This window comes from Prionailurus bengalensis, chromosome C1 (genome assembly GCF_016509475.1).
Source record: "Prionailurus bengalensis isolate Pbe53 chromosome C1, Fcat_Pben_1.1_paternal_pri, whole genome shotgun sequence".
Classification (NCBI taxonomy): Eukaryota; Metazoa; Chordata; class Mammalia; order Carnivora; family Felidae; genus Prionailurus; species Prionailurus bengalensis.
In genome coordinates, this window is record NC_057345.1 from 155111397 (window position 1) to 155352236 (window position 240840).

The 240840-nt window shown below is 36.5% G+C and overlaps 1 protein-coding gene across 4 annotated transcripts; it reads left to right on the forward strand.

Annotated features, from left to right (window-relative positions):
- The first annotated feature begins 46316 nt into the window (after positions 1-46316).
- On the forward strand, positions 46317-185621 carry LOC122481402 (sodium channel protein type 2 subunit alpha). 4 transcript variants are annotated; one of them, XM_043576932.1, is made up of 27 exons: positions 46317-46547; positions 99050-99367; positions 100259-100377; positions 111780-111869; positions 112638-112766; positions 113150-113241; positions 114306-114578; positions 117477-117540; positions 119547-119688; positions 119805-120011; positions 121384-121671; positions 127314-127661; positions 131884-132016; positions 136323-136561; positions 142786-142959; positions 145635-145991; positions 149938-150417; positions 160248-160368; positions 164327-164481; positions 166070-166243; positions 168825-168947; positions 171240-171521; positions 172797-172850; positions 175875-176012; positions 176380-176484; positions 180041-180311; positions 181909-185621. In XM_043576932.1, the coding sequence occupies exons 2-27, from the start codon at positions 99101-99103 to the stop codon at positions 183102-183104; spliced, it is 6021 nt and encodes a 2006-aa protein (XP_043432867.1). In that variant the 5' UTR covers positions 46317-46547; positions 99050-99100; the 3' UTR covers positions 183105-185621. The 4 variants fall into 4 exon arrangements, with proteins under 4 accessions (XP_043432867.1, XP_043432866.1, XP_043432869.1 ...); XM_043576931.1 differs by lacking the exon at positions 113150-113241 and adding an exon at positions 113336-113427; XM_043576934.1 differs by lacking the exon at positions 113150-113241 and adding an exon at positions 113336-113427 and having other exon boundaries at positions 99157-99367.
- The last annotated feature ends 55219 nt before the right edge of the window (positions 185622-240840 follow it).

Below are 240840 nucleotides of genomic sequence, written 5' to 3' on the forward strand. Positions count from 1 at the left end.
TTTCTAAATTCACAAACTTTATTCACTCATAAACTAGTACAATTAAATAAAACCTACAAATTTCTGTTTGAAAATTTGGATTTTTAGATTACCTTACACCCTGCATGTAGAGTTTTGGAAAAACCTCTTTTGTGGTCTGTGCTGGTTTTCTGAAAACTTTTTCTTCTCACGGGCTGGATTATTTTCCAAGTGAGTAATCGGACTCCTTAAAGAACTGTGTAATACACATTTACGGATAGACTTTTGCGTTGCTCTTGGTAAGACATTTACAAGAATTAATATCTGAATGTGGAAAAGTATCCTAAACTTTATTGAGGTCTAGATAACTTAGATCTGTGGATTATTTTTGTGTGTGTGTATATGATGTGAGGAACAATCTTATATGAGATATTTCAAATCAATGGTTATGTATTATTATATCTATGTCTTTAAAGTACTTGAGAAAACATTGTTTATAAGAACATTGAAGCAGGCAATATATAAGCAAAATGAAAATGACTTCATTTATTTATTTATTTGTTTTGAGAAACAGTGGGGGAGGGACAGAGAAAGAAAGAGAGAGAGAAAATTCCAATCAGGCTCCGCACTGTCAGCGCAGAACCCAACATGGGGCTCACACCCAGGAACTGTGAGATTATGATCCGAGCCTAAACTGAGAGCTACACGCTTAACCATCTGAGCCACCCAGGCGCCCCCAAATGAAAATGACTTTTAACAGTTTATTAAAAGAGATTTCTCAACTGCTAATCAAAATGCTATTCGTTTTATTTGACTTTTGATATTTACCTTAGAGCAAACAACTATAATTTTATAAGTTTATCATTAACTAAAATATATTCATATTGACAGAGCACCTTAATATATGTTAGTGCTATCTTAGCTTTGAAAAGACAAAGATAAAAACATACACTGCCTGCCATCAAGGAACTTACATATAATGAAGAGAGACAAATATAGCAGGTACCATATTTTCAAGGCATGTGCTCAAGGAGTGATATTTACTTAGTTTTTCATTCCAGCCCCCATTTTGCCTAATGGCAGAAAATAAATTTAGTCAGTTAGAGGTAGACTGAGTCACTTGAGGCTTTCCCCAATGCTTTCAAGTTTATACTAAGCCAATGTACATTTTTCCTCTTTCATCTTCTCACACGGGTTGATTTAAGTCTAAGAATACTTATATGTGTGGAGAAAGCAGAGTATGATCCCCAGCCTCCCACTTTTCTATGTGGGCATCCAGTGAGGTGTAGAATCCTTGGCACCATTGAGGTGATGATCGTTGGACACCAAAATCCCTCCACACAGACATCTACCAACATGCCCACATTCCCCTTTGGTCCCAGAAATGCATCCATCCAATTTTGCATGGCAACATCCCCTCTTAGTAAACATTACTTACCTTAGGTTTGTCAGCTCTTCCTCTCATGTGACTTTTGTTCCTGTCCTTGGGGAAGGAAGGCAGAAACACAAGTAGCAGGTTTCCAGGGCCACGCTGGGCTGTAATTGGTTGATATAAGTTCCACATCTGAGGCACCCCACACCTCCATCTCTGTTCTACTGTTCCATCTCATGGGGCGTGAGGTGCTCTGTGGGCTTCAGACAGGTGAGACGCAATCTCTGCTACATTAGAATATTTCAACTTCTCATCTCTTTAATATGTTACCTAGTTCTGGGTGAACAAGCTATGCAGGGGCCACATCAGAGACCCCCTTCATTTGGGTTCCTTTGCTTCTTCACAAACTTCCTTTCTGGCCTCCAAAGAGTTTTGCTTCTGTGCCAGTAGTAAACTGGATCCACAAGTTTTACTCTCAAATCTTCATGTCTTTTACGTAATGTATTATCTGTCTAGGGCTGCTGTAACAAAATACCACACTGAGTGGCTCACACCAATGGAAATTCATTGTCTCACAGTTCTAGAGGTTAGAAGTCCTAAAACAAGGTGTCAGCAGGCCCATGCTCCTTCTGAAACCCGTAGGGGAAGGATGCTTTGTTATCTCTCCAGCTGCTGGTGGTCCAGACATTTCTGGGCTTGTGGCAGCATAACTGCAGTCTCTATTTCCATCTTTCCATGGCATTCTCCTTGCATCTCTTGCCATAATCTTTCCTCTGTGCATGCTTGTCTCTGTGTCCAAATTTCACCTTTTTATAAGGACACCAGTCATTTTGGATTAGAGTCCACCCTAATGATCTTATGTTGACTTGATTATCTCTGTTAAATCCCATTTCCAAAAGGGTATATTCTAAGGTACGGGGATTAGGATTTCAATATACTTTTTTTTTTTTTTTTGAGAATGGAGAGACACAATTCAACTTATAACACTTAAGACTGAAACCTTTTAAATTTAAAATACAAGAACTTGATGATCTTTTATCTGTTTCCCATGACAATTCCACTTAGGAAATAATGGCTTTGATATCTGGCCAGAATTTAGGGGGAGTAGTAGGGGGTGGGGGAGAACTTCAGGTAATTGTGTAGCAATTCATTAGTAATAGCAACAAAAACAAAACCCAACGTTTATTGAGTGTTATGTGTTAGATATGTTCTAAGTACTTTGAGTATATTCACTTAACTCTCACCCATAGGAAATATTATACACATTTAACAGATGAAACAAATATGGAGGGAAGTAAAACTACATCAATTAGTACTTCATATATCATATTACTACACATATGACACCAATATGTACCAAGTCCTGAAGAAACATAAAGGAAATGAGTTTTATTAATTTAGACCACTACTACTCACACATTTAATGGAAACTCATGATATTTTACTATTTCATTGTATAAGTTTTCTGTCATGAAATATTTCTATTCTAGGGACTTGTACCTTTTTTTTCTCTAGTCACAGCCAGATTATCCTTGTTCACCACTACTTTACTAAATGTTCATTAACTCTGCTAGTACCTAGCACCCTATACTAATTTCTCTACTAGTTATAATACTTAAAAGCATATTCATTCTGATGCCCATTTTGGGCATATACCCAAAAGAGCATATCCATATACTCAAGACTTTCCTGATAGTGTTTTCTGGTGGTTCTTGTAGGCATATGCGTGTGTGTGTGTGTGTGTGTGTGTGTGTGTGCATGCATAATCTATTGAATTATTCCAGGGACAATGAGATGGAATTACCATAGGATGGAATTTTGAGGAAGAAAAAGAAAATGCAGCTCTGTAACAAATTTAATAGAATTATAACAAATTTAATAGAACGGTTATAGATGTGTAACTATAAATGTAATAGATATGTAACTATAAATGTAATAGAATTGTGTAACTATAATAAACATCAATACAAATTAAAAATATAATTTAATAGTATTCACATGTTATTACGGTAATATTAGTCTCATCTGATTTATATATTCATTGCTAATATTTTTAATTGCTTCACTAGATCTGCCAATGATTAACAATTATTCTGAGTATCCAAACCTAATTTAGAATTCCCTTTAAAGGTTTTCTAGATCTCTCCCTCTCATTTCCATTTCCACCTTACATTTTGGAACGGTGGTTCCCTAGGTGTAGTCCAAATGTAAAAATAGTATAAATGTAAATATGAAGAATCAAGACAATGTATGAAACTAAGATAAGTATATACATACTATAATTCATATCCTGGAGAAATAAAAATATATATTATCTATGAAGTGGGAATGGGATATCTTGGAGGGATAATAAAGGTTAATAAAGAGCTTCCATAAATTGTATATACCATAGATAAAGCAAGAAAAAATCAGTAGTTTGAAAGAAAAATATCAAACACATCTTTTAGAAAGTTGAGCTAAACACAAGGATATGAAAATATGATAGGAAAAAAAGAGAGCATCAATTCCCACAATAAAAAAGAAAAAAAAATAGATGCATTATAGGGAAATTTTCCAGAAATGAAAAGGATCACCAAGCATTCACTTGATCAAAAGGAACACACATTGAGATGCAGTATAAAATTTCAAAATATCAAAAATAATAAAACAAGAATAAGATCGCCATCAGACTTACCAATAACAATAAATGATAGTAGGAAACAAGGAAGGATACCAAAAGTTGCAGAGAACACTGTTTTATAGTTTTGTTCCCAACCAAGATGGCAAATCAAATCTTGCATGAGAACCAAATAAAGGTATTTCACATAATCTAACCAATAAAATTTTAGCTTCTCTATATCCTTTTTCGAAAAGTCATTTGAGAATATCCTCCAGCCCTCCCTCCCAAAAAAAGGAAAGGGAGAAGGAAGGAAGGAAGGAAGGAAGGAAGGAAGGAAGGAAGGAAGGAAGGGGAAGGGAGGGAAGGAAGAGAGAGAGAGGAAGAAAAGAAAAGAAAAGAAAAGAAAAGAAAAGAAAAGAAAAGAAAAGAAAAGAAAAGAAAAGAGAAAAGAAAAAGAAGAGAAAAGAAAAAGAAAAAGGAAAAGGAAAAGAAAAAGGAGAAGGAAAAGAAAAAGAAAACCAAGAAAGACATGGCATCCAGAAAACACTCAAATTCATCTATGAATCTGCCTAGTGAGGAGTAACATCCTATCCTAGAATAGAATTTTTGTGGAGGCTGAAAATAGAATCAGTCCACATTGTAAGATGGAAACAAAGGATATCCACAAAGGAAATCTGATGTAAGTATCAAACATAAATGGAATAATTAATTCCTTTTTGTTTCCTGTTGATATGATGCATTAATTCATTTTTGAATGTTGAACCAATCTAGGCCATATTTTAATAACTAGTTTGAACAAGATAAGAAAAACAAATGATAATTCTTGTGCCAATATACCTTACAGCAAAAAGAAAAGTAAATAAATGTCAGTAAAGAGATCTTTACTCTTTTTTTGCTAAAGAAGTTCATTTTATGTGGGCAGAATTTAGCATTTTAAATACAAAAGAGAAAGAGGGGAAGTGACCAGAAGGCTGATATAACTTATTATGATTCTAACATCACTGTGGCTTTTATGCTTCCCTTCTGCAGATGGAATGACCAGTGATTTTCAGGTCTTCAGGAAGTGATCCTGAGGTTTATGTAAAATAGTTATTGGTTACACGTGTAGGACTTCTGGAACCTTAGTAGTATTTGACAAAACTTTGTAAACATATCCTGCATAAATCATAGAAATTCAGAGTAGAATAGAGCTAATAGCCTTCAGTTAGATCTTTTGAATTGGTCTCTTTATTCCTTCAGCCTCTGGTTCCTCGAGATCTTCAAAAACTTTGTGGGTAGAGCTCTGACCCTAATGGCTCTGTTTCAATTTCATAAGCTTTCATAGCCAAAAAAAAAAAAAAGGCTTCTTTATAACATCTATAAACTTTTTATAAAATTCCCAGACCCAGGCCTCATTTTCCTGTTCCCTAGACCATTATTTCCAAAACAGTGTTTAGAGGAACACTATTGTCCTATTGGACCAGTGACACATGATTACATACCTACCAGAATGGTTAAATTTAAAAGGCTAGTAATATTAAGTATTGGTGAGGATCTAGAGCTATAGAAACTCTCATATACCACTCATAAGAATGTAAATTAGTACAATCACTTTGCAAAACATCTTGGTACTATCAACTAAAGCTGAACCTAAATTTAGTCTGGAAGCCAATGAGTTCTACTCTTAGGTATATACTTGACAGAAATGTGTGCATATATGCAAGAATGTATAATACAAGAGTATAGCACTATTGAGAATCACTCATAAGAAATAAGAAACCAACATCCTTCCACAGGAAAATGGATAAAATAATTATTATATATTCTTAGTTCATGATATTGTACATGGATGAAAATGAAGGAAATAAAACTACTTCCAGAAACATGATGAATTTCACAAATATAACACTGAGCAGAAAGAAGGCAGACACACATAAATAAGACATTGTGGGTCTTCTTATTAAATTTAAAAACAGGAATAATGAATTCTAATATTAGAAGTTAGAATAGTGAATTCTCTTGAGATAAGGTAGACTTTGGCAAGGATTGGTTCACATTGGGGATGATCTGGGAGCTGCTATAATCTTATTTCTTCACCTGGGTGGAGATAACACAGGGATTCACTTCATGACCATTAACTGATTCAAACATTTATGTTTGGGACACTTTTTTATATGTGGGTTAGACTGAATTTTTTTTTAAAAATGCACATTAAGGGTTTAACAGTTGTCACTTCTCATGGGAGAAAGGGAATGATGAAATGTATGGAAATTTCAGGATTTGCTCTGTATATTTCTGTTCTGTTTGAAACTTGTGCAATTATATGTGTGTGTGTGTGTATTACTAGTGTAATTTAAAAACATTTAAAAAATTAAAAAGGAGTGTGTGGGAACCTCAGTAGTTTGAGCATCCGACTCTTGGTTTCAGCTCAGGTCATGATTCCAAGGTCCATGGGATCCAGTCCTGCATTGGGCTCCTTGCTGAGTATAGAGCCTGCTTAAGTTTCTCTCTCTCACTTCCTCCACCCCTCTTGCCCACACTCTCTCTAAAATTAAAAAAAAAAAATTAAGACATTAAGTATATACCTTCATGCCATTTACACTTACTATCTCTCAGTTGTTCCCTTTTGAGTCTAGAATGGATCCCTTCTTCTGTTTGAAGAGCTCCTACAGTCTGTTTTCTTCTAAAAGGCCTCATTCATGCTCATATTCAGATTTAGTGCTTCTGCCTTTAGTCACCCTGGTAGTAAAGCTACCTACCACTTTGCTTGCATTTATTTTTATTATTATCAATTTAAGTAAACATAATTCACAATATGTTCTCTGTACCTTTACACCTATATAGTCCATTTTAGATCTTAATCTCCTGCTGGTAAATACTGACACTAACTCATGTTTGCCCAGTGTTTCACGTATAAGGTGTTGTAAATTACAAAAAGGAATAATGGTCTTCTTCTGATAAAAGATAAAATGCAGTACTTTTACATGCATTACATCTTTTTCCTTTATAATATCTCCAAAAGTTGAAAAGTATAGATATTTTTCACATTTTTAAGGTGATAAAAATTGGTACAGAAAAGCAAAATTACATAGTGTTAAAAATTGGTCTAACAAACAGGATAATTGTCAATTTAAAGTCTACTCAGTAGACAAAGTGATTTTATATCAAGGACTCAAATATCTCAGATATAATAAGTGTCAAATATTATCTATTAGGTGTGCTTTGATTCAGTAATTTTAAAATATTTTACCCTTATATAAAAGAATAATTCAGTAAAAATACTCCACTTTCAAGTGGTTTCCAATAGATTCCTCTCCATGTTGTTACTATACAACTATGTAATTGCAATTTTCTGAAGGTACGTTGGCCACTATACCTTTTTAGTTGCTATTCCCTTGGTTTGAAATTTCTTTCATTGCCCTTATCATCCCCATTTCCCTCCAGTACCTGGTCACTGCTATTTATTCCTAAAGACTCAGGATAATAAACTTGATATCCTGTCCTTCTCTCCTCATAAGTGGTTTACAAATCCTCATCTACATTCCCCAGAGTATATAGGTAGCATTCTTTTATTTGTTTTTTTTATCATATTTTATGGTAGTATTTTTCATACTGCATTATAAATATTGGCTTGTCTGTCTCCAACCATCCTATTCAACACTCTCCTATACAAGTCTGAGTTCCTTGAGAGCGAGTATTATACCTTTATATTTCCTTTTCTTGTGCTCGCTTCGGCAGCACATATACTAAAATATATTTCCTTTTCTTTATTAATACAATGCCTGGCACATAGTAGGTGCTCAATAAATATCTGTTATGCATAGGATGGTATTGTGTGACTATAGATTCCTTGGTGTATTATTTGCCTCTTGCATTTAGAAAGCCAGTAATGAAGAAAGCCTTGTCATTTTTTTTTTTCAACGTTTATTTATTTTTGGGACAGAGAGAGACAGAGCATGAACGGGGGAGGGGCAGAGAGAGAGGGAGACACAGAATCAGAAACAGGCTCCAGGCTCTGAGCCATCAGCCCAGAGCCTGACGCGGGGCTCGAACTCACGGACCGCGAGATCGTGACCTGGCTGAAGTCGGACGCTTAACCGACTGCGCCACCCAGGCGCCCCGAAAGCCTTGTCATTTAATACCAGAGTTAGAACAAGATTTTACTCTGTTTTTAAAAGGTAGGCAAATTTATTCCACCTCACCAATAGTGTGACAACTGTGGTAACTTATACCTAAGTGCAAAGTATCAACTTACCTATAACTTTTCAATATTACCTTTCATACTAATTGGAAGTAAGAATATGTCATCCATTCAAATGACTAAATATTCTTAGACGCTTGAAAATCCCCTTTGTTTACCATGGATTTCATTATGACATAAGACAGATGTGAAGCAGATAAGGCCAGGAATTGGACATACACTTTTCTGCTTCTCTTAGGAAAGATCACTGGATAATCTGTTTACCCATATGCGCACATACTCTCCACTCTAGGGCTTTGTGACTAAGCAACAGGCTTTTTTTTTTTTTTCCTACACAAACTTTGTTAGTGTGACACTGTCAGGGTGTCAGATCAGCTAAGCCAAAGGGAAAAATAGTGGTGTTTTTTTCCATGAGCTCTTAGCATCTAGTGCTAATTATAAGCAAGCACTTAGAAAATTCACTTATACAATTAGAAGTGAATAATTATACTCGTTCTGTCTTCTAAAAGTTGATGCATACAAGTAACTATGTCCAAATCTATACATGATTAAGTCAATATGAGAATAATTAAATTGTTGATTTAATATGCTCTCTTTTATTTTTTGACAATATTTATTTGAACTTACATTACATTTTTACTTTTTGTTTAACATTTTTCAACTTTACCACAATAAAATAGGAAACCCTACTTAGATATATATCCTCTGTCTAGAGAGTGTACTCTTTGAAAAACTTTATTTTATGTAAGATGTATTTTTATTTACATTATCAATTTTAAAAGAGGAATTTCACCGAAAAAAATTCCTCAGAGTTTGTATGTTCACTTTATTGGTAATCAAAGGAATTATTTTTTAAGCACTTTAATCACAATTGAAGTTATATATTCATATTTCAGAAAATTACTCTAGGTTTACAAAGGTAAATAGACTAATGCAATTTTCCAATGTGCTATGTGCAGGGACACTGGTTGTTAAGAAAACATGAATATAGGGGGTTAGTTGGACGAATTAGGAGATGCTAATGAGGAGAAAGCTAGAAAAGGAACAAGGCACAGCATTTTATTAAGGCACTCCATCTAATAGAGGCCAAGAGGAAAGGCAGAGAGAATCATAGAATGTTCCTGTTGTAAACCTGAGAAGGAGAATGGTATGCATAAATTGATGGAAGTGGAGACGGACAAAAGAATTTGAATTTAAAAGGTGTTATCGAGTTTATGTTGTGTATATGATTTTCAATCTATGTTCTTGTGTGCGAAAAATATTATAGATAGTAATTTCAACTTCAGTGATTACTAGGGCACCTTCACCCATCATATCAAAGTCCCAGAGTCTTTCATAGGACAGAGGCATGAAGGTGGAGATGAGGGGTTCAATCTTTGGTCATATATTTGCATAAGTTGCAATAATTCATGTATTCAATTAAATATTATTGAGTGCCTGCTGTTTGCTGGGAACTGCTTTTGGTGCTTAGAACATAGCAATAAACAAAACAAAGATCCCTGCCTTCATGAAGCTTATTTTTAGGGCGAGGAGATATAGACAATATATAATAATCATAATAAATTAATTAGATATAATATGTTAGAAGATGATTAGTGCTGAGTAAAGAAATAAAAATTAAAATGTAGTGAAAGGGATTAAAGTAGTTAATGGAGGGGTGACTGGCTGTCTCAGTCGGTGCAGCATGCGACTCTTGATCTCAGGGTTTTAAGTTCAAGTCCCGCGTTGGGTGTAGAGATTACTTAAAAATAAAATATTTTAAAAAATAGTCAAGGGTTTGGGGGATTATAATTTGAAGCTGGATGATCATACAGAATGGTTTATTAAGATTATAAAATTTAAGCAATGGCTTGTGTCTTTGACAAATTTTGTCCTAATATTTTATGAAGTTGGGAATCTTGGTGCTTGTGTTTACATCTTTTAGGTATAAAATTCAGCCATTCCTATTTAGGTCTTGGTCCCTTTCCAGGCTGCTACTAGAGAAGAGAACCCAAATTTCTGTTTTTCAAATATCTACTGCTCTCAATCTAAGCATCAGTTTAAGGGATCTCTGTTGAGATCCCTTGTTCCACTGTCCATTTATGACCTCTTATTTTCTACTTAGTTTTCCAGCTTCAGTAGTTGTGACAAATTTTGGGGTGCATTTGTTGTAAACCTTATGTGCTTTCTCAGAGTACCTTGCAACTCTCCTTCTTTCTCTTGCTTGCTGTCTACCTAGACCAGGTTTCCCTTCTTTGGACTAGAAACAAACACTATAATATTCAAGGTAGGGCATTGATTTTCCTGAGTGGCTGCTGAGTGACTAGATGATGCAACACAGAAATGCAGGTAGTTAGCTTTCCATGGCATCAACCTTGACCAAAAGTAGTAAGTCCTACTGAGTGTCCAAACCAAAGCATGAAAGAGATACCACATTTCCTTACATTCTATGAACATATTTAGACTATGGTGCCCCATCCAACTGAAGTGACAGGAAATTCAAACTGTTACTTTTAGGATTTGTTGTCTCCCTCTGCCATCACCCAAAAGTGATGTCTCCAAGGTCTTACCCAATGTCATTAGCCTTCTATTTAATCAGTTTGCTTATTAGGTTTTCATTGGTTTAACTATCTGTCCTTCAACCTCTCTGATACCGTGGTATAAAATATATGACCATAAAAATACAATGTCTAATATTTTTAGTGGGCATAGTGACTGGCACTGTGTTAAGTGCTTCACATGTATTATTTTCATTTAATCCTCACAACTCTATGTGGTAAGTGTTGGTATTGTTTTCATTTCATTTTTAAAGATGTAGAAATTGAGGCTCTAGGAGGTCAAGTAATGTGACCGAGATTACACAGCTGGTGAATTTGGGATAAAAAATGTCAGTAGTTACTGAGGTTTGATTTTTATGGTAAGGAATTTGGACGAACTACTTTGCTCTCTTTTTGCATTTATTATATATAAACATGTATTATAATTGTTAAATATTGAAATCACCTGGTAGATTGTAAGTTTCATGGAAGCATAACTATCTTACGCGTCCTTGTAATCTCTAAATTTTATAATGTAGTCCCTTGTATGCAACAGTTTATGTTTTAAACAATTACGGAAAAATTGGGACAAAACCATAAAATAAATTACAATCAGATATCTCTGAAGAAATTATTACTTCTTTGACAACAAAAGAGGTAATACATTTTGTAATGCTGCAGCATTTCTCATCTGAGACCTAATTAAGGAACTTGGGGGAAAAGTGGTAAAATTAAAAGCCACAGACAGCAGGAGTGCTCATATCAGAAATTTTTAATTGTTAAGTGTGGAGACAAATAATTTTAAAAATGGAGGATACAGAGTTCATGGATAATAATTCTCAAAACTGACCCAAATGAAAAGGGTAGCAATGGCACAATTGTTAACAAAGACAAATCCTGTAGGGAAATGCCAATTGTGTTAATAGTGTTTAAGCCTGAAGAACAGAAAGACAAAGCAGTAATTTTAATCATACAAAGTTCGGTTCTGTGTATAATTTGCCATAGATCTACTCAATTGTATGGATAGATCGAAACAATTCCCATCTCCCCCTCAATAGCTAACGCGAAGTATCTTTTAAAATCTTTTGGAGGATGACTGCATATTTATTTTTCTTGCAATAGATTATCTCTAGCAACACAATTTTTTTTAACTCTCTAACTGGAAAATGATAGTACCTTTACTTCCCTTGCAAAGTGTTCCTCCAGCTAGAGACATTAATTTGCCCCAAATTGGCAATGTGTAGTCTTCTAGAAAAATCTTTCCTTCTGTTAAGCAGCAAGACAGGTGGCACTGGCTTTGGTCCCTGTTGCTATGGGTCACTGCACACCTGGACCCAATTGTTCAGCCTCAAGTAGAGCAGGTGGGATGAGGGTGGGCTGTCCTGCAGGACGTAAATGGACTTAGCACAGTGCTTTGCTCCTGCGCCAGGGAGCCTCGCTGAGTGGGTGGGTGGGCACAGGCTCTGGGAGGCTCGAGAGGGAGCCAAATAGGACTGATAATGCAAACACAGACTTTAGATTCTAAAATAATTCCTGGCAGTAAGTGGGGCTTGGCAGCCGCTCACACAGTAGTTAAATGCTGGTTAACACCAAGGCAGGTGCTCAGCATAGGCTGGACAATTGTAAGCACTTGGATAAATATCAGTTGTTGATTTATTCTCACTGTTTTAAGAGTGTCAGTTTCCCAGCCTTCAGGTAGATACTACTAATTTATTCCATCTAGCCTATTATTTATTTACTTACTTACTTACGCAGGTTTAAGAACACAGCAGGGGAAGGAGCAGCAGGTTAAAGCAAAGATGTGGGTCACTTGATCTGGGTAGGTTTGTAAACAAATAAGTGTAGAGCCTGACTATCTCTATCTCCTGGAGACAGATAACATCAAGGTAAGAATCATGTCATTCATCTATGCTGTTTGGTTATTATGATAGATCAGAGACATGCTTAGTGTGTTCTATGTGAGGAATGTAATATGTAATACATTTTTAATGGCTACATTGAGACAGGGAACTTCACCTTTGAAGTTTAAGGAATCATTTGCGACAGTAATTTTGACATTTTAAAAATATTGAAGCTTACTCAATAAGTATTTATTGGGGGCACCTGGGTGGCTCAGTCGGTTAAGCGTCTGACTTCAACTCAGGTCATGATCTCGCAGTCCGTGAGTTCGAGCCCTGCGTCGGGCTCTGGGCTGATGGCTCAGAGCCTGGAGCCTGCTTCTGATTCTGTGTCTCCCTCTCTCTCTGCCCCTCCCCCGTTCATGCTCTGTCTCTCTCTGTCTCAAAAATAAATAAACGTTAAAAAAATAAAAAAAATAAGTATTTATTGAAAGCCTAAGATATACCACTCATTCTGCTTGATGGTGAAACACGAGTAAGAATAAAACCTGGCCCTGACCTCAAGGAGCTTACAGACAAGGGAGGGAGAATGATAACACAGCGGTTTTAACATGATGCACATCTGAAGATGAGGGAACGCACAGGTGCTAGGGGACATCTGACTGGAAATTCTCTGTAGAGAAAAAGCATTCCTTCTTTTTTGTGTTAAATATAAATGGATTCCCAAATGGATAGCAGCCTTTAAAATGTGTAAATGTCCTGAAGTCAATCACCTTATACAGAATTATCTCTGTGAAGTGTATTAATGGATGCCTCTAGAAAACTGTGTCAGAGGAAATCGTGGGCTATATTGCCACCATGTGCATTTTAGAGTTTTGTGGATTAAAAGTGACAGAACCCCGTTTTAAAAGAACTCAAGACAAAAGGGGCAATAACAAGGTCATGAACTAAAACTTGTAGGAGTTAGAGGTGCTTTGGGCACATGTGGGTCCATGTCCTGAAACGATGGCATCTGGAGTCTTTATGTCCATCTTTGTCTCAGTTTTCTTCTATGCTGCCTTCCTTCTTAGACAGGCTGTCTGCATACAGTGTAATTCCTGGCTCACATCCAACCAGATTCAAGAATAGTGAGAATGAATACACTTCATTACCCAGTACACTAGCAGAAATCTCAAGATCAGCCCTATAACTTCTGATTGCGTCAAGTGTCCAGCCCTGACTAATCACAGGGATCCAGGAGAATGTGTTGCTCCAAACTACCAAACCTGGATCACATGCCACCTTTGCAAAGGATAAAGTCAGCACACCTAAGTCAGGTGGATAACTACTATGACAGGTAGTTATCTATGGGAAATTGGGAGCTCTTAATATTAGTAAGAGCTAGTTGCCTGACAAAGCAACTACTAAAACTCCATGGGTTTCTTTTTTTTTTTTCTTTTTAAGTCGTTTTCACACCCAGCGAGGAGCCCAATGTGGGACTTGAACCCATGACCCTGGTATCAAGACCCAAGCTGAGATAGAAGTCTGACACTTTACCGGTTGAGCCACCCAGGCACACCCCCCATGGGTTTCTTTTTAATTGAAGTTTTTTTTTTCTTTTTAGATATTCATAGACCCATGTTTTTTAAAGTGTTAAATATTTTCCTCAGATTTAAAAAAATTAACATTGGTGGGGTGCTTGGTTGGCTCAGTCGGTTAAGTGTCCTACTTTGGTTCAAGTCATGATCTCGCTGTTCCTGAGTTCGAGCCCCGCGTCAGGCTCTGTGCTGACCACCGAGAGCCTGGAGCCTGCCTTGGATTCTGTGTCTTCCTATCTCTCTGCCCCTCCCCTGCTCGCTCGCTCGCTCTCTCTCTCAAAAATAAATAAACATTAAAAAAGTTAATACTGATTTGCTCAAACTTCCTAAGCTACTCTTAAAACCTGGTGTTTTAATAAATTATTAAAGGAAATTTCCAATTTGTATTTGACATCAGCATGCCTTTCCAAACATGAAAAGAGCCCCTAGTTTCCAGTCCTAGATTTGCTACCAAAAAATGGTGTGGTATGAAGCAAATCGCTTGAGTTTTCTCAGCCTCAGTGTTCTAATCTGTAAGTGTAGTAATTTTCCTGGTCTTACCTCTTTCACAGGATTGTTGGCAAGATACATGGAATGGCAACATGGGTGTTAAGCTGTGAACTACTATATTTCTTCACAAACTTTATTTTTTCAAGCACATATTTTTATTCAACTTTGTGTAGAGAGGTCTTTCCACTGTATTATTTCTACCTCTTATACATACGTAGAAAACATTAGAAAACATTAATATCTAAATTGATAATTCAGCGTCCTATTCTATCAAGAAAACTAAGATTTGGATTTTGAATTTTTCATACTCCTCTGGTTCCTCTACTTGCAATGGCTTTTTATTGCTTATTTGTTAATTATCTAGAAGTTAGCCCTACTTATTCCATTGTTTGGAAGCCTTTGAATAAAGATAATCATTCTGTTAGTAGCTAGGTAGCTACTAAAATGCCCAAAGAAATTATATGCAACAGCTCCCATTCAGGAGTTTTAGGAATAAGTATATTTATACACATAGTGACACTGTAAATGCTAGACCATCAATATGTTTACAGAATATTCACGACCAAATAATACATTGAACAGCCATGGTTCACAGAGTATTATACCAAATACAACTCTATTTTTATCTTCAGTGGTTTTTTTTTTTAAAGATATAGAGTGGAAGAATTTCTTCCTGTGTTTATGGTTCAAATCTTGGACATGGTCAATAATTTTGGGGTCACTCTTAATTAACTTAAAGTCTTGTACTCTCATTTTGTAATAAACATATTCTCAATTCACTAACTATTTGTGTCTAGGCCACTTAAAAAATAAAATTTTAACTTGATTTAGGTTTAAAAGTTTCTCCTCTGGTGGAAACAGAAATGCAGTCCTCTTTCCCCTCCTTATGATTCCGCCTCTCCTCTAGCATGCCACACTTGGGCTTTGAGCCTTGCAGGATTAAAAATGGGAGAGATGGAAAGTGGAAGAAAAGTTCTTACTTGGCTGGTGAGGTTGTAAGACTGTTTCATCATAATATATTAGGAATTGCCAAATGTTTAGAGGTGATTCCTTCTTTCAAGAGTGATTCTTTAGAGGGAATATTTGAGAATATTGACTACCCTTCCCTTCTCAAGGACAATGCATCCCCTAGAAAATGCTGCTTCCTCAGCTCCTATTTTTCTGGTGACCCACTTCATGCAGGTTACTTATCCATATCTCACTGCCTTTTCAGGTGGACAATTGAAAAGGTTTAAAACTGATTCCACATTGATTCTTTCTACCATGTGGAAACACCTAACATTTCTTTCTTTCTTTCTTTCTTTCTTTCTTTCTTTCTTTCTTTCTTTCTTTCTTTCTTTCTTTCTTTCTTTCTTTTTTGCCTAACAATTTATGGAGATAGACTCCAATCCTTGTGCAGGAACCACTTCTCATGTTTTGCAAAAGCAGCATCTGCAAAACAGCACTTTAGCTTTTTTTGTGCACTATGCCTGATTAAATGCTGGAGACTAGTATCAACCTCCTTGATTGATTCTTTTGAAGTATCTATTACTATGCTTGAAGTGAAGACAGGGTTGCCTCCATCTTTCTCTCTTGCTGGAGGGTGTTTTGGGAACTAATCAGTAGAAGTTTCAAAGATAATTTTCATCAAAACTCCCCTGTAAATTCCACAGACCAAATTTTGTTTCTTTGAGGTACAGGGCTGTAAGAGTCATGAAACTTCATTCAGATATGGATGTCTGGAATCTTCTTTGGACTATATAGCATTGCATTTATTTCTTAGGTTGAAATTTCCATTCTTTTTTTTTAATTTGAGAGAAAGAGAGCACAAGTGGGGGAAGGGGTAAAGGAAGAGAGAGAGAATCTTAAGCAGCCTCCACATTCACTGCAGAGCCAGATAAGGGGCTCAATCCTACAATCCTGGGAGTAGACCTGAGCTGAAATCAAGAGTGTGATGCTCAATTGACTGAGCCACCCAGGTGCCCTGGAAATTTCCAATTTAAATATTCTGATTCACCTACTTTGTTTAATCCACACTCATTTCATCTCCAAATCCTTGCAGTATGCTGTTCATCTGTATAAAGCCCCACCATTTCACTAATTCTCCAGTATCTTCTTAATCCACCAGACTTTCACCATCAAAATTGATTAGGCACTCCAACAATTCTGTCCTTGTTATATGACTGTGTTTGCAAAGTGTTCTTATATATCAATCAGCCTAGCATTGTGTATATCATCACCGACAAGCAGCATGACGTAAATATTTAACTGTCAATAATGCAGTGCATTTTTCTAAGAGTGAGTAGCTTGAGCAATTTTTCTTCACTAATTAGAAATTTTTCCTACAAATTCCCAAATTTTAGTAATAACTTCAAGAACAAATGAAGATTAAGGAAGTATATTTTACCTCTTTAATTAGTTGACAGTTTTTAGTAATTGAGTGATGAAGAGTATTAAACAAAAAATAGACAAACTCACCAGCAAGAAATAGCCATTATTATAAATTGGAGTTCTCATCTTCAAAAGTCCCACCTCCAAACTCCAGAGTCTGACAGAACTAAAACCACAGTCATTTAAATCAATTAAGTTTTTTATCACCCCTAATGATTAGATAGAAAAGATCTGCCAGGAAAAAAAAAAAGCCTATTCTGACTATGATTGGTTGGTGACATGGGAAGGACTAATGATTCAAGTTGTAGACAAACTCCAATTACACACACACACACACACACACACACACACACGCACACACACACACAGAGTTTTAACTAGAAAGAAATATTAAATAGCTTCTAGAAACTTTAGTCATACAATTCTATGTGTTAACACAATAGCAAGCTAGCCCCTAAAGAAGAAAGCATTGAAAAACTTCATTTTATAAATGATAAACTTGGGGAAGTAAATGAGGTGACAAAGCAAGTTTGTCTGGCATGTCCCTTTCACAAGTTGCAGGCATTGCATTTAGATAACACATTCTATTGGACAATCTTCATCCCATTTTGAATATGAAGGTCGATTGCAGGAAGCATAGAAAACATTTTCCTAAAGGCTTAACTCACAAGGTGTGTCCTGAGCATTAGCAAAAGCAAAGCCCAGTGCATGGTAAGAGCAAATAAAATGAGATTGCCATTTAATAAACCAAATCTCTAATTGAGTACAAGAATTTCAAGTGCTAGAAGTGAAACCACTTTCTGAGAGCTATCACGTAGCTGATAATGTTTTCCCTGAGCACTTGCAAATAAAAAGGTTTCGTTAATATTGTGCTATCCCATTTATGTGTTTTATACAGAGCTAAAACAATCACATTAGTAATCAATATCATTTAGAAAGAAAAGATGTTTGGTAAGCTAGCCTCAATTTATGATTTATTCTTACATAGGGTCCTTAGTTGACTGTGAAAAAGACTGCCCAGTTTTTTTGTTTCTTTGTTTTTTGTTTTTGTTGTTGTTGTTGTTGTTGTTGTTGTTGTTGTTGCTTGCCAAAAAGCAGGCAATTTTAAAAGCACTGATATGAAAACCAGTCAGGATTATTTGGTTTCAAGTGATAGACTACCCACTCATAACTGACCTAAGCAGAAAGACTTTATGTCTCAGAGAATTGGAAAGTCCAGAGGGTGCTATGGCTTGAGGAAAGCCTGCACTCAGGGGATCAATTGAAATTGCCTGGACCCAATCTCTATTCCAGCAATCTCCTTTTCTTTCTTTATTGGTTTTATTCATAGATTATAGCCTCCTCTCTTATGCCAAGATGGCCTCCAAGAGATCCATGTTTACATCCTCACAACTCTAGTCCAGTTAAAAAAGACGTGTCCCTCTCTTCAGACAATTCCAAAACTTTGATATTTCAATCCACTGGCTCTGATTGAAATTCATGTTCAATCTTGATCCAGGCTTCATGTCCAAAGGGTACAGGATCTTGACAAAGTCTAAGTTGTAATACCACACCAGAAGCCAAAGGCAGTTTTAGTATTCCATGGACTACAGGTAACAAAAGTTTGAGCAATAAATATCTCTATAGAAAATTTGGGGTGCAGGCATAAGAGAAGAAGGGATATGTGCAGAGTGGCAAGTACAGCAACTATCCATTACAAAGTTTTCTACTGTTTGTCCATCTCGGAAGAGGATGATGAAGCAAAGACAGGATATCTTGTGGTGACATCTAAAAGCAACTAAAATTACATTCCCTGGAAATAGTTCTATGAAAGTTTATGACTTGTAGGGAATATTTTTGTGGCAGCTGAACACAGAAATAAGTGGAAAGTCCCTCTCCCTAGCCAAAATTCAGATAAATTTTTAACTAAACTCTATTATAGTTAGGCTGTATCTTCCTATGTCTTGCTATACCTGTGATTAAAAACAATAACTTGTACATACAAATCACTGTTCTTAGGATGTTTCCCCATTTGTCATTTCATCTGAAATATTCCCCCCAGAAGTTTTCTATTTTATTAGCTAAATTAAATTTGCCCTGCATAAATCCCAAAGTGATATATAGAGAGTCAAAGAGAATGATCACTATGATGTTTTAGTTTGAAGGTTTATTCTAAGCAGCCTGAATGCTACATTTTCCTTTTTTAGATACAATTTTATTAAACCTGATCTGCCTCCTCCTAACGTTAAAGTTAGGTCTTTTTTATTAGAAGACCAAAACTGTATGTTTAACTCTATTAACCCTTCTGTTTTCTCTTTGTAAGGTTTAACTCCTCATTTCACAGCGTATTGAGATATTTGAGGTCTAGTTTGTCATGTAGTAAACTAATTTCTGCATTCTCCTCTCCCTATCTCTCTAACATCTTATCTTCCATGGCTTGGGATTAAAATGAAACTTCAATGATTTGTTCATCTTATGCCATATCCCTCTCTGTTCAGGGCTTTTACTCATCCTCAATGTCAGACTTGGGTGGCATGCACCCTGGAATTCTTGGAGCCAGGATTACTGATTTGGTTCTAAGTTGAAGATTGTGAGTGTGTATTGGGAAGGACATAGCAAGAAAGGCCTCTAAATTCTTGATGTCTGGGTATAATGTGGCAGAGGAAGAGGAAAAAAGGTATTAAGTTTGGGTGAGAAGGAAAGAAGATTAAGTGTCATCTAGATGTTAAGTTTGGCCTGTGTGTTCTCTCGGTCTAGGAGAGATAGCAAAATGGATGACCAAGCCCTTGTTTAATCCTTGACCACTGAAGTTTAATTCTACCCTACCACTCCTCAGAAACCAGTTTCCTTCGTTGGGGGTCACCAGTGTCTTATAGTTACCGAATGCAAGGACATACTTCTGTTCTTATGTTACTTGATATTTCTGTTATGTTGCACTCTTGATTTTCTTTTCCGTATAATTCTAGTCTCTGTTGTCTTTGGTGGTAACATTTTTAAAATGACTTTTCTCTTACCGTAGTAGTTTTTGGTGTCAGTCTCTAGTCATCCAAGTCAGAAACAGAGGTAGCCTCAACTTACTGCTCATATATATTCCTTCCTCAACACATTTGATTTTATTTTTAAACAACTTTATGGAGAAATAATTTTCATAGGATACAATTCACTCACTTAAAATGTACAAGTTAATGGTTTTTAGCATATTCAAAGAATTGTGCAACTATAAATTAAAAAAAGATGTTTTAGAACATCTTTATCACTCCAGCAAGAAACCCCATATCTAGTAGCTATCACTTTCCATTTCCTCCAGTCCTCCACTCCTGTATCTCCAGCCCTACACAACCACTAATCTGCTTTCTGTCTTTATCAATTTACCTATTGTGGATGTTTCAAATAAATGGGATCATATATTAAGTGACCTTTTGTGACTGGCTTCTTTCTTTTTTATTATTATTATTTTTTAATATGAAATTTATTATCAAATTTGTTTCCATGCAACACCCAGTGCTCATCCCAACAGGTGCCCTCCTCAATTCCCATCACCCACTTTCCTCTCCCTCCCATCCCCCATCAACCCTCAGTTTATTCTCAGTTTTTAAGAGTCTCTTATGGTTTGGCTCCCTCCCTAACTTTTTTTTTCCTTCCCCTCCCCCATGGTCTTCTGTTAAGTTTCTCAGGATCCACATAAGAGTGAAAACATATGGTATCTGTCTTTCTCTGTATGACTTGTTTCACCTAGCATAACACTCTCCAGTTCCATCCACGTTGCTACAAAGGGCCAGATTTCATTCTTTCTCATTGCCACGTAGTAATCCATTGTGTATATAAACCACAATTTCTTTATCCATTCGTCAGTTGATGGACATTTCTGCGCTTTCCATAGTTTGGCTATTGTTGAAAGTGCTGCTATAAACATTGGGGTACAAGTGCCCCTATGCATCAGCACTCCTGTATCCCTTGGGTAAATTCCTAGCAGCGCTGTTGCTGGGTTATAGGGTAGATCTATTTTTAATTTTTTGAGGAACCTCCACACTGTTTTCCAGAGCAGCTGCACCAGTTTGCATTCCCACCAACAGTGCAAGAGGGTTCCTGTTTCTCCACATTCTCTCCAGCATCTATAGTCTCCTGATTTGTACATTTTATCCACTCTGACTGGCGTGAGGTGATATCTCAGTGTGGTTTTGATTTGTATTTCCCTGATATACAGGAGTGACGCTGGCTTCTTTCACTTAGCATGATGATTCAAGATTTATCCATCATGCAGCATATATTAGTATTTTGTTCATTTTAATTGTCACATAATGGTCCATTACAGAGATATACCACGTCTTATCTATCCATTCATCAGTTCATGTACTTTTAGTTTTTTCCACTTTTGGGCTATTATGACTAATTCTGCTATTAACATTCAGCTACAAGATTTTATGTGCAAGTATTTCTTTTTTATTCTCTAGCATATCCAAGAATGGAATGTCTGGGTCATATGGTACACATATGTTAACTTTTTGAGGAAATGCCAAACTTTTCCAAAATGACTGCACCATTTGACATTACCATGAGCACATAGAAGGTTCCAATTTCTCCATATCCTCGCCAACACTTGTGTGTGTGTTTTTTAATTGTTATTATAGCTATCCTAGTGCGTGTGAAGTGGTATTTCATTGTGATTGTGATTTGCACTTCCCTAATAATCAATGATGTTGAACATCTTTTCCTGTATTTATTTACCATTTATATATTTTCTTTGAATAAATATCTATAAAAATCCTTTACCCATTGCCCATTTTGAGAGTGGAGATTTTTTGTTGTTGTTTTGTTTTGTTTTAAGGTTTTTTTTCATTTTATATATTTTATTTATTTATTTTTAACTTAAATTTTAGTTAGCATACAGTGCAATATTGGTTTCAGGAGTAGAATTCAGTGATTCATGACTTACATACAACACCCAGTGCTAATCACAAGTGCCCCCTTTAATACACATCACCTATCTAGCCCATCTCCAACTCACCTCCCTCCATCAACCTTCAGTTTGTTCTCCATCATTAAGGGCCTCTCATGGTTTGTTTTCCTCTCTCCTCTTTATTTCCCCCTCCCCCTATGTTCATCTGTTTTTGTTTCTTGAATTCCACACGTGAGAGAAATCATATGGTATTTGTCTTTCTCTGACTGATTTATTTCACTTACCATAATACATTCTAGCTCCATCCACATTGTTGTAAATGACAAGATTCCATTCTTTTTGATGACTAATATCCCAATATATATGCCATATCTTCTTTATCCATTCATCAGTTAATGGACATTTGGCCTTTCTCCATAGTTTGGCTATTGTTGATAATGCTGCTATAAACATTGAGGTGCATGTATCCCTTTGAATCTGTATATGTGTATCCTTTAGGTAAATACCTAATAGGGCAATTGCTGGATCATAAGGATCCATCAATTTTAGTTTTTTGAGGAACCTCCATGCTGTTCTCCAGAGTGGCTGCACCAGTTTGCTTTCCCACCAGTAGTGCAAGAGAGTTCCCTTTTCTCCACATCCTTGCCAGCACCTGTTGTTTCTTGTGTTGTTAATTTTAGCCATTCTGACAAGTGTGAGGTGATATCTTATTGTGGTTTTGATTTGTATTTCCTTGATGATGAGTGATGTTTAGCATCAAGCATCTTTTCATGTGAGTGTTAGCCATCTGGGTGTCTTCTTAGAAAAGTGCCCATTTCTTAACTGGGTTATTTATTTTTTGGGTGTTGAGTTTTATAAGTTATTTATAAATTTTGGATTAACCCTTTACCAGATATGTCATTTGCAAATATCTTCTCCCATTCTGTCAGTTGCCTTTTAATTTTGTTTATTGTTCTCCTTGCTGTGCAGAAGCTTTTTATTTTGATGAAGTCCTAATAGTTCCTTTCTGGTTTTGTTTCCCTTGCCTCTCACAATGTGTCTAGTAAGATGTTGCTATGGCTCATGTCAAAGAAGTTGCTGCCTGTGTTCTCCTCTAGGATTTTGATGGTTTCCTGTCTCACATTCAGGTCTTTCATCCATTTTGAATTTTTGTGTGTGTATGGTGTAAGAAATTGGTCCAGTTTCATTCTTCTGCATGGTGCTGTCCAGTTTTCCCAAAACCATTTGTTGAAGAGACTTTTTTTTCCATTGGATATTCTTTCCTAATTTTTCAAGATTAGTTGACCATATAGTTGTAGGCCCATTTCTGGGTTTTCTATTCTGTTCCATTGGTGTATGTGCTTGTTTTTGTGCCAGTACCATACTGTCTTGATGACTACAGCTTTGTAATATAGCTTGAAATCCGGAACCATGATGCCTCTGGTTTTGTTTTTCTTTTTCCGAATTGGTATGGCTAGTCGAGGTCTTTGGTGGTTCCATACAAATTTTAGGATTGTTTGTTCTAGCTCTGTAAGAAATACTGGTGGTATTTGATAGGCATTGCATTAAATGTGTAGATTGCTTTGGGTAGTATAGACATTTTAACAATGTTTGTTCTTCCAATCCATGGTCATGTAAGGCCTTTCCATTTCTCTGTGTCCTCTTCAATTTCTTTCATAACGGTTCTGTAGTTTTCAGAATACAGACCTTTACCTCTTTAGTTAGGTTGATCCCTAGGTATCTTACTGTTTTTGGTGCAATTGCAAATGGGATTGATTCCTTGATTTCTTTTTCTGCTGCTTCATTATTGTTATAATGAAATGTAACAGATTTCTGCACATTGATTTTATATCCTGCAACTTTGCTCAATCCATTACTAGTTCTACCAATTTTTTGGCAGAGTCTTTCAAGTTTTTACATGGAGTATCATGTCATCTGCAAATAGTGAAGTTTGACTTCTTCCTTGCTGATTTGGATGCCTTTGATTTCTTTTTGTTGCCTGATTGCTGAGGCTAAGACTTCCAGTACTATTTTAAATAGTAATGATGAGAGTGGACATCCTTGTCTTGCTCCTGACCATAGGAGAAAGGCTCTCAGTTTTTCCCCGTTGAGGATGATATTAGCTGTGGGTCTTTCATATACGGTCTTTAGGATATTGAGGTATGCTCCATCTATCCCTACTTTGTTGAGATTTTTATCACGAATGTATGCTGTATTTTGTCAAATGCTTTTTCTGCATCTATTGACTGGATCATGTGGTTCTTATCCTTTCTTTTATTTTTTTTATTTTTTTTTAAATTTTTTTTCAACGTTTTTTATTTATTTTTGGGACAGAGAGAGACAGAGCATGAACGGGGGAGGGGCAGAGAGAGAGGGAGACACAGAATCAGAAACAGGCTCCAGGCTCCGAGCCATCAGCCCAGAGCCTGACGCGGGGCTCGAACTCACGGACCGCGAGATCGTGACCTGGCTGAAGTCAGACGCTTAACCAACTGCGCCACCCAGGCGCTCCTCCTTTCTTTTATTAATGTGGTGTATCACATTGATTTATTTGCAAATAAAGTGGTTCAATCTGTGTGAACCACTGGGCAGCCCAGAAATAAATCCCACTTGATCGAATAATACTTTTAATGTACTGTTAAATTAGATTTGCTAGTATTTTACTGAGAATTTTTGTGTCCATGTTCATAAAGGATATTGGTCTGTAATTCTTTTTAGTGGAGTATTTGTTTGGTTTTGGAATCAAGGTAATGCTGGCTTCATAGAATGAGTTTGGAAGTTTTCCTTCCATTTCTATTTTTTGGAACAGTTTGAGAAGAATAGGTATTAACTCTTCTTTAGATGTCTGGTAGAATTCCCCTGGGAAGCCATCTGGCCCAAGACTCTTGTTTGTTGGGAGATTTTTGATTACTGATTCAATTTCTTTGCTGGTTATGGGTCTGTTCAAATTTTCCATTTCTTCCTGTTTTAGTTTTGGTAGTTTGTAAGTTTCTAGGAATATATCCATTTCTTCCAGATTGCCCAGTTTTTTGGCATATAATTTTTCATAGTATTCTCTTAAAATTGGTTGTATTTGTGTGGTGTTGGTTGTGATCTCTCCTCTTTCATTTGTGACTTTTTTTTTTAATTTTTTTTTCAACGTTTATTTATTTTTGGGACAGAGAGAGACAGAGCATGAACGGGGGAGGGGCAGAGAGAGAGGGAGACACAGAATCGGAAACAGGCTCCAGGCTCCGAGCCATCAGCCCAGAGCCCGATGCGGGGCTCGAACTCACGGACCGCGAGATCGTGACCTGGCCGAAGTCGGACGCTTAACCGACTGCGCCACCCAGGCGCCCCATCATTTGTGACTTTTTTGCAAAAGTCCCTATTTGGGTCCTTTCTCTTTTCTCTTTGATAAGTCTGGCTATTGGTTTATCAATTTTGTTAATTCTTTCAAAGAACCAGCTCTTAGTTTCATTGATTTGTTCTACTGTTTTTTTGCTTGCTTGTTTCTATATCATTTATTTCTACTCTAATATTTATTACTTCCCTTCTTCTGCTCACTTTTGGCTTCACTTGGTGTTCCTTTTCTAGTTCCTTTAGTTGTAAGGTTAGGTTATGTATTTGAGACCTTTCTTCTTTCTTGAGATAGGCCTGCATTGCAATATACTTTCCTCTTAGAACTGCCTTCACTGCATCCCAAAGAGTTGGACTGTCATATTTTAATTTTCATTTGTTTCCATATATTTTTTAAATTTCTACTTTATTTTCTTATTAACTCATTCATTATTTTTATTTTTTTTAATTTTCTAAAATTTATTTTATTTTATTTTATTTTAGAGAGAGAGAGTGCAAGCAGGGGATAGGGGCAGAGGGAGAAAGAGAGAGAGAGAGAGAGAGAGAGAGAGAGAGAGAGAGAGAAACTCAAGCAGACGCTAGCTCAGCACAGAGCCTGACACGGGGCTCAATCTCACAACCCTAGGATCGTGACCTGAGCCAAAATTAAGAGTCACTCTACTGACTGAGCCACCCAGGCACCCTCCCCCACCATTCATTCTTTAGTAGGATGTTCTTTAACCTCCATGTATTTGAGAGATTTCCTATTTATTTCCTGTGGTTGACTTCAAGTTTCATAGCATTATGGTCTGAAAATATGAATGGTATGATCTCAATCTGTGTGTACTTGTTGAGGACTGATTATGACCCAGTATGTGATTTATCATGGAGAATGTTTCATATGCACTTGAAAAGAATGTGTATTCTGCTCTTTTAGGATGAAATGTTCTGAATATATCTGTTAAGTCCATCTGGTACAGTGTGTAATTCAAAGTCATTGTTTCTTTGTTGATTTTCTGCTGTCCATTCCTATGAGTGGGGTGTTAAAATCCCCTACAATTATTTTACTATTATCAAAGAGTATTAATGTATAATATCAATTTCTTTATGTTTGTTATTAATTAATTTATATATTTGGGAGTTCCAGGTTGGGGATATAAATATTTATAATTGTTAGACCTTCTTGATGGATAGTTGATATAATGATCTTAATTATGATACAATGGCTTTCTTCATGTCTTGTTATAGTCTGCTTCAAAATCTAGTTTATCTGATATGAGTGTGGCTGCCCTGGCTTTCTTTTGACATCCATTCGCATGATAGATGGTTCTCTATCCTCTCACTTTCAATCTGTAGGTGTCTTAAGGCCTAAAATGAGTCTCTTGTAGGCAACATACAGATAGATCTTGGTGTTTGTTTGTTTGTTTGTTTGTTTGTTTGTTTTATATCTATTCTGATACCTTGTCTTGTGATTGGAGTATTTAGTCCATTTACATTCAGAGTGGCTATTGAAAGATATGAATTTACTGCCATGGTGTTACCTCTAGAGTTGGTGTTTCTGGTGTTGCTCTCTGGTCTTTTCTAGTCTGTGAAGCTTTTGGTCTTTTTCTTTTTCACCACTCAAAGAGTACCCCCAAATTTCTTGCAGGGCTGGTTTAGCGGTCACAAACTCCTTTAGTTTTTGTTTGTCTGGGAAAGTATCTCTCCTTCTATCTGAATGACAGCATATTTTTCCCGTATTTTTGGCTGCATATTTTTCCCGTATCCTGGCACTCCTTTCGGGCCTGCCAAGTTTTCTGTGGACAGATCTGCTGTGAACCTGATTTGTCTTCCCTTTTGGGTAAGGACTTTTTTTTCCCCTTGCTGCTTTCAGGATTCTTTCTTTGTCTGAGTATTTTATGAATTTGATTATGATATGCCTTAGTGATGGTCAGCTTTTGTTGAATTTAATGAGGGTTCTCTGTGCTTTTTGGATTTTGATGTCTGCATCCTTCCCCAGATTAAGAAATACAGTGTGTATTCCTTATCTTTCTCTTCATCTTCTGAGACTCCTATGATACAAATGTTATCATGTTTTAAAAAGTTACTGAGTTCCTTAAGTTTACCTTCATAATCCATTACCTTTCTTTCCCTCTTCTTTTCAGTTTCATTATTTTCCATAATTTTTTCTTCTATATCACTAATTTGCTCTTCTGCCTCATCCATCTTGTTTTTATGGCCTCCATTTGAGTTTGCCTCTCAGTTATAGCATTTTAAATTTTGGTCTGACTAGATTTTAGTTCTTTTATCTCTGCAGAAAGGGATTCTCTGGCATCTTCTATGCTTTTTTCAAACCCAGCTAGTATCCTTATAATTGTTGTTTTAAATTCTAGTTCAGGCATCTGACTTATTTATATCTGTATTGATTAAATCCCTGGGCATTTGTCCTACTTCCTGTTCTTTCTTTTGGGGTGAATTTCTCTGCCTTATCATTTTTTCCAGAAAAGAAAAACAGAAAGAAAAAAAAAACTAACAAAAAAACCCTAAGAACAAAACAAAAAACAAAGAAAAAAATTAAAAAAAAAACCCAAAACCCTAGATCCTGGGTGTGTTTTAGTTTGCTTGTTAAAGAATCTAGATTCAATAATGATAATGATAATAATAATAATAAACAAAAAATAAAAACAAATAAAATATATTTAAAAATAAATAATCATAAATAGTAAAAAAAGGAATGGAAAAAATAAGAAAATAAATTCAAAAATAGTTAAAAATTTTTTTTACATTTATTTTTGAGAGACAGAGAGAGACAGAGCACAAGTGGGGAAGGGGCAGAGAGAGAAGGAGGCACAGAGTCCGAAGCAGGCTCCAGGCTCTGAGCTGTCAGCACAGAGTCCAATGCAGGGCTCGAACTCACAAACTGTGAGATTATGACCTGAGCCGAAGTTGGACGCCTAACCAACTGAGCTACCCAGGCGCCCCCAAAAAATAATTAAAAAAAGAATAAAAGTAGAAAAAGAAGCTGGATCCTTTTTCCCTTAGAGCTGGAGCTTTGTAGCACTCTTTGATCAGAAACTTTGGTGGGAGCAAGTTGTTTGCGCTGGTCTTCTGGAGGAAGGGCCTACTGCACTGATTTTCAGGCTGACTAGTTTCAATGGAAATACATCTCCAGAGCGCTGTGGGGCAGGGCTTGGTGCAAGCCGCTCTGGCCTCCACTAGGTGGAGCTATTTTGCTCCCTGAAGCCTTTTCATGCTGCTAGGTGAGGATGAATATTCTAGACCCCGAGCTAGAAGATCGTGCACCACCCCCCCTCTTCAGGGAACCCTCACAGAAGAGCAATCAGTCATGCCTCTGGTGTCCCTGGTTTCCATCAGAACTCTGCATTCACCCTGCCTGTGTCTGAGCTTTTTTTTTTTTAATCTCAGGTGGGTGACTCAATTTCAGAACTCCAAGTTTTAGGGATTCCCATGGCACCCACCGCACTGTTCCTCTGGGGAAGGATATCCCCATGCTTTTGTCGGCCAGTGCAAGCAAAGCAGTTGCACAACCCTGCAGCAGTTGAGAGTTTATGGCAACACAGAGGAGAAAGCCAGCACCCTGGCTTGCTGCCCTCAGATCCTATGCCTGGAGCAGTGCAGCAGCACTTGGTCCCACCTTCCTTCTTGCGACCCAGAGGATCCTCAGACCACGTTGTCACTCCTGGGATTCCACCCTGCTTTGCCACCTGAGCACCTTCAAGCCAGGCATGTCTCCTATGGTAGCAAACTTCTAAAAGTTCAGATTTTGTGCTCCACTGCTTATAATACTTTGCAGTAGTCTCCATAAGCAGGCTCCCTCCCCACTGCCTCACCCACAGTTATATCTCCCCCAAGTCAACTCTTCACACCTGGTATCTTCCAGAAGGTGGTCACTTGTCACTTTTCTATTTGTAGATTTGCAGTTTTTATTCTCTCAGGCCTCCAATTGATTTTTTTGGGTGTTCAGAATGATTTGATAGCTATCTAGCTGTGTTGGAGAGAGGAGACAATCTTAGTGTCTCCCTACTCCTCCTCCATCTTATCCCCTCTGCCTTGTTTTGTTTTTAATTGTTGACTTGTTAAAGTTTTTTATATATTCTGGATACAAGTCCCTTATCAAATGTATGAGTTTCAAATATTTTCTTCCATTCTGTGGGTTTTTTTTTCATTTTCTTGATAGTGTTCTTTGAAGGACAAAAGTTTTTAATTCACATGTGCTTTTGTTACAAGTGCTTTTAGTGTTGTAGCTAAGAAATCAATACCTAACCCAAGGTAATGAAAATTTACTTCTATGTTTTCATCTAATGGTTTTATAATATTAGCTCTTAAATTTAGGTTTATGATATATTTTGAGTTAATTTTTCTGTATGGTGTAAGGAAGTAGCCAAACTTCATTCTTTTGTATGTGGATAGCCAATAGACCCAGCACCATTTGTTGAAAAGACCAATGAATTTTCTTGGCACCCTTGTCTTAACTTGTTTTTAAATACTGTACAGTATATATTTTTAACATCTCTCATTTCTATTCTTCTCTCCTTCCTGTTGCCTCTGCTTTAGGACTAAGGTACAATGAGAACTAATAAGGTATATATCTAGATCTAAATATAGATATATAGCATCGTGTGTGTGTGTGTGTGTGTGTGTGTGTTTAATCTCATCTATATATATCACCATGTTTTTTGGGTGGTGCCTAAATTTCTTATTCATGAAACAGACTATTCTATAAAGATTTAAATGTTTAAAAAGAAAATACTATGAGGAACAATTCTTCAGTTATCACACTGCATTCTTAGAAATCATCTCTTTGATTTGTTATTTAGGAAGCAAGTAAATGATGAGGAAAACATTGAGTGCCTGAATGAGAAAAGTGATCCTACTGAAGGGAAAGAGAGGCTGGGATGTGATAGCGCAATTGTATAGGTCAAAGGAGAGTGAGGGTGTGGCAAACTTTGATTTTCCCGTATTTTGTTTTAGGGTTCAAATATTAGTCTTTTAAATAAGAAACAAGTAAATGAATCTGTTAATATTTCAGAGGGGCCATTTGGAATATTTAAGATATTAGTCTTACTGGAAGATTCAAGGAATTGAATAGATTTTTGAATTACACCTAAAAATGTATTTCTTTCTCTAATTAAAAATGTAACTAACATGGTGTAGCAGGATGGGTTAAATAGGTGATGGGGATTAAGGAGTGCATTAGTTGTGATGAGCACTGGGTGTTGTATGGACAAAGTGGTGGATCACTATCTTGTACACCTGAAACTAATATTATACTGTGTTAACTAACTGGAATTTAAATAAGAATTACAGGGGCGCCTGGGTGGTGCAGTCGGTTAAGCATCCGACTTCAGCCAGGTCACGATCTCGCGGTCCGTGAGTTCGAGCCCCGTGTCAGGCTCTGGGCTGATGGCTCGGAGCCTGGAGCCTGTTTCCGATTCTGTGTCTCCCTCTCTCTCTGCCCCTCCCCCGTTCATGCTCTGTCTCTCTCTCTGTCCCAAAAATAAAAAAAAAAAGAATTACAAATACATATATAATTAATATGAGTAAACCTTTATCATAGTCAATGACATCATTTGTGTAGAAACTATAATGACATTTATGGGATATCTACTGTGTTCTAGGCATGCTACATTTTTTTTTTTTACTTAATACTCACAACCTTACAAGATAGTTACAGAGGAGTTAACTGATACTAGAAAGATTGAGTAAAGTGTTCAGGGTCACAGAACTAGTAAATACTTGAACCAAGATTTCATCCAAGCATTGTCTTGCTCCAAAGCCCACATTCTTTTTTAACCTAAGCACATGTAAAAGTGTTGACTATATACTCAATCTATTATTGTTAGAATCAATGGAAAAAGTGCCTTGTTTAGGGAAAAAAAGGCAATGTGGGCCAAGGTAGTCAGGACAGGTTCAGAAAGAGGTAACTCTCAAGCCAACTCTTAGGAGGAGAGAAAGAGAGAAGGTGGTGTTCTACCATAAAGAATATCATGGCATAAGAAAGTAGTCTCTTAGAACATTCAGTCTGGTCTTTATAAGAGATAGCTTTTTTTGATTCAACACTTTGGGACAAATTTTCTTGCCTGATTGAACAGAAATGGTATTTTTTCTGCAGATACCTTTGAGCCATACTGTGAAATGCATAGATATTTCTTCTTGGAACCAGCTCTGCCAGCATGCTTGAATAAGCAGAATTATTCCTCTAAGCTATCTGAAATGGAGCTGAGATACCAATAAGCAAATCATAACACACAAGAATGGAAAAGACCAACATTTATTCCATCCAAGTAGTGCTTACATTAATCTGATTAATTAAAGCATGAATGAAAACTATTTACTTGTGAAAGAACACCATTAAATTAGCTCTTCACCCTAGGAGACACACTGTGATTGTTGGATCTCATTCTGTTTTTAGCCTGATTGCTTTCTTCTTTCAAAGCAGTGCCTTACTACATTTTCCCATATTTCCTACTAGTTGAAGCTGGGCCAGTGCATTGCCAGAGAAGAGTTTTTGCTTGTTTCACTGATGACCAGATTCAAACAAAAGCAGGGTTTTTATATTGAAATTAGTCATGAAATTTGTCATCAGATAAGCTTATATGCACAACAAAGCAGCTACCCAAATAGAAGCAACAATGTAAGGATCATGTTATATGTTTTTGAGGATTTTTCCAGGGAGGTTTAGTTCCCACTTGGATTCTATATAATCACTTTTTTCTAGAAATTTTTATAAGCAGCAGGTTTATTTCCATTGCATTTATATTGGGCTTCAGTGGAGATGAATTGTTTTTATTGACTGTGTTCTGATGAAAGATACTTCCAAGATTCCTTGAAATATATAAGAAGCTTAAGAATCCAGTCAGAATTGCTCATAAAATAGCCTTTTGCTCAACTGATAAGTGACTTAGTTATGGCTTTGACCTTGTAATATCTGTCTGGAATGGCCATATTGAATATGTTAGTGGGACTTAATATGATCCTCTGTGTTTATAACTGGGTCTCCAATCTGTTCAAAAGACTAGAAAGTGTTAATTGTTTCATAAATGGAGAAATGAAAATAATAGGGTATAGGAAGTTACTTAAAATTAAAATCAGCTTAAAATGAAATAATTGATTACAACATATAAGCCATAAAATTTATAATATTTGACTATACAAAATTCCTTGGTAAATATGCAGAGTAATAGCTTAAATATAACATTAGGTTATGTTCAAATAAATATCAAGTATATTTAAAATTCATACAGGGTGGAAGACAAGAGAAGAAAGAGTGTTAACTGGTAATTCAAAATGTAAATTATAGTATTTTTCCAAATTTAGAAGAATTTGACCAAGTGATAAATTCATGGAGCATATGTGAAGGGCTGGACCAAAAAAACAAAATAGGTTTAGGTGGAATGTTGTATAAATACTCTAGTAAACATATTTTTGTTATTTTGTCACCTGAGAAACCTTTCTTGATCTTCTCCTTGCTTCCAACCTCAGGTTTGTTAGCTCTGTCATCCGCTATACTTGTCTGCATTATGAAACGTATTTCTCACTCTGCGCTAATCTTGGTTTCCTTTTCCTTCTTACCTATTAGAAGTTAAACTGCTTGAAGCAGAGATTTTACTTTGTTTATCTTTGGATCCCTAGCATCTAACACAGGGTCTGATAATAAACATTTATCCAGTTGACTGGATCTACACAATGGTCTGGATATGCCACACATTTGGGATTGCCTTTATTTAAAGGGACAGGACAGGTTTGAACTTTTTTGTCCTATCTTTTTAAATCCACATGACTAACACCCAGAGGTGCAAATGAGGTGGAGGAGAGCCCAGGAGCTATTTCTAGGAAGAAAGCATTTTTCTGATCCTTTGCTTCTGCCCACAGTGTTAATAACACTTTGTTCAGCACCCACACTGTCAATTTCATTCCAGCTGGGACTCTTCTGATTAGCAGTCTGCTCTTTGTGTTCCCAGAGACCAGCTAAAAGGATGGGCCACAATGACAAAATTAAATAAATATGATATTACATGTGACAGCATCTTACGTCAATACCAGAGAAGAAAAACAAAGAAGCTCAAAGGTTCTCTTTGTTATCCAGCACTGCCTACTTGTAATTTCAGAATAATTTTGTAGCAGTTTGTTGTTTCAGAAATAACTTCACAACTTTATTTGATTGATCTTTGTAACAACCTTGTAAATTGGATGATAGAGGGAGCTATAATACTGTATCCAAGATAAGGGAGGAGTGATGAATCTGCTCTAGATGGTTGTCAGGGTCTGCACAGATCCTGAGATTTATAAGATTAGTAGATTATCAAGCAGATGATGGAAAAGAAAGGAGGTTCACAGTGGAGATAACAATGTGAAGGAGGGAAAAGAGACATGAAAATGTATGCTGTGATTGGGAATATCCAGTAATATGGAAGCTAATGGCACATAGTAGAGGAGTGGAGATAAACCTGAAAAGGTAAAGCAGGCAGAAATCACATCACAAAAGATTTTTCTTGCCAGCCTCAGGGGCTAGGACTTCATCCTTGGACATTAGTGAGCCATTGAATGTTTTCTAACAGGGGATCATAATTAGCTCTGTGCTTAGAACTAATTATTTTAGAAAGCACAATTGCTCATAATTGGAGCAAAGATATGCAATATTTTTCTGCTTCAGAATATATGTTCTTTACACTTGAGATCCAATTTCATGGTTCTACCCAAGGTGAAATACTATTACCAACCTGCCATCTGTAAATCTAACTTTCTTCACCTCTAAAGAAAGCCTGTATGAATGACAGTAAGTGCAACTCACGGTATTATAGGGATAATCTCAGATACACTTTAAATTATATTAAAAATTAATAATTTAAAAATGTTACAGCATAGGGAAGATAGTCAATGGTATTGTAATAGCATTGTATAGTGACAGGTAATAGCTACACTTGTGGTGAGCATAGCATAACATGCAGATTTGTGGGATCTCTATGTTGTACACCTGAAACTAATGTAACGTTGTGTATCAACTATACTCAATTTAAATAAAGTAATTATTTGCATCTATGAGCCTATTATCATTATTAACAAGTTAAATGTAATATTTTTTTTTAATTTTTTTTTCAACGTTTATTTATTTTGGGGACAGAGAGACAGAGCATGAACGGGGGAGGGGCAGAGAGAGAGGGAGACACAGAATCGGAAACAGGCTCCAGGCTCTGAGCCATCAGCCCAGAGCCTGACGCGGGGCTCGAACTCACGGACCGCGAGATCGTGACCTGGCTGAAGTCGGACGCTTAACCGACTGCGCCACCCAGGCGCCCCTAAATGTAATATTCTTTATCATTAAAACACTGCATCTGATCAGATAGAAGTGACGGTAGGAGGAAGGCAAAAGAGCAGTCAGAATGCTAGATAGAGAACCAGGAGAGAGACTCAGAATTATTGGCACATGGAGGAAAACCTGAGTTTTGTTGCTGTAACTACAACTGCTATTAAATTTGTCCCAACAGCAAAACTCCCACTCTTATATTTTAAGCCTTCTGTGCTGGTACTCTGTTCTAAACTTACAAGGCTGTATGACTCCTAACTAACAAGTGTTAAAAATACTGACTGTAGTCTGTGGATAATATTTTAATGTGTGGGTAAAGTGTTTTTCTCCTTCAGAAAGTTCAATTGAAGAAAGCCTTTTATGTTTATTTCCAAGCTCATATACAAATTTGGGAGCAATGAGATAAGTTCTCTACAGTTATTTTTATTTTTGTTGGTTCCCTTCTGGAATCTATGGATAGAAACTGTTATATTAGGTTCTACATCATTAGTGTATTACAGTAGGACTCTAGAAGTGAAGCTGGGGGATTGGAGTAGTGGTATCCTCCAGAGACCATTCTTTTGTGCTTTCCGGGGCAGGTGAAGTAGATGAGTTCCCACTTTGGCACTTATAGGAGCTTGATAAGCCAATGTTTCTCATGGTATGGTCTATAGAACGCTAACCACAGAGATATTCTAAGGGAAAAGGAGCTCTATAATCCAGTATTATGGCAAATTCTTCTAATAAAAATCTCTTTGTTTAAGATTCACAATACACATTAGCGCTTTAAATATCTTGAGGTAATCCTTTAGTAAAAAAGAATTTGTTTTTTAATATTTTAATATTTATATTTTATATATTTATTTTATATATTTACTTAATTATATTAATTTAATATATTTATATATTTGTGTTTATATTTAATATTTTTATATTTATAAAATATTTTAATATTTTTAATCCAATGTGGTAGACTGCTAGTTTTCCCCCCAAAAATGTATTCTCTCCTTTTCTCATAGTAATTGAGATTAACCTGGGGACATGGCCACCAAACTTCTTCCCTTGCAGTTAGGCATGGAGATGTAATTGAGTTCTCACCAATTGATTGTAACTGAGTAAATGTACAATCTCTGCATTGTTTGCTTAGAAAAAAAATTGCTTGTTCTCCACCTTCTTTCTTCTTCCCATGGGACATAATGTAGACATGAAAGTCAACCAACCTCAGCCACGAGGATGAGGGCAATTTCCTAGGAGGGAGAAGAACAGCAGGATGGTTCATGATGTATGAACCTGCCTCTATACTCTAGAGTCTTCTGGGAGAGATAATTTTCTTTCCTGTTTGAGTCAGGATATAACTTCATTATAATATCTCAGTTTATACCTTATTATACTCAACATTCTTTAACCCATTTTTTTTTATTTTTTTATTTTTGGGACAGAGAGAGACAGAGCATGAACGGGGGAGGGGCAGAGAGAGAGGGAGACACAGAATCGGAAACAGGCTCCAGGCTCTGAGCCATCAGCCCAGAGCCTGACGCGGGGCTCGAACTCACGGACCGCAAGATTGTGACCTGGCTGAAGTCGGCCGCTTAACCGACTGCGCCACCCAGGCGCCCCACTTTAACCCATTTTTTACTCTAGAAACTAACTTCCCCCTCGGTGTGGAAAATCTATTAACATCTTGAAAAGCTAAATTTCTAGGGAACACACTTTAGGCAATATTGGACAATGCCAAAGGATTCTTTAATTCTTATTTGTTAGTCAACACCACATGCTTTGAGGCATGACTTACTCCATGATTTTCCTTACCACTCTCTGTCTCCTTGTTGTCACTGCTATTATTGATGACCCAGGACTCAATTCCATATATCTAATAGCTCTTCAGAATCCTTCACTGGACCTAGCCAGGATGTAAGGAATAAGAGAGGTTACCAAGAATCACATGAAAGATTGAAGAGCCACCTGAAAAGGATGCCATCCTTCTTACTTGCACTGAATTCACAAAGTCCAATAAACTGCAGAGAACTGAGCATTTGTAACTTAATTTTGTATTAAAGAGGAAAATGAAATGGTTTGGTGAACACTGAGAATTCTCTCTGCCACCCTGGAGTTTGAAAAGTGCCAGTCTTACTTAATTCAACTCTTTCTAGTTGTATTCTCTTTTAGAAACATATAAAATGCTCTCACACTGAGCAAGGTGGAGCAATGAAACCACTCTTACTGTAATACCCACAAGAAAGTGCAAATCCTTTCCATGGACTGGACTGTTTGGTTTACTGGAAAGAAAACTGGTTGGAGGATAAGGTGGTAGGGCTTCTAGTTCTCTCTCTTCAAGTGATACCTCTCTTAAGTCATCTACCTTTTCTGAGGTATAAATTCAAGGAGACGTGAATCCGTTTCCTGATTTGTAAAACAAGAGAGGTATTTAGATATTTGCCTTAGTCACAGTGTCTTGTTATTTAAGAGGCAAAGCGAATCATAGGAGCCTATTATTCCTACATCAATGAGAAATCCTCAGTACAAAACCCATATAACAACATTTCTGACAGGGTTCAAACTCTGGTGGAACTCAAACAAATTCCTTTCTACAGGGTAGCTCTTTCCATTGTCACATAGCTATCATTAAGTTCTTTCTTATATTGAGCAAAAGTGTAATGATAAAAGCAGGTGGAACTTAAAGATTTTAGTACCTCTTTCTACCTGAGTTACTTGTGAACTGCCCCTTTTTGCACTATTCGCCATTTCAGTGAGCCATGCCACCTATCTTCTTCATAATTGTTCAAATACTATATTTCATCATTTGGTTCTCTCAACTGCAAGAGCTTTTGGTCCACACCTCCAACAACTCTGCCCACCAATCCTGGAGAACATTAAAAAGCACTGCTGAGGGGCGCGTGGGTGGCTCAGTCGGTTAAGCGTCCAACTTTGGCTCAGGTCATGATCTCACAGTTTGTGAGTTCGAGCCCCTCATCAGGCCCTGTGCTGATAGCTCAGAGCCTGAAGCCCACCTCAGATTCTGTGTCTCCCTCTCTCTCTGCCCCTCCTCTGTCATGCTCTGTCTCTCTCTCTCTCTCAAAAATAAATAAACATTAAAAAACAATTTTGAAAAAGGCACTGCTGATTTCTTGATATCCTGTAACAGCTCTATCCTCCTCATGTATGGGTTCATTTTATATCGCAACAACATATCTTTTATTCTTGGCTTACCATCCTCATCTACTCACGTTGTTCCTGATAATGTGAATTTTATTTCTGTTATTAACATACTTTATTCTCTGTCAATTTGCCCTTTCTTGTTCCAGAGCCACATATGGAAACTTGTCCTGTTTGCTCAGCCCTTATTCTCCTTTTATTCAAGAAGGAGATAGGTTAAATGTCTCCAGATATGCAGACCTTTCCCCCAGGTCTTCCACAGACCTCAACTGGTGTGAAAATAAAGATCAAAATGGGAATTTCAAGCCATCTCTGGCAGTATGACAGGACCCTCTCGTGTACATACCACAAAGCATATAGACAAGGCTAGATGAGGCATTCACTCTGGGAGATCCTGGTTTGATCAATGTATTTTGTCATTTCTAGAGTTTTATGGTTACTAATGATGGGTCACTAGTAGTGATCTCAAGAAGGTAAAGACTTTCCTATCTACAGTCTTTGTCTAGAACTGAAGACTTACTCACCCAAAGATCCTGTTGACTTCTGCTCTGCAAGCTGGCTTTGAAGTAATTATGATTCCAACATGCCAGGATATTACTCCCCAGGAAAACTCTATACCATTTATGTTTTTCTAGGTAACTGATCCTGTCCACCCAAAGATCCTGTTGACTTCTGCTCTGCAAGCTGGCTTTGAAGTAATTATGACTCCAACATGCCAGGATATTACTCCCCAGGAAAACTCTATACCATTTATGTTTTTCTAGGTAACTGATCCTATCCAAAGAGTAAAATCAACTAACCAATGAAATCTCCTCTGAAGCCTGAGTACTTTCCTTTGAGATTATCTTTTTGAACTCAGCCTGTATCACTAACTGACCATAGCTGGTCACAAGAGCAGTTACACCTACACAGTTGTTGAGGACCTGACTGGTCTGTTCAAGGGCCTCTATACCTCTCCCTCTGCCACTGTTCTTTTTTTTTTTTTAACTTTTTTTAACGTTTATTTATTTTTGAGAAGAGAGAGACAGAGCATGAGGGAGGGGAGAAGAGAGAAAGAGGGAGACACAGAATCTGAAACAGGCTCCAGGCTCTAAGCTGTCAGCACAGAGCCCGACGTGGGGCTCGAACTCACGGACCCTAGGATCATGACTGAGCCGAAGTCGGACGCTTAACAGACAGAGCCGCCCAGGTGCCCCACCACTGTCCTTACATTACTTATTTTGGATAATACTATGCTGGTGGTGGTGTTTCACTCATTCAAAGGAGACATTTAAACTACTACTCTGACTTCAGTCTTCCTCTCTACTTTGACATCTCAGTGACTGGCTACATGTCTAAAACAATGTTTGTCCACTCAGAGGACTCTGCTTCCAGTTAATATTTAGATTAAAGAAATGCCTCCTGGAGCCAAATCCATTTGAAAAACAAGCTGGCTCTGTACTGGATTTATTGGCATCATCCAACGTGCTGGAAGAACACTATTTGGTGCCCAGGTAGCAAAGTTATTAATTCTGTGGTATTTCCTTTCCATTTCTGACATCCCTTATCATCTGAGTCAGTGATTTGCCTGGCTCAAGAAAGCATCTTGCCAGTGAACTGCAATATGATAGAGGTAACTTTAAGTAACTGACAGGTTGATATGAGCATGGGTCAAGGGAAAAGATGTGCAGTGCCCCCTCTTATCTCTAGAAATGTACCAGAGAGTACTTATCCTCACTATATGGTGAACCCCGAGACACTCAGAAATTTCTCTAGACTTCATCTTCCTCTGTCTACTTCATTTACAAAACAACTTGCATCTGTCAGGCCCCATCACTCTAGGGTTTGATTTTGAGTTCACTTTTCTCATTTGTCATGCTAGAATGTTCTCATGTGGCTTGGGTCCCTATAACTTGCTATGGTGTAATAAATCCAATAAGGGCAAAACCTACTTCTAGCGATTACTGTCTTCCCTAGTTCAGCCTTCCTATTTCATATAAGTGGGGACAAGGGCTTTCTGCTCCATGCAGCTCCCAGGGCCTAATTATCTCTGACCTCTCCATCCCATCTCATAATCCTTCCCGGTGAGATCTTCTTAAAATTCTCTGTTGTGCTGAATTAAGAGTGTAGTTGTAGTTCTCTACCTTCTGTTGTTTACCCCACAGAGGTGAATTTGTCAGAAAATAAAATTAGGAATTTACCAAATGCAGTTTTTAATCTAGAATTTTTATCTGATAATTACCATTACTACTAATGATGATGATGATGATGAAGTTGGAAAAGTGAAGCACTATGAAATGGCTGCCACAAGAACCATTAAAAAAAAAGGATTTGGAGTTTATTATCAGTCTTCTGCCTATTAGGGAGATTTTTGTAGACACCAAGTGACCATACTTTGTCATAGGGTTCAGAGAGTGTCAGTGTGTCTAAGTGGTTCATCATGTTGGTTGAGTTTTTGCTTCAGGACAAAAGCATGCCTCCTGATTAGTGATGTCAGGATAACCTGATTATACTTTCCATTATCTTTAGCAGGGAGCCACCAGCTGGCATTCATGCATTTCTGGTGTCAGTAAAAGGATCATGTAAGACTTTTAGCATGTCTGAGAACTTCTCATTCAGTGGATCATGGAAAGCTGCACTTTCTTTCAGAGAACTATCTTCTGGGAAGAGAAGACACTCTGGCAGAATTCCAGGAGTCATATGTTTCTCTTCTTCACCACCCTCTTCTCCCACTCATTATTCTCTTGACAATTTATTTTCCTTAATCACTCTGGCTCCTTCTGTTTCTCTTCTTGCATTCTCTTTCTGTTTTCCTGTATTAGTCCTTCCATCAGTTGCAAACCCATCACCTGCACTAAAATGCCACAGTCAAGAGAAGCAAACCTGAAGATCATCCTTCTTTTCCACATCCACATCCTGCCCTTTTGGCTCACATAATTGGTGAGGACCTGGAGTTGAGAACAAAAAGCATGTAAATTCCAAAGCTTATAGGAATATTTTCTTCAGTGTTTTTATCTCCTGAGTCTGAAGTGAACTCAAATAGAACCTGAACACTGAAAATAGAAGACTGAGTTGGAGGTCAAGACATAAGGCACAAGACACAGCTAGTAAGCTGAGGGATTTTTAGCTTTATTTTCTTTATCTTTATGAGGAAAGAAAAAAAAAAAACATTTCACAGATCTGTTGTGGGAATTTAATGAGAATATCTATGGAAGGTGCCCAGCACATTGCTTGACACAAAAAGTATTCAATAAACATTAGCTATTGTTAAAATTACGTAACACCTCCTCTTTCAAAGGACTATGGCAAATATTCTATCATATTTTGTTTATGGAAGTTATATGCTTTTGACAGCCCAATTTTTACTACCTCTTTATGTCTTTATCCTTCATTTGATAACATACTGGCAAATGTCAATTCATTACTAATTGAAAATAGTGTGATAAGCTACTCTTTTTTTTTTATCAGTATTAGTTTTTTAACATGGTATTTAAAAAAAAAGTCTGCCTAGCTTGGAGGTCTGTGATGCCCTAATGATAACGCTACTAGAAAAACATTAGATATAGAGTTCAACTTTATAAAACTGTCTTCAAGTTGGCAACCAATAATTTTAAAAGGGCTGGCATATTTCAAGGTAACTAAAACTGAACAAATTAAGTTGTTCTTTTCAGTGGTTTCCTTGGTTGGATTTCTTCAATGCAGATATTTTATATTGGAAGAATTGATGCAAGAAAAATGTAAACAATATTAGGCACTGACTAGACTGTCTCTCTCTATTTCTTGAATTATACAGATGTTAAAAAAAGTTGAAAAGTGGTTAAAAGTGACAAAATCAAATTTTGATCAAATATATAAACATATTAAATAATATGTTATTATCTAATAATTATTATAATCATTTCATTGAGATATATAATACATAAATATATAATAAATAAGGCAGGTAATTATATACAAGTATTATATATAAAATATATTGCATGTATATAAATCACTTATATGAATATTTTATATATGATATGCATGTTTAAAGATATAAATATAAAAAATATATAATATATATATACACACACAAAGCTGAAGACCCAGGAAAGCCAGTGGGGTAATTCAGTCTGAGTCCAAAGGCCTAAGAACCAATGGAGTCAATAGTATAAATTCCAGCCTGAGGGCAGGAGAAGATGAGATGTCTCAACTCAAGCAGGGAGGTAGAAGAAAAAGGAATGAATTCTTTCTTCTTTTACCTTTTGTTCTATTCAGGCACTCAACACATTGCATGACACCCACACACCCACACTGGAGAGGGCAGTATGTTCTGAGTCCACTAAGTTCAAATGCTCATCTCATCCAGAAACACTCTCACAGATACACCTAAAGATAATGTTTGCTCTGGACTCCCTTGGCCAGTTAAGTTGATGCATAAAATTAACCACTGCACTTGCTTTTATCCCTAAAGATTAAAGTAACTGAAAATCAAACTGCCAAAATAAAACTGTAAATTTTATGATTAAAGTAGTGCCAGACATATATGTCATTAATAAATTGTGCTTTATTGGTTTACTGTTGCTAGCCAAAAGAATTTCAAGTTGATCTCAGAATACATATGTGTGTGTGTGTGTGTGTGTGTATCATACATATATATATTCTGGATTAGAATATACATTTTTAATAAAAATAAGGTTGTAATAATCTCCTCAAAGTTGTTCAAAGTCTCTTTCAAAGTGACAAAAAAAACTAACATAAAATAAGAGTTGTTCAATGCTATTTCACCACAATTATTTTAAAACTCCATTGAAAACATTTGTAGCACTTAGTGGTCTACATTTAATTTTTGTGTAATTAACCCAGTATATTTACTGAATACCCAGCATAAATTCGGCTTTCTGTTCAGATTTTGGGTGATAGTTTAATCAAAGGACATGCTATTTACCACATTGAATTCACATTCTATGACAGACATGTTAATTAAAGCATGGGAATCCATACATAAAAATAAATAACATTTCCATGATATAGTAATAAAAATGATATGCATATTCTATGTCTGAAACATTCATTCTTTATTTGGGTAGCTTTGATGTTCCAGGTGCTGTTTTGTGAACCAGGTTTATGGCAATGAACAACATAGACAAATATTTCTGCCTTCATGGAGCTTAGTTTTTTTTCTTAGCAGAGATAAATAAAATATATAGTATGCCAACTAAGTAATATAAGAAAAAATAAAAACAAAAGAGGTATGGATGTGGTGGTAAGAGTCAGGGCTAGCTTCAGTGAGGAGTTCATTCTGAGCCACAACTGGAATGACAGAGGAAATGAGCCAGATGTAACCCATAGAAGAGTATTCCAGGCACAGAGATCCCAATGTGGAAACTTTCTGAGGAAGTAGCATTGCTGCCATGTTTGAGTAACTAGCAAAGAGACCAGAGTGGTTGGAATAGACTGAGTGAAGTCAAGAGGAACTAGAGAATGAATCAGAGAAGTAAAGAGGCCCATATTGCTCAGAACATTGTGAGCACTTGCGCAGACTTTGGTTTTATTCTGAGGGAGATGGAAAGCCACTGGATAATTTTGAAAAGAGGAGTACATTATATGATGTACAGTTTAATAACATGCCTTCAGTTTCTATGTTAACATAGATGATAGCAAAAGCAAGTGAAAAAGTAGAGGAAAAGTAGTTAAGAAGCAAAAATACAAAATAAGAATGATGGTGGCTTATGCCATGATAAAATAGAATAAAGTAGTGAGTTTGATTATGTGTATATTTTGAAAGAGGAGCCAGCAGTACTCACAAACTAATTAGATGTGGAGTATAAAAGTAAAAGAAGAGTCAATGGTGACATTAACTTTTTGGCTTAATTAACACCATTAAGAGATGGAATTGCTATTACCTAAGATGGTGAATATTACAAGAGATGCAGAAGCTCATTTTAGACATGTTAAGTTAATAGAGAGTGAATATGTTGAATGGCATTTGATTGTAATTCTGTAGTTCAGGAGAGTGCAGTAGGCTAGAACAATAATTTGGAAGTTGTCAAAGACTGTTTTCTGGGGCACATCAATGTTCAAAGGTAAGAAAATGGAAGGGAAAACCAGCAAAGGGCACTGAGGAAAAGCAACCATGTGTAGAAGAAGTAGACTATAGAATGGTCCCAAGCAAAGGCAAGTGAGGGAAGTATTTCAAGAAAGAGGAAGTAAGCAAACCTCTCAAATGCTTTTAAATATTATGGTTGAAAAATGGATCATTGGATTAAACATGAAGAAATTGGGTCTGGCACATTACAAATGAGCATTTAGGTACTTCTTGGTTTTTGGTTCTCCTGATCCTGGTTAGACTTAGCTGATCTTAGCTGGATTTGTTCATGCACTTGCATCAGCTGCCATGTCAGCTTGGGCTAGCTGTTCTTGGAAGTTCACAGCAAAGAAACCTGTCTTTGCTCCATGTGGTTTCATGTGTTCCATCAGGCAACCCAGACTTGTTCACCTGGTGGTCAGAGAGGGTTCCAAGAAAATAAGTGGAAGCATGCAAGAAATTTTTAGGTCTAGACTTGAAACTGGAATAGTGTCACTTCCACTATATTCTTTTGCCAAGTCATGAGGTCAGCCCAGATAAAAGATAGAAATATAATCTCCATCTCCTAGTAGTATTCACACTGCAAACAACATGAATAGGGGAGGAGGAAAGGATTGTGAAAATGTTTACAATTTACCAGAGTGACTTTGACAAGAGCATGCTAAAAATGGATGCAAAAAAATATATTTTTAAAGGTATAACCCGTTAATATTGAACTCTATGTTTGTGATTTGTCAAAACTAAAGGTATATGCTATAAAGGAATAAATGAAAAATATTTTAGGTAATTACCTATTTGCTGAGATAAATTGATTTTATGGCACATAAGTTCATGGTCCTCAAACTGGAATATTGTATCCCTAGGAGCATGTGGTGGCATGCCTGGAGGTACACAAAATTCCAGGATAAGTTAGACACATCTTCCTAATGCATAAAATTTACCCTCAAAATAATGGGACAAATGATTCATATTTTAAGAAAAAATATTTAAATTCTATATAAATTATTATAAAATGTGTATGATTTTAAAGATAAAGTGAAGGTTCAATGATATTTCATGTTTGTGGCATCTCAAGCTCTAATCTGATTAGTTCAAGTTTCTTGGCCATTAGGAGTGATTTGCTGGAAAATTTGAAAAAAATTATCATGACTTATGTGCTCTGAAAATTTACAATGGTATCCTATGTTTTTGCAGAAAACTTATGAGGTGAAATAGTTGAGTGTACATATTTAAGTAATGTGACCTACTAAGTCACGTTTTTTATTTGTGCAATGTTAGTAATGTGTTTTAGAAACAATACAAATGTATCTTAATTATATTGTAGGTATAGTGGTCAGGTAAAATTTAGAGAACTATATTTGTTCTTTTGATGCGCTTATTAATTAACTCTGGACAAATTATTAAAGAGTGGGCTTGGGTATTCTCATCTATTCAATGGGGCACTAATGGTGGCTCAATCTACATAATATGACCTCAGCAAGGATAAAATGAAATATTAAAAAAGGACAAAAATGTGTGGCTGATAATCATATTTTTATTAAATAGATTTATCAGCATGACGGCTTCCAGTCAACATGTATACTACATATTCTGTGGATAAAATATTTCTTAGATATTTGTATCTTGGATACTAGCACTTATTCTGGATAAAATGTCAAATAATTCTATATCAAATATTTTATCAATATTTTAAAATAAAATAAATAAAATTTATATTTAAAAATTTTTAGATAAAATATATATCAAATATTACAATGACAACATTTCAGGCCAGTTTAAGATCTAGAATCCTTTAAGCTCCGGTGTTGGTTTCAGCACCACGGATAGCGTTACCACACAGCAACCAATGATCAACGCTCTGGGATATCAAAAGACTAGAGTAGGGGGAATTTTAGTTCATACACCTGTCCCCAAATTTGAATGGTATTGTGAAAAAGTGGAAAGAAAGCTGTCCATATTTTTGTTTAAAATTTAAGAATGAACCAGATCTTCATAATTGACGATAGAAAAATTAAACAAATATACATTGAACACATAATATGCTCAGTATAATGGACATTATTTCCCAAATTCATTCTCGTAACAATTTAATTTTTCTCCCATCCTGGTACTACATAACTACACACTTACTACAATTATCAAATTCCATATAGCACGTAATTTGATATCTGTATATTTTGAAATATCTTTAAAAGCTTGGGTTGTCTAAAGATTTTCTAGTTTGCCTTTTAGTAATTTCATTACCTGCATTAACTTTAATCCTCCAAAATTGCCCCCAAATAACAAAAGTAACAACATAAAAAGAATTTCTCTAGTAGTAAAAACTTAAACAACTTCTCCACAAAAATACCAGTAAAGATAAAGTTGGCATCTAAAATTATTTTATAGGAGATACATGTAACTTTTTCAGGTTGAGTTGAGTAAGTCTTAAGGTAAACATTAAGTTTGTAATGCTATGAAAAGCTTCCATTTAGTTTAGATATAATGTAAGTAAATTTAACTAAACCCCAAAAGTAGGATTACAAATTTTAAAAATGTATACTCTAATGCTTCCTAAATGTTTAATTTACAATTAATTAAGGTAGTTGATTTGAAATACAGTGGAATTATGTGCTATATACACCATTTAATCAAGCTTGCTAAATGTAGCATTGCCAAAGGATCTTGAATGAAAATGGTTCCAGTTTTGGCCAGAAGATGGAGCTGTCATGTAAGACGCAGGCTTATATTTATTTATTTATTTATTTTTCAATTTAGCATGCTGCTTTCTAACAGACAGTGGGTACCATCGAGTGAGCGTCAGAACAGAAAGCTAAAGCAGAAGCAGAGAGGATGCTGCGGTCGTCCTTTCTCGTTTTTTCTTCTTGAGGATGGAACACATGTGAGATTTTATTTTCTGCTTCAGTCAAAATTCTGAAGAACTGCATTGGAGACTATTATATTCACCACATATATGGATTCTGTGCTATGATTTACAATTCCCTTTATTTCAGGTAAGGCAACATGATTCTACCTTTGATCTATCCATGAATTGTTATCTGTGTTAATAATAATTAAAGTGTGCGCTTTGTAAGCTTGGATTTAGATCTGAAAGATGGAAAAGCTCTAATTCTAGCTGCCCTGGATCTTTAAATCTTCCTGCATTGAAATGAGATTTGACTCTGACATGTTGTATTTTAATATTTCTTTGGCTTTCTGGCCTTTAGTGCCCATCTGTGACTACATTTGTGTACCTTTTGAAGGTAAAGCTTTCAAAGTGAAGGATGGGTCTTCCTCTCACAAGGGAAATACTGCTCCTTAATGCAGTGAACAAATTGTAGAGATGTAATGAAGCAGATTAACATGGCAGTGGCTTTGCCAAAGCCCAGGGCTGAGCCTTGTGATAGACGCCTCAAAGGCACACCAACATTCTGAGCCCAAAGGCCTTCTAAACAATTCCTGCCGGCTATGATGGTATGGATTAGTTATGTGGGTTTCTCTTTTTCCCTTTTAGAAAAAATATGTAAGTCATTTCTCCCATGAAATATTTGTATAATGTCTTTAACAGACTTGGAATGACAGCACAGACCCCCTCCCTCTCCTAGTATGGATGTAAGGAGTAAACTGAAAACAAATTAATTGCTGAGAAAATGGATATTGCTTAGATTTTGGTGGATGTGTGATGGTAGGACTGTGCCATTTAAACTAGTTGATATTGTGTAAGGTGCTCACATTTTAAATATTTTTGGTCATGTTGCATTAGCTGTGCTAAAAGATGGAATGACTCAGGAGCTGGAAATTGCATGCAACAGCCTTGCTTTTCTCTGCTGCTTCTCATGACTTCTCCCTAAATCCTCTTTTCATCGTTATCAATTTAATGGGGAGAGAGCAATTTAGAAATTCCACATTAAAAGTCCTAATTGTCATTTATATCAATTTTAAGTGAAAATTTAAAACATTCAAAAATTATTTTTGTGAGATTGTTTTGAAGTGCCTCATTTTCTTCCCTTTGGGAAGAGTAGTGTGTGTGTACATTAGTGTGTGTGTGTGTGTGTGTGTGTGTGTGTGTGTGTGTGTGATGGTGGTGGTAGAGGTGGCAGGTAGTAGGGGTGCATTGGTATGTTTCTATCTTACTCATCGTTTTTCTATAAAGAGGTAGTTGTGCTGTGTCAGAGGTTGTGCAAGCTATGGGGAAAGATTTTATAGACTGGTTCGAACCACCAAGGGAAAAAGATCCATTCTTTGGACATGTGAGGCCTATAAGGAGATTTAAGTTCCACATAGTTCTGTACACATGGCAATTTTTAGAACCACAGATTTTTAACATTTATTTATTTCATTGTTTTAAAATAACTGCAGCAGTGAGATTCAGTTTTCCATAGCCACATGCTAAATTAGATTCAGAGACAAGGCTAGAACACAGATTGACAGTTTTCATGTATTTCATAGCAGTAACACAATTTACCTCTAATGTGGACATATCCAAATGGCATATACCAGGTGTGCTGATGTTGACTATATGTGTGTGTGTCTGCTAATTCTATAAAATAGAGCTTCTGTCAAAGTACACATTATGTTATTTAATGGCATATTATATGCACTACTCAATTGTCTCAGGGCTCTTGACAAAGCACCCAGGAAAATTAGTCTAAGACAACGACTATGGAGACTCTGTTTCTTAGTATTCTCCTTCCCCATTCGATGAGGTACATTATTCTATTCTTTGACCATAAACGATATGGATGGTAACATACTAACTCACATCTCTATTCCTTCTACCTAATAAGTGTGGACAATACATATAGATTAGTCTATTGATGCTCACAAAAACATCATCTCATGCTCTGGCCTTCCCCCACCTTTTTTTTTTCACTTACTGAAAGCACAGACTGTGCCCTACTTTTGCAATATCTTGAGAAAGGAAAGGGATTAAATAAAATGTGTCACTTCCACAACAATATTTATTGAGTACCATGCATCTACCAAGAACTATCCATGGTAGAGATTGAGACATAAACAAAGGTGTGGAGTGTTCTTCATGGAATTTAGCATGGAAATGTATATGCACAAATAGTTCTATCACTCAAAATATTACCAACATCAAAATAAGAGTGACAAAAGGCGAGAAGGTGAACAGAGCAGGTATATAAGCACCTATCTTGTGCCAGGCACTGTGTTACATCCTGAGATTCAAAATAAGTTAAGAGTCAACATTTCTGTCCATGGGGAGCTTAGAACCCAGAGAAAACAATTTTAAGAGGAAATAATAGTTAAATTAGATCTTTAAGAGTGAGTGGGTTATATGGAGCACCTGAGTGGCTCAGTTGGTTCAGAGCATCTGACTCTTGGTTTCAGCTCAGGTCATGATTTCATGGTTCGTGAGTTAGAACCCCAAGTCGGACTCCGCCCTGAAAGTGCAGAGCCTGGTTGGGATTCTCCTTCCCTCTCTCTCTGTCTCTACCCTGCTCATATGCATTCTCTCTCTCTCTCTCTCTCTCTCTCTCTCTCTCTCTCTCTCTCTCTCTCAAAATAAATAAATAAATAAACTTAAAAAAAAGAATGAGTGGGTTATAAACAAATAAATGTAGGAAGTTGTTCACTCCAGGCACAAAGGAGTGAGGCAGGCAAATACAAGGCAATAGAGAACTATAAGACGTTATACAGAGAAATTACAGAGAATGGTAAATAAGCCAATCTGAATGAAGCCTGAGAATGTTGTGCTGTTTTTCTCCTCCCTGCCCCCCCAACCCCCCCCCCCACAACAAAAGTAAAGATAATGAATTTGGCTTTTGATGATACGCATTTGGCATAATAACACATACTCCAAGATAAAGATGTTCTGTAAGAGGGTAAAAACAATTGTGTTAACAGTGTGAAAATTTTATGTCCATAGATTAGAAAGAAAGCTGAATATATGAGTGTGTATGAAGCTGTGGCAAGAATTAGATCACAGTAAATGAACATCAGTGAGAAATAAAAGTGAAGGAAAGATGACTTTGGTGTAACTCTAAGATTAGGTGGAGTGGGGGCACCTGCACAGCTCAGTCAATTGAGCCTCCGACTCTCTGATTTCAGCTCAGGTCATAACTTCCCAGTTTGTGGGATCGAGCCCTGTGGCAGTCTCTGTGCTGATAGCATGGTGCCTGCTTGGGATTCTCTCTCTCCTTCTCTCTCTCTGCCCCTCCCTCCCTCTCAAAATAAATAAACTTAAAAAAAAAAAAAGATTAAATTGGGACACCTGGGTGGGTCAGTCCATTGAGCCTCCGACTTCAGCTCAGGTCATGATTTCATGGTTCCTGAGTTCAAAACCTGCATAGGGCTCACTGCTCTCAGCATGGAACCCACTTGGGATCCTCTGTCCCCCTCTCTCTCTGCCTCCCACCCCTGCTCACACACTCTGTCTCAAAAATAAACATTAAAAGAAAAAAAAAAAGATTAGGTGGAGTGAAAAGAGTCCAGAAAGAATATTAATTAATTGTGGGAAAGTAATGGGAGAGATTGGAGGAATAAGAATTTCCTAGGAAAGAAAGCAAGTAAACTGACTACTAAAATAAGAATCAGAAACATTAGCAAACCCATAAAGTGGTTGATTAACAAGAGAATAGGTTTGGAGCTGATGGACTCCATTATTATTATTAGGTCATGGATGGGTTTTAACGAGAAGAGGTTTAGTAGATTTGCAGAGACAGGGGCTTGGACTTAGGACAAAATGGGAAATGAGAAAGCTGAAGAGTAATTTTAAATTTTAAGACATCTACCAGTGAACAGAAAGAGAGATAACATTTTCTATCTTGAGCGGGAAGGTACTGTTGAGTGAAATTTGATTTTAGTCAGGATTAGAAAAACCTCAGCTCCTTCATAAAATAAGGATATGAAATCAGTAGAGAGAAATTGAGGAAAGAAGAAACAAAAAATAAAGTGAAGTCCTACAGGCAACGAAAAAGGGAAGGTTCCAGAATGTTTTTTCTTTGAGATAGGAAGAAGGGATACAAGGTGATAAAAAGGAAAGCTGATGTAACTCGCTTTAGGTGCCCTGTACTTGGAAATTAAAACCTTGCCTGTAAGATAAATATCTCTTCTATTTAAATCAGTTGGTTCTTCAAAAAAAGGCTATTTGAGAGGTATGTGGACTTTCTGGGAGAAATAATTAATTCTCAGTAGCAAAACACTTTCCAATAGAGCAGTTTTTAGTTTCATTAATCCTCGAATTGGAAACTAACTCTGTTTCCCATTAGGCTTGTTATACATACTTCAGTTACCTATTTCTCACAGAATGACCTGTTTAAAAACAGGTTCTATTTTAAACTTTCGTGGGATTAGACCAACACATATCTATTATACATATCTAATTGGATTATTTTTATTAGGTATAATTAACATACAGTGTTATATTAGTTTCCGGTGTGCAACATATGGATTTAACAATTCTATACATTACTCAGTGCTCATCATGATAAGTATAGTTACCATCTGTCACCAAACAATGTTATTACAATATTATTGATTCTATTTCCCATGCTATACTCATCCATGCTTTTTCCAGCTTGTAGAAGTAACCCACGTTCCTCAGCTTTTGGCCAAATCGCTCTGGCCTCTGACTCCATCCTCACATCTTTTCTCTAATTTGATGATCATAGATAGGCTAATTTGCTAGCATCTGAATTAATGATTCAACCTCATGCCTTTGCCTCCCTGTTTCATTTTGTATTTTTACAAGGATATGTATGAAGAGAAAGAAAAGAAAGTAATTACAAAGTTTCTTCCCTTAGGCGAACTAACCTCCTTTATGAATCTTCCTTCCAGAAGTTCTTTTTCCCTTTCTACTGACAGCTGCACCTTCCGTAGATCTCCTCTAGGCATTCCCTTGCACTGACATGCCAGGGGATGGCAATGTGAAGCCTGGAAAAAGGCACAAGTATGATGAAAAATCCCATCCTTCACACAGAAAGAAGCCTTTGAAATAGCTGCTTTCTCAGTCTAGATGAATGCAGAAGTTTAATTTAGAATGGGTGGGACAGAAAGATCACCTTTTTGTTTCTAGACTTGATTTTATCCCACTGTGTGGCAAGCCTGGCAGGTCAGTGAAAAGGGCAGAAGTAGGTGTTTAGGTGGAAATACAGACTTGGAAGACTTCTCTTCCCTCAGGGCTGACCTTGGGCAACACTGTAAAGGCAGACTCGCCCCACCCTCTTCTTCCCAAACTTGTTTTTGTGGAGGTCACTTCTAGACATCCTGATAACTACCTCATTCAGTTTCTAAGCTTAATAAATGATTTCATCTTTATTTAGCTTCAATTCCCAGGCATTAAAATATTACGATAGAATTTAGCTTTTATCTGTGTTCATTTTTATTCTATTGTTATTAAGAAATTAAGGTTATTACTGACAGCTATGGAAGCCTTAGTCTTTGTCCATTTCAGAACATTTGATATTTATTTTTCTTCATCTTTTCTTCACTAGCAGAGCAGAAACTTTTGGTGGTATGGATGGGATAGCTGATAATTTGAAATAGAAACCTTAACTCAAGTGTAATTCCATTAACAGCTGCTGTGCACCCATAGGAGGGTCATGGGCAATGCTAATCATACAGCAAACCTAAGTTGTCACTTCTCAGCTCAGACTTTCACAGGGATTCAATTCTATATTTGATTTTGTTGTTAATTTCCTTTGAAAATTGTTTATTTTATAGTATTATAATTTTATAATAGGTCATACAAAATACAAAGCAGGTCTTGGAATAACATTTTTTCAGATTTCTGCTCTAAACAAACATCCTAGAACGTATACATCAAAGTCTTCTAAAATTTCCATTCAAAAACTTTTCTGACAAAGGTCACAAATGCTTTCAATATCAACTCCAAACCACTTTTGGATCCTGCCATTGGGGGAAAAAAATCCCCCCATTATATTCCCTGAATTTATCACTTTTGGCTTTGTAAATTTTTTTTTCAATATATGAAATTTATTGTCAAATTGGTTTCCACACAACACCCAAGACTCATCCCAAAAGGTGCCCTCCTCAATACCCATCACCCACCCCCTCCTCCCTCCCACCCGCCATCAACCCTCACTTTGTTCTCAGTTTTTAAGAGTCTCTTATGCTTTGGCTCTCTCCCACTCTAACCTCTTTTTTTTTTCCTTCCCCTCCCCCATGGGTTTCTGTTAAGTTTCTCAGGATCCACATAAGAGTGAAAACATATGGTATCTGTGTTCTCTGTATGGCTTATTTCACTTAGCATAACACTCTCCAGTTCCATCCACGTTGCTACAATTGGCTTTGTAAATTTTTAATGCATCTTATTCGGTGTTCTTTAAACACTGATGATAGTTATAAACAAGTTTATATCAAACAGAAACCAATTTGGGAAAAAATTCAAGAGATTTAACATAGGATTTACCTTTTAAAATGCTATGGATTTGGATTTTGCAGTTACTTCACAGGTCTCTTACCTGTAGAATACAAGTTTAGTATGATTGTCTATTTATTTAACTGTAATAAAAGTAAGATTTATGAAAAAAATGGTTTGCTTATGTTGGTGAAAGATCTTTCTAGGACTCAGAAAAGAAGTCATAATGCCAGTGAAGTCAAATAAGATCTTTAATGATCAAAATGTAATTTCATATTACAATGATTTTAAGAAACATTCAAATTTTATATACATTGTGATGATAATGATGAATACCATTAGCAATATCGTAGGGCCTATTGAAATACTATTTCCATGTAGGAAGAGATAACCAGCATCAAGAACATCATATGAAATCATACTGCATCTCAAATGCTACTCACTTGTGTCCCTATAATGTTCATTCTTATTGCATTTGGGTATAGAGAAATTAGAGGTAGAGGGAAGCTGAAGTGGAGGTAGATTTTGCAAATCAAAAGGGTAGATTTTTCCTGGTAATATTCCATTAAACTTTTAAGTCAATACATTTATTTGGAGGAAAATATAACTATACTAATAATAAAAAAAAACTTTTGAGGGCACCTGCGTGGCTCAGTTGGTTGAGTGTCCAAATTTGGCTCAGGTTATGATCTCGTGGTTCATGGGTTCGAGCCCTACATCTGGCTCTGTGCCTACAGCTCAGCACAGATTCTCTGTCTCCCTCTCTCTCTGCCCCTCCCCTGCTCACACCATGTGTCCCTCTCTTTCAATAATAAATAAACATTAAAAAAATTTTTTAATAATAACAACACTTTTCTATCATGTAAGGAGCTTTGGTTATTTGTTAAAATTCTGGAGAAATAGTTTAAGAATACAAGATATTTAAATATATTTCATTTATCAGAATGTGCTAAGAGATTTTTGAGTGTAAGAATATCATACTTTTAGTTAACTTTGTTTCTGCTTGCTAAAATATCATTTTTCACTGGAATAAAATGATCTTAGGAAGCAGTCATCCTCTAGGAGTATTTTGAATTGTTAGAATTATTATTAAAGTATGGAACGATTAAATCTTGTATTAGTATCTAGGATTGGTTGATATTATAATATGCCTTCCTCATGAACATGTCTTGATGGTATTAGCAAATAAGCATGCAGCTATGTGACTGCATAATTGTGCCCTGTTACAGCTTGTGTTGGTTGGTAATGTATGGGACAATGACAATGCAACAAGAAAGTTCCTATTAGGCTTTGTAGAAAGAATAGTGGATTGGTTGGAATATCATGAAAAATAAAAGGTTTATGACAAGATTATGGTAAGAGAAGACTGACACTCTCTCCCTTCTCTGAATAACTGATATCAAAAGGTGAAATATGTAAGGCATGAAGTAAGCCAGCCAGAGGCCAACTGGATAGTATCTCTATCAACCCAGAATTAGGAGCTATGATGCTTTTTTCTTTGTGTGTCTCAGCTGGATTGAGCAACAATGGTGGCCCAGAAATTGTCAGGCAACTGGAATAATGCCAGAGAAGTACCCAGACTTACTTTTGCTATTTTCTGCATAAACAGTCCCAGAAGTCTGGAGAGCCTACTTATTTAGACAGAGTGACCATAGCATATCATCTTAACTTTAGGATGTAGTCTGTTAATTTCTCAAGAACAAAGTATTTCAGGACTATCTCAGGAAAAGTGTGGTATACGGTCATCACGTTTCTAACAGTTGGAAAGGAGGAAAGTCAAAAAAGGACTATGCCATGTTTTCTATTTGATCATTCTACATAAATTAATGGCCCATGATTTAGGTGCTTAGGTGTCAGAAAGTTAAAATGTAAAATGGCCCATCAATTTAGACAAAGAATATTCAGTGAGCTGCTCAGTTACTGGCCTTGCTAAAATCTACCAACTGAAATCTCTAATGACTCTTATTGAATCCTTAGCTATATCACCAGGAATGACATAATTTTATGAATTTTGAGCCTGACTTTCTAAGGAAGTCAGTTGTTTGCAGAAACAACTGTGTTAGTAAATACATCCTGTTATTACCAACCTAGACTCAGCTGAAAGAAGCGGAGTACAGGAAATTCTTTTGCACTCCATGTAGCTTATTCACAGTTTTTCAGGAAAAAGATCTGTATGGATGGGTTCCAGCATAAATCCTATATCCTCAGAATCAGAACGGTCTATATCCCCAGGAATTTCAAGGTGAAATGAGAGCTACTAAGATAAAAGTAATAATTTGCACAAAACCTATGAGAATGTTCAATTCTGACAACTTGGTGGATTGAACATAGAATTCATTTGCCAACATCTAGAAACTCTAGATAAAACACAATAAAAATGCTTTAAAATGCATGGTTAAGTTCCAAATAAATAAAAAGAAGCCTTCAATAATCAAAAATAAAGTGATAACTAAAACCTGAGTAATAAACATGAAAGCTGACCCAAGGATCTGAGGAGTAGAAGGAGGTAAATAATATCTAGAAAAAAGTCCAAATTCCCAGAGGGTTTAGTTTCAAAGTCTGTGCAAGTATAAATAAGGCTGAAGTCTTAACTTGTAACATCAGAAGTTGAAATTGACAACCACTGAATAGAGCATAGAGCCTCAAGAAGTTGTGTTTTTCACTGAAATGAGAATTAAAAAATATAATCAGCAATTCAAAGAAACTTGCCTCTATCCTGTCTTTCAGGAAAAAAAAAAAGTCTTTTAGAAAGAATTAAAACTCAGGCACTGCCTCAAATCACTTCTGAATCTGGTCATATGCTATTCTGTGGAAAGGAATTCCTCAGTGTCTAAAGTAACATAAAAATCAGTATCAGGCCAATGATAGTTTGGAATGCTTGGCAGAAGCAGTTGCAAAATTGCTAAGTCAGTGTAAATCTAAATCATTATAAATTATTGTAAAATCATTTTTTCAAATCTTAGGTCTTAAAGGAAGAAAAAAACTTAAGATAAACTCACAATGAAAAATTACATACTATATGAGAAATAAACCTCCATAAGGGACGGACATTCAGCAGGCATAACCAAAATGATACATTTCATCTGCGGAATATGGGATAATAAAATAATATAAAATAAGCAATAAATAAGCATGTTCAAAATGATTAAAATTATTAGGGAATAGAAACAAAACACTATGCAATACGAATAGGCCAATATTGAGAAAAAGAAGTCAAATAGAAATTTGTAAATGAAAATGATAAAAACCAGGTGCCCCAAGAATTAGCATTTAAAACTGAAGGAATGAATTTAACAGTATGATACAGCTGAAATAAGAATTAAAGATTTGTAGATGGATGTGAGGATTTACCCAAAGTACATAAATGTCACTTTTGACGTTAAAAAATATGATAAGTAGGGGCACCTGGGTGGCTCAGTCAGTTAAGCCTCCGACTTCAGCTCAGGTCATGATCTCACTGTTTGTGGGTTCAAACCCCATATCGGGCTCTGTGCTGACAGCTCAGAGCCTGGAGCCTGCTTCAGATTCTGTGTTTTCCTCTCTCTCTGCCCCTCCCCTGCTCACACTCTGTCTCTCTCTCTCTCTCTCTCTCTCAAAATAAATAAACATTAAAAAACATATATGATAAGTAGAATTAAAATGTTCAGCAACCTAACATGTTCTAGAGATAACTGAGTTAATGGGGGAGATTTGATATTTGTAAAGATTAAATAGAGAAAATTCCAGTACTGATAAAAGACATGTTTCCTTGGATAGAAGAAACATAAACCATGAGACTTTCTGTCTTCAAACCTAGGCATTATTCTTAGTCATTAGATATTTATTAGTATAAAAAAAAGGCATAAAGTAGGAAATGTTACTTGGGATCCAGTAAAGGAAGCCAATAGTATGAGGCAAGGATGTATAAACAGTTAAGCACGCTAGACAAGAAAGAGCAATTTAAGAACAGCAACAGAAGGGCCAGAAATAGAAGGGGCACACCTGAACCAAATCGGATGGTTCTGGAACAAATTACTTAAAACTACTCATCTGGTTTCATGGTTGACCAAAGACTACCTAAAGCAGTCAAGGCAACAAAATGGGACTGGTCATAATTCTGGAGATATATTTCTTATGTGATGTTATGAATTTGTTCCTTTTTAAAATTTCATCTTGACTTCTTTTGTCATATTAGTTGAGATTCTCAAAAGAGATAAGATATGGTACAATGGAAGACTCCTTTATACTCAATATTGATCCCATTCCTATTACTCCCTTCTCAGGTAACAGCTATTTTGAACTTCATGCACGATCTTTATATTTGTATTTTAAAATTATGGCCCACACAACTTGCACGCATATATAATATGAAGCACTGTTTTACATGTTTTAAAATCTTTATATAAGTGGTATTATACTGAAAGTATCTCTTCACAGTTTGCTTTTTACCCTCAACATGTTGTTTTTGAGAATTGAGATTATGATATGGGGACGTAAGATTCAGTAACTTCTTTTTAAAATTTTTTTTTACCATTTATTCATTTTTTAAAGACAGAGAGAGACAGAGTATGAGTTGGGAAGGGGCAGAGAGAGAGAAAGACACAGAATCCAAAGCAGGCTCCAGGCTCTGAGCTGTCAGCACAGTGCCCCACATAGGGCTCGAACTCACAGACCGTGAGATCATGACCTGAGCTGAAGTCAGATGCTCAACTGACTGAGTCACCCAGGTGCCCCCAGGTTCAGTAACTTCTACTGATGTATAACTTTCCATTATAGGAACATATCATAATTTATAATTCCATAATGGTGGATAGTTTTTTTACTATTAAAACAGTGTTGCCATGAGCCTCTTTATTTATTAATTTTCACCTACATGTGTATTCGTGTAGCGGGTCAAACATCCTGCTTGACAGTTTGACTCTTTTGACTGTAGTCCAAATGATTAGTCAATAGTCCAAATTTCTACCATCAACATTATAATAGTTGTAATCAACTTTCTTTTACAGAAGGTAAACCCATTATAAATTTTGGAGAAAGTAAATGGAAAAATACTTATCAACTTGATGGTATCTATCAGCACTTAAAAGATACTTATCTTTTGATCCAACATTTTCACTTCTAGGAACTGGTTTTATAGGTATACTCACACATGGCATTCATTACAGCATTGTTTGTTAAAAAGCCTGGGAATCACCTGCCTATCCATTAATGGGGGGCGGGTTTGATCAATTGTGATACAAATATATAACAAATATTATCTAGATATTAAAAATAATTTTAGGTCTTATATACCGATGTGGAAAATTATCAAAAAATATTGTGAATTGAAAAAAACAGGTTTCATAACGTTGTGTATGGTGTTATCTGTGGGGAAAAAAAGAAAAATAAACCTGTTATAATTACATATATTGATATATATTTACATATGTTTAGAAACATTTTGTATGAATATACAAAGAGTCTTTAACAGTGTTTATTCTGGAGCTCTGGATTTGTATGGGGAGACTGGTATGTAGGATATTTATTTTTATTTTATTTTCCTTTATTAATTTTCCACATTTAATAGTAATCATGCATTTCTTTTGCAGATTAAAAATACAAATAAAATGTTATCTACTATTTGGCACATGATAATATTTTTCCTTTTATGAGTAAATATTATAATTTGTATCACAGTATTTTTTTATTGTCGACCCATGCTGCTTGGATATAGTTTAATAATATTTTATGAGATTATATTACATAATTATATTATATAATTATATTACATTAATTAATCAGATTATATTATAATAATATTAAATGAGATTTTTCTGCAGGGGTTTTATTTTGTGTGTACTTTATTCTTTCTTTCTCTTTCTTTTTAGCATCACAAAACTATTCAAACTTAAAACCAGGACAAAATATTGATGCAGAATATTTGTGCATTTGGATATGCATCTTCTTAGGAATTTGCACAAATATGTAATTCTTCAAAACTAGGAATTGGCTTTAAATTCACTGGCACTATCTCCAGCCTGACTCCCCCCTACCTAAAACCTGGGTAATTCCAGTTTGTGTATAGATGGCCTGTCTATACACAAACCTAAATTACCAACTTAGTTCTCTAGGTTTCTTAAATTCCTTTCCTCCAATGGTTGTATTCTTTAGCCTTCCTGAGACATGCACCCCCATGTTGTACCTTAAACATCTTTTTTTGCCAATAACTGTGACCTGACTGTGATCTCTACTTCCCGCATTCTGCACCACCTATCTTTCCAGTTCATTTCATCTTGAACCCCAACTTAAAGAATCCTTTAACTCAACCAAGACACCAGTGCATTGATCTTACACTTTCACTGTCCCTCACTTACTTAATGTCGTCTTTACTTTTATTGAATATATTAAATTCCATGGCCATTCATAATAATCACTCCTTACGTACACATACACACTTAAACTACCCCCTGCTTTTAAGTTTATTTATTTATTGCACATGTGCACACAAGTGGGAGAGGGGCAGAGAGAAAGGGAGAGAGAAAATCCCAAATGGGCTCTGCACTGTTAGCACGGAGTCCCATGTGGGACTCAAACTCACAAACCTCGAGTGATATCAAGAGTCAAAGGCTCTGAGGCACCTAGGTGGCTCCGTCGGTTAAGCGTCCGACTTGGGCTCAGGTCATGATCTCATGGTTTGTGAGTTCAAGCCCCGAGTCGGGCTCTGTGCTGACAGCTCAGGGCCTGGAGCTTGCTTCTGATTCTGTGTCTCCCTCTCTCTGGGCTACTCCCCTACTCACTCAAAATAAATAAAGATTAAAAAAAAAAAAAGAGCTGGAGGCTCAACTGACTGAGCCACCCAGATACCCTCACCCCTTTTTAATTGTCTGGCAAAAACTCCATCCTAGTTATATCCAGCTCTCCCCACTCCATGCCTGCATCCATGCAGCTGGACAGAAGCACTAACCTCAAATGGTCCCTTGATGCTGCCCAGCGATCATACCACTGTTCCCCAGACCTCCCCACTGACCCAATTTCCTGGACTTGGATTCCACACTTCTCTTTTTTCTACAGATCACCATTACCTCCTACCTCGTCTTCATTCCCAGTTGACAACTTTGTTTCCTACACCTCTAAGAAAATTGACACAATCAGAAGAGACTTTTCCCTTCAGACTTTTATCACTACATGTACCTCTCTACCGAGTTCTACACCCACATAATCTGACTTCCCACCTGTTACCTTAAATCAACTATCCCTGCTTCTACCTAAAATAATCCCTTTGTCTGTGCACCAGACCTTATTTCTCTATTTCTTCTTACCTAGATAAGGGTGTCACTTCAACATTTTTTTGCTCTCTCCTACTTCAGTAATTTCAGCTCTTCAATGTATCTTGCAAGCATTTTATTATTGCACCCATATTAAAATGATCTTTATTCCTTCATCGACTTCTTGATTTCTTTCCTCCTCTTCGCAAAAATACTTACAAGTGTTCACTATATTCTCTCTCTCTCCCTTTTTCTCCCTCATTCCCTTTTAAATCCGCTTTAGTCAGGTTTTCATTTCTACCAGTTTACCAAAACAAAACAATTCTTGATAGGAATCCAGGGACCACCACACTATTAAATTCAGTGGTGGATTCTCTATCTTCCTCGATCATCCAGCAGTGTCAGACACGGTGCATTACTGAATTCCCTTGATACACTTATTTCCCTTGGATACCAGGACAGCCTATGGCCTTGTTTCTTCCTGTTTCACTGTTCATTTCCTCACAGTCATTTTATTCTTTACTCTGCCTTTCCAGTCACTAATTGGGAGTGCCCCTGGTTTAGTCCCTGATTCTCTTTTCTTCTATATCCTCATTATTTTCTTGTGATCGCATTGATTCTCAAGGCTTTAAATCTCATACAGATAATTATGACTTCCAAATATGTTTAGCTCCAGTTTTTTGCTGCACTAAAGACTTATGTGTCCAACTGCGTATTTGGCCTATTGATTTGGATATTTAATAGACACTTCAAATTTAACATGCCCTAAACTAAATTTCTGAACTTTTCTCTCCTTAGTCAACCTGCTCCACCCCCAGCCTTCCTCATCTTACTGTTACAGAGGTAACTCCATTCTTCCTATTCCTCAGGTTAAAAACTCCTATGGTTACTTTTGACTATTTTCTTGCTCTCATATCCCATACACTACTGTATAATATCTATCTCCTGTGTCAGTAATGTAACCTCCAAATGGGCAGAGATGATTATCTCTTTGGTGTACTGATGTCTCACAAGAGCTTAGAATGTCTTCTGACATAGAGGACTAAAATAATATTTGTTTAATAAATGGATGAATTGTAGTAACGTGCTAAGAAGTACATGTTTTCTCTTTTCACTTTTATTGAGCTAATTCACATTTACAAATGCTTAGAACAGTCTGACTGATTTCTCACTCAGTATTTCTGCCAGTAACAGTGAAATGTGTATTAATATTATAAAATCTGGCCTTCCAGAAAGATACACATATCATTAATACTGGCTACTATCCTATTTCTGACTTATATAAAATTTAGTATGTTTCTCATGGGACCTTATTTGCTTATTTGTCATTGTTCTGGAGTGGGAGCTCCTCAAAGTCAGAAACTTAATCTTCCTGTCTGTCCCTCAAGCACCTAACCCAGTGCTGGCACATAAGTTTTTTTTTTTTTTTAAATACTGGTTTACCTGTAGTTCTTTTTTTTAATGGAGTCTTTATCTGGTTTTCAGAGTGATACTGGCCTCATAGAATGAATTTGGATGTTTTCCCTTCTTTCCTATTTTTTGTTTTGTTTTGTTTTTTATTACTGATTCAGTTTCTTTGTTTTTGATCTGTTCAAGTTTTCTATTTCTTCCTGTTCCAGGTTTGGTAGTTTATATGTTTTCTAATTTAATCATAGAATGAAAATACACAAAATTTAATATTGATCCAGCATGTGATATGTGTCCTGAGCTTTCTCTATATAGATTCCTTTAATTCTTACATCAATCCTGAGAATATAGGTCTCATTTTTACAAATGTAATAAAGCTGGTCTTTCATTGAGACTCCGTTCTATATCAACCATTGCAATATCCTCGCTATCTACTTTCTAGGGATTATATCATAGATACTAAATCTACTTCCTTATTTAGAGATGACTGGAAAGAATATTTACAATGTCAAATATGGGGGGAATGTTTTGTTTTTATTTACAATTGGAAGCAAATCTTTAGCTTCATAGTAGTATGTAATTATGTGCTGTCTATTTTGCAGTTAAATTGGGAAAATTGACCTTCTATTTTGTGCTTTTAAATCCATAGGTGCTATAATATTATTTGCCAAATTTACATAAACCACCAGGATTTTTATCCAGCTTTATTGAGATATAACTGACATATAATACTGTATAAGTTTAAAATATATGGGATGTTTTTTAAATTATTCCTTTAAATTTTTTTTAAGTTTTATTCTTGTTTATTTTGAGAGTGGGGGGAGGGCAGAGAGAAAGGGAGAGAGAAGAATCCCAAGCAGGCTCTGTGCTTGTTAGCACGAGCCCAACATGGGACTCGGACTCCTGAACTGTGAGACCATGACCTGTGCCGAAGTCGGAGGCTTAACCAACTGAACCACCTAAGAGCCCTGAGATATATAGTATGTTGATTTCGTATATGTTGCAAAATGATTACTACTGTAGTGTTAGCTAATGCCTCTATCATGTCGCATTAATTACCAATACTTTTTTTGTGGTAAGAACATTTAAAATCTATTCTCTTAACAACGTCCAACCACATAATATTTTATTGTTAACTAAAATCACAATGTTGTACATAAATCATCCCCAGAACTCATGCATCTTCTAAATGAAAGTTTATACCCTTTGGCCAAAACCTCCCCATTTTCCCACCCCCCCACCCCCGGCCCTGGTAACCACCATTCTAGTCTCCATTTCTCAGAGTTTGCTAATTTAGATTCCACATGTAAACTATATCATATACTATTTGTCTTTGTCCAACCTATTTCACTTAGCACAATCCTCTAAGCCATCCATGTTGTTTCAAATGGCAGGGTTTCCTTCTTTCTCTGAATAATTTCAGTGAATAATATTCCAGTGCGTGTGTGTGTGTATAAAATATATATAGCACATCTTTCTATAATGCTGCAATAAACAAGGAAATGTAAGTACCTTTACAAGATTCTTTTTCCGTGTCTTTTGGATAAACACCCAGAGGTAAGTGGAATTGCTGGATTGTATGGTAGTTCTATTTTTAGATACTTGAGGAACCCCCATACTGTTTTTCATAGTGGCTATACCAATGTATATTCCCACCAAGAGTACACAAGGGTTTCCTTTTTCCACATCCTCACTTGCATTTGTTATGGCTTGTCTTTTTGATGGTAGCCATTTTAACAGGTGTGAGATGACATCTCATTGTTGTCTTGCCTTGTATACCCTTGATAATTAGTGATGTTGAGCACTTTTCATGTACTTGTCCATTTGGATGTCTTCTTTCGAAAAGTTGCTATTCATGTTTTGCCCATTTTAAAATCAGATTGCTTGCTGTTTTTGTTGCTGTTGTCGTTGTTGAGTTGTAGAAGTTCTTTCCATACTTTGGGTGTTAACCCCTTATTCAATATATGGTTTAAAAATATTTTCTCCCATTCCGTAGGTTGCCTTTTTATTTTGTTGATTGCTTCTTTTGCTGCACAGAAGCTTTTTAGTTGATGTAGTCCCACTTACTATTTTTTTTGCTTTTCTTGTTTATGCTTTTGATGTCATAGCCAAAAACATGTTGCTGAGACCAATGTTAAGAAGATTCTCCCCTGTTTTCTTCTAGCAATTTACAGTTTGAGATCTTATGTTTAAGTCTTTAATCTATTTCAAGTTAATTTTTGTGTATGGTATAAGAGAGGGGTCTAATTTGATCCTTCTGTGTGTGATTATCCAGTTTTTTCAAGACCATTTATTGAAGAGAATATTTTCCCCATTCAGTATTCTTGGCTTCCTTGTCAAATATTAATTGACCGTATATATGCAGGTTAATTTCTAGGCTCTCAACTCTGTTCCGGTGGTCTATGTGTCTCATTTTACGCCATTGCCATACTGTTTTGATCTCTATAGCTTTACAGTAGAGTTTGAAATCGGGAGATGTGATTCCTCTAGTTTTGTTCTTCTTTCTCAGGATTGCTTTGACTATTTGGGGTTTTCTGTGGTTCCATATAAATTTTAGAATTATTTACTCTATTTCTATGAAAAAATGCCATTGGAGTTTTGATAGGGATTTCATTTAATCTGTAGATGGCTTGGGGTGCCTGGGTGGCTCAGTCAGTTAAGCGTCCAACTTCAGCTCAGGTCATTTTCCTGCAGTTTATGAGTTTGAGCCCTGGGTCAGTTTCTGTGCTGGTAGCTTAGAGGCTGGACCTTGCTTCAGACTCTGTGTCTCCCACTCTCTCTGCCCCATCCCCTACTCCCACTCTCTCTCTCTCAAAAATAAATAAACATTAAAAAATTTAATCTATAGATGGCTTTAGGTAATATGGACATTTTAGCTGTATTAATTCACCCAACCCATGAACACAGGATATCTTTCCATTTGTTTATGCCTCCTTCACTTTCTTTCATCAAAGTCTTGTGTTTTTTCTTTAACTATACAGATCTTTTACCTCCTTGGTTAAATCTATCTTTATGTATTTTATTGTTTTCTATGCTATTGTAAATGGATTGCTTTCTTTATTTCTTTTTCATATAGTTTATCGTTTGAGTATAGAATTGCAGCTGATTTGTGTATGTTGATTTCATACTCTATAACTTTTATGAATTTGCAGATTACTTCCAACATTTTTTTTGTTGTCTTTAGGATTTCCTCTATATAAGATCATATAATTTGCAAACAAAGGCAATTTTACTTTCTCCTTTCTGATTTGGAGGTCTTTTAAATTCTGTATATTTCCTGATTGCTCTGGTTAGGATTTCCAGTGCTATATTGAGTAACAATGTGAGAATGGGCATCCTTGACTTGTTCCTGATTAGAGAAAATGTTTTTAATCTATCACCATTGACTATGATGTTAGCTGTAGGTTTGTTGTATATGCCCTTTATTATGTTGATGTATGTTTCTTCTATACCCAATTTGTGGAGAGTTTTAATCATAAAAGGATGCTGTATTTTGCTTAATGATTTTTCTGCATCTATTGAGATGATCATATGATTTTCACTTTTCATTCTATTAGTGTGGTGTATCACATTATTGAATCACATTATTGATTTGCAAATGCCAAACTTGCTTCCCAGGGATAAATCATGCCTGATCATGGCATATCATCCTTTATTGTGCTAGTGAATTAAGTTTGCTAATATTTTGTTATGAATTTTTGCTTATATATTCTTCAGAGATATCGGTCTGTAGTTTTCTTCTCTTGTAGTGTCATTATCTGGCTTTGGTGTCAGGATAATGCTAGCCTTGCCAAATGAGTTTGGGAGTTTTCCCTCCTCTTGAATTTTTTGGAAGAGTTTGAGAAAGATTGGCATTAATTCATCTTTAACCATCTGGTCTTGGGTTTTTCTTTGTTGGGAGATTTTTGATTACTGATTCGATCTCCTTGCTTGTTACTGGCTTGTTCAGATTTTTTATTTCTTCATGATTCAATCTTGGTAGTTGTATGTTTCCAGAAACTTATCAATTTATTCTAGGGTACCCAATTTTGTTGGCATATTTGTAGTAGTTTCTTATGATTCCATGTATTTCTGTAGTATCAGTTGTGATGTCTCTTCTTTCATTTTTTATTTTATTTATTTGAGTCTTGCCTCTTTTTTTCTTAGTCTAGAAAAAGGCTTACTAAATTTATCTTTTCCCAAAAATAGTTCTTAGTTTCATTGGTCTTTTCTATTACCTTTTTGGTTTCTATTTCATTTATATCTGCTCTGATCTTTGTTATTTCCTTCCTTCTGCTAACTTTGGACTTGTATTTTTGTACAAGTTTGTACTTTTTAAAAATCTAATTCCTTGAGGTCTAAAGTTTGGTTTTTTATTTGAAATTTCTTAAAATATAGTTATTTATCACTATTAACTCCCTTCTTGGGACTACTTTTGCTGCATCCCATAGGTTTTGGAGTGCTGTTTTTCCATCTTAATTTGTTTTAAGATTTTTTGACTCATTGATTGTTCAAAAGTCTGTTGTTTAATTTCCACATATTTGAAAAATTTCCATCTTTTATCTTGTTATTGATTTCTAGTGTCATACCATTATGATTGGAAAAGATACTTGGTATGACTTCAATATTCTTAAATTTGCTGAGACTTGTTTTGTGGCCTAACATATAATCTGTCCTAGAGAATGTGTTGTGCACACATAAGAAGAATATGTATTCTGTTGCTGTTTGATAGAATATTCTATATTAGGTCCATTAAATGTAAAGTATGGCTCAATTCCGTTGTTTTCTTATTGATTTCTGTCTGGATGATCTGTCATTGAAGTGAAGTATTGAAATTTTCTACTATTATTGTATTACCTATTTCTCCCTTTTGATCTGTTAGTATTTGCTTAATATAGTCAGGTGCTCTGATTACAATTGTTGTATCTTCTTAATGAATTGACCCCTTTATCATTATATAATAACCATTTTGACTCTTGTTACTGTTTTTGTCTTAAAGTTATTTTACCTGATATAAATTTAATGCTAACCCTGTTTTGATTTCTACTTGAATGGATATCTTTTTCCATCGCTTCACTTTGTGCCTATGTGTGTCCTTAAAGCTAAGTGAGTCTCCTGTTGGCAGCATATAGTTGGGCCCCATTTTGTTGTTGGTGGTGTTGATTTTGTTTTTGTTTTTATCCAGCCACTCTATGCCTTTTGATCAGGATATTTAATCCATTTATATGTAGAGTAATGCCATCTTCTTAATTGTTTTCTGACTCTTTTGTAGTTCCCTTATGTCTTTATTTATCTCTTGCTGCTTTCCTTTGTAAATTGGTGACTTTTCCATAGTGTTGATATGCTAATATTCCCTTTAATTTTTGTGAATCTACCATAAGTTTCTGCTTTTTGGTTACCATGAGGCTTACCAAAAAACATAATCTTTGTAAAAGTCTATTTTAAGCTGGTAACACTTTAACTTCAAATACATACAAAACTACTTTTATTTCTGCCTTTTATGATTTTAATGTAACAATCTATCTCTTTTTGTAATGTGTATTCATTAGCAAATTATAGTAGCTATAGTTATTTTTAATACCTTGTTCTTTAATTTTTATATCATAGTTAAGTACTTAACATACCACCACATTACAATATTAGAGTATTCCAAAATTGACTATGTTTACTTTTACCAATGTTTTGTGTATTTTCATATGTTTTCATGTTACTATTAAACATTCTCTCATTTCAGATTACAAGACCCCTTTCAGTATTTCTTTTTTTTTTAAATTTTTTTTAATGTTTATTTTTGACAGAGAGAGAGACAGAACATGAGCAGGGGAGGGACAGAGAGACAAGGAGACACAGAATCTAAAGCAAGCTCCAGGCTCTGAGCTGTCTGCACAGAGCCCGACATGGGGCTCAAACTCGCAGACCGCAAGATCATGACCCGAGCGGAAGTCAGACGCTCAACTGACTGGGGCCACCCAGGCGCCCCACCTTTCAGTATTTCTTATAAGGCAGGTCTAGTGGATGAATTATCAGCTTTTGTTTGTCTGGGAAAGTATTTCTCTTTCAATACTGAAGTATAACTTTGCTGAATATTTTTGATTGACATTTTTTTTTCTTTCAGTGCTTTGAATATATCATTCCACTTTCTTTTGGCCCATAGGTTTTTGCTGAGAAATTTTCTGGTTGACTAATGGGGGTTCCTTTGTAGGTTACAATTTTTTTTTCTCTTTATGCTTTTAGGATTTTGTCCTTGTCTGATTTTGACAGTTATTTTAATGTTTCTTGGAGATCACTTTAGATTGAAATTATGGGGTGAACTATTACCTTCATGGACTCGTATATCCAAATCACTCCTCAAGTTGGGAAATTCTCAGCCATTATTCCTTTAAATAAGCTTTCTGTCCACTTTTTGGAATTCCAATAATTTACACCTTGTTTCTTTTTATGGTGTCTCATAGATCACATAGGCTTTCTTTATGCTTTCATTCTCTTTTCTTCATTCTCCTTTAACTGGATGATTTCAAGTTTCTTACCTTCTCAGATTCTTTCTTCTGTTTGGCCTGTTTAGCTATTGATGCTCTTTACTGCATTTTTCATTTCATTTCATTGACTTCTTCAGCTCCAGAATTTCTGTTTGATTCTTTTTTGTGTACTCCCTAGGCATCTACCAAAGCTCTCTGTTACTACTGCCTTTGGAAGCTCACACAAGGAGCCAGCCACAGAGTGGGAGTGGTGTGTGGGTGAGACATTCAGGGCAGTCATAGACATCCATGGATGATGCTTTCCCAGCAGTTCATGGATGGACTTCCTAATAGAGTCCACAGTTCAGCCATCAGGGACCATATCCGTTTAATGCCCTCTATTTTATCTACCACTCTCCCAATCTCATCCCTCTGCCTAGTCATGGAACTTGCAATTTAGTAGCCTAGATTCTTCAAGATAGAAAGGAGTCTCTTTGGAAGTGTACCACACAGTTGGGGAAGTCAAGAAAACACTTACCTGTTCTCCCCTTTCACTATGGGAGAAATCATGGCTGATAATGTCTCAGCCATAAACTGTGCCATCTTTGAGGAAGGGTGGTACAAGGAAAGTCAAGCGGTTTCTCTTGTCCATTCCAATACATTCCAAAAAAATTTTTTTTCTCCACTGGAGTGCTGGAAATTCTCTTCTGAAAACCTGGACACATGGGTTTTCTTGTCCATGGGAGACTGGCAAGTCACTGTTCTTTAGGTACTCCTGGGCTGTGACTGACAGGGACTGGAATCAGTTCACAGGTTTCTGCAGGGACTGCAAGTGATACTGAGGTCTCTCTGCTATTACCTGATGCACAGGTTGGTAAATTCCTGAGTCCCTTAGCATATGGTCTGGATCCCACAACCCTCATGGAGGCATTGTTCAGGGATAGATGCCTAATTTTTGTTGTGGAAGTTGGGGAGGGAAATATGAAGGATGTTTTATGATGCTGACATCACTTCACTAAACCATTAGGATATAATTGAAATTCAGTTTATCGCTCCTAAAATTTATTCATGCATGTTTTCTAAGTCTCAACTTAGATATTTGTTTTTGTTAAACACCTAATGTCTTTATTACTTTACTTATAGAAAGTTTCCTCTAACATAAATATGCCAACTAGTTATTAGAAATGTATCACTTTCCAATTGATCATATACTGAAAATAACTTCCACTGAATCTACTTCTGTCTTCAATAGATCTCAAGGCTTCAGTAAAAAATTTTAAAAAATATATGAACTTTGTCCTAATTATATCTAACTCAAATGCCACTTCTTTTGTAATGCTCTCTCTGATGTTTTCATATGCAATGTCACATTTTCTTCTGTACTTCCACTGCATCCTGCAGCTCTCATTTGTCCTAATGTGGACTAGTCAGATATATGCACACCTGGGTCATCTCTCATATGAAGTTGTGCACTGTAAAAGAGCAGACATTGTGTATTATAGTTCTACTGAGCTACCCAATACCTACATATACTGCCTTCCAATATGTCTGCTGAGCTCTAGTCATTTAAAACTTCACTTGGGATGCTATTTGAAATGTCTTACTTTCACGGCATAACTATATTCTACTTCAAGTGACTTCTTAAAATATTTCTCTGCACTTTGCTTTATTATAACTGCTTTAAATAGCTTTTAAATTTACTGGTTTGTTAGACTACATAGTGATTTTTAAAAGGATAGAGATAAAGCATGTATTAAATTTTCATAGAGAACTTAAATGATAAACATAATTGTGGGGAGGTAGCTCTCTCTGTCTGTATCACACATACGCATGCACCCCCCCCACACACACACACAATCTCAATTTCCAAATCTCATTCACAATGAATTCTACTACTCAATGAGTAATTAGTTTTTATAACCAATAACAGACTCAATCAACAATAATCACACGTACATGTACACACAAACACAAAAATACCTACGGTCTATTCCTTCCAGCCATCATTATCTCTCTTCAAAAAGGCAACATAGTAAATACAATGACCTAGCCTCTAGAGGAGTTAGTGAAATATAGATTATAATACTCTTCTGACATCATGATAGTAGAGTATGTGCATTTTGTAAGATATTTCAAATCTTTAATTGCAAAATTGTTCAAGATAATCCCTTACTCAGCCAATATATTTAATCTCTAATCCCATGTTGATCATCATTTTCCTGAGCTTCTGGTTTCTCAGGTTTCTGACCATGGCTAACTCTTCAGAAAAAATTCTGCTCATTATTAAAAGGTGGAAAGGGTTATAAATGAAACAAAATATGATTTAATAAATCAATATGATACATTTTACAATTAAAATTATTCTAAGATGTGAGTTGATTTGGGCTATATTTCAGTGTATAATATTTTAATTTTGTGACAATGTTTCTAGCAAAGAACAGAAATGGTATTTCATGAGCAAATGTTCTTTACAGGAAGTAACAGAAACAAACTAAGGAAAATGTTAACCAAAAAAAGTCTGGGTATAGGGTAGTTCATAGACATGGCATCAGAAAAGTCATAGGTGAAGATGTTCCAATATAGAGATGGTAAGAACCAGTGGAACATTAGTGGTTCCAAAAGGGGGTATCAAAAAACAAAACACTACAAACTACAATAATAATAATAAAAGAAAAAATCAATAGAGGTGTATTTTTACATTTAGACTTTTAAAGAAAGCATGACAACACTTTAATCTCAGGAATTTAATGAAAAGTGTTGCATATGTTGATATGTTGGGTATCTTCTAGCCCAGTGATTCTGTTACCTTGCATGGCATAAAGTTCTCCATGATAGTTTAGCAAATGAGAATTGGTAGAGAAGCCTTAATTCCTTTGGACTAGCCACTGATAATTCCATCAGATTCAATAGAAAGATTAACTTTTCTACTGCATTTCTTTTGAATTAAAATGTAAATTAATATGTTAACTTTATACTTAGTGTTTCCTGGGAGTAAAGAGACAAATTAAAAGTTGGGGGAGAAATAGAAAGACAGAGGAGAGAGAGAGAGAGAAGGAAGGAAGGAGGGAGGGAGAGAGGCAGAGGTGGGGGGACTTGAAGATACGTTTTTTGTGTGTGTAATTTTCAATTTGTAAACTAAGAACTTTCATAGCCTTTGTAGTAGACTGTTCAATGGCCCCAAAGGTATCCATGCCCTAATAGTCTCTAGACTCTGAATGTTACTGTGTATGGCAAAGGAGACTGCAGATGTGATTAAGTTAAGGATCTTTTTTTAAAAATTTTTTTTCTAAACGTTTTTACTTATATTTGAGAGAAAGAGAGAGAGTGCAAGTGGGGGATGGGCAGAGAGAGAGAGAGAGAGAGAGACACAGAATCTGAAGAAGGCTCCAGGCTCCAAGCTGTCAGCACACAGCCCGACATGGGGCTCGAACCCAAGAGAGGTGAGATCGTGACATGAACCGAAGTTTGATGCTTAACAAACTGAGGCACCCAGACACCCCAAGCTAAGGATCTTGATGTGGGGAGATTATCCTGAATTATCTGGTTGGGCCCTAAATATAATTATAAAACTTAATTATAAGAGGAAGGCAGGGAATATTTAAGTAGAGAAGAAGTAGGAGACACGATGACTGGATCAAGAGGTTGGAATAATGCAAGGGAGGATTCACAGACCAGGGAGATGTGATGACAGAAGCAAGAGGTTGGAATAATGAAAGGGAGGATTCACGGAGCTAGAAAAAACTGGAAAACATATTATGCCTCTTAAGGAAGTGTGGCCCTCCCAACACCTTGGTGTCAGCCCAGTAAAACTCATTACTGACTTTTGACCTCCAGAACTATAAAGGAACAAATTTATTCCTTTATAGTTTAAGCCTCCAAGTTTGTGTTGATTTGTTATAACAGCCATAGGAAACTAGTGCACATTTTATTAAGCATGAAATAACTAGGGCATTTAGCAAATTAGAATCCTTGATGCCACTAACCTATATTTTTTTCTATGTGAATCAATTTTTGATGATTTAAAGGAAGGGAATACATAATATTAACTACTGAACATCTGTTATTTATTCTTTAAGAGCTAATTTGAAAAAGCATGTTGTCAATTTTATAGTCAAAGGAAGAAGACCAATTTTCATATTTATTGATGGTTACCTGGTGAACTGAAGCATAGGTTTAATTTTTCCAATTAATGTCAAATTTCCTAACACTGTCAACAAATATATTTGGGGCATTTGTAGTTTGGAATAGCAAATAGACATGTTAATGAAAGATTAGAGTCATACTGTTATTTTATTTTATTTATTTATTTTTTTTAACGTTTATTTATTTTTGAGACAGAGAGAGACAGAGCATGAACAAGGGGAGGAGCAAAGAGAGAGGGAGACACAGAATCTGAAACAGGCTCCAGGCTCTGAGCTGTCAGCACAGAGCCCGATGCGGGGCTCGAACTCACGGACTGTGAGATCATGACCTGAGCTGAAGTCGGACGCTTAACAGACCAAGCCACCCAGGCGCCCCCTAGAGTCATACTTTTAAACAAAAAAGACGGTTTGAAAAATGATGGTGGACTGGTAGCTGTACTAGATACATGTAATTTGTTCCTCTATTTTTCTATCCCATACCCGAGACCTGGGATGTTACTTGCTGGCTCTGTATCAAAAGGCACAAATGGGTGGGATGGCCAAAGATAGGCATCAGTAGGAATTGGAGGGTTGGAGGGTTTGACGAGGATGAAGTTAGGGTATTTATTTTTCACATTCTTCCCTTTCAGATTGCCAGGGTAGAATGTGAAGGCCATAGTTCCTGCCAATCAGCTCTTGCTCCCTCCTGATTACAGTAATCATTTCTTCCTCTCGCTTCTTACTGCTACTAGCCCTGGGGTACTGTAACCCCACTAGTGCTTTGTTGGTTTCCCTTAACTCTAACATGCATTGTGAACAGTCTTTTTGTGTTTTAATCTCTTCAATTAAATTCTTTTGTGTCATCTATTTCTCCACCAAAAATATTTACTATAATGCTGGCACTAATGAAACAATTGACATGAATCTGATTATTTGATTTTTACAGTGACCTTGTGAGTTAGGTACTATTCTAACCAAATTTAAAGTATTAGAACATTGGGGTGCCTAGGTGGATTGGTTGGTTAAACATCTGACTCTTGGTTTCGGCTCAGGTCATGGTCTCACAGTTTGTGAGATCAAGCCCCTTGTGGGGCTCTGCGCTGGGTGTGGAGCCTGCTTGGGATTCTCTCTCCGGCCCTCCTGCTCATGCTTGCTCAATAGACAGATAGATAGATGATAGATAGATAGATAGATAGAGAGATAGACTGAAAAACATAAAGTTTAAGTAACTTGATGGTCGCAGAGCTAAGAAATGTCTAAGTCAAAAATGAAGTCCAGTGAGTTTGACTCCAGAACTGATCTTAGATGTGGTAGTAAATTAGCTAATATGCTTTTAAAAATAATCTTATATTTTTAGTATCTATATAAATCTCATAGACAAGACTTAAGTCCAGAAAAAAATAGAATAAATAGGAACATGTTAGGAAAATTTAATTCATAGGTAATAAACTAACACAGAAGACACAGAGATCTGAATTTGTAAAGAGTCTATTACATGCAGTCTTCATATCTGAATGCTCAGGATGTTATTTAGTATCATAATTCTTAAGAAAATGGAAATGAGAGGGACAACATTTTCTTCAATACACAAAGAAAGCCTTTTATTAATACAAATATGTCATACAAATTAATTGAAATAATCTACTTGCTATCTGTGATCATTTTTCAGTGCCTAGAAGCAGATAAATTAAATTAAAATTAAAAAAACCCACATTCCTAAAGATTGCTGTGAAAATGCATTTCACTTATTAATTATATCCCCAAAATCCATATTCATTCTTTTTTTTATATCAGCTTTTTTAATTAAAAAAATCATGCAATTAAAACAAAAAGATGAAAATACTATTTACTGAGAAATTTCTGCTAATCTCACATAGGAGTATGGCAAAAATGATGTCAAAATTTTTTCTTATTCCATCTATAGAAACCAGAAGAGAAGAGGACAACCGATTTTCAAAGCCCTCATCATCTCTTACCTGCAATTCCTAACCTTTATGTTCCAAATAGTCTTCCCACCTACATAACTGGTAGTAAAAAAATCTTTCTTCCATGAGATTTATGAAATTCTTCCTGGCATGTAGGCTTTGACACTGCCATTTTGGTACCTTGCAGATTGATTTGTGATAACATCACTAACAGGCCACTTGTAGCCTGTATCAAGGCTCAGCAAACTATGGCCTTTTATAGCCTCTTTTGTTTAAGATAGTTGGGAAATACAGAAGACTGTTTTGTGGCACATAACACATACATGAAATTTGAAATTTAGTGTCCAGCAATAAAGTTCTATTGAAGGACCATGCTTATTACTTAATGTATATTTGTCCACGGCTAAAAATGGTAAAAGTAATAGGCCTTATGTGTGTGTGTGTGTGTGTGTGTGTGTGTGTGTGTGTATTTATATATATGTGTGTGTGTGTGTGTGTGTGTGTATAAAATGTAGATATATCTATACATTTTAGTGTTTAAGTTCATTCATCCAGAGGTTTAAATACTGTCAAATACCTATACTTCGTAATTACAGTACAATGTGAGTATGTAGGCCAGAGGTCTGCAGCTCAGTTGCTATAAGGGCCATTTAGTAAATGTTTTAGGGTTTGTGGGTCATATGGTCTCTGCTGCAGCTATGCAACTCTGTCCTAGTAGTATGAAAATAGCCGTGGACAAATATACATTAAGTAATAAGCATGGTCCTTCAATATAACTTTATTGCTGGACACTAAATTTCAAATTTCTAGGAAAAGTTGCTATGACTGATGTTAGAGAAATTACTGCCTGTGCTGTCTTCCAGGATTTTTATGGTTCAGGTCTCATACCATTTTATTTATCTTTGTGTATTGTGTACAAAAGTGGTCCAGTTTCATTCTTTTGCATATTTCCGTCCAGTTTTCCCAACAGCCTTTCTTCAAGAGGGTTGTCTTTTTCCCATTGCATATTCTTTCCTGCTTTGTCAAAGGTTAATTGACCATATAATTTGGGTTTTATTTCTGACAATTCCATTGCTCCACTGATGTATGTGTTTATTTTTGTTCCAGTACTATACTGTTTTGATCACTACAGTTTTGTAATATAACTTGAAGCCCAGAATTATGATACCTCCAGCTTTGCTTTTCTTCGTCAAGATTGCTTTGGCTATTCAGAATCAGAGTCTTTTGTGGTTCCGTACAAATTTTAGGATTGCTTTTTCTAAAAGTTCTGTGAAAATGCTATTGGTATTTTGATAGGGATTGACTTAAATGTATAGGTTGCTTTGGGTAGTATAGACATTTTAACAATATTTGTTCTTTCGATCCATGAGCATGGAATGTCTCCATCTCTTTGTGTTATCTTCCATTTCTTTCACTAGTGTTTTATAGTTCTCAGAGTATAGGTATTTCACTGCTTTGGTTAGGTTTATTCCTAGGCATCTTATGATTTTCGGTGCAATTGTAAATGGGATTGATTCCTTAATTTCTCTTTCTGCTACTTCATTATTGGTATGTAGACATACAACAAATTTCTGTACATCGATTTTTATATCCTGCAACTTTGCTGAATTTTTTTTGTCAGTTCTAGCAGTTGTTTTTGATGGGGTATTTAGAATTTTCTGTATATAGTATCATGTCATCTGCAAATAGTGAAAGTTTTAAATCTTTTTTTAATGTTTACTTATTTATTTTGAGAGAGAGACAGAGAAGGAGAGCGAGAGAGTCCCAAGCAGGCTCCACACTGACAGCAGAGCCCATTGCAGGGCTTAGTCCCATGAACCATGAGATCGTGACCTGAGCCAAAATTAAGAGTTGGATACTTAACCAACTGAGCCACCCAGGTGCACTGAAAGTTTTACTTCTTCCTTACCAATTTGGATGCCTTTTATTTCTTTTTGTTGTCTGAATGCTGTGACTGGACTTTCAGTACTATGCTGAATAAAGTAGTGAGAATGGGCATCCTTGTTTTGTTCCTAACCTTAAGGGAAAAGCTCTAAGTTTTTCCCCATTAAGGATGATATTAGCTGTGGATTTTTCATATATAGTCTTTAGTATGCTGAAGTATGTCCCCTTTAAACGTATCTTGTTGAGGGGTTTTTATCGTGAATGGATATTGTACTTTGTCAAATGCTTTTTGTTCATCTATTAAAATGATCATTTGGTTCATATTCTTTCTCTTATTGATTTGATGTATCACACTGATTGATTTGTGAATATTGAACCACTCTTGCAAACCCAGGAATAAATCCCACTTGATCGTGGTGAATGACTTTTTTTTAACGTATTGATAAATTTGGTTTCCAGTATTTTGTTGAGGATTTTTGTATCTATGTTTATCAGAGATATTGGCTGGTAGTTCTTTTTATATGTGATGTCTTTATCTGGTTTTGGTATCTGGGTAATGCTGGCCTCATAGAATGAATGTGGAAGTTTTCCTTCCTTTTCTATTTTTTGGAGTAGTTTGAGATGAATAGGTATTAACTCTTCTTTAAATGTTTGGTAGAATTCACCTGTGAAGCCATCCAGTCCTGGACTTTTGTGTGTTGATAGTTTTTTTTTCTTTTTTTTTTTTTTATTACTAAGTCAGTTTCTTTGCTTGTAATTGATCTGTTCAAATTTCTATTTCTTCCTGTTTCAGTTTTGATAAGATATGTTTATAAGAATTTATTCATTTCTTCTAGGTTGCCCAATTTGTTGATATATAGTTTTTCATCATATTCTCTTATAATTGTTTGTATCTCCGTGGTGTCTCCTCTCTCATTTATGATTTTATTTATTTGAATCCTTTCTCTCTTTTTCTTCATAAGTCTGGGTAGAGGTTTATCAATTTTATGATTTTTTTTTCAAAGAACCACCTCCTGGTTTCATTGATCTATTCTATTTTTTATTTTGCTCTATTTATTTATTTTGCTTTATTTTCTATATCACTTATTTCTGCTCTAATTTTTATTATTTCCTTCTTTCTGCTGACTTTAGGCTTCATTTGTTGTTCTTTTTCTGTCTCCTTTAGGTGTAAAATTAGGTTGTTTATTTGAGATTTTTCTTGCTTCTTGAGGTAGATCGCTTTTGCTGTGTCCAAAAGGTTTTGAATGGTTGTGTTTTCATTTTCATGTGTTTCCATGTACTTTTTTATTTCTTCTTTTATTACCTCTTTGACCCGTTCATTGTTTTTTGTTTTGTTTTGTTTATTTTTGAGAGACAGGGAGAGAGAGAGACAGAGCACAAGCAGGGGAGGGGCAGAGAGAGAGGGAGACACAGAATCGGAAGCAGGTTCCAGGCTCTGAGCTGTCAGCACAGCGCCCTACATGTGGTTTGAACTCATGAGCCGTGGGATCATAACCTGAGCCAAAGTCAGATGCTTAACTGACTGAGCCACCCAGGCATACCGACCATTCATTGTTTAGTAGCATGTTATTTAAGCTCCATGTATTTGTGGTCTTTCCAGATTTTTACTTGTAGTTGACTTCTAGTTTCATAGCACTGTGATTAGAAAAGATGCATGATATGACTTCGATCATTTTTAATTTGTTGAGTCTTGTTTTGTGGCCTAATATGTGACCTATTCTAAAGAATGTCCCATGTGCACTTGAAAAGAATGTGTAAATATATCTGTTAAGTCCATCTGCTCCTGTGTGTCATTCAAAGCCATTGTTTCCTCGTTGATTTTCTGTTTAGATGATCTGTCTATTGATGTAAGTGGGGTGTTAAAGTCCCCTATTATTATTGTATTATTATCCATTAGTTCCTTTATGTTCACTATTAACTGTTTTATATATTTGGATACTTTTGTGTTGGGTACATAAATATTTACAATTGTCACATTTTCTTGTTGGATTGTTCCCTTTATTATTACATAGTGTCCTCCTTTGTCTCATGTTACAGTTTTTGTTTTAAAGTCTATTTTGTCAGGAATAAATATTGCTACTCCAACTTTCTTTTGGCATCCGTTTACATGATATATGATTCTCCATCCTCTTAATTTCAATCTGTACGTGTCTTTAGGTTCAAAATGGGTCTCTTATTGGTAGCAGATAGATATGTGTTGTTTTTTCATCCATTCTGTCACTCTGTGTCTTTTGATTGGAGTGTTTAGTCCATTTACATTCAAAATAACCAATAATATATATGTATTTGTTCCCATCTTATACCTGTTTTGTGTTTTTTTCTGAATATTTTTTCTGATCCTTTCTTGTCTTTCTTTCATGGTTTGCTGGTTTTCCTCAGTGATATATTTTTTTCTGTTTAAAATTTGAATATTTATTAGTAGTTTTTGATTTGTGGCTACCATTAGGTTTGTATATAACACCTTCTGCATATAGCAATCTACATTAGGTTGCTGGTCATTTAAGTTTGAACCCATACTTTACTCCTCTCTTCCCCACATTTTAGATACATGTCATATTTTACATCTTTTAATTTTATGAATTCCTTGACTAATATTTTACAGGAATGTTCATATTAACTGCTTTTGTGTTTCCTACCTTCATACTGTCACTTTTGGTCTTTCCTTTCCACTCAAAGAGTCCCCTTTAATATTCCTTGCAGAGTTGGTTTAGTGGTCATGAACTCCTTTAGTTTTTGTTTGTGTGGGACACTCTTTATCTCTTCTTCTATTCTGAATAATAGCCTTGCTGCATAGAGTATTCTCGTCTGCAGATTTTTCCCATTCAGCACTTTGAATATATCATGCCACTCCCTTATGGCTTAAAAATTTTCTGCCGACAAATCCCCTGATAGCCTTATGGGGTTTCCCCTTGTATGTAAATGTCTTCTTTAGTCTTGCTGACTTAAAAATTTTTATCACTATATTTTGCCATTTTAATTATAATATGTCTTGATGTGGATCTGCTTTTGTTGATTTTGTTGGGGTTCCCATGTGACTCCTGGATCTGGATATCTGTTTCCTTCCCCAGATAGAGAAGTTTTCGGCCATTATCTCTTCAGATAAATTTCCTGCCCCTTTCTCTCTCTCTTCTACTTCTGGGAAGCCTGTAATATGAATGCTATTATATTTGATGGAGACAGCTCCCTAAGTCCATTCTCGTTTTGCAGAATTCTTTTTTCCCTCCTTTGTCAATCTTGATTATTTTCCATTACTCTGTTTTCTAGGTCATTAATTTGTTCCTCTGCTTCTTCCAGCCTGTCGTTCATTGCATCAAGCATGTTTCTAATCTTGTTTATTGCACCTTCATCTCTTATTGTTTCTTTTTTTATCTTTGTGTTAAGATATCACTGATGTCTTCCACTTCTCTATATCTGTTTCACTTACACCTCTGGCTGTGGCCTTGTCCTGTTCTTTCATTTGGAAGAAATTTATCTGTCTTCTCATTTTGTCCAAATCTCTGTACCTATTTGCGTGTGTTAGGCAAGTCAGCTACATCTCCTGTTCTTAAGGGTAATCGCCTTATAAAGAAGGGGTCCTGTAGTGCCCTGCTGTGTAGTATTCCCCAGGGCCTGGTGCTTCTGGGAATGTCTCCAATGTGTGCTTCATATGCTGTGCTGTTGTGCCCTAGCTGCTTATCATTCAGGCCAGTCATCAGCAGAGGTTTTATTTGCCTGTTGTGGACAGTGTTTCATCCCTGGTCTAAATGTGGCACATTTTAACTGGTTGTGCTCTGGTCTGCTTGTGAAATGAGACCTGTTACTACTGCCACTGTGACCAAAGCCTCACAAAACTCCCAGGTCAGGAGACATGGTGTTGGCAGGGGTTTGGGCCAGTCTTTTGGAGGAGAGGGCCCACCATGCTGGGACTGAGGCAAGGTGAGTGGAAAACGCAGTTCTACCAGTGTGGTGAGGAGGAAGCTTGGTGTAAGCAAGTTAAGTGGCAAGTGTCAGTGTTGTGCTGGTGCCTGCAGGTGGCCCTGTGCTTATGTTTGGGGGTGGGGAAGGGAAATGACACTGGTCAGTTCCTTTGTTTCTGGAAGGGTCTCTCCATGAGCACTCTCTCCCTGGGACATACTCCAAGGTGAACAATTAACCTCCCCAATGTGTGCCCCAGGTGCTTTTTAGATCACGGTTTCCATGTTGTATGTCTGCAGGCTGTTTGCCCTTCCTTTTTTCCAAGAGCAATCCCAATATCTCTCTGAGCTCTCCCAGAGCCAAGCACACTCACCTTTAATACTCCAGGCTTTAAGCCCAGCTGGCTTCAAGAACTCACAAAATTCGGGCCCTCTTGCTTTCCAAGCCAATTGCTATGGGGATTCTTTTTTCCCATGTGCTCCCCTGTGTTAGTCTGTCTTTCACCCTTCTCTGTGACCAGGTCTCCCTCCCCACTGCAGCAGCCACAATCTGTTTCTCTCCCAAGCTGAGTCTCTGTGCTTCCAACCTTCTTTTCTACCTTTAGTTGTGGAATTTGTTCTGCCAGTCTTCAGATTGATTTCTGGAGCATTAAAGATGATTTGATATTTATCTAGTCATTTTCATGGGACAAGGTGAGCCTAGGATCCTCCCACTCTTCCACCAACTTCCTGTCTTCTATTTTTCAATTCTTCTACTAGTCAGTGTTTCCTCTGTTTATATCTAATCAATGCTTTCTCCAAATGAGATTGGCATATTTTCCTGTAAAAATTAATAGTGAAAATGTCTAGTTTTTCCTAACTTTGATATAAATATTTATAATGTGTCATCACTAAAATATAATTACATCAGTACCCATAGTGATATAATTGTATCAAAGTAAATTTTATTTGAGACAGATAAACTTTATCATGCAAAGATATTTCTTTTATTTCTTTTTACAGAGAGCATTTATAATTTGTAAATACATGCAAGACATTAAATGCTATTTCACATATTTATTTCACATATTTCACATAAATGCTACTTCATATTTTTATTAATCCGTTGACAAAATCTATTTTCTGAACATATTTTCTAATTTTTTAATAACTATTTTGGGTGGGTTTTGGTGCATTATTTGGTTAAGTAGTTGATGAATTTTATTTAAGATTTTTTATGTCTGTATTCATTAATGACATTGGTTGTAGATTTAAGTTTTGGTAAAGTTTTACTATCAAATTTATATTTTTCTGAAAATCTTTTGGGTAATTTTCTATTTTTTCTATGCTTGAGCCAGTTTTTTTGACAGTTTTTTTATTATTATTTTTGAAATATAGTTTATGCACAATGTTACATTAGTTTCAGGTGCACAACATAGGAATTGTACAAGTCCATACAATATGCTGAGTCAGTTTTTAAAATGTGCAAGTTAAGTGTTTCTAGATAATGTCAATACTTCTTTTCTAGAAGATATCAAGCACCTTATTGTTATTTTAAAGTAGTTTTAAAGCACCTTATTGTTATTTTATAAAGCATCTATAAAGCACCTTATTGTTATTTTAAAGTAGTTTTACATTTTTTCAATTTATTTTCTTAGAATTTGCCTGGTCAGTTTATTCTTGTGCCATTTTGACAATTTCATTTTCATATGTGTTAACCATTTCATAGAGAATTGCTAAGATTTATTTACTTTTATTATTTTTTTAAATAATAAACCTTTAAAAAAATGTTTATTTATTAATTTTGAGAGAGAGTGAGTGAGGCAAGCAGGGGAGGGGCAGAGAAAGAGGGAGAGAGAGAATCCCAAGCAGTGTGGAGCCAGTCGTAGGGCTTGAACTCACAAACCATGAGATCATGACCTGAGCTGAAATCAAGAGTCGGATGCTTAACTGACTAAGCCACCCTGGCACCCCAAGAATTGTGAAGATTTATAAATTTCAAAATAAGTTTTCTATGCTTAATGTATTATGGTCAAAAATATGACTTGGGTCTACAAATTCTACTTTCTAGAATTTACTGAGGTAGGATTTGTTTGTTTTCCTGCTGCTCTCTACAACTGATTAGTTTCATAAATTACAAAAGAAAATTTTCTCTGTACAGTGCAAAGTTTGGTGTATAGTTACTGAAATAACAGTAATAATTATTTCATTCAAATCTTTAATGTTTTTACTTTGTTTTCATATTTTACCTCTCAAAAACTTAGACAAATGAATTTATATCTTCTACAATTATTGAATTTCTAACAGTTTTGCTTAATAATGTACTATTCTTAATTTTATAAATTTATGACTAGTATATTCTTATTGAAAGATTTACCTTTATAAGTATAAAATTACCTTATTTATCCATTTAAGAAATTTTTACCTTGAAATATATTTTGTCTCTAATAACATTGCAAGCCTTACATTTTTGTTTGTATTTGCTTGATATATTTTTGCCCATTTTTTATTTTTAATTTTGGCAATTTGTTCCATGCTTCTTTTAAATAAACAGCATCTGTTCAACTTTTGCTTTGTGATCTAATTTAGTACTTTTTGTTATTTAACGTGAATAAACCAATTCACAATTTGTTATCATCAATGTTAGGTTTATTTGGGCTTTCTTCTGACAACTTGCTTTGTGGTTTCTACTTTTATTTTTTTATTATTTCTCCTGATTTGCTTATGAACTACATCAACTATATTGTTTTCCTTTTTTTCTCTTTTTTTCCCTAGCTATTTAGAATGCATATATCACCTTGTTTTTCACTGCATTATTTTCAAAGAAATTGTCAGCATAATAAATTAAACTATTATCACATGTAAAAAAAATATATATATATATATATATAAATTTTTTCCTTTCCAAGTATTTCCTAGTTTTTAAAAATATTTTGGGTAATGTTAATTTAAAGAAATGTTCTTTATAAGTGTATTGTTTTGTTACCATGCTTACAACTGTTATTTAAATTTAGGCCTATGGTTTAACTCCATGTCCTAAGAGTTCTTTTATATTACAATTCCTCCATTCTTTTCATTATCTTCTGTGGAGCTGAAGTATACCTTAGAATCATCTTTTTATGAAGGATACACTGATGATTTATTTCTTAACCTCTTCCTCTGTGAGAATGTTTCTCAAGTGCCCTCATTTAGGAATGGCAATTTCAGGTAGAAAATAATATACAGCCAGAGTTTTTGTTTGTGGTGTTTTTCCTTCTTTGAAACTAACCATTTCCCCCTACTGGGAACTTGAAGGATTTGAATCTTTATTTATCTTTTAACCTTCTTTGTCTTAGTATGATATGTCTAGATTTGGAGTTATTTTCATTAATTTATTTGTATTTGATGACCCTTTTTGATTTACAGACTCTTGATATAAAGATTCCATTCTTTCTTGAGATCAGAAATTGTTGCAACTACTATGTTGGCTTTAGTTTCTCCTTCCGAAATTGTTATCTGTAACTATAGCATCTTCTGGCTTTTGCCTCATATATATAATGGTCATTCTTATTTTTTCCCCTCTTTTTCTTCTTAAATCTGTCTAAATGTCTTGAGTTTGTCTTTGTTTTATCAGATTTAATTTTCTGCATTTTCAAATATGCTGTTTACTGTTTATATTGTACTATGAATCTACCCATGCAGTCCAATTGGACTCTCTCACTAACTGCTAGCTTTACTTTCACATTTAAAATATCCTCTTAATCTTAATCAGGGTATATTTAAATATTAAAATGTCCTCTTCTCCTGGGGCACCTGGGTGTCTCAGGCAGTTGAGCATCTGACTTCGGCTCAGGTCATGATCTCTGGGTCCGTGAGTTTGAGCCCTGTGTTGGGGTCTGTGCTGACAGCTCAGAGCATGGAGCCTGCTTCAGATTCTGTGTCTCCTTTCTCTGCCCCTCTCTCGCACTCTGTCTTTCTCTCAAAGATAAACATTTTGAAAAAATGTCCTCTTGGGGCGCCTGGGTGGCTCAGTCGGTTAAGCAACCGACTTCGGCTCAGGTCATGATCTCACGATCCGTGAGTTCGAGCCCCGCGTCGGGCTCTGTGCTGACAGCTCAGAGCCTGGAGCCTGTTTCAGATTCTGTGCCTCCCTCTCTCTGACCCTCCCCCGTTCATGCTCTGTCTCTCTCTGTCTCAAAAATAAATAAACGTTAAAAAAAAAGATTTTTAAAAAAAAAGAAAAAATGTCCTCTTCTTTTTGTAGCAATTCTGTTTTATAAGGAGTTATCTGCAACAGTATTAAGATTATGCCCCTTATTTTGAACAATGACCTCTTTTTACATGCCTGGTGATTTGTTTCTCTTTACTCATCCTTACAGATGTTATTCTGTGCTGTATAACATCGGGATTTGAGATGGTCCTATCAGGAAACCATTTAAGATGGTTTCCTATAAATATCTAAAAATCTTCAGGCAAAAGAGAAAGCTTTAAATTTCCAGTTGTTTTAACTTTGCCAGTTCAAAGGTCCAGTGGCCTAAGGAAAACAGGAGAGATCACAGCAGGAACTATGTAGATTTGGCAGCCAGGACTAATCTTATTTCCTGAATTCAGTTGCCTGATGGCAACAGCTCGTGGGGAGCGGTATTCCTATTCTTTATCTGGCATGGCTATTTGCACCTGTTGTAAGCTGGGCATATACTTTGCCATCTGGCAAACATCTCAGAAATATTGGTGATATTCTCAGTGTCCTACTGCTGCTGCAAAACTTACTCTTGCTCTAACCCTTGCCATGGGATCCAGTTGTGACCATGGTACTCTCTGGGCACATTTTTCATTTATTTCTGAATTAAACTGATCTTCCTTATGCCCACAATCCTGGATGTATTTGGTTTTCCTGAAGTCAGCTCCTGTGGATTATTCTGGAACAAAACACTTAATGGCATGTATAAATCTTTCTTCCTAGTTTCCAGAAATGACCCATGTTTTCCTCCCTCAACTCATTTTAGAGTGTGCATTTCACTTGCATTTTCACTTGCATCTGGCAAATGGGAGGGTGGTGAGTTGGAAGGAGAGTGATTAGATGTCTGTATTTGACAGACTTTTACCCAAAAGTAAATGCCTTCAAATCCTAAGATTATTCATGAGTAAAGAGATATAATAGAGGGGCGCCTGGGTGGCGCAGTTGGTTAAGCGTCCGACTTCAGCCAGGTCATGATCTCGCGGTCCGTGAGTTCGAGCCCCGCGTCGGGCTCTGGGCTGATGGCTCAGAGCCTGGAGCCTGTTTCCGATTCTGTGTCTCCCTCTCTCTCTGCCCCTCCCCCGTTCATGCTCTGTCTCTCTCTGTCCCAAAAATAAATAAACGTTGGAAAAAAAAATTAAAAAAAAAAAAGAGATATAATAGAAATATTCACTGACTCTAATAAATAGATATTTTAATTTACTTCCTGGAAAACAATTCCCATTTTTATAATCTTTCAGTTCAAATTTCTTCAGTTCTCATTCTTTTTAAAAATCTTTAACTTGGGGCGCCTGGGTGGCTCAGTCGGTTAAGCAGCTGACTTCGGCTCAGGTCATGATCTCGCGGTCCGTGAATTCGAGCCCCACGTCGGGCTCTGTGCTGACAGCTCAGAGCCTGGAGCCTGTTTCAGATTCTGTGTCTCCCTCTCTCTGACCCTCCCCCATTCATGCTCTGTCTCTCTCTGTCTCAAAGATAAATAAATGTTAAAAAAAATTAAAAAAATAATAAATAAAATAAAAATCGTTAACTTTTTCCTTTCTTCAGAGATAACAAATTATTACCAGTGGAAAGAGGACTGGACTAGGAGCCAGAAACACAGAGCTCTGGTCCCAGATCTGATGTTTAATATCTATACTCTGAAATTCTATAACCTTCAATTTTATCGCCCTTAAAATGAAAGAAATAGACCACATTCTCTCTAAAGTACCTTCCAGTTCTATACTTCTTCACATCCATATTAGTGGAATTATTGCCAGGCTGAATCCACACTTTCCTTTGAACAAAAATTCCATTCGTATTTTATATTCATTGACAATTTAAAATATCAGGATATTTTTCCTTAATGCTATTTTCATGTTTAGCCAGACTAACAAAATTTAAATAAAGGAAGATGGTTATTTTTTTTTTACTATTTCATTATATTTCTTTTTACTGAAGTAATTTTAAAATATTTTATTTTAGTTAATAATGAATCTATTTTTCAACACCCTTTTCTGAAAGATTATTTCTCCTTGTTCTAGAAAAAAGTCTATGATAGTCTAATGAACTGTGGAAATATTTACCTACTCTTAAAAAGCATATACCTGTATATCTTCTGAATTTAAAAGACTATGTTTATTAGCCATTCAAACTTCTCAAGTTTTTTTCTGTTATGGAATAATTAGAGGCATTCATTCTTGACCCTCTCACCCCCAACACACCAACTGAATTTCCAACTGACTTGGCCTTCTTACGCAGAAGATTCCTCACTAACATCCCTGAATTTAGTTTCTCTTCTTGCTTCAATATTTCAGGGAAGAATACGTTTTCTGTAATAAACCTTTCATTCTATCTTCCTTCATAAATTTGGGTGGCTTCATATGGAATCTGACTTTAAAGAACATCGAGATCAGTGAGGGCTGTGAAAGAGAGAGAAGCTGTCTGCGTCCTGTGCTTCATGCCTCTCAGACAAGAATCTTGGAGTTCTCTTCATCTTATGCAGTTCCTTCTCCACCCACATTCAGTCAAACTTCAGATTTGACTAAAGCAACTTCAGAAATGCTCAAATTATTTCCTCCTCATTCCATTGCTTCTGCCTCATTTTGGCATACATTGCCTCTTGTCTGGACTCTTATGATAGCTTTTTATCTATCTCCTGTCCTAAAGGCCCTCACATTTCAGACTTCTTCCATAGTATCAGAATAATATCTAGGAAATAAATCTGATTATATTGCTTTACTGAATAGTGTTCCTCAATGTTCCCTGTATCCTTACTGTAAAATCCAGATTGCTTAACTTGCACATGAGGTAACTCCACCCCATGGACTTCATATCCCCATGAGGTTTTACTGGATGTAAAGCCTGGGTAGGCGGCGGTAGTCATAATCTGACCTGGTAATAGTACCTAAAATAAAATTTTGAAATCCTAACACTAGCAGGAAGTAGAACCATGACTAACATTTTACAGTCTATATAGGTGATTTTAGTCACCATGCAAACAGGGTGTTTGCACCAAGTTGTTGAGAACTTGGACTGGACATCAGGTTGCCCCAGGCCATATTCTGGCTTCTTTACTTATTAATCTGTCCTTGGGCAAGAAATAAACTTCTTTGGGCCGCCTTGTGTATAATAAGTTTACTAATTGTTCTGATCCCAGAGGTTATCATGAAGATTGAATTAAATAATAAGATTGAGTGATTAGGTGAATTTGATCTTTCTGTTAACCTCAATTTATGCATTTTTTTTTCCATTTACTCTAAATTTTTCCCACACTTAAGTATTTCTTAAGCAAGTTTGTGCACCTAATTCTTTTATTTCTTTATAAGCCACTTATTGCTTATCTACTTGCACTAGTGTGCTAGAACTGTAATCTTGATGTATTATTTTCATATTAACGTTTTATAATACTTAATATTTTATAATGTACACTTCTCTTCTTGATAGTTCACTTTTCTTATTAAAAAACTTCAGCAAGTTGCCATTGGCCTTTGACATTCTATTTGACATCTTCTCCACTTTGGCCTCTATCATTTTTCCCTTATTAGATCTGCAACGCCATCCAGGTAAGAACTTCTACTCCAGTCCAAGTGATCTTTTCATGTATATTGTCCTGGTCTGCTTTGCTTTCTCTTGTAGGCCAGAGCCAGGTCCTGCTTAGGATTGGGCCTTTGCTTATGATTTCCTTTCCAATTGGAATACCTCCATTTTTGGCCCAGCCTTTAAAGCTTAGTCTAGGAGCGCTTGGGTGGCTCAGTCTGTTAAGGATCCGACTTCGGCTCAGGTCATGATCTCACGGCTCCTGAGTTCAAGCCCCATGTCAGGCTCTGTGCTGACAGCTCAGAACCTGGAGCCAGCTTTGGATTTTGTGTCTCTGTCTCTCTCTGCCCCTCCCCTACTTCTCTCTCTCTCTCTCAAAAATAAATAGACAATTAAAAAAACTTAATAAAAATAAAGCTCAGCCTAAGTTCCACCTCATCAAAGAAGTCTTTGTTCATCACTTCAGCCCTTTAACTTTTCATAAGCAGCAAAAGATATAGAATAAATAAATAAGTCCTTTGGAGTGGGGGGGGGCAAAATACACATCGTACTCTTGCATCTGTTGTTTATTTGCTATGGCCAGTGACATAGGCTGAGTAAAACCTTGGTTTCTTTTAAGATGAAGTTATTTATACCTCTCTGATCTACTTCCTAGTGTTGTTATAAGTGATAAATAAAATAAGTCACAGGGATAAAAAGTATAGCTTAGAGAATATAGTCAATACTATTACAATAATAGTATTATCATCACACTGTATAGTGACAGATGATAAGCATTGCATAACTTACAGAATTATTGACTCACTATGTTGCACTCCTGAATTGTTGACTCACTATGTTGCAAACCTGAAACTAATATAGTATTTTATATAAACCATATTATATTTACCATATTTATAAATAATTTATAAATTTATAAACCATATTTATATTATATAAACCAAACTTAAGAATAACGAAAATAAAATAATGGATATAAAACATTTATAAAAAATTTTAAAATATCCATTCAAGTTTGTCATTGTTATCACAAACAAATCGTATACCACCTTGCTACTTGCCTTGTATTGTTTTTGTACACTGCTGTCTTATGACTGTTACTGGGCTTAATACTGGAATTTACATTTCTACATGTTTGACTACCTAATTAGATTTTTAATTCTTTGGGGTCAGGGAATATTGATGGTATTAAGATCAAAGAGCCATACTCCCAAGTATTTAGAACAAATTATCTTAGAGGCATAAATAGGCTTGTACCTCCTATTAAAGTATAATCCCTACCAGAGAGGCTTATATTCTCATCCTAGCCACATGGAGACAGTGAAGTGAAGACTGATAGGGACACTCTTTAAAAGAAAGAGGATCAGTAAGGGAGTGAACAAAGCTGGTTGGTTTGTCTCAGCTTACCCATGTCTGGCTTGTTGTAGTCACACAGACTTCATGGGAAATAAGTAGAAGAAAGGCAGTATAGCTTGGACTCATGCCATTTTCTTTTCTGAAGGATAATTTTCATAAAATAAAATGCATATTCAATTGAGTTTTGACAAATGTAGTCTCCCATTGTCACCACTGCCCCAATCAAGATGTAAAACATCTCTACCTCCCCAGTGCCCTTTCCCAGTCAATCCATCCTGGCTCCAGAGACAGCCAGTTTTCTGATTTCTCACACCATAGCTTAGTTTTGCTCAAAAACTTCCCCTAATTGAACCCATAAAATATGCACTATTTTTTTTTTAGCATCTTTCACTCAGCACTCATTTTGTTGCATGTGTGAGTAGTTCAAAGCATTTGGTTGTTGAGTAATATTCCACTGGTTACATATATCTTAATTTATTTTTCCTTTACCTATTGATGGTCATGTGAGTTGTTTCTGGGCTTTGGCCATTATGAAAAGGTTGCTATGGACATTCTGGCAAAGGTCTTTTGTGTGTGGATATTTTCACTACTCTCGAGATTGTCAGAAGGCTGGATAAAAAGCAAGATCCAATGATATGCTGTTTTCAAGAGACATATTTTAAGTATAAAAATACAGACAGGTTAGAAGTAAAAGAAGAGTAAAAGATCTAGTGTAAGCACTAATATATATAATATATGTCATTATATTATATGACATTAATATAATATAAAGTAGACTTCAAGACAGGAATATTAACATAGTTAAAAAATGGTCATGTCATAAGAATAAAAATACTGATTTGTAATAAGACCTAACACTCTGAAATGTGGATAGCAAAATCATAAAATTTCAACATAAAAGAAGAAAAAATGGACAGAAATAAAGTGAGAAATATAAAAATACACAATTATTGTTAGAGATTTTAACAATCTTCTCCCAGTCATTGATAGAAAAATAGAAAACAAATTAGTAAGGATATAGAAGACTTGAATAATACCATCAATTATCAAACATGAAGATGTAATTGACATTTATAGGATAATACTTCCAATTGCAGAATATACATTTTTTCTTTCTTTTTTTTTTTTTTACACTCTCTTCAATTATACATGAAGCATTTATCAAAGACCATATGCTAGGTCATAAAGTAAGCCTTAATTTATTTCAGAGTATTTGACAAAAGGAGAATTAAATTAGAAACCAATAACAATAAGGTGTGTATAAAAAGGCAATTTTTTTTAGCAATTAAGCAACACATTCCTAAATATTCAATCCATGAGTCAAAGAAGAAATCATAAAGAAAATGACAAAATATTCTATACTGAATTACAGAATGCAACATGTTAAAAATCTATGTGTCTTGGGGCACCTGGGTGGCTCAGTCGGTTAAGCATCCGACTTCAGCTCAGGTCGTGATCTTCCAGTTCATGGGTTTGAGACCCACATCGGGCTGTGTGCTGACAGCTCAGAGCCCGGAGCCTGGAATTCTGTGTCTCCCTCTCTCTCTGCCCCTCCCCTGCTGGCACTCTGTGTCTCTCTCTCTCAAAAATAAACATTAAAAACATTTTTTTTTAAAATCTGGGTGTCCATTCCTTTTAATTATTCTTTATTCTCAGAAACTGATTAATTAAATTAACAATAATCAAAATAACATGAAAGGGGAGAGGCAGAAAAGCAGACTGAAGGTTGAAAATTATAGGAATCATGCCTACCATCAGCCAGTGTTTTTATTCTACTGCAATTATATGAAGTCACTGGATATTGCTTAAACTAAAAGGAAAATATCCTTTCAGTGTCAATAAACAGAATGCTAAATAAATATTTTGGCAATTTTTGGGGCACCTGGGTGGCGCAGTCGGTTAAGCGTCCGACTTCAGCCAGGTCACGATCTCGCGGTCTGTGAGTTCGAGCCCCGCATCAGGCTCTGGGCTGATGGCTCGGAGCCTGGAGCCTGTTTCCCATTCTGTGTCTCCCTCTCTCTCTGCCCCTCCCCCGTTCATGCTCTGTCTCTCTCTGTCCCAAAAATAAAAAACGTTGAAGAAAAAAAAAATTAAAAAAAATATATTTTGGCAATTTTTCACTGATAAATCCCATATAAGGGTATGTATGATGCTTCCATTTCATCCAATAACACAGTAGCAGAAACAGTCTGGATAGTGTTTTTTTTTTTAAATGTTTTTATTTATTTTGGGGGGTGGGAGGGGCAGAGAGAGAGGGAGACACAGAATCTGAAGCAGACTCCAGGCTTCAAGCTGTCAACACAGAGCCCGACACAGGGCTTGAACCCATGAACCACAAGATCATGACCTGAGCCAAAGTTGGTTACTCAACCGACTGAGACACCTAAGAATCCCTGGATTGTGTTAATATTGACAGAGATTATAACTAAAGAATAAGTTAATCAGTGATTAAAAAGTTGAATAGACAACGAAGAAAAGTTGTGAAATCTTTCTTCTGATATCTGAGACAAAACCATCTGTCTCTGATTTCAGTTCAATCTTTAATGAATATAACCAGTCTGACTAAATAATCTATTGGAAAGCCCTCTTCCAAACACAAAACCTATAATTTTAATTAGTGTTGGTTATGGTGACAACACAAGGGAAAATGTTTGCTCAGTTCCATAAAGAATAGTAGGGGTTTTATTCTAAATCTAAGTCATATCTTTTAATTTACAAATCTTTTATTTGGAAGACTGTTTTCTTTGTAGAACTCCAAACATTCCTCCTCCCCCACCTCCTCCTCCTCCTCCTTCTCCTCCTCCTCCTTACCTCTTTGTCTTTCTTACTCTCACTTTTGCTCTTTCTCAATGTGTGTCTTTTATGAGAAACCAAAGAATATTCAGTTTGAAATATGCAAGCATGATTTGAACTTTTCAAAAAATGTGTGAGTCATTTCTTGCCCTTTGATAATTTCCAAGTGACGAGGCTGCTTTTACAGATCAATCCCTTGCTTTAAATGATTTCAGTATATTTTGTTTGGTTGGGAGTGAGAAAAATAAATGGAAAATGTCATTCATGAGTATGAGCCTGCAAATGAATATGTAGAAGGCAAGTGATTATTGGGGGACACAGTATGTTTTCCTGAGCCTTTTGCCCTTTTCCCTTCCCAAGCCTGCTGTTTTTCCTGTTTCAGTTTACAGATGAACGTGATACAGCAGTGTGGTGGGATGGTAATCACACGATCTGACATTTGTGGCTTACGCATCTATGTACATGGATAGAAAGCTATTCAAAAATCCAACCATCTTGTGAGCTCTAACTACACTTTTACAATTCACATACATGAAGTTATATAGGGAAACTTTTAAACATGGAATGCAAGAAATCATTTCATTTAAAATACCCTTTCTTCATTCATTCTTACAGGCAAAAATTGGTATTTTCAACGTTTATTTATTTTGGGACAGAGAGAGACAGAGCATGAACGGGGGAGGGGCAGAGAGAGGGAGACACAGACTCAGAAACAGGCTCCAGGCTCCGAGCCATCAGCCCAGAGCCTGACGCGGGGCTCGAACTCACGGACCGCGAGATCGTGACCTGGCTGAAGTCGGACGCTTAACCGACTGCGCCACCCAGGCGCCCCAAAAATTGGTATTTTAATAATGTTAAGAAAAAGAAGAAAATGAATAAGCAATGTCAAAATGCTTTGCTGTTCAAAGAGTATATTACTTCAAATGATCTGAATTCATTCCAGCAGCAACATTATGCATTTGACCAGGACACAAATCACCCTTATTTAAAGACAGAGGAAAAAAGAAGGAAAAAAAAGAGAGAGAGAGAGAGGAAAAAGCCCTACATGTCAGGAGACTAAATGAACTGAGGAACAGAGTGCTTAATTCTATATTCTTTCTCTTTAAAAGGCAGTAGGACTGATTGGAAGTAAGGGAATTTACCAGTGAAGGTAGCTGGCAACATGTTGAATAGACAACAAATGCACTCTTCACCCGTGAAAGCAAGCGAACGAAAAGTTTTGTAACAATATCTGTTTTGTAGCTGTATTTCTCAATTGATGCTGTTTTTAAACTGGTTTATTTTTAAAACGTGCATCATGGTCAGAAAGAGTATCTCTTTTTAAATCTTCTAAAATTTCAACAAATATTTCTAGGCATCAAGGATAGGCAACATTTTGCCTTGTCTACTTCTCTGACATTGAGCTGTTTCTAGATGCTAAATTTGGCTGCTGTATTTTCATATCTGTAAGGCTGTTCCTGGGTCCGCCCTACAAATAGCCATCCAGGTTTCGAGTTTTCCAAGCAGCAGAGCATGGCTATCCCGCCTTCGACACCCCCGTTCTGTTCTGTGCCCAGGCTCGGGACATTGAGTGGCAGTGAGCTTTCCTTTATTCCCGGTGTGACTGTTGCTTCTCAGGGTCTGGCTTGGGCTCTGATCTTGACATTTATGTCACAGGTGTCACCGGTGAAACTGCTGGGAAACCAGATGGCAGGCCTAACTGAGGTTGGCAGCATCTGCTGTGGTACTCATTGTCCCCGCTACCTGCTCTACTTTCTTCTTCCTGTTGATGTGTTATTGTCTTGTGTGGTTTCAGTCTTTCAGTATTATTTACCTTTCTACAGGTCTTTCCAAATATGAATTCCTTTCTGTAGTTCTTTCCATGCATTTTGTCCCCTTGGAACCCCATCACTCAGGAAGCCTCATGACTTGGCTGCCTTCTTTGGTCCTTCAGGGGACTTTTGCTTAAATGTCACTTCGTCAGCAAGAATTTTCCTTGAGCACCCTATTTAAATTTACAACACACCCTTCTCCCTGGCCCCCTACCCTGATATTTTTCCTTCCCTTTCTTACATTATCTTTTTCCATAGCAATTAGCAGCACCTGCTATATTCCATGTTGAGCTTACTCGTACATAATCTGTATCATTATGTAGATTTATATCTTCTATAGAATATAAGCTTCATGAGGGCAGAATTTTGTCTGTTTTTTGTCCTGTGGGTTACTTACTATATTCTAAGCATCTGGGAGAATACTGGCTCTTAGAACTTTTAAAAAAGTTGCCCTTTTTTATTGTTAAATAACAAATTGCATTGCAAATTCTGAATATCAGACCTCTTTCTAGCTTTGTATCTGGTCTTACTCCTTCTGCTTAGTACAGTGTTATGTGTAAGAGCTTTAAGGGCATAGGGAAAAACTGGATAAGGTGCATCTGCTGTGTGTGTATTAGGTATTTTACTTATCTTGTTTTAATCCTCACTATAGTCCAAGTCCTTTGCCTAAAGAAGCACAGCTAGAAAGTAGCAGAGTAAAGATGCTAACTTTGGAGCCATGTGGCTCCAAAGTTACTGCCTTTTCTTCAGAAGCATGGTGCCCCCAAAATAATAGTAAGTCAACAAGAGCCCCTCAAAATTGATAATGTTGCATAAATCAGGTGTAGCTACAAACTGAGTGCCAAAAATGATTGGTTAAAAAGAGAACTGTAAATGAGCTCCCTAAAAAGATAAGCAACAGCAACATCAAAAGAAGCATATCCAAAACTATTTAGAGCCCAGCACCCTTGACTTAAGTGCCTGGACCTCCAAGGTAACTAACTTAAAAAGGAAAACATGTAAAGACACCTAGGTGACTCGGTTGAGCGTCTGACTCTTGATTTCAACTCAGGTCATGATCTAACGGTTTGTGAATTCAAGCCCCGTGTCGGGCTCTATGCTGACAATGCAGAGTCTCCTTGGAATTCTCTGCCCCTTCTCTGCTCATGTTCTCTTTCTCTCTCTCTAAACAAATAAATAAACTTAAAAAAGAATTTGAAAAGGAAAACATGTATCTGGACACATATTTTGACATGTTCGCTTAAAAAAATATTGTTTACAGTGTGAAACCAACAAAGGCAAATAGATTCTTTCTTGATCATAAAGAGGCAAGAAGAACTCTGCAGTGTTTTCTTACTGTAGTCCAAGAAAGAGTAGTTAATTGTATTTTTAAAACAAGCCAGATTTTATTTGTATGATACTTTTTTACGAGGTCTTCTTTTTGATCTCTTTTGATCTAGTGATACAAATGCAAATTAGGTCTCATTTTTAATTCAGTACCATGTATGTATGGGGAAACCACATGGTGCAATGAGCCCCGGAGACTAGAAGGTGGTCAACAAGTCCAGACAAGTTCCCTGCCCTCATGGGGCCCACAGCCAAGCAGGAGAAGCCACTAATCAGGGAGATAACATGTTCTTTCCCCCAACTTATTTTGGAGAAAGAATCTTCTGTTTCGCCTGGCTTCTAAGTCTTTACGATGGTATACATAGCAGATATACTTTTTCCTACTGAAAATGGTAAAGCTTTACCATTTTCAGTAGGAAAAAATATATGTAGATATAGAAATTATCTATCTATCTATCTATCTATCTATCATCATCTATCTACCTATCTATCTATCTTCTGGTGTTTATAGCATTACCAAGTATCGAGACACTACCATATGACCAATATGTGAATAGAGTACACACTTACTTGTTTTTGTTGACAAGCATTCATCCCTCCCTTGTTCCAGTGATAGCATCCCATCACTACTTTTAAGGAATGTCCCTATACCACCGCCATAATCCTCACTGTTCATAGGTTTTAAGCAAGGTTTCCTTCTAGTTCCAAGGGTGAGACATTTGGTTTAGGGGAAGCCAATCAAAGCACAAAGCACAGCATTACCTAGGACAGAGCGATTACTTCAGGGATGGGCATGTGACCCAGCTGGAGCCAGTGGGATGCAATGAGAGTTTTTCTGTGTCTTATGCCTATTGGATTTAAGTCTGGGAAGTTGGGAGGCTGCAGCTGCTATTGAACCTTACTACAAATAAGGGTTGAATATCTAAAAAAGCTATCACCATGGAAGTCAGAGCCAAAGAATGCAGCATAACTAGGTAACAGTTATGGTAATATCAGCTGTATTCCAGAATCATTCCATGCCTAAAGCTAGCCCCTGACAATAAAGCTTGAACTAATGAATTTCCTTTTCCTTTTCCTTTTCCTTCCTCCCTTCTTACTTTCTTTCTTCTTTCCTTCCTTCCTTCCTTCTCTCCTTTCCTCCCTCTCTCCCTCCTTTCTTTCCTTCCTTCCTCTTTCCTTTCTCTCTCCCTTCCTTCCTTCCTTCCTTCCTTCCTTCCTTCCTTCTTCCCTTCCTCCCTGCCTCCCTCCATCTCTCTCTCCCTTCCTCCTTTCCTCCCTTCCTTCCTTCTTTCTTCCTTCCTTCTTCCTTCCTTCCTTCCTTCCTTCCTTCCTTCCTTCCTTCCTTCCTTCTTTCTTTCTTTTCTCCAGCCAGTTTGAGTCACTCTTTTGTCTCTTGTAACCAAAAGAGACTTGCTAGAGTAACTAAAAAATTCTTTTTGGCTCTATCTTCTCCTTGCTTGTTTCCAACAAATACATTTTCTAATGAAAATGATGAACCCAGAAAATATCTTGATTTAATAATTAGGACCGTTTCTGGATATAATTGGTACCACCGCCTAATTTTTATTTAAATCTTTATTTCAGGCTTTAATTGCATGAGCAGGTGTTTCTTTTTATGACTAAATAAAGTTCACAGATTTTTGGTGTCAGACTTTGAGTTTGAATCCTGAATTCATGATCTTAGGTGACTTTTTCTACCCACGGTGTACTGCCTTTCTTCAGTTTTCAAATCAGGATAGTGAAAGAATATATTTGATAGGATGTGGGAAGGATGAAGTGATACCATATATTCAGACATGTTTGCCCAGTCAGTCACTGGCAGATAGTAAGCCCTCAATCATCACTATGTCATTAATTGAAAGACTGGCATTTAGGATTTCACTAGCTGTTCAGTTTTCTTCTGGCTGCTTTTCAGCCACTAAAATCATAGATAAAATAAGGTTGATGTCCCATTAAGGTAATTTCATTTCAACAGAAACTTTATTTGTATAGCACAAAGACCATCTCTTTGTTGAGTTAGCAAAGCACTATATTGGATATCAGATACTCTGGGGCTAAGGCTAATGTTAAATTCCACTGTCCGTAAGACTTTCATTGATATAATTGCTGTTTTATGAGTTTTTATTTTTAACGTTCATTATTTACTTTCTCTTTTTACTCTTAATTTCAATTATTTGTATTGATGGAATGATTTCTGGCATATGAAATTAAAAGCATGAACAGAAACTTAATCTGTTAGCAAAATTAATTTTTGAAATCAGCAAAGTCTTAACGTTTCGTTCTAAGAGCCTGTGGAAGATCAAAACTCCCATTAGTGAAAAATTTGGGCGGCTTCAAACACACGGCTCTGTGTACGTACACAGAGTACACGGAGAGAGGTTTCTCTCTTCACAGTTCCCCCGCCCTCTAGTGGTAGTTATAAAAACGCCATTTTGTAGTCCCCAAACAGGAAATGCCTGTTCTTACTTCAGTTACCAGAATCCTTTTACAGGAAGTTAGGTGTGGTCTTTGAAGGAGAATTTAAAAAAAAAAAAAAAAAGAAAAGAAAGAAAGAAAGAAAGAAAATGAAAAAAAGAAAAAAAGAATGATGGAATTTTAGCTGCAGTCTTCTTGGTGCCAGCTTATCAATCCCAAACTCTGAGTGTAAAAGATTCTGCAGGGGTAATGTTTTAATATTCTTATTATGCTTATTCTCTGTGATGCTTCTCTACCTTTACAGTACAATCCTTGGGGGAATCTGCAGAGGACCACTTTCATTTTGAAGCTGCTGGCTGCATGTTTTAGCATGTCTCTTCTATTAGAGCATACAGGCATGGCAGTTTCCTCCATGGAGTATGCATGGACCTTCTTCATGCTTATGTCTGTTGAGGCATGAGGGTCTCTGGGGATGGGTGAGGTAAAATAGAGATGTTTTGGAGATAGTGTGATACTGAGAGAGCAGTCTGCTAGCTGGTGGCTGAAAGGTCCTACTCTACTTCAAAAAAAAAAGTAGAAACGGTACAGTAGCTTATGTTATTTTAAATTTCCCTGTTTGATTTGGCATATGCTACAGAAATGCTCTGGATATTAATACATTTACTCTCAGAAAATGCACTTCATATAATTAAATGGCAATTCTCATTGCTGTAGGATGGGGGTTAAAATGGATGGATATTTTAAAAGGAAGGAAAAATAGGTAAGTGAGCATATACAGATGGCATTCAGGAGTTAAGATTTTGGTTGTATGATTTCAAAAATCATAGAAACTCTTGCCACTGGTTCAGAGATAACATTCGGAATGATTGGTGTGCTCTGTTAAGTTATATATGTTAGTCTAGTAAAATAAAATTAGAATACAGTAAACCTCCATTTATGTTATTGCAAAGACCAACAAAATAGGAGTTTGTTTAAAAGATAAACTATTTTACACTTGTTATTTTTTCCAGTCCAAATCTGCTATTGAGATTTTTATGAAATGGGCACTATTTGAGAAAATGAACTATTTCTACAGTATTTCCTAAGGTGTTGCAAATTTGTTAATTTAAGAAGCAATTATACTAGTTAGCAGCAGGTTGCTAAGCCTGGGGGGTCCAAGATCCAGACCTCTGACGTGGATGACTTCCTGCCCGGTTTGGCAGGAGCTGGATCCCTTCCTGTGCAGCTTCCGAGCAGTTCCAAATGCAATCGGGCATCCCCCGCTCCTTCCTGTTCCTTTGCTTTCAAGCAGTATCTACCTATGTTTCCATAGCCTGGCATTTCAGGATTTCCAGAGCTCTTTACCAGGTGCGTTGATTTTGAATAAGCTATTAAAGGTGGAAAAGTAGGCCAAAGGGAACATGGAAAAAAATGGAGAGATACATGCAAGATCCTTGCATAGCCCAAGTTCTATAATTTTGGGTGATTATTCATCTGTTGTTCTGGATCTCTGATATTTTTTTTCAGAAAGGATGCTGAAAAAGATGGCTGCCAAAATATTCATACAAGTGAAACAGCAAGCACAAACCAGTATCCTCCATTTCTGAGCTCGAAATTGGATATTTTCACTTAAAACATTTTGGGAGTGGGAAACTAGATTACCTCATAGACATCTACTGGATGTGGAAGACAGATCTCCATGCAAGCAAATGAATGCGTGCATGAGAATCCCCTGAATGCCAAATACAGCTTCCTTAGTAAATATTACAGACAGATTGGTTTATATATTTTATCTCTGTATCATGTAATTGTCACAGTTACCTTTTATCCTAATGACTGTTGCTTCTCTCTCTCTCTTTCTCTCTCTCTCTTTCTCTCTCTCGTTTCCATAGCACTTTTTTATGCAAGGAGCTAAACAGTGATTAAAGGAGCAGGATGAAAAGATGGCACAGTCAGTGCTGGTACCACCAGGACCTGACAGCTTCCGCTTCTTTACCAGGGAATCCCTTGCTGCTATTGAACAACGCATTGCAGAAGAGAAAGCTAAGAGACCCAAACAAGAGCGTAAGGATGAGGATGATGAAAATGGCCCAAAGCCAAACAGTGACTTGGAAGCAGGGAAATCTCTGCCATTTATTTATGGAGACATCCCTCCAGAGATGGTGTCAGAGCCCTTGGAGGACCTGGACCCGTACTATATCAATAAGAAAGTGAGTTTTTAGACACGTTGTCTTTACTTCCCCCACTTCCTAACTGGCTCTGGGCTAGTCACACAGATGTCTGGTAAAGAATGATGTGCCTCTTCCCCTCTGTCTGAAGTATCACTAGGATGCTGAGTGGGCTTGAGCATGTAATGGACCCATTATCCTACAAGTCTTTTGGAAGCACTCATCTGAACCTACAGTCCCGGGACAAAACAGAACTAAAGAAGCATCATGTAGTTGATAACTGAGGAAGGGCAAAAAGTCTATTCAGCTTACGGTACAATGAAGCAAAAAGTGAAAACAAGGGTTATATTATATTATATTATATTATATTATATTATATTAATTTCCAGGAGCAGTATCTAAATTCATTTTTACAATCTCAACCTCTAAGTAAGTTATTTTGGTCATCAGCAGGATTATGCCTTCATACCATAGACTGCCCTTCCGATGGCTCTCTGCAGAAGAAATAATAGTAGGTGACTTAAGTACCCCCAAAAGAATCTCATCCAAAAACACACCTGGAAAACTCTGAAGTTTTCACGAAAATTGTTATCAAAATTAAGAAGTAATCAAAGCCCCATTTTCATGCTTTTTGCGAATTATAAATATGGTTTTAAAATACTGCTATCAAAACTTGATAAGGATGCTAAGAATTCCTATGGCATCGACTACATTTTTTTTTCTCTTTTAAATGCTCGGATCACTTACCAAATTTAGGAAAGTTAATAGTGCTCAGAAAAAGCACCTATCATCGTGTTGCATGTTGATAGTGTATTACTATAGTATTTTATAATGCAAAATTTTAAATAATGGTCTCACCTTTTTCCTTAAACGTTCTTAATTTTAATACTAAGATCCTAAATTCTGCCTTATATGTTGTGTTTTCTTTTTCAGACATTTATAGTATTGAATAAAGGGAAAGCAATCTCTCGATTCAGTGCCACTCCTGCCCTGTACATTTTAACTCCCTTCAACCCCATTAGAAAACTAGCTATTAAGATTTTGGTACATTCATATCCTTTTTCAAACAGTTGCTTATATGATTTTGTTCTTTGACTGAATTATTGAGCTGGGAATCTTTTTTTTAAATATGTGTGGTTGGCAACATGATGTGCTCTTTTTTTCTTTCCTCTTACTCAACAGTTAGCATATTGCAAATGGGATCATAGGTAAGTGAACCTGTTTTCCTCATCTTCTTGAAGTTCGCCTCTCCCCAACTTACTACATCTTTCTTCTCTACTCCTCTGTGTCCTTCTAAATTACTTGTTACATCCAAGACTTCTTCATTAATGTTGATCATGTTGCAAGGCTCTCATTTTATAAGTCTTCATATTTTACAATGGTAGGCAATGGGTAACCTCCATGAGCTAATTTTCCTTACTGCTTTCATATTTGGAAACTATATACATAATCTGAATGGAACAATTTTATATCTTTTTGGTCTGAGTTGTACTACTTTCTGCTTTTTATTTCAGCACTTGAAAACTTTGAGTTAGTAAATGTTTATAATTGTAACTGTATACACACTGGCCTTTCAAATATATCTCCAAAAATTTTCCCCAACAGCATCCCACTGATCTTCTTTTTTCTTTCTTTCTTTCTTTCCTTTCCTTTCCTTTTTTTTCCCTTCCCTTTATTTCTTCTTTCTTTCTTTCTTTCTTTCTCCCTTTCTTTTTTTCTTTTTCTCACTTGCTGCCATGTTTTATTCAAGTCACATGTCCTGCTACAATTTTGTCTCTCCAAAGGCTTATTGTCTGTCAACCCATATACATCCTCATTTTATTCTTCATTCTCCTTATTGAAGTCACTACTTCTAGAAATGAGATTGATGACACCTTGGTGGGAGATGGTAATATGAAGTTAAATAGAGTAGTTGTGAATGAGAGGTTTTATTTTAGGTGAGGGATAGTGGTCTGACTGATAGCCAGCCCTGAGAAAACCAGGAGGCAAAGATTTGGAAGACTTGGGCTATGCCAGGCAGGGACTTTTACAGGAAGAACACTTAAACCTTGGGATAAGGATTGATACACATCAGGAACCAGAGGTAAGATTCCTGAAAGGGAAACGGAAATCTAAGCAGAGTCTCAGAGCAACTTTTAATGTTATTTCTTCTTTAGAAAGAGTCCATGACATGATAAGGCTTTCGATGTGAAAGCTCGCTACCCCCAGTAGGCTGAGAAAATGTTTGAAATAGATAAGGTAAGGAATTCTGAAGATAGGATAAACTTGGTACAGGAAACTCGTTTCAGTTCTGGGTGGGAGGGCTGTAAATCATGTCCTGGGACTTGACTGGCAGTGTGGTAAATGATGTTTTCAAAAGCACAGCATTTTAGAATTTAGTCTCCTTTTAACATCTAGTTCATTCCCCTTCTTCCCCTATGTCCTTTGCATAGACATCAACATATTTTAATCTGAAAAGCTTTAAGACTTAATACTTTTTTTGTGAATTATCTAAAGCAATATTTCCTTACTTCTGTTTTTCAAGAAGAGAACCCAGTGGTATGGGGGATAAAGATCTATGAGTTAGCATTAGAAATGAATAAAAAGGGGTGCCTGGGTGACTCAATCATTTAAGTGTCCAACTTCAGCTCAGGTCATGATTTCATGATTTATGAGTTTGAGCCCCACGTTGGGCTCTACGTTGGCAGTACGGAGTCTGCTTCAGATTCTCTGTCATCCTCTCTCTCTGCCCGTCCCCTGCTATTGCATTCTCTCTCTCAAAACTAAATAAATAAACATTAAAAAAAGAAAGAAATTAATAATAAAGTTACTATTAGATTTGGGTCTCCTGAATTATAAGCCATGGTCTATTATTATGTTTTGGGTATTTGTAATCTTTGCACTAAATAAACCTTTCCATAAATTATTTATTATATTTTTAAATAACTATATGCCCTTTATATAAACATTTTTATATGAAATTATGTGAAAACTCAAACTTATGTCTAATGCTGTGTTAAAACTAGATACTGGGAGAATAAGTGTTGAATAAATAAGTGACTCATGAAGCAGAGGTTGGAGAATTATACGCAAAACAAGTAACAAAATGGAGGGTTTGAATAGATGAGAAAAAATTGATTTTGTCCTGAACCTGAGTGAGGAGACAGAATTAAGAAAGCCCAATATTAAAGAAAAAAATCAGTTTTTGTTTTAACCATTTTGTGTGGAGATCATGTATTTCTTTGAAAATGTCATGAAAGCCATCATCTAACTCCAAAAACTTCTATGAACTTAGGGAACCCATGAGTCCTAATTTAAGACCCTTTGAGAAAAGAGACTCCTGGTGGTAGAGGACAAGGGCAGTTATAGAAGTTTCAATCAGGAAAAAGAAAAAAGAAAGAAAGAAATTTCAATCAGAGAATCTGGGCATTGAGGACATAGATTATAGTGGGGGCTCTCTGGCTCTCTGGGAATCAAGACACAACTTGAATTTGAGGGTTTGCACCGGCTTCCTTGAAGAAACAAAACCCCGGGGCAGAGTTGTTCAGAGGACTGCAGTGATGTGAATTGCAATGTGAAGGTAGCCAGGTAAATTTATGAGATTTGCTAAAGTGAACGATAAGAAGCTTATAAATGGCTGATAAGCCGCAAATGTCTTCCAATGTAGAAAAAGGTAGACTCTTTAAAACCTCTAATTACCTGAATAAAAATACTATATTTCACATATCTCATCTTGGAGTACAGATAGAAGAAAAGAAAAGGCAAGTGTACTAATAGTCTAAGATAAGTTCTTCAGTCTTTTGATGACAGTGACATACTTGATAGGAAAGCCTAGTAAACTTTGATGTATATAATACTGTAGTGTTTGCAAGTGATTCGGTTAGTGATTTTGTCTTTTATTCTTCACAACAGAAGCCCTCTGCTCAAATCCTGGTTTTCTGACTTCAAGCACATGCCTTTTGCTGTAAGGTAAAAATGCTTGGAGATGGTGATGGTGGGTTTGGGCACAGTTAAGAGGTCATTTGTGTATTTATTATCATTAACTTCTAAACAAGAAAGTGCCCATTCACAATAAAGAAAATTGTATTTTGAGCCTAGACTAATGTCTCTATTTCCGAAGAAAATCCTGTCTTGTTTCTTAAAGAGCTGTTATCTTCATTAGAAGCTGTTGCATATCAAATTAGCTTTGTTTCTTGACTTTGGCAGAATGAGAAGTTATACTTATGCTTACTATATTTGCGCCAGGGTGTATTTTAAAAACTGAAAATGCTTTTGATATGCCTAATATCTTGTTTTGATAGTTAAATAAAATATGGTTATAGTTTCTAGATCATAAACACGTTTTTAAAAATCCATATTCCTAAAATTCTTGTCAGAAATGTGTTTCATGTTAGTTTTTATTATTTTAGCTACGTATGCTTATTCCCTTTTATTTTTCATTTGTTACTCATTTGTTTGTTCATTTGAAAATATTTTTTAAGTACCTACTATATGGCAGGTGTTCTTCTGGCATTGGGATGCAATACTGAACAAAACCAAGTTCCTGCATTAGTGTAGCTACATTTGTGTATATGTGTGTGTTTGAGAGCTAGATCATATGTCAGCTAGTGATAAGTGATATTAAGAAAAATAAAACTGTATAAAAACAGAAGAATGGTAAGGTACTGTTTTAGATCATATGACCAGGGAAGTCCTCTCTAAAAATAGAGCATCTGAGTAGAGATTCAAAGGAAGGGAGACAGTGAGAAATGGAAATGTAGGGGAAAGGTAAGTGTAAGGAGAATAGCAAATATGAAGGCCAAGTATGAAGATAGAAATGCACCTGGTATGTTCAAGAATCATCAAGGAGTCCAGAGTGGCTGGGACAGAGTGGGAAAGGCAGGGTGTAGTAGGAGACGAAGTCAGTGAGAGTGGAGAGCAGGAGCTGCAGCTGTAGAACATGATGAGAACACCAACTTCACTTTGAAGGAGATGCAGAGTGATGGCTGAAGGATTTCCAGCAGAAGAATATCATGATCTGACTCACATTTTATAAATACCACTCTAGCTGCCGCATGGAGAACAGACTACGTGGAGGGAAAGAAGACAGATCGGGGGCCTTCTGCCATGATGAAGGCAAGGGATGCTGATGGCTTAGTCTATGGTAGAAACCATGAGGGTGGCAGAATGGCATCAAACTTGGATGTGTTTTTCAGAAGGGCTAACAGGATTTTCTGAGCAGTTGGATTAGACGTGAATATATTTTTGAGATGGCTATTAGTCAGTGGAGGAGTTGAGTACATAGATGGATATGTAAGTCTGGAGTTCAGAAGAGGGCTGGGCTGGAGATAAAACTGCAGGAGACAGCAGTATTCACATGGTATGTAAAGTCATGCCAGCGACCTGTGACACTCCAAATCACACAGCTAGTGTAGACTGCTGGTGATTCACACAGAGTAAGAAAATGAAAAATAGCTGTCGGTATCAGAAAACCTGGATTCAGACCCCGCCTCAGAAATTTACCTATTGCTTTATGACCTTGAGCCAAGTTATTACAACTGTTTTGAATCTCAGTTCCTCAATTTATAAAATTGTAGTCAAAATTCATACACTAATGCTAATAAAATATATGATAAGTACCTGGCCTCATGACGAGCACATAGTAGGTGCTTGATGTGTGGTTGCTATGATAGCTATTTTGGTTGCAGTAGCTACCATCCAAGCAGTAACTACTGCAAGATTAGTAAAGGAAAACTCTCATACTGCCTAAAGAATTCCACAAAGAATACTGTATAAATCACTACTCGCTCCCAGCTTCACTTTGCAAACAAAATGTTCATATAGCACCAGAGTTTGGAGCTGTAAGTGACTAAAACACAATCTGATTGGTTTCAACCTTCTCATTTTGCAGACAATTTAATTGAGTCCCCAGACACATTTGCTCCCTTTCTAAGCCTATATTTTATATCAGTGACAGAGCTAAAACTTCAGACCAGGTCTTCTGACTCTCAGCCGGGTGCCCTTTGCATTTTCCACCTAACAGAAGACTCTCAGGTATAACGTACTAGATTCATTGCCAATATTGCTGTCTGTATGCATTCCAAAGGTTATTCTCAGTGGCTAATTCATTAACTAACAAGTAGACTTTTCCGCTCATTCAAAAATTATATGCTATTTATGTAGAAATAAAAAATGTTATGGTTTTCCATGCAAAGAACTAGGTAGATCTGTAGGAGAGGAGGGGAGGAAACTTATGATTTCCATTTCCCCTGCTTGTGATGCTCAAAAGTTACCACCCATTATCACATAGTTAAGGAGATGGTTAATCATAGAATGAAACAAATCAAGAGTTAAAAGTATATATGTGACATTTTGTCAATATTTCTGCTGGGCTAGAAATATGCACTGATATGTAGAAAGAGGCCTCTCCTACTCTGCTCTGAATTTTCCACTTTTATGTTAAAAAAAAAGAAAACAAAACAAACTCTGACATCAAATTGTTTTCTCCCTCTAGTTTAGAGTTAAACATTCCTCTGCAACTTCTCCAGATATTATATAACATTACAAAGTCCCTGAACAGACTCATAAACTATGTCTTTCCCTTCTTTAAGAATAACAACAACAACAACAAAAAGCAAAAAAAAAATGGGTCGCCTGGGTGGCTCAGTCAGTTAAGCATCCGACTTCAGCTCAGGTCATGATCCCACTGCTCATGGGTTTGAGTCCCACATCTGGCTCTATGCTTGCAGCTTGGAGCCTGGGCCCTGCTTCAGATTCTGTCTCTGTCTCTCTGCCCCTCCCCCACTCAAGCGCCCGCGTTCTCTCTCTCTTTCTCTCTCTCTTTCTCAAATATCAACTTAAAAAAACACTAAAAGAGGAATAATAGAATGATTTAATAAAAAATGATTACTAGTAATAAAAATAATTATATCTTCTAAGGGAAGTATTAAGACTATATTTATGTAAGAAAACTGATCTTCACAGAATTAACTTGCTGGAGCCCATGTGGTTGGTAAAGGAAGCATCTGGTCCATCTTTCATTGCTTTAAAGATCATGTTACTCCATCCTATCTACACAGAACTGAGGGTAGCGATGTCAATATTTTAAATATTCAGGTTCCATGTCAAAGGCTACATAAACCATCTTCAGTAGAGACTTGAAGTTTCATTTAATCATATACACACAGAAAATATTTTATATTTGCCAACTGACAGGTTAATATCAATCAAATCAAAGATTAACACATTTTCATCAAGGTATAAATAAATTAATAGAGGGGTGCCTGGGTGGCTCAGTCAGTTAAGCATCTGACTTGAGCTCAGATCATGATCTTGAGGTTCATGAGATCCAGCCCCGCATCGGGCTCTGTGCTGACAGCTAGGAGCCTGGAGCCTGCTTCAGATTCTGTGTCCCCCTCTCTCTTTGCCCCTCCCACACTCATGCTCTGTCTCTCTCTGTCAAAAATAAATAAACATTAAAAAAAATTTTTAATAATAAATTAATAGATGTAAAAACTCCTTTTTCCCTGAAATTATATAAGGTTAGTCTGCTTCCATTTTATTTTATATTCCAAAGCTCTTAAGGAAATATTGTTTTGGGATACATTGTTGTTTTGAAAAATATACTCTAGTTGATGTCTTGGCCTGTATATTTAGAAAATAATACAAGATTTACAGGTTTTGTTACTAGTTCTTGCCCCTTGAAAGCCCCCTTGATGTGGAGTTTCTATACTTTTTCAATGTGTGGTATCACCAATGCAAAACCCATACCTACATTTTTTTCGTATCTGTATATTTATTATGATTATCTGAAACCCTACAAAAAGTCACTCACCAAATTCCAAGAATTTTAAAAGTATGTGACTGATAAAATTAGTCCATAGTGATTTTTTAAAATTGATGAATAATGACACACCCTATTTAGAGATACCTATTAAATCAAAAGCAGAAAACCTAAATCTAGTTATCTTTTGTTTTAAAAGCAAAATAGTTTACGGGGCGCCTGGGTGGCTTGGTCGGTTAAGCGTCCGACTTCGGCTCAGGTCATGATCTCACGGTCCATGAGTTTGAGCCCCGAGTCCGGCTCTGTGCTGACAGCTCAGAGCCTGGAGCCTGTTTCAGATTCTGTGTCTCTCTCTCTCTCTGCCCCTCCCCTGTTCATGCTCTGTCTCTCTCTGTCTCAAAAATAAATAAACGTTAAAAAAAATTTTTTTTAAAGCAAAATAGTTTTATTTCCTTTCCTTTCCTTAGTGTCTCTCAGGATCTCTAACTTAAATGTATTTTTTATTATTAAAAGGATAGTCAGGTAATGTGGAAAATTCCTGTTTGAGTATAAATGCTTTATTAATTGTGACTTATGGGACAATAATCATTTCTATTATTTGTTAATATTGAAATATATATTTTACTTCATTATTTAACTAAATTCTACCATTTTAAAGAGTAAATAGGGGCACCTGGGTGGCTCACCCAGTTAAGCATCTGACTCTTGGTTTTGGCTCAGGTCATAATCTCATGGTTCATGGGTTCGAGCCCCACACTGGACTTTGCACTGGCAGTGAGGATCCTGCTTGGGATTCCCTCTCTCTCTCCCTCTCTGCCCCTCCCTCACTCATTCACGCTTTCTCTCTCAATAAATAAATAAACTTTTAAAAAAAGTGAATCTTGCTTAGCTTAAAAAAAAGGGTACATATTTTTTAAGGGTCATAAAACCATGGCTCAGGTTATTATGTGACATAAATACCACGAGGCTGTTAATTTCTACCTTATGTTTGCCTTCTGTCCTTTCTTTCAAAAAAAAAAGTGTAGAGACTTTTGTACTCAATATATTTGAAGACAGATTTCATGCTGTATTTTTATCCCATGTCAATCAATACATCATCGAAAATCATTAGAAAGGAAAACTGTTATTCCGTTTAGTAATAAATGAGTTGCAAAATTTATTTCATTCAATAGTCAACTGACTGTGCAAAATGGCAAGCATATAGTGGCGAACAGTACAGACATGGTATCTGCCCTCCCAAAACTGGCAATGTAGTAGAAGAAAAGACCAGCATTAAAATTAGTCATTGCAAGACTAGTAAAAGATGCTTCAGGGATATACAACTGGTAGACCTAAACAGGTGAGGTACTATGGTGAATAAATTTCTACCAAAAATCATTTTTAAAATGAGTACTGAAGAACAAGTATGAGTTGGCTATAGTGCGGGAGAGAACATTTCCTGGCAGAAGAGGTGGCGTTTGCAAAGACCCTTCTTTGAGAATGAGAATATTACATTAGATGATCTAAAACAATTACAGTAATACAGGACTGGGCAGAGTGAAATCAAGAGTAAAGAATACAGGGGCACCTGGGTAGCTCAGTCAGTTAAGCGTCCAACTCTCGATTTCGGCTCTGGTCATGATCTCACCATTTGTGAGATCAAGCCTCGTGTCCAGCTCTTTGCTGACAGGCAGGACCAGCTTGGGATTCTGTCTCTCCCTCTTTCTCTGCCCCTCCCCAATGTGCATGTGCACAGGCTTTCTCTCTCCCTCAAAATAAATAAACATTTTTTAAAAAGAGTAAAGAATACAAAATTAGAGGAATAGACAAGGGCTGGACCTTCTAGAACCTAGACTGTGTTAAAACATTTGATCATCATCCCAAGAATAGTGGAAAGCTATTAAAATTATCTGAATTGCATTTACATGGGTCATTTTGGCACAGTATGCAGAATGGATTGAAAGGAACTAAACGTGGGTTCAGAGAGACTAGTTTGGAGGAAACTGCAGTAATCTCAGTCACACTTGGTGGGCACTTGACTTTGTAGTGATATGGGGATGCAAAAGTGCACTGAATTCAGTGATAGCAGATAGAGTTGATGGTACTTGGTGCTAAATTGGATGTAGAGGTCTAGGGAGAGAGAAGAATCCAAGATTGTTTCTAGGTTCTGGCTAGATCATGGGATATTTTATAAGATGCAGGGAATCAAAGGTGCAGTCCTGGGTGGGGTGGTGGAGGGGGAAAGGCACTATGAAAAGATATTTTTAGTCCAGTTTTAGAACCCAAAATCTTGTAATTATTTTGAAATATTAATGAGATATGCAGTGCAGATGTCATTTGAACACTTGGTTGTGTAGAGTTCAGAAGAAAGGCCTAAACTGGAGAGAAACAGTTGAGACGGTGTGTACATAAATGGCCCTTGAAGCTCTGTGGGTTGATGAACTCTACTAGGATGAATAAAGGAGAGGGGAGAAATGGCCGAGATACTCGTCTCCTTCTCAAAAGGAAATTGCAACATTTCAAAGGATACAAAGAAATTGTTGCCCTTGAGGCCTAAGGAAACCAGAGGATTAGGACCTCATGAAAGAGAAGGGAAGAAAACATGAAAAAGGTAAGAATCTTCCTTGCTGAATACTGCTGAGAAAGCAAATCAAATAAGAACTCAAAATTGCCCTTTTGTTTTTAGTGGCAAAACATGCAGAGTCTGCCATCGTTAGAAAGAAAAGCTAGTCAGCTAAGAATGGTACGGATGCATGAGGGGGAAAAAAGATAAACTGCTTTTTCAAGAAGTTTGGCTGTGAAATCCAGAAAAGTTAAGGCGGTAAGCAGTTAAAAAAGATTTGGGATTACAAGAAAGTCTGCCCTCCCCCAAGACAAGAGAGGCTCAAGCAAGTTTATGTTGATAAGAAGCCCCCACTAGTGTGGGAGATAATGAAGGTAAGAGAAAAGATGAGAGATTTCTGAAGTATTCTGGAAAGGAAGAAGATGTCCAGAGTATGAGTGGGGGGAATTGAAAACATTCCCTGTTGAAACAGGAAGGAAGAAAGGATAAGTCCAAAAACCTCCAGAGTTTATCAACTCAGGGGTGGAAAGTAGAGATATGGCAGTCTATCTTTTCTCTCAGTGAAGTCAGAGATAAGGACATCAGCTTCAGGTGGGGAGGGAAGGAAGAGGGTTGGAGGTCAGAGGGGATTGGAGAATGTTTGAATTGGAGAATGAATGAAATGAAATTGTCTTTGCAGAGGGTAGGAGATGGAGCTAAGTGGAGAAATGCAGGACTGTGTAGAGGACTGTTGAGGTTCAGAATCATGCATTTAGAATGGTGCCGATCTGCCAAAGAGAGTTATTTTCTCTAGTAGAACCTTGCAGGCCAGCAGACACAGAAGGTCTTCTGGCTGTATATACTAATAGCGAATCATCTTCAATTTTATCTTATTTTTTGTTTATTTTTAGCAATTAAGGAAAAATAGGTTTCTTCGAGATGGTGTTTCTTAGTGTTCTCTAGGTTGTAGTGCCCTCACGTGGCTGATCGACATCGTTCACTTAGGACTGTTTGCATGTGGATGCATTTGAACAAGCTGAGAATTAAGCATGCGCCTTATATCACTGTTAGTAAAAGCAAAAAATGAATTCTTGCTTTGACTTAAGGCAGTTGTAGGTGCAAAGAAACTTCCATTATAGATTAATGCAACATTGACTACTCACTGGCACATTTTACTGCACTTAAAATCATGTTACTATTTTGTTATGTGTCAGTAATGTGAAAATGTATAATAAAAATTACAAGTAATTAGGGTTACGAATAGCATTTATTCAATCTCGGGGATTTTTATCACTGTGTTTAAGTTTACATCAGTAAAGGTTGTTGTTTTCCATAATTACAACTGAATCTTTCTTGTGCTTTTTATTATATATGAAAGTCATTTTAATTGATTACTGAATATTTTCGCATAGTTTTTGTTGTTGTTTTTCAGTGTAAAGGAAAGTGAAAGACATTGGCTATGTCTACAAAGGCCAAGTGGGTACAGTGACACAAACCAGATGTTATAAGTAGTGTTCTTTATGATTCAGGAAGTTAGGAAAGTAATTTATTGAGCACATTAAGTGTAGGAGCTTTTGCATATTTTAACTAATCCTCATAGCAATCCTGTGAAATGGTTATTTTTTCTCACTTTTATAGAGAATTGAACCAACTATTAGGTTCAATAAGTCATTTGGCCACAATTACAAACCCAAGAAATGCCATCACTAATACCAAGCACCTTTTCTTACTGTTCAGAATTTTATGAGCACTTATACCCTCCACTCAGAAAGGATCTTATTAAAGGCATTCTGCCAAAATGATCATTTTAATGGAATTATAATGCATTTAATTCATCACTTAAATTCTTTTGTTGAATTTTTGTCGGGATTTACAGACATGCTGAACTTGCAGTTCAGTTGTTGAGTCTGTCATTTAAAAAAAAAAAAACTTAAATTGATAAATTATTTACCGGTGAACCCAAATCTTTATTCTCAATTATTAAAAACACCTAAATGGCCTCAAAATAGTTGATGACTTGGCCTGACATGGCCTAAATATGTGGTTGTTGAATTACAGAAATGGAAAAGATGAACTGAAGAATAAAATAATAAGAGCATAAAAGTTCTAAACTTCATGGTGTAAAAGGCAAGGTGGGGCATAAGAGTGAGATTTCCCATTGATCTTTGTCTTCCTTGACAATACTCTTCTACTTTATTCAATGTGCTCATTATGTGCACCATTCTTACCAACTGTGTATTTATGACCATGAGTAACCCTCCAGACTGGACAAAGAATGTGGAGTAAGTAGAAAATAAAAAATATTTTTCAGTATTGTCAACCCTTGTATTTTAAATTACGATCTTGAGACCCCATCATTTTCTTTAGCAAATCATACTAGCTACTCCTAACCAGACAAGTTTAAACAATGATTCAAAGTTCATTTCAACCACGACTTTCCCATAGGGCAAAGCTTGCAGTGGCTCATTCATTAGCTCAAATTACTGCACTTGTTCAACTGCCAATATTTGCAGCCCTTTATCTTCCTTGTGAGTCTCATACCCTTCTGAATGTCATCAGTGATTACTAATAGCCAATGGTAAAAATTATGCCTAGTTTGTATGTTCTTTTTGTCATGGCTATCACTTTTCTATGTTTTATCAGTATATATGTCACGGCTCTAAATGATGCATATTTTATGAAATGCAGTGCTTCATTAATTTGGGGGTTAATACCTATTTGCTTAAATCAGACTCAAAGCTAGAGTATTTCAGGTACTGTCCTATAGAACCATATTATTTGGGGAAGAAAAGAAGCATATTATTTGGGCCCTCAAATTAGTTCATGTAGCAAATACAATACTTATTTACTTATAGTCAATGAGAATGTCTCTCAGAATGTAATGTTTCTTTTGCCTTAAACTCTACTTAAGCTTCTTACATCATTGGGAGACTAGTATAGACCCATCTGAAAGCTTCTAATTTTTTTTTTTTTTGTTAAGTTTCCTTTAAAACATGTACATGTAAATTACATACTAGATCTTTAATGTGGGCTTGGCTATTTCCTCTCAGGTACACCTTTACAGGAATTTATACTTTTGAATCACTTATAAAAATACTTGCAAGGGGCTTTTGTTTAGAAGATTTCACATTTCTGCGGGATCCATGGAATTGGTTGGATTTCACAGTCATTACTTTTGCGTAAGTATCTTAATACATTTTCCACCCTGGAATAATAAATCACTGATGGGAGCCCATGCTGTATTTCTCCTTGGTGGCTTCCATTGACAGATCAAGCATTTTTCTTAGTTATCATGGGAATTTAGAATATTTTTCTTCTAATCAATTATGCACTTTGGAGAAATTAGGAATCTAGTAGTAAATTATCTAACTTTTGATTCAGTTTGCACTGTAGAGTAATAAAATTTCCGAAGTAACATAGACTATGATTGAAGACAACACCCTTTTTCTCTTAATTGGGAAATCTGATGCCAACACTCATTGAAGTTGAAAAGGTCTTGATGAAAGACCAACATAGACTTAGATTTCCCTAAATTCTGAATAACTCTGATTTAATTCTACAGGTATGTAACAGAATTTGTAAACCTAGGCAATGTTTCAGCTCTTCGAACTTTCAGAGTCTTGAGAGCTTTGAAAACTATTTCTGTAATTCCAGGTAAGAAGAAACTGGTATAAGGTGGTAGGCCCCTTATATCTCCAACTGTTTCTTGTGTTTTGTTATTGTGTTGTGTGTGAACTCCCTATTACAGATATGTGACAGAGTTTGTGGACCTGGGCAATGTCTCAGCGCTGAGAACATTCAGAGTTCTCCGAGCCCTGAAAACAATTTCAGTCATTCCAGGTGAGAGCTAGGTTAAACACCGAGGCTGACTTTAGCTGCATTGGCACTACAATCACAGCTTTTGTGCATAGCCTTTTGTTGTCAGATGTTGCAAATCAATATGTAAAAACGCAAGAATCAGGACATCATATTTTGGATGGATTTGATTCTTTGCTTTTTTACTTCTTGCTTTCTTTAAGACCGTTCTAAATCAGCCTTTGAGTTTAACAAGTTTTTGCATGAGGCATTTGCAGTAACAGGCTACATGGTTTGCATCCCGTAACGTCAAGCTTTCCGCATAGAAGCTAAACTATGAGGCATTCAGACTCATGCAAATTTGACCATGTAGGTCCAAAACTGGTGATTATCTTATCTGCAGATAAATGAAAGAGTGAGAGATAGCATGAGTGCTGCATGGGGCTCAGTTTTCAGATGTCTTCCTTTTTTAACCCATATTCCAGCTTGCAGAATTCACAAATATGTAACCTCATAATCCATTGACTTCATGATTTCTTATTACTCTATTCATATAGATTTTTCTAAAATCAATAAGAGGTTAGGGAGTAAGACATCTGCAAATAAAAGCAAAATATTTACACAAGGTTGGTGTTTAAGCATGAATAATAAAATCATTTCTTTTGCTCTGAGGGGTATTTGGAAATACACTTTTGGTTCATTTCCATTCACGGTTTTCTAATGGACATACAAGTTCTGCTTTCATTCATTTTCACCAGCTAGCAGGCTTTTCATGAAAATCTTATTCAATCACAAACATTAAACTAATGTTGTTGGCATTCTGCATGACATTTTTATTTTCCAGGACAAGCTCATGATGTTTTTGTCGGTAAAGTAGCTATTGAATAGTATATTTAAATTCCTCCCTTTGATTTTATTCATAGGCCTGAAGACCATTGTAGGGGCCCTGATCCAGTCAGTGAAGAAGCTCTCTGATGTAATGATTCTGACCGTGTTCTGTCTGAGCGTGTTTGCACTAATAGGACTACAGCTGTTTATGGGCAACCTGCGGAATAAATGTTTGCAATGGCCCCCAGATAATTCATCCTTTGAAATAAACATCACTTCCTTCTTTAATAACTCATTGGATGGGAATGGTACCACTTTCAATAGGACAGTGAGCATGTTTAACTGGGATGAATACATTGAGGATAAAAGTAAGATATACTTTTAACCATTAAGTTGTTTAGTCCTTTAAATATTAAAAAATACATATAGTAGAAATTGTCTCCATTTTAATGTAAACCAAATGGCTTAACCAATTTAGATAACACATGCAATACAGAAATCAAATGATATTTATGATATGATATGATAATGATATTTTTCTGCTTTTTTCCCCTTACCTATCTTATCAATCAGTATGATCAAAGTTACCACTCGAAAATGTATCTTTTCCTAAACCAGTGTGGAAAGCAATACAATTTTATGTTGCATAAACAAAAAAAAATATTGGCTAGGCATTAATCAGGAGTTTTCAGTCACGTAGTAAATAAACCAGTAGTTTGAACTATTCAGTGTATTGTGCTTAAGTGCATTGTTAAGAAGACTGGGGAAAAATAATCTGGCCCTATTCAGTTGACTCATTATATGTATTGCGTGCATATGATATGCCTGAAAATAGAGAAGTCACTCACCGAGATGAAAATCTAAATTTTTGTACTCATCAGAAATTTAAGCAACCCCAATCCAGCCATTCGCTTATTGATAATAGGAAAGCATAAACTCACACCCAACTTCTGTTATTCCAATTTATCCTTTTGGTGTCAGTCATTGTTTTAGAGTTGTTTATCAGTATAGTTTGATTATATTTAGGGATGGACATCAGAATAAACATACAATATCATATATTTCAATATAATTTCTTATCATTGAAGCCAGCCTCTCTGTCATTTGGATGTCCAAGTCCCTCCCTCTCCATATACAATTAGCTAGCCAATTTCCATTGGTCCTTAGATTATCACTATTCCACTGGGATACTTGTTCTAAGGTATCCTTCATGGTTTTTAGAACCATGTGAAATTTTATCCTTTCCCAAATTATATTCATCTTTTAAGAGTAAATATTCTTATGAAGATTTCTATCACAGAAATTAAGATTCATTGGATAAATAAAAAATTTTAAATATTATTTATGGGGCTTCCTATTTATTAATATTATAATAACAGCACAATAACAATATTTGCACATAAATCTTTTCTCTTTTCTTGATTGTTTCCTTCAGATAAACTTCTATTAATAGAATATTGGGGAAGGGGGAGGGCGGGGAAAGGCAGTGTCATAGGGTATAACCAGATTAAGGCTATGGAGACAGAGTGTCAAATTGCTCTCAGAAGCGATCATACCACTGTAAACTCCTTACACAGTGGTCACCTTACTGAACTCCCCTTAATATTGACTGTGACTGTATTTTAAAACCCTTTGGTAGCAAGAAAAGTGTATCTTCTTGTTCCTTAATTTTAATTGCAGTAGAATTTTTAAACTTTGTTTATTAGTATCATTAGCAAGTTATATATTTCATAAAATGTGAATTACCTGTTGATTTTTTTACTCAGTTCATCAAGTGATAGTATATTTTGGAGAATTCACATGAATTCTTTCATTTATCAAGCACATTAGCATTTTGTCTTCTTTGGCAAATATAGTTTCTTTTTCATCTTATTACTTGTTTTTGATATTTAAGTGATTTTCACTTCTAGCAATATAGTCATCAAATTTGTTTTCAGTTTTCTCTACTTAAGTTTAGAAAATGCTTCTTAGTTCAGAGATCGTAAAACTATTCATTTAGATATTCTGCATGTAAAGCAGCCCCCCATATATTCTACATAAAAAAACACTTACAAAGCTTATATATTAAATTAATGGACTTGTTTTTAAATCTTCAGTCTTTAAAAATCTGGAAATATTTTTTGGTACATATTGTGAGGTGAAGTCTAAAACATTTTACAAAACTATGACCCAGGTTTCCCTGCATAATGTGTTAGGGTATTCCTTCAACATAGGCTTTAAGTAGTCCTAAATACAATAAATTTTTTGTGGGGTACATGTATGTGTTTTAATGTTTCTGTGTTGGTGTGCTTTTGTATAAGAATATGTAAATATGTATGTTTATGTATGTGCATGTTTTATAAGATCATCTTTGCAAATTATTGAGGTTATATATAGGTATTCCCTAAGAATAGAAATTAGATAGGAGCACCTGGGTGGCTCAGTCGGCTGAGGGTCCCACTTTGGCTCAGGTCATGATCTTGCAGTTCATGAGTTCGAGCCCTGCATGGGGCTTGCTCAAGCTTTCAGGGCATAACCCACTTCAGATGTTCTGTTCCCCGCCCCCCCCCCCTGCCTTGTCCCTTCCCTGCTTGCACTCTCTCTCTCAAAAATAAATAAACATTTTAATTTTTTTTAAAAAAGAATAGAAATTAGATATACTTAGAAAATTATATATCTTCAAAGAAACAAGTTTATTCTGTTCCTTTGAAAGACAGTAATCGTGCCAAAATCCAAAACACAATACTTATATAGAGCATCATAGAAAGAAAAAACACCTAAGCCACTTTTCACAGGAAATTAACTTAAAACTGGGAGGAAAAAAAATGTCTGAATCTATTTCGATTCCAGGAAAAAAAGTACTTATAAAGTAAAATTTTACTTGCATGGAAGCACTTCAGAACAACAAGGCATCCCTTTCTCTCCCTTTTTGTGCCAACCAGCCTTAATTTGGCAACTCTTTTTTTTTTTTAACCATCCCAAGCAATTTGAGTTTATATTTGCAATAAATGCTGATATGAGAATATTATGATAGTTATTCATTCCCCCAGCCCCAAATTATTTTTAAACATTTTCTAAACATTTATTTAATTGAAGACTTTGTATTTTGGTATTTGTTTAGTATTCAGTTATTATTGAAATATTTTCATTCAGCCCATATACATATTTATTATTTTATCCATTTCATTATGGTTGAAAAAATTGTAAGGTTTATTACCTAAACACAATGGCTGAAGTGTTTTGAGGGCTTTTTTAATGATTCTTTCAATTCCTCCCTCTTTAAATAGGTCACTTTTATTTTTTGGAAGGGCAAAATGATGCTCTGCTTTGTGGCAACAGCTCGGATGCAGGGTAAGTGATGTTTCATATTGAGTTTCAGTCCACACTGCTCCATCAGCCTCAATAACTCGCCACCTCCCACCCACCCAGCCCTCGCTCACTCCTCATTCAGGGCCCTCCATAAATTCTACTTCACGCTGATTCTCAAAATAGCTGAAATAAGTGTGGATTCTCACCTCCTTCACACACTCATATGCGGCAATTATTTTTCCATACTAGGTCACAGCTAATCTTCCAAATTAGTTAAATGGAAAATTGAAAAAGCAGTACATATGTATTAGAAGATTAAGTTAATGGAATTCATAAGCATGTACTTTTGTAAGTGTGATATTTTTTATATGCTAATGTAGTCTCCATGGCTTCAGATGTAAGATCTCTGAAGATAATGACAGTATCTGAGTCATGGTGAGTGTATGTCGAGCATCTTTTAGCAAAGTGGTTAAGAGCATAGACTGGGAAGTTTGCATGGATTCAAGCCTGACTCCGCCAAATAACATATACCCTCTCTGTGCCTTAGTTTCTTCATGTGATAAATGGTTAGTATAATAGAATTGCTATGAGAATTAAATGGATTAGCGAATAAATAGTTATTATAGCACTCAATATGTGCTTTTGATTATTATGATTGATGTGTGAATATTTGTTATTAAGAAGTATTGCACTTGGGGGGCGCCTGGGTGGCTCAGTCCGTTGAGCGTCTGACTTCGGCCCAGGTCATGATCCCACACTTTGTGGGTTGGAGCCCCTCATGAGGCTGTGTGCTGACAGGCTCAGAGCCTGGAGCCTGCTTTCAGATTCTGTGTCTCTCTCTCTGCCCCTCCCCCACTCTGTCTCTCTATTTCCCCCAAATAAAAAAAACATTTAAAAAAATTAAAAAAAAAGAAGTATTGCCCTTGGAGCTAAAGCCGAGGAAGATTCAGAGAAATAATTACCTTCCCCTATTTCCCAAGAATTTAGAATCACAAAAGAATTCTAATGTTTTTTCAATGGAAGATGATATTGTGGCTATTAATAATTAATACCTGTAGCAAAATTTCCAATGGCTTTACATTTGACTCATATGATAAATATTGTGCTGCCTTTATCTCCAAATCCCAGTGATAAGTAAAACAAACTAATTTTAATTCCTTGTCTGTAATACTAAGTGCTTTACATATGATATCTTATTCAATGCTTATATATTTACAAGGCAATTTCTGGGGCACCTGGGTGGCTCAGTCAGTTAAGCGTCCGACTTCGGCTCAGGTCATGATCTCACGGCTCGTGAGTTCGAGCCCTGAGTCGGGCTCTGTGCTGACAGCTCAGAGCCTGGAGCCTGTTTCCGATTCTGTGTCTCCCTCTCTCTCTCTGACCCTCCCCCGTTCATGCTCTGTCTCTCTCTGTCTCAAAAGTAAATAAATGTTAAAAAAAATTATTTACAAGGCAATTTCGATTATTAGCCCTTTTTTATAAATGAGGTGCCTGAAGATTAGCAAAGTTAGGAAATTTACCCGAGATCATGTAGCCCAGAAGCGTCAGGCACAATATTGAGTCCAGGTTTGGCTTAATCATTAAGGACATAACTATGAAATCTTCAATATGCAGAGTCATTCCCTCCTCTCCATGTGCCCTCATCCATCCTTCCATCACCCCTTTTCCCTACTCACACACACACACACACACACACACACACAGAGTCACTCTGCCTCTAGATATCTTCAGTGAAAATCAATTTTTCCGTAGGCTTATTTTTCTGATCATGTCTGTAAGTCCCAGAAGATATTAATCATGATGTGATTGCTTTTATATGGAGACATGGTAAATATAATGACAATTAGGAATCACAGAGTAATCCACAAAAAGTCTTAATATATTCTGTTATTATGTAAATCAGCCCACATAGTAGTGGGTTAAGTGCTGGAAAAGTTGAGAGAAATCCGTTTTCCCTAGTGTCATATAAAATAGATATTGGCGTCTATAAAAACAGGGATGTCAGCCTGCAGACTTTCAGTCCTGACTTTCTTTTAATCTAATTACAGCCAATGCCCAGAAGGATACATCTGTGTGAAGGCTGGTAGAAACCCCAACTATGGCTATACAAGCTTTGACACCTTTAGTTGGGCTTTCTTGTCCTTATTTCGTCTCATGACTCAAGACTTCTGGGAGAACCTTTACCAACTGGTGAGAACAGATAAAATGATTCTTCTGGGAGGCATGAAATACTGAGATCAAGAGAATTGCTGTAAAAGCTGTAACATCTATATAAAATTTCATAAATATCTCTTACATTTTTGCAGACACTACGTGCTGCTGGGAAAACATACATGATATTTTTTGTGCTGGTCATTTTCTTGGGCTCATTCTACCTGATAAATTTAATCCTGGCTGTGGTGGCCATGGCCTACGAGGAACAGAATCAGGCAACCCTCGAGGAAGCTGAACAGAAAGAAGCTGAATTTCAACAGATGCTCGAACAGTTAAAAAAGCAACAAGAGGAAGCTCAGGTATAGTTAGCAAGCATAGAGCCCTTTTGTGCTTGTTGATCTCAGTCCTCTGACCACACCGGTGAGGACAGTGCCATTTAGTACACAAAATCAGTAGTGGATAAAAGTGACATTTGAAACATGTCATATGTGTTTGGTGTTAAAAGCCTGTTAGGTTTTTAGGAGATTATTATTTTATGTTGATGATTACTGTCAATCTGATGGCATCAACACATAGAGAATTTATAATTGCTTTGTTGACTTTTTTTTTCTCCCTTGTGACTCCTCATTTGCTCAAGCTCACAAAGTACTTAAACCTACATGCTGTCAATCAAAGCATTTCCTTAATGTTTCTGGGGAAGAGGAATTTGTTCTAGTTACTTCTTCATTAGTGTCACTAGAACTGGGAAAGGTCAGAAAACCAGAGTCAAGCTGAGAAGATTATTTCCTAGCATCTGAAAAAACAAAGACCTATTTAATATTTATTTTTTATTTGAAGGGTGCTTAATGCAAGTTTATGGATTGCATAAGAAAAATGCTGGTGTATAAATACAGTAAATCACTACATGCTTTGCCTCCTATCCTGTAAAAATGATTTAATTTGGACTTGATAAGACTTCAGAATAAGGCAAGAATTGCTCCAAATTATATTTCCTTGACCTAATGGCATTAGCTAATCCAATTGCCTATTTTTGGATTTTCTTGGATCTTAACTATAGTTACGTTTTAATACTGAGTCTCCTAAATATTTAATAAAGGTCAGATAGATAAAATATACTGGGGTAACAGCAGCAACATAGAATACCATATCTTTCCAAAAACTGTGCTGTTATAATTTAGAAATTCATTCAGAGGCCATGATCTGGGATTCCCTTACATATGATCTGTAACGTGTTTTTGTTGTACATTTCTTAGTGAAATACTCAAGTGAGAGAGGGGGGAGATTTTATTAAAATAAAAATATTTGGTTGAACTAAATTCACTAATTTAGAAGGGTGCCAAAAGTGACTGTCAAGTGGAAGTGTGATGGATCAGGTTGAAATAGGAAACCTTTAATTCTTGAATTCTTTCCTTCTTAAACTAGTGGTTAAGTCATAGAAAACTGTTATGATAGTTGAACGTCTTGCTCATATTATTGAATAATTAGAGAGCATATGGAGAGGCCAGAGCTTGAAAGTTTCCATCAAAGTCACATGTATCATCTTCCACGTGTCTATTGACTTTAATTCTTTAATTGGTCTACTGACAATGCATTGTTTTCCAACATATGGACCAGAATGGAGAATTGTTTTTCAAGATCGTATTCATGATACTAAAAGTAAGTTAAGCAGTAAACATGGATAGAGTTTTGCAAGGTTTGTGTGCAACTACCATTTACCACATGCCCTTCCAGGCAGCAGCTGCGGCAGCATCTGCTGAATCAAGAGAGTTCAGTGGTGCCGGCGGGATAGGCGTTTTCTCAGAGAGTTCTTCAGTAGCATCAAAGTTGAGCTCCAAGAGTGAAAAAGAGCTGAAAAACAGAAGGAAGAAAAAGAAGCAGAAAGAACAGTCTGGAGAAGAAGACAAAGAAGACGGAGTCCGCAAATCGGAATCCGAAGACAGCATAAGAAGAAAAGGTTTCCGTTTTTCCTTAGAAGGAAGCAGGCTGACATATGAAAAGAGGTTTTCTTCTCCACACCAGGTAAAGATATTATTAGCTTACACAAATTGCGTTTTCGTAGCAAGCCATGTTTTAAAGATACGCCAGCATTTGGTAGAAATAAAACCGTCTTACCCCTGGATGGCACAGTGCTTTCAGAATTGTAATGATCATCAAGTGTTTTGATTATCACCTCAGAGACTTTGTGAGTTTTGTGACTTTTGGAATCCCAAGAAAGCAGTTTTAGAGCGTAGATCCCCACTGAGCTTGGGAAGGTTCGTGGTTTTGAGGTTTTGTTGAAAACTCAAACATCTCGGGGCAAGTTTCCACATGAGAAATTCTCAGCAGATGGTTCCCATCCGTTTTTAGCTATGCTGCTGTGCCTGGACCCAGTGACTATGGGCTTTCTGAGTGGCAGGTTCCTAGAAGTGAACTGTGTATTCTTTCAGACCATCTGTGTGGTTGTTCCCATTCACATACAAACCTCATTGGAAGAATCATTCTTCAGACCCTCATTTCAAGGGGAACTGAAGCAAAATTTTTCTATAAGTGTAGCCAAAATTGTTAGGTGGAAATGCACTGAGGAATATTTATGACACTAAATAAATAGTGGTGTTGAGTGGCACTTGATTATGTGTCTCATGTTTAATGTGGGATTCGCCCTGAAAGAATACCTTGATTCTACAGTGCAGTAAATGTTCACTGGATGCCTGTGGCTTATGTACTAACACAAGCTGTGGAAACTTTGAAATTTAGGATCCTTAAATTTTGAAATTACCAAGAGAATTACCAGGAATACGGGTTCTCAGAAGACAATTTCACCAGTGGTGAAACCTTAGTATCTGTACAGTAACAAAGAGAATTAGAACAACACTGATAGATAGGGGCGCCTGGGTGGCTTAGTCGGTCGAGCACCGGACTTCGGCTCAGGTCATGATCTCACAGTTCGTGGGTTTGAGCCCCACGTCAGGCTCTGTGCTGACAGCTCAGAGCCTGGAGCCTGCTTCGGGTTCTGTGTTTCCCTCTATCTCTCTGCCCCTCCTCAGCTCTCTCTCTCAAAAATAAATAAACATTAAAAATTTTTTTAAAAAGAACAACAATGATAGACCAAGTGCATTGCAGCTTTCAATATAAATTTGTTTAAATCTGTCACTGCAGCCCTGAGCAGGTACCATAATCATCACCCCAAACTACAGATGTGAAAAGAAAGAGAAGGCTGTATTCTTTGTCAAGTGCTTGTTTTATTCTTGGCATTCTTTTTACATTATCATAATTAATACTAACAGCTCTGCGTCATATTACTTTCACTATTTATCAGGCCCTGTGAAATTAAATAACTGCCCAATGTCATATAGTTATTAAGGGTTCAGGTGGTATTCAAATTTGATATGACACTGAACCACCTGAACTTTCCACTTTATCACCCCAACCTGAAAGAGTATTTAAGAAAACTGATAAGGCAACTTACCATTTGATTTCACTAAAAAACTAATATATAGGATTTTAGTTGTTCTTCATACATTTTATAGTATAGAGTCTCACAAAAACTTATATTTAATAGGTGTAAAATTTTTATAGGTCAACTTGATTCATTCCAGTCCAAATAACATTATGACATGGGATAGATTAAAGGATTAGTGGGGTTTAGTTCATATTTAAAATAGAATTTGGGGGGCTCCTGGGTGGCGCAGTCGGTTAAGCGTCCGACTTCAGCCAGGTCACGATCTCACGGTCCGTGAGTTCGAGCCCCGCGTCGGGCTCTGGGCTGATGGCTCAGAGCCTGGAGCCTGTTTCCGATTCTGTGTCTCCCTCTCTCTCTGCCCCTCCCCCGTTCATGCTCTGTCTCTCCCTGTCCCAAAAATAAATAAACGTTGAAAAAAAAAATTTTAAATAAATAAATAAATAAATAAATAAATAAATAAATAAAACGTTGAATAAAATAGAATTTGGTTTTAATATCTGCATTTTATACTCATTCTCGTTCATGTTGTGATAATCATTATGATTTAATTAGTGGAGACATTAATCTTAATAAATGTGAATTCCTTAAAAATAAGATTCCCTTTTTACAGCATCTTCATTTTGGAAAGAAAGGAAAGGAAGAAGGTAGAAAGGGAGGAAGGAAGAGAGGAAGGAAGAGAGAAAGGAAGGAAGGGAGAGAAGGAGGAAAGGACGGAGAGAGGGAAGGGGTTTCAAAATAAAATAAATTTTACTAGAGGTAAAATTGCCCAAATTTGAAAGAGCAAATCACCAGGTGCCACAGAGAGTCTCTTTAATTTGCTTTATTTCAAATCCAGTAGAACTAATTCTAGGTGAAATCATGAAGCCTGAAAAGGTTAAGTTTTGACCTGCTTATTTCTATAAATTTTGCTCATGGATTTCCCCAGTACTGTCTTCTTTGTAACTATTTCCTAGCTAGCTGGGCATGATAAGTGATCACTGACTTATACAACACGCACCATCTGGCTCACACTGATACTTGTTTCTTAAATGGTATCCGTATTTTTAAAAAGTGAAAGACTTTCCTTTTATCTGATAAGTAGTCAAACAAATAGCTAAGAAGATGGAGAGGCAGAGAGAAAGAGGAAGAGGGAGAGAAAGAGAAAGGGAGGAAGAGGGGAGAGAGACAGGGAGAATCCTGAATTTATACTAATCCCACTCTCCAAATCCCTAGAAGTAATACTGAAAATATCAAGCGAGGTAGAGGTTCTTAACCTGGGTACAGTGATGAAAGGTCCATTTTTAGATTTTTTGAAAGACCCCAAAGTATTAAAACTATTGTTTTGTGGTAACATGATGGAAAGGCAATCGTGTTGGTAACCATTTATACTTTCATATTAATATATATATTATATACATATATAGTATATATAATGTAGGCTTTTATTGCAAGATTATAATTTTTCAGTATAGTAGGTGGATTGTATGAAATATTTCTTAGGCTTCGGTTTGATTTTTTAGTATGGGAGAGGGGAGAGAAAGAAATCAAGAGAACAGTCTCTAATCAAGTCCCAAGACAATCTGGACATTTTATTTTGAAACCTTTACAAGATATAGTCGGCCTTCTTAAGTTTTGCTTTTTAGAGATTCATTTGTTATGGCAGATTTTTCTTATTGGCCATCCTTTATTTGCAGTGCAGCATTTGATTGTTATGGATTCATGTAATTAATGAAAGCAGTAAAAGTTGATGCTAGCGGATGGGGCACAATCGTTTTTCATACAGCCATCTCATGTAAACTGTGCTCTTGTATGGCATAATTCACCTTTGAACTTGGAGAAACTTTGTGTGCAATTTTATAACCTATCTCCCTCCAATCCTTCTATTGGCTCTGAATGGAGTACTCATAGCTAAAATATAAACTCTTAGTAAGAGTGATACATATAATTTCTACCTTCTTATTGCCAAGCATTTCTTATCTTTTGAGCTGACGATAACCAGTATGTCACAGATCCTGTAATTCTTATGTTTTTATAGCTAAATCAAAATATCTTGTGAAAAGAGCAAAAGGAGATGAAAGAAATTGGGTAGTCCAAGAGAAATTTTAAAAATAATTACTTGTATGGAAAACAATAAAGGAAAGAAGGAATGTAACTAATGAAGTTGGAACTCAGATGAAAACATTTGGGAACAGGAAAAGTAGAAATGACTTCTGTTGGAGGAGCAGATCAGTCTCTTTAAATGTGCTTCTTTGTGAGGGCACCTGGGTGTCTTAGTCAGTTGAGCATCTGACTTCGGCTCAGGTCGTGATCTCATGGTTTGTGAGTTTGAGCCCCGCATTGGGCTGTGCGCTCACAGCTCGGGGCCTGGAGCCTGCTTTGGATTCTGTGTCTCCCCCCTCTCTCTGTCCTTCCCTAGCTTGTGTGTGGGCTCTCTCTCTCTCCCTCTCAAAAGTAAAGAAACAGGGGCGCCTGGGTGGCGCAGTCGGTTAAGCGTCCGACTTCAGCCAGGTCACGATCTCGCGGTCCGCGAGTTCGAGCCCCGCGTCAGGCTCTGGGCTGATGGCTCAGAGCCTGGAGCCTGTTTCCGATTCTGTGTCTCCCTCTCTCTCTCTGCCCCTCCCCCATTCATGCTCTGTCTCTCTCTGTCCCAAAAATAAATAAACGTTGAAAAAAAAAATTTAAAAAGTAAAGAAACATTAAAAAATAAGTAAATGTGCTTCTTTGTGTAAATGAATAGAATCCCATAACATAAGAGAGTGTTTAAAGTTTATAAATGTTTTGTAGATGTTTATTGACGTTACTGAGAAACATTATTCTTCAGCTAAAAAGAAAATCAAAAGCAGACTTGTTGGTCAGGGAATATGAACTGTGTATAGGTACAAAATAATTTTAGTTAGCTTTAAATCCTTTGGAGAGAAAAAGATCAAACTAATAATATTGAAATGATGAAATCAGTATTCTTTTTATTAATAATCATAGTACTCTAACTCAAGTCAGCCTAAATAAAAAGAGACCTGATTAAATCAGATAAATAATATCTGTGAGTAGCTTTGGGCATAGCTGGATTCGAAGGCTCAAAACACGTTATGGCCAAGCATTTCTCCATATTTCAGCCCAGGTTTCTCCAACACAGTGGCAAGATTCCCACTGCAAGTTCAAACTTCTAGTCAATATTCATTCTTAGCACCCCCAATTGAAAATGCACCTCTTTTCCCAACAATTGTAAAAGAAAGAAGTGGCTGTCAATGGACCAAGCAGGGTCCCCTGCCCATCTTTACACGATTCTCTATGGAATACCCTCATTGGCTAGGCCTGGGTCATGGTCTTGCCTCAACATTATTGTCAAGGATAATCAGGATACTGTTGACAGAAGAAGGAGAAGTGGATATCCGATGAGCAAAAGTGTTTACCACAGTAAAGTTATAAACATAGACTAGTAATAAACAGGAAGTGATTAATTGTGTTCAAGGCTGCTATGCTTAAGAATCAAGGTAAACTGCATGGTGGCAGTGACAGTGTAGCCATTTAGAAACCTGGGTAATGACTGTGACCAAATACTTAGTGAAAAGCAGGTTTTTGTGAATATGGTACTCTTCAGATTTCTTGAGAGACAGAAGAGTGAAAATCAGGGAATGAATCATAAAGTTCTCAGCTTGATTTGTTTAATTTATTCATGAAGACTTTATAAAATATGCAAAGGGAAGGGGGAAAGCTGCTCCTTGTACTATAATTAAACAGACTTACCAGCAAGCTTGATTTTATTTTCCTCTGTGGTAAGGTCTGCATCAGGGTGTGGTCGCTAGTGAGCTCTTGGTGTATTTTTGGCTTCAAAGGATCTAAATGTAGGTGTATATGCAATTGCTTTCCATTGGCTTGTTAAGTGAGGCTGGCTTCTAGAATAAGGGCTAGCAAAAAAATCTGTTCTAGTGCCAGTAATGGGACAAAACAATGTTGAGGGGTATTTGTGACTGTCTTAAGGCATGTGTAAAATAGAAGAAAATGGCGGAAAATTAAAAAAATGAAGGAAGGGAGAAAAAGGGAAAGCAAATCAAAAAGAGGTGGGCCTAGCAGAGAGTGCCAGAACACCACCAGCAGTGAGCACAGGGTCCCATGGTTCCACTCATCCAATGACTTGGCCTTAAGCAAGTCAACAAATCTGAAACAAGTTAAGTCTCACGTATTTCTGAATGACCGCTCTTAACTCCTTTCATCTGTGTTTCGTTTGCTCTCTTGTTATTCCTAGTCTTTATTGAGCATCCGTGGCTCCCTTTTCTCTCCAAGACGCAACAGTAGGGCGAGCCTTTTCAGTTTCAGAGGTCGAGCAAAGGATATTGGCTCTGAGAATGACTTTGCCGATGATGAGCACAGCACCTTTGAAGACAATGACAGCCGGAGAGACTCTCTGTTTGTGCCACACCGACACGGAGAGCGGCGTCACAGCAACGTCAGCCAGGCCAGCCGCGCCTCCCGGGTACTCCCCATTCTGCCGGTGAACGGGAAGATGCACAGCGCCGTGGATTGCAACGGAGTGGTGTCCCTGGTGGGGGGGCCTTCTGCTCTCACGTCTCCAGCTGGACAACTCCTTCCAGAGGTGAGGCCAGTGAAAACTGCAGCCACTGGGAAGGGACCTGTGTGGTGTAGGCGGGAGGATTGTTTGATTTCCACATGCAAGAATTTTGTAAGGTCAGTTGTTAGGGTTGGTTCAGTCCAGCTGTGAACTTCTTTTGTCAGATTGTTCTATTTAGAGTTTTCTACAAGTTAATTAAAAATACAGGTTGGGTCTCATAAAATCTAAATAGAAGTATTCATCATAAAACGGGAAGAAGAAAAAGATATACTCAGAGGCCCAGGAGTGTGAAACTTGCCAAAAAGCACAGCAATAACTTGTCAAACATAATGTTTAATTAATATAATAGAACATTAATATGATAGAATGAAATGCAAGAGATTATATACTCAGCTTAAGGATCTTGTTACTACTGTTCCATCAAAAGGAGAATTTGATACTTCACTTGAAGTAGATACTATCATTAAAGACATCTAAATCCTGCCCTGCAACATTCTTCTTCTTTGCAGGTCAGAGTACTGTAACATGTTTAGCACCCACTCAAACGACCCCAGCCATTGTACCTTTGTGTGGCAAAGAAGTCACTCAAAGTACCTGGTAGAGTCATGTATTGTCATTTTTAGAACAGATTTCGATTTTCTATATTACTATCATGATTTCTTTATGTAAACAAAGAGACTGTAAGTCAAGAATATAAAAAAGAGTTTTGACTGAAGTACATATTAGGATAAGGATATAATAAGGATATATTATTGACATTTTCATTTGTAAAACGTAAGGTGCTTTTAAGCTTTAGTATTTAGTCGCTGACATAAAAGTATTCAAGCCATGTCATTTGGTTGTATTTTATAGTTTGCCAAATCATATTAAAATCTTCTTTGTACGCCTTTTTTAATACAATCGCATTTATTATAGTTGGACAAGCTCTTTAAGCCACAATAAAATCATACAGAGTCAGCTTTTAGTCACCTAGTAGAGGAACTTCTTAACTTGGGTTACAGAAATAGCCATTGATCACTTTTTTTCCCATGGCCTCTGCCCCCACTTTCTCCCAAAGAAATGTCCAAGCTTCCTGGATTCAGATAAAATCGTGAAAAAGTAGAACTCTGCAGTGAAGGAACCAGGAAGAATGGAGAAAGAATATCAACGTCTCTTAAAAAATAAGTGTAGCTGTGTACCAGACACTGTCCAGGGCACTTTACATGTATTAGTTCATTAAGTCCTCACCACAACCCTTTATCATAGTTACTAATATTATCCCCATTTTACAGAGGAGGAAACTGAGGCCTGTGCATGGTGGAACTAAGATTTGACCCCAGGTATGCTGGCTACTAAACCTACATTCTATCCATTCTTCAGTATTGCCTTCCTTTGATTTTTTTTTTAAACTTTCTTAAATGGACAATAAGAAATTGCTAAGGAGGTAAACATTTTCATTTTAACCCAGTGTTTCTCAAAATATACTACTTCACACTCAGACTACCTGCATCAGAATTCCCTGGAATGCTTCTTAAAAATGGAGATACCTCACTTCCCTCTCCCCCAACCCCTGGCAACCACCATTCTGCTCTGCTTCTGTGAGTTTGATGGTCAAAGGGTACAAAATTTTCATTAAGCAGGATAAATAAGTTCTGGATATTTGTGGAGCATTGTGCCTATAAGCTAATGATACTGTATTGTATACTTAAAATTTTGCTAAGCTGATAGATCTTGTGTTAAGTGTTCTCACAAATAATAACAGCAACAACAACAATAATAAAGGGTGTGGGAGGAGATTTTGGAAGATGTTGAAGTTGTTTGTGGCCTTGATAGTGATGATAATTCATGAGTGTATACTCATTGAATTGCATACATTAAATACATACAGCTTTTTACATGTCAGTCATTCCTCAATAAAGTGATTTAAGGGGGAAAAAAAATGGAGATTCCTGGGCCGATTGAGACTTACTCAGACTAAAAGACTGAAGAGAACCAAGTCAGGGAAAGTCCTTCCTTGACAAGCATCCCACATGATTCTTACACATAATAAAGTATGAGCATCACTGATCTTGATAAATGTTAATTGAACAAACAAAAACAAATCCACAACTTCTTTGCATAAATACAAAGAGAATCTCAGGAAATAGCATTTTCAGTAATTACTATAAAACTCCTGCCCTATCAGAGAGGGTAGGATAAATCTCTGAAGGCAATTTGGAACCCATTTGAAGCAGAGCTTAGCGAGGTCCTTTTATTTCCCCCTCTGTCCTGTCCATTCTTCAATCCTGTGGTCAGGTGCTGAGAGGCAGGGCACTACCCTGTGGTGCAGCTGGAGCTGAAGGTGTAGATGAAGGAGTAGGTTTTCAGAGACTGCAGAGGGGGAAATGAGAATAGAAAATAAACAGCTGAAAGCACCTGGGTGGCCAGTCGGTTGAGCATCTGACTTCGGCTCAGGTCGTGATCTTGGGGTCTGTGGGTTCGAGCCCCACATGGGGGTCTGTGCTGACAGCTCAGAGCCTGGAGCCTGCTTCAGATTCTGTGTCTCCCTCTCTCTCTGCCCCTCCCCTGCTCACCCTCTTTCCTCTCTCTCTCACTCAAAAATAAATAAACATTTAAAAATTAAAAAGAAAAAGAAAAGAAACAGCTGAAGGCAAATGACCCCCTCCAAAGCACACAGTATCCTCTATACATAAATTCAATGGAAGCAATTTAACTTAAGAATTTCCTCAGTAATATCATTAGAGGTTCAGAAATCTATCATTAAAGATTAGACAGATCTAGGATTGTACATATAGTTCTCTATAGAGCAAAACAGACTAGATGAACTGTAAGTGACCTTTTTTTTTTTTTTCTCAAGACGTTGTTTTGACCGTCCTCTGACTGGCCTCTGACCAGGCCAAATATTTTAATTTTTGGGAGATAACCTTTTGATTTAAAGAGCTTTAGTTTCATCAGAGAAGGGTTATTTTTTCTCATTAATTTTATTTCTCTTCTATGAAAAATTACTTTTAGAGTGACCTGTATAGATGTTTATCGCCATTAATGGCAATCATATCAGTTAAGTGGAAACTTTGCTTTTGAATATGTCTACATTAGAGGTATGCAGATTAATAACATAATATTACTCATCCCACAGTAAAGTCAAAGTAGATGAACAGGACTCATATTGCTTTTTCAGAAATAGGGAGAATCCTCAGAGAACTAAAAATGACTTATTTGTTATTGGCCCTCAGATCTGCATTTGAAAAGTATGAGTTTTGCCCTTTCTTCCTGTGATAATTAATTTCATTGTTTGATCTCCTAAAGTAGGAATAAATTTCCACCCATGTTGAAATAATCTTGGTGAGTTTATTTTGGAATAGAAAATCATCAAATCATTTTATCATGGTTAAAAATCAAAGTTCCACTGGGGCGCCTGGGTGGCGCAGTCGGTTAAGCGTCTGACTTCAGCCAGGTCACGATCTCGCGGTCCGTGAGTTCGAGCCCCGCGTCGGGCTCTGGGCTGATGGCTCAGAGCCTGGAGCCTGTTTCCGATTCTGTGTCTCCCTCTCTCTCTGCCCCTCCCCCGTTCATGCTCTGTCTCTCTCTGTCCCAAAAATAAATAAACGTTGAAAAAAAAAAATCAAAGTTCCTAAAATTGGTGTTATTGCCTTAAATTAGAGTTTCAGTGCCAAGGATATGGGTTGTTTTGTGGATTTTTTTGGAGTTGTTTTGTAAATGTAAGACAGTTGCAGATTTGTTCTAATATTTTACGTTTATTGTTAAGGATGTTAGGAAATGCTACCTGTTGATAATGAACAAAAACATTTTACAAGTGGAATTCACATTTTAGGGGAACTGTTACTGATGAGTATTAGGGAAACCTTAAAACTTCTTTCCATACATTAAACCACATGAATATGTGTCTATAAAGGTCTAATAATTCAACCTGAGGGTAAATCAAGGAACAATGAGCTTGAATCTGAAGTCCTAGGTAAGATTGATTGGAATGCTAAAAGTCATCTATATGATGGTAGGCATGATCCCTCCAGTCAAAAGCTCCAAGGGGGAGGAATTAAAGTCCAGCTTGATTGCAAACCCAGGCATCCCTGAAGGGTGAGAATCTGATGGGCTTTCAAACACTTCCCAAGAATGATGATTCCAGCAATGTCTTAATGAGCTATTCTCATCTGGTGGACATTTAGTTAAGCAGCACCTATTATAGGAACGCTTTGGGTTTTGCTACCCTTAAGAGTAATAGTTATTTTATCTGAAATTTTATTTTCAGGGCACAACTACTGAAACAGAACTAAGAAAGAGACGATCCAGTTCTTACCATGTTTCCATGGACTTGCTGGAAGATCCTACAGCAAGGCAAAGAGCAATGAGTCTAGCTAGTATTTTGACCAACACTATGGAAGGTACGTCAAAAGCCTTACAGCAGAGCTACTTGGTGGTGCTTTGGTAATGATAAAAACAAAATACTTCCATAAACTCCAAGAAAATTCTTCCTGACCTTACACCATACCAGCATTATAGCTCTTACCAGATAAAAGTAAAATCCACATACAACACATAGATTGTACTATCTCGAATAGATTTTTACATTTAGTCTCCAGGAAGCTAATGCAAATTCAAGATATACTTGGAATACTGCTTTTGTAGATTAAATTCTAAACTGTTGAAGCTTGTTGTGTGCATGACAATGAAAAGAGTAACGTTATAAATATTTATTTTCATGATGATGCTAACCCATTTGAATTGTATTAACTGCTTAAGACACAAGTTATAAAGTCCTTGTATTTAACCAGAAATATAAATTAAAAATGTGGATTAGGATTCTATATTAACCTCTTTGAAGCATTTTTTTAAAGAATTTTTAGAACTACTCTTGCCTCTCTCTGACCAGAGTATTACAATATATCATCTCTTTATTTAGCTGCAGATTATATTTCTGAGTGGTTAACATATTGTTTAGACGTCTGGACCTTATAATGCCAAAATAAAGACTTTGGGGACAGCTTGATCTGTGATCAATTCTTGGCTCTGCTACATGTTAAATGTGTTAATTTATGACTCTAAACCACAGTTTTTCCATCAGTAAAATGCAGATAATGAAGTTTAGGCATAAGATTGTTGTAAGAATTGAGACATCATATATAAAGCACCTATGTATCTGAATTTAGAAGGCAGTTAATAAATATTATCATTATTGTTTTATTTTCATTGTTTTTGTTAATTCACATTTGTGTCTTTCCATGCTGTAAGTGAATTTAAATATGAACTATCAACTTCAACTACTTGGAAAATACTTTCATATAAAATATATTCTATCCTCCTCCCTTACCCCCTTCTCCCTTCTCTCCCTATCTCTGTTATAACTCCCTCTTTCTGCCCTCTCCCAAGCTGTATGTGTGTGTGTGTGTATGTGTGTGTAGACTTGTCAAAGGAAAAAAAAAGAGAGATGGTGAATGAGAGATGAGGCATAGGCACATGGCTTTCTTATTGTTAGTTATAGTTTCTCTTGTATTGGATGGATTCTTGGAATAATTCTTTTCTAGTCTGAATGCAAAGATCCTTTGATACTAATACCAGTACCAAAGCCTAAAAGTCACAGCCAGGAAAAACCCACAGTGTAGATGGCTGAATATATCACAGCCATGTCAATATTACAAGACCCAATTTCTATAATATCCTACTGCAGTATCAGAAATCTTTTCACTGATTTCTATGGAATATTAAACTCAGTACGTTCTTCTCCAACCTCGCCTGCGTTAGCTTGCACTCCCTCTTCTCCCCCAGCTGCCAGTAGCTTGCTCCTCCCTGTCCCTCCAGGTAAATCTTTTGAAGATTCTCTGGTCTTCTGCTCCTTGCCATAGCAAAACCACTGAGAGGAAGCTGCCAGTGGTTCTGCTACCGATGTCAGCAGCATGTCTGCTCCCTAAAGCAAGAAGTAGAGAAGGAGACAGGGTAAGTCTAAATCAACAGTCCTACTTTGCACTTCTGATACCATTAAGTTTGAGCTAACATAAGAAATTACTTGAAAAACATCAATCCACCACAAGATTGGACTTGTCCACTAACTAAGATATGGAGTTCAAAATGAGTGCACCCAAATGGCTCTCCATTGAAATGTATCTCAATGGAGTTGCCTAGGATGTCCTAGAAATATGTATAATTCAGGAAGCAGGAGACTGAGTGTTTGGTTTAATATCTGCAGAGCTTTGTGACTTTATACTTTTGTGAGGGACAATGGTAACATTTCATTCTGTTTTTCGTTGGCTATATGGAATGTGGCATTGATCTATGTTGGTTGTTAGCAATACTTCACATACACATGCATACTAGAGCTGTCTTTAATATGGTCCTTCCTATTTTTGTTCCTGCTAACAGTAGAAAGGTTTCTTAAGTTGACATAATTTGCTTATTTGGGGATCTTCCTTCAAAGCTAATCATGGTTTAATTTACCCTCCTTTTTTTTTTTTTTTTTTTTTTTTTTTTTTTTTTTGGAACCAGGCTTGTTGATCCAGCTGGCTGGCATCTTTTGTTTTTCTTCTTTTGAACTACAGTCAAGTCTCCATTGTCCATGGTAATGAATAGCCTCCTATTTAATGAAATTGTTTGCTTTTCAAGTTTTAAATGCAAAAACCGCATAGAAATGTTTCCTGGTCACATCCATGGGAAGGATAGTGAGAGGGAAAGTTACAAACACCTGAGGAATTGAGGAGAGCCAACAAAACATCTAAACTGGGATGTAAATGAATCCCACTGCGGATAATCCACACAGGAATAATGGAGAAATGGCTGTCGTTCTTTCATGACTGCTTTGTTTTGTTTTAAAATGTAAGATTATTTTTCTCTGTCTCTGTCTCCCTCTCTCCTGTCATTCTCTCTCCCTCTCTCTCTCTCTGGCATGAATAATTGAATGATTTTATTTTAGAACTAAAACAACTTTGCTCCACTTTTTCCTGGTGTCAAGATGAGCAACACTGGATGAATTTTCCCTTTTGAACTTTTCTCTGGTATATTTTTTTTCTACACAATTCCTGTTTGCTTCTTTTTATCTACTGAATGACAAGTGGCATTTTAAAAAATAACTTATTCTGACTACATAGACCAAGAGTCATTATTTCATTTCTCTTTTGTTATTTACTGTAAATGACATCTTTTTGTCTTCAGTATAAGCATGATGTTATGTAGGAGTCTTAAAAACATCTATGCAATAACTGGTGATTAATCATTATATTTTGCCTTTGATGTATACCTCAACTCTTCTTTATTATTTACACAATTACATATTAAGAGAAATAGAATAAACTGTGCACTTGAAGAATTTTAATACCTAAAGAGATCACTGAAGAATCTATCTCCAATAGACTTCTGTTAAAAATAATTAGGAAATTAATCTCCTAGAGGGAAGTGGTAAACTTACAGCATTAGCTAATAATGAATGTTTATCAGCAAAACAAAAAAATCATTAGCTGTGGTCATGTTTACCAATTCCATATGCTGTTTTCTCTCCCACAAAGTTTAGCTTCTAGTAAATTATACCAGGTTTGGAGGGATATTACAGTTGCTACTATAGTAATACTAAGGTAACTGATCAGAGTCAAATATGTCATGAATTAAAAAAGAATCTTTCCCTCTACTTTAGTGTTAAGAAATGGTGGTCTCATATTTAGCAGAGCAGGTAATCAGGTGTGAAGCAATAACACGGGCAGAAAACAAGTTCTCCAGTCTCTTCCCACTCAAGAGTTTATTAAAAGAACATCTTACCCAAGAAGATGGTAATCTCCCACTTCCTAATTCTCCAAAATTCTTTGCCGGTATTTACCAAGTTTCAGTATTTTGAATATCACCTTAAAGAGCTGTGCAATCTCTCTTCTCTCTCCTATTTTTTAGTTGAAATGCTTCTTGAAACCATTGTACCTTTTTCTTAAATAATGTATTTTGATATGAAATTTTATAGGCTTGATACGATAATTACACATTTTAATACATTAAAATAAATTCACACCATGAAAATTTATGAGTTCTACATATGTTCCACCGAAAATCCTCTTGTATTTTACCAGTAGCACATAAGTCCCAGTTGAAACATTGATTTGTGCTAACAGTGAGTATCCCAGTTCCTTAAGGTACATATTTTCTCTTCTTTTGTGCCCTCTAGTTAAATAATGAAATATAGAGAAAAACAATCTTGATGAGTTCAGTATGCAAGTCTGTATTTACAAGGCTTATCTGGAAACTTTTTAACTAAGACTGGTGACACTGACAAAAATATCTCATTTTGCCTCAAAACACATACCTAATCCAAGAAACTGAGATTCAGTATGATAACTGATAAAGATTTTAAGACATCTCCTGAGAGGGATTCTTTGATAACATATATGCATCTGGCTCTATCTGGAGCATGGATGAGCTTAACCCAAGTCCTACCCATTAGTTTTGGATATCCTTGAAGATAATTTTCAGACAGTTTAATATTGCAGATAGAATCTTAGAAATTCTGTTTAGCCAAAATAGATTTGGAAAGTTCACTAGCCTTTTTGTGGCCATGTTTTCTACAGCAAAACCACGATAGGTGAAACCTGTTCCACAATCATATTAACCCATTAAGGCCTTTTGACAACTTTAGATTTCTAAAAATTCACTTTCAATTTAAACCAAATGCTGCTCAATAGAAAGTAAGCAGTTTTCATGAGTATTGTAACTTTTTTTTTCCAGAACTTGAAGAATCCAGACAGAAATGCCCACCCTGCTGGTACAAATTTGCTAACATGTGTTTGATTTGGGATTGCTGTAAACCATGGTTAAAGGTGAAACATCTCGTCAACCTGGTTGTGATGGACCCATTTGTTGACCTGGCCATCACCATCTGCATTGTCTTAAATACTCTTTTCATGGCCATGGAGCATTATCCTATGACGGAGCAATTCAGCAGCGTGCTGTCAGTTGGAAACCTGGTAAGACTCACTGAGGGTTCCTCTTCCCACTGAAAGAGTTCATGATTGCTTTAAGGAATTTCATATATCGCCCTCAAGTTAAATATGAATTAATTGGCCATGTAAACCTGGACAGCAGAAGTTTAACATCCCTTTTTCAACAACAAAAAATATATTGCTACAGTTAAGGAGTGGGAAAGAATTGAAAATTTTATGTACAATTTGATTTAGAATTAAATTTAAATTGCCCATCCATTAGAAAGATTATTATAGGGCATCTGGTTGGCTTAGTTGGTTAAGCATCCCACTCTTGGTTTCAGCTCAGGTCATCCTCTCCTGGTTTGTGAGTTCGAGCCCCATGTCAGGCTCTGTGCTGCTGGTGCAGAGCCTGCTTGGGATTCTCTCTCTCCTCCTCTCTCTCTCTGCTTCTCTCTGTCTCTCTCTGTCTCTCTCTCTCTCAAAATAAATAAATGAATTTAAAAAGAAAAATGATTATGAATTACAGAGGACATTGGTCTATGATAACAAGATTCTGTGTATTTCTCAGGTATTTGGAATAGATTCTTAAGAACATGACTACATTTGTCAATCAAACTGTAAAATATACCAAGTTAGATAATTTTGAAATATAATTTATAAACACCTGAAGATGAATTCTTTTGGGAGGAAATATCACATAGAGATTATTATTTCTGTGTGAATTTTTCCCATAAATTTAAGAATTTATAATGATGAATTTTTGCATACATTTTCACTTAAAAATTTGTGTTAACATTCACTGGCTATATGGTAGAGGGATAGAAAGGAAAGTGATCTTCCACTGAGAAACAAAATGAGGGCACCTGGGTGGCTCAGTCTGTTAAGCATCCGACTTTGGCTCAGGTCATGATCTCACAGTCCCTAAGTTCAAGCCCCATGTCGGGATCTCTGCTGTCAGTGCAGAGCCCACTTCGGATCCTCTGTCCCCCTCCATCTGCCCCTCCCCCCACTCACTCTCACTCTCTTCCTCTCTCTCCCTCTCTCTCTCTCAAAACTAAGTAAACATTAAAAACATAAACAAAATGAATAAATTCAGGCAACAAAAATATATTGATACCAATGTAAGTGGCTTAAGTTCTCATGCACCTCCCAACCTGAGAAATGAAATTTACATGAGCTCCCTCTTTCTAGGTTCCCATAAATTCAGTCCTAAGGTAGATACTATGATTGTCTGTATTTTACAGTTGGGGCAACTGTACCCATGAGAAATTGGCAGAACAATGGGAGGTCTGAACACTATATCAGAGACTCTGAAAGCTATTTCAGAGACTCCTACAAACTGTGGTCAGAAATCATAGAACTGGAGGGTAGGAAAGGACAGTAACATTACCTAGTCCAAATTTTCACCTATATAAGAACCTCTACAACATTATTTCTAAAAAATGAGAAATGGATGAAAGAAACTTTATGGAGGTGGATATTAGGAAACAACTCAAATGGGAATAAGCAAAAATAAAGGGAATTCATTACCTCAAGTAGCTAATGTCCATTTGGGCACAGCTCCATGTTTTAACCTATCTAGATTCTGGTTCTCCAGCAATGTCATTGGGAGTCATTTTCTGACCCTACTTCTTCCCAATATGTTTCCTTCATCTCTGGCTGGGTATTCTATTGATGGCAGCATTCTACCAACTTTCATCTTACACCTGAGCAGAAGGATCGTGCTTCCTAACTAGTTACTTTAACAAAGGTCTAAGAGTAGAATATTGTTGGCCTGGTTGTAGTTACACGACTATTTCTAAGCCAGTCAGTTACTCTGATTCTAGAGTTAGAATACCCTATTTGAGCACACCAGTACCATTTCTTATCACTGAAGACAGAGTAAATGAGTGGATTATAAAGAGAAAAAAAAATCCAAATCTGACATTTCTAGGAGAGTAGATGCTGGAAAGACAAAAATAACAAATGGACAATTCAAAGTGGAACTTGTCTTTATGTGTTAAGGAAGGCAAGAATTGCATTTTGAGATGAATCATGGAATAGTGGAAAATATATGGACAGGATACACATTCTTCTCAAGACGTATGAAACATTACCCAGGATAGGTTATATGTTAGGTTATAAAATAAACCACAATAAACTTAAAAAGATTGAAATCATACAAAATACTTTTCTGACAAAAATGGAATTAAATTAGGAATCAATGAAAAATGGAGTGCCTGGGCGGCTCAGTCGTTTTAAGTGTTCAACTCTTGATTTCAGCTAGGTCATGATCTCACAGTTCTGTGAGATCAAGCCCTGCGTTGGTCTCCACACTGATAGCACGGAGCCTACTTGGGATTCTCTCTCTCTGCCCCTCCCCCTCTCACGCTGCCTCTCTGTCTCTCTCTTTCTCAAAATAAATACATAAACATTTTAAAAGATGACTCTTTAAAAAGATCAGCAGAGGGGCGCCTGGGTGGCTCAGTCGGTTAAGCGGCCGACTTCGGCTCAGGTCATGATCTCTCGGTCCGAGAGTTCGAGCCCCGCGTCGGGCTCTGTGCTGACAGCTCAGAGCCTGGAGCATGTTTCAGATTCTGTGTCTCCCTCTCTCTGACCCTCCCCTGTTCATGCTCTGTCTCTCCCTGTCTCAAAAATAAATAAAACGTTAAAAAAAATTTTTTTAATAAAAATAAAAAGATCAGCAGAAATGATAAATCTTCACCTAGACTTATAAAAAAAGTCAGGAATGGGGTGCCTGGGAGGCTCAGTCAGTTAAGCATCAAACTTCAGCTCAGGTCATGATCTCACAGTTCGTGAGTTTGAGCCCCATGTCTGTGAATTTGAGCCCTGCGTCTTAGCTGGCAGTACAAAGCCTGGAGCCTGCTTCAGATTCTGTGTCTCCCTCTCTCCCTTTGCCTTCCCCCACTTGCACTCTGTTTCTCTCTCTCTCTCTCTCTCTCTCTCTCTCTCTCTCTCTCTTTCTCTCAAAAATAAATAAACATTAAAAAATTTTTAATAAAAATTTAAAATAAATCAGGAATGAATAGGGGACATCACTATGGGCCTTACATAAACAAAAGTTTAAGGAATACTATGAATAATTTATTCCAACAAATTAATAGCCTACATGAAATGGAAACATTCCTAGAAAGTAACAAACTACTGAAACTAAGTCAAGAAGAAATAGAAAATCTGAAAAAACCTGTAGTAAGTAAAAATTGGATTAGAAAAAAAAAAAAAAAACTATTCCTACAAGGATAGCCTAGGCCCAGATAGTTTTATTGGTGAATTCTATCAAATTTTTAAAGAATTAACACCAATCCTTTGCAAACAGTTCCAAAAAATAGAATAAAAAGGGACACCTCACAACAGAGTTTAGAATTTGAAGCCAACCAAGATAGAGAAACTGAACAAACACTTCAAGCTTTTCTTTGAAACCCCACATGGGCTGCACTTCAGAAGTAAAGACTATGCCGAAGAATTAGAATTCAGCTAGGACAAAGAATAAACCAAAATCATTCTGCCCTAATCAAATATAAAACATAGCTACCATAAATTCCAGGTGGCCAACCTGTAACCTAATTGCTTGATAAAACAAAAATCATTGTTTTTCAGAGGAAAATAATTGATCAGAATTCTCTACAACACATCACATCACATAAAAAATTGCATGATATGTGAAGGAAATAGGAAAATGTGTCTTAGTTGAGAGAAAAAAACACTCAATAGAAATAGATCCAGAAATGACTGAATTGCTAGCATCAACATAAAAGGACTTTAGAGGAGCTATTATAAATGTGTTTAATGCTCTGGAGGAAGTAAATGGTCATAAAGAATAAACAGATGGAGAGTATGAGCAGGAAAAAATGAAAACTATAACGAAGAATCATCTAGACATTTTAGAACTAAAAAGAAAAAATCTTAAAATGAAAAATTCATTTGATGGTTTTTTTAAAAAGCAGACAACAGAAGAAAGGGTTGCTAAACTGAAGGAAATCAATAGAATGATCCAATTTGAATGGCAGAGAAAAACCAAAACGAAAAGTATACTGAGTCTTCCTAATCTGCAAAATAACATCAAATGGTCTAATATTTGCATAATGGAGACCCAGAAGGAGAAGGGTGAAGAGTAGAACAAAACAAATATTTGAAAAAGCAATGGCCAAAAATTTTTCAAAATTGGTGGCAAATATTAATTTAGACATTTTGAAATTAAATTATAAAATTTCAGTGAACATCAGCAAGGATAAATTTAAACTACATTGGGCAAATCTTAGTCAAGCTGCTGAAAATAAAAGAAACTTTTAGAAACAGCCAGAAGACTGGGGCTGATATCTCATCAGAAATAATTCAGTCCATGAGAAAATGGCCTGATGAAAGAAAGAAAAAAAGAAAAAGTTAACTTATTATTCTGCAGTGAAATTATCCATCAAAAGCTAATGTGAAATGACTTTAACATGAACAAAAACAGAGAAGTTGTGCCAGAATTATGCTACAAGACATGCCAAAGGAAGTTAGTTCTTCAGGCTGAAGGAGAAAAGCATATTAGATGGAAAATTGAATCTGGGAATGATGGTCACGCAAAATTTAAAAATGTAGGCAAATAGAAAAGACTGTCTTTTTTCCTTAATTTCTTTAAAAGACAGCTGATTTTTTAAAGCAAGAGTTTACAGTGTATGTAAGTGTAAAATATATGAAAAGATTAGCACATATGATTGGGTGGCAAAAAGATTGCTTAGAAAAGAAACAAAAAGTGTTACACAGTATTTAATACCTGTAGAATATGCGAACAATGGAGGTCTACTCAACAATAAAAGGAGAATAAGCTGGTAATGCCTGCATGGATGAATTTCAACCTGAATTATTCGAGAGATATTTGGAAAAGTCAGTCAGACTGTCAGGTTTCTGAGATAGTCACCAAGTTTGAGAGTGAGTTCATTTACTGAGTTAGTGTCAAAAGAGAAGCAAGATTGTGCAGAGAAAATTTTAAGGTGAATTTTGGATCTGTTGAATTTGAGATACCTGTAAAATAGCCATTCAATGAAAGTATTGAATAAACAAGTGGGTATATATTTCTGGACCTCAGGAGATGTGCTTGAATGGAAAAATAAATCTCAAAGTGTAAACTTATTGTAAAAGGAAAATTAGAGTAAGAATTTCCAGGACAGAGAGACCTCTGAAGAAATCCAATATCGAATAATTTGTTAGAAGAAAAGCAACTGAGAAGTGTCCAGGGAGGTGTGGATCACTGAAGCCAGGAACAGAAAATATTTTAAAGAACAAGGAACAGTAAACAATGTGAAAAAACTTCTGAAGAGGTAAGCAAGATAACTGCAAAATTTTCAATTGAATTTAGCAACGGTGATGTTGGTGGCTATGTTGGTGAAACTGGTTAAGGCAGGTTGTGTTAACTGATATGTTGTAAAGTTGAAGAAATGGAACTAATAGACAAATACCCAACCTCTTAAAGAAGTTGGGCCATGAGGAGAGGATGTATAGGGGGTAGCTAACAGGGGAAGTAGAATGCAAGGAGAGTTTCTTTGATGATGCTGGTGGTAGAGAAGGACTGAGTGTCCGTTGCTCCCTATAAAATCCCAATTGGAAGCAGTCAGTAGCAAGAAGAGATTAAAACTACAGGTTAATTGAGGTGAATTCTTTGAGAAGACCAAAGGAGACACAGAACACAGGCAGAGAAATTAGAGCAAAGCATGGGTTTGGATATAAGTAGTTAGGTAGATGGAACACTGAGAAAGTTCAGGTTGGCTGACCTCTGTTACCTCTCTGTGACGCAGAAGTACTGAGAGTGAAAGATAAGGAAACAGTTGAAGACATGTGGAGGAGAAAGGTTGAAATAGTTGTAGAGTAAGGAAACAGAGAATGGAGAATGCTGCTTCTTTTTGGTCAGGAAAATAATTTTCATTTTTAGTATCCTTACCATCAGTAGGGCTGGTGGTGACCATGTTTATTACAGCTAATGTGAAATATTCTTAGCACAAGACAGAGCCGAGCAGGTGACCATAATGATTTAACTGAACCTTTCATGTAAGATAACTAAAATGACAATATTAATTTTATTGTCTTAATTCATGTACTCCTCATCACTTAATAAGCCTTAAATATAATAAACAGTTAAATATTGACTTGAGTACAGACCATTTGAGGTTACTGATTTGTTGGACCTAAACCAATTTTTAAAATTTGTAATTGGATTGTGGTCTGTTGGGAGACAATAATTATTAGTGTTTTCAAGAGTATTCACTTGTGTAATAACATTTCTCATTTAGGTCTTCACTGGGATCTTCACAGCAGAAATGTTTCTGAAGATAATTGCCATGGATCCATATTATTACTTTCAAGAGGGCTGGAATATTTTTGATGGCTTAATCGTGAGCCTTAGTTTAATGGAGCTCGGTTTGGCAAACGTGGAAGGATTGTCAGTTCTCCGATCATTTCGGCTGGTAAATTAACTGGGAGTATCCGTAATGTTTTTATAATTAATATAATCAGACATCACTCTTATCTAGTAAGAATTATAGGATTTCCCACAGTTATAATATTATTTGAATACATTTAAAAACAAACTGGATTTCTCCACAATCAGAGAGTACTCTGATCTTTATCAGAGCTTTCATGGATAGATGAAGTTCATTCAAATGAACAGCCAACAGCTCTGTCTTTAGTGATTGAATGGCAGGGCTAATGGGGAGGGAGAAAAAAAAAGGATTCATATATAAATCCAAATCACAATTAAACAACACAATATTCATCTTTCAGTTATATGGAGTTAGCCATTCATAAGGCTTGGCTGAGATTTAGGACGAGCCACCTTTCTCTCAGAGGCTCAAGAATTATGGACTTGCCCACTTTGCCCCCATAGAAGTCAAGACTTGAGACTGGGTAGAGTAGACAAGAGAAGATGATAGAGCTTCCCATGCATTTGCCCCTTCAGCCAACCAGGAAGTCACCAAATCCAGTCTCTAAGAAGAGTTGCCTATATTATGTTTTATTAATTTTAAACAAAGTCTTTTATTTGATCTTTATATTCATCAGTTCACGAATCTTTTAAATTAAGAGACAAAATATCACTTGGCACATTTCCATTTCAAGTGTGATATGTTTAATCATGCTATTACTTTGAGTTGGCTCTTTTTGTGATTTACTTTCAAATAACAGAGGTTGTATATAATTTGTAAAGACAAGTTCCTATCGGTAACTTATCTTAATGGTGATTAGGTTCAAGAGTTTGCTGTGAAGTCTTTTGAGAATTCCCTTACTGCCTTCAAAGATCAAATTTGAGTTGAGATCCTTACAGCTAAGGTCCTTACCTAGTCATCTAGATAGCTATGGATCTAATTTGAACCTAGAAGGATGCCAAACAACAACAACAGAAATGATTAGAAATGATTGTATAACAAGTAGTATGGGCAAGTACTTTAAAAAGTGTTTAGTAAATCTTTGTGATGATTGTGATTCAGTTTGGGGAAGTAGGAAGTGATAGGAAATAATATCATTAGTGTTTTGCTTAGTATGTAGGCTCTTTTGCATTAATTATTCCCTGGAAATAAATTAAACATTTTGATGCTTATATTTTGTTCCTTTGGATCACTTATATGCCATTAAATAACGCACTACTCCTGGCCTGACATTTCCTGAAACATCAGAAATGAAACACTGCTTCAGTTGAACTATAAATGGTACTTTAGAGGATTCCATGAGCTAATAATACAACCAACATGTCAAGTACAGTGGTGCAAGCCATTTACACACTATAATGAGTTGATTTATTAAGTCACTAAAGACATAAGAGTTGACAAAATATATATTTTTCCTTAAGTCCAAGTATTTCTTATTCAAATAAAGTAGTTCAAGTAATCCCCCCTTATCTGTGGGGATATGTTTCAAGACCCCCTGAAAATGTAGATAGTACTGAACCCTATATATACTGTTTTTTTCCTATACATACACACCTGTGGTAAAATTTAATTTATAAATTAAGCACAGTAAGAGATTAACAATAATAAGTAATAATAAAACAGAACAATTACAACAATATACTCTTAATAAAAGTTATGTGAGGGGCGCCTGGGTGGCTCAGTCGGTTAAGCGGCCGACTTCAGCTCAGGTCATGATCTCGCAGTCAGTCCGTGAGTTCGAGCCCCGCGTCGGGCTCTGTGCTGACAGCTCAGAACCTGGAGCCTGTTTCAGATTCTGTGTCTCTCTCTCTGACCCTCCCCTGTTCATGCTCTGTCTCTCCCTGTCTCAAAAATAAATAAAACGTTTAAAAAAATTAAAAACAAAAAAAGTTATGTGAATGTGGTCACTCTTTCTCAAAATATCTTACTGTATTGTACTCACCCTCTTCTAGTGATGATATGAGGTGACAAAGTGCCTATGTGATGAGATGAAGTGAAGTGAATGACGTGGGCATTGTGACAAACTGTTAGGCCACTATTAACCTTCTAACAATATGTCAGGAGAGGGATCATCTGCCTCCAGACCATGGTTGACTGTGGGAAACTGAAACCACAGAAAGTGAAAACGCAATTAAGGGCAGGGGGATTACGGTGTAATAAATCTCCTATAAAATACAGCCTGATGTTACAGCCAACTAAAGATAACAGCAAGATTAAAGCAATCTAAAGATTTAAAGAAATTAGTTGGTTTTTCTCTTGTACCTTGTATAATTTGTGTTAACTTTATCTGTACCTGTGCATCTCAAGTACACTACAAAATGTATCTACTTTGGGCTTTTAAGTAATGACAGCCTCCACTTCTTTGAAACAGTTTCTGCTAATTAATCACCATCAATCTTAGATATATCAGTTTCCCATAGAAAAACAAAAAGAATATTACATATGCTTATGTAAGATTCTGGAAATTTTGGTGTATCTTATTATTAAAATGCCATTAAGAACTGTATAATTTAATTGTTTTATTTACAAAATAGTCTATTTTAGAATGAAAAATAATGCATGGTATTAAATAACTGATACATTTGCTAGATAATAGTTTGACACACAAATAACCCACCACCCTACAATTAAGACAGTTATGCTGTAGATTTTCCCTGTAAATAAATTTACAGAGTCTTTAGAAGGCAGGGCAGTAATAGCCTTCTTGCTCTTGTTTCCAGCTCCGAGTTTTCAAGTTGGCAAAATCCTGGCCCACCCTGAATATGCTGATAAAGATCATTGGCAATTCTGTGGGGGCTCTAGGTAATCTCACCTTGGTGTTGGCCATCATCGTCTTCATTTTTGCCGTGGTCGGCATGCAGCTCTTTGGTAAGAGCTACAAAGAATGTGTCTGCAAGATTTCCAATGATTGTGAGCTCCCACGCTGGCACATGCATGACTTCTTCCACTCTTTCCTGATTGTGTTCCGCGTACTGTGTGGAGAGTGGATCGAAACCATGTGGGACTGTATGGAAGTCGCTGGCCAAACCATGTGCCTTACTGTCTTCATGATGGTCATGGTGATTGGAAACCTGGTGGTATGTAGTAAAAATATTTTCCTTATTTTTGGTAAAAGACAATGTAACCATAAAAATTATGTTCAACAGATGAATGTTTTATGTTTTTGGCCTTTTTAAAATCAATCCTCAATTATTCATTATTGCAGGAACCAGGTATAGCTTAGACTATGGAGACCCACATAAGTCTTCTTTAACTATTTGTTTATTCTTTGTTTTTAACTTTTTCCAGTTTTATTGAGACATAATTGGCATATAACATAAACTCTTAAAATACCTTTTGAATCAAAGTTGTTCTTCGTCACTATACCTCTTACTATTCCATGGAGAGAGCCATTTCTGGCTTTTACCTTTCAGTTCTTGTGTTAAAGCATGGATGTGTTACTAAGAATAGTCACTCATTTTATTTATAAGTATCAACAACAGTATCACTTGAAAATGTTTCATATTCAGTTCTCCTACAAATTGGAGGTAAAAATTAATGATGATCTCAATCCATTAAACACGCGTAAGTTATTTGGTACTTAGAAACTATAGTGTTGACAAGTAACAGTGACTCAAAAATCACTTACCATGTCTATATCCAATGAACCATTCTCAACACATCTTTACTGTTCCTGGAGGCATGGAAAAGCTGATAAAAAGATATATATGCCACAGTGATATGACTTACTCAAACAGGATTAAAACAGAAAGTATCTAACACGTGTCAAAAATGTAAAAACAAAGTACCATGTATCAAGTTCACTAAGTGGAAACATTGCTTTACAATGGCAAGGATAATCAAGGAAGGCTTTGTCAAGGAGTTGAACCTGAATTATTTTTAATTAAGATGTAAGATTAGGTTGTTAGGAAGAAAAGTAGACTGTCCCAAACCAAGCAACAGTGGACCCAGTGGATGGAGAAGAGAAAACAATAGACTTAATGAGGGTATCAGGTTCTTCTACTTTAAATATTAAGTAATTATACTGCGTTTCATGATTAAGTCCCAATCCAGAGGCATAGAACAAGGACTGACATAACCAATATTTTAAAGTATATAATTTATAGACTTAATTTCCTTTCACATAAAAGTAACCTCCAGTTCCCCAAAGGAAGAAGAAAAGGCTAACAGTTATCATTTATTTATATTCATTTGCAGATTTCAACCTCCTCAATATTGGGTCAGATAATTCAGACCTGTTCTTGAAGTAACAAAAAACATGAGCAGTGTGCAATCCAGAAATTTGAACTGTGACTTGAAATGACAAATATTTATTATCTCTAGTTTCTGTGGGTCATACATTTGGGAGCAGCTAAACTGGGTGGTTCTGACTCGGGGTCTGTCATAAGGTTGTTGTCAAGATGTTGGCTAGAGACCCAGTTGTCTTGACTGAAGATGAAAGATCAGCTTCCAAGAAGGCTCCATCTCTTAGTTATTGGCAGGAAATCCCAGTTACTTATTGGCTGTTGGCACAAAGTCCCAGTTCCTCTCCACATGGACCTTTCAATAGGATTGTTGAGTATCTTCATGACATGGCAGCTGGCTTCTCCCATAGCAGGTGACATGAGAAAGAGGGCGAGGAGAAGCTTTCTTTGTGTTCTGATCTTGAGGTCATACACTGTCCCTCTGCCATGTTGTATTCATCAGAGCTAGTCACTAAGAAGAACTCAACTTAAGAAGGAATTGGGCTTTAACTTTTGAGTAGAGGAGTATCAAATAATTTGTAGGTATATTTTGTAGCCACCACAATCCCCAGTACAACTTGCTTGCTTTCAGAGAAGTATAAGATTGCATAGTACAGAAACAGATAGTCCTAGGATTATATAGAACAGAAATAAAAGTCATAAGTTTGTATTATAGATTTAATTTGATTTCAAATATATGTGTATATACAGATGGGTATCCCATATAAATTATTAATTTACTGAAATAAGACAAATCTGACATGTAATTGTACAGAAGATTCAAGTTGAGAAGAGAATTTCAGAAGTATTTATACCTATGATGACATTTCATATAAACATATATTACTATATATGAATAAAGAGATATAGTCTATAAAATAATCATTTCCATCTACATACATAAATTTAAATCCTGTACCTTTAAGGAAAAAATAAAGGCTCTCCTTTCTTTTTTTACCATCAGCTTTAAAAGTTTCTTCTTTTGTCATATCCTGGATATATTTCTGGAGTAACTAAGGTAGTAATAATATCTGTCATGTTTGCCACCAGTAAGGAAATGTGTTCAGATTACATTTGCTTAAACAAGGCAGAATGACTTGATGCACTGCCTCCTATAATTTTTACTTTTCATCCTCACTAAAGAGAAAAAAGTCCCCCAAAGGCGAACTGATAGAATGCCATTTGAACTCACATAAACTTCTTATGGTGCTCCACCACAAGTGTCAGGAATCATTGTGATGCCTGGTCCAAAGGCAAGACAGAGGTGGGGCCACAGACTGCCCCACCCTCCTAACAAGAAACGGGAGTGGGCCATATATAGCTATAACGGTACTCTGTAACATTTTCTCAGTACTTTGAAGAGAAAATACAAGTTGGATCTCACTCTGGAGAGTTGATTGATACATATCAAGAAAAAAATGTCCTAATAGACAAAGACAGTTCATTAATAAACCTTCAGAAATCAAATCTAGAAAACAATTATGACACCAAAATTCACCTTTATTATGGATAAAAACCAAAATGTAGCATTTTTTCTTTCATCTATTTTTCATCCAAGTAATAAATCCAAAAGCAAAGCACATTAAAATATAACTTTATTGGTAAATTCTTGAAGTAAAGGAGTAGGCCTTAGTATGAATATCAGCAGCCATGGTGTAGCCATTGAGAGATGTCAAGATAGACTCACAGCTTATCTGAAGTTGTTATTGGATCTTACAAATTTTTACATTTCTTACTACCATTGGTTGTACTAACGTGTAACTGGATATCAGAGGAGTTGTAGGCCTTATTAGCTTATTGGAAAGGTAGGAATGGACCAAGGATGCTGCCTCCTTTTCATTGTAGTTTTCCTTGAAATCTTTTCTAGGACTCATCTTCTTTATTATTTACATTTTGTCTTTGGCTCCCTTTACTACTATATCCTTTTTTTACTCTATATGCTTGAATAATCAGAGACTCATAAACATTATCAATCAAATCCTGGAAAAAACTTACAGCTTGGCCTTGTCCCATCTGAATACACTATCCCTTAGTAAATTATACTTGTTGAGTACGTAAATAGGTTTATAGTCACTAATCTTTTTACTCTCTCATACCAGACGGGCTTATTTTTGGAGACTCAAGTTACAGATTAATTAGTAATCTTGTTCAAGGTAATACCTTGATTCCACCATCATAAGTCGATGTTAACATCATTATTATCATATAATAACTATTTTGTATAGTATTTCAGCCATTTTATAGATCTAGTGACCAAGATTTTCTGAATCAAAACTGTGGCTTTTGATTTAGCAATAGTTATATATTTTTTTTCTAATTTGGTAAGTTATCTACGTGCAAAAATTGGTACAAACACATAAAAATAAAATCATGTTTATGGAATCATCTTTGGTTTTAGGAATAAAATTATAATAAATTATCAGTGTCCTGGAAAATCCAGGTCACATGGGGAAAATACTTAGCATCCCAAATAAAACTTTTTTTTTTCCTTATTCACTGTATGGTTATCTAGATAACTAAGATTTCTCCTTTGGAACTGAACTTCATTTAGAAGTTTCATATAATAGTGGTTTCAGTAATTTTGCAATGACTGAAAAGGAAATAGTGTTAACAGTATTGCTTGATATTGGCCAGGTATTTATTCCATTCACCTTTTCCAGAATAGTTTATCATAAACTAAAAGGAATACCTATAGTAAAAAAAAAAAAAATGAGATGTAAGAGTAATTTTGGAAAATTTATAGTTAAGAGCAACTGAAACAACACAATGTTTTGATCACCTATTTTCCTGTTGTGTTCAGGTTCTGAACCTCTTCCTGGCCTTGCTCTTGAGTTCGTTCAGTTCTGACAACCTTGCCGCCACTGATGATGATAATGAAATGAACAATCTCCAGATTGCTGTGGGGAGGATGCAGAAAGGAATTGATTATGTTAAGAGAAAACTACGTGAATTTATTCAGAAAGCCTTTGTTAGAAAGCAAAAGGCTTTAGATGAAATTAAACCTCTTGAAGATCTAAATAACAAAAAAGACAGCTGTATTTCCAACCATACCACTATAGAAATAGGCAAAGATCTCAATTATCTCAAAGATGGAAATGGAACTACCAGTGGCATAGGCAGCAGTGTCGAAAAATATGTTGTGGATGAAAGTGATTATATGTCATTCATAAACAATCCCAGCCTCACTGTGACTGTACCAATTGCTGTCGGAGAGTCCGACTTTGAAAATTTAAATACTGAAGAATTCAGCAGTGAGTCAGATATGGAGGAAAGCAAAGAGGTAGGAATTTTTAAATAAAAAGATGTTTTGACATAATGTATGCTTTAAACTATGAGACTACTTTAAGGTTATGTTTCATCTCTGTAAGAAAATAGAAAATGTCTATTGATACCCTTTCTTTGGCAAAGTTGGTGATAGATAAGTTGATGACAGATTAAAATGTAGCTAGACAAATGGTATGCTGACTCATTTTCTCAAATATTCACCATTTTGGATTCTTAATAATATGAATATGCAGACTAATATGAATTTTTCTAATTTAAAAAAATAATCTTAGATTTGTGAAAGTGCCTTCATTTATTCACTTTCTTCCTTGTAATTCTCCCACAATGGTGTTTTTTGGTACATACTAGAAAAATACTTGGCGAGAGGGCAGTTCTAATTCTCACTTGGCTTTTATGAAACACTTCTTAAAATGTGATCTTACTTAGTTTGCACAGATATTTTTATTTATGAAAAATCTGATTGGGATCTTGACTTGATATTTACATATAGGTTCATGTTTCTGAAGTAAATGTTTTTTTAAGGAAGTGAAGGTAGTGATGAAGAATCATGCTGAAAGTGTGTTTAACCTTACTGAACCAGTGCATGGTGTCTACACAAACAATATGCCATGATACATTAGAGAATGTAAAATTCTGAACTTGCCAATTTATATTAAGCATCTTGGCAGTTTAAAGTATTCTTTGATTTCCTAGAAGAGTATGAGTACCAGAGTGTGCTTTTAGTTTGTTTATAGGTTAATAAGCACAGGGTTGAGAATAAAGAGAAGAAAGAATTTAAACCCTTAGTGTTTAATTGTTTAACCATACTAAAATGAAAACAGAATTCCCAGTGATTAAAGCTTGAGTAAACATAAAAATAACAGCCAAAAACAAAGATTCATCCTTTCTTGCCATTTGAATTGATTGACAGAGAAGAGAAAGACCTCTAGTACTGTCTTCATTCTAAGAAAGATAGATAACTGGGGAGTTTGAGGCCCTGAAGGATAAACTTTAAGTAGCATAACAGTCACAAAAATTAGACATTAGTTAATAAAATTATGAACAAAAATATATTTCTATGAAGGAAACCTTAGCTATTTCCATCAGTATTTGCATGTGGATCACGTAAAATCACTGAAGAATATGCTATTTTTCATTCTTTCTTGCTTATAAGACAGGTAGTACTGCTAATTCAGTCATTAGGTAGAAGTAGATGTTAAACATGAAATCCAGAGAAAATTTAAATATAGGTAGTAAAATTAACATGTAAGTAACAATGCCATAGCTCCTAGTTTCACAAAATAAGTGATGAGATTCAAGGGAAAACTTTGTAGCCTGAGGCAACAAATTGCTATAACTGGTTGGACTCAGATGTTTACTAATAAGGTCATTATTTTTAAATTTAACAATAACCATATATATATATATTAATAAAATTTGGGGTAAGCATAGTTGGTTGGATTATGCTGAAGGAAAGGGTGGGGCCTAATTTCTGGTATTGTATATTACCAGAAATTGAGGTCGGCATTTAGAAAATAGAATTGAGTCATTAAATTTTACTGTATATTCCCCTCTTGTTATCTTGACATCATACCAAACGCTCAACATTTCCCTTACAGTAAGGGAAGTCAATTTTTCTTTTTATGTATGTTTAATTTTAGGGTGTCATATAAACTAAGAAGAAATTATGAAGAGTCAAATGTTAAAGCCACCAGTCAGTTTAAACTTTTGGCTAAGTTTGAATATCTTGACAGCGAGTCTTCTTAATTTTCCGAAATTTTAAAGCCTCAGGCTTCTCCAAAAGAGCGTATATTCATGTCTCACCTCAAACCACTATGTTCAACATAGGAGGAATGTCCAGTCAGGTGGGGTGTATAGTAGGAAAATGGAAGCTCTCTTTCCAGTTACCGTTAAGCTTTTCCATTTGTTTTCTGTTTGAATTAAGTATTCCAAAATAATATATGTGAAGTCAGTACTTTGGAATTGGAGGAAGAGACTGATCTGCCAGTTGGAAATAGAATTATTGTATTGCCTTAGCTGTGGAGTCCTCTTGATTCCTTCCCACCATAGAGATTGTTACCTGGTTGTTAAGTTTTATTACTTGAGAAATTTTCAATTCTGTCTTTATATCAAACTTGGTAAATACAAACTAATGAAAGATTCAGTCATTAGATAGAAGTAGTCTGGGAAGAGAAATGTGCAGGTTTTCAACTTTGGTATCTAACCTAGTAGCTCTACACTAGAAACTAAACGAGATTTGAGAGAATTATCCAAGAATTCCAAATATTCCTACCTGAAATCTCTGTTTAGTGTTCTGTCTTCTAATTATTTTTGTCTGGTCATTTTCTTAACTGGTGGGATGGGGTTGTGCTGTTAAATATCACATGTATAGTAGTAAGAAATGGTATGAAGTTTATGGATTTCTTTTCTAAATAATTTTTTTAAATTAAGGGGGAAAATGGGGCACTTTAAAAAATCTTTGGAATGCCTAGATGAATCCCTTTTTATAGGACAGATGAACCAAGTAGACGGGAGGTTGTTTAGGAGTTTGAACTAAATCCTCTTTGATGTCTTTGACAAAGCTGTGTGATTCCTTGATAGCTTTTTGTATTTTCTCTATGGCGTATACAATGTTATAATCATGTATACTTGAACTCAACGTTATTTGGCTGTATTTAATGTAATTCCTTTCATAGTTTGTGATTTCGAATGATTGATTTGTCTTTTAGTGTTTTAATAATGTTGAAGCCATGCTTGAATGATTATTTTTCAAAGTGAAATTTACTAGTGTAATATAGTGACCTTCACTGCTTACCATTCTTACTTCTCACAGGGGTAAAACCAAGCTGGAGCCATCAAGAGTGCAGCTCTGGTGTTTTTTAACCAGACAGAGGCTCGTGCCATCACTTTTACCCAGGTTACCCAAGCAAGTTGTACATATATAACTATAATCAGTTTCTAAATGAATTTTGACTGGCCTGCATGTTACTCAGCTACATTCCTTGCCCATCCATTGGCAGTAAAATAAAAATATGCACAGCTGCTCTTATGCTGAGTCATATAAAGCATGGTCAGGCAAGTCTGGCAACCCTAACTTTAAAAGAAATGATTTAGTTGCTAATCTTCTTACATAGATTTTAATAGAAACTATATTCAGTGAAAAGTAAAAGTGCATGCCTTAATGGATTATTTAGTTTCCATTTAATGCTACGGTTTTGAACGTGCTAAGGGCTTATAGGAGAAATGTAGGTGCTCTTTGAAAAACTTGCAGAAAAGCTTTCTCTCCCCTGTTTTTTTTTTTAATATAGCCTCAGTGGGTGTACTTTGTTCGTAATTTTTGTTCAGTGTCATATTAAATTTTTCTGAAGGGTAATCTGCAAATCAAAGCAATTCCTTATTCACGTGCAAACTGCCTAAAAGGTATTTTAATGTGACAATAATGTAAATGAATTGGAATGTTTCTATTTTGGCTGCTAGCAGCATGGGTATAATTTTTATCTGCTTCATTTTAAAGAAAATGGCATTGCTTTATTTAGCAATTGACCAAAGTGTTTTAAATTTAGAATATGATTCCCTGGGAGATTCTGTTGATATTTACCCCTAAAACTCCAAAGACTGAAAGAAAAGGAAATAAATGCCTTTTGTACACCAAAAAAAAATTAAAAGTAAGATGATCATCTTTTAGTGATGTGTTCATCCGAAAATAGATCTGGAATCCAACTTCTTCATTCTGTTGTTCCTCTGTCCTTTTCGGTTCTTTTTTCCCCCTCTATTTCACCCAAACCTGCTGGGAAACTTTCTCCTGAAGAATATTATTTAAATATATCATGCACTGCAAACTCTTATATAGGTAGAGAATCATTGTGAGCTCTTTCAGTGTTTTGGAATGATAGGACCTTCCTTGTCATGTGACCATGGCAATGAGTATAACCCTCTTTGGGGTCCATTAGGTGGACCTTTGCATTTCCTGATGTTGAAATCATAGTTTTGTGCTCAAATATGTTAACAAAATTGCTTAGTGCAATTTTATTATTTTTCCAGAAATATTAATTAAATATTTTGTCATTTAGGTGCAGTTTCCTATTCTGCCATTAACTTTAGAACAAACCTACCATAAGCATATTTGGCTCTTTGCAAAGGAGCAATGATTATGTCATTCTTGTAGCATTCTTTTATACATTGGAACAAAATATTCAGTCTTTGGCACTCTAGACTCATGGAAGGTAATGCTTTAAATATTGGAGGAATGATGTGACATGGGATCCAAGAGATGTAGTTGCTCACAATGAAACACAGATACACATATACACAGAGACTAGAGAGATTTTTTTTTGTCCTATAATGTATTCATTCTTCAGGAAAATGTGGGATTTGACTCCTTATGATAATGGCTTGTTTTTCCCAGTTTCTTGGGAAAAGGGAAGGTTAGTTTCCTTATTTTCTGACTATCCCATTCATCAAGTTCTTATATAAACAGGCATACAAGGAAAGTGATAATCAGATATATTACCTATTGGTTTATTTAGGAGATTTAACTGGAGTACGTATGGTGGAACACAAAGTAGGCAAAAACCAGTTTAAATTGACTCCATTTATTCTTAGCTCTCACATTATTATCATTTTCAATTTCCTTGAATATGTCTCTTATCCTCTCTCAGGAAACATTGTCTGCTCCCTAAAAAAAGTATCCTAGTTTCCAGTTCAAGGGGTGGGAAGAGGGAAAAAGATGTGAGAGAGGTCTGGGGGGATAGGTACAGTAAGAACCCATGTATTATTTTCTCCTGGAGAATGTTTAGTCCTCAAGGGAAAGTTTTCCAGTAGGATAGTAATTAAGGGAGAAAAAGGCTCTTAATGCCCTTCATGTAAAAACAAAATGGGCCAAACGTGTGTGTCTTTGGGGCACTCTATATCTGTTGAGGGGTAGGCCAGCATGATATAAGGGTTACTTTTGCCACACCAAGAAGGATATTTAAAATCCAATTTATGGTTTAGAAAATTGTGTAATGTATCCTTTATAAAGACAAAAATAATCTCTGGGTAATGTAGTATAATGCTAATGATACTTTTGATTTTGCCATCTTCCTCATTAAGACAACAACGTCCCTTTTTGGTATTAAGGTGCCACTTTGGCCTTAAGCTTATTCCAAAGCAAGAACGATTATAACTTTCATGAAAGTGTCATAATAGTGTTAAGGTTTGTCACGGAAAATAACCCAGAGCTCCTTAAATATAAATTCTAATTAAGATCCATGTGGAACAAAGGATTGCCGTTTTGGGGGGCCAAAATCTTTAAATATGAAATGTTTGATTTAAGCTATGTTTGAGGCTATTTCTTTCTCTAAAATCCCAATTCCTTTCATTGAATCAGAGTAGAATATACATCTTTTTCTAAATTATATACAATCTTACTAATTATATTTTCTTAAAAATGTATCTCAATTTTATAATGAGAAACAAGTGTGCCTATGAAAAAATAGCAAGTTTTCTCTCCCTTTTTCTGTTGTGATTTTTTAAGTTTTTTATTTATTTATTTTGAGAGAGAGAGAGAGAGAGAGCAGAGGAGGGACAGAGAAAAAGAAGGAGAGAATCCCAAGCAAGTTCCACCCTGTCAGCACAGAACCAGACATGGGGCTCAGTCTCATGAACCGTGAGATCATGACTTGAGCAGAAATCAGGAGTCAGTTGTTAACCAACTGAGCCACCCAGGTGCCCCGTGATTAATTATTTTTAAAAGTAATTTTACTTTCTGAAAGAAAGACTAGTAGTTTGGCACACCAATGTTTAATAGTAATTTATCAATGATATGGAAAGTAAAAGAGATACAATGTTTAAAAATACAAAATGCAATATTATGTACTTTGATATTTATTTATTAGATAATTTAGCAAAATATGATTCTGTCCAGCTTAACTCCTACAAAAATACAGAAGATTTTCAATGGGAAGAGCCCTGTAATATGAGGTTTTCATTAAAATAAATGTTCAAGTAATATTTCCACCTGAAAGTAAATTATTGCCTATGCTACTCATAGCAAGTAACGATTGGATATTCCTGCTTGATCTCTTTGATCCTGATATTAGAGTACATCATATTTTGTTTAAATGTAACTAGGCAGGGTATCCTAATAATACTATTCAGTTCATTTATTTCCTGAAAAATAAGAACAAAAAATAAAAAGGGAACCTAAACAACCAAATTTTACAAGTTTTAATATAAAACTTGTCAAGTATAGAACTTGAAAGTATAGAACTGGTTCTATTCCTAGCCAATTCATATTCTGGTCTCTTACTCATATGGCATTTTGCAGTAGATGATGCCTAGTTTGGAGCATTTAAAAGCAATTTTTATTTGAAAATTCTTAAGTACATGAGTTCTAATCATTCCATATAATGATGTATATTTGACAATTCTATTTAATGAATTTGTACCATAGTTAGGATTTATTGTAATTATGACCATATCTGAAGCTGAAGAGTTTTATAGTCTTAGTTTGGTTCCTTTCATTTTTATGGACTCTTTACACATTTTAACTGTTAGTCAACATACTTTATATTATGATATTTGCCTCTTACGTAATTTTAAGAAAGTCATTGAATTGATGTTATCAAGAAAGACTTTATAAATCACAGTTTCTTGCCTACATCTCAGTACTATTGTTGAAAGAAAACTTTTTGTTCATTTAATATTCCAATGAGTATTTAGTTCTACTCTACACTAATACTTATAAGAATGTAAATATAAATTGAACTAATACTAATTTCATAGTCATGAAACTTAGGAATCAGTAATATCACAAGCACTATCTTGAACCTACAACATTTAAGTATGTATCACGTCTACTAAATATTTTACATTGATAAAGGTTGGTTTTCCTTATGAATCATCAAAATATTCTCTAGAAAATTCTGATAAAAATGGGGTACAGAAGATGTAGAGTCCAGCTACTGACTCACTATAACTTTTGGCAAGATAATTAAAGCCACATTTCTTTCTCTAAATAGACTCTGGATTGGTTGAAGTTGAGGAATAATGTACAGTTTAGATTTTTTATTTGTAAGCCAGGTGAAGTAATGCATGTGACGGGTGGACCCCATGCTGGTCCACATCAGAGGGAAGATGGAGAAGGATGAGATTGCCTCTCCTTAAAAAGGTTCCGTTCACCAGTGGGACTGCAGATCCACTTACATCGTCGAGTCAAAAGAAGGAAAACATTATCAGAATGATTCAGTATTAGTTTACTAATTCCAGAGTTAAACTATAGTTTCTTCATATACACATTTTAGGCCTGAATAATTGAAAGCCTGATGTTGAGACAGCACTCCTAATTCTAAAAGTTGCTGGCCATTATTTACACAATTCAGAATCTTAAAGGATTTGTGTTATTCTGCACATAAGTGTGAATATTATTTGTATTCCCTCGATGTGAAAGTATTTACTAGGAGATGTCAGAAGTAGTTACTGACAGAATAAAAGAGTCCATGCACTGTTTATTTATTCATTTATGCAACAAACATCTATTAAACACAAACATTGGTGATAGGTACTAGGGACACAAAAATGGCAAAAGTAGTATCTTTGCTTCAGACGATTATGTCTGGTTATATACGTCTTCTAGAGACAAAACACTTTCATGTTGCACTTATGAAAAACTAGTAACCTGACCTTTAAATATACAAATATTTAGTTCAGTAAAAAGATGTTACTTCTATATCAGTACTAAGGAACTGCACTAAATGAAAGAAGTGATAGTTTATGTTACAGGGATCCTCTGAAACATTTCAAACCAAGATCCACTGGAATTTATCTGATGACTTCTTCCAATCACTGTCAAGACCTAATCTTCATTTTGTTATGGAGAAGTCTATTCATTCATTCATTTTTTAAACAATACTTATTGAGTACCTGTGACATACCCAGCACTAATGTAGACTGCAGTACAGTCACTCACTCATGTGTGGAGTACCCTGAATATGGATCTTCCTTTTTCCCTTGGGCTCATCCCTAGGTCTTTCCCCAGTCTGTATTTACAGTGTTATCCTTTTTCCTAAAAGGAATGTATTCCATTTCTTATTGTGGGCTGTCTGTAGTTAGATCAGTTCTGACAAAGCTTCAGTTTTTCTGATTATCTATGTCATGTTTCAACATCTTACAAATGATAAGATCAGTATCTTTAGGTCCCTAATACGTAACAATTTTATGTGAATCAGATGGATTGGAATGAGACAATAATTTGGTCATTTCTTAGTCAATTGTATATAAACAGAACTATACTTATCAAAGCCAAAAGACAAAGGATAGGAAATTATATGCAGTGTAAAGAATTAAAATATGTGCAATAAATATTCCCACTTTGCCATGTCATCTTAAACCAAAATATATTCCGATTGTAAGGACAAAGATATCATGATTATCTGTTTAGTATTGTGACACATTTGGTGAGCAGAAAAAGAATTCAACAAATTTCAAGCATTTTATAATATATAATACTTGATTTAATGTTTTGGTCAAATTAAAAAACAATCCTGAAACAGTTCTAAGAAGATAGACTCACATCTAATATTTATGCTTCTATCATTGATATTGTTAAATTACACAAAAGCATTTTCAATCTCATATGTATCACATGTAAGTAGTTGTAATTCATGAGCATCGCCATGCCAAGAAAATATTTTGTATAAAGAAAATTATTTTCATAAATTAAAGGAACCATCTTCCTGGGGCAAATCCATATAATCCTTAGCTCAAATATGAGTAGAGTATCTCTAGTACTGACTACAATACCCATTTTATAGTAATTTAACATACTTCAATGTGCATTTTATCATGTGCTTACCTCATCCCCTTTATAAAGTAGCTCTTATCAGCTCAGCCATTTCCTAATGTTATGCACTAATGGTAATAACATTGTAACAGGTCCGAGAATGCTATGGCCCAAACTACTCTGATTCCATGTGGCACTCATACCTGGCCCTGTGTCATTCCTGCAGCATTTTAAGACCAGATTAAAGACTGGGATACCTTCCTTTATGCTGATCCTTTGAACACCCTAACCTGACTAAAGTTTGGTGGATTTCAAGATTTAAAACAACTTCTTCCTATTATATTTTTCTTTTGGTGGTATTTGATGTAGCCTAAAGGAAACCAAAATGACTACCAGAGATTCATTTCTCCCTGTATTAACAGGACAGGTGAGAGTGCCAGAGTAACAAGTAGTTTCCAAATGCACAATGAAACTCAGGAGTGCATTGGCCAAAGAGAATGCAAAATACCAGCTCTTGCTATAAAGCTAACAATGTGCTGCTCTTTTCTGAGTAAAAAAACTATAGAATATATTTAATAACAACTAGTGGTATATGTTTTCATGTCAATGAAAAGTGGATAAATTTAGATTGTTGCTGTTTATGTGCATTTGATCAAATCTTTTCTGTATTTGACATGAAAATACACTTGTGCAGCTTTCGTTGGTTGGGTCACAATTTTAGAATAAAACAAACTATACCATTTGCAAGCTAATTTACAAAAGCAAGATCACAGATGACCATGTGACTCTGGTGGCTTACATAAGCTCTCTCCAGGATTTTGTTTCAGTATCTCTACATGTGTGCTTAATCAAAAATTACTTAAGTTGTTAGCACCATTTTTTTAAAGAAAAAAAATCTGGTGTGGTGCTACCTCTAATCTTGTGACCCCCACCTCTACTAAAGCGGACTGGCATTATGTTTAAGATATTCTTAAATTACAGATCAAGGAAATGCATACAGAAGACTTGAGGGCACGCCTTTTGAATTTTTATATTATAGATTAAAGAAAATATTTTAAAAGCTTTTCTGTGGAATTGATTTTCAGAAGCTAAATGCAACTAGTTCATCTGAAGGCAGCACAGTTGATATAGGAGCTCCCGCTGAGGGTGAGCAACCTGAGGTAGAACCCGAAGAATCCCTTGAACCTGAAGCCTGTTTCACAGAAGGTAAGTGGAACCATGCATATGAGCTCATTGGACCTCCCTTACCAGCCTCTCTCTCCACCCTCCAATCATTTATACCTATCTAGTAGCTGTTCATTTACTTGTTTGATTTTTTTCTTTTTCTGTATCAAAACAAAGATACGTTTTTGAAAGGTAAGATTTAGTTTATGTAATCAGACATGCTTATATTTGTGCATCCTGTTCAACTAAGAAATGCTCCTAAGTCTATGGGTGTTTTGGTAGCCTTCTAGAATATCTAATCAGGGAGAAAGCCAAATCAAACATATCTCTCTTTAGCTTTAAAAAAAAAATAAAGGAAACAAATTTTAAGTCAAAGAAGTAATTTATTGTGCACTGTTTTATCAGTTTACAATGGGTACTAATTGATAAGTATATATTTAAAACTGTCCATGATTAATGGTTACTTGCATCTGTCAAGGTCAATTTCTTATTAGTTCCGAATGTTAGCAGATAACAGATAATGAAGTGCCAAAATATATTGAGTTATATAATATGAGGCACCATGCCACTGGGGCATACCAAGAGGATTTTCTGAAAAAAGCTAAAATTATGTTATTTGAAGTATGAATCAGTTATTTTCTGAACAGTAATGCTATATATCAAACAGCCCAAAACTTCTTAGCATTTAACCAAAAAACATACTTTTGCTCACAAGTCCAAGGCCAGCTAGATGATTTTGCTGATCTTGGATAGGCTCTCTTCCAAACCTGAGGTCTTAGACGGACTGTTGGGCTGCCTCAGCTCCGCTCCACTCATCTCGTTCTCCACATAGTGGCCAGGTATGTTCTAGTGGTGAAGGCACAAGAACAAGAGAGGAAACCTACCAAGGACTGGTCAAGCCTCCTCTTATGTCAGGTTTGCTCCTGTCCCGTTCACAAAAGCAAAGTTACCTGGCCAGTCCAGAGTGTGAGGGAATGCACCACCAATGATACAAAGAGGCAGAAAAATTAGTACAATAACACAAGATATGAAATTCTTCACCTTTCTTATATAAATTTCTATTGTAGGTACAGAAACGTTTCTCTAAAACCCTGGAAATCACTTCATGTTTAACTCACTTTTTAGTTAACAGCTATTTAATAATGCATGCCATGTCTTAGCCTCAAATCAATACTATATTGTAATTGCTTAAGTAAAAATTTGTTTTAAAAATAGTGACTGCCTCAAATTGTTACTAGTAATGCAATTTTGTTACAACTAATTCCAAATGTGTCTCATTTGGGTTATGCGCGCTTACATTAAGAACACTAAAACTAGAACGCCTGCCTGGTTCAGTTGGTTAAGCTTCTGAGTCTTGGTTTTGGCTCATGGTCATGATCTCACAGTTCATGAGATAGAGCCCTGCATCAGGCTCTGCACTGACAGGGTGGGACCTGCCTGGGCTGCTCTCTCCTCTCTCTTTGGCTCTCTGGCCTCCTCCCAGCTCCCACACCCCCATGCATGCATATGCGCATTCTCTCTCTCACAATAAATAAACATTAAAAAAAATAACATTAAAGCTATTTTAATTTAAACTTTAAGCTAATTTTTAGTATATGTAATTACACAGACATTAGAAATCACAATCGATGTTGGATTCTTTCAAGGTGTATTACAGAAGATTATGTTGCATATACCTATTGATTTGGGACTTATATGCATTGGTAAAAATAAATACTTAAATATTAATTGTCAATTTTTAAATAACTTCAGAGGGAGGGCTATTTGTTCAGCATACGTTATGAGGGAAGTCACCTTTTGCTATTTTTCTCCAAAAAGTCTGCATACGTTCCAGTGTTACTTCATTATGAAAAAAATATATGACTTCACAAAACATTCAATTATTGTGAAAATTCACAATAATTCAAGTGGTATTTCACAAACATAATTTCTGTGGCATTAGTTTTTACTCTTTACCAGACAATTAGCTTATTTTTTGAATTACAATATATGCATATATATTGCAATAATAAGGAAATAATATGTAATTATGGAATAATAACTATGATACTCTCCACATTTGTCATTTGTGAAGCTTAAAAACATTTAAATATGAAATATTATGAAATATGTTCTATATAGAATATAGAGTAACTTCACATTGTAGAAAATGATAAATAATATATAGATGCCCACCAACCAACGTTAACAATTTGAATACTGTTATCATATTTGCTTAAGACTTTTTATTTAAGAATAAAACAGATACAGACTAGACCCATTTTATTCTCCTTCCTTATCCCATTTTCTTCCTTTTTTCTCAGAAATAAGCCAATGTCTCAAATTCGGCATTTATCATTCCCACTAAAATCAGTCTTTTTCTGTTAAACTGGTTTTTTTCATCTCATATTCTCTTTAGAGAAAAAAAAAAAACAACACCTACATTTAGTTCCATTTACTTTATTACAATGAATATTTTCAGGTCATGTAAATCTTCTTGATCTTTTGAGAAACAGAAATATGAAAAAGATCTTGCCCTCAAAGAAACAACAAATATAATGCTATTTATTTCTTAGTTGAGAGGCTAAATAACAATGTGCATCATTAAATTTTCATGAAACAAAGGCTATGATCTGGCTGGCTGGCATTATAAAGTAGCATCTGATAAATATCTATACAGTAAAATATCTGCTCTTTTCAAGATGAGGTTTCCATTTTTCTATTCATTGATCCAGAGCCCTCTTCCTGGTTAAAACCCTATGTCATGACTCATCTGTCTCCCACGCCCCAGCATCCTGCTGTGTGTGTGCTGTCAGATCCCATCACTCCGCCTTATTTCCTGATTCCTGACCACCATCACCACGCTTACCTTGTTTTTACTTTCTTAGTGTTCAGTTGATTGAATTTCAACTTCTTTCTTCTATCCATTCAGTCCCTTGTATAGGTAGAGATCATTCTACACCCATGTTCTTACCATGTCCATCTTCATAACTCCCAAATAAATCCTTCAATGTTTTACTCATAGACAGCATATAAAATCTAAATTCTCCAACTGACTCATTCAGGTCCCTTTTTTAGATTGACTCCTAACTGTCTCCTTTATGCAACTTCTAGGTCTATTATTAAGTTTTATTGATGCCATTGTTTCTCCATTCTTTTACAGCTCCTGTACCAAACCTGATTCTTACCTATCCCTCAAAGTCTAACCCAAAATTCATTTTGTCTACAAAGCTCAATATCAAAAATTAGTCTGACCGATCAGTTCTCACACTTTATTTAATTTGTGATATTATTTATTTTCTGTGACTATAGAATTTGTGAGCAAAACTCCTGTACTTAAAATGCACACTTTTTGTTAAAGAAAAGCTATGTTTACACATTCTAGTATTGTAATTTGTCCAGTACAATTCCTTGAATGCTGCAGATATTCAATAAATATTTGTTGACAAGCCTTGATAAACTATAACTCAGTATGTTTATATACACAAATTACACAAAGGTGTTTACGGCATTGTTGCTGATAATAGCCAGAATTAAAGCAACATATTCAATAATAGTGCAATAATTTTATGGATTCTGGTTAAGTCTGGTAATCTTATTTAGAGAAGTATTTTGAAAACTTTCACGGTTCTATTTATTTGTAAAAAAAAGCAAAATGTATATTTTATGCCATGAAATGAGCTACTTAGAATTCAAATGTCCATATATAAGTGGAATCACACTCATAAGATGATAAGATGGAAATATCAACTTTCAGTGATTTTATTTTTCCTTCTGTTTTTCTATATGTTTTTATGATGTAATATAACCCATTATAATAATCACATAAACATAAAAAGTATTTTTGAATGAATGATTTAAAAACTATACAGAAGACTTCTGTTTGCATGAGTGGAAGCCATCTTTAAAAAATAGTTATGTACAATGTATCAGGTAATAATTTAGAAGAGGTTCCCACCAACACAAAGGTACATAATCCAAGAGTAATTCTCTTTTCTTCATTTACTTTGACTTATTGTAGACTGTGTACGGAAGTTCAAGTGTTGTCAGATAAGCATAGAAGAAGGCAAAGGAAAACTCTGGTGGAACTTGAGAAAAACTTGCTATAAGATAGTGGAGCACAACTGGTTTGAAACCTTCATTGTCTTCATGATTCTACTCAGCAGTGGGGCACTGGTAGGTGACATATGACCTGAGCCTTTTCCTTTACCTGAAACTCTTCAAAAACCTCTTACAGGTTTTTAAAATCCAGTGCTTGTGAAGTAAGAAACATTGTGCGATATCCCTAGCACAGTGTGAGAGGCTCAGGAAATAGCCATTTTTATTGTTGTGGAATAAGTCTCAGATTGAATCAGGCCAAGTATGGTTTCTTGTAATATTTAAAGAAAGGTACTTCTGACTTTTAGTCATCAGAGGTAGTTCTTATAAAGAGTGATTATGCAGACATGATATGGGATTATCAGGTGAGTATCAAACTGCTTAACATAAACTCCATTTTGCAGGGAACTCACTTGTCTTGTTTGTGCGGATTCACTAGTGCCAATCACAGTGAATGACAAATAGCAGACGAACTTAATTGCTGACTAGTAGCAAAGTGAAAGCATTACAACTTAATTTATATCTGATTTCACTCAATGGAAGGGTCAGTTTGGCCAAGATATTAATTAATATATGAAAATCGTGTGACCTGTTTTCCCATTTGGTGATACAAATGTGGCTGCATTTCGTTTATTTTTTCAGTTAGTCACTACCGTGTTTGGTGAGTGGATTTCATTAGGGGGATTATAGTGTTGTTAAGTGGAGGCCTCTCACCCTGCCTCTGATTTGACTAAGAATCCGGCATCCTGCCATGTACTTGAGCAAAGAGAGCCTGCGTTTTTAATGCCAATAAAGAGGGAACTCTGAAGTCTCACCAATAACTAGTGTCTTCGCTGTCTTAGCTCTTGGTTCTCAATCACACCCAGTCAAATCTCCCCAAAGTGCACTAACATGCTGACACAATGGCTGGCTTCTGGGGCGCTTCCAGCTTCAGCTGTAAATTGAGCTCAAAAGATTTTAGGTCCTTGTTTTGAGCCCTGGTCGCAAGCCCAGATCCCCTTTTCTCCAAAAAGGAAAATATTCTTTTGTCCTTAATCCAGACCACCAAGTTATCCTGGTAGTTTTTCCTATAAGGGGATTGAGTTAGATAAGTGGTCTTTTCATTCCAGAACACCCAAAGGCTCCTGAAAATGAGTTCCCCAGCCTTTCCCAAGAGCTCTGCAAAATGACACAGGGATGGGAAGAGGGAGCTTCCCAAATACACACCACACACGTGCCCAGACTGAGCAAGAGAAATAGAGTGGGGAAAGTGATAAACCTCTGTCCCTGTTTCTCCAGGTTGGGTGGGGAGGGGGGGCTCCTTGCCTTACATTCGCATTACTGAGAGAATACATTACAGTGCACTGAACAAAGCAGATCTACTCACACTTGATTTTCTCCCTCCTGCTGTGGAGAGATGGACCTGACAGTCGCAAAATTTTTAAGCTCTTTGAGATACCCTGATACCCTAATTTAAAAATTATTTTAATTCATTGGCTGACTGAAATGTGCAGCCAATAGTCATTGCCTACAGGTAACTATAAAGCAAAATGCCACTATGGGAAATGGGAAGAAGCCTTCCAGACTTAAGCACCTGAGTAGAGGCTTGCAGCATGGTTTTCCTATTAAGACATCAATTAGAGACAGTTTATGACAATGAAATTCATTGGAATTTTTTCACTTACAGGCCTTTGAAGATATATATATCGAGCAGCGAAAAACCATTAAGACCATGTTAGAATATGCTGACAAAGTTTTCACTTATATATTTATCCTGGAAATGCTTCTAAAGTGGGTTGCGTATGGTTTTCAAATGTATTTCACCAATGCCTGGTGTTGGCTAGATTTCCTCATTGTTGATGTGAGTATTCTGCACTTTCTTGTTTCATCCCATTGGCATGATATGATAGTTCTAGCAATGGTGCCCGGCACATAGTAGGCACTCAGTTAAAATTCATGTATATATAAATGATGGTTCCCATTTTCCCAATGAGAATCTACCCCAAAATGGTTTTTTTGCTGATTTAAATTCAGATACTTTCATAGATGAAACAGTCAAATGCTGCCTTACTTTACCTACTGATTTAGTTGCAAATTAATATTTAAATCCCAAGTTACACAAAATATATTAATGTAGAAGTTTTGCTTTCCTCATTCTTACCTTTGACAGAATTACTGTATTTAAATTCCTCACAGTTATCTTTGACGTTAGTATTTTTGTCATCATCAGAGCGTATTGAGAGGTGTTTTTCCCAAGATGGATTACTAATTACAAGGAAACTTGAAAGTCAAAAAAGCAGGAGACACTTCTTGATTTGTGGGATGATTGAAATAGATTGGCTGTGGGCCAATTATTTCAGAGTTGTATTAAACTGCCCTGGTGTTGAAAATAAAGGTGGAGTACCAGACTATAAAAGTCTTTAAAAAAATTGAATAGGAAGTTGCTCTCTGGTTTCCGAGGGGGTATAGATCTCACTTTTTATTCACAAAAGAACAAAAGAAATAAAAATCATTTTCCTTTAGTTCCAGAGACTTACTTCTTAAATGCCTTTTAAATCAGTAGTCTATGCATAATGGGTAAAAAGAAGTTTAAAGGCCTTTTCTCTAGAAAAGACTAGGCAAGTCAGTGGGGACAGGGGACAGGCACATGGGGGAGGTGACAGGATGATGTTCACAGCCAGCAAAGGAGGAGAACTCTGGAATTTGCAGGAAAGCACAATGTGCTAAATAGTGCATTTTGAAGATAATATTCTGTTGATTGTAATTCCTTGGAATTAAAATTTTTTTTAACGTTTATTGATTTTTGAGAGACAGAGAGAGACAGAGCATGAGTGGGAAAGGGGCAGAGAGAGGGAGACACAGAATCCAAAGCAGGCTCCAGGCTCCGAGCCATCAGCCCAGAGCCCCACGCGGGGCTCGAACTCACGGACCGCGAGATCATGACCTGGCTGAACTCGGACGCTTAACCAACTGCGCCACCCAGGCGCCCCGACCTTTCATTCTTTAATTTATGCTTATTTCTTTTGGATTCTGTCTTTAGGGAAGATTAAGTAGTCCAGGGCCTCATATTTTATATGCAGAAAATCTTCACAACGAATGACAATTCAGTAACTTTAGTTTTCAATTATCTGTGAAGAGAGGGCTCACAAAGGCTAAAAGTTTAGATTTTAGGAAAAATATGTAAACCACTTAAGATAAATTTTTGTAGCTCAATTTTTGCCAAATTTAGAGGTTTTGTTATTTCACATTTCATGTGCCAAATTACTTTGAATAAGTTTTGTTGGAAAAATTTTCTGTGTATTTCATTTATTTTTCAAAAAAATATTTTTTTTCAAATACCATTTACACTATGCTCTTAAAAGTTATATTACACATCTATTTTTATTTATTGCTTTTGAAATTCAAGTGCCATTTAGAAAAATACTTTTTCTTAGATTACGTAGTTTTAATGAGTTTTCTATGTACTTTCAAAGGAAATCAGACATTTCTGTGCCACCAATAAGAGTTGTTCTTTTCCTTTTTAGTTGAGATTTTAGAACTTCTATCAACTACATTAATTGTATAAATGACCCAAAAAATATTGTTCTGGCAATTTCTAATTAGCCATACTAAAATCTCAATTTTTTAAGAGGGTTATTTTTATTTTTATTTTTTAAAGTTTATTTATTTATTTTGAGAGAGGGAGCAGGAGGGGCAGAGAGAGAGGGAGAGAGAATCCTGTCAGTGCAGAGCCCGAGATGGGGCTTGAACCCACAAACCACGAGATCATGACCTGAGCTGAGATCAAAAGTCAGATGCTTAACCAAATGAGCCATGCAGGCACCCCCTGAAATCTCAATTTTTCTTTTTTTAGTTAATTATTTTAATTTGATGTAATTAATGGTTTTATGCCCTCGTAATGAAGTTGACACAAAGACAAAGCCACTACTTAGAGGCCTAGATCTTTCTGAGTGTGTTTGTGCTCAGATTCACCAGTGGTTTACGTACTTCACCTGTGTACTTGCACTGTTTTAACCTTCTTCCTTGCGGGTGTGCTAAATAGAATTTTACAGATCTGTAGATGAAGATTGCACTTCTGTGATATTCTGTTTCTAGCTTTACATTTAATTTAAAAAAACTGTTCTTGTCAAGAATCTTGAAAAGAGAACATGTATAGCTTCTTCTTTCTCGTAAGTTTATGGCAGTGGTTCTCAAAGTATGGCTGACAGACCAGTATCTTTAGCCTTACCTGGGAACTTGAAAAAATGCACATTCTCAGGCCCTACCCGAAATCTGCTGAATCAGACTCTGCCTGCCAGCAATCTGTGTTTTCAGCAAGCCCTCCAGGTGATTTTGATACTCACTAGAGGTTGAGAACTACTGGTTTATTGCACAGAGCAAGATTGAACTGGGTAAGCATTTTTGTCTATAAATAAGAAAACTGTGTTGCTTTCTCTGTATAGGTCTCATTGGTTAGCCTGACTGCAAATGCCTTGGGTTACTCAGAACTTGGTGCCATCAAATCCCTCAGAACACTAAGAGCTCTGAGGCCATTGAGAGCCTTATCCCGGTTTGAAGGAATGAGGGTAAGAGCCACTGCTTTAGAAATTGCTGGAATTATAACTGAGAACAGACTGACATTTTCTACCTCAGAAATGACAAATCCATGGAGACTTTATGTCTTATACATCCATACTGATGTAACCAGTTGATCAATGAAACTTGTCAGATGTCCATAAACTTGACACTGTGGGAGACACTCACATAATAGAATGCCTAAGTGATTCCTTCTAATTAGAAACAATTAGACCGCTTCTAAGTAGATTTTTCACTCTGTGGGAAATCTCAATCATGTTGCATAGACTTCAAATGTGAGACAAGATTAGTTATGTTCATTCCATTTGTAAATGTGCAGGAAATTCCACTGACTGTAATTTAAAACCACCAAAGAATTCCTCGTTTCTTCATTGCTCCTATGATGTGTAGTGAGTCTTTTAAAATCTGAATCTGGCCCTTTAGCTTTCAAACACAGGCTGAGGTGGCTGAAAAGTAGGCCAGCTGTGGAAATCTAACAGTCATTTAGAAAGGTGGTACACAGGGACAAGGAAGAATTTGTGTTGCCATTTGTCATCCCCCGGGGCACGTAACCTGAGAACACACACCCTCAGCACGGAGGAAATGATGACGCCCTGTCTCTGTGGATTTAGCTATTCCAAAGGAAACTCTTAGAAAATGACGCTTTTCTGATATTTGGAAATAGTTACTTGGGACTTCCTCTGAATGTTTCAGACATAACCAGAAATGAATGATGTGTGTAAGTGTGCATGCTTGTGTGTTGGTGTGCGCATGGTTGCATAGAAAGGAATGGTTAGCTGTTAAATTATTTTCACTTTATCAATTTAAAATCAGTAGTAGTTTTAATTTAAGAAGGAGAATCAAACTGTCAGTACTAAAATAATTTTTCATATTTTCTATATCAAATTTGCATAGATAGTCCTTCCATACATTTGTCTTGGAAAACACGTGTGTTATTTCTTTGCTATCCAGTTTTGTGAATGTCTGTGTGTGTGTATGTGTGTGCGCGCCTGAGTGTGTGTGTTTTAAGTCTTTTAACCAGTATCATCTCCTCACATTTGCGGAGCATTCCTTGTAGTGAACTTAAAAATGAACTGTCAAGTCCACAAGTCCCTCTGACTTATTAGAGAGTTGAAATTCTAGTAGTAACTTAGTACTGTATTAAGTTCTTTTAAAGCTACTTTCATTTAAAAACACATTAAAATATTGTCCTTTACTGACTAGGCTCCAGGTGCCAATTTGCAGATGAATTGTGCCTTTTGCCAAGTACTCATTTGATATTGTTGCTGTAAGATACCGTTACTCATATATTTATATGTATGTACGTATGTACTTTTTATACCATAAAGCATTTGAGGAAGGTTAATGCATGTATTTCTCATATTTTACGTGTCTGTTCATCGATAAAGTTTATTTCTGGTGTAGGTTAGGTGCACTTGCACAGAAAAAGATATTTTGCTGAACACTTCCTTGAGGGATAATTTTAAAAAGTGCTGAAAAACGTTTCCTGGAAGTCCTAGTTAATTGAGAAAGCTGCAAGGAACAAAACCATTCAGTGAAGACCTTGGGATCAAATTGCAGTGTTTTATGAGAATTTTCTTCTGAAAGGGATTCCCCAAAGGAGGATCAGAAAAATGAAATAACTTGCCCAAAGGTGCACAGCTAATTTGTGATGTAACCGGCCCACAGATCTCCTGCCCTCCAAACCCTTTTCTCCCCATCACATGATCAATTTCTGTGTTTCAATCTCTGCTCCAAAGTTTGCATGTGTAGGGAGAACCTAGACTACACTGCTTGGGACAGTCCTGGCTTATACTTGCGTTCCCAGAATAATTATTATTAGTGTTCCCTTTTGCCCTGGAAAATGACCCTCACGTGTTGTTCTCTTTTACTTTCAAATTGTGGATAATAAATTTTATGGTTTGCAAATTTTTAGAAATTAGAATCCACACCCTGCTTTTACAGCCAGGTCACTATTTGCACCCCTAATTATTCTCCCCACTTAGAATTAGTTCCATTCTTTGATGAAAATGTGCCATGTGTATGTTCTTACCTCTTGAGAAAGCATTTCTACAATATAAAATTTATTTTATACTATTCTGAACTATTAGTGTAAAGTTGTTTGTTTGTTTGTTTGTTTGTTTGTTTGTTTTACTGGAGCTGCTAGATACTGCAGATAGTTTCTGCCCAATATTTAACTTTAAGAACAGATATCTTTTCTTTCATTTGAATGCTGTTCTTTGAATAGTGTTTAAAATGGCTGTTGACTTTTCACTTGTTTTCCCTTCTGGTTTCTGTGCCAGGTTGTTGTCAATGCTCTTTTAGGAGCCATTCCATCCATAATGAATGTACTTCTGGTTTGTCTGATCTTTTGGCTCATATTCAGTATCATGGGAGTGAATCTTTTTGCTGGCAAGTTTTATCATTGTATTAACTACACCACTGGAGAAATGTTTGATGTAAGTGTGGTCAACAACTACAGCGAATGTAAAGCCCTCATAGAGAGCAATCAAACTGCCAGGTGGAAAAATGTGAAAGTAAACTTTGATAATGTAGGACTTGGATATCTTTCTCTGCTTCAAGTAGTAAGTAACCACTTTATTATTCTCTGTGATGTCTTATTTACATGAGTTTGAAACCTCCCCCCTCAATATTTCCAAAAACGTATTTCTCAAGCCCGTCTGCCTAGATTCTTTCTAACCATTGCTGAACTAACTTTTCTGCACCATGTTGGAAACTGGAAAGCTCTACAAAGTTTACAGTCTTTCAGACTATGCATTAGGTACCCTAGAACCAGTCCCTTGTTACTGACATTGTTATGTAGGTTCCCACTGTTTTACCCCACCCCGACTCTGAGCAAAGTAGAGGCAGTGGCCCTAGGGTGGAGCTGGAAAAGCGTATGTGGGTAAGAGGAGGAATGGTAGATCTCTGTACTCCTTGGCCACCAGACAGTACCAAACCCTCATCAAGTCTTCACCCACTTAACCTTCACCACCACCACAACCAAGCTTCCCCACCTTAACATCTGTCACACCAATTCCCACCTTTCCTGCCTGCTGCTTGAGCTCCTTCAGATAGGGAGATTGCTCTCCTGCAAATAAAAATCTTCCTATCAAGTTCATTATATCTGTTATAAATTCATAGACAATCTATCCCGCTTCTCAACTGACCACTCCCTGAGCTGATCCACCTGCATGATACCCAACACTGTATGAATATTAGGGGGAAGAACAGATTCTGTGGCTCTAAGGAACTGAAAAAAAAATGTATAAGACTTTTGTTTTCAGGTTTGCTATGTCTGCAAAAAAAACATAAATATTTAAAAGAGTGCATTGCAGCTGAATATATTTGCTTTCCGACTAGGAAATTACTTTGTTTTATGGAATAATTGTCTTAAAATAGTATAATCAACAATATGTAGATTTTCGAGACTAAAGCATCATGATTCATGATCGGTGAGAATACCATTTAGAAGAGAATAAGTAGAATGGAAAGCATTACAATCAAGCAATGCAGCATATTTTTCATCTTGTCTGATGCTAGTATCATATACACCAAATTATTTTATCAAATTTTATGTTGTATTCTCATAGGCATATCAGAGTCAAAGGTTGTTGATAATTGCTTTTATGATAGCACATTGTTATAATCTGTCATGGCTTAATTATAGGTTTATAGAAGAACATAAATTTGAAGTATTTTCTATGATATTACAAACTTTGACCAGAGTTTAAATACTAACCCCAAACTATTTTGTATACCTGTTTTTGAATGAATCTTGGTCAATCCGATACTTAACTTTCTTTTCTAAAATTATAATTTGTGGGGGAGAAAAACTAAGTGGTCTGACTTTTTTACAGGCCACATTTAAGGGATGGATGGATATCATGTATGCAGCTGTTGATTCACGAAACGTAAGTCTGTTTAAAGGAAAAATTGTTTAATTTGATCCAGTGACTATTTCCACAGTGTTGTAATTTACTGGTAAATAAAACAATGAGTCAATTTATAGAAAACATCTATTTTACAAAAGTAAAATATTCAACCTTGCATTATTTCTTCCAAAATTTGATTTGAATGTTTTTCTCTACTTGCTGTAAATCTTTTAACACATCTTTTCTATATCTAGCATGACACCCAGCACTTAAAAACTTGTTCATTTTGCACACTGAGACAATTTATTTTTGGCTCCAATAGTTCTGGCCATTTGTGCATTAGAAGCTCTTAACAAAGAACGCACTTCCTTTGTCTGTCACAGATTTCCTCCATCTTTTTATCTTCCTTGTAATAGAAGAATCTAATGGTGGAAAAACAAAACAAACAAAACTTTAGTGTTTCTCTCTGGGATGTGAGATTTTTGTGGTAGAAGGCAGGGGCCTTCACAATCTACTTTACACACCTCAACACTTTTGAAATTTTGTGTACACTTTTCATTAATTTTGTACTGTTTAACAAGGAGAAAGGAAATCACATTTTGGAAAAAAGAGATTGCCTTCTGGTATATTGCCGGAGCATAGCAATTAAACTCAAAATGTTACTTCCCTAGCACCAATAACCAGGTGGTAACTGAGAAAGAACTCCTGTGGGTTTTTTTTCACCTTATTAAAAAAAGAGAGAGAGAGAGCACAAGAACTAAAAGCACAGCATTGTATCTCTGTTTCAAGAATCCCAGTTATGTGCTCTTTTGAATAATAATAATAATAATTAATTAATTATGTGTTACTACTCCTTCAGCTAAGGGCTTTCTTATACTATCACATTGAATCTTAAGTAACAATGTTATTGTGTGGTTGACATTAACTTCATTTCACTACTGAAGCAAAGAGGCTCAATGCATTAAGTGGTTGTATATGTTTTTGAACTCTGACCACAAGCATGAGCTCATAACCACTTTCTTCTACAGTAGTTTCCTACTTGGTTTGATTAATTCATTTAAAGTTCTCTCCACCTTCCTTATCAACAGATTGATATGCAACTTACTTTCAGTTTCTTCCTTAGTAACTTAGAAGACCGTGTCTGCTACATAACTCCTCAGCATTTAAGCATTTTACAAATGATGAAATCCAAGTGGACATCAAAATTGCTTGCTCTTATTCTCAGTAGTCATCAGAGAAATGCAAATTTAACCCAAAATGTGACATTGTTGCCTAATTGGCAATATTAAAAATTATGACAGTACCAAGTATTGTCAAGAATAAAGAACAATAAGAACTTTTAGCTACCGGGAAAAAATAGATAAATATTTATTTTAAAAAGTTGAGCATTATCACATTATTTAATAAAATTCAAGGTATTCTTTAACCTTGCCATTTCATTTTTAGCAATATATCCTACACTTTTGTGCATGCATAGCAGAATCTATGTACAAGAATGAACATAACTTTTTGGACTAGCAAAAACTGGTAACAACTCAAAAGTAGTAGAAATGGACAAATAATTGAATATTATACAGTGATGAAATGATATACAAATACAGCATATGCAACACCATGGATGAATCTTAAAAATATAACAAAGTTGGGGTACCTGACTGGCCCCGTCGGTAGAGTATGTAACTCTTGACCTCAGGTCATGAGTTCAAGCCCTATGTTGGATGTAGAGATAACTTAAAAATAAAATTTTTAAAAATATATATGTAAAACAGAGTTATGCAAATGTGTCCACTAGACAAAATGTAGACAATACTAATCTTACTGTTCAAGAATGCTCACTTAGATGTTAACTCTAAGAAAAAGCATGGAAATAATTACCATAAAAGGATAATGATTGCCTTTAGTAGGGATTATACAGTTTATATTTGGGAAGGATACACCAAGGGTTTCTGAATTCTTGACGATGTCCTGAACTGTGACATTCACTTTGTAACAATTTATTACTACATTTTACCCTTATATGCTGTGCACTTTTCTGTATATATAGTATTTAATTTAAAAACATTTAAATGTATCATTTTCTATCACTGTTTGCTATCTACACACAGAAATGAAATAAAAGTCTCATCAAAGAATATGTACTTTTACAATACTTCTAATATTTTCCATTTTACTCTATTTTATTAGAAAAATATATCAAGTGGGCCGTTACCCTCTACATTGCTTTCATGACACAATGATACATTACCTGTATCCATTACCACCTGGGACTGGTTAACTGAGTTGGTTAGACCAATATCTTGTGTGACCTGAGCTATAGATTATAGTCAATGCTCAAGCCAACTGTCACTCTTTTTTTTTTTTTGACCAAAAGTGTGCTGGACAAGAGAGGGTATCATTGTTACAGAAAGTGTGCCTATGGCTTACTGAGTAGGATGAATCTATACACTACTTTTCAAGAAGGAATGATCCAACAGATGAACCCATATCCACACATACAATAATAACTCTAGCCTATGAAGAGAAATGTGTAATAGAAATCAAACCTTTACACTCAGTTATTACTACTGGCCAGGCACTGGTTTTTTAAGCCCTTTTCATACATTAATATATTTAACATTTTCAACTACCCTGTGAGGTTAAGATTCTATTATTTCCATTTTACAGATGAAAAAACTGAATTAGAGAGAATAAATCTTAAAGGTTTTAACACAAAATAGTGTGACTCAAACATCTCTTTTGCAAGAAGAGCAAATCCTCACTCTGCATGCCCTACTGGGGGGCTTTGGGGAAAGTGCATTCATAATCTGGAAACTTACTGGGTGAAATGAATTTTAATTATCTAGACTTTTCTATGAGTTGTTTTACTTTGTCAAATCAGTGAACAGTCTTGTAGGACTCTTCAATAAGCATGTTAGATTTGGTGTTTCTTAAAATCTCTTTAATGTTTGACCTTTTTCTCATTCCCAGCAATTGAGACATGCTTTGAGAATTGAAAATTTGCTGATGTCCCTTTTATAAAACAAGTAGTGGTTCTAATAGTTATCCTTCCTTAATATTTTGTAGGTAGAATTACAACCCAAGTATGAAGACAATCTGTACATGTACCTTTATTTTGTCATCTTTATTATTTTTGGTTCATTCTTTACCCTGAATCTTTTCATTGGTGTCATCATAGATAACTTCAACCAACAGAAAAAGAAGATAAGTATACTAAAACTTCCTCTTTATTCTAAAATGTGAACTGAACCTGTCACACTAGTTCTTTTAGGGTCTAAAATGTAATCAGCAAAAAAGAAGAAATATAAAATTCTGAAATTATCTTGAGATATTTAATCAATTGTGAGTTTTTAAGTAATTGCTAATTCAGATAGCATGTATTGATATTTTCAGTATAGAAATATGACTGATTAATACAGAATACTTTAAAGATTGAATATATGCATCTCTGTAAATGCGGATATTGGCAACATTAGAATAGCAAGTGGAAGCGATTTCACACAATTTCTGAGGTAGATTTTATAACTAGCAAAGAACATGATTGTAACAAGTTTTGCTTTCATTTCTTTACTTTGGAGGTCAAGACATTTTTATGACAGAAGAGCAGAAGAAATACTACAATGCAATGAAAAAACTGGGTTCAAAGAAACCACAAAAACCCATCCCTCGGCCTGCTGTAAGAATAACATACTTTCATTCCCAGCAAGATCTATGTTATTTACAATGTACACAGCCCAAATTGCTAGATACTAGTACTTTTATGAATTTACAAAACAAAATTTCTCTTAGCAATGTGACTAGCAGCTAGCCTAAATAGCCTAAGTATATGTGTAATAGTCTAAGTGTATATATATTATATATAATATAACGCACAAATTACGTATTATATATAAACATATAAAATATATGTAAATAAAAAGTTTCAGACGTACATGCCAATAGTATTACATAGAATTGATGTCACTGAGGAGTGTCTAATAATGTAGAGAAGAAAACATATCCATATATACACTGTGTGGAAATACTGAGAGTTCACAGAGCGTGGTGGGGATGAATTGGAATAATCGGTACATCTCAGATTTGCCACATTTTCTGTCCAACTCTGCAGATTGATTGGAATCATTATGAAACAAGTCACAAGTTTTGTTTTTCCTGGTTTTAAAAATATTTCATATTTCCCCTACCATCTTGCTTCTAAATCTGATGACATCATTCTGAATTTTTATGGCTCTTCCAATTGTATATTATATGCCAGTAGCTGCTTGGTTGCTACAGGGAATTACTGTCTGGAAGAAAAGAGCCCTTTAACAGAAGGGCAGTGCATGTGTGAAGGCCTTGAAGTAGGAAGGCCAGTGAGGCTGGGATGTAGAGAGTGGGGGCTTATTGGAATGTGTTGAGAAAGAAGTTAGGGTACACAGACTTTTCTGAGCTTTGTATGTTATGTTCAAAAGTTGCCTTGGGGCGCCTGGGTGGCGCAGTCGGTTAAGCGTCCGATTTCAGCCAGGTCACGATCTCGCGGTCCGTGAGTTCGAGCCCCACGTCAGGCTCTGGGCTGACGGCTCGGAGCCTGGAGCCTGTTTCCGATTCTGTGTCTCCCTCTCTCTCTGCCCCTCCCCCGTTCATGCTCTGTCTCTCTCTGTCCCCCCAAAAATAAATAAACGTTGAAAAAAAAATTTTTTTAAAAAGTTGCCTTTATCTTTAGAGCAACTGGAAGAGATTGAAGGGGACCTGGTCATTTTCAGTTTTGTGAAGATAACTCAACCAGTATTGGCAGGGGCAATGTGTATGCTTATTAGATTTGTTTTGGAGCTGACAGATAGATGATGATAGGGTATGATAGGTAGCGATGATAGGTAGCCTGAACCAGAGTCATGTGGAGATGAATTAAAGTGGATGGATTTGTGAGCTGTCACTAGAGTACAATTACAAAGTTTGTCTATTAATTGAATATGGGAAGCAAAGAAGAACCCAACAAAGAGAACTTATGAGTTTCTACCATACACACTGAATGACTAGCGTCATGCAAGGTATGAAGAAGGGACATGCATGGAGAAAAAAAAAATCAGAGATGCTAGCTTGCAGAATCTGGCAGTCAAAAAAAGACAGGAATAAGAATGAGTATTTAGAAGTAGCAAAATAATGTTTCTTAAGACTGAGAGGTAGGTTTTTGAAACAAAGCAGGAGTTCTGGAGAAGAAGAGTGTGAAGAGAGGGAATATAGAATAAAGTCACATATTTTAGAGGGATGAGTCCTCTAGCAAATATGGAATCATATATAAAAAGATATATGTGAAAAGTCAAGATAATATGAAATGCAAAAGGAAGTAGAAGAGTTTCTTGACACTGATTTTGATGCTCCCAAAAAAGAATAGAGACCAAAATAATAGGATATTTCTGAGAAGTTTGGAACTATCCTGGAGCAAGTGAGGGAGAAAGGATTCCTAGTCATCGTCAAGGGCCAAGATGAAGTGAGAGAACGTAAATCTTTGGCAAACAAAGCTGCCAGGGTTACATAGCTTCCCGCAGCATACACTACATCCTGGGATTTAAGTTGGAGACCACAATTAGGGACTGAGGATTGCATTTATTCGTTGAAGTGACCCATTGGAAAACTACATGGGCAGGAAAACTAAGCTTTTTGTTGATAAAACCTTCTAATTTTAAGCAGTTGTGAACCTCCTACACTGTAGGTGTTAAGTCTATGAGAAAAAATGACACTGCTCCAAAGCCTCCAGACAACTAGGAGAAATAACTAAAACAAATAAATAAGAGCAAACCATATGCAATACAGTGTCATCAATTTTATGACAAATGTAAACATAAAGTTTTCTGAGGACACGGAGTGCTTAAAACTTAAAACTGAATTCAAAGTCACCAGAGAAGGGGTGAAGGAAGTCTCTTTTAGTACAAGGAGATAAGATAAAATGATACGGTAGAATCTGCAAATTTTATTCAGAGGGATAGGAAATATCAGAAGGGTAGAAATAAGAGAAACATAACCAGACTTGGAAAGGTAAGCTACAGCAAATAAGAACTAAGAAGGAAGGTTTGGAACTGGAATTAGACACATTTATTAAGTTGAAGAAGGCTTTGGAAGGACAGACTCACCTGAAGCAATAGAAGTCCAGTCCAGTAAGCCAGATACCTATTCAGAGAAAAGAGAAAAATACTACAAACAGGAGGTTGATGTCCAAGAATTTGCATAGGGAGTAATGGATGTCTCTCAACAGAGAGGGAGAACACTAGTACAGAGAATCCAGATGGATAGACATGTCAGAATCTGGGAAAGCTATGAAGTGTATAGGTAACAGATCATCCGTGGTTCTAGTTAAGAAAGTACAGGACAGCTTAGTGGAAGTTAGGTCAAGGCTTGAGCCCCAAAAATCTTGAAATACCAAGCAGAAGTAGGCAAAATGGTATAAAACAGGGTCCAAACAAGTAGAACTGGTAAGGTGAGTTTCATAAACAAGACATAAAGCCATTCAGTGCTTGGAAATAAGGTCCAAACTGAATAGGGCAAAGGTTGAACATCTGATTGTGGACTATAACTTTTATAAAGATTATTTTATTCTTTCAGAAGAGTTACCCCATATAATTTCACCCGGCTTTTCCTTATTTTAAAATCTGGCATAACCATAGATCAGTAATGAAAGCTAAGAAATTAATCTTGGTACAATACCATTTAAATAAAATACAGAACTTAATTACATCTCACCAGGAGTTCTAAATATGTCCTTTTTCTTGAACTATAATTTTTTTAAAACATCTTCCCAGCTGAACCTTAAGGTACTCTGGCTTTGGGGAAAGACAATAAAAGCAGAAACTAGAAAAAAATAAACATGAGAGAAAAATCTGGAGAGCTGTTTATTAGTACTTCAAAGTTTACTTTGATACCCCGTGCCAATACATGGGATAACAAAGATTTGTTATAGTGGCAAATATTGGCTGGCTATCCATCATATACATGGTGATGTTATGGTTACTGAGAACACAGTAAGTGGTTCTTAACTTAAAGTCAGTTTACAAAATCTGGTATCATGAGCAGTATAAGTAAAACGAATATATTTGGAAAAAGTTGTATATTGCAGTATACAAAATGTTCTTCCAAGTATTAAGTAAGCATGATATGTTTTTATAGAAGCTACATTTTCATATTGCTATGTTAAAACCAGATATGTTGAATTTGATTTTTTTTTATGTTCCTAAGTGAATTTTACATACTCTTTGTTCCAGAACAAATTCCAAGGAATGGTCTTTGATTTTGTAACCAAACAAGTCTTTGATATCAGCATCATGATTCTCATCTGCCTCAACATGGTCACCATGATGGTGGAAACTGATGACCAGAGTCAGGAGATGACAAACATTCTGTACTGGATTAATCTGGTGTTTATTGTTTTGTTCACTGGAGAGTGTGTGCTGAAACTAATCTCTCTTCGTTACTACTATTTCACCATCGGATGGAATATTTTTGATTTTGTGGTGGTCATTCTCTCTATCGTAGGTAAGAAGAGGTACTTTTACTCAATTAAGGAAGTTAGTAGTAAACATTTGTTTTAAAATTTTGAAAATGTTTCTCACTAATCTTTCTCATTTATCCCCCCAAAATCTTGAATAAAAGTCTAACGTCCATTCTTCAGTTTGTCATTTCTCTTGTTGCATGCTGTGCATGAACTGATATGTAAAAAAAAAGATTTTATATTTTGCAGCTTTCATTTATCATCTTGTCTCATTTCACAAGATGATAACAGGAATTTGGCATAACAATCCTGTACTCAATCACACTCCGTTGATATAGACAAGTATTGCTTTGAATCAATAATTCACACACACATACACACAAAAATTATTAGAAGTAGTCAAATAGTCCATAGATAGGATATTGATAATTGGAATAGTTTGTATGTGTGTTTATATATATTCACACATATATAAGCTTCATCTTACCTCTGGGTTCAGATATTTTCTATGCTTTGTAATATTCTTTTTCCAGAAGTAGACATTTTGTTCAAAAATCCAAAACAGCTTCATTGTCATCAATACACATTGAGTAGTGAAGTATAGGGCATTAAATGAGGTGCTGGCAGTAAATATAAGAGATTTCAGACAAGGTTCTGCCTCTTAGAGAAGAGAAAACATACATAGAGGGGAAAATTAGTATTCCACCATTTACACTGCTTTCTCTGACAGACTAGAACACCAAAACAATTCTCCATCCTGTGTGATCATCACAACAGTGCCATGAGGGGGTCATTTAGCAATTAAGGGACAAGACTCAGGGATCATGCAGACCTGGCCTGGAGCTCGCCTATTTCCACTAATTACTGGCTCTGTGACCTACAACAAGTTACCTCTCCAATCCCTGACTTTCCAGAAAATTTTTCAAGTGTTATTGGGAGAATTAAATGAGATGATATAAATTGATGCATTTAGTATCATGCCTAGAACAAAGAAGAGCCCCAGTAAGTGATAAGTTTAACAACAACAAAAGTAGATAGAAACTATCACCATCTAGTCATGCGTAAAAAAAGAGAGAGAGACAGAGACAGAGAGAGAGAGAGGATTCAGTGCCAAGTATGTCTGCTGCAAAGTCTGGATTCTCTCCTGTCCATCATTCTGCCACCTTCCAAATAAAATGGATCACAGCCATCTCAGGATAAGATCTCTCATTCCTGATCCAAAATCACAAGACTTGTCCATTAGTTCTTATGCCAATACCAGAACTAGAGTTTTAGAACTATAAATCCACTTCTTTGTTTGGTTGCCATATGCTCTGTAACATCTTTAGGTCTTCAGTGGTTGAATCTTTCTTTTGATAGATGCTTCTCTTGAACTAGGAAAAATGACCATTGATACCTTCAGAATCAATACCTTGTATGAGTGCCTTCAGAGGGATTAATGTTATAACACCAAACTTACCAGTTTCATTTTGCTAAATGCAGAATGTGCATGTGTCTATATATGTGTGTGCGTGTGTATGTATATATCTAATTCTCATGCCCACATTTTGTAAAACTAGTGATTATCCAATTCATGTAAGTTTTCATTCACTGCTATTAAATATAACACTATTTTTGTTATTGTTTCTTGATTTTCCACAGGTATGTTTCTGGCCGAGCTGATAGAAAAATACTTCGTGTCCCCTACCCTGTTCCGAGTGATCCGTCTCGCCAGGATTGGTCGAATCTTGCGTCTGATCAAAGGGGCGAAGGGGATCCGCACGCTGCTCTTTGCTCTGATGATGTCCCTTCCCGCCTTGTTTAACATCGGCCTCCTGCTCTTCCTGGTCATGTTCATCTACGCCATCTTTGGAATGTCCAACTTTGCGTATGTTAAGAGGGAAGTTGGAATTGATGACATGTTCAACTTTGAGACCTTCGGCAACAGCATGATCTGCCTGTTCCAAATTACCACCTCTGCTGGTTGGGATGGATTGCTAGCACCCATTCTTAATAGTGGACCTCCAGATTGTGACCCTGAAAAAGATCACCCTGGAAGCTCTGTTAAGGGAGACTGCGGGAACCCATCTGTGGGGATTTTCTTTTTTGTCAGTTACATCATCATATCATTTCTAGTTGTGGTGAACATGTACATCGCTGTCATCCTGGAGAACTTCAGTGTCGCTACTGAGGAAAGTGCAGAGCCCCTGAGTGAGGATGACTTTGAGATGTTCTATGAGGTTTGGGAGAAGTTCGATCCTGATGCCACCCAGTTTATAGAGTTCTCCAAGCTCTCTGATTTTGCAGCTGCCCTAGATCCTCCTCTCCTCATAGCAAAACCAAACAAAGTCCAGCTCATTGCCATGGACCTGCCCATGGTCAGTGGCGACCGGATCCACTGCCTCGACATTTTATTTGCCTTCACAAAGCGTGTTTTGGGTGAGAGTGGAGAGATGGATGCCCTTCGAATACAGATGGAGGAGCGGTTCATGGCATCGAACCCCTCCAAAGTCTCCTACGAACCCATCACGACCACTCTGAAACGCAAGCAAGAGGAGGTGTCTGCTGTTGTTATCCAGAGGGCTTATAGACGCTACCTCTTGAAGCAAAAAGTGAAAAAGGTTTCGTGTATCTATAAGAAAGACAAAGGCAAAGAAGGCGAGGGAACACCTATCAAAGACGATATCCTCATTGATAAACTAAATGAGAATTCGACTCCAGAGAAAACCGACGTGACACCCTCCACCACTTCTCCACCCTCGTATGACAGTGTCACCAAACCGGAAAAAGAAAAATTTGAAAAAGACAAATCAGAAAAGGAAGACAAAGGGAAAGATATCAGGGAAAGTAAAAAGTAAAAGGAACAAAGAATATTTCATTTTGTGATCAATTGTTTACAGCCTGTGATGGTGATGGATTAGTGTCAACAGGACTCCCACAGGAGGTCTATGCCAAACTGACTGTTTTTACAAATGTATACTTAAGGTCAGTGCCTATAACAAGACAGAGACCTCTGGTCAGCAAACTGGGACTCAATAAACCAGAAAAACAGCATCGACAGGAGGTTTCTGTTTTCACAACCAGCTGACACTGCTGATGAGCAGAGATGTAATGGCTACTCAGACTCTAGGAACCACTTTAAAGGGGGGAGGGAAGTTAAATTTTTATGTAAATTCAACACGTGACACTTGATGATAGTAATTGTCACCACTGTTTATGATTTAACTGCCACACCTGCCATATTTTTACAAAATGTATGCTGTGAACTTATCACCTGTTGTTTTTTTTTTTTTAATTCACAGGTTGTTTACTATTATATGTGACTATTTTTGTAAATGGGTTTATGTTTGGGGAGAGGGATTAAAGGTAGGGAATTCTACGTTTCTCTAGTACAACTGGATATATTTTAAATTGAAGGCATGCTGCATTTCTCATTCACACGTGAAAAAAAATCACATCACAAAAAGAAAGAGTTTACTTCTTGTTTCAGGATGTTTTTAGATTTTTGAGGTGCTTAAATAGCTATTCATGTTTTTAAGGTATCTCATCCAGAAAAATTTTAATGTGCCTGTAAATGTTCCATAGAATTCACAAGCATTGAAGAATTGTTTTATTTTTACATAATCCATTATATGTACATGTATATATGTATATATGTATATGTGCGTGTATATACATATATATGTATACACACAGACACACCCCCCCCATCACATGATCATTCACAGTCCCGGCAGCATGACTATAACATTTTTGATAAGTGACCTTTGGCATAAACTAAAACTATCCTATCAATCCTTTTAAGAACCTGAATTGACCAAAAAGCATCCCCCACCACTTTATAAAGTTGATTCTGCTTTTTCCTGCAGTATTGTTTAGCCATCTTCTGCTCTTGGTAAGGTTGACATAGCATATGTCAATTAAAAAAAAATAAAAGTCTGCTTTGTAAATAGTAATTTTACCCAGTGGTGCATGTTTGAGCAAACACAAATGATGACTTAAGCACAGTATTTATTGCATCAAATATGTACCACAGTAAGTATAGTTTGCAAGCTTTCAACAGGTAATATGATGTAATTGGTTCTATTATAGTTTGAAGCCGTCACTGCTGCATGTTTATCTTGCCTATGCTGCTGTATCTTACTCCTTCCACTGTTCAGAAGTCTAATATGGGAAGCCATACGTCAGTGGGAAAGTGAAGCAAATTGTTCGACCAAGACCTCATTCTCGTGTCATTAAGCAATAGGTTGCAGCAAACAAGGAAGAGCTTCTTGCTTTTTATTCTTCCGATCTTAATTGAACACTCTGTGGTAAAAAAAAAAAATTAAAAAAAATTTTAAAAAAGCCCGACCGTACGAACGTATTGCAAGCTGCTTCAATCTGTTGAACCTGTATGGTTAGAGTTTTCTAAGAAAATATAAATACTGTAAAAAGTTCATTTTATTTTATTTTTCAGCCTTTTGTACATAAAATGAGAAATTAAAAGTATCTTCAGGTTGATGTCACAGTCACTATTGTTAGTTTCTGTTCTTAGCACTTTTAAATTACAGCACTTCACAAACTAAGACACAAAGACTAAGATGCAGTGTAGGTTTCTGCTTTTTTATTAGTACTGTAAACTTTGCACACATTTCGACGTGAAACACATCTCAGACTGAGTCCAGCGTTTATTTGCTTTCAAATAGTAATGCCTTATCATCGAAAGAGGCTTAAGGAAAGATCAGTTGATATTCTTGGCATTGCTTGAATCAGATATTTCCACCTAGTCTTTTTATTCAGAAAATAATGTCTTTTCCAGTGTTTGTTTACCCAGATAGATTTTACTCTTATTGGCCCGTATGGCATTAGAACTGTATCAGATATGATATGGGTCCCAAGTTGTTGTTTGTTTCTTTTTCCTCACAAAGCCAGGTAGTGAAATTATATTACCAGCTGCGGCAAAACATTTTGTTTTTCTTTCACAGGCAACATTAAGTGTAGATTCTTTATACTAAAGCTATTGACTTGTAGTGTGTTGGTGATATGCATGCAGGAAAATGCTACTACCATAAAGAACGGTAAACCACATTACAATCAAGCCAGAAGAATAAAGGTTTTGCTTTTGTTTTGTATTTAATTGTTCTGTCTTTGTTTCTATCTTTGAAATGCCATTTAAAGCTAAATTTCTATTATGTAAAAATGATCTATCAGAAAAAAATATAAATGTAAAGAATACACATTAAATATAATAATTCATCTTTAAATTTTTTCATGGAATGGAAATCAATTAAGAAGAGTGTATTGGATATCTAGTTTTAATATTGGCCAAAATCTAGATATGGTATTGGGTAGAGTACTGGAAAGTTAACAAAAATTAATAAAAAAATTGACTAACATTTTAAATTGTGCATCCTTTCTCCTTCCCGTCTACCTACTGTTTTGTTCCTCTTTTCACTCGTTTCTTCCCTTTGTATTCTTTTTTTTTTTTTAATTTTTTTTTCAACGTTTTTATTTATTTTTGGGACAGAGAGAGACAGAGCATGAACGGGGGAGGGTCAGAGAGAGAGGGAGACACAGAATCGGAAACAGGCTCCAGGCTCCGAGCCATCAGCCCAGAGCCTGATGCGGGGATTGAACTCACAGACCGCGAGATCGTGACCTGGCTGAAGTCGGACGCCCAACCGACTGCGCCACCCAGGCGCCCCTCTTCCCTTTGTATTCTTGATCTAGTTTTCTATATGCTTTTTCATCCTTCCTTGGGTTCTTGGTGTTTTTCATTCAGGATATTTTTCTTGTTTCTTTTCTGTTCACCCAATCTCTTGTTAATTACATTCTGTAGACAATGGCTCTGTGCGCTTAAACCCCTAATAATTTGCTGTCACTATAAAAAATCCATAGACTATCATCATGTTCGTTTCTACAATTCCCTTGACAAAACTTCTAAGTGAGCTTAGATCTCAACTCTTCATAATATAGTAACTAAATTCCCAAATGACACAGATTTGGTTTTTCTACTAATTATGAGCACTTTGAGAAATGTTTCCCAATTCTTATTGCATATTAGAATTACCTGAGACACTTTTTTAAAACTGTCAATGGATGGACCAAGACCAGACCAATTGAACTCCTATCTCTGGGGATGAGACTTAAGCATCTAATATTTTTAAGGCTTGCCATTGATGCTGATTCATGCTAAGAGTTAAAAGCCAATGAGTCAGTGTCTCTTTGCCCAATAGGAAAAAATATTCTACAGAAAATGAACATTTCCTGTTTCAGAATTTCATTACATAATTCATCATGTATAAAGTAAGGCTTCCAATATGGAGGCTTTGGGATTCATCTTTTAGTACAAAAAATAGACATTGACCCATTTATTTCAAGGGTTCTCTTCTAAGACTGTAGTTAGTGAAAGGGAATCCTGTCAGTATTGCTTTTGAGAGCTTTTCAAATTATACACACACACATACACACACATGCACACAACATGGCACCCCAAATTATTCCTAATGCATACTGGGTGAGATGAATATGCAGGTGGTTTAGGAAACAGTATGGATTCATAAAATACCCATCCAGGTGAACCCTACATGCCCTGCTGGGTAAGAACCATTAATCTGGACCAATGGGAGATAGCCCACATAAGACATACATTCAATTTGTGATTATCAAGTCACAAATCTAAACAGGAAAGACTTCTCTACTTTTCTATTTTGGGGCACCTCTCATAATCATATGTTCTCCTGAGTTCTGTATAACACAGATCGATTTACAAAGAGAAGAGGGGAGAGAATAAGAGACGGGGATGTAAAGGCTGAGGAGAAGGAAAGAGAGAGAACTGGGGAAAGTAGAGGAAGGTAGAGGAGTTTAAAAATGGGAAGGGATGCTTTATAAATTATTCTCTGAAAAAGGTCTTGCTATTAATAACTACAGCAACAGTGAGAGAAGAGGGAAGAAACAGGCGTGCGGGAAAGAAATTTTGCTTAGTTGTCAATAAGCAATGTAAGCATGCTTCTCCTTCCTTTTTTTTTTTTAAATACCTATAAAAAAGGTGAAGAGGGTATTATGCAAGTAAATGCTACAATAATCGCATTGATAGTGGTTTTTTTTTTCTGTCATCAGAACTAAATAAATGTTTGTCTACTGCATATTAACTTTGCGATAGGAGCTGAAAGATCAAAGATGAAATTAACTGTCGAAAAGAAGGTTATAGCCAGAGGTGAAGAACCTTGAATGTCACGCTAAAGAGTCTGGGATTTATTCTGTTGGCAATGAGGAATGATTGATCGTTCCTGAGCAGTAGAATGGCAGTGAAATTAGATATTTCTGTCCCTATTTAATGTGATAATAAGAAGACTACACTGCCCCTATTTTGCAATATTTCACAGAGATCTCATTTTCCCATCTCTTTATTTTTAAAGATGTTTGTGTTTTTATCTTTTAATATATATTTTTAAAAGAATGTGCATAGTTTAAAAAACAATCCAATATTTTTTGTTAATAGCATATCAACCTACTTATATTTATTTTATACACAGATACATTTGGTTTTAATTACCTTATTCTGTGCTTTTTATTTGTCAAGTTTCTCTTTTTTCTTCCTTCTCTTCTTGTCCTCCTGTGCATTAATTTTGTTGTTTATTCTCTTTCCCACATCTGTACTGGTTCCAAAGATACAAATCTTGTCCCTCTCCCCCTCCCTTTCTCCCTTCCTCCTTTCCTCCCTTCCTTCCTTTTCTCTTGCTTTTTTTTTTATAAGTGATTTATCTTAAATTTTAACATGCATACTTAGCTAGTGAAATATAATAAACAGTTGTACTCTTATCTGGAACAATGAAGTTCCTTAGAATGTTTACATAGTATTGCCCACTTCGCATGTGATTTTTGTCTACTATTTTAATTCTACTTTGTCTGACACCCAGCAAATTAAACAATATTATTATTATAAATTTGTATAGTCAGTGCTTAGACTTTATATGTTAATTAATCCTTCCTAAAATATGTTTTTTCTATTTCATTTTGTGTTATATTTCCTTCTTGAAATATATGAGGAATTCTATGAGTGAGGTCTGTGAGTAGCAAACTGACTCCATTTTTCTTTTTCTTAAAATGGCCTAATTTCACCCATATTTTAATGGACTAGTTTAGATTATAATTATTCTGTTTTTTTTCAATGTTTTGAGTCTAGTTATGAAAATACTTTTATTAATCTGACTCAGAAATTATGCTAATTTGAGGATTAGCATGCTTATTAATACCTAAAATTTAGAAAATTTCAGGAAAATTTCTTTTAGCAAACAAATATTTTCTCATTCTGTATTTTTTCTATTTTCTCCATCTGGAACTCCTGAGGGTTGTATGTTGAAATTTCTAAATCTTTCACCCATGTTTTTTACTGTCATTTTCTTATTTTTAGTGTTCTTTCTGGGTAATTTGTCAGGTTTTGGTATCAGGATAATGCTGGCTTCATAAAACAAGTTAGGAATTGTCCATTCCTGAAGGACTTTCTGTTAAGAGTGGAATTATTTCTCCCTTAAATATTGATGTAGTTCATTAGTAAAGCCATCTGGAACTTGAGTCTTCTTTGTAGGAAAGTTTTTAGTTACAGATATCTGTTCCTAATAGGGCTATTAGGACTTTTCCTTTTTTTGTTTTGTTTTGTTTTGTTTTGTTTTGGTAAGTTACATTTTATAAAGGCTTTGTTCATCTAAGTTATTGAATTTACTCATAAATGGTTCACGTCATTCCATTCTTATGCTTTTAATATCTGTGGCATCCCTGGTCATATCCTTTTTTTCATTTCTGGCATTGAAAATCTGTAATTTATCTTTTTCTTAATTAGAATATCTGGGGGTTCTTCAATTTTATTAATGTATTCAAAATACCAAATATTGGTTTATTGATTTTCTCTGCAGTTTTTCAGTTTTCTACTCATTGATTTCTGCTCTTTTTAATCCTAATGTGATTAAGTATGCTATTTGGTGGAGGCCTTTAAAGCAGACACTTGTTACCATCTAAAAACGGAATCACTGCAATTCCTAATCTGAGAGTTTTCAGAATCAGTGCACACTGAATTTTATTAAATTTGTATTGTACCTTATTTAGACAATCATGTTAGTGTTATAATCCTTTATTTTGGCAAGGTAGTAAAGGGTGTTAATTGCCTTTAGAATGTTAATCCTAATTATTCTGGAATTGAATCCAATTTGGTCATTTACGTTATCGATTTCATATTTTGCAATATTTAGTTTTCTAGTATTTTGCTTCATATTTTCACATCTACATCTGTGAAACAGCTTGGCTTACAATCTTTCTTTTAATGTGCTTAGTAGGTTTGGATCATAAGACTACGGTATGCTTTTAAAACAAGTTGGGAAAGGCTCCTCCTTTTTTTGTCCTCTGTTAGAGATTAAGATTGATGTTAATTTCCCCTTAATTATTTGGATGACTCATGAAGTCTGAAGATTTGCTTTTTATGTTAAATTTTTAATCACGTATTTATTTTCCTTAATAGGTAGAAGACCATTTAGTTTTCCTGTTTCTTCTGGACTCAGTTGCCATTGAACTATTTTTTCTACTAATTTAACCATTTCAAATAAGATTTCAAGTTTATTCACATGAATTTACTTATAACTTTATATTATCTATTAAACTCTATAGGATCTGTAGTAAAGACCCTCCTCCCCCAATTAATTATATTAATATCATATTTTATTATATTATTATATATTAAGAACTAACTTTTGGCTTTTTAAATCTTCTCTATAGCATGTCTTTTTCTATTTCATTATTAATTTTGGTGGTTTTCATATTTATCATTTCCTTCCTTCTATTTCATTGGTTCTAATTTACTATTATTTTATAAATTATTAAAATTTATTTTCAGCCATTATTCATTCTTTTTTTTGGTAAATGCACTTAGGCTAGACTATAAATTTCTCTATAAGCATGGCTTTAATAAAATTCCACAAATTTTGTTATATTTTATTTTGTTACCATTCAGTTAATAATGTTTTCTAATTTCTATTGTGATTTCTTCTTACTAGAAATTTGGAAAAGTACTGTTTAATTTCCAAACATTTGAGGAATTTTCTAGATATTTTTATTTTGACTTCTAATTTATTTTCCCTGTATTCAGATAATGCAATCTGCATAATTTTAATCATTTAACTCTGGGGGGGAACTGCTTTGTAGCTCAGCAGCTTAGCAAATGTAATATAAGTTTCATATGTAGTTGAAAATAAAGTGTATTACTCAGTTGTTATTGCAATGTTTTATATACATTTAATAGATCAAGCTTGTTAATCATGTCATTCAAAATACAAATTTATTGATTTCTTTTGAATGTTTTTTCTACATTACGTCACGCATTTTTAAACTGATAAATCTTATAGTATATTATTGAAGCCAATCTTTAGGGAGTAAGAGGAATTATCAATCCATGCTCAATTCTAGAAAGGCTGCCTATTAAACACTGCATTATTAGAAGGAACTATGAGTGGGTTGATAACTATTGCCATTATTTGCCCACACTAACAAGCATTCTCTTGTAAAACAAACCAATATTTTAGAAAGCCAGATTCTTATGTATCTTGGTTGGTCTTTTGTGTGTGTGTGATTCCTCCAAGAGTTAAACACAGAATTACCATACAACCCAGCAATTCCCCTAGAAGGTATACATTCAACCAAGAGAAATAAAAACGTGCGCGCGCGCACACACACACACACACACAGGAACTTCTACACAAATGTTTGTAACATAACTATAACAACAAAAAGATGGAAACATCCCAAATGCCCATCATTGGATGGATAAACCAATTGAAGTATATACATACAATGAAATATTATTCGACCATAAAAGGAATGGAGTACTAATACACTTTACAACTTAGATTGACCTCAAAAACATTATGCTAAGTTTAAAAGGCCAGAGTAAAGGTATGATTTATTTTATGTGACATGGCCGGAATACACAAATCCATAAAAACAGAAAGCGAGTTAGAACTTACTAGGGGAGTGATTACTTACTACTCGTGGGGTGTTTTCCGAGGCAATTTAAAGGTTTTGAAAGTAGAGATAGATTGTGGTTACACAACATTGTGAGTACACCAAATGCCGCTGAATTGCACACTTTAATATAATTTTGTGAATTTCACTTCATTGAAAATGTATATAGAAAATAGTTAATGCAGCCTCTCTGGAAAGCAGTGTGGAGGTTCCTCAGAAAATTGAAAATAGACCTACCCTATGACCCAGCAATAGCACTGCTAGGAATTTATCCAAGGGATACAGGAGTACTGATGCATAGGGGCACTTGTACCCCAATGTTTATAGCAGCACTCTCAACAATAGCCAAATTATGGAAAGAGCCTAAATGTCCATCAACTGATGAATGGATAAAGAAATTGTGGTTTATATACACAATGGAGTACTACATGGCAATGAGAAAGAATGAAATATGACCCTTTGGAGCAACATGGATGGAACTGGAGAGTGTGATGCTAAGTGAAATAAGCCATACAGAGAAAGACAGATACCATATGGTTTCACTCTTATGTGGATCCTGAGAAACTTAACAGAAACCCATCGGGGAGGGGAAGGAAAAAAAAAAAAAGAGGTTAGAGTGGAAGAGAGCCAAAGCATAAGAGACTGTTAAAAACTGAGAACAAACTGAGGGTTGATGAGGGGAGGGAGGGAGGGGAGGGTGGGTGATGGGTATTGAGGAAGGCACCTTTTGGGATGAGCACTGAGTGTTGTATGGAAACCAATTTGACAATAAATTTCATATATAAAAAAAAAAAAAAAGAAAAAGAAAATAGTTAATATTATTGCAACCCTAAACACTAGGGGGCGCTACGACCATTAAGAAACATGGCTAACATTTTTTTTCCGCAAAGGAGAGTTACTTTTGCAAATTTTGCACTTATTTTGCGTCTATTTTAGATGTGAAAAAATAGAAGCAACTGTAACTTATGGAAACATTTCTTGGAAACAATGTTTTACATTTGAATGTATCTCTTCAGGAAAAGGCAGTTTGTGAAGCATCCTTAAGAAAAGATTTCTTTCCTTGAACATGGAACACCTTATAGTTGAAAAACCAAACCAACACAAATAAATTATGAAACCAAAGAAATGGTGAATGGAAAGAATTTCAGAGATTTACATAAAACTGAATGAACCCAATGTCCAAGTACATAGAGTTTCAAATAACCTTTCATTATTACTGTAAGTAACTGAGAGGGTTTTGAAAATGTTTATCCATATTTTCATGAGCACAATAATATCTGGTTGTCCAATGAAGCTCATGTCTTAAATTCTTTCTCTGATTCATGAAATAATTCATCACTTATTCATTAATAAAGCTATATTTGTTGAATTAGTATCAGGAATAAAATAATTAGACCATAATCTCCCTGAACTACTGTGGCCAGGGTTTTAACAAAGTCACATAGGAAGGGTCATGCATTCACATGTGTAAAATATTTATTTTCAACTACAAGCCACACAATAAGTTACTCTTCCTATAAAGAGAATGTTCTTCTGCTACTGTACATAACAAATCCCAAACGCAGCAGAGGAAAATTAGCCCAAGAAAACATGGTCCCCAAAGTAAATCTGATCCAAAGCATTCTAATTAGACTATACAATTATGACGTTGTACAGACGTTCTTGGGTAATGTATAAAGTCAGCAGTCAGCATTTTTTAAGGCATACTAACGGGAAACAAAGCTTTCCTCAGGAATCAGCTGATAAACACTGTAAAGAACAGGGCACCTGTGTGGCTCAGTCAGGTAAGTGTCCACCTTCAGCTCAGGTCATGATCTTGTAGTTCATGGGTTTGAGCCCTGTGTCGGACTCTGTGCTGACACCTCAGAGCCTGGAACCTGCTTCAGATTCTGTGTGTCCCTCTCTCTCTGCCTCTATCCTGCTTGTGCTCTCTCTCTCTCTCTCTCTCTTAAAAATAAACATTAAGACTATAAAGACCATACTCTGAGAAAAATCAGAATAGTCTTGCTACAAAATCCTCTGTGAAACAAGAAGCAGGCATTCCAGAATAGACAGTTTGGGACAAAACTCAATGCAGGGCTTGGCAAAAGAATCTAAAATTCAGAAACATAAGCTTCATTGCTGACTTTTTCTTAGAAAGATCTGGAAATATACCAGAACCTATATAGTCAATATATAAGGTATATATAGATTTTCCTAAGATGCTTCAATTCAGTCATTCTAAAACCCAACATTCTAAAACCCAAATGAAATATCTTTTTGTCCTCTCCATGAAATAACTTTCAGATATTGTTATAGTGTATTGGTTTTCAATTGCCAATAACAAATAAGCACAAATGTGGCAACTCAAACAACACATGTTTATTATCTCACAGTTTCTGTGGGTCAGGAATTTGGACACAGTATACCTGGGTTCTCTGCTCAGAATCTCACAAGACTGGAGTCTTGTGACTCCAGTAGGCAAGATTTTGACCAGTACTGGGTCTCATCTGACACTTGGGGGCCTCTTCAAAGCTCACATGGTTGTTGAAAGATTTTAGTTCCTTACAGTTACAGAACTCACGGTGGCTCGTTTCTTCAAAGTCAGCAGGATCTTTGTTTCTTCAAATCTCTAAGTTCATTGTAAGGGCAAATAACATGTCATTACACATTTGTCCAAACGCATAGAATGTAAAACAAACAAAAAAGAGTGAACTGTAATGTGAATTATGGAGTTAGGTGATTATCATGTGTCAATATAGGTTTATCAGTTGTAACAAACGTACCGCTCTAGTGGAGGGTGTTGATAATAGGAGAGATGATGCATATGTAGGGGCAAGGGGTATATGGAAAATCCCTGTATCTTCCTTCCTTCCTCTCAATTTTGCTGTGAATCTAAAAGTGCTCTAAAAATAAATAACAAATAAATAAATAAATAAATAAGTTTTTAAATAAAATTAAATCAATTGTGTACCTTTATTACATCTGCAACATTCTTTGACTTTTGTCATATTTCAGTGGCAAAAAACAGGTCACAAGTTCTGCCCCCATTCAGGTAGAAAGAATTACACCAGGATGGCATAGCTCATGGAGGGAGCATGGTGGGGGGAAGGGGTACTCCTGGTGAGTCTGCCACATATAAAGATAGCTGAACTAAATGAAACCTGACTTCCCGAATCAAAATTATGTTGCTCACAAGGGACAAGCCATAAAGAAAGCACCTTCTTCTGCAACCCCCTTATCATCATAGAATAACAAGGCCGATTTCTGTCTGAGTGGCTACACATATCACACAAGCAACAATTACAACCAGCCATTACTCTTCAGCCTTCACACCAGCATATTCATTCACGTGCACTCCAAATAAACTCTCTTTCCCTATCAGACAATGACCTAAGTATTAACAATTGTTTTTCCTTGTCCAGAGGATATTTCCTTTAGAAGTATGCAGCCTAATTTTTTTAATTGTAATTAAATCTCTTCTAATAACTCAATAGAAAAATCAAGTAGACTTTATCCACTAGAATTTGTCTAGTCATAATTTCTAACTTAGTATATAAGGAATCTCTGGGGCATTTATTGACATTTATTTTTTTTTAACTCACAGTGATTCATTCTCACATTACATCACTTAACTTTGCACATGACTGTTTCCAGATGGTACTGAAATGATCTGGCATCCAGATATTGGTTACTGCATTAATGAAAAGAAGTGGGTTGTCTACACAAGTCCTAGTCTGAAAAATCAAAACCTCAAGGAGAAAAAACAAAAAAGAGATCCCTTACATCTCAGCTACAAAGAAACAGAGAAAGTAACTAACAAAAGAACACTAAGTAAAAAATGCTAAGTTTGAAGAACCTTCTGTCAGGGCAGTAATGACCTTGGAGAAAGTTTGCAGAAGTTAGCAATTTTGCAGGTTGATTTTAAATCCTGTCTGCATGATCTTGAATAATTTGTTAGTCCTGGGAGTGATTTATCTAGAATCACTCATTCGGAATAATTATCTGAAACCAAAATTTAACTCTTGCTTGAGGACCATTTGTAAATTTATTGCTAGAAATAATATTAAATTTATTGCTAGAAATAATAAAGCCATCAAGTCAATCAATGAGGAAGTGTGTGCTTAAGCCGTGTCACATGCCCAGTGCAGGGCTAGGCTGTGTGCCAGACTTGACTTTGATATGAATCTGGATCTAGTAATGAAGGAGTCAGGGTACTGAGGAAGTCTTGTCACCAGACAAAGCTGGTTATCTTTTAGGTATACAATGACATAATGACTTGTCACAGAATGCCTTGTTGCAGATTAATACTTGTGTTCTTGTCTTTACACAAGTGCGGGAATGTCTAGGCATCCAGGTTGCTACTTTCAGAATGGTTACTAACCGTAAAGACATTAATGCATCTTGGCCCCTTTGGAAGGCTTTGATGTCAGTTGCTCAAGATTAATCAGTCGCCTGTGTCAAAATTAGGGAAGGTGCCAGGGTATTGTGCCACCACCCCCATTAGGTAATAATACCAGGAACATAGCAGGTGTTTATTAAATATTGCTGTAAAATTGAATGCATGGCAATCTGTATATAGCCTTTCTGGAGGGTTGAGGATAATTTGGGCCTTACAGCAGTCTTTGCCATGAGAACTTCCCCTGTCCTGTACCCCATGGATGGGGCATCTGTCAGGCATCCTTCCAGCTTTGCCACCTTACCTGTCTGGTCTCAGTGGAAGGAGGAAGAAGGTCCAGCTAGATCAATCAGATTCGCTCTTAAAAATCTAAACTGAAAGATAGAGATTGGTACTTAAGGGGCACCTGGGTGGCTCAGTCGTTTAAGCATCTGGCTTCAGCCTATATCATGATCTCGCCACTCCAGAGTTCAAGCCCCATGTCAGGCTCTGTGCTGACAGCTCAGAGACTGGAGCCTGTTTCAGATTCTGTGTCTCCCTCTCTCTCTCTGCCTCTCCCCTGCTCACACTCTGTCTCTCTCAAAAATAAACATTAAAAAAAATTAAAAATAAAAGTTGAGCTATTTAATGGTGGAGCTAGGAAGACTATCTTTCTGAGAATTGTTTTTTTATAATTTCTTTGGATTCTATGAAACGTCTTTTCAGTAAATCTCCTTTTCATTCATTTATTTTTGTTTACTTTGAAGATATTACTTTCAACCAAAGATGTCTTAAGACATTAAGCCTTTTGAAATGTGCTGGAGGCCAAATAAAGGAACAGGAGACATCTGTGGGTGAATTACCTTATTTCCTCATTTTTTTCATTTTAAGCATGAAACCTAGTAAACTTAGAACTTTTAAGAATATATAATAGCTTTTATTTCCATCTTCACATTGCAATCTCTTAGGGATGTAGCAAGTTAAACTCAGTTAAATTTATTTTCTAGAAAATGTTTTTGTATCAACAATAGCTCTCTAGCTTAAAGCAGGAAGGGAGACAGAGAGGAATATGAGTTTATAATTCCCAGTAGGAGTAGTTTAACATAAAGAAAGTGACAGATGTACCGTAAAGAACGTGAAGAGATTCAGTAGCTTTTAACACTTCTGTTGAGCATTCAGTAGAGGTTTGCTATTTATAAGCTGTAGTTTATAGATTGTCTGACTCTACTCTGTTTCATGATACATATAATATTAAATGAACATATACATAGACTTAATAAAATGCAAGTAAGTTTGTATCTTATGTTGATTTTTTACAATCATAGAACTCTGAGAACTATGAAGAACAAAGGGTTACAAAATATTACATTTAAAACATTTTATTGAGGGGTGCCTGGGTGGCTCAGTCAGTTATAGTCAGTTAAGCGTCCAACTTCAGCTCAGGTCATGATCTCACAGGGCTCATGGGTTTGAGCCCCTGCATCAGGCTCTGTGCTGACAGCTCAAAGCCTGGAGCCTGCTTTGGATTCTGTGTCTCCTTCTCTCTCTGCCTCTCCCCCACTCATGCTCTGTCTCTGTCTCTCAAAATAAAAACATTAAAAAAAATTTTTTTAACTTGTTATTGAATAGTATTATTTTAAAATTTCTATAATTTTTTTAATATCTAAGACTGCTTTGCTTCCTTTTTGCTTGGATATTTTTATTACACTTTTCAATATGCTTAAAATATTTTATAAGATACCCTATGATGAAACTCACCTGCTTTAGAGAATATACAATTTTATTGATGATATATTGCTGATTCTTACTCTTTGCTAAAAAATATAAGTTCAAATAGGCTACAGAGAATGATTAAAAACTAAAAATTGTATGTGTTGATATGTTGAACTTATTACTGTATTTGGTACTTAGTCATCGGAATAACAATTACTAATATCACAGAAGCGCATGCCTTTCCAACCTGCCACATTGCCGCGGACTACATGGGTCTGTCTGCCTCAGCTCCTGCTTTGCCTTCACGGGTAGCAGCACGACCCATGGTTATTGCCCAGTTTCATTCTACAACTCTTTTTCTGACCACATTTTAGCTCAACCAGAAGACTGATTCAGATCTCCTGCTGTCATCACCTCTCACGCCAAACTCAGTAGTGAAAGATGGCAGGATGTACATTTACACACATCAATGGGCAAGAGCCCAAACTTCAGAATCAGATCTTGTCACCACTGGGTAATCATCTGGATATACCAATGATGCTCATTCAACAGCTGAAAGGCTGGTAGGCAGAATTCCATGGAGAAGCTTGACTAGGTGAGGGTAGCTCTTCCAATTAGGTGATGCAAAACAGAATGGAAATAAACTGGTCCCTAAACACTCTAAGTCTGAGGTCATGTCCTCTGGGGGCTTTCCTGTTGTTTCATTTCCTAAGACAGAAATCAGGTGTTCATTCCTTGACCACCTAGCATTATGCCTATCCATGAGTCAGCCCTCCTGATGTCCAAGATTTTTAGCCCACATGATCCCCCTGCCATATGCATTCCACTGGGAGGAGCGGAGGAAATTTTGTGGACCCCACATGTCTGTAGCTTAAAAACAGAGGAAAAGAGGAAAAGACAGGTGAAGAATGACTTAAAGCTGGTGAGAGATAAAATATAAAAGAAAGAAAAAGAGAGAGTGACTTTTACCATCAAAGGGGAAGAAGCTTACATATTGGTTTATAATCTTTTTTCTTCCTGAGGATAATTTCTAGTCATTACTGTAAACTCCCACAGAAAATGTTTCTATGAGACATCTCTCTACCACATTTCTTGAGATTTTTCTTTCATAATTCTATCCAGGAAGATAGAATTCCTACACCTAGGAAGAATAATACTGATAATAATATTGTTATAAATTCTATAATAATATGATTATAATACTTTTGCTATATTTACTATCATTATTGCTAATTTTAACTGAGCCTATGTACCAGACACAATTCCAAGTAATTTACATGAATTGTCTCATTGACTTCTCCCATCAAATATACACATAATGTTCTCCCCATTACCAACAGAGAACTCGAGGCCCAATGAGATTGAGTAATTTGCCTAATATCACAGAGCTGAGTAGTAGAGCCAGGATTTGAACCTACGCAGTGCGACCCAAGCTCTTACTCACTGAGATATTCTATGTATATGAACTGAACCCCTTTTATATTGAAGCAATTTCTTAACTCACTCAGTGAATACATCCAACCAGACAGGTCCAAGTTCTTCTAAAGCTTTTCCATGTCAAACAGTGTTAACAGTCAACATCCTCCTTCAGGTTGAACTATCTCAGGGAAAAAATTGTTGTATCAAGTGTCTTTCTACCTGCTTGAACTTTTGAAGAATTGGGAACAAGGAGGGTGGAAAAAATATAACAACAGAGGCTTGCTTTTGGATTGATTCATTCTTTCTTTCCACAAATGTTTGAATGAACATTTTGCTTTGTAGCCTAGAGACTGAGGATCACCAGTAAACCAGCGGCTCCTTTATTTGGGCCTGTTTACCCTCAACCCAGCAGCTTCCTGAAGACCATCTCTTAAGAGTGGTTTTTGGGGCGCCTGGGTGGCTCAGTCGGTTGGGTGACCGACTTCGGCTCAGGTCATGATCTCACGTTCCGTGAGTTTGAGCCCCGCGTCGGGCTCTGGGCTGATGGCTCAGAGCCTAGAGCCTGCTTCCGGTTCTGTGTCTCCCTCTCTCTCTGCCCCTCCCCCGTTCATGCTCTGTCTCAAAATAAATAAACGTTAAAAAAAAAAAAAAGAGTGGTTTTTGTGTCAGGCGTAAGACACATAATCACATCACATAAGAACCTAAACATGAGAAATGTTATACAAGGCATGGGATTGAGAGTATTTAAATAGTATATAACACCAAAGGGAAAAGAACATCTGATTCTTATACACAGCCAGTAAAAAGAGTATAAAATGGCTTTAACATCTTACGATGCCAGCCATCCCAAGAGAAGTCTATTTGTGTAAGTCATGGAATTGAAGCCATTTCTCTGCAGGAGATTGGGTGTTCCTGGCCACGACTGGGTACTAAACGAGCTGGCCCCATGGTAATCTAATTGCAAGGCGTGTGAGACAGCCCCTCAGAGGTGGCTAGGGCACAGAAGAAGGTATAATGGGATTAACTGGACCCAGCAAGAAGCCTTCAGACCCAACAATAAAGCCTCCAAGGGAAGGAGTAGCATCATAGTGGCTCTCCTCAAATGTACGTTGGGTAGAGTCCCCTGAACCTGTTTGTGTGGTAGGGAAGAGCAAATTGCAAATTAAAAACTAAATTCTCTAACATATGTAAAATACTGGCATTAAAAACACAGTGCTTTAGGAATCCTCCAGTATATTGTATCTCCACTTTACAGTAGTATCAGTATTTCCCAGGAACTTGTTAGAAATACAAATTCTCTGGTCCACCTCAGATCAGAAAGTGGAGCCCAGCAGTCTGTATTTTAACAAGCCCTTCTGGTGATTCTGACGTACATTAATGTTTGAACACCGTTAAACCAGAGAGACTTTACTCACCCTTCCAGGTCCAGGCTTTCCGTGTCTCTTTTTATGCCGCCGCCATCTTGTATTGATTATTACAGATATGTAATATAGTTGAAAGTAATAAATGTAATATCTCCAGCTTTGGTCTTCTTCCTTAAGACTGTTTTGGCTATTCAGAGTGTTTTTGTGGTTCCATACAAATCTTAGAATAAAAACTATTTCTGTGAAAAATGCCATTGTAACTTTAGTAGGGATTACATTGAATCTGTAGGTTGCTTTGGGTCATAAGGATAGTTTAACAATATGAATTCTTCCAATCCAAGAATATGTGGTATTTTTCCATTTCTTTGTGTCTTCTTCAATTTCTTTCATCAAATGTCTTACAGTTTTCAGTATACAGATCTTTTCACCCCTTTGGCTAAATTCATTCCCAATTATTTTACTGTTTTTGATGTTACTATAAGGCTTAATTTTTTTTTTAAGGTTTATTCATTTTTCAGAAACAGAGAGAGACAAAGCTGTGAGTGGGGAAGGGGCAGAGCAAGAGGGAGACACAGAATCCGAAGCAGGCTCCAGGCTCTGAGCTATCAGTACTGAGCCCGACGCGGGGCTCGAACTCACAAACTGTGAGATCATGACCTGAGCCGAAGTCAGACGCTCAACCGACTGACCCACCCAGGCGCCCCTATAAGGCTTAATTTCTTAATTTATCTTTCAGATAGTTTCTTGTTAGTGTATTAAAGCATAACTGATTTTTGTATATTGATTTGTATCCTGCAGATTTACAAAATACATTAATTAGATCTAACAGTTTTTTTTCATGGAAACCTTTAGGGTTATCTGTATGTAAGATCATGTCATCTGAAAACAGACCATTTTACTTCTTCCTTTCTGATTTGGATGCCTTTAATTCTTTTTCTTACCAAATTCTCTGTTGAATAATAGCAGTGGGAGTGGACATCCTTGTCTTGTTCCTGATCTTAGAGGAAAAGCTTTCAGTTTTTCACTGCTGAGTATGATCTTAGCTGGGGAATTGTCAATATGTCCTTTATTATGTTGAGGTACATTTCTTCGTTTGTTGAGAGTTTCTCTCCCGAAAGAATGTTGAATTTTGTCAAATGCTTTTTCTGCATCTATTGAGATGATCATATGATATTTATCTTTCACGTGCTAATGTGGTTTCTCATCTTTATTGCTTTGAGCATGTTGAGACATCTCTGAATCCCAGGGATAGACCCCACTTAATAATGGTATATGAGCCTTTTAATATATCGTTGAATTTGGTTTGCTCATATTTTGTTCAGGATTTTTGCATCTGTGTTCATCGGGGATGCTGGTCTGTAGTTTTATTTTCTTATTATGTCCATATCTGGTATCAGGGTAATACTGGCCTCCTAAAATGAGTTTGGAAGTGTTTCTTCTTCCTCAATTTTTTAGAAGAGTTTGAGAAGATTTGTCATTGATTCTTCTTTAAATGTTTTGGAATTCACCAGTGAAGCCATCTGGTCCTGGGCTTTTCTTTGTTGGGAAATTTTTGATTACTGATACAATGTCTAACAATTCTATTCATAGCAGTCACCTGTTCCAGACTCTACAGACCAGTTTTGTGTGGGGAAGAGATTTACCCCCTGGTCAGCAGGCAGCACCAGCTGTATGGAGTTTGGCAGTTCCTGCTCTGGGGGACGGCCCACGGCGCAGTTTCTCTTGACTCCCCCAGCTGAGGCCAGTTTGGTGATTTCAGGGGTTCTCAAGGGCCCAGGATGTCTGTGTGCAGCAGTGGTGAGAGCTGTTCGATTCTTTGGTGGCACAAACTGCTGGAGACCTCCTGATCTCCTTTCTCCCGTGGGAGATATTGTGGCTGAGAGGGCCCCTTTTAGCACCAGGTCTGGTTTGCAGGCACCGTGCAGTCATGAGAGCACTGGCGTCTGATGTGCAGCCACAGGGCAGGTGCAGAGTGCTGGTGCATGGGAAAGAGTAGCTCTGGCGGTCAGGGGCTGGCTGGCCCTCCATGGCAGTGGCTCTGGTACTTGAGATGCCTGCGTGTGCATGTGGAGCAGCTGCAGGGCTAGAGTCTGGGCCGTGGGTGTGTATGGAACGTCCCAGGAGCTGAGATCCGGAGTGCAGGTACGGGCTTGGCGGCTGGAGTTCTGGGGTCCAACGCCTATGTGGGGTTGGGGGTAGGGGGTCTGCTGGCCTGGTCCCAAGATGACACAACAGTAGCTCCTTCCCAAGAAGGCACACAGCAGCGTCTCGCGCCCCAGGTGTCTGCGACAGTGATGAGGTCACTGGGGACGCGGGTGGTACCAGCCTCACAGCTGATACTGATACTGACAGTAGTAGTGATAGCCCCACCCTTCTCTGTTTCTAGCCTTCTGGGAATATCTTGGCTATGCTATCGCCCGCCAATCCCTTCTGTGTGGTTAGTCTTTTCTTTTTTTTTTTTTTTGCTTTACTGTTTTTTTTTTTTTTTTTCCTGTAGGTTGATTTGAATCTTGAGCCGTCCGAGGGCTCTTTTTTATTTTATTTTTAATTATTTTTAATGTTTTTATTTATTTTTGAGAGAGAGAGCGCGAGCGAGTGGAGGAGGGGCAGAGAGACAGGGAGACAGAATCTGAAGCAAGCTCCAGGCTCTGAGCTGTCAGCACAAAGCCCCACACCCGGCTCAAACTCATGAACCGAACTGACCCGTAAGATCATGACCTGAACTGAAGTCGGATGCTTAACCCACTGAGCCACACAGGTGCGCCTCCTAGGGCTATTTTAATTCATGGATTGCTAATTGTGTTGTCTCTTCCTCTCTCTCTCTCTCTCTCTCTTTCTTTCTTTCTTTCTTTCTTTCTTTCTTTCTCTTTTTCTTTCTTCATGGGAAGGTGAAAGTTCTCCCATCTTACTGAAGTCCTACATCCATCTTTTTCTATTCACACAGACTAGTCCAAAAATATTTACCCAAGGGTCAAGATTTAATAGAATCAATTTTTACTGCTTCGTTAAGTACATTCTTGAGTGCAACCGGCCTTTTCTGTTTTCCCCCTGAAAGTGTGTGGCAGCAAGAATACAATGACTAGAAATGCAGAACAGTTAGTACCATTGCTGGTATTTGTGCCAGGGCACCTGCAGTTGGAGCCATCATTGCTTCTGCACCATCTATGCAAATGTCAACAATGGCAGGGGGGCGGGGAAAGCAGATGTCTTAGTGTTGTGAAGTTTTGACCCCATGGTCTCTCTGCAAGGTTCCTGGGAACCCCCCAAAGGGCCATGGATCACACTTTGAGAAACACCGATTAGATAGAGTTCCCCTATTGCTTGGTGGTAATTCCAGTAGAATGTAAGCTTCTTAGGGATTTGTCATTTTACCGGTTTGTCATTTTACTCCCAAAGCCTAGAAAAGTGCTCAGCATAAAATACTGCAAAATAAATATGTGTATAACAAGCAAATGAATGTAATGTTAGCTTGCACTGCACTGTTTTTTTATAGTGTTCCCCTAATAAATGCCTATCAGTTACTTTGGGTGATAGAAAAAAAAAAAAAAGACAGACTGTATAAAGCTGGTTGCTTAAAAGGCTTACCCTGCACATGGAGATATCGTAAAAATTATAGTCAAAAGTGATTGTCTCTAATTCCATAGGGAAACGAGTCTTGTGCCTGAAAGTAATTGAAGCTGCTTCTTCTGATGCATGCTCTAGAAGCTTCCTCATCAGTGAGCCATGCACAGATGCAAACTACATTCTTTTCTGTTTTTTTTTTCTTTTACAAAGCTTCATTTAAAAGACCGTGCAGAGAGTAATTATAAAAAAGTTAATATCCACTTGCTTTTCAACTAATTTTTTAAAAACAGAAATAACTGCTTCTTATTTCAATTATCTGTTGCTATAAATAACATAGCAATGGCAAAGCTAATTGCATTTGTTCAGGGGCGAACTTGTCAGGTAAAGAACATAACACCCACCCATCAAAAGTCTGCTGCAAGGGCAAGGGCTTCCACACTTTTGTGCATGCCATTTTCTCTGCACAGCACATGCTATCCCCCCTTCTGAAGGGTAAGCCTGGCCCATCCTTCAAGCCTTACCTCAGTTTTACCTCTTCCCAATGGCCTCTTACTGTTCCCCAGATGCAGGCTGTTTTTCCATCAGTTTCCCCTGTCATTTATGCATACCCTACTAGAGCACTTAGCACAATGAATTTTAGATCTTTACCAGTAAGGGTGATGTAATTGTCAACTTTGAGCCCCCAAGACCTGGTAGAGTGTCTGTAACAGAGTAAATGTTTAACAAATGATATTCGGGATTGTTGTTGTTGTTTTAAAAATGCCGAATTACTATCCCATTGCAGGAATCAGGCAAAGCTGTCTTATCTTCTGATTATCATACAAATACATCGTGATTCATGCCCTAGTACAACATTATCACCTAAGAGAAACTGTAGATTTCATAAATGCTGTATAAAACTCGGTAACCTTGAATAAATGCAAAGAATAATAAAGTAGTCGGGGCTCCTGAGTGGCTCAGTTGGTTAACCGTCTGACTTCAACTCAGGTCATGATTTTGCGGTTCGTGATTTCGAGCCCTGTGTCCAGCTCTGTGCTGACCACTCAGAGCCTGGAGCCTGTTTCAGATTCTGTGTCTCCTTCTCTCTCTGCCCTTCCCTGCTCATGCTCTGTCTCTCAAAAATAAACATTAAAAAAAATGTTTTTTAAGAATAATAGAGCAGCAAGAAAAATAATGGAAAGCAGCTTAATTCTTGAGTGTTTTTCAGAACCTTCAAGGAAAAAGTGCATTAATAAGCAGGACGGTCCAACTCCTTGCCACCAAGCAAACTGTGATTCTTGGACCAGCAGCATTAGCGTCACCGACGACTTGTCATAAATGCAGAAATATCAGGTCTCGGTCCCCAAATTGGCATTTATTTTACAAAGTCTCCAGGAGATTTGTAAGCTCTTTGTTAGTGATTGAAAAGAGGTGGTCTCGCTTCTTTTTTTTTTTTTTTAATTTTTTTTTCAACGTTTATTTATTTTTGGGACACAGAGAGACAGAGCATGAACGGGGGAGGGGCAGAGAGAGAGGGAGACACAGAATCGGAAACAGGCTCCAGGCTCTGAGCCATCAGCCCAGAGCCCGACGCGGGGCTCGAACTCACGGACCGCGAGATCGTGACCTGGCTGAAGTCGGACACTTAACCGACTGCACCACCCAGGCGCCCCGTCGCTTCTTGAAAATCACATCCATCCATTTCTCTCATTTTGGGGGTCTTCAGAGCAGCTGCCCTCATATCTCTGATCTTTCAGTGCTTTGTAATGCTAAACTTGTGCCTATTCCTGGAAAGGAAAACAATCCCTGGGGCTGAGGGAGGGGGGTGGGGGGAGGAAGGTCAGTTAAGAGGAAAGGGAGTTCTGGGAAGGATGAGGGAGAATATAAGCTCCAGGGGAAAGACGCTTATAGAAGGTGTGAGTGGTTGGCTCTAAAACATCCGATGTTTGTTGTATTGTCAGTGAAAAGTAGAACAAATTTTATTTTTTTGAAAATGTTTATTTATTTTTGAGAGAGAGGGGGAGAGAGAGCACACAAGCACAAGCATTGTCAGCACAGAACCCAACACAGAGCTTGATCTCAGGAATGACCTAAGCCGGAATCAGGACCCGAACGCTTAACCAACCAAGGACCTGGGCGCCTCACAAATTTTGTTTTTTTAAGTGTGTGCTCTTGAAGAAAGTTTGTTTAACCTATTAGAATCCAGAATAGTCTGCTCAGATTCGGCTTTTTAGCAATAGTATTAGTTAAAATGAAACTAGTAAATTGCTGTTGGTGATAAAGTCATGTGAGTTCAGAAAAACATTTTAAAGTCTCTGATCTTTAAGGAGTAAAAGGATAAGCCATTGGTTTACTATAATTGTTCTATTTCAGCTCACCTATTGGTAGTCTGTGATTTAGCAACTCAGAATTGGGTTTGTTTTTGTTTTTGTTTTTGTTTTTTCCCTAAGGTGTTTTTTCGAAGCTTATTAAACCGGTGACTTGTGGTTCTAACTCACTACGCTTAGCAAAAATATGGAGTTCAATAAGAGTCTAGTACAAATGATCTAGGAAGCCTCAGATGCTTACTTTTCACAGTGGAAACAGTCATTTTTTTTTCTTTTTTTTTCATATATTCATCGTATGCTGCTTCATATTGAAGGGCTCCAGAATAAGCCACTGTGCATAAAAATTATTTTAGGCCAAAGGCATTTGAGTTCCTAAAATCCCTTATCTGCCTAAAAGCACAACCTCCTAAGAGAAGTCAACTGTCATAAATCCCCAACCACGACCAAGGGCAACTCTAATCCTCTCTTCTTAGAGACCCGAAGTCTACACACCCAAGCAGACGTTATAAAACTATCATATCTCGCATCTGTTTTCCTAAAAGCCCATTTATCTTTCAAAAAGTCATTTGTTTTTCCATAAGTGCCCTTTTACCCTCCTCTAAGAAATCATTTGTTCTTCCAAAAGTGTCACTCTGCCCTTCCCCATCCCCAATTAAGATGGGATGTACACCCCAAATTCAACCACCCCCCTGACTCACCTTTCTTTGTGAACTCCCAGATACATATATAATTAAATCTGTTTTTTTTTTCTCTTGCTAATCTGTCATTTGTCAGTTTAATTAGAGGCCTTCAAACACTGAACATAGCAGGGTAAAGTTTTTTGGCTTGCCAACAGTGTTTCATTTTATCAAATTTGATGCAATCAAAATTAGTATTAAAATGGTAGAATACCCAGACCAGAACTAGAATGATTTAACCACTATACACTTATTTATTTAATAAAAAGTTCAGCAAATATGAGATGAATTCACTCTGCATAATCAGTAAAACCATATGAAGCATATAGTAGTGTCGTAGACATCAGTGGTGCATTTACATTTATCACCAATAGTGGTTCTTTTTTCTTCCTTCCTTCCTTCCTTCCTTCCTTCCTTCCTTCTTTTCTTTCTCTTTCTTTCTTTCTTTCTTTCTTTCTTTCTTTCTTTCTTTCTTTCTTTCTTTCTTTCCTTTTTAATTCATATCCAAGTTAGTTAGCATATAGTACAAAAATGATTTCAGGAGTAGATTCCAGTGATTCACCCCCTATGTATAACCGGCTGAGTTATGGATGACCCAGTGCTCCTCCCAACAAGTGTCTTTCTTAATGCCCCTTACCCATTTAGCCCATCCCCCCACCCATAACCCTTCTAACAACCCTCAGTTTGTTCTCTGTATTTAAGAGTCTCTTATGTTTTGTCCCCCTTATTGTTTTTATATTATTTTTGCTTCCCTCCCTTATGTTCATGTTTTGTATCTTAAGTTCCTCATATGAGTGAAGTCATATATTTGTCTTTCTCTAATTTCATTTAGCATAATACCTTCTAGTTCCATCCACATAGTTGCAAATGGCAAGATTTCATTCTTTTTGATGGCTGAGTAATACTCCATTGTATGTATATACCACATCTTATTTATCCATTTATCCATCAATGGACATTTGGGCTCTTTCCATACTTTGGCTATTGTCGATAGCGCTGCTATGAACAACCAAAGTGATTCTTTAACCATTCGTGGGTCACAAACTGGTGTTTTATTTAGCTGGCACTTTCCTCTGTGCCATGGTATTAAAAGAAACACAGTGGGGGCGCCTGGGTGGCTCAGTCGGTTAAGTGTCTGACTTAGGCTCAGGTCATGATCTTGTGGTTCGTGAGTCTGAGCCCCAAGTCGGGCTCTGTGCTGACAGCTGGGAGCCTGGAGCCTACTTCGGATTCTGTGTTTCCCTCTCTCTCTGCCCCTCCTCCACTCACACTCTTTCTCTCTCTCAAGAATAAATAAGTATTTTAAAGAAATTTAAAAAAGAAAAAAAGAAACTGGATTTGAATACCTTTAAGAGAGGCATACACTGTCTGGTTTTACATCATTTCTACCACTCTGTAGTGTCCTCTATGTTTATGTCACTCATTTTACATGTGTTTAATACCTTTGTGGCCCCTAAAGACCATTGGGCAAGTATCTTCTGATTTTAATCAGATTGTTGAGGATAACTGTAAGATATCTTCTAAATTCTGAATAATATTATCCTAAACAAAGAGCTACACCTGAATCCATATCATTAAATTTTATTTCAGCAGACTTGTGTTATGTCAACATTACACAAAAACAGCAATACTTCCCTTTAACAACAAAAGAATAACCTGAATTTTGATATTAACAGCTCTAAACTTTTGGGGGCTTATAGACCAATGGAAAGTCTGATGAAAGCCATATACCTTCTCCCCAGTAAAATGTACACACTTCCCCTCTCCCCCAAAATATTTTGCAAGAAATTTCAAGTTATTTACAGGCTTTCTAAGGCCCATTCTTAGATTTCTTTTTCATGCGCACTTAATATGGTAAAAACTAAACAACTTATGTTTAAAAACTGAACTTTCGAATAAACTACTACCTTAAGTCTGTGTTAGCGTCATGGTGAAATTATGTTGGATCGCCACACTTATCTCACAGTTTTGTCTTCTCAAATTGAATGTTTTATGTTACGAGCTCTTGGAGAAAGGACTATACCTATTGTACTTGTCTCCCAATACAAAACATAATTCCGTACTTGGCAACACTACTAATGATACCGTCTCCCTAATCTTTAATATTTGACAAGCATACCTGACACCTGCACCCAGGTTGGAAAGTTGATGTATCAGGGATGTGGAATGCTTTAGCATTTACTGTTGGTGGCAGCACAAAATGAATGTCATTCTTAAATATATTTTTATAAAAGGTGGGGCATTTATATTAATCTGGTTATTACTATTTAAATACACATCTTACCATTTGGCCGTTATGCTATATTATGCAAAGTCTGCAGGTATTTTATTTTATTGTGTACTTTTCTACACGATTGCATAGTCTCTCTAACTGTTATCACAGAGGATACTGTGCCATCCATTTTAGTATTTCTGATAGCTGAATGACAAAAGAAAGGTAAAGGCTGCGGTAGAAACTTAGGTACCTATTACCTAACAACCACAGAATTGCCATCACATACAAGATACTCTTACTTGAAGAGCTGTGTTGATTTATACTCGACGTGTGTGATTTATTAAACCTCCTTTAGGAAGAAGCTGTTCTTACTATAAATCAAGACTTTGTTTAATTCCTTCTCACAATAAACACTAGCATGAGGCACCTACCTATGTTCTTGAAAAAGGACACTTGTAGTAAACATAAAAACACACTAATATGCTGTTTTATTTTTATTCATTGTCTGTCTCATTTAATAAGTACCATCAATTGAATCCTGACTTCACAAGGTGACAACTGAAAAAATTTAAAAAGCTGACTGTGCATTATATCGTAAAGAGTTCTGAAAGTTAAATCTAACAAATTGGCTTGTATACAGTGTTTATTCAATACTGATTTCATTCCCCTTCCCTTATCAAGGTGATAGAGTAAGAACTTCAAGCAAAATTTTCAGAGCATTAAAGTCAGACAATATCTTTGTAAATATACAAAATTAACATTGTTCTCTAAGTTTTCACTCCAAATATTGAAATAAACATATGATTGTTTCCTTTTGTTCAGAAAGTATGACAAAGATTAGGCTTCATCTATCTGGGCTTATTTTGGTTCATATCTGTCTGGGGAATGAGATGAGTGTTTTTCAAACCTTTTAAAATTAAATTAAAAACGGGAAAATATATTTAAGCAGCACCAAATTGTGGCTTGTCCTCACTTCTCTCCTTATAAGAATGATTAAGGAAGACCTTCAGAATGTTTGGCCATTTAAGCAACATCGACCCTGAGGAGCCGCCAAAGCACAGTAGGTAAAAAAAAGTTTAAGGAAAGGAACATTCCAGAACCAAGGAAAAGCATGGGCTAAAACACAGATATGAGAAGACAAAAAATATATACAGAAAATGTGAATAGCAAGAATAATCCTATAGGACAGTGGTAATCAAATTGTGTTCCAGGAAGTCCTAGAGTTATGTGGAGTAGATTAGGTGCCATGGTGGAGGGGAAGGGATGCAAGTAATTGGATCTTCAGAGAGCCCTTCAATGCCTATAACACTGGAGCACCTCCATTTTTGTTTCTTTACATGTTGGGGTTCCATATATAATTCATTTTCAACAAAATTTTCCACGCTGAAACAGAGGAAAAAACTCGCCTTGGAATTTTTGTTGAAAACTAAATTTAGCTAGCTTAAGCAAAATAAAGTTGATTTATTATAAAGATCTGGGCATTTCTCATAACCGAGTACAAAAATGTGAGCAAGAATTGAGCCTATCACTCCAAAGACAAGAATGTATAAAGCTTCAGAAGGAACTGAACACAGGATGTGAAAAAAAAATCAAGGGTTCAGAGAACGTGCTTTCTCTGTCTCTCAGTCTTATTTCTCTCTGTGAATAGATTTTATAATTATTTTTTCTGTGGAGAAGTTTTATCTGCTACTCTGTCAACACGGTCAGAGAAGCAGCAAGTCAACACTCCCAGTGTTTACATGGTGCCAGGGACTGGCTGACTGGAGCTCTGGTCACAGATAAAGAGGGCATAGAGATTGAAAAAAAAAGAAAGAAAGAATGAGTGACCTGTGGAACAACATCAACTGGCCACATTTCTGTGTAATTGGTGTTCCAGAAGGAAAGTAGGAAGACCAGAAAACATTTTGAGGATATAATGGCTGAAAATTTCCATGTTTGATAAAATTTATAATTAATAGTTCAAAGAAGCTTAATAACCTCAAGCAGAGTGAAAGTAAAGAAAACTGTATTAAGGCATATCATAATCCAATTGTTGAAGATCAAGTCCTAAAAAGACAGTCTTGAAAATAGCCAGAGAAAAAAGGCAGACTGAATACGAAGGACAAAAAACAAAGAAAGAAAGAATAATGGTGAACTGGTCAGAAGCACAATAGAGCAGTATCTTTATTTTATGTTTTTAATTTGTTTAATGTTTATTTTTGAGGGGGAGAATGAGAGAGAGAGAGAGAGAGAGAAGGAGCGGGGCGAGGGGTAGAGAGAGATGGAGACAGAATCCAAAGCAGGTTCCAGGCTCCGAGCTGTCAGCACAGGAGCCAACGCAGGGCTCCCAACCCATGGACCATGAGATCATGACTTGAGCCAAAGTCGGACGCTTAACCGACAGAGCCACTCAGGCTCCCCTAGAGGAGTATCTTTAAATACTTAAAAACAGAAACAAAAACAAAAACCTTTTATTCTAGAATTCTGTATCCAGCAAAACTGTTTTCCAAAAATAAAGGTGAAATAACAACCTTAGACAAACAAAAGCTTAGAGAATTCATCACCAATAAACCTTTAGTACAAGGAATGTTGAGGTGAGTTTGTGAAAGCAGAAGGAAAATTATATCAGAGAGAAATATAAATCCTTAGAAAAAAAATGAGTAGCACCAGAAATGGTAAATATCTGGGTAAATATAAAAAGGTATTTTTAAGTTCTTTAGAAGATACTCAACTATTTAATGCAAAAATCATAATACACTGAAGGGTTTAAGCATAGGTACAAGTAAAATATTTTTTTTAATTTTTTTTCCCAACGTTTATTTATTTTTGGGACAGAGAGAGACAGAGCATGAACGGGGGAGGGGCAGAGAGAGAGGGAGACACAGAATCGGAAACAGGCTCCAGGCTCCGAGCCATCAGCCCAGAGCCTGACGCGGGGCTCGAACTCACGGACCGCGAGATCGTGACCTGGCTGAAGTCGGACGCTTAACCGACTGCACCACCCAGGCGCCCCGGTACAAGTAAAATATTTTATAACAATAGCACAAAGAGAGAAATGGAAATAAACTAACATTTTATACTAAATATAAAATGGTATAATATCACTTATAAAATGTATGCCATTAAAGAAGTATATTTTATCCCTAGAAACTTCTTAAATATAAAATAATAAGGTATTACTAATAAGCCAACAATGGAGATAAAACAAAGCCATGAAAATATTCAAGCCAAAAGAAGGAAGAGGTGGCTCAGTTCAGTTAAGTGAAAGGACTCTTGATTTCCACTCAGATCATGAGCCCAGGGACTTGAGTTTGAGCCCTGCATTGGTCTCAGCACAGAGCACAGAGCGGGCTTGAGATAACTTCTCTCTCCCTTTCTCTCTGCCCCTCCCCTGCTCCTTCTCTCCCTCTCTCTCCCTCCCCTCTCTCTCAAAAGAAATAAACTAAACTAAAATAAAATAAGGAAGAAAATGAGGAATAAAGGAAAAGACACTTTTTTTTAAATATGAAATTTATTGTCAAATTCGTTTCCATACAACACCCAGTGCTCATCCCAACAGGTGCCCTCCTCAATGCCCATCACCCACACTCCCCCTCCCTCCCACCCCCCATCAACCCTCAGTTTGTTCTCAGTTTTTAAGAGTCTCTTATGGTTTGGCTCCCTCCCTCTCTAATCTCTTTTTTTTTTTTTCCTTTCCCTCCCCCATGGTCTTCTGTTAACTTTCTCAGGATCCACATAAGAGTGAAAACATATGGTATCTGTCTAGGAAAAGAGACTTTGAACAAACGAAACTAGTAGCATATAGGAGATTTAAATCCAAAATGACTTGGAAAGCCTGACAATATCAAGTGTTGGTGTGGATAATGAGGCATTCTCAGACCCTGTTGCATTTGGGTATGCAAAATGATTTGGAAAGCAGAATGGGAGTTTCTTATGAGTTTAAATATATACTCTTACCATATAGCCCAGATTCCATTACTAGGTATTTTCACTTACTTGTGAACATTCGTTGGAGCTTTATTCCTGATAGCCCCCGAAAGAAAGCAACTTAAATTTCCACAACTGGTGAATGGATAAACAAATTGTGGTATATCCGTGGAACGAAATACTCCTCAGCAATAAGAGAATAAACTACAAATACAGGCAACAATATGGATGAGTCTCATTATCATGATGCTAAATAAAGGAAGCCTGAGACAGAAGGACTATCTACTATATGGCTCTATTTGTACAAAATTCTCTAAAAGGCAAAATTATAAAAACAGAAAGGAGAGCAGTAGTTACCAGCTGCTGGAGGTGAGGGGAAGGGGAAGGATTTGACTCCAAGCGTGTACCTTGGAACTTCCTGACCCCCAGAGGTTCACTTTAGACTTTAGCTCATTACACTAAAGAGCCAAGAGTGAAAGTCTGCCTCAGACCATTCAAAAACTGTCAGTTTGGGGGCACCTGGGTGACCCCATGGGTTAAGTATCTGACTCGTGATTTCAACTCAGGTCACGATCTCGCAGTTCGTGAGTTCGAGCCTGGCATCAGGCTCTGAGCTGACAGTGTGGAGCCTGCTTGGGATACTTCCCCTCCCCCCTCTCTGCCCCAAATCTGCTATCTCTCTCTCAAAAATAAATAAGTAAACTTAAATTAAAAAAAAAACCCTTTCAGTTTTATGACTTAATTTTCATTAAAGCTTCTCTGCTAAGAAGTGTAACATTTGGTTTTTTGAGTGAAAAACTAATTGAATCTCTTATAGACCAAAGTTATTTTAAACTTGAGTTATAGACTATAAACAAGAAACAATCCCTTGAATGCAGTGCCTAGATGAAAGAATAATACTGAATATAAGCCAAAGAATGTGTGAATAAATTGGTATTTCTTCTGAAAAACCTGGTGACTAAGGATTGTATCAAAGCCTGCTGTGGAGGGCAGAATTCTAGGATGGTCTCCAATATTACAGCATCCTGGTGTATACCTTCCCCTCCCCTTAAGTAATTTTTGGATGTACACATCCAAAAAGTTCCCTAACAATTAAGGGGAGGAGATTTGGGGGATGTGTACACCAGGACCAATGAATATGATAGGTTAGCACTCTGGCAATTATGGTACTGATCAGTTGGCACTGAGTTAATAAAAAGGAAGATTATCATGTCTGGATCTGGTCTAATCAAGGGGAGCCCTTTAAAAGGACGTGAAGTCTAAGAGAGCCATTTTCCTTCTGGCCATAAAGAATGAGCCACCCTGAGTTCTACAACTACAAGGAAATGAATTCTACCCAAACCACATAAGCTTGGAAGAGGAGATTTGTGAGGCTCAGATAAGACTCTGGCCTCTGACTGACACCTCGATTGCAGCTTTGCAGGCCCTGAACAGAGAATATACAGTAATGAGCTTGGGACCTACAAAAACTGAGATAATAAATGGATATCGTTAATATTAAGCTGCTAAATCTGTGGTAATTTGTTACATAGCAATGGAAAACTAATAAGCCCATGCAAAGCAGGTACTGAAGTTCCTTTCTGCTAATTATGACATAAACTCTCAATAAAGCATCTCTCTACTAACAGTGCTGGTTGCATGTTTGCAGTCATGAGAAATTCGCTCACTACCCACAGTAAGCAGGAGCATCTGGAAAGGAAACTGTCAAAGACCTAGTTGTGTGACACTCTTTCCCTTCAAGTAAAAAGATGTATAGGTAAAGCTTTGTATCTTACCTCTCCAACTAGAGTGTACATTCCATTACCTTTTGTAACCATTTAAAAAGTATTTACTTATACTTTTTTTTTTTGCCAAAAGTCTATATACAGTGTATGATAGAAAAGCAAATTTTGTGATTTTTTTTATTGGTGACTCTTTCACAGATTCCTCAATGATGGTTAATATAATTTAGCTATAATATTAATTTCTGTGACTTTCAATTTCAAGATTCGGACTAACATGCACTCAACTATAATGCCATAACCTTTTCTGATTGTAAACACTCTTTATCCACTAAAGGAATGGTAAATTTCAGTTAGTTTAGCCCAATAATTATTTAGTAATTATAAAAGTTTTTAACATCTATAACAAGTAGCATTACACAATGCTTATAATACTCACATAGTTAATATCCATGTGATGATCATTAGTGGGTACATACCCCTAATTTATAGATGAGAACAGAAAGGATGTCGACTTTATTATTGACTAGATCTCTAAGGAAAGTATATTCTGTAATTGAGTTTTTCAAAAGCTGGATCTCTGAACTTTTTAATTTACATACACAAATCAATAAGATATTTTCAAGCACATATCTCCAGTATGCATATATTTATTTGTTTATATGTTATAAAGAAATATACTCCTATAGTCTTATATTACAAAGATGACAGTAGGATTTTTTTTTAATGAATTGAGGGGTGACTGTAGCTGGGTTGGTTAAGCATCAGGGGCTTAGGCTCAAGTCATGATCTCACGATAAGTGAGTTTAAGCCCCGAATCAGGCTCTGTGCTGTCAGCACAGAGCCCACTTTGGATCCTCTGTCCCCCTCTCCCTCTGCCCCTCCCCTGCTCATTCTCTTTCTCTTTCAAAATAAATAAATACGGGGCGCCTGGGTGGCTCAGTCGGTTAAGTGAACGACTTCGGCTCAGGTCATGATCTCGCACTCCTTGAGCTTGAGCCCCCGGATCCGCTCCGTGCTGACAGCTCAGAGCCTGGAGCCTGCTTCAGATTCTGTGTCTCCCTCTCTCTCTGCACCTCCCCTCCCCCCGCCCCCCAAACTCACATTCTGTCTCTCTCTCTTTAAAATAAATAAACATTAAAAAAAATTAAAATTAAAAAAAAAAGAGTCTCTTATGAGTTGCCTCTTCAGAGCCTGGAGCCTGCTTCAGATTCTGTGTCTCCCTCTCTCTCTGCCCCTCCCCCATTCACACGCTCTGTCTCTCAAAAATGAATAAATGTTAAAAAAAATTAAAAAAACAAACAATATAAATAAGCAAGCTTTGAAAAATAATAATTAAAAGAAAAAATAAAAAATTAACTGGGATAACATAAGCATTATTTTAACAACCATTTTAACTTAAAAAGGAACAAAATATTTTTTCTTTAAAAATAAACAATACACATTATGTTCCAGGGGATAAAATTAATATTTAACATGCATCATTTATAAAAACATTCTGGCCTAGCACTTTGTAATATAGAAATTTGTAGGTCTGGGTTTAAATTTGGTTTACTAAGATATTTGGGTTTAAAAGCTCATCTTGACTGACCAAAAAAAAAAAAAAAAAAAAAAAAAAAAGATGCAGATTCAAATGGAAAAAATGTCTGTTTTTCAAATTTGCTTACCAAATCATTCTACTCATTTTTCTATGTTATCCACTAAAGATTTTTGCTGAAATTCAAGAAAATTTTAATCTTCCCTTGATTCTATCAGTTTTTCTTGTTGTAAAATAATCAAGTGTTAATTATATCACTTAAAAAAATATAATTCGTTGTCAAGTTAGCTAACATACAGTGTATACAGCATGCTCTTGGTTTCAGGGGGTAGTTTCCCATGATGTATGGCTTATAAACAACACCCAGTGCTCATCCCAACAAGTGCCCTCCTCAGTGCCCATCACCCATTTTCCCCTCTCCCCTGCCCCCACTCTCATCAACGCTCCATTTGTTCTCTGTATTTAAGTCTCTTGGGGCATCTGGGTGGCTCAGTCGGTTGAGCGTCTGACTTCAGCTCAGGTCATGATCTCGCAGTTTGTGGGTTCGAGCCCCGCGTCGGGCTCAGTGCTGACAGCTCAGAGCCTGGAGCCTGCTTTAGACTCTGTGTCTCCCTCTCTCTCTGCACCTCCCGCCCTAAACCCACACTCTGTCTCTCTCTCTTAAAAATAAATAAACATTAAAAAAAAATTAAAAAAAAAAAAGAGTCTCTTATGAGTTGCCTCTCCAGAGCTTGGAGCCTGCTTCAGATTCTGTGTCTCCCTCTCTCTCTGCCTACCCCCCACTCACACTCTGTCTCTTTCTCCTTCAAAAATAAACATTAAAGGGGAGCCTGGGTGGCTCAGTCGGTTGAGCGTCTGACTTCGGCTTGGGTCATGATCTCGCGGTCCGTGAGTTCAAGCCCCCCGCCGGGCTCTGTGCTGACAGCTCAGAGCCTGGAGCCTGTTTCAGATTCTGTGTCTCCCTCTCTCTGACCCTCCCCTGTTCATGCTCTGTCTGTCTCAAAAATAAATAAACGTTAAAATAAATAAATAAATAAATAAATAAATAAACAAACAAACAAACAAACATTAAAAAAAAATTTAAAAAAAAGAGTCTATTATGGGTGCCTCCATCTCTGAAACTATTTTTTCACCTTCCCTTTCCCCATGGTCTTCTGTTAAGTTTCTCAAGTTCTATATATGAGTGAAAGCATATGATATGTCTTTCTCTGACTGACTTACTTCATTTAGCATAATACCCTCCAGTTTCATCCATGTTTTTGCAAATGACAGGATTTCATTCTCATTGCCAAGGAGTATTCCATTGTATGTATAAACCACATCTTTATCCATTCATCAGTTGATGGACATTTGGGCTCTTTCCATGATTTGGCTATTGTTGAAAGCACTGCTATACACATCGGGAACATGTGCCCCTATGCATCAGCACTCCTGTATCCTTTGGATAAATTCCTGATAGTACTATTGCTGGGTTGTAGGGTACTTCTATTTTTAATTTTTTGAGGAAACTCCATGCTGTTTTCCAGAGCGGCTGCACCAGTTTGCATTCCCACCAACAGTGCATTTCTATACATCAATAATGAAGCAACAGAAAGAGAAATCAAGAAATCAATGCCATTTACAATTGTACTGAGAACCATAAAATACCTAGGAATAAACCTAACCAAAGATGTAAAAGATCTGTATGTCAAAAACTATAGAAAACTTATGTAAGAAATTATATCTTTGAACAATCATTCAAAACCTACCAAAACCCTTCTGAAAATGTTTTCTAGAGGCGGCTGGGCGACTCAGTCGGTTGAACGTCTGAATTCAGCTCAGGTCATGATCTCACGGTTTGTGGGTTCAAGCCCCGCATTGGGCTCTGTGCTGACAGCTCAGAGCCTGGAGTCTGCCTCAGATTCTGTGTCTCCCTCTCTCTCTGCACCTCCCCCTTCTCACTCTCTCTCTCTCTCTCTTAAAAATAAATAAACATTAAAAAAAGAAAAGAAAATGTTTTTTAAAGTAAGCTCTTTTTTCAATATATTTTTTTATTTAAAAAAATTTTTTTTAACGTTTATTTATTTTTGAGAGAGAGAGAGACAGAGCATGAACGGGGGAGGGCCAGAGAGAGGGAGACACAGAATCTGAAACAGGCTCCAGGCTCTGAGCTGTCAGCACAGAGCCCGACGCGGGGCTCGAACTCATGGACCGTGAGATCATGACCTGAGCCGAAGTTGGATGCTTAACTGACTGAACCATCCAGGTGCCCCAATATTTTATTTTTTAAGTAATGTGGGTCTTTAACTTAGGATCCTGAGATCAAGAGTCGCAGGTTCTACTGACTGAGACAGCCAGAGGCCCTTCCTTTTTGAAGATTGTTAATCAAAGTAGAATATTTGGATTCCATGTTTTTAAGTGTGCAGATTTTTAGCAACAAAATTATACAATAATGGAAACATTCATTTTCAATATGCTCTATCCACAGTCTGCATTTCTTGAAAAAAAGAGTTATTTTCTTTTCATTGATCAACTTCTTGGATCTTAGATTATTCTTCTTCATTAGATTGGGAAACAGCTTGCACTAAGAGCAGGAAATGCGTGAGCTCTGCCATTCCAGGTAGCTTACTTGTGGTTGCATCAGTTATAATGTCTTCAATCAATTGTAATTCTTTTTAAGCCACTAGTCCATTTTCTGAAGGCTGAGGTCAGTGAAAACAAGGGGGAAAAATCCATAAGTCCACCTAAATGAGTCCCAGTGAACTGCTCTGTGTTGTAATAATACATGAACCAGACAGAATATTGCTATCAACCCCTCCTCCATGTTAAAGGCCCATCTTTCCTCCTGCAGTAGGTGATCATGACTGCCCAGGATTCATTGGGAGAGCCAGAGTATGTGTTAAGCTTAGTGTCTTTCTTAGTGTTCAGATTTAAAAAAAAAAATCAATTTAAAAATTAGAAGAGTTCTACTAGTTTGCCCCCATCTTTGATAGATGTCTCAAACAGCTCATTTAGAAGATTGATGTTTGTGGTCACTTCACCAAGTTCTGGTTGTGGTTGATAGAATTTCAATTCCTGGGTCCTATCCAGAGCTACTGAATCTGAGTAGCTGAGGCAATGATTAAAGTTTTGAAACAAGCCTTACAGGTGATTGTGATATACCCCAAAGTGACAACTTGCCTCCAATCAGTAAACCAAACAAAGTAGAGTAAGGAGCTTACATCAGAATCAACTGGGATGCTTGTTAAAAATACCTACACACTGGATTCTATCCAAGACAAACTAAAACCAGATCTCGACGGGTAAGACCTGGAATTTTATATTTTTTAAGTGCTTTCTCACGCAGGACCAGGTATAGAAACCTCAGCAGTTATATCGTTGAAGTGGGCTTCGTAATAAGAACTGACATTTTTCTTATTCTTCTCAAAATTCTTTTTGCGAACAAGCTTCTAGAGCTTTCTGGGGTTCTGTGGTTCTTAAAATGCAGATCCAGGTTCAAAAGCAACAGCATCACCTGGGAACTTTAGAAGTACAAAGTCTCAGGCCCCACCCCATTCTACTAAATCAGAAACTTTGGGCAAGGGGCTTAGCAGTCTAAGTTTTAACAAGCCTTGCATGCAATTCCAATACACATTCATGTTTAAGATCACTGGTTGAGGCCAAATAATGAAAATTACTTGTCCTTTTCTTTCTTTCTTTTCTTTTTCTTCTTCTTTTTTTTTTTTCTTGCAGGTGTGTGTGTGTGGGGGGGGTACTTTATGATATACAATTTGATTTTGAAGAAATAACTCCTTAAAAGCTGTATTATTGGCAACGAATGAAGCATCATGTTTTCCCTCTGTGTTTCCCTTTATGTTGTGTGCTGCAGATGTTGGCAAGAGTCGCACCATTTTATATATTTGCATTGGGGGAGTCTGAGATCAGGGTCGAGGAAATCTTTTAAGGTTAAATTCCCACAAATACTTCCTCCTGAAAACCTTGTGCCAGGCCGTGATTTCCCAGCAGATGTTTTCCATTATACAGTTACTGGGTCATGACAGACTTTCCACGGTTTGCAGTTGCCATGGCAACCCCATTTTTTGGTCTGCAGAGAATAGTATACAGCTCAGAGGTGTACGTTTTCTCTTAGTAATGGAAATGTTGATCCATCAAAGAAATGGATTAGTTGACAACTGTACATTTGATAAATCAGCAGTAAATTTGAAGGATCACATTTATTGTATATGCTTTATCCAGTGGTCAGTACACCGTTTCCACTAAATTTTCTAGACAAATAAAGACACTGTGGTAAGCATACCAGTCTTTGAGACTATGAAAAGCTGGGGGAAATATTTTGTTGTTATTATAAGCCATATTTTACATGTAGGGGGAAATGATTATAAAGAAAAATAGCCAAAAATTTTGGTGATTCATATTTTCTGTTTTACACTCATTTTGAGCCTATTTTGCCCTCAGTCGCTTACTATAAAAATGAAAGCAAGTAGAAATTTGCAAAACAATGATAATTTAATAACATTGTAGACTTGAAAGCGATATATGTAGCATCTAATTGTTTGTAATTTCATCTGGGAACTTGTTATCTAGGGTATCATTAGGTTTTACATATACAAAAAGGCTATAGTAAAACACTTTCAGAATTAAGGCCCTTTGAAAAATGAGCCAATTATCATTTTCAAATTAAATCGAGAAAGTTTTTTTTCTCTACCAGTATATGTCTGGACATGGTAATTGTTCTCTCAAGTATTATTCATAACATACTGAAATCATGTTCTGCTTGGTTTATGACCTATATCAGAATGAAAATCTTTCAAACAGAGGTATTTTAAGTTATGGTAATTACTTTCAGTACTAGGTCCCATGAAGTCTGGGTCAAAGTGTAATGTTCATCCAGTAACTGTGAAATTGAACTCTATTTCTTGTACTACAGCAGTGGTTGGGGACAGGCTTCATTTTCTACTTTTTTTTTTTTTTGCAATAGTTTAATATTTTTGTCTTGGAATAATTTTGATTAAGTATAATCATGTATATGCATTACACTGATAACAGTTTTGTTTTAGTCCATTCTTTAATTTTTGGAATTGCATTATTTGGTGTAACTAGTGAAAATTGGAAAATGATTCTTTGTCTTAGATGATATAAAATTCTTCATATTCTTTCACTGGCAAGTTTCTTTGAAATACAGACCTTGAAAATATTGTATTTAGGTCTTTTTCCTTATTAGTAGTATGTAACTTGTACTATTTCCTCCGCCTAGATTATGTGCTTCCTGAAGTTCAGTATTATCGCTTTGGCTTGTCTTTGCCTCCCTTGTAGTACCTAACACACATATAGGTGCTCAATAAATTCTTGTTATAATCAGTGAAATAAAAATATTTTAGCCCCTTGTATATTTGACTTAAATGAATGTTAATCTGGTACTGCTTTATACATTTTTTAATTTTCCAAATATTCTGAAGTAAACATAAATGATTTTATAATCTGAAAAAAACCTAAGTTTTAAAATAACAGAAATGAAATTCAGTAGCTACTTTTCTTTTTTTTTTAATTTTTTTTAACATTTATTTATTTTTGAGATAGAGAGAGACAGAGCATGAACGGGGGAGGGTCAGAGAGAGGGAGACACAGAATCTGAAACAGGCTCCAGGCTCTGAGCAGTCAGCACAGAGCCCGACGTGGAGCTCGAACTCACGGACCACGAGATCACGACCTGAGCTGAAGTCGGACACTTAACCGACTGAGCCACCCAGGCACCCCAATAGTAGCTACTTTTCTATCTAGACATTCTCTCAGTTCCATATCCCTTGGTAAATATGACAGTGATGTTTGTATGTATTTCTCACCCTTTACCACCTCTGAAATTGTGGATCAAATTTTTGAAGGGAGTAGGTTTATTTATCCAAGAGAAATTATACATCCACACTCAAAGGAACCTCAGAGTTCCCCTCTTACCCCATCCTGTTCTACCCCTTTCCACTCACCTCTCATCCTGTCCTGCTCTGTGTGTTTGTGCTTAAGAAAAAGGAGAATCATACGATTTCAGACCTGGAAGAGACCAGGTCACAGATTACAATCTTTAATGCTCCTGGAGCCAGGCAGTGCCACAGGAGGTGAGGAGGGTTTGCTAGGGACTGTGATATCTCAGAGAATAAGCCCCATCTAAATGGGGAGAAGTAAAGACAGAGCTCCAGCTAATTATTGCTAAGTGAGAATGTAGGCCAACTACCAATTTTTTCCAAAAAATAAAAAAAAAAATGGACTTTTATGTAAACATCCCAATTTTTAAATGTTGGTAACTGATACATGCATTAAAAAAAAAAAAAAAAAAGTACTGCCTGTCAAGTAAAAGGTATGTTCAGGCCAAAATTAGGCCATGAGCTGCCAGGTTTCCACAATGGCTACACTATATTCTCATTTCATAGATGAGGAAACTTAAGTTCAGACTGACGTAAAACCATCTTGGATCTTAGACAAAACCTCCAGTGTTCTTCAATCATAGATGTTGGTGACTTGATGTAGATATTTCCTTACATCAAGAAGGACGTTTGCCAGTATATCCTTTGTGGGAATGGAGTATTTGGAAACCACTTTATATCTTTAATCATGAAAACAAGAAGTTATTTGTTTTGTGGATCAGAAAGTAGAAACAACACTTTGTTTGAATAGGTGATGTGGTCCAACATCTGAGAGGAACATAGGGTAATATTGTTTAATTTGCTTTTATTATTATTTTGTTATTGTAGAGAGAGAGTGCAAGCTAGAGAGAAGGGCAAAGGAGAGATTGAGAGGGAGAATCTTAAGCAGGCTCCACACTCAGTGTGGTGCCTGTTGCAGGACTTGATCCCAGGACCCTGGGATCATGACCTGAGCCAAAATCAAGAGTAGAATGCTTAACTGACTGAACCACCCAGATGCCTCAATATTGTTTAATTTGTATTCATTGCAATTTTTTAGTAACTCCAAACTCTTTGGGCAGTAAAACATAACAATCTCTGAATTTCAGTTAGAGTTTTGCTAATGGGAGGAAATTTGCATATTCTATATTACTTCTACTACTTTATTATTTTGATTTAAAGGTTACTTGTAATTTAGAGAAAAAGAAAATTCTTTCCTAAAATTCCAAGAATGATCTCTTTCTCTGCATTTATATTATTACATTGTATTTTGTTTTCTGCTTAAAGTTCTCTTTCCCTATATACTCAAGAAACTTCCTGTAGATCTTTGGTGATATCAAACAGACCATTCTGGTAAGAAGTAAGGTTTCTATCTCCTTAGATAAAATGTTTGCCGCTGATGAGATTTTATATTCAAATGAGGTCCAACATGCATTGCTCCTTGTTCCACAAACTATACAAGATTGGAAACAGGATCAACTAGACCAGAAATGGCTGAAATCTGAAGATAAGAATATGACTGCAAAGATAAAGGGAGGCCTAAATCACAAAGTACATTATAAGGCACCCTTGAAATCTGAACTAAAGATGACTTTCTACATCAGTGATTCTCAGACCAGATTCCTCAGATCATCTGGGAAACTTAAAAAATACCAGTGTCCAACAAAGAATTCTGAATTAATATGGAAGCTGGGCACACATAAATCTCGTGCCAGTCTATCTCCACGTATTGGGAATAACACATGGTAGAAATAGTGATGGGTCTAGAAGTAAGACAAATCCTCCTCTGAATCCTTACACCCATCCCTGTCATGTGTCCCAGGATACCCAGCATCAGTATCTAGAGAGGAGCGACAAATCTGTCTTGGTCTCATGTTGTATTTGTAATACAAGGAGTTATGGAGTCATGAGAGGTTGGTAAAGGTTATGAAGTTAACCACATACCCCAGGCATCTATTTATAATGCTTGTGATGGTTTAAGAACTGACTGATTGTCAAAGCAATTCTGGAACACAAAGGTTAGGTCACAGAGGGAGGCCAAATCCTCTACTGTGGCCATTGCCACAGGCCTTGAAATAAGGTGTTGGGGAAAATATTAGTCCCCTGAATCACACTCAGTGGTGAGGCCTTCATTCTGGACTGGAGTTGACCCCACAGAGTTATAGCTCTTAGTGTTCATTTATTTAAATTCACCAGCACAAATCACTTTTCAGAGTGCTGGGTCAGTCACAGACTCAGAACCCTCCTCGTCAACTTCCTCTGGCTACTTCAATGGCCATTCTGATAGCTAAAATTGTGACCCAGTAACATCAAAATTCTTATTATCTTATCTATAGAATAACCAGGACAAATTTCCATGAGATTTTTCCTCCAGGGAAGACAAACTTCAAGGATCCCATGGTGATTTTCTGTACCAATATTTAAAGAGGTGCCACTTATTTTAAGGAGGAGAGAAAATATGGATATGGATATGGATATGGATATATATATATATATGTATATTTGCATTTAGTTCTAAGCAATTCCCTAATTTACATTTAATTCTCTGAGTGATTTCAGATAGAGGTTTATACAGTAGAGATAACTTTTATAAATGTTAACACTTTAAGCTTAGTACTTTAAGTTTTAATTTTAAAACTTGAAGCTTTAATATTTAACCTCAAAAAATATGCCTAGTGAGCACAAAACTTTAAATCCACATTTGCCAAACTATGTTGGGCAGATCTTGGGTTTTGTGGTTTGTTAAAAGTTGCCATATATATTTACATATGCATGTAAACACATATGCATGTAAACACACAGGATTTACTGGACTGGGAAATGCTGTCTTAAATAAGTGTAAGCTGGCTTAGTTACTTTAAGATTTCAAAAGTTTTGCCAGTTAACATTAGAAAGATGGGGGGTGGGAGGGAGGGAAGGGTGGGTGAGGGTTATTGAGGAGGGCACCTGTTGGGAAGAGCACTGGGTGTTGTAATGAAACCAATCTGACAATAAATTTCATATTAAAAAAAAGAAAGATACAGTTTTATACAATTCAAAACTATTCAACCAATCAATTCATTCTGAAGGACCATGTGATGAGACTGGTGTGGTTTTTGGTTGTTTTTAATGTTTACTTTTCAGAGACAGAGAGAGAGAGACAGAGACAGAGAGACAGAGACAGAGACAGAGTTCAAGTGCACTATCAGCACAGATCCTGATAGGGCTCAAACTCAAAAACTGTGAGATCATGACTTGAGCCAAAGTCGAATGCTTACCCACCCAGGCACCCAAGACTGGTGTTTTTAAAAAAGAACTTCAGGAAACATTAAATATGATGAACTGGAAAGTCATGGAGTTTGGAATTACAGACAGGGTTCAAATTCTAACCTGTCCCTTATCCAGCCCTGAGATCATGGGCAAGTACTTGGTTTTGAGTAGAAATTAGATAAATAGTATCTGTCTCACAAGATTGATCTGAGATTAAAAGAGATAAATTGTGTAAAGATATTGGGACACAGAGGTCCTTAATATATCAATAAATCTGAATTCACTCTCTCCCTCACTTCAGAGTCTCTTCTGATGGCCCTTCATGTACAGGCCTATATATTTATATGACTCTAATCAGGTTTCACAAATGGATGTTTTTTCCACTTCACTCAGTTATTTACTATCAATATGGGCCTGTATTAACATAGTCCATACAACTTAACAGGCCAGCTAGTATTTCGTGGCATTAAAAACCAGTTTCCTTGGATAATCATTTATTGTTGGACAGTTGAGTTATTTTCAAATATTCCCTTTCATAACAGCTTTGTATGAAAAGGTTGGAACAAAATACTTGTTTGCTTTTAGATTATTTTCTAGGAGTATATTCCCCAAAGTGAAATTACTAGGTCAAAGGAAAGAAACCATTATATAGTTTTTGTCACAAATAGCTCTGAAGAAAATTTGAACCAATTACAATGTCACTTAAAATATATAAGCATACCTTTTTACCTTAACCTGTCACCAATGGACTTTTAGTGCTTTTACTAGTTTAATGAGTAAATACTGGTAACAAATTTGCTTTAAGGCAATTTTATTCAATATTCATAATGCTGTGGATTTTTGAGTATGCCACTTTACTGTCTTTATTTTTGTGTAAGTGTGCAAGCTGTTTATTCTACTCCTTGATGTTTTTGACTAAAATCTGATTGCCAGGGTAAAGGATCTCTAGCCAACCTCATGTTTTAGGGCAAAATTGATAATTAAATAATAATTTCCTCTGTAGGGTGACTAGCAAGCTTTGTCATGTGGCTCCAACCCTTTGTTCTCCCACCACTTCCCTTCCCCATCCGACCCTCCGAACTTAGTGGATCTCAAAGTTTTTTAGTACAAGAATGATACCACAAAATATCCAGTGCTTGCTTAAATCTCTGCTTATGGTTGGCCAGGAGTGTTTGAGATGTAAAAAGTTCCCCTTAAAACCAAGAAAAGCCATGATCCCAAACTTATATCAATAATTTATACCCATGGGCAACTTTTAACTGGCATCCTGATCATTTTTTTTTAGTTAATATGGAGAGTGACTAAACTAAATTATGTAAAATTATTAGAAAGGACCGTATATTTCATGTGTCAACCCCTCCTACAGTATTTTTCCCTATTGCCAAGGCCACTTGGCCACTGTCTACTCTGTCCTTTAGGACCAATCCTGACTTCAAACAGTAGATTCCATCTCAGTAATATATAGTTTAGCATTGAGTTACAAGTGCTATTACTTGGTCTTGAACTTCAGTACTGATAACTAACTTATTTGTCTCAAACCAAAGGATTAAGTTTTGCCTCTATTGGCACCCCATAGGGATAGATGTTGGTGAAGGAACTCCAGCTTTTTGGTGAAGGAAGAGTTGGTCTGTGACCTGTTGACTGACTGTAAATACTGACTTCCTGCTTGTCCTACGCCTTAGCAAATTCGGAGTCATCTTATTAACTACTAACAGATGAAAAGCTAGGTGAATCATAATCCAAAGCCTGAAATCCAAAGTCTTTGTTTTTCAGAGAAAAGAGCATGTGTTATTTACATGGCAAACTAAACAGCTCTCTCTTGCCAAGGTGCGCAAAATGAGAAATCTCGTTTATGCCTACACATGACTCAAATATTGCCTTCTCTATATTGGAGAAATATGTATGCTTTGAAAAGGACAGATATGAAGGGCTATGTACTGAAAGAAAAGAGGCAGGAGAGGGAGCCATAGAGGAGATAACCCGGCAATCATCTACAGAAACAGTTCACTAGATGTCACCCCACACTTAGCCAGGATTAATGTTTTTCTCACAGAACACACTAGCAGGAAAGGGGCCTTCTGTTTCCTGGCAAAGAACTCTTATTTCTCCCCAACATAAATTGGTGGAATATCTTTGTGTTGAAAATTATTCTAAGTCATAAAAGTAACTTTTGGCTTTAACCAAAGAGTTTTTGATGTCCGTGAAGTTTTGACATTTGAACAAGGATATACTATGTTAACCTACCATGTAATTTTATATAGTGCATATTTATTACATAGAAATTTGAAAATGCAAATATGCAAAAGAAAATAAAAAAAGGCTTCATGACATGACCTTACCTTCAGAAATAAAATGATAAAGACTTTGATATATATCAAATATATAGAATATATTTAGAATATATATATATATATATATATAGAATTCTTTCTATATACACGCTAAAAAGTTGGTTCATAAAGTGCCTATTATGAATTCTTTCCATGTCAATCAATACATTTGTACTGTGAATATACATCACTTCAGTCGCATAATAGCATTTTATTATTTATTAATCAATTCTATAATAATTAAACGTTAATACCATATGCTTGAGATCCCTCTAAGTCCCTTATGTTGAAAAAAAAGGATGTGAGCCTGAATGTATATTAATATTTATGACATCACCAAATCTTACTTAAACCATTTTAAAATTTTTCTTTGAAGAAATTGTTCAGACTTTAAAAAATCTGAGAGTAAGCCACCTTTATCCAAGTACTCAATATAAAAATCTGTATTACTACTGTTTAAATTATTAAAGGGAAACCTCACTAGAATGAAGTGGGGAGGTTCAGCAGTGGAAGTTCTCATGCCCTACTATTCCTCATCAATTGCAAATATAATAGGAAGAGAGGGAACCTTGGCTTGGATACTACTTTGCTCCCCCACCCCCCTCACTCCCACTCTTCCCCTCCTCCCTGGCAACAGCCCAGCCAATGAGGGACAGTCACAGCTCAGCCAATGAAAAGCCACTATATTTTGAACTCCCAGTTTACTCCAATGGAGTTTTTGCTTATAACAGCCCTCGCAACTTCCCCCTTTCTTCTACAAAATAGCGTTCCTCTCTTTTGTTCTGCGGACTTGTCTGTGGTTTTTGTTATAGCTTGGTTGTCTCCAGGCTCTGAGCTGTCAGCATAGAGCCTGATGTGGGGCTCGAACCTACAAGGGTTAGATCATGACCTGAGTTGAAGTCAGAGGCTTAACCGACTGAGCCACTCAGGCACCCCTAACTGGCAATTTTTATTTTAAGGTTAACACCAAGTTTTCCATTCTGAGGAAGAAAAATGATGGCTTGTTTGATATGAGTATTCACTCTCAGGAAGACTAATATGGCACAGGTTTCTTGTCTGACTTTGGGGAGAAATCAGTGGACAGTTTCTATGTCCAAAATATTGTGTGTATGTCCTTTACTGGCAAGAGACGAGATTTCAAGGTTTTTGAAAGATGTTAGTGATATATTCTGGAGAACCAGATGTTCCTGTGTTCAAATTCCTTACTGAGTTAATTCAGACAATTTCTTTAACTTCTCTGATCTCATTTTCCTTCCTGTAAATTAAAGGTCATGATACCTACCACGAAGTGTCACTGGAATTAAATAAGATCATACTTTTAAAGCTCCTGGTTCATAAAAGTACCAAGAGTTTGTTTTTTATTATTTAAATGGAACTGTCCTTTTTTCAGAAATAAAATTCTTGATTTCTCACATCAGTTGAGTATATGAGCAAATAATACATGTTTAACTCTGTACTAAACCATATTTTATTGGACTGCACGATTATGAGTAAACCATGTTTGCTGTTGTTATATACTTGTGACTTTTCTCAATATGCTCTTGATCTGTTTACTCTAAGCACTAGACATCCTTACAATTTTTGTCTACCTCTGATGTTTCTTTCTTGTTTCCCCTCTCTTTTGAATCCATTCCTACCTGGCAAACAATGAAGTCATTAAGACCATCATGAAATAAGTCCTGTTGTGTTATGAATATATCATTTCAGCTTACGTTCATATTTTCTACGTGCTTATGAAGTACACTGGGTTTTGAGAGAAAATAATGAGGTGATGTTCTCGACAGCCTGCCTGCCACATCCTTTCCATAATAGCTTGAATAGCAATAGGAAAGAGGTTGCTTTGATTGTCTAGCCTGGTCAAGCTTCATAGCTTTGTGTGCACCTACCTACAAACTGAAGAAGTACAGCAAGAAAAAATTCTACCCTTTCTCACTAGTATATACACACCTTTTAAAATAGTTTCCCCAAGAGGATATTGTGTTCAAGGAATATTATATTGATCCTTTGCATTACCTTTACCAGAAATGGTGTTTTTTTTTTAATGTTTTATTTTTGAGACAGGGAGAGACAGAGCATGAACAGGGGAGGGTCAGAGAGAGGGAGACACAGAATCTGAAACAGGCTCCAGGCTCTGAGCTGTCAGCACAGAGCCCGACGCGGGTCTTGAACTCACGGACCGTGAGATCATGACCTGAGCCGAAGTCGGCCGCTTAACCAACTGAGCCACCCAGGCGCCCCTACCAGAAATGGTTTTTTGGGGGGACACCTGGATGGCTTAGTTGGTTAAGCCTCTGATGACTTCAGCTCAGGACATGATCTCACAGTTCATGCATTGGAGCCCTGCATCAGGCTCTGTGCTGACAGTTGGGAGCCTGGAGCCTGCTTCCGATTCTGTCTCTGTCTCTGTCTCTCTCTCTCTCTGCCCCTCCCCTGCCCATGCTCTGTCACGTTCTGTCTCTTTCTCTCTCTCTCTCTAAAAAGAAATAAACATTAAAAAATTAAAAGTGAAAAAGAATGTTTTTTTTTCCTCAGGCATATTACTAAAAAGAAAACACCACTGATCTGGACTTAGCGTAGAGACAAATGTGTGTGCTTTGTGTGTGTGTGTGTGTGTGTGTGTGTGTGTGTGTACCTGTACCTGACTTTATATACAGGGAATCCAGTTCTTTGTTTCTCAAAATTTCTCCACCTTGTAAAAATAATAAGAGAAAAGCCCCAGCTAGGTGGGAATTTGTTAATCTCTATTTGCAAGGCCTGCTCTTCTAATGCCATTTTCTTTCTTTCTTCCTTTCTTTCTTTTCTTTCTTTCTTTTTCCCCCAAGGTGGGCTTGTCTGAATGTTTCCAGAAGAAGCTGGTCGGTGGTGACTTTCATCTATGCTTTCTGTGCTAAACACGCCTGCTTTTACCTTGGATACTGTGCAAATTGTGGGGCTCCAGCTGTTTTACTGTTCACTACTGCTGTAACATCAAGACCTAAACACTGAAAAGAGAAGTCAAAATAAACACATCCTGTTCCTTCACTCCGTGGGTATTTATGGAGGGCTTAATATGCACCAGCTACTACTTGTGTTAAGTGTCCATTTCTTTTATTAGATTCTTCCTATTAGGTGTGTTTACTGTCACTTCTGGAAAGAGAAAGTTTTTATTCAGACTATGGTATATTCAACATATGCCTTAAATTCAATTTGACGTTGATTGCATCTGATTCATGAGGGTTAGTAGTTTCTGCCTGCCTTTGAATTTTGTCAGAAAAGAATGGAAGCATTTAGACTCTGTTCCATCATTTCAAAGTTTAGGACTTATTTCACATTTAGTAAAGTAGTCAGTTGAATAATTGAGTCACCTACTTACCCCCATTGAACAAGTTATCCATGCCTTATAAATTGAGATCAAATGATAAGAATAAAACTAGATGTTTGGTCTTGAACCCAACTGTAAATAGACATGGAGTAGCATTATTTATTCAGTTATATTTTGCAACATCTTTTTACACTTCTGCCAGAGCGCTAAACAATGGAGATTCCATGATGAATAAAACTGCCGCCCTCAGGGGGCTTTCAGGGGTACGTGATGTGCTAAACTATTTCTTCCATTTGATGGAAAGATGATAGAAACTTCCATGGACTTTCCCTTTTATACACACCTAAGGGTTAAATTACAAACTCAAAACTGAATTACTAAGGGTTCCTAAAATTCAGTATTTATAAACTAAAATCAGTACATTACTAATATGTACAGAAAAATCTATATTAATGCTTTATTATTCTTTCATCAAATATTTATTTTTAAAATATCTAGTATTTATTTATAATTGTTACATGCATTGTAATAAGCATATATGTGTTATAAATATTGTCTCTTTAAGCACAAAAACAACCCTACAAAGAAGGTATGATTACTGATTGAATTATACAAAAGAAGAAACCAAGGCTTAGAGAGGTTTACATGATCTAAACCAGGACTGGAGTCAAAGCTCTGGCTCTGGATCCATGCTTTTAACTGCATTGTACTAGATGTTGGGGATTGAATGGTGGGCAAATCAAATACTTGCTTGACCTCATGCAACTTATAGTCTGGTTAAGGAAACAGATACTAAGGAAATCATCACACAAATATATAAACACAAATGGTAACATGTACTCGGAAGTGCAGATACAGGACATTAGAACAACACTACAAACGGGGAACATGATAGAATCTGACAGCGCGAGACAAATTTAGATTTGAGCTGCTTTCTGAAGTGTAAGCAAGCATTAAGTTGATGAATGTAATAGGAAAGGGACCGGAGGTGAGAGAAAGCATCCACAGATGAAGAGCTAGGTCAGGAAGCAGAGAAGTATGGTAGAATTAAGGGAAATCCAAAGAGGCTGGGACAGCTCTGGCAAGGGAGAGAATGGCATGAACAGAGTGAAACATTCGAGGCCGGACTGTGCTGGACAATACAGGAAATGTCGGGAATGATTGTCTTTTTCCTAAGAGCTTTGTGAATCCATTCAGTGATTTTAAGGTTCTAAAAGTTCTATTTACCTCAAAACCCTTGGGAATTTTGCAAACCTATTCTACAAACATAAACACAAAGACATAATTGAAATTTCTTCAATTTTTTTCAAGAACATTTTGCTATAAGTATGTCTTGAGTTTTCTGAGGTCTTTACTTGAAGTTATTTATTACTTTAAAATTTTAATTACTTTTAGCTTATTTTCATTACCTACTTAGTTGGTCATAAAATTTTTGGCTAATCCCATCTACCTGGTATGTGTTTGACTCAATAATATTTTGGTTTATAATTTTTGAAATATTCCCTCAAGATTAGAATATATTACAGTATAAATGTTGTCTTAATCCATATGGGCAGCTTATAACAATACTATAGACTGGATGGCTTATAAACAAATGAAATTTCTTTGTTTCTTTTAACAAAAGAAATTTCTCTGACACAGGAGACTGAGAAATGTAAGATAAAGGTGCAAGATTTGGCATCTGGTAAGATCTTGTTTCTTGGTTCATAGAAGGCCATCTTCTCGCCGTGTCCTTACATGGTACAAGGCACAAGAGAGATCCTGGGGTTTCTTTTATAAAGAAATTAGTCCCATTCATGAGATCTCTACCCTTATGACCGAGTCACCTCCCAAAGGTCCCATTTCCTAATATCACCACATTGGAAATTAGAATTTTAACACTCAAATGGGGGGGGGGGGAGGGTGCAGCACAGAAACTTTCAGTCCATAACAAATATGATGATGCCTGTCCATATTTCTATAGATAATATATGCAAAATTCCACCCTCAAAGCTTTCTAATGAGGAGGAGCTGTATTGTTATCATTAGGTATTATTTTTCCTGCTTTGGCATATGGGGCATAAGTGGAATATATTTTACCAAAAGTCCTCATTTTCTTTATTTTTTTAATGTTTTTATTTTATTTATTTTGAGAGAGAGAGAGAGAGGGAGAGTGGCTGTGGGGAGCAGAGAGGGAGGGGACAGAGGATTCGAAGCAGAGAGCCCATGCAGGGCTTGAACTCAAGAACCATAAGATCATGACCTGAGCTGGTCAGATGCTTAACTGACTGAGTCATCCAGATACTCCAAAAGTCTTTACTTTCAGTGGGCCAATTCAAAAAATATTTGAGAACCATATATACCTACATTGTATGAGTCAGGCATGAAGCAAACAGTTACCACATAATAACCCCATGTCTGTAGCAGAGAGGGGTAGAGGGCAAAGAGACACTACCACCTCTCCACCTTCAAAGACTTCCAGAAAGAAATAGGAAGGGCTTCAGACCAGGCAGTGTCTGGTCTGAAGAGAACAGAGTGTCTGGTCTGGAAGAGAGCAGAGGAAATGAAATTTATGAATATATGCAAATGAGAGAGTATTGCATAATTAGAAAATTATGATGAACTTAGAATTCCAGAAAGTGAACGAAGCCACGGCTGGTGATAAGGTAAGACAGGTATACAGCTTGTGAGACATAAAGATGGAAGTGTCTAGTTTGCCAACTTTTGAAAACAAATCTACTTTTCACTGAGGTACTTTTTTATGACCTATAGTAACAGAAGACCTATGACCAACAGCGGAGTTAGAGTCTGCGTTAAACCATAAGACTGTCTCTTGAGAATGGTAAGTTATTTGACTTTCATGTGAGAAACCACATAAAAATATTGTGATAGATATTGTTCAAAGGGAACGCACATTGTTGAGACTCCTTAAACTTCCTATTTTTTATGGAAATCAGTAGTCAGGAAAAACACAAAAAGGAGATGATCAATATGTATGTACAGAGATTTGGCTCCTGATAAACACCCATACGATAACATCGGGTCTACTCAGCACATTAATGAAATTTGGCAAGATTTATGAATTGTCTTAGCAACCTCCCCAGGAAATGGAATTTGGCTGATGCAATGCCATCTTAAGAAAGGCCAGATCTGCATATCATTAACATTTGTGTTGGTGGGTTCCCAAAAATGGGTGTAGCCTGACCCAAAATGCATGTTATAAGAAAAGCCCCCGCTTGCTACAGGAGTGTGAAACCATCTGAGGGAAGCAAAAAATTAGACATTTTTTCAAGCACAAATGGCTGCTGTCAAAGCTAGTTGCAATAGTGCTGTGTTCAGCAGCTGCACCTGTGTGGTAACTGGGGAGTTGTCTGGCTATGAATGTTTGCTTCACACATCAGAGTTGAAAGTACAGGATGGAGTGCACTGGGCAACATCTCACGAAAATGGAATGGGGCTTTCTTCCTCCCTCCATTATCTGAGCCTCAAGCCTTAAAACAGGAGTAAACCATGACACAATAGTGTTTTCATCTGTGGAAAAATACATATTTTTCTATGCTGGTAATGGCGTATAAAAGGCAAACATGCCTATTTGGTCACTGACCACTCCCACATCATAACTTTCTTGGAATTTCCTTTTTAAGCAATCTTTCCTAGAGACCCAGTATTGGCCCGAGACCAATTTACTCTTTGCCAAAAAGTTATTTCTCAGGCCCAATTATCTAGAAAGCTCACGAAATGTGTGCCTTGGCAGGCTGAAGAAAAAAAGATTTTGTAATCAGGTTTTCCAGAGGAACTCTCAGAATTTCCAATCCAAGATCCTGTTTTGGTTGGAAGAAGATGCAGATAGAAACATGAAGAAAGAAAAATGAGGAGTGTTGTCTCTTATACAACTCTAGGCAGATTTATTGTATCCAGTCCCTCCCAGTGGAGGTGAAGGGAATGCTAAAAGGAAGGGATCTAGAACTCAGGATCTCCTGGGGGCACCTGGGTGGCTCAGTCGCTGAGCATCTGACCTTGGCTCAGGTCATGATCTTACAGTTCGTGGGCTCAAGCCCCACATCAGGTTTGTGCTGACAGCATGGAGGCTGCTTCAGATTCTCTGTCTCCCTTGCTCTCTGCCTCTCTCCTGCTCTCTCGCTCTCTCTCTCTCTCAAAAATAAACATAAGAACTAAGGATCTTCTAAAATGCCCATGCTCAGCATGACCATTTGGGTAACCTTAAAGAAAGTCCTAAAAGAGGCAGCATAAAGGTTTCTTTTGCCGCTATTTGAGCCAGATGAGCAGGTCAAAAACAAAGAAGATCAAGAGGTTAGTCTGAGATCCCTATCAGATGAAGGTCTCAGAGATTGATAATGACCTGAAACTTCATCTATTTATACCCAGTCACCAGTTGCAACACCAGTCATGTGGCTGAGTCCAAAGAAGCCCCCCACACCCACAGCTGTTCAGAAACTACCTTGAATTCCTTTACTTCTGCTTCTTTATTTCGATAGCCTAGAAAAAATGTTCTTCACCCCCAAACCCAAGATCCACTCCCCTCCATTTCTTCTTTCTAAGGAGAACAATACTCCTTTTAAGGAAAAAAGAAAAAAGAAAACAGTTGATTTAATAGGAAGAGTTTTAGAAGCGCCTAGGGGATTTTGCTTTTTAGAGTTTGCTAAGCCTATCTCTTGTCATTTCTTACTATTAACGTCTTCTAACGTCTGCCTTTGAACGTACCTCCCAAACTCTATTGCGGAAACAATAACACTCTCCATCCCCTTTTGTTTAAAATCCAGCAAGTATCTCACCTCTTTCTGGGAAATACCAAGTTACACTAGATCTAATCATGTGTCATAAATTCTGTATTCAAAAATCCTACACCTCATTTATTGCCAATCTGATTGACAAAATTTCAAAAGCTTTACAAAATACTTCCTCAGTGAGGCTGCGGCAAAATACACACTAACACTGCATGATTCTGATGGTTACACAGAATGGCAGAAACTCCTTAAAAAGGGAATTTGTTAAATTCTGGCAAAACTGCACATATATAATCTTTAATCTATTCTATGTCATTATTTTGAAAAATGATAAAGAGGAAAAATGGAGTTATTCTGCCTTGTGCATATGAAGTTTTAACTCAGAATAAAAATTGAAGTTTCTCAATCCCATTTATTAAATGTGAAGGGAATGATAGGATTAGATTGTCACTAATTTTCAGCTTCCAAAAAAACCCAACAGATCTGTTATAATTACGAATACCTAATATCAAAAACAAAACAAACAAAAAAGACAAACCCAATTCATGCTTTTACTGATAGAAGGTACACACATAACCTAAGAAGTAAAAGCTTCAGGTGATCAAAACTCTAGATCCAAATACCAGAGGAACATGTTAAATAGCCCTGTGAAGATACAGTCAGCAAAACTAGAAACTAATTGAGTAGCCTCGTTTTCATGACAGTATCATTATTTGCAAAAGTTCAACAAGGATCTGTTTTCCTTGCAACAAGACACATTTGGAAAAGTTAGTTATGTTACCAAGTTTTCACCAGAATCCTATTTGAGAGTGATGTGTGTAGAATCAGATCTGACCAGTTTTAAGGAGCCTAGGTCCAGACAATAAAGCCCCTTTCAAACAAAACAAAACAAAACAAAACAAAACAAAACAAAACAAAACAAACAACCCTCCTGGTCTCTTGCTCTCAGGGTTTTCAGGAACCTCAGGATATTTAGGGACCTTAAGAAGAGAGGAATTCACCCAAATCTATAGGTATTATAGGTGGAAACTCATGGCAAGTCTCTGGCTTGGCTCCCTAGCTGTGAGATTCTTAAAAATCCAGTCTAAGGGGCGCCTGGGTCGCTCAGTCGGTTAAGCGGCCGACTTCGGCTCAGGTCATGATCTCGCGGTCCGTGAGTTCGAGCCCCGTGTCGGGCTCTGTGCTGACAGCTCAGAGCCTGGAGCCTGTTTCAGATTCTGTGTCTCCCTCTCTCTGACCCTCCCCTGTTCATGCTCTGTCTCTCCCTGTCTCAAAAAAAAAAAAAAAAAAAAGTTAAAAAAAAAATCCAGTCTGAGATTTCTTATGAATAGTTGCAGCAAAGCAGACTTAAGAAGCACATATATGGTCATCACCATTCTTGCTGCACTCGTGTAAGTAATCAGGCCAAGTTTAATGAGATTGGATTTATTTTGCAAACAAATTAGTCTTACTGTGATTATCGTTGATAGAAATAGGGGTGACTGTAGATAGAAAAATTATGTTTCAACGGAAAACTATCGCACTGAGGATATCAGATTCTAGTCCTGTGTTTTGTCTTTGAAAAGGTTTTGTTATCACATCTGTAAGCTGGACTGGATCCTGAACTCTTTTAGTTTCCTCAAACATCTGGCTACAACTCTCTAAACTTACATTTCCGATTGTCTCCTACCCTTCTGACCTAGAATAACTAAGAACAAAAGTCATCCTTTTCCCAAACCCCTGCAAGCTGAAGTTGGACGGCTCATCATAAACTTAAGAGAAATCACCAGAACAGATCATGTATGGACAAGCCTCCTGCCTGTTGCTGTGTGGGCCACTCAGAAAGTTCACCAGAATACCTGATGACATCACCAGAGACATTCAAACTGCACAAGATGCTTCAAGCCTGTCATGGAGAAATCTCAACTGACTGCCCTCCAGACTCAAATTGGGTTTACAGTCTACTCAAATTGCTAACTTTTGTTTTTCTTTTTCCTTTTGCTTCCATGTAAATGCCTCCTATTAGATAACTGATTGCTCCCACTATATAAACCTAACTTTGGGAGCTCACCTACATCACCATTTCCTAAATGAGACACAACTGTTTAACTGATCTATTCTTAGGACTAAGAGACTGGTTCAGTATGATATCTACTTAACCCAGGTTCTAGATTGTGAAACTTCTTTAAAAAAAAAAAGTTTATTCATTTATTTTGAGGGTGGGGAGGGGCAGAGAGAGAGAGGGTGAGAGAGAATCCCAAGCAGGCTCTGCACTGTCAGCACAGAGCCCGATGCAGGGGGTGCGGGTGGGAGGCTCGATTTCACAAACCGTGAGATTATGACCTGAGCCAAAATCAAGAGTTGGACACTTAACCGACTGAGCCACCCAGGCACCCCTGGAGAACTTTCTTTCATCTTTAGCTGAAGACAGTATTTAGACCACCTTGGGTAGTATTCATTTTAACCTGAGAACCTCTTATTGTAAATGAGGGATACATATTAATCAACCTCTGCTTGTTTTTCTTATGTTAATCTGTCAGTTGTTACAGGGGTCTCAGCCAAGAATGCAGAGGGTAGATGAAAATTTTTTTTCCTCCTCTTTACTACAGTATTGGGAAAAGATTTAAATCTAAAATGGAACCAGAGGAAGTGAAATGGAGAATCTCATGCATGTGCCCTTAGAAGAAAGGAATTTAAGAACTGAGACCAGTTTCCCACAAGTGCCTGATTCACAAAAGATCAAGACATCTTTGTCCAGTGAACATCCACCAAGAATCCCGATTCTCAAGCCAATGAACTTATTGCTTAGATTTCAGGTGGACATTCCCGTCTTTGCAATCCTTGTCCATAAATACAGCCCAGCCTAAACCCTCAACAGACCCACCACCTATAGTTTGCTAACCTAGGTGTTTCCTGAAGAAGTGGATAGGTAAATGAATGACACAGTACTAGTTATGAGTTTATTGTTGAATCTGGGTGATGGATAAATTGGAGTTATTTCAGAAACTATTCTTAATTTTGTATCTATTTGAAATTATCTTTAATAAGATGCTTAAAAATATAATGTACATTACCTTATAAGAATACAGATTTCTTGGGCCAAAGATGCCAAGAGTTTGATTCTGAAAATCTGAGATGAGAAACAGGGATTTGTTTTCTAGTTTAGGTCCCAAATGTTTATCATGTATGTTATAAAAAATACACACTTTTGTGTCTGCGGTCCTTGAATTATAAAATAGTACTTGGCATGTAGACTTGCCATAATTTTAAGGTGTGTTTTTATCTTCACAACTAGAAAGCAGTTAATCTTTTTCTGATTTTTCTGCTATTTCTCTACTACAGTTCTTTTATATAATAGGCCTTCAAACATATTAATTTCTTATTCCTCTCAAAGAAAGTATATATGTTTTAGTTCAGAAGAAGTTTTCCTGAAACCCACACAGGTAGGTCGCTGAGACATTTTATTGTGTATGCCTGTCACCAATCAATTGCTTCATATCAAACACTTAGATGAGAAAAATATCACAGAACATTACCCTATTCATTTTTATCCTTTTGTAAGCTTACGAGTTTATTCTTAATCCTTTGCTTCAAAGAAGTTCACGACTGCAAACTGATATTTATAAAATAATAATAATAATAACAATAATAATAATCACTTCACAGCATCTGCTTTGGGGAGATTAGAACTTAAAATCTTGATGTCATTTTTGTTCTTGCGAATGGAGCTAGGAAGAAAAACTAGAACGGTGCAAAGACTTCAGAACTGTGCGTGTGTGAGTGGTAAGGGAATGCAGTGATTTCGACTGGACTGATTTAAACTGGATCAAAAAAATTAAACTGGATGAGAGGCTCCTGAGTGGCTAGTTGGTTAAGTGTTCAACTCTTGATTTGGGCTCAGATCGTGATCTCATGGTTTGTGAGTTCAAGCCCCATGTCAGGCTTGGTACTAACAGTGAAGAGCCTGCTTGGGATTCTCTCTTCCTCCCCCTCTCTCTGTCTCTCTGTCTCTCCATCTCTCAATAAATAAAAAACTTAAAAAAATTTTTTTTCACTGGATGAAAAAATTGGCCCTAGCCAATTACCCTCCCTGGATTGCTTTAAGAAGTAAGTTTAGGGTCTACTGGGTGTCAGAGTAGATCAGCCGCTGCTTTCCTTTACTTTAAGAGAGAGGAGAATCAAAAGTTATTTTTTTTTTTGAAATTTACGGAAACTGAGAACTACCTTTGAACCAATCAAGAACACTTTTAAAAATTGTGTTAGGATTCTCGGTTTTGAAGGACATTTTGAGAAAAAGAAGATTCACCTGAAAAATTTTTACTGCCAGTGTCTATCAGTATGCCTGCTGACATTTCAAAATTTTGAATTCCACAGGAAATTTTGGCCAAATTTCATGTTATTGTATGACCATGGCAAGATTTTCCGTGATCCTTTTGCTGTTTTACAAATAAAACTCTTCTGTTTGCAGTATGCAGCTGAGGATACCATTTATTTTCTCCCTGTATGAGTAGGACAAAACAAACGGACTTAAATATTTCACTTATAAAACATTATTATTTTGCTAGTTTTCATTTACTTACTGGAAACTCATATGTAAATAATATGTTTTAGAAATTCTAGGAAGTAATGTGTTTGCCCTCATTTTTATCTTTAATATAAATAGCCCTGACTTGCTACAATTTCCTGCTATGATCATCTCAGATTCGTAATAAATATCTATTCACTGATAAGGAAAGTGTGCCTATGCATGACGCTAAAGGAGAAATGCTTCCCTAGGGGTTGTGGCTGAGATCAACTTGGAGGTAATAAAATGACAAAGCACCTTTCATTTCTATCATTCCCTCTGAGATGACTACAGAACAGGATGTATAGTCCTGAAGTACCCATCGTAAAGATTTACACAAATTGTTCCTTTCTTTCAGATTGCTGTTACTTTCCTCAGTGTTACATACTGTCATTAAATTCTCCACCCTCACTATTACAGCTTCCATTACCACCCACATGGCACTACGGCTTTATCCATGGGTGGCAGATGTTATCACCATATGTCATCCGATCAATTTTCCATTCAAGGGTAATGTAATGTTTGGGGGAAAGCCAACTCACACTTTAGTAAAGGCTTTCTCTGTACTCTTCACCAGCCGTAAATGCAAGCTTCCTTTCAACTTCTTGGCTCTGATACCTAACCAGAAATCAGCAGGCATCTTAGAGATGCTTTGCATGTTTCCGTGTTAGTTGGGCTCTCTCTCTCTATCACCTGCCAAATTGTTTCCTATTAAGGAGTTTGGCACTATTTTGCTTTCCTCTACTTTTATTCATCTCTGAATATTCTGGACAGAGAATCATTAGCTAGATGAATACCCAAGGAGAGTAGCA

Bases quoted from the DNA above. Each gene is read 5' to 3' on its own strand.
- LOC122481402 (XM_043576932.1), top strand. From the start codon at position 99,101: ATGGCACAGTCAGTGCTGGTACCACCAGGACCTGACAGCTTCCGCTTC. The intron at 117,541-119,546 runs GTAAGTGATGTT...ATCTAATTACAG, and splicing joins GGCAACAGCTCGGATGCAGG to CCAATGCCCAGAAGGATACA. The intron at 171,522-172,796 runs GTAAGTAACCAC...ACTTTTTTACAG, and splicing joins ATCTTTCTCTGCTTCAAGTA to GCCACATTTAAGGGATGGAT.